This window comes from Meles meles, chromosome 7, assembly GCF_922984935.1.
Source record: "Meles meles chromosome 7, mMelMel3.1 paternal haplotype, whole genome shotgun sequence".
NCBI classification, from domain to species: Eukaryota; Metazoa; Chordata; class Mammalia; order Carnivora; family Mustelidae; genus Meles; species Meles meles.
The window spans coordinates 19,195,441-19,439,233 of NC_060072.1; the positions used below are offsets into that span (position 1 = coordinate 19,195,441).

The 243,793-nt window shown below is 36.1% G+C and overlaps 3 protein-coding genes and 2 pseudogenes across 6 annotated transcripts; 4 read left to right on the plus strand and 1 right to left on the minus strand.

The window, feature by feature from the left end:
• Positions 1 to 44,118: 44,118 nt before the first annotated feature.
• On the plus strand, positions 44,119 to 44,997 carry LOC123946310 (annotated as a pseudogene).
• Positions 44,998 to 115,725: 70,728 nt separating this feature from the next.
• Positions 115,726 to 117,568, plus strand: PMCH (pro-melanin concentrating hormone). Its single transcript, XM_046010765.1, has 2 exons — positions 115,726 to 117,026; positions 117,362 to 117,568. The coding sequence occupies exons 1-2, from the start codon at positions 116,778 to 116,780 to the stop codon at positions 117,566 to 117,568; spliced, it is 456 nt and encodes a 151-aa protein (XP_045866721.1). The 5' UTR covers positions 115,726 to 116,777.
• A 651-nt stretch (positions 117,569 to 118,219) lies between these two features.
• Positions 118,220 to 196,020, minus strand: LOC123945830 (PARP1 binding protein). 3 transcript variants are annotated; one of them, XM_046010762.1, is made up of 11 exons: positions 195,954 to 196,020; positions 189,010 to 189,165; positions 171,400 to 171,633; positions 165,066 to 165,173; positions 156,290 to 156,460; positions 154,553 to 154,707; positions 141,460 to 141,643; positions 137,406 to 137,584; positions 134,616 to 134,697; positions 119,278 to 119,413; positions 118,220 to 118,591 (listed from the first exon to the last, which is right to left on the minus strand). In XM_046010762.1, the coding sequence occupies exons 2-11, from the start codon at positions 189,160 to 189,162 to the stop codon at positions 118,251 to 118,253; spliced, it is 1,743 nt and encodes a 580-aa protein (XP_045866718.1). In that variant the 5' UTR covers positions 189,163 to 189,165; positions 195,954 to 196,020; the 3' UTR covers positions 118,220 to 118,250. The 3 variants fall into 3 exon arrangements, with proteins under 3 accessions (XP_045866718.1, XP_045866719.1, XP_045866720.1); XM_046010763.1 differs by lacking the exon at positions 165,066 to 165,173; XM_046010764.1 differs by lacking the exon at positions 119,278 to 119,413 and having other exon boundaries at positions 118,506 to 118,591.
• Positions 196,021 to 196,120: 100 nt separating this feature from the next.
• Positions 196,121 to 241,564, plus strand: NUP37 (nucleoporin 37). Of its 2 annotated transcripts, XM_046014021.1 has the most exons (11): positions 196,132 to 196,179; positions 196,667 to 196,807; positions 197,412 to 197,632; positions 205,826 to 205,950; positions 209,477 to 209,549; positions 211,344 to 211,438; positions 228,192 to 228,282; positions 238,152 to 238,333; positions 238,829 to 238,879; positions 240,718 to 240,811; positions 241,307 to 241,564. In XM_046014021.1, exons 3-11 carry the CDS (start codon positions 197,477 to 197,479, stop codon positions 241,418 to 241,420), a joined length of 981 nt encoding a protein of 326 aa, XP_045869977.1. In that variant the 5' UTR covers positions 196,132 to 196,179; positions 196,667 to 196,807; positions 197,412 to 197,476; the 3' UTR covers positions 241,421 to 241,564. The 2 variants fall into 2 exon arrangements, with proteins under 2 accessions (XP_045869978.1, XP_045869977.1); XM_046014022.1 differs by lacking the exon at positions 196,667 to 196,807 and having other exon boundaries at positions 196,121 to 196,179.
• Positions 235,409 to 235,589, plus strand: LOC123947694 (annotated as a pseudogene).
• Positions 241,565 to 243,793: the final 2,229 nt, after the last annotated feature.

Here is a 243,793-nt window from a genome sequence, read left to right on the forward strand (position 1 = left end):
TTCTTTCATTGAAATTTTAGGAAGTAGTTTCTTCTAACAGACCAAATACACCCAAAATGTAGTGTGTGCCTCTATTCCATTCACAGGCCTAATAAATATATTTTTTCCTTTTTTCCTCCATTTCTACTCCCCCAGTTTCAGGTCCCTTCTGATTTGGTTAGCATATATTTTCTGGGGTCATTGCTATCCTTTTAGTATTTTGCTTTCTCATTCATCTATTCTTATCGGGATAAAATGAAAAAGCAGAAAAAATTTTTAAAAAAAGGAAAAAAGAGGCAGCACTGACAGCTAAGGGCTTATTCAATATGGACATTAGTAAAACGTCAGAACTAGAGTTCAGAATGACAATTATCAAGTTGTTAGCTGGGTTCAAAAACAGCACCGAAGATGTCATAGAATCCCTTTATGGATAAATAAAATCCCTTTCTGTAGAAATAAAAGAACTAAAATCTAACAAAGTTGAAATTAAAAAAGGTATTAACGAGGTGCAATAAAAAAAATGGAGGCTTGGAGTCAAGACGGCAGAGAAGTAGCAGGCTGAGACTACATCTGGTAGCAGGAGATCAGCTCGATAGCTTATCTAAACATTGCAAACACCTACAAATCCAATGGGAGATCGAAGAGAAGAAGAACAGCAATTCTAGAAACAGAAAATCAACCACTTTCGGAAAGGTAGGACTGGCGGAGAAGTGAATCCAAAACGAAGGGAAGATAGACCGCTGGGGAGGGGCCGGCTCCTGGCAAGCGGTAGAGCAACGGAGCACAAAATTAGGACTTTTAAAAGTCTGTTCCACTGAGGGGCATTGCTCCAGAGGCTAAACCGGGGTGAAGCCCACGCAGGGTCAGCGTGGCCCCAGGTCCCACAGGGTCACGAAGGATCGGGGGTGTCTGAGTGTCACAGAGTTCACAGGTATTAGAACGGAGAAGCTGGCTACAGAGACAGAGCTGCGGACTGAACTCTCAGCTCGGGGTTACCTTGAACTGGTTGCAGGCTCAGTGAGCTTGGAGCGCGGCTGGAGGCTGGGGATATGGGAGTGATTGGGTGCTGTTTTCTGGCGGCACACTGAGGAGTGGGGCCCCGGGCTCTCCGCTCCTCCGGGCCGGAGACTGGGAGCCGCCATTTTCATTCCCATCCTATAGAACTCTACAGAAAGCGTTCAGGGAACAAAAGCTCCCAAAAGCGAACACGAGCAGATTACTTAGTCCAGCCCCCGGTAAGGGCAGTGCAATTCCGCCTCGGGCAAAGACACTTGAGAGTCACTACAACAGGCCCCTCCCCCAGAAGATCAACAAAATATCCAGCCAGGACGAAGTTCATCTATCAAGGAAAGCAGGTTCAATACCTAGGACAGCAGCGGAATTCCAGAGGAGGAAAAAGCAAAGCAGGGAACTCATGGCTTTCTCCCCATGATTCTTTAGTATTGCGGTTAATTCAATTTTGTTTTCTTTCTTTTTTTTTCTTCTACTAAATTTTTTAAAACTTTTACCCTTTTCTTTTTTAACGGTTTTTGACTAGTATATCTAAAATATATATTTTTTTCTTTCTTTTTTATATTTTTCTTTATTTGTTTTACTTTTTTAATTTTTTTTCTTTTTTTTTTTTTCTGAACCTCTTTTTATCCCCTTTCTCCCCCCCACAATTTTGGGTCTCTTCTGATTTGGTTACAGCATTACAGTGCATTTTTCTGGACTCTTCACCACCCTTTTAGTATTTCATTTGATCCTTCATATCCTCTTATCTGGACAAAATGACAAGGCGGAAAAAAATCACCACAAACAAAAGAACAAGAGACAGTACTGAAGGCTGGGGACTTAATCAACATGGACATTGGTAATATGTCAGATCTAGAGTTCAGAATGACGATTCTGAAGGTTCTAGCCAGGCTCGAAAAAGGCATGGAAGATATTAGAGAAACGCTCTCTGGAGATATAAAAGCTCTTTCTGGAGAAATTAGAGAACTAAAATCTAACCAAGTTGAAATCAAAAAAGCTATTAATGAGGTGCAATAAAAAATGGAGGCTCTCACTGCTAGGATAAATGAGGCAAAAGAAAGAATTAGTGATATAGAAGACCAAATGAAAGAGAATAAAGAAGCTGAGCAAGAGGGACAAACAGCTACTGGACCACGAGGGGAGAATTTGAGAGACACCATAAGACAAAACAACATTAGAATAATTGGGATTCCAGAAGAAGAAGAAAGAGAGAGGGGAACAGAAGGTCTATTGGAGAGAATTATTGGAGAGAATTTCCCTAATATGGCAAAGGAAACAAGCATCAAAATCCAGGAGGTACAGAGAACCCCCCTCAAAATCAACAAGAATGAGCCCACACCCCATCACCTAATAGTAAAATTTACAAGTCTTAGTGACAAAGAGAAAATCCTGAAAGCAGCCCGGTAAAAGAAGTCTGTAACATATAATGGTAAAAATATTAGATTGGCAGCAGACTTATCCACAGAGACCTGGCAGGCCAGGAAGAGCTGGCATGATATATTCAGAGCACTAAACAAGAAAAACATGCAGCCAAGAATACTCTATACAGCTAGGCTATCATTGAAAATAGAAGGAGAGATAAAAAGCTTCCAGGACAAACAAAAGCTGAAAGAATTTGCAAACACCAAACCAGCTCTACAGGAAATATTGAAAGGGGTCCTCTAAGCAAAGAGAGAGCCTAAAAGTAGTAGATCAGAAAGGTACAGAGACAATATACAGTAACAGTCACCTTTCAGACTAATAATGGCACTAAATTCATATCTCTCAATAGTTACCCTGAATGTTAATGGGCTAAATGCCCCAATCAAAAGACACAGGATATCAGAATGGATAAAAAAACAAAACCCATCTATATGTTGCCTACAAGAAACTCATTTTAGACGCGAAGACACCTCCAGATTTAAAGTGAGGGGGTGGAAAACAATTTACCAGGCTAATGGGCATCAGAAGAAACCTGGAGTGGCAATCCTTATATAGGATCAATTAGATTTTAAGCCAAGGACTATAATAAGAGATGAGGAAGGACACTATATCATACTCAAAGGGTCTGTCCAACAAGAAGATCTAAGAATTTTAAATATCTATGCCCCTAACATCAGAGCAGCCAACTATATAAACCAATTAATAACAAAATCAAAGACACACATCAACAATAATACAATAATAGTTGGGGACTTTAACACTCCCCTCACTGAAATGGACAGATCATCCAAGCAAAAGATCAACAAGGAAATAAAGGCCTTAAATGACACACTGGACCAGATGGACATCACAGATATATTCAGAACATTTCATCCCAAAGCAACAGAATACACATTCTTCTCTAGTACACATGGAACATTCTCCAGAATAGATCACATCCTGGATCACAAATCAGGTCTCAACCAGTATCAAAAGATTAGGATCATTCCCTGCATATTTTCAGACCACAATGATATGTAGCTAGAACTCAATCACAAGAGGAAAGCTGGAAAGAACCCAAATACATGGAGACTAAGCAGCATCCTTCTAAAGAATGTATGGGTTAACCAGGAAATTAAAGAAGAATTTAAAAAATTCATGGAAACAAATGGTAATGAAAACACAACAGTTCAAAATCTGTGGGACACAGTAAAGGCAGTCCTGAGAGGAAAATATATAGCGGTACAAGCCTTTCTCAAGAAACAAGAAAGGTCTCAAGTACACAACCTAACCCTACACGTAAAGGAGCTGGAGAAAGAACAAGAAAGAAACCCTAAACCCAGCAGGAGAAGAGAAGTCATAAAGATCAGAGCAGAAATCAATGAAATAAAAACAAAACAAAAAAAATAGAAAAAATCAATGAAACTAGGAGCTGGTTCTTTGAAAGAATCAATAAGATTGATAAACCCCTGGCCAGACTTATCAAAAAGAAAAGAGAAAGGACCCAAATAAATAAAATCATGAATGAAAGAGGAGAGATCACAACTAACACCAAAGAAATACAGACAATTATAAGAACGTACTATGAGCAACACTATGCCAACAAATTTCACAATCTGGAAGAAATGGATGCATTCCTAGAGACATATAAACTACCATAACTGAACCAGGAAGAAATAGAAAGCCTGAATAGGCCCATAACCAGTAAGGAGATTGAAACAGTCATCAAAAATCTCCAAACAAACAAAAGCCCAGGGCCAGACGGCTTCCCAGGGGAATTCTACCAAACATTTAAAGAAGAATTAATTCCTGTTCTCCTGAAACTGTTACAAAAAATAGAAATGGAAGGAAAACTTCCAAACTCATTTTATGAGGCCAGCATCACCTTGATCCCAAAACCAGACAAGGATCCCACCAAAAAAGAGAACTACAGACCAATATCCTTGATGAACACAGATGCAAAAATTCTCACCAAAACACTAGCTGATAGGAATCAACAGTACATTAAAAGGATTATTCACCACGACCAAGTGGGATTTATTCCAGGGCTGCAAGGTTGGTTCAACATCCGCAAATCAATCAATGTGATACAACACATTAATAAAAGAAAGAACAAGAACCATATGATACTCTCAATAGATGCTGAAAAAGCATTTGACAAAGTACAGCATCCCTTCCTGATCAAAACTCTTCAAAGTGTAGGGATAGAGGGCACATACCTCAATATTATCAAAGCCATCTATGAAAAACCCACCGCAAATATCATTCTCAATGGAGAAAAACTGAAAGCTTTTCCACTAAGGTCAGGAACACGGCAGGGATGCCCATTATCACCACTGCTATTCAACATAGTACTAGAAGTCCTAGCCTCAGCAATCAGACAACAGAAGGAAATTAAAGCATCCAAATCGGCAAAGAAGAAGTCAAACTATCACTCTTCGCAGATGATATGATACTATATGTGGAAAACCCAAAAGACTCCACTCCAAAACTGCTAGAACTTGTACAGGAATTCAGTAAAGTGTCAGGATATAAAATCAATGCACAGAAATCAGTTGCATTTCTGTACACCAACAACAAGACAGAAGAAAGAGAAATTAAGGAGTCAATCCCATTTACAATTGCACCCAAAACAATAAGATACCTAGGAATAAACCTAACCAAAGAGGCTAAGAATCTATATGCAGAAAACTATAAAGCACTCATGAAAGAAATTGAGGAAGACACAAAGAAATGGAAAAATGTTCCATGCTCATGGATTGGAAAAATAAATATTGTGAAAATGTCTATGCTACCAAAGCAATCTACACATTTAATGCAATCCCTATCAAATTACTCTCCATTTTTTTTAAAGAAATGGAACAAATAATCCTAAAATTTATATGGAACAAGAAAGACCTCGAATAGCCAAAGGAATATTGAAAAAGAAAGCCAAAGTTGGTGGCATCACAATTCCGGACTTCAAGCTCTATTACAAAGCTGTCATCATCAAGACAGCATAGTACTGGCACAAAAACAGACACATAGATTAATGGAACAGAATAGAGAGCCCAGAAATAGACCCTCAACTCTATGGTCAACTAATCTTTGACAAAGCAGGAAAGAATGTCCATGGAAAAAAGACAACCTCGTCAATAAATGGTGCTGGGAAAATTGGACAGCCACATGCAGAAAAATGAAATTGGATCATTTCCTTACACCACACACGAAAATAGACTCAAAATGGATGAAGGGCCTCAATGTGAGAAAGGAATCCATCAAAATCCTTGAGGAGAGCACAGGCAGCAACCTCTTCGACCTCAGCCACAGCAACACCTTCCTAGGAACATCGGCAAAGGCAAGGGAAGCAAGGGCAAAAATGAACTATTGGGACTTCATCAAGATCAAAAGCTTTTGCACAGCAAAGGAAACAGTTAACCAAACCAAAAGACAACTGACAGAATGGGAGAAGATATTTGCAAATGACATATCAGATAAAGGGCTAGTATCCAATATCTATAAGGAACTTAGTAAATTCAACATCCAAAGAACAAACAATCCAATCAAGAAATGGGCAGAGGGTATGAACAGACATTTCTGCAAAGAAGACATCCAGATGGCCTACAGACACATGAAAAAGTGCTCCACATCACTCGGCATCAGGGAAATACAAATCAAAACCACAATGAGATATCATCTCACACCAGTCAGAATGGCTAAAATTAACAAGTCAAGAAATGACAGATGCTGACGAGGATACGGAGAAAGGGGAACCATCCTACACTGTTGGTGGGAATGCAAGCTGGTGCAACCACTCTGGAAAACAGCATGGAGGTTCCTCAAAATGTTGAAAATAGAACTACCCTATGACACAGCAATTGCACTACTGGGTATTTACCCTAAAGATACAAACGTAGTGGTCCGAAGGGGCACGTGCACTGGAATGTTTATAGCAGCAATGTCTACAATAGCCAAACTATGGAAACTATGGAAAGAACCTAGATGTCCATCAACAGATGAATGGATAAAGAAGAGGTGGTATATATACACAATGGAATACTATGCAGCCATCAAAAGAAAGGAAATCTTGCCATTTGCGACAACATGGATGGAAATAGAGGGTACCATGCTTAGTGAAATAAGTCAATCGGAGAAAGACAACTATCATATAATCTCCCTGATATGAGGACGTGGAGATGCAACATGTGGGTTAGGGGGATAGGAGAAGAAAAAATGAAACAAGATGGGAATGGGAGGGAGACAAACCATAAGTGACTCTTAATCACACAAAACAAACTGGGGGCTGCTGGGGAGAGGTGGGGTTGGGAGAGGGGGAGCGGGGTTATGGACATTGGGGAGGGTATGTGCTATGGTGAGTGCTGTGAAGTGTGTAAACCTGGCGATTCACAGTCCTGTACCCCGGGGGATAAAAATACATTATAGGTTTATAAAAAAATTTTTAAAAATGGAGGCTTTTACTGCTAGGACAAATGAAGCAGAAGAGAGAATTAGTGGTATAGAAGAACAAATGATGGAGAGTAAAAAAGCCGAGCAAAAGAGAGACGAACAGCTACTGGCACATGAGGGAATAATTCAAGAGATGAGTGATATCATAAGATGAAACAATATTAGAATAATTGGGATCCCAGAAGAAGAAGAAAGAGAGGGGAGGGCAGAAGGTATACTGGGGCAAATTATAGCAGAGAAGTTCTCTAACTTGGTGAAGGGAACAAGCATCAAAATCCAGGAGGCACAGAGAATCCCCTCAAAATCAATAAAAATAAGTCCACACCCCATCATCTAATAGTAAAACATACAAGTCTCAGTGAAAAAGAGAAAATCCTGAAAGTAGCTCGGGACAAGAGGTCTGTGGCATACAATGGTAGAAATATTAGATTGGCCGTGGACCTATCCACAGAGAACTGGCAGGCCAAAAAGGACTGGCATGATATATGCAAAGCACTAAATGAGAAAAATATGCAGCCAAGAACTATATCCTGCTAGGCTGTCATTGAAAATAGAAGGAGAGATAAAAAGCTTCCAGGACAAACAAAACTAAAAGAATTTGCAAACACCAAACCAGGATATATTGAAAAGGGTCCTCTAAGCAAAGAAAGAGCCTAAAAGGAACAGAGACAATATGCAGTAACAGTCACCTTATAGGCAATACAATGGCATTAAACTCCTATCTTTCAGTAGTTACCCTGAATATAAATGCCCCAATCAAAAGACACAGGGTATCAGAATGGATAAAAAAACAAGACCCATTGATATGCTGTCCACAGGAGTCTCATTTTAGGCCCAAAGACTTCTCCAGATTTAAAGTGAGGGGGTAGAAAACAATTTACCATGTTACTGGACATCAAAAGAAAGCTGGAGTGGCAATCCTTATATCAGGTAAGTTAGATTTTAAGCCAAAGACTATAATGAGAGATGAGGAAGGTCACTATATCGTACTTAAAAGGTCTATCCAACAAGAAGATTGAACAATTTTAAATATCTATGCCCCTAACATGGGAGCAGCCAACTATATAAACCAGTTTATAACAAAATCAAAGAAACACATCAACAATAATACAACAGTAGTAGGGGATTTTAACACCCCCATCACTGAAATGGACAGATCATCTAAGCAAAAGATCAACAAGGAAATAAAGTCTTTAAATGACACACTGGACCAGATGGACATCACAGATATATTCAAAACATTCCATCCCAAAGCACAGAATACACACTCTTCTCTAGTGCACATGAAACAGTCTTCAGAATAGATCACATCCTGGGTCACAAGCCAGGTGTCAACTAGTACCAAAAGATTGGAATCATTCCCTGCATATTTTCAGACCACAATGCTCTGGAACTAGAACTCAATGACAAGAGGAAAGTTGGAAAGAACTCAAATACAAGGAGGCTAAAAAGCATTCTACTAAGGAATGAATGGGTCAACCAGGAAATTAAAGAAGAATTTTTAAAATTCCTGGAAACAAGTGATAGTGAAAACACAACTGTTTAAAATCTTTGGGACACCGCAAGGCGGTCCTGAGAGGAAAGTATATAGCACTACAAGCTTTTCTCAAGAAACAAGGAAGGTCTCAAGGACACAACCTAGCCCTACACCTAAAGGAGCTAGAGAAAGAACAGCAAAGAAAACCTGAACCCAGCAGGAGAAGGGAAAACAATGAACTAGAAACCAAAAGGACACTAGAACAAATCAACAAAACTAGGAGCTGGTTCTTTGAAAGAACTAATAAGATCGATAAACCCCTGGTCAGACTTATCCAAAAGAAAAGAGAAAGGACCCAAATTAATAAAATCATGAATGAAGGAGGAGAGATCACAATCAACACCAATGAAATGCAAACAATTATAAGAAGATATTATGAAGAACTATACACCAGCAAAACTGACAGTCTGGATGAAACGAATGCATTCCTAGAGACATATAAATGCCCCAAACTGAACCTGGAAGAAACAGAAAACTTGAACCATAGCCAGTAAGGAGATTGAAGCAGTCATCAAAAATGTCCCAACAAACAAGAGCCCAGGACCAGACGGCTTCCCAGGGAAATTCTACCAAACATGTAAAGAAGAATTAATACCTATTCTCCTGAAACTGTTCCAAAAAATAGAAATGGAAGGAAAACTTCCAAACTCATTTCATGAGGCCAGCATTACCTTGCTCCCCAAACCAGACCAAGACCCCACCAAAAGGGAGAATTACAGACCAACATCCCCAATGAATATGGATGCAAAAATTCTCACCTAGCCAATAGGATTCAACAGTACATTTAAAGGATTATTCACCACAGCCAAGTGGGACAGATTCCTGGGCTTCAAGTTTGGTTTGACGTCCACACATCAATCCGTGGTACAGATACACAGATACAGATACAAGTACAGATATTAATACATTGATAATAGCAAAAACAAGACACATGTGATACTCTCAATAGATGCTGAAAAAGCATTCGACAAAGTACAGCATCCTTTCTGGATCAAAACTCTTCATAGTGTAGGCATAGAGGGTACATACCTCAATGTCATCAAAGCCATCTATGAAAAACCCACAGAATATATCATTCTCAATGAGGAAAAACTGAGAGCTCTGTCCCTAAGGTCAGGAACACGGCAGGGCTGTCCACTATCACCACTGCTATTCAGCATAATACTAGAAGTCCTAGCCTCAGCAATCAGACCATAAAAAGAAATAAAAGGCATCCAAATCAGCAAAGAAGGCAACTCTCACTCTTTGCAGGTGATCTCATACTCTATGTAGAAAACCCAAAAGACTCCACTCCAAGACAGCAAGAAACTCCTACAGGAATTCAGTAAAGTGTCAGGGTATAAAATCAACACACAGAAATCAGTTGCAGTTTTATACACCAACAACAAGACAGAAGAAAGAAATAAGGAGGTGATCCCATTTACAATTACACCCAAAACCATAAGATACCCAGGAAAAAAACCTAACCAAAGAGGCAAAGAATCTGTACTCAGAAAGCTACAGAATACTCACTGAAGAAATTGAAGAAGACACAAAGAAATGGGGAAACGTTCCATGCTCATGGATTGGAAGAACAGATACTGTGAAAATGTCTATGCTACCTAGAGCAATCTACACATTTAATGCAATCCCTATCAAAATACCATCAACTTTATTCAAAGAAATGGAACAAATCATCCTCAAATTTATCTGAACCGGAAAAGACCCCGAATAGCCAGAGGAATGTTGAAAAAGAAAGCCAAAGTTGGTGGCATCCCAATTCCAGACTTCAAGCTCTATTACAAAGCTGTAACCATCAAGACAGCATGGCACTGGCACAATACCAGACACATAGATCAACAGAACAGAATAGAGAGCCCAGAAATGGACTCCCACCTCTATGGTCAACTAATATTCAACAAAGCAAGAAAGAATGTCCAATGGGATAAAGAGAGTCTCTTCAACAAATGGTGATGGGAAAATTGGACAGCCACACGCAGAAGAATGAAACTGGACCATTTCCTTACACCACACACAAAAATAGACCCCAAATGGATGGAAGACCTCAACGTGAGACAGGAATCCACCAAAATCCTTGAGGAGAACACAGGGAGCAACCTCTTGGACCTCAGCTGCAACAACTTCTTCCTAGGGGCGCCTGGGTGGCTCAGTGGGTTAAAGCCTCTGCCTCCAGTTCAGGTCATGATCACAGGGTCCTGGAATAGAGCCCTGCATCAGGCTCTCTTCTCAGCAGGAAGCCTGCTTACCCCTCTCTCTGCCTGCCTCTCTGCCTACTTGTGATCTCTTTCTCTGTCAAATAAATAAATAACATCTTCAAACAGAAACAAAAGAGAAAAAAAAAACCCTCTTCCTAGAAACATTGTCAAAGGCAAGGGAAGCAAGGGCAAAAATGAACTATTGGGACTTCATCAAGATCAAAAGCTTTTGCACAGCAAAGGAAACTGTCAACAAAACCAAAAGACAACTGACAGAATGGGAGAAGATATTGGCAAATGACAGATCAGGTAAAGGGCTAGTGTCCAAAATCTAGAAAGAGCTTATCAAACTCGACACCCAAAGAACAAATAATCCAATCAAGAAATGGGCAAAGACATGAACAGGCTTTTCGGCAATGAAGACCTCCAAACAGCCAACAGACTCGTGAAAAAGTGCTCCACATCCCTTCAGCATCAGGGAAATGGAAATCAAAACCACAGAGAGATACCACCTCACACCAGTCAGAATGGCTATAATTAACAAGTCAGGAAATGACAGATGTTGGTGAGGTTCCAGAGAAAAGGGACCCCTCCTACACTGCTGTTGGGAATGCAGGCTGTTGTAGCCCCTCTGGAAAACAGTATGGAGGTTCCTCAAAAAGTTGAAAATAGAGCTACCCTATGACCCAGCAATTACAGTACTGGGTATTTATCATAACGATACAAATGTAGTGATCCAAAGGGGCACATGCACTAAAACGTTTATAGCAGCCACACACACACACACACACACACACACACACACACACACACACAACATATACACATATATGATGGAATACTATGTAGCCAGCCATCAAAAGAAATGAAATCTTGCCATTTTCATTGACGTGGATGGAACTAGAGGGTATTATGCTAAGTGAAATAAGTCAATTAGAGAAAGACAATTATCATATGATCTCTCTGATATGAGGAGTTTGAGAGGCTGGGCAGGAGCTTGTGGGGTAGGGAGGGGAAAACATGAAACAAGATGGAATTTGGAGGAAGACAAACCATAAGAGACTCTCAATCTCAGGAAACAAACTGAGGGTCGCTGGGGAGTGGGGAATAGGAATAGGGTGGTTGTGTTATGGACTCTGGGGAGGACATGTGCTGCGGTGAGTGCTGTGAAATGCTTAAGCCTGATGATTCACTGACCTGTAGCCCTGGGGCAAATGATACTTTATATTTTTTTGTTGTTTTATTTTTTATTTCTTTGAAGCGCAACAGTATTCATTGTTTTTGCACCACACCCAGTGCTCCATGCAATACGTGCATTATATTTAAATTTTTTAAAAAAGAAGTATTATGAGACATTCAAGCTGTAAGTTGTTCCCACCGGTTACCTGAATCTATATGAAAAAACAAAAACACTCTGTGAAGGTAACAGTGTAATTTTTAAAGACAGCATATTTCTTCTCCTTTCTTCTTTTAAAAACAACATGTATACAATGTATTGTTGAGACTATAACATATGGAAATGCAATAGATTTTCCAATAACAAAACAAAGGTAATGAGTGGGAGTACAGTTGTATTGGGCTAAGGAAATGATGTCAGATGGTATCTCAGATCCACAGAAATAAATGAAGAGAACAAGAAAAGATAAATAAAGATGCTAATATAACAAAAGGTATATATACCTATACATATATAGATAGATACAGATGGATATATATAAGTAAACTTGCTCTCTCTATATACATACTATAAAAATGTACTCGTTCTTTCTCATATGAGAATACACACACACAAGCATAATTGCTCTCATCTTCTTTTAAAAAAACATAAAAGTATACAGAGTAATAATTACAACAACCATATTGTTGGGGTTGCAACATTTATGGATATAATATGTATAATAATAATGCCACAAAAAAGGGGAAACAAGAAGTAGAGGTATAGAGAAATAACACTTCTATATTTCACTGGAATTAAGTTAGTATAAATATCAAGCTGATTCTGAGAAATTTCAATGTATATAGTAATCCCTAGAATAATCACTAAGGAAATAACTCAGAAAATATAGCAGAAAAAATCATTAAGGAAATTAAAATGCTATATTGAAAAATATTCACTTAAGGCCAAAGAAAGAATTAAAAAAGGAATAGAGGAACAAAAAAGACATGACACATATAGAAAACAAAAAGTAAAATGACAGACATAATTCCAACTATATCAATAACTTTACTTGTGAATAGTTTATTTTTTAAATATTTTTATTTATTTATTTGACAGACAGATCACAAGCACGCAGAGAGGCAGGCAGAGAGAGAAGGAGGGGAAGCAGGCTCCCTGCTGAGCAGAGAGCCAGATGTGGGTTCGATCCCAGGACCCTGGGATCATGACCTGAGCTGACGGCAGAGGCTTTAACCCACTGAGCCACCCAGGTGCCCCACTTGTGAATAGTTTAAACAATCCGATCAGAAGCCCCAAGACTGTCAGACTAGATAACAAATAAGATCTAATATATGCTGTCTGAAAGACTTACGCTTCAAACTCAAAATATAAATAAACTGAAAGTAAACATATGGATAAAGAAATCATACATACAACAATCACAAGAAAGCTAAAGTAGCAATGCAAATATAAGACAAAATAGACCTTAAAACAAAAAAAATGTGACCAGAAATAAAGGAGAACATTTCATAATGATAAAAGGTTAATCAGTAAGGAAGATATATCAGTTATAAACATATATGTACCTAATAATAGAGCACCAAAATACATGAAGAAAAATCTGACCAAAATGAGGGCAAAAGCAGATAATTCAATAGTTGGAAACTTCAATTCTTCACTTTCAATAATGGATAGAACAACTAGACAGAAAAGTCACAAGGATATAGGAGACTTGAACAACACTGTAAGCCAGCTGGACACTAATAGGTATATAGACTGTGACCCACCAGCAGCAAAACATACAATCTTCTCAAATGCACATAGAACATTCTCTAGGGCAGGCCATACATTGAGCTATAAAACAAACCTCAATACACTTAAAATGATAGAAAAAATGCAAAATATTTTCTCTGTTCACAATGGAATAAAATTAGAAATCAATAACAGGAGAAAATTTGGAAACACAAACTTCACAAATAACGTGGAAATTAAACCACACTTTCCCAACTAACCTGTTGATCAAGGATGAAATCAAAGGGAAAACTATAAAATAAGTTGAATAAATGAAGATACAACATACAAACACTTAAAAGAGGTATCTAAAACAGTATTCAGAGGCAAATTTATAATTTTAAAAGTCTAAATTAAAAGAACAAAAAACCAAAAATCAATAACCCTACCTTACACCATAAAACACTAGAAAAAGAAGAGCAACCTAACCTAAAGAAAGAAAGAAGGAAGGAAATAATAAACATTAGTGAAATAGAGAATGGCAAAACAATAAAGAAAATCAATGTTTGAAAAGATTGACAAATTGATAAACTCTAGTTAGGTTGGCCAAGAAAAAAAGAGAGAAGACTCAAACTACCAAAATCAGAATTGAAAAAGATGTTGTTACTGACTTTACCAAAATAAAAAAGATTAGTAAGGAATACTATGAATACACACACACACACACACACACACACACAGCCACACACATACTGGTTCAAGAAAAAATACACATAATCTGCATCTATCCATATCAAAGTAAAGAGAAATAATTATTAATCAAAAAAGCCCACATATTAAAAAAAGGCCCAGGCATCACTGGCATTATTGGTGTATTCTATCAAATACTTAAAGAGTTAATACCAATTCTCACAAACTCTTTAAAAGGGAAACACTTCCCAACTCATTTAGTAAATCCAGTATTACTTTGATGTCAAAAGCAGACAAAGACATAACAAGAAAACTGCAGATCAACGTTCTTAGGAATATGGGTGCAAAATTCCTCCACAAAGTGCACGTAAACAAAGTCTAGCAACATATAAAAAGAATCATACACCAGGATCCAGTGGGATTTATCCCATAAATGTAAGTTTGGCTTAACATCTAAAAACCATTCAATGTAATACACTATATATCCTTTGACTAAAAACCAAGAGCCACATCAATAGACACATTATGCATTTGACAGTAACCAATACCCTTTCATGATTAAAAAACACTTAACAAACTAGGAATACAAGGGAAATTCCTCACCTTGATAAAGGGCATCTACAAAAAAATTGAGCTGACATCACACTTAATGATGAAAGACTGCTTTCCCCTTCAGATGAGGAATAAAACAAGGATGTCAACTCACGCCACTTCTGTTTAACATTGTACTAGGGTTCATAGCCAGGACAATCCTCTAGATGTTGTAGTAGCATTTTAACTGGCCACCCTGTATCCACTTTTAACTCACTCCACTACATGATCTATACTGGAATTATACGGATCTTTAAAAAATTAAACTCAGAACACGACACTCTCCTTTTATGCCTCTTCAATGACTCCTTGTTCTCAGAATAAAGTGGTCTTGTGTACTACATCTGCCCTGAACCACATGGTACATTTAACTAAGCCTCTTTAAGGCTTCAGTTGTGCCATGTTCTCTCTCCCTGTGTAAATTTCTCATAATAGGCCCTCTGGATATCCTGTCCACTTGCAACTGTATTACTCCACCCCATTCACTATCACATGGCAAGCTCCTACCCATCCTTCAGATCTCTGCTTAGACATAAGTTGGTCCAAAAAAACTATCCTAATTTTCTTAGTGCTCACTTGCTCTCTCTCTCTCTCTGAAAACAAACAAACAAACAAACAAAAACCTAACACTTATTAAGAGCTTGCTATGTGTCAGGCACTATTTTAAGTGCTTTACAAACGTTACCTTAATCCACAAACATTTAATGCAACTCCTGGTATATAGATAAGAAAACTGAGGCACAAGAGTTTTGAAAGAATTGCAAAGTAATAGAGCTAAAGGTTGCAGAACAAGATTTGAACTCAGGCGGTCTGGCTACAGAATCCATGTTTTTAACCACTATGCTATATTCTTAAGTATATGCAAGCATGAAAAAATGCTGTCCTAGATATTTTGAGAAACACAAATATGAGAGGGGGAATGGAATAAGAAAGTACACAGATACATAAAATACCCGATGGAGTTCTGTGTAATACAAGGCTTTCTCGCTTTTAAAATACACAAACAGTAACAAAATCTTTCTGTTTGGTGAGATGGGATTTGTTCACAGAGAAATGTTTCAGTATAAAAATTCCTGAATTCAAATGTGTTTGTGACTCAGTTACACAGTGGAAGTTGATATTTATGTTAAAAATGAAAAAAAAAGACCCAACAAGTTATTCTGGGCACTAAACCATGTTTGAAACTGCTGCATTTATGTTTTTGAAATATTTTTCTATAACTATTAACCTTTCCAACAGGACCAGCTCTTTGACATTCCTTAAGAATTTCCATACAAGGCCTATGTTTTTCTGCTCTGAAAGACACTAAAAGATATTATGACTGTTGGGTGCTTGGATCTATAAATAATTAAAGTAAAAGAGACCTTACTCACCATCCCCCAAAATTAAATTACAGTTTAGGGAAAAAAACACCTTGTGTGAGTATTTAATAACAACAGTAGTTATTACTTAAGCATTACTGTCTGCTTCATAGAGAAGTAAATTCCTGGGGTGCCTGGGTGGCTCAGTGGCTTAAAGCCTCTGCCTTCAACTCAGGTCATGATCTCAGGGTCCTGGGATAGAGCCCCGCATCAGGCTCTCGCTCAGCGGGGGGCCTGCTTCCTCCTCTTTCTCTCCTTGCCTGCTTCTCTGCCTACTTGTGATCTCTCTCTGTCAAATAAATAAATTAAATAAATCTTTTTAAAAAAAAGAAGTCCCCGTCCCCGCCCGGTCCGGATTGTAGCTCTTAGTTCTCCCTGCTCACTCAAGCTGGCCAGGGTGGAGGCCTCACCCTACTTGGGGCCTGGCGTCGGGGGAGCTCTGGTGGGAAAATGCCCCGCCTCTTTTCCTAGTTTTATGTTTCTTGGAAAAATATCACTTTGTATTCTCTGTCAAAAAAAAAATAAAATAAAAAAAATAAAAAAATTAAAAAAAGAAGTTACTTCCCCATTACAAGAATATTTAACGATGTCTTAACTAGTTCCATTATAAGACTTCTTAATGTACATAATCAAACATAACAAGAATAAAAACCCACTTTGCATATTCAACTGGAAGAAATGTTGCTCTTGATAAAATCTGTGAGTCACTAACAGCAGTTTAATGACTTGTAATTGAAGCAATACACTTTTTAAGGAACAGCTTCCAAAATGAAGAGTGGCCATTTGCTGGTGATAATCCAGAATGCTCTTGGGTCTTTCAAGTCTATAGAATTTTTCTAACAAGTGTAAAATAATATTGGTATACATTTATGTTAATGGAAATGTTAAAATAATAGCCTGTTTGCTTATTCATGATAAATGAAATGTGAGTGAGCTTGAATTTTTCTCTGAAAATTGGAGAGGTAAATAGATTTAATGATGCTTAAATAATATTCATAGGACAGTACATGTTAGAACAGACTGCAGAGGAAATATACATAATCTCATTCTCTAAAAAGTATTTAAAATTGATCCAACAACTAAAGGTAGGCTTACCTTTGGAATTGAATTGAATGTCCATCTTTGTAGCTAGAACAAATATAGAAAATCATTAAAAACAAATTTACTAGAGTAAACTTCTAATTTGGACCTATTTAGGGAAAGGTCAGTTTGAAACAGTTAAAAGGATGGACTTGAGAATAAATCAGAATAAAGTGCTATTATTTATAAGAAATTTAGTAATTTGAATGAAAACATGTAACAAAATTTTGGTAAGTAGAAATTTTCAGAATCAAGATTTAATAAGGAATTATAACAAAGACCCATAATTACTTTTCCATTTTGGAAAAGAGTTTATTCTCAAATTTAAAATGCCCCATGTATTTTTAATAACTATTTCCTTAAGGAACCCTTTGTTTATATGTAGCCCAAAGTTAAACCTTTTTCTATCTTACAAAGGGTTACAAATTCTTAATAACATTTCTATGTATCATAAAACCATCATGGGACCATTTCAACATCTATGAATGTAATATTTGCAAAATAACAAGTTATTTTGTGACTATGTGACTGCTTCCAGATAGTTCAAGAATATTACTCTCTAAACCACAACTGCAAATTTTCAGTAAAAATTAAAACATTTTCCTAGGGAAAGAAGTAATGGCTGAAAGAGAAAACCAAATGATCAGGAATAAAAACAAAAATTTTAAATGCTCCTGTCTGTGAGTGTTAAAGATAGATAAATTACTCATTAATTTTGTTAGCTGAAGAGAAAGTAATTTTGAGTAGTTACTGTAAAAGGTCAGATGGAAAACAAATTTCCTCTGTGTCAATAGGTTAACAAAATGTTATGCTTGCTGACTCTGTATAAAGAGGGCAACTCAGAGAGCACTTGACCTGATTAGCTCATCAGCAGCCCATTAGGAGGTTTTTCTTGGAAAAGAAATGGGGAACCCATTTGCACCGTTTTTATCACCTTCCCAACTTTTGTATGCTGTTGTGTAGCAGATGCTTAGCTACTATTGTGCACTTGATGTGCAATTATTGGTATATCTGCGTTTGGGTTTAAAATTTCAGGGATCCAATGGCTTCTGGGTTCTAGAGGAAACTAAAAAGGCAAAATATTTCACCCAAATATTATCTTTGTTACCGAATTCATTTTTTATATATATAGATGGCTTATTTTCCCTGTTTATGCCAAGATATATGATATATAGAGATAAATTATATATACAGGCATATAATTATATATATACCATTTGTATAAATAATTTTCCCATATACTGGGTAGGGAGAGGAAGAAAGAAAGATAGGATACTACATTATAAGTACTTATTAAATGTTTATAGCTATCGACCCCCAACTGGACTCTGAATATCTCCAGATTAGAAAATTTGCAACTCAAGTTCTATTTTTTTTTCCCATTTTATTTATTTTTTTCAGCATAACAGTATTCATTGTTTTTGCACAACACCCAGTGCTCCATGCAAAACGTGCCCTCCCTATTACCCACCACCTGTTCCCCCAACCTCCCACCCCTGACCCTTCAAAACCCTCAGGTTGTTTTTCAGAGTCCATAGTCTCTTATGGTTCGCCTCCCCTCCCCAATGTCCATAGCCCCCTCCTCCTCTCCCAATCCCACCTCCCCCCAGCAACCCTCAGTTTGTTTTGTGAGATTAAGAGTCATTTATGGTTTGTCTCCCTCCCAATCCCATCTTGTTTCATTTATTCTTCTCCTATCCCCCTAACCCCCCATGTTGCTTCTCCATGTCCTCATATCAGGGAGATCATATGATAGTTGTCTTTCTCCGACATGGTTTTCTGAATGCATTTTTCTATTGACTGTTTACAAGGACTTTCCGAATAAATTTATTTTTCCTACAGTGGTGGCAACAGATATATCCACATTTTGTTTCAATGCTCATTTATAATCATTTCTCCACTTCTAATAAATAAGAAGGAATTAGAGGAACAAAAAACATCTAAACATCCACATTCTTAAGGTTTGCCTTAGAAATTCCCACTTCTAACTTATTTTTAAGCCCAAATGATTTCTCACACTTGTATACTACTAAAAATGCCTGTGTATAAATAAGACCTTAGTATCTTCTTCCTTATCTTATCTTTAGGTTTAAAAAAAAAAGAATTGTTTGCATATTTAAAAGTTACAGTTCAACTGCTTTACTTTTTATTCTGTGGCAGATGCTTACCCTTCATTTCCTAGGTCAATTCTTTTCAGTGGAATTCACCATTTAAATGTTTGTTACTGTTATATCACTTTTTTTAAAGGATTGTTACAAATTTGAAAGTGGACAAATACAAAGGTTCTGCAGCAAAAAAAGATATAAATATTGTAATTAACAATAAAGATAAAACCATTTTCATGGGAGAATTATATGAGGATATAATACACAGTACAGCTATAAAAAATCATTTCTATATGTATGTAAAGAAATGTGATTTGAAAATAATTAAGTCCTAAGACATAAGTAGAAAAAAATTTAAAAGCTCTACTTAAGTAAATAATGTAATAAATATCTTACACATGACTAGAAGTAGAAATTAAAATAGTAACAACACTGCAGAGGGGCAAAATCACTTATGTGGTAGGCAAGCTAGAGATTCTCCTACAACATAATGTAAAAGGAACCAAAAGATGAAAGTGATAGACAGGAGGCATTCCTAAAGTAATGTTTCCTAAAGCAATGATTGGAAGAAATGGAACACTGGTGATAAAGATGCAATAAAATGAATATTTTATTTAGCCCTGGGGGTGGGAATCCTAAAATTGGTAAAACAAAATGATTTACTTTGTACCAGGAAAAAATAATTTTTAGAAGTTGTCACCTCAAAACATCCTGGTGATATTTTTAAATTTCAAGGAAAAGGAAAGAATTCTGTAAGCAATCAGGTAAATTTAAAAGATTCCCTACAACCTCCAATTTCAGAAATGGAAGGTTAGTTTATTCATACCAACTCTGTTAAAATCATTTTCTTAGAAACATCAAAGAATTCAAAGAATAGTAAGAAGGAGATGCCAAGACAAACTCTAGAAGAAAGTAGATATCTAGAAAAGTCAATAGCCACAAAGCTGCTTTTTCCCTAAGGACATCTGCTGATCCAGATAAGATGGAGTTGCAATTTAGATGACATGAAGAGGCATGAGTCGATAAGTCAAAGTCTAGACCCCACCAGACCTGAGGAACCATATATGAGATAAGCACCTCAAACTAAAATTATGAAGTAAGTGAATCCACCTTCATAACTACAACCCATATGCAGGGAACTTGAGGAAGGCAGGATTTCATGCTGAGCAAAACAGAGGGGAGAAAATAGAATAAGAAAAACCTGTCTCTTAAAAATGGTAACCACAAATGGTCTCTTGCATAGATTTTCAGCCCTAACTCACATCAGTGGGGTGGTCCAGGAAACCTCAAGCAGTAAATTTAATTTAAAGTGGTTCTGTACTGTTTATGCTTCTAGGGATCTGACAGGCACAAATACAAATCTTAACTAGATGCAAAAACTTTACCCTATGCCCCAGGGAATCCTCACAAATAATTTTTCAAAGACAATTGGTAGTACATAATCAAAAATAAGTAAGCCCATGAGGAAACATGATACCATGAGTGAGAACAGAAACACAAACAGCCAGCAAAAAGAGATCCACAAAAATGTCACATATTGAAATAATCAGAGGATTATATAACAAAGAGGCTTGCAAAGTTTAAAGAAATAAGGTCAAGATTGAAAATATCTGAAAGGAAGTGGAAATTACATAATGTGATCTACAGGATATGAAAAAAAGGCAATGAAAATAGAATACTTAATTTTAAAAACTCAGCTGGATGTGTTTAACAACAGACTGAACAAAGCAAAAGAGAGAATTACTAAACTGGAAAACGGACCATAATAATTCACCCAAAATGTAGCATAGAGAGAAGGAGAAATACAGAAAATAATAAAGGAGTGGAGACACAAAAGAAGATAGATATGGGCAATGATTAATTTGAGAAGGAGAGAAGAGTCGTATAATAAAGACAGTATCTGAAGAAATGAAAGACTGATGGTTTTCCAGGGAGGATGAAAGATACCAATCCACATATTCAAATGAAACTGCAGTAATCATAGGTATGGATAAAATAGTTCCCAATCCAAATAATGTGAAAGGTATTAATATCTGGAAAAAATATAAGGAATTCTAACAATCCTTTAAGAATCTAAAAATTTAGATTGAAAAGAAGTCCAAAAGAAAAATGAGCAAAGGAGATGATCAGGCAATTCACAGAGGAAGAAACCTGAATGGACAATATACATATGAAAAGATAAGATAACCAACTCAGCAGTAATCAGTAAAATGCAAATTAAAATAATGAGATACAGTTCATATTCACCAAATTAGCAACAATTTTAAAAGTTTGACAAAATCAAGTGTTGAAAAGATTTTGGAGAAGTCAGTATTCTTTTTTTTTTTAAGATTTTTTTATTTATTTATTTTAGAGAGAGAGCATGAGAGGGGAGAAAGAGTCAGAGGGAGAAGAAGACTCTCCAAGAAGCAGGGAGCCCGAAGTGGGACTCAATCCCAGGACTCTGGGATCATGACCTGAGCTGAAGGCAGTCGCTTAACCGAGCCACCCAGGCACCCGGGAGAAGTCAGTATTCTTATATACTACTGATTCAAGCAGGAATTAGTACAGCCACTTTGGAGGACAATTTGATGGTATATTAACTCAAAACACTCATACCTTATGATCTCAAAATTCCTATTTTAGAATTTTTTTCTTAAAAAAATATAATTGGTGCATAATGAGACATTCACAACCATATTAATTACAATGTTATTCATAATCATGAAAAACTGAAAGAAAATTACATGCTCATCAACAGAGGAAGTGACTATGCAGCATCCCATTTGATGGAAGATTGTGCAACAGTTTAAAGAAACTAATAAGATCTATACTTTTGAATGTGAATAGATCAGAGAGGTATGTTATTGAATAAAGAAGTAACTCAACTAGAAGCATACTTATAACAGTCTGAGGTTGGGGTTTTGGAAGAGAAGAAAACAGGTAAAGGAGTAGAGACAAAGAGGGTTTTAGCTTTATCTGTTGTATTTATAGTTTTCCAAACTGAATGCCTTCATATTTTTCTGTGCAATTAAAAATTAATATTTTTAAAGTTTAATAATAAAATTAGTAAGCCTGAAAACAGAATATTCTCACGACAGAGTTTTCATCAGTTGTTAAATTTAAATTCAAAGTGCAATCTTTTGCAACATCATATAGCTTAACTCCACTTTCTGTATCAAAGTTTATTCAGTGCCTGAGGTCTTTCATTCAGCCTTGATTAAAATAATAGCTGTAATGATACTGATGTGTTTCAACATTATTTAATGAGAAACTTTGAATTGTTAATACTAGTGCTTTTAAAAAAGCAAAGCAATGGGCTAGCTATTACTCCTTGTTCTAGCTAGGTAATGAAGAAGTTTGGATAACATTTATATACCAGTTACTATAAAATTTAAATTAAAACTATACTTATTCTGTATCATGTTATCTTAAAGTTAAATTTCTATCTAAGTTTACAAAATAAGACAGTTTTCCTATAATACTCAAAGGTTTGTTTTAATAATTTCAAGGGCTGTTGACTTTTAAAATGCTGAGAATATAAATTCTTGTTATAGGAAACTACATTTTTTAGAATGTTGGCCTTAGAGAATTGTCTTTGTTCACACGAAACTGTAAACCATGTTTGTCATAGTTTGCATGTTCTCTATGTTTACAATAGTCTGACACTCCCCTTGACCTTCTCCCCACTCCAACCTTAATTACAATTAACTCACACAGAGTAGATGGCTTTTATTTCCTTTTTATTTCTTTTTTTACAGTATGAAAAAATATGTTGAAGACCTTTTTCTTGCAGAACTTATTTTTGCAATTAAATTAAGTAATTCAAACAGATTACTTTGAAGGTACAAAGTAGAATCTTATTCCATTGCACATGATTCATCAGGAACTTAATTTAAAGTAAAAGCTATAAATGGAACATCATAAACATAGCAATTAACATTCTGCTTTTCCCTTTACAACAATAAGTTCCTTCCTGAGAAAGATTTAAATAGAAAAGTGAAAACAGAAAAAAAAAATACTAAAAGAAAGCATGAGGTTTAAAAAAAAACCTCTTGAGTAGAGAAAGTCTGACTAAAACCATAAAAGATTGATGAATTAAAATATATATAAATAGGGGCACCTGGGTGGCTCAGTGGGATAAAGCCTCTGCCTTCGGCTCAGCTCATGATCCCAGGGTTCTGGGATCGAGCCCTGCATCGGGCTCCCTGCTTAGTGGGGAGCCTGTTTCCTCCTCTCTCTGCCTGCCTCTCTGCCTAGTTGTGATTTCTCTCTGTCAAATAAATAAAACATATAATATATATATATATATATATATATATATATATATATATATATATAAAGTCTAAATTTCCTAAAGAAATAAACAAAGTCAAAGCATAAACAATAAACTGGAAGAAAATTCACAATACATATTACAAAGGGCTAAGTTCATAAAATGTATAATTTTGTGAACACATAAAACAAAAACCAGCAAGAAAATTGAGCAAAGGTCATGAGCAGATAAGAAGAATATACAAATTAATTTTTAAAGTAAAATGAAAAACTATAATGAGATATTAATTTTCACTTATCAAATGAGAAAAAAACTTATAAGTTTCATAAAAAGAGAAACAGGCACTCATATATTCGTGGGAATTTCACATGGCATAATCCCTATAAGAGCCACTGACAGTGTATGTTAAAATTTTAAATGCACAAAATTGTCATTCCCCATGTCCTACTTCTAGTATAGTTAGTCAAATAAAATCAAATAATTGTGCAAAGAAGTTGTACAAACAATTCACTGTAGCACTCCTCCTAATAACAAAAATCTGGAAACAACCTAAATTCCCATCAATTGTTACAATAAATCATGGTGCATCTCTAGGATGGAATGCAAAATACAATCATGGAATAATATCCAAGACATCTTGTTACATGGAAAAGGCAAAGTATAGAGCAGTATGCAAAATACGATTGTGGGTCTGTTTTTAGACTGTATTTATGTATGAGAACAGGTATACATGACATCATAGGAAATATAAAAAACTGACAGCAGTGGCAGGACTGAGGGGCAAGGGTAGGAGGGAAACTTACTTCTAGTTGTACACTAGCTGATGCTTTCTGAGGTTTTTTTTTGTTTTGTTTGCCAAGAACACATATTACCTGTTTAAAAAGGAATTATTAAAATTTGCTTGGAGGGGAGAATATCTAAGTACATGTAAGTGCTTGATAAATTGGGCAATCTGGGTATAATATAATTTTCTAGAAGGATTAACCAAAGAATAGCCACAAAAACAAAACGAACGAAACTTCAGAGACTAAGCAGTACAGTAACTAGGGATTATAATATGCAAACCCGGTTAGATAAGAGCACATAAATGTGGTCAGGATAGCAGTTGAATTTTTATAACCCTGGAACTGCAGCTACCTTTCTCTTCTGTGGAGTTGTGTCTAAGTTCTGGGAATCTGACATTGACTGCAGGGGAGGAAATAGAGCAGTTCTAGGACTGGAATCACCTCTCTACACAGATGTCCACAGAGACATCCCTATTCCAAGTCATCTTCAGTCATCAGTCCACATAGCAAAATAAGAAATGGTCCTCTTGGGGCGCCTGGGTGGCTCAGTGGGTTAAGCCGCTGCCTTCAGCTCAGGTCATGATCTCAGGGTCCTGGGATTGAGTCCCGCATCAGGCTCTCCGCTCAGCAGCGAGCCTGCTTCCCTTTCTCTCTCTCTGTCTGCCTCTCTGTCTACTTGTGATCTCTCTCTGTCAAATAAATAAATAAAATCTTAAAAAAAAAAAAAAAAAAAGAAATGGTCCTCTTTCCTATCTAAATAGCTGCTTCAGAATTTGCAGTTCTCTTTGCTTCCTCCATACCATCTGGGAATAGAAGAGGATCCTTTCTCCACCTTTTTTCATGCTATGTTAAGGAATGTGACTCCCTGTAAGGCTGACATGACTTTACCTTCTTGGGTCTGAAAAGCATGATGTCCAAGTCACCTCCCAACCCATCCCGAAGCTTCTCTAAGGTCTGGCACCTCCCCATCTGTCAGCCTGGAAAGTAGAGAGCAGGAACCCTTTCTCTGGGCCCCCCAGACTCCCTGCTTTCATAGGTATCTCTCCATAGAACCTCTCTCCTCTCATCCTTCAGGAATCTTTTTTTGTCTGGTAAAACAAGAAGCAACCCAATCTTTCTCATTGTTTCTCAGAAGCATTTTGTCTATACCCTGAGTCTTCTAACTTCACCTAAGTCCTAGGCTTTAAGAAACATGCTTTTTTTTTTTTTTACCATGTTACCTCACTTACCTGATGAAAAGATCTCAGAACCAACTCTCCTCCTGACAGTAGAGATTCTAAGAAGAGAAAAAAAGCATAGGTTATTAGTTTAAGGTTGAATATTAAGCCACACTCAAAATAATGGGAGACATTTAAAGTGGTAGGACAGGGATTGGAACAAAACACTCTAGCTGCAAGAGTGCCATGATATATAATCATTATTACTATAGTCTTCACGTCTACTCACAAAACACCTCACCTCTTGCTGTCCATTGCACAATATAGTGCATTAGAGCAAATTTTCATCTCCAAATGAACTGCAAGAATACTATTTGAGAGAGAAAGATGACTGAGTATTCAAGAAAAAAGCTAATGTCCTGGGTGGTTTTAGAAAATATATAAAGAAAGAATGCAGAAGACACTCTCATACTTTCACCTTCTGGTCAGTGAAATATCCCTGTTTCCAGGGTAGATGACAACATGGGGAGGGGTAGATACATCCTACCTTTTACCAGCTCAACCCCATATTCCTCCTATGGGCCCTTTCCACAATTTGATTATAGGCCAAATCATTGGCCAGTAAGCCAGGGTTCAGTACTACTATAACCTCATATTTCTTCTAGTGTCTTCATTAATATTTTATTAACATATAATGTATTATTTGTTATAAGGGTACATGTCTGTGATTCCTAAGTATTACACAATTCACAGCACTCACCACAACATATACCCTCCCCAATGTCCATCAGCCAGCAATCCCATCCCTCCCACTCTTCTCCCCTCCAGCAACACTAAGTTTGCTTCCTGAGATTAAGAGTCTCTTATGGCTTGTCTGCTTCTCTGGCTTTATTTTGTTTTATTTTTCCCTCCCTTCACCTATGATCCTCTGTCTTTGTTCTCAAATTCCTCATATCAGTGAGATCGTATGATAATGTTTTTCTCTGATTGACTTATTTCACTTAGCATAATACCCTCTAGTTCCATCCACGTCAATGAAAATGGCAAGATTTCATTTCTTTTGATGGCTGGCTACATAGTATTCCATCATATATGTGTATATGTTGTGTGTATATGTGTGTGTGTGTGTGGCTGCTATAAACGTTTTAGTGCATGTGCCCCTTTGGATCACTACATTTGTATCATTATGATAAATACCCAGTACTGTAATTGCTGGGTCATAGGGTAGCTCTATTTTCAACTTTTTGAGGAACCTCCATACTGTTTTCCAGAGGGGCTACAACAGCCTGCATTCCCAACAGCAGTGTAGGAGGGGTCCCTTTTCTCTGGAACCTCACCAACATCTGTCATTTCCTGACTTGTTAATTATAGCCATTCTGACTGGTGTGAGGTGGTATCTCTCTGTGGTTTTGATTTCCATTTCCCTGATGCTGAAGGGATGTGGAGCACTTTTTCACGAGTCTGTTGGCTGTTTGGAGGTCTTCATTGCCGAAAAGCCTGTTCATGTCTTTGCCCATTTCTTGATTGGATTATTTGTTCTTTGGGTGTCGAGTTTGATAAGCTCTTTCTAGATTTTGGACACTAGCCCTTTACCTGATCTGTCATTTGCCAATATCTTCTCCCATTCTGTCAGTTGTCTTTTGGTTTTGTTGACAGTTTCCTTTGCTGTGCAAAAGCTTTTGATCTTGATGAAGTCCCAATAGTTCATTTTTGCCCTTGCTTCCCTTGCCTTTGACAATGTTTCTAGGAAGAGGGTTTTTTTTTTCCTCTTTTGTTTCTGTTTGAAGATGTTATTTATTTATTTGACAGAGAAAGAGATCACAAGTAGGCACAGAGGCAGGCAGAGAGAGGGGTAAGCAGGCTTCCTGCTGAGCAGAGAGCCTGATGCAGGGCTCTATTCCAGGACCCTGTGATCATGACCTGAACTGGAGGCAGAGGCTTTAACCCACTGAGCCACCCAGGCACCCCTAGGAAGAAGTTGTTGCAGCTGAGGTCCAAGAGGTTGCTCCCTGTGTTCTCCTCAAGGATTTTGGTGGATTCCTGTCTCACATTGAGGTCTTCCATCCATTTGGGGTCTATTTTTGTGTGTGGTGTAAGGAAATGGTCCAGTTTCATTCTTCTGCGTGTGGCTGTCCAATTTTCCCATCACCATTTGTTGAAGAGACTCTCTTTATCCCATTGGACATTCTTTCTTGCTTTGTTGAATATTAGTTGACCATAGAGGTGGGAGTCCATTTCTGGGCTCTCTATTCTGTTCTGTTGATCTATGTGTCTGGTATTGTGCCAGTGCCATGCTGTCTTGATGGTTACAGCTTTGTAATAGAGCTTGAAGTCTGGAATTGGGATGCCACCAACTTTGGCTTTCTTTTTCAACATTCCTCTGGCTATTCGGGGTCTTTTCCGGTTCAGATAAATTTGAGGATGATTTGTTCCATTTCTTTGAATAAAGTTGATGGTATTTTGATAGGGATTGCATTAAATGTGTAGATTGCTCTAGGTAGCATAGACATTTTCACAGTATCTGTTCTTCCAATCCATGAGCATGGAACGTTTCCCCATTTCTTTGTGTCTTCTTCAATTTCTTCAGTGAGTATTCTGTAGCTTTCTGAGTACAGATTCTTTGCCTCTTTGGTTAGGTTTTTTTCCTGGGTATCTTATGGTTTTGGGTGTAATTGTAAATGGGATCACCTCCTTATTTCTTTCTTCTGTCTTGTTGTTGGTGTATAAAACTGCAACTGATTTCTGTGTGTTGATTTTATACCCTGACACTTTACTGAATTCCTGTAGGAGTTTCTTGCTGTCTTGGAGTGGAGTCTTTTGGGTTTTCTACATAGAGTATGAGATCACCTGCAAAGAGTGAGAGTTGCCTTCTTTGCTGATTTGGATGCCTTTTATTTCTTTTTATGGTCTGATTGCTGAGGCTAGGACTTCTAGTATTATGCTGAATAGCAGTGGTGATAGTGGACAGCCCTGCCGTGTTCCTGACCTTAGGGACAGAGCTCTCAGTTTTTCCTCATTGAGAATGATATATTCTGTGGGTTTTTCATAGATGGCTTTGATGACATTGAGGTATGTACCCTCTATGCCTACACTATGAAGAGTTTTGATCCAGAAAGGATGCTGTACTTTGTCGAATGCTTTTTCAGCATCTATTGAGAGTATCACATGTGTCTTGTTTTTGCTATTATCAATGTATTAATATCTGTACTTGTATCTGTATCTGTGTATCTGTACCACGGATTGATGTGTGGACGTCAAACCAAACTTGAAGCCCAGGAATCTGTCCCACTTGGCTGTGGTGAATAATCCTTTAAATGTACTGTTGAATCCTATTGGCTAGGTGAGAATTTTTGCATCCATATTCATTGGGGATGTTGGTCTGTAATTCTCCCTTTTGGTGGGGTCTTGGTCTGGTTTGGGGAGCAAGGTAATGCTGGCCTCATGAAATGAGTTTGGAAGTTTTCCTTCCATTTCTATTTTTTGGAACAGTTTCAGGAGAATAGGTATTAATTCTTCTTTACATGTTTGGTAGAATTTCCCTGGGAAGCCGTCTGGTCCTGGGCTCTTGTTTGTTGGGACATTTTTGATGACTGCTTCAATCTCCTTACTGGCTATGGTTCAAGTTTTCTGTTTCTTCCAGGTTCAGTTTGGGGCATTTATATGTCTCTAGGAATGCATTCGTTTCATCCAGACTGTCAGTTTTGCTGGTGTATAGTTCTTCATAATATCTTCTTATAATTGTTTGCATTTCATTGGTGTTGATTGTGATCTCTCCTCCTTCATTCATGATTTTATTAATTTGGGTCCTTTCTCTTTTCTTTTGGATAAGTCTGACCAGGGGTTTATCGATCTTATTAGTTCTTTCAAAGAACCAGCTCCTAGTTTTGTTGATTTGTTCTAGTGTCCTTTTGGTTTCTAGTTCATTGTTTTCCCTTCTCCTGCTGGGTTCAGGTTTTCTTTGCTGTTCTTTCTCTAGCTCCTTTAGGTGTAGGGCTAGGTTGTGTCCTTGAGACCTTCCTTGTTTCTTGAGAAAAGCTTGTAGTGCTATATACTTTCCTCTCAGGACCGCCTTGCGGTGTCCCAAAGATTTTAAACAGTTGTGTTTTCACTATCACTTGTTTCCAGGAATTTTAAAAATTCTTCTTTAATTTCCTGGTTGACCCATTCATTCCTTAGTAGAATGCTTTTTAGCCTCCTTGTATTTGAGTTCTTTCCAACTTTCCTCTTGTCATTGAGTTCTAGTTCCAGAGCATTGTGGTCTGAAAATATGCAGGGAATGATTCCAATCTTTTGGTACTAGTTGACACCTGGCTTGTGACCCAGGATGTGATCTATTCTGAAGACTGTTTCATGTGCACTAGAGAAGAGTGTGTATTCTGTGCTTTGGGATGGAATGTTTTGAATATATCTGTGATGTCCATCTGGTCCAGTGTGTCATTTAAAGACTTTATTTCCTTGTTGATCTTTTGCTTAGATGATCTGTCCATTTCAGTGATGGGGGTGTTAAAATCCCCTACTACTGTTGTATTATTGTTGATGTGTTTCTTTGATTTTGTTATAAACTGGTTTATATAGTTGGCTGCTCCCATGTTAGGGGCATAGATATTTAAAATTGTTCAATCTTCTTGTTGGATAGACCTTTTAAGTACGATATAGTGACCTTCCTCATCTCTCATTATAGTCTTTGGCTTAAAATCTAACTTACCTGATATAAGGATTGCCACTCCAGCTTTCTTTTGATGTCCAGTAACATGGTAAATTGTTTTCTACCCCCTCACTTTAAATCTGGAGAAGTCTTTGGGCCTAAAATGAGACTCCTGTGGACAGCATATCAATGGGTCTTGTTTTTTTATCCATTCTGATACCCTGTGTCTTTTGATTGGGGCATTTATATTCAGGGTAACTACTGAAAGATAGGAGTTTAATGCCATTGTATTGCCTATAAGGTGACTGTTACTGCATATTGTCTCTGTTCCTTTTAGGCTCTTTCTTTGCTTAGAGGACCCTTTTCAATATATCCTGGTTTGGTGTTTGCAAATTCTTTTAGTTTTGTTTGTCCTGGAAGCTTTTTATCTCTCCTTCTATTTTCAATGACAGCCTAGCAGGATATAGTTCTTGGCTGCATATTTTTCTCATTTAGTGCTTTGCATATATCATGCCAGTCCTTTTTGGCCTGCCAGTTCTCTGTGGATAGGTCCACGGCCAATCTAATATTTCTACCATTGTATGCCACAGACCTCTTGTCCCGAGCTACTTTCAGGATTTTCTCTTTTTCACTGAGACTTGTATGTTTTACTATTAGATGATGGGGTGTGGACTTATTTTTATTGATTTTGAGGGGATTCTCTGTGCCTCCTGGATTTTGATGCTTGTTCCCTTCACCAAGTTAGAGAACTTCTCTGCTATAATTTGCCCCAGTATACCTTCTGCCCTCCCCTCTCTTTCTTCTTCTTCTGGGATCCCAATTATTCTAATATTGTTTCATCTTATGATATCACTCATCTCTCGAATTATTCCTTTGTGTGCCAGTAGCTGTTTGTCTATCTTTTGCTCAGCTTTTTTACTCTCCATCATTTGTTCTTCTATACCACTAATTCTCTCTTCTGCTTCATTTATCCTAACAGTAAAAGCCTCCATTTTTTTTACACCTCATTAATACGTTTTTTTTTTATTTCAACTTGGTTAGATTTTAGTTCTTTTGTTTTCCAGAAAGGGATTCTCTTATCTCAATTCTTTATTCAGCTAATATCTTTATAAACATCATTCTGAACTCTAGTTCTAACATCTTACTAATGTCCATTGATTCAGTACCTAGTAGTCAGTATGGGCTATTTCTCTTTTTTTTTTTTTTTTTTTTGAGGTGAGTTTTTCCACTTTGTTATTTTTCCAGAAAAGAATTGATGAAAGAATAAAATGCTAAAAGAATAACAATGACCCCAGAAAAATACACACTAAACAAAAGAGAAGAGACCTGAAATGGGGGGGGGGAAGAAAGGGGGAAAAATATGATCAGGATGGTGAATAAAACAGAGCACACGCTTGATTTTGGGTATATTTTGGTCTGTTAGAAGAAACTGCCTCCCAAAATTTTAAAGAAAGAAAAATGTGTGTGTGCCTGTGTGTGTGTGTGTGTGTGTATGCAAATATGATGAAGGGATGGAATATGATTGTAAAGATGAAAATTTAAAAAGATTCTAAAAAAGGAATTAGTAAGACAAATTGGTTGAAAAAGGAAAGAAAAAAATTAAAAAGTAAAAAAGGAGAAAATGTGATTAGGCAGGAGACTAGAACAAAGTCATACACTAGTTTTAAGATATATTTTGGTCTGTTAGAAGAAACTATATCCCAAAATTTTAAAGAAAGAAAAGCTCATATATACACCAAAAAATAAGGTTAAATACAATGAAGGGATAGAATATGACTATAAAAATGAAAATTAAAAAATATTTTTAAAAAGGTGTTGGTAAGATGTTGGTTAAAATAGGAAAGAGGAACTATTCAAAAAAATAAAAAATAAAGAAAATCTTAAAAATTTAACTTTGAAAGACTAAAGAATCATGGGGGGGAAGCCATGAATTCTATATGCTGTATTCCCCTAGCACTGGAGTTTTGGAGTTCTCTTTGTATCGTGAACTTGGTCTTGGCTGGATGTTCTTTTTTTTTTTTTTAAGATTTTATTTATTTATTTGACAGACAGAGAGATCACAAGTAGGCAGATCACAGGCAAAGAGAGAGAGAGAGAGGGAAGCAGGCTCCCCGCTGAGCAGAGAGCTCGATGTGGGACTTGATCCCAGGACCCTGAGATCATGACCTGAGCTGAAGGGAGTGGCTTAACCCACTGAGCCACCCAGGCACCCCTTGGCTGGATGTTCTTGCTGATCTTCTGGGGGAGAGACCTGTTACAGTGATGCTCAAGTGTCTTTGCCTGAGGTAGAATTGCACCATCCTTGTCAGGGGCCAGGCTAGGTAATCGGCTTAGATTTGCTCTTGGTACCTTTTTTCCCCTGAAGGCTTAGTGCACAGCTTTGGAAGATGAGAATGAAAGTGGCAGCCTCCTAATCCCTGGCCCTGGAGGAGCTGAGAGCTCAGAAACCCCCTTTTTAGTGAGCCTTCAGAAAAAAGCAATCAATCACTCCTGTCTCCCTGGTCTCCAGCCACCCTCCGAGCTCACCCAACCTGTGATTGATATTTTCTATCTCTGGAACACAGCCCCATTTGGAGTCTCTAAACCTAGCAAATTCCTGCAGGGCGCTCTGTGCCACTCCTTCCAGTGGAGGAGGCAGGGAGTCTCCCCAGATCTGCCACTTGTGGGGTCCCAGCTTAAAGAGTAGTGGTTCAACTGTGCCACAGATCACAGGTTATGGCAATCCCAAGCTGAGATCCCACTCCTTGGCTCCATCTTTGTAGCTGGCTTCCCCACTCTGATACCTGGGAGCTCCTCGCAATCCAAACCCCTGGTCTTTCCGTGACCCTGAGGGTCCTGAGACCACACTGTCCCAGCAAGTGTTCCACACCTCTGCTTCACTTATGGAGCACCATCCCTCACACGACCAGACTTCTAAAAGCTCTGATTTTGTGCTCTGCTGCTCTCTCACTTGCCAGTAGCTGTTCCCTCCCTCTGTGGTCTATCTTCCCATATATTGCCTTGGGTTCACTTTTCCACATGTCCTACCTTCCAGAAAGTGGTCACTTTTCTGTTCATAGAATTGCTGCTATTCTTCTCTTCAATCTCCTGTTGAGTTTGTAAGTGTTCAGAATGGTTTGATAACTATCTAGCTGAATTACTGGGACCAGAAGAAATTCAGGGCTCCTAGTTCTCCAACATCTTGCTCCTCTGCCATTCATTAATATTTTAAAGAGGAATTGGGAGGTGAGTCCTCCCTACCAAGTTAGGAGGATGTATAGGACAATAATAGTTATAACTTTAAATTTTTTATGAAAGAAAGAGAAACTAGTTACCACTCAACATCCCTTCCTATGTAATACACTAACACCTAACCTCATGGAAATTCAGACTCCTTAACATTTGACAACACAGAGCAAATAGATCGAAAAAGGAAATTTAGATCTTAAAAAATGAAAAAACAAAGTAGGCACATAAAGGAGGATAATTTGAATATAAAAATATGAAACAAATCTGTTGGGAAGTAGTGAAGCCCTTGAAAAATGAAACAAGATGGGATTGGGAGGGAGACAAATCATAAGAGACTCTTAATTTCACAAAACAAACTGAGGTTTGCTCGGGGGTGGGAGGTTAGGGATAGGGTGGTTGGGTTATGAACATTGGGGAGGGTATGTACTATGGTGAGTGCTGTGAAATGTGTAAGCCTGATGATTCACAGACCTGTACCCCTGGGGCAAATAATACATTATATGTTAATAAAAATAATTTTTTAAAAAGTAAAGGATTCTGGATGATCACATTAAAAAATTAAAAACATGAAGATAAAAATGTTATATCCTACTATTATACCATTTGTCAGAAAATATCTGCCAAAATTCAACACGTGATTCATTTTTTTTAATTAATGTATAATCAAAAATCTAAATTTTGTAATGTGAAATAAAATAAACTTACTTTAGGGATTGTATTTCTTTTTCAAAGTAATGATCCAATTTAAACTTTTTTTTACTATTTATCTTAAAATTTTTGTCACCATTTAAAATGATTCCTTTTTATATCAGTCTTTTCTCGGGTAACCATTTTGTACTTATTATTAGGACTTATCTATGTAACAAAAGTGGAACCAGAGGACTTCCAGACTCATACCTAAAATCCCTATTCCTTGTTCTCAGTTGAGAATCCCACACAAAGTAAGAATCTTTGTTATTTTTCCAAACCCCAGGAAATAGTGCACATAGAGAATTAGGTACAACATGTTCACTTGTGAACAATGTGCTCAATTTTATAATTTTAAATTTTCTGAATGGCCTCAAAGCCATAAAATTTGAAAGAAAACTAGATCTAACATTGTAACACTATTTTCCATTAAAATGGTTGATACTCTACATAGCTCAAATATACATATCTTAAATTTATACATTTGAAAACTCAACATAGATTACAGGATTAGGGTTCCCTATAGCTTTCTGATTAGACCTAAGTCTACAGCTGAAATAAAGATTCTCCCCCACCACACACACACACACACACACACACACACACACTCACACACACTATCTCCATTAACACTAAAAAAAAAACTAAACAAATCCAGACTAGTGTTTTGATTAAAACCATAAATTGAGACTGTGCTTTGCAGGATAGCTCTGTTGGGGCTAACTATACCTCTGGGGAACAAACATCACACCACGTGTCTCTGATTCAGATCTTTTCTTGTGGTTGACAAAGAAAAAGGTTCAACATGAAAACAAAAATGGGCTCAATCTTTCTCAAGTACTAAAGAAAAGCAGAGCAAGTTTATTCTTAGAGCAAGTCACTTTTTAGATCTGAAAACAACCAGACTCCATACTTTCTGGCCTAGTTCACTCTTCTCAGATTTCATGATCTAAAATCAAACACTTTTGCCAAAAACACCTTCTTTAAGACTCAATACCAATTAAACTAAAGCACAACAGCAAAGAAGGAATTAAGATCGGCTCCAGTGTTATTGTCTAAATATCCATGACTAATATAGTTGAGGGTAATACACGAGACTATAATAAAGAATCTAAGGCAAACATGCCTAACCTTGGATCCAAGGGTAGAATCTGAGGGTTTTATGAGCATGTGTGGGAGAAAAAAATGTATCTTTTCTTCCTCCCTAGACTCTAACTTGACATTTTCCTTGAGTATAAGTAGAGGCAACAAATCACAGCAATACAAGCAGCATCTATAACTTTGTCCCCAAAAGAAATCACAAATATTCATTGGGGACGGTACGTGCTATGGTGATTGCCGTGAAGTGTATAAACCTGGTGATTCACAGACCTGTACCTCTGGGGCTAATAATACATTATATGTTAATAAAAATTAAAAATTAAAAAAGAAATCGCAAATATTTTCATATCATATAGTAACTACAGATATCTAAAAATATCATTTACACATATCACTACTTCAAAATTATGGTGATAACTAACTGATTGCTATCTATCTGCCTAAAATACTCAGCATACAATGTAGATACCAACTATTAAACAATTACTATGCATTTCATAGTCATTTGTCCACCATACTCTCACATTTCTCACTTTAAAATCTCATGTTCTCACAGAGGGAACCCAGACTCATGTTGCTTTCCCTATCTGCAATTATTGGCTGATGAGTCAGAGGCTACCCCACAGTTTAAGGTTTTAATTTAAGTTAAGCAGCAAAGCCTTTATACTGTCTTTAATAAATAAAATTAACTCAGATATATTTTAAATGTATTATTCTATAATTTAATGTGTTAATAAAGAGGTATATATATGACTACGCTATGAATTTAATATTTTGATAAGTATATATAATGTTCTCTTTGTAATTCAATATATCTTATTGTATTCATTTAATCTTCACCAGATGGCCAAAAGGGCCCAAGGCACTAAAAAAGGTCAAAAGATGCTAACAGGTCAAGGCAAAAATTGCAAAGTCAAAGCAAAATGCACTTTTCACAGCAAATTAAATCAATTCATGAATTAGGACAAAAAATATTTTTTCACTGAAATTGGATACATAATTACCCTCTCCTAAACTTCAAATATAAGCACTCTAAAGCAATTTTATAGTCAAACAAAGAACACAGGACAAAACTTTTAAATCTGATAATGGTTAATAAGCTTTTTTTTTTTTTTATTTTCATGGCAAGCACCATGAGCAAAGGTCAGAATCCTAGAGAGACTCCCTTCCCTAACCACCACCCAACATAGTATATAAAACACAGACTAAATCATTTCATCAATACAGAAATACACAAAATCTGCATCCACCCATCTTCAGTTGTGCTCAATACCAGATAGCTTCACTCAATGGTGCCCAAACTACCAGGTCTCAAGTTAAACCATGCACTCCTTCTTAAAACAGGTAGTAAAGAAGCAGGAAGAATTTTGAGGCTCAATTTAAAATGGAATAACTCAAAGAATTTATTGGTATTCTGTTTTAGGACTGCTTTCCCACCTAATGTCATTTACTAGTTTTTCCTCACAACACAATGCACATGTTCTTTTTACTCAGTAAAAGCCTTTCCTCACTGACCTCTGATAAATGCTTCTGAGTCCTCCTTTTAGTGCCTCTTCCTGCCCTCCCTTTTAATAAACCTTATTTTGTGACTTAGAAAGTCCTCAACTTGCTATAACAAATTTTCCATTTTCACAATTTTTTTCATTTATATCTTTTTTACTATAAAAATAGTGTATTTTTTATTAAAACCTTGGATAATATAAGAAAAAAACCATATTTTTACTATCATAAGCAACCAATATATTTTTCTCTGTATATGTTTTTTAATATACTACATATAGAATTTTGTATTTTGCTTCTTAAACTTAAACTTAACACTTTATCACATAATTTTTTGTGTGTGAATTTTTTCTAAATTTTCTTTTTTTAGTAATAAGGATAATCATCAAATAAATGTACTATGATGTTCTTAACCAATCCCTCACTGATGTTTACCATTTCTTATAATGATAATCAAGGCTGTATCTCTGGATCTTGGTTTATATTATAGTTTAGCCTAATAATTCTAGATCTGGGAACCAATTTTCATTCTTATCTGTGCCTCTTCACCTTATCAGAAACCTTTCTAGGTCACACTGTTTCAGTTGCTCATTCCCCTAACATAGACTGACTACATAAAATATGCCTCAAGGAATTTACAGTCAGAGGAGAAATAAACAAAACTCACTTGGCAAAACACTGTGATGAGTGCTATAACAGAAGATTATTCAAAGTGCTATAGAAATACAGAGAATGGAGAAGTTGGCCTGCTGGGGGAGGTAAGATTTTGTTCAGATAGCTGATAATCACAGAGTTAGATCTTAAAGGAAGTGGCTTTTAAAAAAAAGAAAGAAAGAAAGAAAATGCACTATACCAATGGTATAATAAGAAAAACACTTTCTGTGCTGACAAGACATGCCTAAGGTTGGAAGGGCTCTGAATTCATAGACAGAAAGAGAGAGACTGAGGCAGAAAGGGATGGAGGAATTGAGGAAGAGACATAGATAAAGAGAGAAGGTAGTTCTACATAAGAATAAAACTAAAATTAGTCAATTTATAATTAAAGAGAGAAGATAGAAGTTAATGTAATATTGATCCACCTCTTCTGAAACCTCATCAAAATAACTTAAAAGCTTAAGATAGGAAATCACAGGCATAAAGAAATAGCAGAGGAGATGAAAGCCACACAAATTTGAAAACAAGAAAGCAAATGCACAACTAGAACCGAGTAATGGCCCAGAGAAAGCTGAAAGCAAACTGACCATGAAGGAAACCCAGAACCAAACTGATTTGGGCTGCAGAATCCAAGACAGCCTCAATAATTGAAATACTAAGGTATCCCAGAGAGTGTGTAGTTGGAGCCAAATATGGCTGAGCTGAATGAAAAGTCCAAAGAAGCAGCAGTAGGATTTCTGAACCACCATCTCATACTACCAGCTAATGATCACTCTTCCCATATTTTGGCAGAAGATTGAGGCTTTCTTCTCTTACATACTAAATCAGGTGGATCCTAGGGTTAGGAACACATGGTTCATTGAGAATTGGAGTAAGATGCATACTAACAGAAAAAAATGGGGAAATATTAGAAAGAATATACCAAGTGGTGATATTTAGGAGTGCCCATGTGTGTGTGTGTGTGTGTGTGTGTGTGTGTGTGTGTGTGTGTGTGTGTTAGGCCCATACAGTACATCATTAGTTTTTGATGTAGTGTTCCATGATTCAGTGTTTGTGTATAATACCCAGTACTCCATGCAATACATGCCCTCCTTAACATCCATCATCAGGCTCACCCACCTCCCCATCCTCTCCCTTCTAAAACCTTCAATTTGTTTCCCAGAGTCCATAGTCTCTCATGGTTCATCTCCCACTCCAATTTCCCCCCCTTCATTTTTCCCTTCTCCTAATGTCCAGGAGTACCCACTTTTAACTTGTTTCCTAGAATACTGGTAGCCAGGTTTTATAATTCCCAGGCAATAGATTAAGGAACTTACTCTGGAGAAACTGACTCACTGAAAAAATAAATAAATATGTATTTTATAAATGTATACGTGTGTGTGTGTGTGTGTGTCTTTCTCCCAAAGAAATGGCCCATTTCTATCACCCAACCACGTAGCACATCAGTTAAAATCTACACACACGCAGGTACAGAGCTCTTAAATTGCTCTTAAATATGATGTAACCACCAATATCAGCAAACATTTCAGGAATGATTATAACCCTAAAGAGAAAAAAGCAAACCAAAAGGCATTAGGAAAAATGTGGAGGAAAAGAGCTAATACTACAAGCAGAAGAAAACCTCAAAAATGTAATTAGTGTCTTCCATTAGATAATATACTGTATCCATGAACAAACACAAGATGATGAAAAAAACTCTTAGAAATTAAAAATATGGTAGGATAAATGAAAATGGTAGGAGGGTTAGAAGATAGACTTGAAATCTCCTAGGAGGTAGAGAAAAAGATAAGGTTTTTTTGCAATGTTTCCATTTTAGTTTTTTTTTCTGCTCAAGCAGCTTTTTTAATGTAAAATGTCCTATTACATCTTGTTTGTACATCTTGTATATATATTAAGAGTTTGATATCATACTTTTTATATATCATGCAGTTTGTTTCTGACAGAGTGATCAAAATGGACATCATATTTCTGTTCTCAGCAAAGATTGCTTTTATACTGTATTGTAATTATTTTCACACAAATGAAAGGTGTAAACAAAATTTTGTATATTTGTGATTCCTAGATAATTCACAACCTTCATTATGTTTTTTCCATTTTCAGTAGCAGCCTAAGATGACTTATACAAATTGATAAAACTAATTTAAGAATAAGTAAAATGAAAATCTTAACAGACCAATAGTCATAAAATTGGAAAAATGAATATATATCCAGTGATATGCTGAGCTCTTAAGAGCGGACCATAAGTATCTCTTCTATGTTCAGTGACATCACATTGGTAGCTTGAAATCTCCCATAACAGGAGTATATGTTTACATCACAGAAATTGAAAAATGCTAAAAATCAGGGTTTTTTCTTTCCAGAGATCCAGTTATTAAACAATTAACAGAATATGCTTGGAATACCCCTCCATCTAAAGTAGCTCAGGTCCAAGTTAAGTTCTATCAAACACTCAAGGACATTACTGCATATTCTTTACTATATATATTTATATTCCTTTCCACATAATCTTTATACTTCTAATTTTATAAAGTCGCCATACTTTGTCTCCAGTTCTACCCCAACCCTCCATTCTGATTTGAATTCACACCAGTCGCTCTCATCCCCACTACTCCAATAGAACTTCTGATGTGAAGGTTATTATGACTCTAGCATTTGATAAATCCAATGATCTGTTCATATTCTTCCCCCACTTGGCTAATCAGCACTGGTTGACACAGTTGAAGATTACCTTTTCTTTGAAACATATTCTTCACTTGGCTTCTAGTTCACAACACTCTATTATTTTTGCTCTTACCCATTTGATGTTTTTGAATTTGTTGATTCTTCCTAATCTCCCTGATACCTTAAAGTTGTCCAAAGGCTCAGTACTTATATCTCCTCTCAATCTAAACTAACTCTTTAGGAGGACACATCCACTTCAAAACTTTGTATACATTATATAAACTGATGAATACCCAATTTATGTCTCCAGGATAGACCTTATCCATGAATTCCAAATTCATGCATTCAACAGTTTACCACACTTTTTTATCTAGTTACCTAATAAACATCTCAGATTTGACATGTCTAGATATATAGTTTTTGCTATAATGAAATAATTGATATCGTATTCATCCTCCCACAAAAGTAACCTGAAAATTGAACAAAAATAATTACACAATATATATAAATATTAACTAATATAATTTTTTATGTCAATTATACCTCAGTAAAAAATTTTAACAAAAATAAATGAGGAAATTGCTTTAAGCATTGGACAAAAACAATGCAGGTGTTATTCTTGAGAGGAAAAATAATGCATGAGATGAACTTCATATTCTTCCTGGCTTTCTGCCTGGAAACATTTTAGAAATAGCAGCACAGACAGTGGATCACAAATAGAGAGCAGAAACCTTGCTGAGTAGAGAAAGCAAAGTGAAATTTGTGAGGAAATGTACCACAGCTGTATGGAATAATAGCCCCATATATCTATATATATCCCCTTTAGTCTCTGGATAAATACTAAGTTATGCTTGCACAGAGCAAGATTCCAAGAGGCTTATAGAGAACAACTATTCAAGGGCCATGAGATTAATGCAGATTCTGAAGCTCTTACAATATGTTTTGACAAGCCCAATGAAGAGATTTGGCTGAATACCCAAGCATTCAGTTAGGACTCTAAAAAGGACACTTCTAAAGATGTTCTCATTTCATTGTATGAGATTAACATAACCCTAATACCAAAACTAGACAAGAATCTTGCAAAAACAAGATTATGGATCCTTATCATTCATGAATAGTCTCAAAATTCTTTAACAAAATATTAACATATCAAATGTAAATATACATAACAAATTACTGAGAGTTAGCTAAACTACTTCATGGTATTGCTGCCTCAGCATCCATTTTGTTTAGCAAACCAGGGTCTTAAACAGATACTAGTCCCTTCAATGCAAGCACATGCCCCAGATAATAGCCCACAGAGTCAGAAACAAATACAAGTTCCTCATATGAATTCCCCAACAGCCCTTGTGATCAATGGTCTCCTCAGCCTCTCAGGGTCTTCCTTTCATTACCCTTTAGATAAGACCTTCATGGAGTTTATCAAAACCCCATTCTTTTTCATTTGAAATGAGCATTCCAGCTTTAGTCTGGGAACCCCAATGCACTCCCCCAATGGACCCTAATAAATGCATGTGCCCCAGGTCGCTCTGCTTACACCCTACCTTGATCTCCCTATGTGGTCCCTTGAGGCATACTGTATACTTGCTTTGGGGCTTATGAGTCATAAACTATTTCAGTTTCTCTTGTGGTCTCTTATGGAACCATGGCTCACCATCCAGCACCCTGTAATCTACTTACTAAATCTTAAATTAACAAAGTCATAACAAGGAAAATACCTCATGACCAAGTGGAGTTTATTCCAGAATGCAAAGTTGATTAAGGTTTGAAAAATATATCAATACAATTCTCTGCATTAACAGAATAAAATTGCTTTAATTAAAAAATTCCTTCAATAAAAAAGCAGAAAAAGCATTTGACAAAATTAATACTTTTTCTTAATAAAAACCCTCAATAAAATAGTAATAGAAGGAAACTCCTTATATTTTTTCCATATATTTGCAATAGTCTTCCTACTTTAATATTTGTATCCCTAGAGTCTATTCTCAACAGAACAACAAAGTTATCTTGTTAATTAGATTAGTTTCACTCTTTTATCCAAAACACACTATGGCTTCAAATTTTGCTTTTGCAGTTTGCTTGTGTTGGAAAGATATCAATTTACTTATGTATATCATCATCTCTAAAGCAAGCACTAAAGAAATATGAAGAGTTATAGAAAACAAGCCAATAAATTTAAATGAATTACCTAAAAAAGAAAGAGAAGTTAGGAAAAGGAAATAAAGGGACAAAACCAGAGGAGACAAGCAAAATAAATAAATAAATAAATAAATAGAAAGAAAAGTAAAAGATAGACTTAAAAGAAAAGTAAAAGATAGACTTAAATGCAACCATCAATAGTTACATTAAGGGGCGCCTGGGTGGCTCAGTGGGTATAACAAACCTCTGCCTTCCACTCAGGTCATGATCCCAGAGTTCTGGGATTGAGCCCCACATCAGGCTCTCTGCTGAGCAGAGAGCCTGCTTCCCCCTCTCTCTCTGCCTGCTTCTCTGCCTACTTGTGATCTCTTTCTCTGTCAAATAATTAAATAAAATCTTTTAAAAAAATAGTTAAATTAATAGTAAATGATCCATATACCAATTTAAAGACAGTAATCATTAGATGGGAAAATAAAAATATTTTTAACAGATCCAACTACACATGGTCTACAAAAAAGTCCACTTTAACAGTGAAACAATAGATATGTTCCTATTATAATCAAGAACAAGTAAAGTATGCCTCCTAGTTCTATTATTAATTAACATTATTCTGGAAAAGTTTGACAATATAATTGGGTAAGAAAGCAAATTAAGAAGTACAAATATTTAAAAAGAAGGAGAAAAACTAATATTGTTTATAGATGGCTTCGTTCCCTATGCATAAAACTCAAAAAAATACTCTACAAAGCAACTAGGATTTTATAAAAAGGATTAGTAGAGTAGTATCACAAAATTAATAAATAAATCTCAATATTTTTCTACTTTACAATAATGAATTAGAGAATAAATTACATTCTTAATAGCAAAACAATTATATCACCTAAGAGTTAAACTCAAGAGAAATGTGCAGAATCTCTGTGAAGAAAAACCACAATATTGTTATCGAAGGACATAAAGAAAATGTGTTTAAAAAGAGATCTATATCATGTTACCCGTAAAGAAGACTTAATACTATCAAGATGTCAATTCTTCCCAAATAAATAAATAAACTCAGTGTAATCCCAATGGGTTTGATGATATATTTTTGGAAACTCAACAAAAGATTCCAAAGTTCATCTGGAAGAATAATACACAAAACTAGTAAGATTTTTTTTTTTTTTAGATTTTATTTATTTATTTGACAGAGAGAGATCACAAGTAGGCAGAGAGGCAAGCAGAGAGAGAGAGAGAGAGAGGAGGAAGCAGGCTCCCCACCAAGCAGAGAGCCCGATGCGGGACTCGATCCCAGGACCCTGGGATCATGACCTGAGCTGAAGGCAGAGGCTTAAACCACTGAGCCACCCAGGCACCCCAAAAATTAGTAAGATTTTGAAAATTATACTAATGATAGAATTTTTGACCTTCTAGAAAATAGAATATATTAGTATGTAAAATGATAATTAAAATACTGTAGTATTTAATTATGTAATTATGCCATAAAAGCAAGCAAACAGAAAAAAATTTGAGTTTAGAACTATTTCTGTATGAGCAGAATATGTGATTCTGTATGATTAATGTGTAAAGTGCAGTATTTCACATCAGTGGAAAATAATCTGTAAATAGTCAAGGAGTGCATGACTAACCATTGTGAGGAAATAAGGTAGATTAATAATTTTTACAATATTTAAAACAAATTCCAGACTTATTAGATATCTAAGATTAAAAAAAAGCTCTATAGCAGTAAAGGAGTGTATTTATGAATATGTAATCTTAGTGTGGTAAGGAAAATGGCACCTACGGTATATGGGAAAATATCAAACTTTCTACAAAAATACATTTTATTTGGTAAAAAAAAAATTACGTTAAAAATAAAACTAAAACTGGCAAATGACTAAGAAAAATATATGCAACACACCCTTAAGGAAAAGCTCAATAATCCATAGAAAGTTGACAAAGTCATCAGAAGAAAACAAAAATCACTAACAGACAGTAATGGAAAATTCTTAAAAAAAGATTAAAAAGCTCCTTCCCCTCTTGCAAGATGGTAGGCAAAAAATCTTAGAAGCCGGATACTAAGGAGAAGAAACCTGAAGCCCATAAGGCTAATGCCGGTGGCAAGGCTGAGAAGGGTAACCCGAAGGCTAAAACACCATAGAAGGGGAAGCCCCACTGCACCCGAAACCCTGTCCTAGTCAGAGGAATTGGCAGATACTCCCGATGGGTTATGTATTCCAGAAAGGCTGTGTACAAGAGGAAGTATTCAGCGGCTAAATCCGGGGTTGAAGAGAAAAAGAAGGAGAAGGTTCTTGCTACTGTCACAAAACCAGTTGTTGGTGACAAGAACGGTGGTACCCAAGTGGTTAAACTTCGCAAAATGCCTAGGTATTATCCTACTGAAGATGTGCCTCGAAAGCTGTTGAGCCATACCAAAAAACCTTTCAGTCAACACCTGAGAAAACAAGCTAGCGTCACCTCTGGGACCATTTTGATCATCCTCACTGGGTGCCACAGAGGCAAGAGGGTAGTTTTCCTGAAGCAATTGAGTAGTGGCTTGCTACTTGTGACTGGACCTCTGTCCCTCAATCGAGTTCCTCTGTGTAGAACACACCAGAAATTCATCATTGCCCCTTCTACCAAAATTGATACCAGCAGTGTGAAAATACCCAAACATCTCACTGATACTTATTTCATGAAGAAGAAGCTGAGTAAGCCCAGACACCAGGAGGGTGAGATCTTCCACACCAAGAAAGAGAAATAAGAGATTACAGAGCAGCTCAAGGTTGATCAGAAAGCTGTGGACTCGCAAATTCTACCAAAAATCAAGGCTCTTCCTCAGCTTCAGGGCTACCTCTGCTCTGTATTTTCTCTCACAAATGGAATTTACCCTCACAATTGGATTTCTTACAAGGAAACTAATTAAATAACTGATCCATTAAAAAAAAGATAAAAAAGTATTTCACACCTAGTAATATTAAAGTACAATTTAAGAGGTTTATCAGATTATCAAATAGACAAAGCTCTGTCTATATAAGTAAGAATAGGAGAATAGAAACTCTCATATGTTATTGGAGGAGTACAGGTTTGTATAACTATTTTTTAAGATTTTTTTTAAAGATTTTATTTATTTATTTATTTATTTATTTATTTATTTATTTATGTGACAGACAGAGATCACAAGTAGGCAGAGAGGCAGGCAAAGAGGGAGAGAGGAGGAAGCAGGCTCTCCGCCGAGCAGAGAGCTCAATGCGGGCCTCGATCCCAGGACCCTGAGATCATGACCTGAGCCGAAGGCAGAGGCTTTAACCCACTGAGCCACCCAGGCGCCCCTAAGATTTTTTTTTTTAAGTAATGTCTACACCCAACGTGCTCAAACTTACAACCCAGAGATCAAGAGTCACATGCTCTACTGACTGGCACCACTGTGTAACTTTTGAAAAGCTTATTGGAGTTCTTGAAATTTCGTTAATACACCACTTAAATTAATCCTAACAAAATAATAGTGGATTTCACTAAATAGATTATTCACAGTACTTGCTTATAAAATTCCAGACAAAATATGCTACCCAGTTTTCTCAAAGAAATAAAATCACAGTAGCAATGAAAAGAGAGAAAAGCGATCTTTGATAAAGTAAGGCAACACCTGTAACCCTAAACTATAATATTTGAGGAAGGGCTGCGAGATGCAGGGAAATACTCAAAAAGACATCTGTGGCTAAAGATCTCAAACAAATCAGGCAGAGCACAGTACAGTTATCCAAGTATGGGGCAAAACCACAATTCTTTACTGAAACAATGGGAACAGGATGCCTGGGCCTTTAAAGGGAGCTTCACTGAACCCCACAGAATAGGCAGAGGAGGTGGGACTAAACAAGGCAACACACATTCTTTAGAGAAGCAGTGTGTCATTGTGGAAGGTAAAGGAAATGGATCTTGAATTACAAGCAGTTCAGAAACTGCTGATATCTTTGAACTAGGGAGAAATGAAGGTTGAAAGAGTTCACACACACACACACACACACACACATACACACACACACACCCCACTGAGTCATAATGAGCTTTGCTGTGAACCAAAGAAAGTTACTGCTTGCCTGGAACACTACTCTAGTCTCTCCCCTGAAGGAACCTCTCCCAAGTAACTGGAAGAATTCACCTCATTCACAAAAGTAATAAGCAAAAAAGACCCAGCCAAGTATCTATGCAAAGTTACTTTCAGGAAAAAGAAGAAAAATGTGGGAAAAACAAGTGGCAGGTGATGAATACCCACCAGAAAAATATGGCCACTGCTCAGATAAAAATCATGACCAAATATATGGTCATGAATAAAGTCACCTAATGAATCAAAGAGCTCAAAGCAGAGAACTGGAGGAGATGAAACATGAGCTGGCAGACTTAAGAAATAAAGAGAAGAAAAAAAAAATCCATCCAAGAAATCAAGTCCATATTGAGCAGCACAAACAGCCATCACTGAAATTACACCAAGGAATAGAAGAACAGGATTGAGAAAAGCAAGCAAAATGTTAGATACAAGCTATAGACTAAATCAATAACAAAAAACAACACAAAACAAAAAGAGAAAATAATTTAAAGATGTAATTTTGAAAAAACTGGGATTTAAACCTGTAAGTTAAAATAGCAGTTCATACACAAACCACAGGAAAAACAACAAAACTAAATTAATTCAATGAGATCAGAAAACTAAAACATACCCAAGCAATAGCACTAAACTATAAAGATCAACAACAACAAAGAACTTTGGGCATCAGGCAAAATGAGTAAGTTATCTACAGGTCTGAAGTAGACTTCCTGTCTCTTCTAAACTTCCTCTTATTTTTGGCTACCCAGGTAGACAATACACTTCCCAGCTTTCTTTGCCATTACTTAGGGTGGACACATAACTATGTTCTGGACAACTGGATATGTGCTAGAGTGAAGTGTGCAAAGTCATCTGCAATTTAAAGACAGCTGCTTTCCCTGAATTTTGCCTCTTTTTCTCTTCTTCAAGCCAGAATGTAGATGTACCAGGATCCCACCCCCAATCATGGGGGTGAGAACAATGCCTTAGGGGAATGGTGGAGCAATAAGACAGAAACTGCTCCCTGGATGATTTTATGCAGCATTTGTTCTGATAACCTAGACCAGCCAAACTGACACGTGAAAGAAGATATAAAGTTCAATATTATTTAAATCATTGTATCAGTATCACATTCTTTCCTATACCAAATATGAAGGGAAAGAAACTAGACTGGCTTCATATTTCACAACAATATTCAGTGCTGAAAGACAGATAGAGTACTTACTATCTTGGTCAGTTTTAGGCTGCTATAGCAGAATTGCATATACTGGATGGATAACAAACAACAGGAATTTATTTCTCAAGTTGTAGTTCTGGAGGCTGGGAGGTCTAAGATCAAGGTGCCAGCAGAGAGCCTGTTTCCAGGTTCACAGACCACCATATTCTCACTGTGTTTTAATATGGCAGAAGAGGTGAAAGAGTTCCCTGGGATCTCTTTAATTAGGGCAGTAATCCTATCCATGAAATCTCCACCCTCATGATATAACCACTCCCCAGATCCCTACTTTTAAATACAAACACATTGGGGATTAGGTTTCAACATATTAATTTTGGAAGGTTACAAACAAGAGTCAATCAAAAAGCTATTACAAACAATAATTTAATTTAATAAAATACCTAGGTTCAAAATTAATATAAAAATAATTCCACCTACAACTTTGATATACATGCTTCTATCAAACCAAACCACACACACACACACACACACACACACACACACACACACACACATGAAAGTTTGGATAAAACAAAATAATGTGTTTGAAAACATTAGAAACTCTCCAGGCAGCAGAACTTGAGAGGTAAATCTCTCCAAGAGTCAAGAAGTACTGAGACAAGTTCAACATTCTATTCTACTCTTCTTCTGAATGCATTTGCTGATTTGCAAGGGTCTAGCATCTGAGAATTCAGATTGGTTAGAGGATTGGTTTCCTCTAAGGCCCCTCTGTTTGGCTTGTAGATGTCCATCTTCTCCCCATGGTTTTTTTTTAAATATTTTATTTATTTTTTGACAGAGAGAGAGACAGCAAGAGAGGGAACACAAGCAGGGGGAGCGGAGAAGCAGGCTTCCCACTGAGCAGGGAGCCTGATGCGGGGCTTGATCCCAGGACCCCAGGATCATGACCTGAGCTGAAGGCAGTTGCTTAATGACTGAGCCACCCAGGAACCCCTCCCTGTGTCTTCACATGGTCTGCCCTCTATGCATGTCTGTGCCCTAGTCTCCTCTTTTTAAAGTACGCCAGTCACATTGGATTAGGGCCCACCACAATGACCTCGTTTTAATTTAATTACCTCTTTTAAGATCCCATCTACAAACACGGTCACATTCTGAGGTACTGCCAATTAGAACATATGAATTTGGGAAGGACACAATTTAGAATAAGAGATACTAAGAAATAGAACAAAATTTGGGTACCTTACTGATGCTATACCTCAAGGGAGGCCTATCAAGGAGGTGAAACTTTAGTAAACATGACAAGCATTTAGTTAGGGCTCCCAAAAGATTGCTTCCTACAGTCAAACTGGAAGTGGATTAGCCTTCATGTACACTGGAATCCATCTTCAAACCAGCTCCATCCCAGACTACACCGAGGTGAACTCCCTGTCAGAAGCAGCTGCAAATCTTCTCTGAAGAAAAGGACAGCATTTAGACTCTCAATTTATCTTGAAAAATTTCAATATTTGTCATTTGATCAAAAATTACAAAGTACAAGAGGAAATAGAAACAAACAGCTGAAAACCAAGAAGAAAAGATTCAGTTACTGTTCAAATACTGGAGATCCAGAGTTCTATTCTAGATGTACTATGCCAGTTTTCAAAAGGGCCTCAAAGATAACCAATAGATTTGGAAGTAAACTTAACCACTTCTTTTTTTTTTTTTTAAAGATTTTATTTATTTATTTGACAGACAGAGATCACAAGTAGGCAGAGAGGCAGGCGGGATCCCTACTGAGCAGAGAGCCCGATGCAGGGCTTGATCCCAGGACCCTGGGATCATGACCTGAGCCGAAGGCAGAGGCTTAACACACTGAGCCACCCAGGCGCCCCAAACTAACCACTTCTTGAAACAAAACCTAACCATCATTAAATACACTCAGTGGGTCGAGCCTCTGCCTTTGGCTCAGGTCATGGTCTCAGGGTCCTGGGATTGAGCCCCACATTGGGCTTTCTGCTCAGCAGGAGCCTGCTTCCCCCTCTCTCTCTTACTGCCTCTCTGCCTACTTGTAATCTCTGTCTGTCAAATAAATAAATAAAGTATTTTTTTTAAAAAGACATCTTCAAAATGTTGAGAGAATTTATCACTAGGCTGTCTATATTGAGAAGAAAACTAATACCAGATGACAAGTTGGAACTACACAAAAGAACAAAAATTACAAAAATGGTAAAGATGTGGATAAATGTAAAACTTTACCTCATTTTTAAAATTCTTTAAAAGATACCTGTCCATTTAAGTCAAAACTATACTAATGTATTGTGGAATGTATACCCTATATGTAAAACCATATAAAGGTATCTGGGTGGCTCAGTCAGTTAAGCATCTGAGTTTGGCTTAGGTCATGATCTCAGGGTCCTGGAATTGAGCCCCTCATGGTTGTGCCCTGGGAGTCTGCTTGAGATTCTCTCTATCCTTCTTCCCTCTGCCCTGCCCCACTCCTCCCAACCCCGCTCTCTCACGTACATGCTCACTCACTCTCTCTCTCTCTCTCTCTCTCTCTCTCTAAATAAATAAATAAATATATATTTTTTTAGTTCAAAGATAAAGAAGAGGTATTTAAGGAAGTAAGACTCCTGAAAAGGTAGAAAAGGATAGAACATACTGACAAAGGACAGAATCGAACAAGAGGTGGGATACTGAAACAAAAATGAAACTAGAACAAATGGGTGTAAATGAAAAGAATGTTGTAGGTTGTCTGGGTGCCTGAGCCTTTGGCTCAGGTCATGATCTCAGGGTCCTGGGATCGAGTCCCGGATCAGACTCTCTGCTCAGTGGGGAGCCTGCTTTCCCCCTCTCTCTGCCTGCCTCTCTGCCTACTTGTGATCTCTCTCTGTCAAATAAATAAATAAAATAAATAATAAATAAAATTTTTTAAAAAATAAAATCTTTTTAAAAAATAAATAAAATTAATTTTTAAAATTTTTTAAAATAAATAAAATTTAAAAAAGAAAAGAATGTTGTAGAAGTTAAAGGTAAAAGTTATGGAATTACTGGATCCTTTTTTTGCATAGCAGAATTTTTGAAAAACCAAAGTTATACTTTTCAAAGAGTCTTAAGCTATTATGGCCTATCTGTGAATGGAAGAGAGAACTCCTGGAGGATTCCCCAGTAGTGTTGAGAACACAGTTAAATTAGACACCATGAAGCTGAAGGGACTCTCTGTGGTTTCCTCCACAAGTACTTAATGTGCTACAGGTGAGAGGAGGACAGGAATGACTGGCTATAGTTTGGTACTAGCTCGGTGCTGGCCTTCTTTAGGATCAGCACAACAACAACAAAAAAAAGGAAGTAATACTATTGAGGAAAAGAGAGAGAGAGACAAAATGAAGGAGTGGATTGCAGGGTACAGGATAAATACAGAAAAAAAAGTGGGGGAAGCTAAAAGTGAACTAATATATTGGGAGAAATTAGAAAGGGACTAAGAGAACTGATATAGTCAAAAAAGCGTTGAGAGTTGGAGACACAGAGAATACAACCTCCTCTATTATCTGCAGGGAATTGGCAAGCATACAAATGGACCTACTTATAAATTTAAGGGTAATATGAATTGCCCAATGTTACAAGTGTTCTTTGGCCTCCGTGGGCAACCATCATGAATGCTGTGCTAATTTGGGAGTATCTCCAGAATCACAAAATTGGAATGTGAAGAAAAGGTGGCATTGGCTTAGGACCCTCTCTTAGCATGGTGATGAAGTGTGTAAGAGGCTAAAACTCTTTGCTAACATTTGGTAGAACTGTTGCTTGTGATAACTTGGAAGACAGATCATACATTAAATGAACTTATAGCCCTAGTAAAAAAGACTGGAAAATGGAGAGTAGCAAGACTTAGTTGCTCTAGGTATGTTTGCCAAGTGTTGTAGGTTAGATTGTGTACTCCCTCTCCATAACCAAAAAAGATTTTTTGGATTTCTAACCCAAATACCTCAGAATGTGGCTTTATATTGAAGATACTATTAATCAAGTTAAAATGAGGCCATTAGGGTGAACTCTGTCCAATGTAATTGCATCAAAATTAAAAAGGGAAATTTGGCACAGAGGCACACACACAGGGAAACACCCATATTGAAGGTGAAGGTGGAGATTGGGTGATGCATCCACAAGCTAAGGACACCAAAGATTGACAGCTATCCACAAGAAGCTAGGAAAAAGGCTTGGAACATTGTCCCTCACAGCCCTCAGAAGGGACCAATGCTGCTGACACTTTGAACTTGGACTTCCAGCCCTTGGATCTGGGAGACAACATATTTTTGTTTATTTAAGTCACTCAACTTGTAATACTTTGTTATTACAAGGATCAAATCAAGGGTATGGCCATCACATTCATATTAAATTTTCTGAATAGGTTAAGATGTCCCAAAGCAAAGTTTTAATACCAATATATCTTTCTATTTTATGAAATGGCTTACAAAAAATTAATTTAGAGCTTGGATCTCCATTACCTGAGAAATGTAGAGACAGCTCAAAGAATGCTCAGCTATCCTCATACCCATAACTAAAGATTTGAAGGACAGGCATCCAAGTCATCACCAAACAGGTAATTCAGTGAATGATAGCAAAAAAAAAAAAAAAAAAAAAAATGCAGTATTTTTATACACAGTATAAGCTTCAAATGAGGTATTTATCTAAGGAATCAAATGATTACAAAATAATTTCCATGAGACAGTCTCTCTGTTTTGTTCTCAGTTGTATTCTTAGCACCTAACCCAGAGGACCTAGACTAGAAGCTGCTCAACAAATATTTGCTGATAACAAGAATAAATGATGAAAAAGGAGCCAGAAGAAGTTGGGCTTTTCTCTGTTTGTTCATCCTGGTCCCACAATGCTGAAAGAAGTGGAAAATGAGAAACCCACTTAAGCAGTATTCTCAAAGGGAACTGAATTTCACTGAGGGTAAGAAGATAAAGGAAGACTTTGAGTAATTTGTATAAGACTGTGTAGGGGTTCTTTGGCCCAATCACCCATAGGCAGACTTGCCATTGATTTATCACTATCTCCTTAGCTTACTTCTCCCAGAACTAGTACATACCTCTCTTGTAAAACCCACAAACTTCTGTAATCCCAACTTTTATTTTTCAGCAGATGATGTTATTTCCCTTTTTTTACTAAGAGTATTGAAACCATTCAACATAAGCATTCTCATTAAATCCAGCCATTTTAGTCTCTAAGTTATGAAGAATATTGAGACTTTCTAGTATCTATATCACAGATGAAGACATAGCCTCACCTTTAAGGCTGCATATCTGAGCTCCTACTTGTTTGCGAAGAGGACATTTTTGTATATGTATATGTATTATCATGTATAATACATACACATTTATACATGTATATGTATACGTGTATATGTATTATCATGTATAATACATATACATTTAGTATATGTTCTAGCTGAATTGGAAATCAGTGTCTTGACCCTTCACCTTGCTCCTCCATCCCCATCATCTTCTCCTTCAGACCAAGAACTCTTTCTGAAAATCTTGACATAAATACTTCCAAGTGTAGAAAACTCCCAATTTTTTGACTCTGGCTACTAGATTAAAAGCATCAATTCTGGTGATGGGTTTTAAATTAAGGAGGGCACAGATTGCATGGAGCACTGGGTGTTATACACAAACAATGAATCATGAACACTACTCAAAAACTAATGATGTTTCATTTATTCTTCTCCTATCTCCTACCCCCCCATGTTGCTTCTCCATGTCCTCATATCAGGGAGATCATATGATAGTTGTCTTTCTCCGATTGACTTATTTCACTAAGCATGATACGCTCTAGTTCCATCCACGTCGTCGCAAATGGCAAGATTTCATTTCTTTTGATGGCTGCATAGTATTCCATTGTGTATATATACCACATCTTCTTTATCCATTCATCTGTTGATGGACATCTAGGTTCTTTCCATAGTCTGGCTATTGTAGACATTGCTGCTATAAACATTCGGGTACAAGATGGGATTGGGAGGGAGACAAACCATAAATGACTCTTAATCTCACAAAACAAACTGGGGGTTGCTGCGGGGAGGTGGGATTGGGGGAGGGGGAGCGGGCTATGGACATTGGGGAGGGGAAGCGAACCATAAGAGACTATGGACTCTGAAAAACAACCTGAGGGTTTTGAAGGGTCAGGGGTGGGAGGTTGGGGCAACCTGAGGGTTTTGAAGGGTCAGGGGTGGGAGGTTGGGGGAACAGGTGGTGGGTAATGGGGAGGGCACGTTTTGCATGGAGCACTGGGTGTTGTGCAAAAAGAATGAATACTGTTACGCTGAAAAAATAAATAAAATGAGAAAAAAAAAAACTAATGATGTAAAAAACACAAAAACAAAAACAAAAACTAATGATGTACTTACTGTATGGTAACTAACATTACACAATAAAAATAAATAGATAAAGTTTAAAAAAAAAAGCTTCAAGTGTCCATGGGCACTACCATTATGTGATGTATAGGAAAGGGAACAAAGGCATTAGAACTTAGTTAAAATTATTCCACAAACCAGGCCCATTATAGAACTATACCTCTAAGTTCTTACTCTTTCATCTACCTTATTTGCAAACATCCTTGTTCACATTCACTTTCTTGATGTGCAACTTTCTTATGAGGTCTTTAATCACATTCTAGTTCTTCTAAGGCCAGAGAATATTTCAGAAATAGTATTTTCTATAATGTGTTCCTGCTCATACATTCACCCAGATGACCCCTGGTCACATCTATCCCATGATAGTGAGGTGAAATGGGTTTGTGCTTCTACTTCTAGTTCAAAGAAATCCAAAGTTATCTCCAAGATTTCTACAAATTCCCAAGACTTATGTTTTTATGATTTCTTCTGCTCAGTTCTACATGATATTAATCCAGAATTAAATCCAGTTTCATTCAATAGAAAAGCCTCTATTCACATAAAACATAGATTTTCCTGAATACATAGGGAACACAAGGAAGGACCATAGCCTACACCACAGAGCAAATACCTTAGAACTCCATATCAACCATCTCTCTTCTCCAGAGTCTTTTCTGGCCATCTCACCACTGGGGATTCCTCTGTTCCCCCTCAACATATTCAGCACCTAACTTCATGAATTACCATAAACTCCCCAGAAACCCAGACCCTAGAGGTCTACCTCCAATGTGTATTTCCAGACAACTTCTGTTTCTTCCCTAAGAAGAATTCTGAGCAAGTCATTATGTGTAGGATCCATGTTGGTTTCTGGAAATTGTTTATTAATTGTAGTCTGTTTTCCTTTGTTTTTTGAATGAGGAAACTGAGGCTCAGGGATCTTAAGTGCCTTGCTTATGTTAGCTCTTAGAACAGTGTTTACACAGACTACCTGATGCAGAATCACTGGGTGGTTGGGTTTTGGTTTTTTTTTTTTTTTTTTTTTTGAATGCTGAATTTGGGACTCCACCTTTGATCTACTGAACAAGACTCCCAAATAATTTTTAGGCACACAAAATCACTATTACTTAAGGACTGGAGGGACAGGGGATACTTAAAGTCGTTATAAATTTAATTAAAATCTAAGTTTAAGAACGAGAGTTTGGATTCATTTAGCACCCGAAAAGATTTTAGACAACTTTGACACAGGACAAAGTAAATACTAGTGTCATTTTGGTGGAAAGAACACCAGACTAGCAGTCAAGTCGTGTGACCTTGAGCAAGTTACTTAACATCTCTGGATCTCAGGTTCCTGGGGGAAAATACTGCTTTCCCTACTTAACTCCAAGGACTAGGAGAAGGATAAAACGAGATCACGTTCATGAAAACACTTGTGGGAGGAGGAGAAAATAAATAGCTCTCTACAACGGCTAGGTATTATTTCAAAGTCCTACTTGGGCCTGGAAAATATCAATCTTCTGCATGTTACCAGTATGCTAGTAAGGCAGCCTGTGGAGTTTTTCAAGAAGCTAGTAGGATCCAAGTTAGGCAGCTCATTGCTCAGGCTGAGTAGCCAGAGAGGGGAATTCTTGATTCAGAGCAGCATCTGTTAGTGATTACGGTTTCAGAGGCATGTGTCTGAACTGAAGGCAATGCTACAGAATTGGTCATAACAGCAGTCCCAACGGTAAAACAGATTCCATCTTTAAAGTGGATATGAAAGGTAAACATGAAAGCATTATGCTACAACCACATGGAGTAAAACAGTGCTTGTTTAATTAACATCCCCCACAACCTACTCACAAACACACACAAAGGAAAACAACAATAGATGAAGGGTTATGTGAAAGAAAGAGAGCCTGAGGAAACAATTACAACCATCAAACTCAGAAGAGCTCACTTGCACTCTGCTAATTGCTCAATATATTTGTGGAGTGGGCCTCTTTGGCATCCATTCCCTGACATGTTCTTCTTTCAAAACTCAAGTTTGTTCAATTTGGATCCTTGGCAGAAAAAAAATCCCTCATCCAAAAATCACTATGAATTCTGTCAGAGATCTGACTATAGTTAAAGAAAGTAAATTTATTATAACTCAGAAGATATGATGGACTTGGAACAAAGACCAAAGACCTGGGCCCAGAGGGGAAAACAGTGATCCTAGGATTTCCAGGTGGGCCAGGTGAGTGAGAAGTTCTGAACATGACCAGGGTGGAAGAAGGGTGGAGGCAGAATGAGACCCCAGGAATTTTGTTAGTGTTTTTGTGAAAGTGTGCATTTTCTACCTATAAAGGGGAATGTATGTATATGCTCAAGTTGAACATAGCCTAGAGAAGAGTACCTTTCAAATTTTAAAGAAAAAGTCAAGACTAGGAGTATAAGGCAGGTCAGAATTTACTGGTGAAGCTATAAATTTCAGTTGAGTGTACATGATTCGAAAACATGATGTCCTGCACCAGGGGGAGAATCCTGGTTTTAATAAGGAATACCACTGATATTCGGAAAATCAGCAGCTCGAATAGGTTGGTTGGTTTAAGTTCCATCTTTCTAGAAGCACTTGAAGAGAAAGCAGGGAGAGCTATGCCTATGTCCAAAGCAAGTGACCAGTAGGAGAAAAGAGAGGCAAAAGCTGACTCTATGATACATGTATCCAAGGATGATCTTAGCATCTCCTCTAGTAAAGCAGAGCACTGGGCCTGTGGGCCACATTCACTAAGGCCAGAGGAGGAACAGAGGAGATGAACTATAGTCATCTCTATTTGGTTAGAAGTTTGTTTGTTTGCCTGTTTGTTTGTTATCCATATGGAAATGAATGGTCACCTCATAAACTAAGCCTAGCCACAAATCCCTTAAATCCATCTTATAGAAACTACTTTTCAGAGCATGAAACAGACTAAGAAGAAAATAAAATTTTTTCAGTAGAAAGGTCATTAAACTAAGAGTGAAGAGGCTTGGGTTCTAGTCCGGTTTTTTCAATTACTGGCTGAGGTGGCATTTCAAGACCTCTCTATGTGATCTACTGGAAGCCTGCAGTGAGGGGACAGCGCAGGGTGGGGAGATGTGGAAAGATGATCTTCAAGGTCTCTTCCAGTGAAAACAGTCTATGATTCCAGTTAGCATATAATATAATTGAGGAAGTCTGAAAGGTTATATATCAAAACATGACTAGAGGAATACCTCAGGGGAATGGGATTAGCACAGGAGTAGAGAGACAAAAGAAAATAATTGGAGAACACTTTCAGTGAGGAAAAAATGCAAAGGCAGGAGGGATTTGTAAGTGAAATATTAAACAAGAAAAATTTCAGTTAGCATATAAAATAATAGAGAAAGTCTGGAAAGCCATATATCAAAACATTACTAGTAGTCAGAGTCTGAGCATGAAGCAGAAAGAAACTTGGGAGAGCCAACAGTGTGAATATTTTATTTGCCCTCTCTCTCTCCTTCCCTTGTTGGAAAATCCATGGTAGAGCCACTAGATACCACTAAATTCCTTCAAATTGCTCTTTAACCTTTGGACCCAAGCTTCCATGACCAGTGACAGGAGGAAGGACATATAGTTGGTGTTACCTGGGAAAGTGCTCTGCAGCCTCCTGTACAATATAGCATCTGATTTTCTGGCACAGTTGGAAAAAAGCTGAGCTTGTCTTTCATCCTGTACTGATTTTCCCCAAAGGTTTTAACTTCATTACTATGGCTTCTTCTGCAATCCTAGTTCCTCTCTTTGTCCCCATAAGCTTCAGGGTCTACAAGTCTATTACATAAGCTATATAGAAGCCAAAAGAAGGACATGTAATCAACCTATTTTCAGAAGTTTTCCATGGTTATAAGTGACCCTGTCAACAGGGTCCCAAACTCATCACATGTCTGTTACTGGTAGAGGATCTGGTTGTCTTCGTGTAGCTGATGACTTTTATTGGTGCAGTTCATTGGAACTGCCCTGCTGATCTTCACCAAATTATAAATTTGCAGGGTTCCAATGAAATGTATGAACCCCAGATTGATTACTCTGTTGAGTCATCAAGACCAAACCAAGTCAACTGTTGAAGGACCCAAGCAAAACTCTCTGGTATTCCAAAAAGAAAAGCAGAATAAGTCCTTGGAAATAAAAAAAATTAAAGTGTTGCTAAATCACCACTGAGGACTTTAAACATTATCCTTATACTACGAAGGATATATCCAGTGTCTAATTCCGAACTTACAATCTGACATTTTCTTACCTCAGTACCAACCTCCAGAATGTGTTAGAATGAAAAGCAATGGATAGCTTCAAATATAAAAGATAAGAAAAGAATCAAGATAGCCAAAACCTCTAAAGGTGGTGGACCTTTTCCTGTGACTTGAAAAGGCAAAGGATAAAGATAAACAGGAGAATGAAAAAACATATCTCCCCAGTTCTTCTAATACCCAACTATTGGTTTTCAACCAGTTTCCCACCATAGTTTTGCCCTTATTCAAGGAATTATGATTACAAAAAAAAATTATTGGGGGTAGGGTAGAATAATGGCAATATAGTTAACTTTTCTATAATTCTTGTTGTTTTGTTTTGTTTATTTATTTTTTGTTTTTTTATTTGTTTATTTATTAGGAGGAGTGTGTGGTGGGGAGGGCCAGAGGGTGAGAGAGAGAGAGAGTCACAAGCAGTGTCCATGCTGAGCACAGAGCCTGATTCAGGGCTCAATCCCATGACCATGAGATCATGATCTGTGCTGAAACCAAGAGTCCAGTGCCCAACCCACTGAGCCATCCAGGTGCCCCTGTAATCCTTGCTTTTATTTTCCTTTGATCTCATATTCCCATTCCAGGAAATGAGCAGTTTACTTCTATTATCATCTCGCTTGTCAAAGTAACTTTCAATTCTATTAATAACTTATAGGTGATACTGAAATCTATAAATCATAAAATACCATCTGATAAATACGACTGAACACAGAAAGTTGGCTCACTGATGTGATTACTACTCCTTTTGCCATTTCCCCTTAAGAAATGAAAAGCTCCATCATGGGAAGGTGGTTCTGTCTTATTTTCTCTGGATATGAGTTCTGAACTTGAGTATGAGAAAGGTGTTTCTCACCTTCTTCCCTACCTACCTCAAACTTAACAGACAAGGCTGTAATTTTCTTATGAAATTAAATGTTTGTCACTTCTATTAAAATAGTGTTAGTAATTGCCCTTGGGTAAATGGACATGCAAACAGGTCACTGAAATTTACTTGCATAGGTATATATTAGTACGTAATTATAGTAGGATGATTCCTAATTAGGAAAAAGGCCTAAATAAGATAGATAAGAATTTCTGGATGTTGTTTCCCTAATAAAGGAAAAGTACCTGGAAAGTGAGATTCATGTTCTACTACATTTTAAAACAACTTAAAAGTTGGTTTAAATGCTGTCCCTGTGAACTGCAAGGGAATGCAGCTCTACATTTTAGTAGATCTACTACATTGTAGTAGTAGTAGTAGTAGTAGTAGGTCTACTACTAAAATGTAAACTACTACATTTTAAAACTACTTAGAAGTTGGTTTAAATGTTGCCCCTGTGAACTGCAAGGGAAAAATCTGGCCCAATTATTACCTCCTAGTTACCAAAACTCACTTGACAGAGTCAATGCCTCAGTTAGTCCATACTGGAAATGAACGATTTTCCCAATAAACAAGTCTCTGACATTTTTCTGAAATGAAAAAAATACCATGAAAAGATGTAGGAAAAATGGTGGAGTAAGTGATTTAGGTAATAAAATAAGCAAATATCTTATTCATAGCCTCTTAGATATGATGATGCTCTTATGCTTCATTTAAAACTTCATTACCTTGGAAGCCCAAAGTGTGAGAATAAATAAAAAAGACAAGGTGAGCTTTCTAGGCCACACCAAAGCTAATTCTGTGTCTAATGTATCATCTGTGGTTGATTAAAAGGAGAAATAATTTAAAAATATTAATCCTTAAGCTTATCAAGTCCAGAATAATAATTAAATAAACCTTCTGATAACACTAAAAGGAGGAATATAATGAAGCCCATGTAGCTGAGCACTGTCCTTATCTAACTCTGTTTTCCTTTTCACAGGGTCACAGAACCCACAGAGGCAGAAACTAATAGCCTTCTTCTGGAGCCTAATTATTTGTTCTCAGAAACTCAAACCACTTCACTATACCCAAGAAGGCCAGAAAGTTTGCAGGTAGAACTGAGCCAGAGAGTCTGGTTTAGTTACATGAGCCAAAACATGAGTCGACCCATTTGAGCTGACTAGACACAAGCAAAGGAAAATACAAAACTTCATATACGTGTGTGTGTACGTGTTGGTCTGTGCTGTGTTTGAGCAAATGGTCACTGGGTCTGACAGGGAGTAATAACAGAGTATTTTCACTGGCTTGTCTTTTCTTTGGCTCATCTTTACTACTGGAGGCAGGGCAGCAGTGCTAAATCTTGGCTTACTTTAATTTGCCTACTTCATTTCTTGACAAGCAAGAATAGAAAGTGCCGTGGTGTTTGTTATTTCTGCAACTGATAAAACTCTTCAAGAGTTTCCCCACCCCCCACTAAAGCATCCTTCTTCTAAATGCAAATATGCTTCCAAGATTTTGTGTAGTGTTGAGGTAAGAGAGAAAGTTATTCATTTATTCAAAAAGTGTTTGACCTTCCATTTACATGAAACTGTGGTAGGCACTATAAAAAATAAAATACACAAATAAAGCAAGAAGAATACACAAAGTTTTAGAACTAACTGTAGGGTAAGAAAATGTTTGTTATTAACACAGAGCTCCTTTTCAAAAAGCATGATACAAATCTCTTTCAATATAGATTGACCTAGATATAAGGATATCTAAGTATAGGCATAGATATAGATAAACAGATACAAAGACAGCTATAAAGAACTAGCTTTCCCTGCTGTGTAAGGATCTTCTTTCTCCATCCCAATTTAGAACCTTCTACACATGCAGGTCTGGCCCTAGACAAAATAGTGAAGTGGGTGGCCTTCACCTTCAGGGCTTCCTAACAATCTTATAGGTTTTCTGTCCTTTCAGGGTCCATTTTGCTCATGATTACTCTAACTACTCTACTCTAGCACTTGCCCCTCACTCAATGGCCCACTGTGGTCCTTGCAAATTCTTTCTCTCCAGTTCCACTTCCCAAGTCTGGAGCTCTCTGAGAATGACCACTCAGAAGCACCAATTTTGCTAGATTACCAGCAGGCAGCATGGTATGCAAGTTGTACAGACTGGTCCTGAATTGAGTTAAACAATTTTGTGGAATCCTGGATCAAATACTTACCAGTTCTGTGAACTTGAAGAGCTTACTTAACTCATGTCTCGGTTTCCTTTTAGGTAAGATTGGATAAAGGAGGATGGTGGCTAATAGCATATGTCACCTAATCTATGATGCCTTCTCTCTTCTCAGTTTCACCATGATTTTACACGTCACTAGGATAGAAAAGAATGTTCTAAATTATGCATGTAAGATGCTTTTGATTGTAATATACATCCAAATTCCTGGGACCCTGGATGGCTCAGTTGGTAAAGCGACTGCTTCGGCTCAAGTCATGATCCTGGAGTCCCAGGATTGAGTCCTGCATTATACTCCCTGCTCAGCAGGGAGTCTGCTTCTTCCTCTGACCCTGCCCCTTCTCATTCTCTCTCTGTCTCTCATTATCTATCTCTCAAATAAATAAATAAAATCTTTAAAAAAAAGATACAACCATATTCTAGGGTGTTAAAATTTGAAAAAAGGTACATCCTAAAGGTGATTAAATACAATAATATCTACCTCATAAGTTTATTCTCAGTATTAACTAAGGTAACCAATACAGTGTGCTTACCACAAATGCAGGCACAAATTAAGCACCCGAATGTTAGCTAATACTACTGAGTTTCTCCAGCCAGACATACTTTATCTTAACAAGGGCTCTTTAAATATGACACCTTGGAGAGGAGGAGCAAGATGCCAGAGGAGTATAAGACCTAATATCATCAGGTCACAGGAGTTCAGCTAGGTAGTTATCAAACAATTCTGAACACATACATACTCAACAGAGATCAAAGAGAAGAATAGCAGCAAAGAGAAGAAAAGCAACCACTTTCTGGAAGGTAGGATGTGAGCAGAAGTGAATTCGAGGTGACACACAGGAAGATAGACTGTGGGGGGTTGGGGCCAGCTCCCAGCAAGTGGTAGAGCAGTAGAGCACAAAATCAGAACTTCTAGAAGTCTGCTCCATGAGGGACATCACTCCAGAGGCTAAGTGGGGGTGAACAATGTTGTTTCAGGACCAGCAGGGTCACAGAAAGACCAGGGGTGTCTGAGTGTGGCAGAGCTGCCAGGTATCTGAGCGGGGAAGATGGCTGTAAAGATGGAGCCAAGGAAAGGGCTCTGAGCTCAGGGTTACTTTAAACCATGATCCAAGGCACGGTCAGGCCACTGGTCTTCGAGCAGGAACCTCACAAGTGGCAGATCCAAGGAGACCCCCTCTTTCCTCCTCCAGGAAGATCAGCATGGGAGCATGTGGCAGGAGTCTGCTGGGCTTAGAAACTCCTAACAGGGTCATGTGCCATAGATAGAAACACTTGGTCACAGTCTGGGTGAGCATGGAGTGAATCCAGAGACCAGGAGACAGGCATGATTGACTGCTTTTCTCTGAGGGCACTGAGGAGTGACAGACACCCTGAGCTCTTGGCTCCTCTGGTGCCAGGGACTGGAATACTGCCATTTTCATTCCCATCCTCCAAAGCTATACCAAAAGCATTCAGGGAACAAAAGCTACTGAGAGCAATTGGCAAGAGTGGTGGAATTCCACCTTGGGCAAAGACATTTGAGAATCAATGCAACAGTCTCAGCCCCCAGATCAACAAGAACATCCAGCCAAGACCAAGTTCACCAATCAATGAGAACTGCAAAACCTCAGAAATAGGGGAATACAGCATATGGAATTCATGACTTTTCCCCCATGATTCTTTAGTATTTCAAAATTAATTTTTTTATTCTATTTTTTCTTACTCTTTTTATTTTTTCTTTCCTATTTTAATGGTTTTTAACTATTTTATCTTATTAATACCTTTTTAAAAATATTTTTAAATTTTCATTGTTATAGTCATATTCTATCCCTTCAATGTATTTAGCTTTATTTTTTATATACATTTAGGTTTTTCTTTCTTTAAAATTTTGGGATAGAGTTTCTTCTAACAGATCAAAATATACCCTAAATCTAGCACATAGCTTTGTTCTAATCTCCAGCCTGATGACATTCTTTCCTTTTTTTTTTTCTTTTTTCAACCTACTTCTTATCAATCCTTTTTTAGTATCTTCAATTTTCACATTTATAGTCATATTCCATCCCTTCATCATGTTGACCCTTATTATGTTTATATATATAACTTTTTCTTTCATTAAAATTTTGGGAGGCTATTTCTTCTAACAGATCAAAATACTACCAAAATCAAGCATGTGGCTCTGTCTTTTCCCTTTTTTACTCCCTTCTTTTCCTCATTTCAGGTCTCTTCTGATTTGTTTGGCATATATTTTTCTGGAGTCACTGCTACCTTTACAGTATTTTGTTCTCACATTCATCTATTCTTACCTGGATAAAGTAACAAGACTGAAAAACTCACTGAAAAAAAAAAAAAAAAAAAACCAAGAGGGAAAAACCTATGGCTAGGGACCTAATGAATATGGACATTAATAAGATGTCAGATCTAGAGTTCCGAATGACAATTATCAATGTGATGGCTGGGCTCAAAAAAAGCATGGATGATACTAGAGAATCCCTTTCTGGAGAAATAAAATCCCTTTCTGGAGAAATAAAAGAACTAAAATACAACCAGTTGAAATAAAAAAAGCTATTAATGAGGTGTGATAAAAAAAAAGGAGGCTCTTACTGCTGGGATAAATGAGTCAGAAGAGAAAATTAGTGATGTAGAAGAACAAATGATGGAGAGTAAAGAAGCTGAGCAAAAGAGAGATAAACAACTACTGGACCATGAGGGGAGACTTGAGAGATAAGTGATACCATAAGACAAAACAATATTAGAATAATTGGGATCCCAGAAGAAAAAGAAAGAGAGAGAGGGACAGAAGGTATCTTGGAGCAAATTACAGCACAGAATTTCCCTAAGTTGGCAAAGAGAACAAGCATCAAAATCCAGAAGGCACAGAGAACCACCACCCAAAATCAATAAAAACAGGTCCACACCCCATCATCTAATACTAAAACTTACAAGTCTCAGTAACAAAGAGAAAATCCTGAAAGTAGCTTGAGACAGGAGGTCTATGGCATACAATGGTAGAAATATTAGATTGGCCACAGACCTAGCCACAGAGACCTAGCAAGCCAGAAAGAACTGGCATGATATATTCAGAGCACCTAATGAGAAAAATATGTAGCCAAGAATACTATATCCAGCTGGTTGTCATTGAAAATGGAGAGATAAAGAGCAACCAGGACAAACAAAAACTAAAAGAATTTGTAAACACAAAACCAGCCCTATAGGAAATATTGAAAGGGGTCCTCTAAGTAAAGAAAGAGCCTAAAAGTAATAGACCAGAGAGGAACAGAGACAATATGCAGTAACAGTCACCTTACAGGCAATACAATAGTACTAAATTCATAACTTTCAGTAGTTACCCTGAATGTAAATGGGCTAAATGCCCAATCAAAAGACAAAGGATATCAGGATGGATTAAAAAAACAAGACCCCTGGATATGCTGTCAGAAAGAGACTCATTTTAGACTCAAAGACACCTCCAGATTTAAAGAGAGGGGGTGGAAAACAATTTACCATGCTAATGGACATCAAAAGAAAGCTGGGATCCATTCCTGATTAAAACGCTTCAAAGTATAGGGATAGAGGAAACATTCTTGAACTTCATAAAATCTATCTATGAAAGACCCACAGCAAATATCATCCTCAACAGGAAAAAGCTCACAGCCTTCCCGTTGAGATCAGGAACACAACAAGGATGCCCACTGTCACTACTCTTGTTCAACATAGTATTAGAAGTCCTAGCAACGGCAATCAGACAACCAAGAGAAATAAAAGGTATCCAAATTGGCAAAGAAGAAGTCAAACTCTTTCTCTTTGCAGATGACATGATTCTTTATATGGAAAACCCAAAAGACTCCACCCCCAAACGACTAGACAACAATTCAGTACTGTGGCAGGATACAAAGTCAATGTACAGAAATCAGTGGCTTTCTTATACACTAACAATGAAAATGCAGAAAGTGAAATTAGAGAATCGATTCCATTTACTATAGCACCAAGAACCATAAGATACCTGGGAATAAACCTAACCAAAGAGGTAAAGGATCTGTATTTGAGGAACTACAGAACACTCATGAAAGAAATTGAAGAAGACACAAAAAGATGGAAGACCATTCCATGCTCTTGGATCAGAAGAATAAACATTGTTAAAATGTCTATACTGCCCAGAGCAATCTATACTTTTAATGCCATTCCGATCAAAAGTCCACCAGTACTTTTCAAAGAGCTGGAGCAAATAATCCTAAAATTTGTATGGAATCAGAAGAGACCCCGAATTGCTAAGGAAATGTTGAAAAACAAAAACAAAACTGGCGGCATCACGTTACCTGAATTCAAGCTTTACTCAAAGCTGTGATCACCAAGACAGCATGGTACTGGCATAAAAATAGACACATAGACCAGTGGAACAGAGTAGAGAGCCCAGAAATGGATCCTCAACTCTCTGGTCAAATAATCTTCAAAAAAACAGGAAAAAATATACAGTGGAAAAAAGACAGTCTCTTCAATAAGTGGTGCTGGGAAAACTGGACAGCGATATGTAGAAGAATGAAACTCGACCATTCTCTTATACCATACACAAAGATAAACTTGAAATGGATAAAAGACCTCAACGTGAGACAGGAATCCATCAGAATCCTAGAGGAGAACATAGGCAGTAACCTCTTCGATATCAGACACAGCAAGTTCTTTCAAGATATGTCTCCAAAGGCCAAGGAAACAAAAGCAAAAATGAACTTTTGTGACTTCATCAAGATCAAAAGCTTCTGCACAGCAAAGGAAACAGTCAACAAAACAAAAAGGCAACCCACAGAATGGGAGAAGATATTTGCAAATGACAGTACAGACAAAAGGTTGATATCCAGGATCTATAAAGAACTCCTCAAACTCAACACACACAAAACAGATAATCATATCAAAAAATGGGCAGAAGATATGAATAGACACTTCTCCAATGAAAACATACAAATGGCTATCAGACACATGAAAAAATGCTCATCATCACTAGCCATCAGGGAGATTCAAATTAAAACCACATTGAGATACCACCTGACACCAGTTAGAATGGCCAAAATTAGCAAGACAGGAAATAACGTGTGTTGGAGAGGATGTGGAGAAAGGGGAACCCTCTTACACTGTTGGTGGGAATGCAAGTTGGTGTAGCCACTTTGGAGAACAGTGTGGAGATTCCTCAAGAAATTAAAAATAGAGCTTCCCATGACCCTGCAATTGCACTGCTGGGTATTTACCCCAAAGATACAGATGTAGTGAAAAGAAGGGCCATCTGTACTCCAATGTTTATAGCAGCAATGGCCACGGTCGCCAAACTGTGGAAAGAACCAAGATGCCCTTCAACGGACGAATGGATAAGGAAGATGTGGTCCATATACACTATGGAGTATTGTGTCTCCATCAGAAAGGATGAATACCCAACTTTTGTATCAACATGGATGGGACTGGAAGAGATTATGCTGAGTGAAATAAGTCAAGCAGAGAGAGTCAATTATCATATGGTTTCACTTATTTGTGGGGCATAACAAAGAACATGGAGGACAGGGGGAGATGGAGAGGAGAAGGCAGTTGAGGGAAACTGGAAGGGGAGATGAACCATGAGAGACTATGGACTCTGAAAAACAACCTGAGGGTTTTGAAGGGGCAGGGGGTGGGAGGTTGGGGAACCAGGTGGTGGGTGATAGGGAGGGCATGCATTGCATGGAGCACTGGGTGTGGTGCAAAAACAATGAATACTGTTACGCTGAAAAGAAATTTTTTAAAAAAGTGAAAAAAAAGGAAAAAAACAAGAAAAAAAAAAGAAATGTACTGTTGGCAATAAATAAATCAATAGTACCCATAATAGATGCTAAATTTCAAAGCACAGCATAAATTTTTATTTTAATGCACACTTTAATGATTTTCAAATGAATCTGACAAAATGATATTCCTAAAATTAATTATATTAATAGAATTGTTTTTTATATATTCTAAACAACATGACCAGATAGGCATTTAGAAGTGTGACAATAATCAAATATCTCCACAATAGCATTCAGGTCAACATTGATGCTGTATTATTGTCATTGATGATGGGGATAGGAACTGATATGTATCTTACAAATTAAGCACAATAAATCAAGTTTCTGCCTTTATGAATTTAGATACAAGGGACATGATCTGACATGCTGTCTCTAAAGTAACATAGTAATTACAAGTATTACAGTAGGACGGACTGTTTTTGAGACATTAACTCTGCATTTCAAGTACACTAAAATTTGACTTTCTGTACCTTGTTTTACTTCTTTTGTAATTATAGAAAAGAAGACTTTAATCAAAATGTAATGCCTTTCATTTTGTTATAATAAATGTAGTTGCAATAAAAAAAGCACTATATAATAACAATTTTAAAAAAAAAGAAAAAAGAAAGCTGAGGTCATAATCCTTATATCAGATAAATTAGATTTTAAGCCAAAGACTATAATAAGAGATGAGAAAGGTCACTATATCATACTTAAAGAATCTGCCCAATAAGAAGATTCAAAAATTTAATATATTTATGCCCCTAACGTGGGATCAACCAACTATATAAACCAATAAATAACAAAATCAAAGAATCACATTGACAATAATACAATAATAGGGGATTTTAACACCCCTGCCACTGAAATGGACATATCATCTAAGCAAAAAATCAACAAGGAAATAAAGGCTTTAAATGACACACTGGACCAGATAGACATCACAGATGAATTCAAAACATTCCATCCCAAAGCAATAGGATGTACATTCTTCTCTAGTGCACATGAAACATTCTCCAGAAGAGATCTCATCCTGGGTCACAAATTAGGTCTCAACCAGTACCAAAAGATTGGGATCATCCCCTACATACGTTCAGACCACAATGCTTTGAAACTAGAACTCAACCACAAGAGGAAAGTTGGAAAGAACTCAAATACATGGAGGCTAAAGAGCATTCTACTAAAGAATGAATGGGTCAACCAGGAAATTAAAGAAGAATTTTAAAAATTCCTGGAAACAGATGAAAATGAAAGCACAACTCTTCAAAATCTTTGGGACATAACAATGGCAGTCCTGAGAGGAAAGTATATAGCACTACAAGCCTTTCTCAAGAAACAAGAAAGGTCTCAAGGACACAACGTAGCCCTACACCTAAAGGAGCTAGAGAAAGAACAGCAAAGAAAACCTGAACCCTGCAGGAGAAGAGAAAACAATGAACTAGAAACCAAGAGGACACTAGAACAAATCAACAAAACTAGGAGCTGGTTCTTTGGAAGAATTAATAAGATCGATAAACCTCTGGCCAGACTTATCCAAAAGAAAAGAGAAAGGACCCAAATTAATAAAATCATGAATAAAAGAGGAGGGATCACAACCAACACCAAAAACATAAAAATTATAAGAACACATTATGAGAAATTATATGCCAGCAAATTTGACAATCTGGAAGAAATGGATGCATCCCTAGAGACATATAAACTCCCAAAACTGAATCAGGAAGAAACAGAAAACCTGAACCATAGCCAGTAAGGAGATTGAAATAGTCATCAAAAATGTCCCAACACACAAGAGCCCAGGGCCAAATGGCTTCTCAGGGAAATTCTACCAAACATGTAAAGAAGAATTAATACCTATTCTCCTGAAGCTGTTCCAAAAAATAGAAATGGAAGGAAAACTTCCAAACTCATTTTATGAGGCCAGCATTACCTTGATCCCAAAATCAAAACCTCATCAAAAAGGAGAATTACAGACCAATATCCTTGATGAACACAGATGATAAAATTCTCACCAAAATACTAGCCAATAGGATCCAACAGTACATCTAAAGGATTATTCAGCACAACCAAGTGGTATTTATTCCCGGGCTGCAACATTGGTTCAAAATCCAAAAATCAATCTGTGATACAATACATTAATAAAAGAAAGAACAAGAATCATACTATACTCTCAAAAGATGCTGAAATAGCATTTGACAAAGTACAGCAACCTTCCCTGATCAAAACTCTTCTCAGTGTTGGAATACAGGGTACATGCATCAATATAATAAAAGCCATCCATGAAAAATGCACAGTGAGTTTTTTCCCTAAGCTCAGGAACACAGCAAGGCTATCCACTATCACCACTCCTATTCAGCATAGTACTAGAAGTCCTAGCCTCAGCAATCAGACAACAACAACAAAATAATAATATAATAAAATAACATAAAATAGAATAAAATAAAATGCATCTGAATGGGCAAAGAAGTCAAACTCCCACTCTTCACAGATGATATGATACCTTATGTGGAAAACCCAAAAGACCAGACCAGAACTGCTGGAACTTGTACAGAAATTCAGTATAGTGTCAGGATATAAAATCAATGCATAGGAATCAGTTGCATTTATATAGACCAACAACAGGACAGAAGAAAGAGAAATTAAGGAGTTGATCCCAATTACAATTGCACCCATGAGATACCTAGGAATAAATCTAACCAAGTACTCAGAAAACTATAAAGTACTCCTGAAGGAAATTGAGGAAGACACAAAGAAATGGAAAAACATTCCATGCTCCTGGATTGGAAGAACAAATATTGTAAAAATGTCTATGCTACCTAGAGCAATCTACACATTTATTGCAATCCATATCAAAATACCATCAACTTTATTCAAAGAAATGGAAAAAATCATCCTCAAATTTATATGGAACCATAAAAGACACCAAATAGCCAGAGGAATGTTGAAAAAGAAAACCAAAGTTGGTGGCATCACAATTCCAGACTTCAAGCTCTATTACAAAGTTGTAATCATCAAGACAGTATGGTACTAGCACAAAAACAGACACAAAGATCAATGGAACAGAAATGGACCCTCAGAAATGGAGAGAGCTCAGAAATGGACCTTCACCTCTATGGTCAACTAATTCAACAAAGGAAGAAAGAGTGTCCAGTGGGAAAAAGAGATTCTCTTCAACAAATGGTGTGGAAAAATTGGAACAACCACGTGCAGAAGAATGAAACTGGACTATTTCCTTACACCACACACAAAAATAGACTCCAAATGGATAAAAGACCTCAGTGTGAGACAGGAATCCATCAAAATCCTTAAGGAGAACACAGGCAGCAATGTCTTGGACCTCAGCTGCAACAACTTCTTCCTAGAAACATCACCAAAGGCAAGGGAAACATAGGCAAAAATGAACTACTGGGACTTCATCAAGATCAAAAGCTTTTGCACAGCAAAGGAAACAGTCAACAAAACCAAAAGACAACCGACAGAATTGGAGAAGATATTGGCAAATAGCAGATCAGATAAAAGGCTAGTATCCAAAATCGAGAAAGATACTTATCAAACTCAACACCCAAAGAATAAATAATCCAATCAAGAAATGGGCAGAAGACATGAAGAGACATTTCAGCAAAGATGTCCAAACGGCCAACAGACACATGAAAAAGTGCTCAACATTATTCAACGTCAAGGAAATTCAAGTCAAAACCACAGTGACATACCACCTCACACAGTCAGAATGGCTAAATTTAACAAGTCAGGAAACAGCAGATGTTGGCAAGAATGCAGAGAAAGGGGAACCCTCCTACATTGTTGTTGGGAATGCAAGCTGGTGCAGCCTGTCTGGGAAACAGTATGGAGGTCCTCAAAAAGTTGAGAATAGAGCTACCCTATGACTCAGCAATTGCACTACTGGGTATTTACCCTAAAGATACAAATGTAGTGATCCAAAGGGGCATGTGCACCCAAATCTTTATAGCAGCAATGTGTGCAATAGCCAAACTATAGAAAGAGCTGAGATGTCCATTAACAGATGAATGGATAAAGAAAAGGTGAGATATATATATATATATATATATATATATATATATATATATACAATGAAATACTATGCAGCCATCAAAAGAAAGGAAACCTTGCCATTTACAACAACATAGATGGAATTAAAGGATATTATGTTAAGCAAAACAGTCAATCAGAGAAAGAAAATTATCATATGATCTCTCTGATATGAGGAATTTGAGATGTCGGGTGGGGGATTTAGGGAGTAGGGAAGGAAAAAATGAAAGAAGATGGGATCAGGAGAGCGACAAACCATAAGTGACTCTTAATCTCACAAAACAAACTGAGTATTGCTGGGGGTGGAGGGAGGGATAGGGTGGCTGTGTTATGGACATTGGGGAGGGTATGTGCTATGGTGAGTGCTGTGATTTGTGTAAGGCTAATGATCCACAGACCTGTACCCCTGCAGCAAAAATACATTATATGTTAATTTTTAAAAAGAATGTGAAAATTAAATTCAAAGGAAAGAATGAAGGAAGAAGTTGAAGTTTAGAGGATACTTTAAAATAAATTACATCATGAACACCAAACCACATTTTTAACTGAAGAATTACTATTAATAATATAAATTATAATGATAATGATTGCCTAAATCAAATAAAGAGAATTATTATGGCTAGAAAATACATACATACATACATACATACATACATACATACATACATACATATGACCCCTTAATATACAAAGAGTCATGGGGGGCAGGGTATGAGGGCTTAGAGCCAATGGAAACATACCTTTTGTTTGGCTTAGAATTTTCAATGTTCTCATTCAGGTTACATATCTTGAAAGTTATTTGTAGGATTGCTCTTACTCAAAACCTAGTGTCACAAATCTGGGATCAGAATTTCTATCACAGTTTAGGCAGATTTATCTCTACATTACAAAATCAAGCCTTTCAAAGGTTTTAAAATTAGCTGAAGTTTATAACCAACCCCATCCACCCATCCACCCACCTCATCTCACCTCCACCAAAAAATCAGTTTCCTGGCTTACTAGTTTTCTCATGCTCTTCAAACCTGAAAGTTTCAAAGCACCAAAGCACAAAAATCATTTATCTTTGGTATTCTACTTTTTGTCATTTGATGTGTTAAGTTAAAAAAATGTTAGGGGCGCCTGGGTGGCTCAGTGGGTTAAGCCTCTGCCTTCAGCTCAGGCCATGATCTCAGAGTCTTGGATCAAGCCCCACATGGGCTCTCTGCTCAGTGTGGAGTCTGCTTCCCCCTCTCTCTCTGCCTGCGTCTCTGCCTACTTGTGATCTCTCTCTCTCTCTCTCTGTCAAATAAATAAATAAAATCTTTAAAAAATTTTAAATTTAAAAAAAATAAATGCTAAAAGATGAAAGAGGAAAGAACACTTTACACCGCAAGTCATAGTTATCATTCAGATGAGCAACATTATATTTTAGCAAGCAGTTTGAATGATATAAATGTCCTATATATAGAAATCTAATTCTGTCACTTTTATGTTAAATTTAATACACAAAATCTAAGGATGGCATTCATCCAGAAGTCAGACGTGATATACAGAACAAATTGTACAGTAAAGCATTATTATTTTATAGGTCTTCAGTTTAGTCTGTAGCTGGATAACTTGTTTATGTAGCCATGCCTGTCTGTAAAGTAGGATATTAACTCTGTTGATGTGATTTTCTAAAGATTTGACTACTAGTGCAACAGTTGATGATATGTTGCCACAATTACATAACTTCATGAAAGCTTTCACCTTGCCTTTGCCAAAAATTTAGACAGTGTCTATTTATAACCAACCAACCATTTTTAGTGAGTCAGCCCTTTTTCATCTCTTCCATGAGCGATATGCTATGATATAAATTGGTTCATGAAATTAACTAAAACTCTTTATATACATTTGCCAAAGATAGGTAAGATCAATTTCTTTAGACTCAAGACCCAAGTGACACTCACTAACATCTACCTTCTGAGGCAGAACTTAGGAACAGCACACACCAGAAGACAGTAATTCCAATTTGCAACCCCAAGAACAAAACTGTACTCATTCTACACTTGGCACTTCCCTCCGCTGACTACCCTTTTCATGCACTCACATGGAGTATCTGTTTATATTCCAAGCTCTCCTGTTAAGTGATATACTTCCTTTAAGACATTAATTGTAGCTTATTCATCTTCATATATTCCTTTACCTATTTTTAGAAAGACTTGACAATAAATCTATGTTTAAGCTTCTCCTGATAGAGGGAACCCTGGGTGGAGAAGAGAACATACCAAGTAGAACTATAATTAATTCAGCACGAACAACTTTTACTAACTCGGATTTTTTTCTTGATACCCAGCTATTGGAAATTGAGAAAAACCCTCCATGGAGATTGTAATTATAATGCATTTTCCAAGATAAGATGGGTCTAGCAATGCTACTCAAAACACCACCTGGACCATCAATCCTCTAAAGAGAGAGTTAAGTCCTTAAGAAACTGTGGAGCAGTCTGCTCCCTGCTGGTAAGTCTCAAGTCGATCAAGCAAATTAGAGAAATACCTTAGAAATTGGCACTGGGATCAAGGAACTTGAAGAGACTTTAGAGATCATCTAATGATTTTAGTCAACACCCTCATTTTACAAATGAGGAATTTAAGCCTGAAACTAAGCTACATGACTTGACCAAGTTCAGAAAACTTACTGGAGGCAAAATCATAGAGAACCCAGGTATCTGAATTTCTAAAAATATTTTTATTGGGCTGAATTTTTATATTTGACGAGGACACAAACTGATTGTTAAATTATCTCCAGGTCATTTTATATATGGCAAAAATAATACACTCTGTAGAGTTTGATGTCACAGAATAACATCAATACTGAACCAAAAGTGTCTATGCACATAAATCTACTCACAGTAAAATATTCACAGAGATATATCCTCAAATGGATCACTACTTGTGCGAATCCTACTGTAAAATGTGTCTCAACCCCTTTTTCTCTCTGGTGGTACAAACTTTGTTGAGGTCTCTATCACCTTTCCTGGGTCAAAGCAACAAGCTCTGAACTGCTCTCCCTGTCAGCCTCTTGAGCTTTCTCTCTGCCATAAAGTTATCCAACAAAAAACCCAGCTCTTTCCATCATCCCTTGCTCCATATGCAAGAACCTGCGTAAAATCCAAACACAAAAATACTTTCACAATCTGGCTTCAGTGGCTACTCCTCAAACCCTGACATCTGAGAATATCCAGTCTGAATTCGTCACATTTTTCTGAACACCTGATTTCCTACCTTGGCACATGATTCTTCCTCAACTGGAATGATCTTCTGCCACCCTCATTTCCTCATCCACCCTAACACTATTTTAACCTGTGAAACTCTTATGACCTGCTCATATGCCAACTTCTTAGTGACACTTTCCTTAATTACTCCCTATAGTTATTCCATTCTAACAAATTTGCATGGCTTAAAGAAAACAAGAATCCAGTGAAGATGTTAAACAAGAGGGTGATAGTAATCAGATTTGTGGATTTAAAGGATCATTCTGGCTGAGCAAGAATGATCTGGGGATACCTTTTATTTCTCTTTGTTGTCTGATTGCCGTTGCTAGAACTTCTAATACTATGTTGAACAAGAGTGGTGAGAGTGGGCATCCTTGTCGTGTTCCTGATCTCAACAGGAAGGCTGCAAACTTTTTCCCATTGAGGATGATATTTGCTGTGGGTCTTTCATAGATAGATTTTATGAAGTTCAGGAATGTTCCCTCCATCCCTATACTTTGAAGCGTTTTCATCTGGAACGGATGCTGGATTTTGTCAAATGCTTTTTCTGCATCAATTGAGAGGACCATGTGGTTCTTCTCTCTTCTCTTATTGATTTGTTCTATCACATTGATTGATTTGCGAATGTTGAACCAACCTTGCAACCCAGGGATGAATCCCACCTGGTCATGGTGGATAATCTTTTTAATGTGCTGCTGGATCCTGTTTGCTAGGATCTTGTTGAGAATCTTTGCATCCATATTCATCAGTGATATTGGTCTGAAATTCTCCTTTTTGGTAGGGTCTTTGCCTGATTTGGGGATCAGGGTAATGCTGGCTTCATAAAAAGTGTCTGGAAGTTTTCCTTCTGCTTCAATTTTTTATCCAAATTGGCAAGGAAGAAGTCAAACTCTCTCTCTTTGCAGATGACATGATTCTTTATATGGAAAACCCCGAAGACTCTACCCCCAAACTACTAGAACTCATACAGCAATTCAGTAACGTGGCAGGATACAAAGTCAATGTACAGAAATCAGTGGCTTTCTTATACACTAACAATGAAAATACAGAAAGGGAAATTAGAGAATCGATTCCATTTACTATAGCACCAAGAACTATAAGATACCTGGGAATAAACCTAACCAAAGAGGTAAAGGACCTGTACTCGAGGAACTACAGAAAACTTATGAAAGAAATTGAAGAAGACACAAAAAGATGGAAGACTGTTCCATGCTCTTGGATTGGAAGAATAAACATTGTTAAAATGTCTATACTGCCTAGAGCAATCTATACTTTTAATGCCATTCCGATCAAAATTCCACCGGTATTTTTCAAAGAGCTGGAGCAAATAATCCTAAAATTTGTATGGAATCAGAAGAGACCCCGAATTGCTAAGGAAATGTTGAAAAACAAAAACAAAACTGGCGGCATCACGTTACCCGATTTCAAGCTTTACTACAAAGCTGTGATCACCAAGACAGCGTGGTACTGGCATTAAAACAGACACATAGACCAGTGGAACAGAGTGGAGAGCCCAGATATGGACTCTCAACTCTATGGTGAAATAATCTTCAACAAAACAGGAAAAAATATTCAATGGAAAAAAGACAGTCTCTTCAATAAATGGTGCTGGGAAAACTGGACAGCTATGTGTAGAATAGTGAAACTCAACCATTTTCTTACACCGTACACAAAGATAAACTCGAAATGGATAAAAGACCTCAACGTGAGACAGGAATCCATCAGAATCCTAGAGGAGAACATAGGCAGTAATCTCTTCGATATCAGCCACAGCAACTTCTTTCAAGATATGTCTCCAAAGGCCAAGGAAACAAAAGCAAAAATGAACTTTCGGGACTTCATCAAGATCAAAAGCTTCTGCACAGCAAAGGAAACAGTCAACAAAACAAAAAGGCAACCCACAGAATGGGAGAAGATATTTGCAAATGACAGTACAGACAAAAGGTTGATATCCAGGATCTATAAAGAACTTCTCAAACTCAACACACACAAAACAGATAATCATATCAAAAAATGGGCAGAAGATATGAACAGACACTTCTCCAATGAAAACATACAAATGGCTATCAGACACATGAAAAAATGCTCATCATCACTAGCCATCAGGGAGATTCAAATTAAAACCACATTGAGATACCACCTGACACCAGTTAGAATGGCCAAAATTAGCAAGACAGGAAACAACGTGTGTTGGAGAGGATGTGGAGAAAGGGGAACCCTCTTACACTGTTGGTGGGAATGCAAGTTGGTATAGCCACTTTGGAGAACAGTGTGGAGATTCCTCAAGAAATTAAGAATAGAGCTTCCCTATGACCCTGCAATTGCACTGCTGGGTATTTACCCCAAAGATACAGATGTAGTGAAAAGAAGGGCCATCTGTACCCCAATGTTTATTGCAGCAATGCTGCAATACTGTCGCCAAACTGTGGAAAGAACCAAGATGCCCTTCAACGAATGAATGGATAAGGAAGATGTGGTCCATATACACAATGGAGTATTATGCCTCCATCAGAAAGGATGAATACCCAACTTTTGTAGCAACATGGACGGGACTGGAAGAGATTATGCTGAGCGAAATAAGTCAAGCAGAGAGAGTCAAGTATCATATGGTCTCACTTATTTGTGGAGCATAACAAAGATCATGGAGGACATGGGGAGATGGAGAGGAGAGGGAGTTGAGGGAAACTGGAAGGGGAGATGAACCATGAGAGACTATGGACTCTGAAAAACAACCAGAGGGTTTTGAAGGGGCGGGGGATTGGGAGGTTGAGGAACCAGGTGGTGGGTAATAGGGAGGGCACGTACTGCATGGAGCACTGGGTGTGATGCCAAAACAATGAGCACTGTTATGCTGTAAATAAACAAATAAAAAAAAAGAATACAAAACAAAAACAAAAACAAAAGTAATGATCTTGGGAGCAAGAACAAATGCAGAGAGGGGCGCCTGGGTGGCTCGGTGGGTTAAAGCTTCTGCCTTCGGCTCAGGTCATGATCCCTGGATCCTGGGATCGAGCCCCACGGGCTCTCTGCTCTGCAGGGATCCTGCTTCCTCCTCTCTCTCTGCCTGCCTGCCTCTCTGCCTGGTTGTGGTTTCTCTCTGTCAAATAAATATTAAAAAAAAAAAAAGAACAAATGCAGAGAAACCACTTGGACAGGTGATATCAGAAGTGATAGTGGCTTCAGCTAGAATGGACAATGGATAAAAGAGAAGTTTGCCCACAAGATTTGGTGATGGATTAGATAAAAGGAATGAAGAAAGATGGGGTGTCATGGTATCATAAATGACCCCAAAGTTTCTAGCATGACCAACTGAGCAGTAGGTCATGTCATTTACTGAAATAGGATATGATTGTTTACTGTACTTGTATTTTGTTTTTTGTAATTGATGAAGGTGGGGTAGATCATGAGTTTGGTTTTAGATGTTGAAGTGTCTACTTAATATCTAGGCAGAATTAATGATATATGGGAGTTAGAGACCAAGACCTAAATTTGAGATATAATTCTGGAAGCTATTAACATATAAATGACAATTCTACATGAGACAGACAAAATCTGCTTGGGGAGAACACGTGGAATGAGAAGAGAGGGCCTTGGACATGTCTTGCTTTTTTCCTCCCTTCTTCCCAAGTCAAATTATTTAAAGGGACTATATATACCCACTGCCTCTACTTTTTCTAAATTTTTTGTGTATATTTGACATGCCATGTTACATTAGTTTCAGGTGTACAACATAGTGATTTACCATCTCTATATGTTCTTTTATGCTCACCACAAGCATAGCTACCATCTGTCACCATACAACACTATTATAATATCATTGATTATTATTCCCTCTGCTGTGTCTCATTCCTGAGACTTATTCATTCCATAACCAGAAGCCTATATCTCTCCCACTCCCCTGCACCCACTTTGTCCATCTACCCCACCCCTACCTTTACTTTAATACTATAAGTCCTTCTTTATTACTCAAATAATTTGGCTTTGCTCTTCCTTCTCTATGAAAATTATTCTTAATTGGTCCCAAAATCTCCTAGTTATCAAAATCAATCACTTTTGCTATTCCTTGTTCTCTAGAACCTCTCTGAAGCATGAGATACCACCAATCACTACCATTCTTTTTTAATCTTCTAAGTGTGATTGTTTAAACTTCAGTATCATTACAATACAGTGTTAAATTAGTTTCAAATGTATAATATGGTGATTCAGCAATTCTATACATTACTCAGTGCTCATTATGGTAAGTGTACTTTCAAATCGCTATCACCTATTTCACCCATCCCTCCACCCACCTCTCCTCTGATAAACATAAGTTTATTCTCTATATTTAAGAGTCTAGTTTTTGGTTTGTCTCTCTTTTTTATTTTGTTTGTTTTATTTCTTAAATTCCACATATGAATTAAATTGTATGATATTTGCCTTCTCTGACTTATTTCAGTTAGTATTATGTACTATCGGGATCCATCTATGTCATTCCAAATGGCAAGATTTCATTCTTTTTATGGCTGAGTAATATTGCATTGTAGATACATGCCATATCTCTTCTTTATCTATTCATCCATCAATGGGCATACTCAGGCTGCTTCCATAATTTGGCTATTGTAAATAATGCTGCAGTTAACAAAACCGTGCATGTATCTTCAAATTAGTGTTTTTGTATTCTTTGAGTTAATATCGAGTAGTGGAATTACTATAGAATATGGTAATTCTATTTTTAATCTTTTTGAAGAAACTTTATACTGTTTTTCACAGTGGCTGCTCCAATTTCTATTCCTACCAACAGTGACAAGGGTCCCTTTGTCTCTACATCCTTGTCAACACTTGTTATTTCATGTTTTTTATTTTAGCCATTCTGACAGGTGTGAAGTGATATCTTATCATGGTTTTGATTTACATTTCCCTGATGATGAGTGATGTTGAGCATCTTCTTTAAAGAAATGTCTTTTCATGTCTTCTGCCCATTTTTAATTGGATTATTGGGGCTTTTTTGTGTTAGATTATATAAATTCTTTATATATTTTGGATACTAACACTTTATCAGATGTCATTTGCAAATATCTTGTCCCTTTCAGTTGGTTTCTTTCAGCTTTGTTCATTGTTTCCTTTGCTGTGCAGAACTTTGTATTTTGATGTGGTCCCAACTGTTTATCTTTCTTTTGTTTCCCTTGCCTCAGGAGACCTATCTAGAAAAATGTTGCCATGGCTTATGTAGAGAAATTACTGCCTGTGCTCTCTTCTAGGATTTTTGTGGATTTGGGTCTCAAATTTAGGTCTTTAATCCATTTTATTTTTGTGTATGGTGTGAGAAAGTGGTCCAGTTTCATTCTTTTACATGTAGCTGTCCAATTTTCCCAAGATCATTTGTGAGGAGACTATTTCCCATTGCATATTCTGGACTCTTTTGTAAATGTTTAATTGACTATATAATCATGGGTTTATTTCTGGCCTCCCTACTCTGTTGCAAGTCTCTTTCTGTCTACTTTTGTGCCAGTACCATGCTGTTTTGATTACTATAGCTTTTTAGTATGTCTTGATATCTGGGATTTTAATCCTTCCAGTTTTATTTTTCTTTTCCAAGATAGCTTTTGTGATTCCATACAAATTTTAAGATTATTTGTTCTAGTTCTGTGAAAAATGCTGTTGTTATTTTGATAGTGATTGCATTGAATCTATAGATTGCTTTGGCTAGTGTGACATTGATTTTTCAATCTTGAAAAAATTATTCAAAAATTTATTACAGATTATAAAAATAATGCATACATGCAGATGATTTAAACAAAAATGGTGTGTTACACAGAACCTAAAAATATTTATGTTTGGTATACTTTTTTTTAAATTTTTTATTTAAATTCAATTTTTTTCATTTAAAGTCAATTAATTAACATATATTATTAGTTTCGGAGGTAGAGTTTAGTGATTCATCAGTTGCATATAACACCCAGTGGTCATTACACCAAGTGCTCTCCTTAATACCCATCAATGCAGTTACCCCAAACTCCTATCCATCTCCTCTCCAGCAGCCCTGTTTCTTTTGTATGGTTAAGAGTCTTTGATGGTTTGTCTCCTTCTCTGATTTCATCTTCTCTTATTTTTCCATCCCTTCCCCTGTGTTCATCTGTTTTGTTTCTTAAATTTCACATTTGATATTTGTCTTTCACTGACTGACTTATTTCACTTAGCATAATATCCTCTAGTTCCATCCACAGCATTGCAAATGGACATTTTAACAAATTTGTTCTTCCAATCCATGAACATGGAATATACTTCCATATGTCTGTGTCATTTTCACTTTCTTTCATCAGTGTTTTCTAGTTTTTTTTTATTTTTTTTTTAGTGTTTTATAGTTTTTACAAGACAGATCTTTCACCTCCTTTGTTTATTTGTAGGTGGGTTTTTTTGTTTTTTTTTTATTTTTTTTTAATTTCTGGTGCCATTGTAATAGGACTGTTTTCTTCATTTCCCTTTCTCCTACTTATTAGTGTATAGAACTGTAAATGATTTCTGTAAATTGATTTTTGTATCTGTAACCTTATTGAATTCATTTATCAGTTCTAGTAGTTTTTTGGTGCAGTCTTTAGTGCTTTTTGTAGAGTATCATGTCATCTGCAAATAGTGAAAGTTTTACTTCTTCCTTATCAATTTGGATGTCTTTTCTTTTTCTTGTCTGATTGCTGTGGCCAGAACTTCCAGTGCTATGTTGAATAAAACAACGCATATCTCAGATATTTGTTCTTCCATTCCTAAGTCTTTTGGTGATCTTAACTGACTCCCCAAGTTCAACTCTTCAAATATTACATATGGATGATCCCCAAATCATTATTACTAGTGCTGATGTTTTACTTTCTCTCTCTAATAAAATTGAGTCCTGCATTTCCAACTACATGTCATCACATCAAGAGCATTTCACCTAAAACAAAAAATATTTTCTCTCCGTAATTCTAAGCTAATTGATTATACATATTTTTCATTTATGATAATGCTCTGAAACCATTCTCCCTATACACCCAGGTCCCAAATCATACATTAAACAGAAATGTATCTCTTAAATTCTTCCTCACTTCCCACATCTAATAATCTCAAAGTTATACTGAGTCCTCATTTCTTTCCATTACTGTAGCCACTACTGTACACTAGACTGTTTTTCATGTAAGTGAAAAAGTTTTCTAATCAATTTTTCTGTCTTCAGCCACTGCCTTTTCCATCTATCTTACAGGTTACTACCAGTGTTATCACCCTAAACCATTACTTGAGCATTTCATTCCCCATCTCAGAAACTTAGATAGCTACTTGTAACTATAGGATAAAATCTAGACTCCTTAGCTTAGTTTCCCAAAATGGTTTGATTCTATATTTCAAGCTCTAATCCTCACTATTCTCCTAGATTAACTCTCTGTCCCCCATACAATTTGTGCATTTTCCAGTCTGATGTTTTGTTCCTTCACATCTCAAACAACTTGCTTATTCTTCTCCTTCAGTGGTGAACACAAATTTCATATCCTCCTTGAAATCCTCTGACCATCTCCATCTGGAAATGATAATTTCCTTATTTGGAACTGACTGTCCCTGCCACTTAGTAGACATTTAACAGGCAAGTTTATTTAATTTCCTCAACCACTCATTCAATCCTTAAGTATAAGACTCTACACAGAGTATTTATTGGTTACCCATTAATAGTTTTGATAAATATTCCAAGAATCAAATTTTAAATTCAAATTATTAAAGAATGTTATACTCCTATATCTCCACTGTTAACTGTAACCATTATGGCATCATTATTATTTCATAAAATTGTTCTAAGAAATCTCCAAAATTTGGAAAGTTAACTAGATGTATTTACCTTTTAAGAAACAGACTTACTTCCTATAGTTCTAAAGTACAAAGATAAAGAAGAAACGGAGTTTGATATTGATGTCTCTAAAGCACAATATTTGAAACAATATTTTAACAAAAAGCGCAAAAAAGAAAAATTTCAAGTTGCAACAAATGTCATTAACCACAGTTCATTGGCTTGTGATTCATTCCAGATTTCATGTGAATTAGTTTAGATTTCACAGCAACATGATTCCTTGTAATAGCAGAAAAAAGGTCACTTAAAAGGATGGCGATTCTTTAATATAATACAAATTAAGTAACTACATACATTCTTAATAAAACCAGCCAGTTTGATAAAAATATGGACATTTTTGGGGAAAATTTATGCTATTTGCTAACCAGAATCCTGCCAATTAGTCACTTCTGTCATATCTCTACCTAAATAAGGAAATGTGTACTTTATTAATTTATCAGTATCTATGAGTACTCTGGGACCCCAAATCTTTCTAAAATCCTTTGAGATCATGTGTTTCAGAACTTCAGCAAGCTTCTGGGATTCTTTGCCCCTTCAGTTTCTCTACCACATCTGCAGAGCCTGAGGCTTGACCTCATTTTGTTCTGCAGTAATTGATAACTGAACAATTGTAAATGAGATGAGATAATCTATTGGATATGTTTAGAAATCAACTCAAGTTTTTAAATTATTTCAGAATGAATCCTTTTTATATTTGTTTGGTTCTAATATGTTTTCATTGCTGATTATAGACTGGTCCATAAGATCTTTGAGGATAATATTTTTTCTATGTTGTATATCCCTGCCCAAAATATATTCTCATGTGCCAGATATAATGAAGCTCATGAAGTCACTCAAGAAATAGTCATTAAACTGAATTCTTATCCCTGGAACAAATAGATGGTATCCAAGGAGGATAGGGTCAAAATTATTGGGCTCTCTTTGAAGTGGAAAATTTATTTCAGAAGTCAACTAGGTAAAGAACACAGTTGTTCTCCTGGGATGACTTTTGAAATGAAAGCTGACCATGAGGGAGATCACTATGACAGGCCTTAACCCTGTTGGATTTAATCACCTATGAAAGATTTTTCCCTGTTGTGCACATCAGGAGGCGTATAAATTGGACGCAGACAACTCCATCGCTTTCAAAAGTCAGCTCTCTCTGAAGGAATTGGAAAGAATGGTTTTTATAATTCCTATAGTAAGAGGAGTTGCCACAGTAAAATAGCAGCAATTGGGGTTAGGTAGGCCCCCTTTCCCATGCAGATTCCCCAGTAAGTGTTTTTCTTTCTTGGTTTTGTTCAAATAAGATCCAAGTTATGGTTTCATAATTTCCCCATCACTAGCCCTGAAATGAAGTTACTACAGCCCTTAAGCTGGAATGACTCCACTAGCTGCATAGCAAACCTTTGTCCAAGATTCAAACCAAACTGAATGTTTGAGGGTTTGGGTTGTTTTGAGTTTTCTAAACTTCAAGCTTAAGTTTTCATGAACCTTATTGCACTTCCTGATCTTTTCTGGGAGAGAGAGTGGAAAAACTGAACTGTTTTGTGCCAGTGTTAGAAGCAGCCCTCCAAGTGTTGTAACTATCTGCATGGAGAAAAGATAGGCCTAGATAGGAAGATTGTAAGCAGGTAAACTCTGGAGTTTTATTTTTTATTTCTCTCTGAAAATTTCTCTTAAATTCTGTTCTCCTAATACCTATCACTTAATTAAAACATTAAGTAGAAAACTGGAGTGCAATAGTCCTAAAAACCATAGCACAATGATAAAAGCAAGCCAGCAATTTTAGCTTAGAATTGAAATAAAATAGCTACTACCTATTATAACAATAATAACTAAGTATTAAACAAGCATGACAACATCTTCATTGCCATCTTAGGAAAGGAACTGGCTAGAAGAAAGAGGAATGTCCAGATCTAAGTCTCTCTCTCTCTCTCTTTTTTTTTTTTTTTGTAATGTATTTTCTTCCATTATTTATGAATGCTTCTCTAAAACCTCAGATCACATTGTTACAAATGATGATAGCTCACACTTACAGAGCCACACAAAGCCCTAAGTGCTTTACCTGCATTCCGTTTTGTAACATAATTTTTTTTTCCATTTTATTTATTTTTTCAGCGTAACAGTATTCATTCTTTTTGCACAACACCCAGTGGTCCATGCAAAACGTGCCCTCCCCATTACCCACCACCTGTTCCCCCAACCTCCCACCCCTGACCCTTCAAAACCCTCAGGTTGCCCCAACCTCCCACCCCTGACCCTTCAAAACCCTCAGGTTGTTTTTCAGAGTCCATAGTCTCTTATGGTTCGCCTCCCCTCCCCAATGTCCATAGCCCGCTCCCCCTCTCCCAATCCCACCTCCCCCCAGCAACCCCCAGTTTGTTTTGTGAGATTAAGAGTCATTTATGGTTTGTCTCCCTCCCAATCCCATCTTGTTTCATTTATTCTTCTCCTATCCCCCTACCCCCCCCCATGTTGCTTCTCCATGTCCTCATATCAGGGAGATCATACTCTGGAAAACAGCATGGAGGTTCCTCAAAGTGTTGAAAATAGAACTACCCTATGACCCAGCAATTGCACTACTGGGTATTTACCCTAAAGATACAAACATAGTGATCCGAAGGGGCACGTGTACCCGAATGCTTATAGCAGCAATGTCTACAATAGCCAAACTATGGAAAGAACCTAGATGTCCATCAACAGATGAATGGATAAAGAAGATGTGGTATATATACACAATGGAATACTATGCAGCCATCAAAAGAAATGAAATCTTGCCATTTGCGACGACGTGGATGGAACTAGAGCGTATCGTGCTTAGTGAAATAAGTCAATCGGAGAAAGACAACTATCATATGATCTCTCTCTTTTTTAATTTAAAAATCTTTTGCTTATTTGTGACTCTCTGAATATTATTATTTTGTTTATTTAGGATGCAACTTTTTTTTATTAAGTTCAGTTAGCCAACATATAGTACATCCTTAGTTTCTGATGGGCTTGGAAAATTCACTGAATTCTACAGATCCATAGGAACAGAGTAGAATTATAGGAAGAAAAGAAGTTCAAGAAGTAAAGGAAATAAGGGATATAAAAATTCATAGCAGAGCTGCTTGGTGTGGTAAAGACAGTGTAAGCCATGGATTGGATGTAAAAATCAAGAACTATGTCATTTTCAATAAGTGTACGGCAGACTACTACCTTGGATGGTTGCCAGCTCAGAAAACAGCTCATCAGTGAGAGCTTCAGAGTTAAATATTGATAGTCCATGTCAAAAGGGAGTTTCAAGGAACACTGATACACCAACAAGGGTGAAAAGGGCAACTGTAACCACAGCATCATGAGCACTGTCTTATTTTTTCATTACCATGATGGATAATTTGCTCATACAGAAAGCCAGTAGCTATATATGAAGTCAAACGTATCTAAAGTTACTTGGCATGAACTTTTGCTTAATAAACAAACACCATATTGACCCAGCCACCATATTGACCCAGCCAGAGCCTCTCTCTTAAGAAATTTAAAGGAATCATTTGTAAGCAAGCCAAATTCTGAATGGGAATCTCTACAATCCCTGCTGAAGACCCTTATCTTAGAAGTACTGGGACCTAGGCCTCCTCATTTCTCCTGATAGAACCCCATAACCAAGGATGTGGTGGAGGGCTCAATCGGTTAAGCATCTGCCTTCAACTCGGGTCATGATCCCCAGGTCCTGGGATCGATTCCCCATATCAGGCTCCTCACTCAGCAGGAAAACTGCTTCTCCCTCTGCATGCTGCTACTGCTGCTTCTGTGCTCTCCCTGTCTCTCCTCTGACAAATAAATAAAATCTTTTTAAAAATAAAAGGAACCCCATAACCAAACCTAGCTGGACATCTCTTTAAAGATCTTAATGAAGGCAAGGCTGATAGATCCAATTCAGATTCTTAATCTGTCTCTCACTACCAACATCTAGAGATAAAAAAATACTTTTATTCAAATCCTTATAAATATTATCCTGAGCAATCACAACTATCTATAACTACTCTCTGAAGGAAATCATGTTCAAACAAAACTGGCCACAGGGCAGTTATCAGGTGTGGGGAGTTCTAGCTAGGGTCATGACAAAAGGGAAACTGCTTGCTAGTCACAGACAAAAACAGGAATGTTAAAAAAACAAGGAAGTAGATCAAATAATGCATCGGTGCAGGGGGGAGGGCAGTGTCAATCTGGAGCTGTGAAATCAGTTAAGAATCAGTAATAGGGGTGGGCAGAAAAAAAATTAACTATGTGACTTACAAACTGGTTTTGTTGTTTTTTTTTAAGATTTTATTTATTTATTTGTCCGAGAGAGAGAGACAGAGAGAGAAAGATCACAAGTAAGCAGAGAGGTAGGCAGAGGCAGAGGGAGAAGCAGGCTCCCTGCCGAGCAAGGAGCCCGATATGGGACTCAATCCCAGGATGCTGGGATCATGACCTGAGCCGAAGGCAGCCGCTTAACCAACTGAGCCACCCAGGCGTCCCACAAACTGGTTTTTTAAATCCATTCCTCCATCAAAGCATATTGCCCATATGAACCCTGATATAATAAAAGCAGATAAGGTGAGTTGTTTTGTTTTTAGTTCATTTTTTTTTTCTTAGCAAGCTTTAATATAGAAAATTCAGATGTATTTTAGCTACCTACAATCCTCCTACCCGGAAATATTATTATTAATATTTCAGTATATAATCTTTGACACACACACACACACAGTGTTTTTAAAAGATATCTTAAAATGGCTTTGTAAACTTTTTCATTAAATGAATACTAATAACATCTTTGCATGTACACAAATATATACCTACGTCATCATCCTTGGTGACCACAAGGTATAGTTGTACCATAATTTGTTTAGCCAACTCCCTATTTATGGTAATTTCAAGTTTCTAATTTTTTAGAAAACATTCCTGCACCTACCTCTTGGCGTATTTCCTGATTATTCCCTTAGAAAGGATTTCTAGATATGGAATTACTTAATAAAAAGCACGTATTTTGGCACAGATTCCAAATTACTTCCCAGAAATGTTTTATCAGTATAGACCTCCTCTACAGCATATTAATCCTCATTTACCTACTTCTTCACAAATCCTAGATTTTATCATCATTCTAAATCATTGCCAATCTAATAGGAAAAGTATAGGGACTCACTGGAGTTTTACTTGCATTTTTTATTAGTGGAATGATTTGGTTTTCTTTTTCTTTTTCTTTCTTTTTTTTTTTTTTTGCAGTTTTGCAGTTTTGCTGTTTTACCATACAGAAATCAGATTTAAATATTTACAAGGTGTAGATATATTCTAATAATATGCCTTTGGGATTATACATAGACTCTTCCTACCATAAGATTATCTGGCCATTTTCTCGTGTTTTCTTCTGACCTTTCTATGGTTTGGTTTTACACAATTTAAATATTTACTTATACCTGATCTGCATTTTTCATTAAGGACAAATAGAGTTCCAACTTTTCTTTTCTTCAAATGTTTAGCCCATTTTCTCAACACCAGTCTTTGAATTATCAACTTTTCGTCATTGATTTGAAGGCAGTCTTTAGCTTATACGAATTCTAATAAATATTTGAGTATATTTGTTTCCATTAAGTTCATTTACCTATTTCTGGTTCTGTATATACTATACTATATACTACACTATTTTAATTTTTATTTATTTAAAAAATAAATTTTATTATCTGAAGATAATGCCCTAATAAGAATTCTTTTCCTCAAAATGTACAGGCCATTTTCTCAGGTGATCACTTATTTTTAAGTATTGTTTTAATTAGAACTAGGCTAAAATTTTTCAATATCCAAGAAAATTGATATTTTATAAGCCCTCTTTCTCCATAAATTTAAGTCTTCTCTTAAATTTCAAAGTTTAATTTTTGTCTTTTGTCTTCTCAAAATTTATTATTCTTTATTTCTTTTTCATTTTATTTTCTTTTCAGTGTTCCAGCATTCATTGTTTATGCACCACACTTAGTCTTTAATTTTAAGCCTTCTTAAAGAATTCTATAGGTAGACTATATATATTAGATATTCTATTTTATCACTCTGATAAATGGGGTCTTATTTTCCATAGAGATATTCCTAGTATATAGATGTGTCAGGGATCCCCAAGACCACCCTCAAGCTCAATGATTCACTAGGACCCCTACATAGGACTTAGAAGTTGTTACACCCATGGTTATGGTTTATTACAGTGAACGAATAAAAAGGAGTAAAAGGAAAAGCATATAGGAAACCATCCAGAGGAAACCAGTCTCAAGACTTCAGATGTCCCTTCCCAGTGGAATCACATAGAGCACACTTAATTTGTCCAGTAGCAATGTGTGACAACATATGCAAAGTGTTGCTAGCCAGTGAAATTCTCCCAAGCTTGAATGCCCTGGGTTTTTTAATTGGGGTCATTAGTGTAGATATATAGCACTTGGATTATATGCATCAGTTACTAAAGCTTCAAATCCCAGAAACAAATCTTAAATCCCATTGTTAGCATAAACTATTTGGATAAGCTGGTACAGCATGTTCGAGGCCTCGAGCATGCAATGCACGCACGCGCACACACACACACGCACACACACACACGCAGAACTCAGCTCTCAGGGGCCTACAAAAGGCCAGTCCTCATTGGCTCTAGTTATCATACTGAACATATTTGTTTCCAATTTGTTTTTTTTTTAATTTATATTTACTGTCTTTCTAATATTTGATTTATTTATTTGACAGACAGAGATCACAAGTAGGCAGAGAGGCAGGCAGAGAAAGAGAAGGAAGCAGGCTCCCTGCTGAGCAGAGAGCCCGATGAGGGGCTTGATCCCAAGACCCTGAGGGGCTCGATCCCAGGACCCTGGGGACCTCTGCTGAAGGCAGAGGCTTTAACCCACTGAGCCACCCAGGCACCCCTGTAGTCTTTCTGGTTAGACATTCATATCATCTGTGAACAAAGGTAATTTTGTCTTCTCCACTCTGGTAAATACTAGAATATTTTGTTTGTTATTTATGCATTTGCTGGAATTTCCAGAACAATGATGAATAACAGTGATAATAATGAGCATTAAGTCTTATTCTTGACAATAGTGGAAATGTTGTAAGGCTAATTATTTTATCAGTGTTAGTATCTAACATAGGTTCTTTTTCATGTTATTTATAATTTATTAAGTTTTTTTTTTCATGGAACATCTGTGGAATTTAATCAAATGCTTGTGGGCATCAATTAAAATAATTATATCTAAGATACTCAAGAAAATAAAATGTGAGCTAAAAATTTTATATCCAGCAAAACTGCTCTTCACTGATAAAGGAAAGAAATGATTTAACAACATGCAAAACCTCAGGGAATATTGTTCCTATCAGCCCTTACTGAGGAACCAACCAGAGAAGTAACTTCATACAACCAAAATGACTACAGAGACATCAATATAAGTCTAGTAATGAGCATTAAATATATAAATATTATATTTACAAAATAATAAATGAGTGCTTAAAACAGAAGACAATATGCAATGATTATGTGCTCAGATAATGGTTAACACTTGTACAACTTCAAAAAATGGAGTGGACATGTGAAAAAAACAAAAAACACCCCTTTAAAATGCTCTTCAGTACTATGTTGAATAGCAGTGGTGATAATGGACATCCCTGCCGTGTTCCTGACCTTAATGGAAAAGCTTTCAGTTTTTCTCCATTGAGAATGATATTTGCAGTGGGTTTTTCATAGATGGCTTTGATAATATTGAGGTATGTGCCCTCTATCCCTACACTTTGAAGAGTTTTGATCAGGAAGGGATGCTGTACTTTGTCAAATGCTTTTTCAGCATCTATTGAGAGTATCATATGGTTCTTGTTCTTTCTTTTATTAATGTGTTCTATCACATTGATTGATTTGCGGATGTTGAACCAACCCTGCAGCCCTGGAATAAATCCCACTTGATCGTGAAGTCCTAGCCTCAGCAATCAGACAACAAAAAGAAATTAAAGGCATCCAAATTGGTAAAGAAGAAGTCAAACTATCACTCTTCGCAGATGATATGATACTATATGTGGAAAACCCAAAAGACTCCACTCCAAAACTGCTAGAACTTGTCCAGGAATTCAGTAAAGTGTCAGGATATAAAATCAATGCACAGAAATCAGTTGCATTTCTGTACACCAACAACAAGACTGAAGAAAGAGAAATTAAGGAGTCAATCCCATTCACAATTGTACCCAAAACTATAAGATACCTAGGAATAAACCTAACCAAAGAGACTAAGAATCTATACACAGAAAATTATAAAGTACTCATGAAAGAAATTGAGGAAGACACAAAAAAATGGAAAAATGTTCCATGCTCCTGGATTGGAAGAATAAATATTGTGAAAATGTCTATGCTACCTAAAGCAATCTACACATTTAATGCAATCCCTATCAAAATACCATCCATTTTTTTCAAAGAAATGGAACAAATAATCCTAAAATTTATATGGAACCAGAAAAGACCTCGAATAGCCAAAGGAATATTGAAGAACAAAGCCAAAGTTGGTGGCATCACAATTCCGGACTTCAAGCTCTATTACAAAGCTGTCATCATCAAGACAGCATGGTACTGGCACAAAAACAGACACATAGACCAGTGGAACAGAATAGAGAGCCCAGAAATCGACCCTCAACTCTATGGTCAACTAATCTTCGACAAAGCAGGAAAGAATGTCCAATGGAAAAAAGACAGCCTCTTCAATAAATGGTGCTGGGAAAATTGGACAGCCACATGCAGAAAAATGAAATTGGACCACTTCCTTACACCACACACGAAAATAGACTCCAAATGGATGAAGGACCTCAATGTGAGAAAGGAATCCATCAAAATCCTTGAGGAGAACGCAGGCAGCAACCTCTTCGACCTCAGCCGCAGCAACATCTTCCTAGGAACAACGGCAAAGGCAAGGGAAGCAAGGGCGAAAATGAACTATTGGGATTTCATCAAGATCAAAAGCTTTTGCACAGCAAAGGAAACAGTTAACAAAACCAAAAGACAGCTGACAGAATGGGAGAAGATATTTGCAAACGACATATCAGATAAAGGGCTAGTATCCAAAATCTATAAGGAACTTAGCAAACTCAACACCCAAAGAACAAACAATCCAATCAAGAAATGGGCAGAGGACATGAACAGACATTTCTGCAAAGAAGACATCCAGATGGCCAACAGACACATGAAAAAGTGCTCCACGTCACTCGGCATCAGGGAAATACAAATCAAAACCACAATGAGATATCACCTCACACCAGTCAGAATGGCTAAAATTAACAAGTCAGGAAATGACAGATGCTGGAGAGGATGTGGAGAAAGGGGAACCCTCCTCCACTGTTGGTGGGAATGCAAGCTGGTTCAACCACTCTGGAAAACAGCATGGAGGTTCCTCAAAATGTTGAAAATAGAACTACCCTATGACCCAGCAATTGCACTACTGGGTATTTACCCTAAAGATACAAACATAGTGATCCGAAGGGGCACGTGTACCCGAATGTTTATAGCAGCAATGTCTACAATAGCCAGACTATGGAAAGAACCTAGATGTCCATCAACAGATGAATGGATCAAGAAGATGTGGTATATATACACAATGGAATACTATGCAGCCATCAAAAGAAATGAAATCTTGCCATTTGCGACGACGTGGATGGAACTAGAGCGTATCATGCTTAGTGAAATAAGTCAATCGGAGAAAGACAACTATCATATGATCTCCCTGATATGAGGACATGGAGAAGCAACATGGGGGGTTAGGGGGATAGGAGAAGAATAAATGAAACAAGATGGGATTGGGAGGGAGACAAACCATAAATGACTCTTAATCTCACAAAACAAACTGGGGGTTGCTGGGGGGAGGTGGGATTGGGAGAGGGGGAGCGGGCTATGGACATTGGGGAGGGGAGGCGAACCATAAGAGACTATGGACTCTGAAAAACAACCTGAGGGTTTTGAAGGGTCAGGGGTGGGAGGTTGGGGGAACAGGTGGTGGGTGATGGGGAGGGCACGTTTTGCATGGAGCACTGGGTGTTGTGCAAAAAGAATGAATACTGTTACGCTGAAAAAAATAAATAAATAAAAAAGAATCAGATGCTTTCCAAAAAAAAAAAAAATAAAATAAAATGCTCTTCAGTATATTGGTAGTGGAAGTATTAATAAATATTTTGAAATTATGTATTCAATTTAAGAAAATTAATGAGTAATTATGAGCTATTCTAATATCCCCTGTGTTCTTTAGAACTAGGATTTTCAGTGGGAGGGAAAAATTAAATACAGATATAACACAAAAGAGATTTAGTTTAAAATGGCTCCAGGGGAATTTGAACTGAAAGCATTAGTATGAATTCATCAGATATTTGATGTAATATACTGTTTTTATTTGCTGTATCTACTGAAGAGGTTTAGAAAAAGTGACCAGCTCAGTAGCAATGAAATCTCTGCTACCAGAAAATCTCTGCATTAAAATTCCAACTCTTATTTCAAGACTTAGTGAAGAAATGGCAAATTCAGGCCAAAAGATAAAAGAAAACATAAAAGATGAACCTGGAACACTGGGTCATACTAGATAGCAAGAAAGCTAGTCTATGTAAAGAGGCTCTCACTGGCCAAAGATGGGACAAACTGAGCTGTAAGTTGGGTAATAACCTCAAGTGAATGAAACATAGCAAATATGTTTAAATCCATGAGTTCATATTGATACTTAGGGGGAAAAAGGTAAATGATCACCTTTTGAGAATGAGAGAGATGAAATTCATAATTCTGAACACTGTAAATGGGGGGGAAATTAAGCATCTATCCTGCATGTCTCATATACACTATACCACCAAGAAACAAAATATTAGATAAAAGGGGAACATCTCTTATAAACATATAATGTATTTTTATCCCCAGGGGTACAGGTCTGTGAATCGCCATGTTTACACACTTCACAGCACTCATGATAGCACATACCCTACCCAATGTCCATAACCCCCTCCCCCTCTCCCAATCCCACCTCCCCCCCAGCAACCCCCAGTTTGTTTTGTGAGATTAAGAGTCATTTATGGTTTGTCTCCCTCCCAATCCCATCTTGTTTCAGGGGAACATCTCTTATAAAAGTATTTCAAATAATAAATGAAAAGAATGATAAAATTAAAATTTCACCATTTTTAACCCTCAATTGAGCATCAATACCTGATAATAACATTTACGCGCCTCTTGATTTAGCAAAGCAAAAATGTCACTTATACACTTACTGAATGGATCAAACATGAGTTTTATTAAGTCTCTGGATCCTACTACCAATTTTCATGAAATAAGGAGGACAAAGAAATATGTTGAACTCCACCATGAGTACATAATTAGCAAAATCCTAACTGTGAGAAATCCCACAAGTCAAATATCTTGGGCTAATCACCAAACTGTGAAAAAGAGAAAAAGATGGAGGGGAACCTATACATTAAAAAGAGACTTATAAGACCTCAGTTTTGTTTTGTTTTGTGTTGTTAATGAGCAAAACTAAATTATAGCGTCTAGGCATGAACACTTGAGTATTCAAAGTACAGAGAAATTCTAAGAATCCATTACCATAAAAATAATAATAATGGTTATTATTATGGGGAGATTGGGCTTATTGGGAGAGGCTTATTGGGTATAAAGTTTTATATCTTCTCTTGAGTGCTGATTATTTTGTAATAACTAATTAAGCTATACATTTGTGTGTTTTTCTGGGGGGTTTTGTGTGTTATTTTACAATAAAATGGCCAAAGTCCACTAAATATTTCTTAAATTGTCAAATATGAATAGCCTTATTAAAATAAGTCCTTTGTGAATGTTGCTGTCATATTTTATTTATTTTTTAAGTTTTTATTTAAATTCCAGTTAGTTAACACATAGTGTAGTACTGGTTTCAGGAGTAGAATTTAGTGATACATCACTTACATATAACATCCAGTGTTAATCACAAGTACCCTCCTTAATACCCATCACCCAATTAGCCCATCCTCTGCCCACTTCCCTTCCAGCAACCTTCAGTTTGTTCTCTATAGTTAAGAGTTTCTTTTTTTTTTTTTTAAAGATTTTATTTATTTGACAGTGAGAGAGAGATCACAAGTAGGCAGAGAGGCAGGCAGAGAGAAAGAGAGAGGGAAGCAGGCTCCCTGCCAAGTAGAGAGCAGAGAGCCCGATGTGGGACTCGATCCCAGGACCCTGAGATCATGACCTGAGCCGAAGGCAGCGGCTTAACCCACTGAGCCACCCAGGCGCCCCTAGTTAAGAGTTTCTTATGGTTTGCCTCTCTCTTCTTCCCCCTTCCCATACATATGTTCATTTGTTTTGTCTTTTTTAATTCCATATATAAGTGAAATCATATGGTATTTGTCTTTCTGACATATTTCACTTAGCATAATACACTCTAGCTCCGTCTACATTGTTGCAAATGACAAGATTTTATTCTTTTTGATGGTTGAGTAATATTCCTGTGTGTGTGTGTGTGTGTGTGTATTTATCTGTGTGTACCATATCTTCTTTATCCATTCATCAGTTAGTGTACATTTGGGTTCTTTCCAAAGTTTGAATATTGTTGATAATGCTGCTATATCAGGGTGCATGTCCCCCTCCAATCAGTATTTTTGTATCCTTTGGGTAAATGCCCAGTAGTGCAATTGTTGGATCGTAGGGTAGTTCTAGTTTTAACTTTCTGAGGAACCTGCATACTGTTTTCCAGAGTGGCTGCACCAGTTTGCATTCCCATCAACAGTGTTAAGAGGGTTTCCCTTTCTTGACATCCTGGACAACATCTGTTGTTTGCTATGTTGTTAATTTTAGCCATTGGAACAGGTATAATGTGGTATCTCTTCGTGGTTTTGATTTGTATTTCCCTGATGATGACTGATGTTGAGCATCTTTTCATTTGTCTGTTAGCTATCTGCCTCTCTTCTTTGGAAAAATGTTTATTCATTTCTGCCCATTTCTTAACTAGATTATCTGGGGGTTTTCTGAGTGTTGAGTTTGATAAGCTCCCATAGATTTTGGATACTAACCCTTTGTCAGATGTGTCATTTGCAAATATCTTCTCCCATTCCATAGGTTGCCTTTTAGTTATGTTGACTGTTGCCTTCACTGTGCAGAAACTTTTTATATCGAATAAGTCCCAATAGTTCATTTTGCTTTTGTTTCCCTTGCCTCTAGAGATGTGTCTAGTAAAAAGTTGCTATAGCCAAGATTAAAGAGGTTAGAGCCTGTGTTCTCCTCTAGGATTTTGATGGTTTTCTATCTCACACTTAGGTCTTTCATCCATTTTGAATTTATTTTTGTGTGTGATGTAAGAAAGTGGTCCACATTCTTCCGCATGTAGCTGTCCAGTTTTCCCAACAGCATTTGTTCAAGAGACTGTCTTTTTTTCCATTGGATATTCTTTCCTGCTTTGTCAAAGATTAGTTGTAGGTCCATTTCTGGGTTTTCTATTCTGTCCCACTGATCTGTGTATCTGTTTTTGTGCCAGTACCATACTGTATTGTTGACTACAGCTTTGTAATATAGCTTGAAGTCAGGAATTGTGATGCCTCCAACTTTGCTTTTCTATTTCAAGACTCCTCTGGCTATTTGGGATCTTTTCTGTCTCTATATGAATATCAGCATTGCTTGTTCCAGTTCTGTGAAAAATGCTGGGGGTATTTTAATAGGGATAGGATTAAATGTGAAGATTGCTTTGGGTAGTATAGACATTTTAACGATTTTGTTCTTCCAATCCATGAGCATGGAATGTTTTCCTATTTCTTTGTGTCATTTTAAATTTCTTTCATAAGTGTTCTTTAGTTCTGAGTACAGATCTTTTACCTCTTTGGTTAGGTTTACTCCTAGGTATCTTGTTGCTATCATATTTCAAAATGAGAAAACTAAGCTATATAAAGAAATAATTCCAGTTTCCATGACATCCTTCATCAAGTAGCATTAATTATTCACAGTAGTATAACAATATCCTATATTAATAAGGAAAACACATGATGAATTTCTATCAAAGAAAAATAGGTCAATGTGATTAATTTCAGTAAGATCCTTTGGGTTCCTACTACATGCTTGATTTTTGTTTCCTGTATGAATAAATGATGCTTTGGGACATGGGAAATATTTGACTAGCTATGGTTAAACAAAATTTATCAAAAGTACTTCATTACCTTAACTAGTTTTTCCTTTATAAAAGTAAAAAAGTATATTTTCCTTGCTTTCCATAAAGTTATATTTAAGTCAAATTAATAAGGCTCACTTATCAGCAATTTCGCACTCTTAAAATGCAGTTTTCCACCTGCTCACAGTTTACCAACAGTAATAGGTGCTAGGCAGTGAGCAAGACTGTAAGCTATCATATAATATCCACATTCTATTTTTCCTTGCTTAATAGAATTTCACTACTATTATGTGTGCCAACCAGATCTAGCTAAAATTTGCCTCCTGGCTTCCCTTGCAATAAGGAGTGACTTTTTGAGAGGTAGACAGACATATCTTGGGGGCTTCAACTGATATGTGCTAGATTTTGCTTCTCCCCTCCACAGCTTTCAGCCAGGAATACAGATATGATGAATACAGTTGCTGCAACTACCATAGTGGCCTTGGGAATAGAATTCAATACTAAGCATGGCCAAGAACAAAGAGAGAACCTAGTTTCTGGTGACATCATGGAACCATAATGCTCTGATTATGTCTAGACTCCTCTTTGCATGGGGAAACTAAATCTCCCAATTTATTTATGTGCCTCTATTATAAACTGGTTACTCAGCTAATTATTAACCAATGCAATAATCCCTTTCACTAATATGAGTTTCAACAGTGGTTCATAAACAATGAATCTTGGAACATTGAAAAAAAAAATAAAATTACAAAAAAAGAAAAAAAAGCATACAGAGATATGTGACCTTAGAGAAATCTGAAGGAAGTTGCAAAAATCAACAACATCAAAAAATAATTCTCAGAGGCATAAATTTCACTTCCTTTTTTTTTTCCCCTAAAGATTTTATTTACTCAAGAGAGAGCAAGAGAGAGTGTGAAAGTGAGAACCCAGAAGAAAGGGAGAAGCAGACTACCCCTGAGCAGGGAGCCCAAAATGTGACTTGATCCCAGGACCCCAAGATCACCACTTGAGCCAAAGGCAGCTGTCTTAACTGACTGAGCCACCCAGGCACCCCCATACCTCCTTCCTTAAAGAAAGATTGCTAGGACTTAAACAGCATGAGCAAGACTTGCTGATTTGAAGGGAAAAATGAAATTGAAATAATAAACAATGACAAAGTGCCAGTATTCATGCCACTTGTAGAACTTTCTATGGAATGTCATTGGCAACATCAACAGCTGTAGTGGTACTGAAAATATTTATTAGGCATGTGTATAGCTGTAAATTATACAGAGGTAAGTAGTGTTTGGATGAATTTGACAGCATGATCTCTGCTTCCAAAGGAACATTCATATATGTATGTTACAACATACAATGAGCTTCAAAGATACAATGATTGCCATCAACAAGAAAAATATACTTCTTGGCAACTGCCAGGACACATCATTTCTTTCCATCGCTGGCAAGATCTTGGCTAGAATTCTTTTGGATCAGCTACTATTCAATGATGGCAACTGTGCACTCCCAGAATAACTGTGGCTTTAAACCACAGGGCAACTGACAAAATCTTTTCTCTATGTCAGAAATAAGAAAAATACAGAAAGCAGTCTGAATATTACTAAATTTATTGACTGCACAGAAAATTTTGACTCTGTCTGTAGACCTGAACTATGTGTTACGATGTAACTTTTTGTGCCTACGCTTTGTAAGGATCTAAGAAGTTGGTGAGACTGTACACATTTGTTAATTAACCAAAGGTCATTTAAACAGCTACCAAACACCCAGCACCATGCAGATTATAGCTATTTGTATGATTGACTATTTAATGAGTATCTCTAGCATTAGAATATAAGCTTCATATAGAAGGGCCTGAGGCTATCCCATTAGCTACAGAATTCCCAGTGCCTAGCAGTGTCTGGCTCCTATTATTAGATACACAGTAACCATCTGTTGAATGAATAAAGGCACAGTTATAAAACACAATACTTACACTTCCCATGGGGAGACAAAACATAAAATAACTATCTTATTATCTAGATTTATCTTCACAATTCCCACTGTTTAGGGCAGTGCTGTCTAGTAGAAATTTCTGTAATGATGAAAATGATCTATATCTTCACTGTCCAATATGGTAGACACGAGCCAGATGTGGCAACTGAGCACCTGGAATGTTCTAGTCCAACTATACAACATTACTCTTTACTCATCTTAAGTTACATAGCTTCATTTGGTTTTTATTAAAATTTTAATTAGGATTTTGGAGTTTTAAGTAGAGAATGGGGAATCCTAACTTATGTTTTTTTTCATTAATGTGTTCCTTCTCCCCTACAAGTGCCCCCAAAATATACACAACTAAAAGAAATTTAAGAAAGGTTAACAGGTTGTTTTCCTGGGAATTCCACTCCAAAAAGTTGTAAAGAAAGGGTAGAAGAGAGCTTAGCTATTTTTAACTACATGGAGAATTAAGCCAGCATTTCAAGTATCCAGTACTCAAAGTTAAGAGAACAAAGTCAAGCATTTAGAATACAAATAAATCCACAAAAATAATATCTCCATATAGTATTAGATGGGCAGACCGTATCCCACCCTCAACAATGCTGAATGGCTAACTGGACTGTCACATTGCAGAACATTCAATGAATTATTCAATATATATTTATTGAGTGTTTGCTGTGTGCCAAACACTGTTTAAAGCTCTGGGAATATAGCAATGAACAGACTGACAAAATCCCTATTCTCATAGAGTCTACATTTTGGTGGATGGATAGAGACAGCCAGTCAACAAAAAAATAAGTAAAATAGTATATCGGGTGGTACTATGTTCTAAGGGAAAAAAGAAAGTGGGGAAGAAGGACAGAGCATAAAAGGAAAGGGCTGGCTAGGGAAGACCTTACTGAAAATATTAAATCTGAGACACAACTTGGAGGTAAAGACACAAGCCAGCAGATACCTGCAAAAAGAGTTTCAAGCATGGAAACAGCAAGTTCAAGAGACCTCAAAAAGGGCAATGTGCCTGGAGCCAAGAGAGCAAGTATAGGAATGTAGAAGAGATCAAAAAGTCACAGAAGCCACCTGGTCAAGAAGAGGTTTGGACACCACTATGCAACCCTGAAATGTGCTTCTAAGAACAATGAGAAACTTTTGGAGGTTTTTGAATTGAAAAGCGATTTAACTTGTATTTTCAAAGATCAACTCTGGATGCTATATTGAAAAGAAGAGTGTTGGTGGGGGCTGGGAGGGAAATGAAACAAAACAGACAAAATCCCCTGCCCTCAGTTAGCTTACATTCTAATGACTAGAAGCAGATAGCAAGTACTTCTCAATTTCACAAACAACTTTTTTTTTTATTCAGTTATTTATATAACTGAATTTTGGAAGGAGATGAAATAGCACAGAAGGTTAAGTAACATGGTCATGTGTATACAATATCTTATTTGGAAAAAAGGGTCTCTACAGATGGGACTAAATTAAAGATCTCGAGATAAAGAGAGATTCCTGTATTATTCTGGTGGGACCTAAATGCCATCACATGGATCCTTGCAGGTGAGGACAGAGGGATATTACAGACAGATACACAGAGTAAGATACAAAGTAGGAAACCTTATGAGGACAGAGCAGAGAGCGCTGTAGCCAGCCACAATGACAACAACCACCAGAAACTGGATGAGGCAATAAAAGATCTCCTGTAGAGCTTCTGGAGGGAATGTGGCCTTCCCTACAGTTTGATTTCAGACATCTGGCCCCCAGAACTGTGAGAAATAAATTTTTGTAGTTTCAAGCCACCAAGTTTATGGTAATTTGTTACAGCAGCCCAAGGAACATAGCTATCATACTTCGTACTGTTATCTTAACAAATAATTATTCATACATTATCTTTTATTTAGTGAAAGTGTACCATATTCCAGATTCTGGGGTTTTCTAAAAGATGTATTTATTTGAGAGGTAGGGAGAGAAAGAGAGATTGAGCACACGCATGAGTAGGTGGAGGGGCAGAGGGGAAGAATCTTCAAGCAGACTCCCTGCTGAGCACAGAGCCCAGTGTGTGGCTCAGTCTCACAACCCATGAGATTGTGACCTGAACCAAAACCAAGAGTCTGACCCTCAAAGGACTGAGCACCTAGCTACCCCACATTCTGTTCGTAATACCAGGAATAAAAATGTAAATGAAACAAAGTCTCTACACTCCTGGACATATACACAAATAAGGTAATTTTAGAAAATAATAAGCACAGTGAAGAATATAAAAAAATGAGATAGAATAGGGAATGACTGGGAAGAGGACTCCTTTAGGCAGTGGAGTCAAAAAAGCATTTTCAGAAATCATGCAGTTTGAGCTGAGCCTCATGATGATGAGGGACAAATGCCCATACAAATAACAGGAGGAAGATGTTCCTGACAGAGGGAACAGAGTAGGGCAAAGATCTAGAACCAAAAATATTTGGCATATCAGAAGTCCAATATGGCTGGAGTGGATGAAAACAGAGGAAGAGAACTGTAATGTAGGACCTGTAGGCCATTTGTATCAATTATCTACTGCTACAAAAAAGCTGTGTAACAAACACAAAAGTTCATGTCTATAGCTTATGCTTCTAGAATCAGCTGAGAGTCTGCTAGGCAGCTCTACTGACTTCAACCGGACTTGCTTTAATGTCTAATGTTTGAATTGGTATCTACTGATTGAGGAAGGCCTCAGCTGTAGCAAATGGGGTTCTGCTCCATATGGCACTGTCTCCAGCAAGCTAGCAGGGGAATGTTCTCATGATGATGGCAGAGGTTCAACAGAGAATATCCAGTATGTAGTAAGATGGGTTCAAGCCTCTGCCTATGTAATATCTGATAACTTTTCCTTAGTTAAAGCTAGTCACTTGGCTGAGGCCAAAGTCAAGGAGTGGGCAGGTCACCCTGCCCACAGTGGGAACACATAGTTACATGGTAGGGATACAGAAAACAATGAACAACTGAAGCCATCAAGGCAAGCTTCTGCAATATATAGGGCCTTGATAAACTAATGAATGTAAGAAGCAATTGTTTTTTAAATAGTTTAATAATGTATTACAAATGTTGTAGGAGTTCAAAAAAAAAAGGTTTTGACTATAATACTCAGAGAAAGCTACAAAGAGAAGGGTCTTGAAAGATATTTGTTTTAGATGGGTGAAGGGACAAGATGAGGAAATTTTAAGGGCAGAGAATAACATGAACAAAGTTATGATGGGAGAAAAGAGCACTGTATACACAGAATGAAGACGGGCATGTACACCAGTATCAAGATGCTTCCATCTGATTCAGTCTCTATCACAAACAGAAAAAAATGAAGTAGAACAAACAAATCTCATATGCATCCTACATAATAGAAACCACTCCATTTCAAAATATTTTGAGAGTCTAGAGTTCACAATGTGATAATCAGGAATGTCTGAGGACAGAAAACAGCCATGAAAGTACAAACAGAAGATTCCAAACATGTGCAACAATGAAGTCTCAATGTAGTATTTACCATAACGGTGAAGAAACCTGAAATTATGAATCAATGTATACAATACAACAATCCTTTTTGGTAACCCAATGTTGAAAGCTATCATCACATTGTTATTTTAGAAGCATGCTATCAGATGACTCCAAAATTGCTAGGAATCAAAACAATATCCAAGAATTTTCTTTCCAAGGCAACTGAAAAATTTGGCCACAAACATAATCTCAAGCATGTTCATGTAACTCTTGAGGTTACTTATATCTTGATTCATGGCATTAAGGTTTTAAGGCAATTTTCAAGAATTTTTTAAGCTCTAAAAACTGGTAATATATGGATCACTAGAACTGACTTTTCATCTGGCTCTTTAATTATTAATTCTGCTTATATGACACTAATAGCTATCATCCAGTAATGAGACTCAGAGAAACAGCCAGTCCACTAGTGTTCATAGGTAGATACGAATTCATATCTTTAATACAATTAAGTAAAAAAAGGAAACCTCACACAAAGCAGGCCCCTAATTCAAATACATACTGTAACAATATAAATATTTACATCAATTACAACAATATGAATATTTATATCAATTAGCAGCTGGAACAAAAAAAAATGAGCATGGAACAAACAGTGTTTCTACACACCTGGTCTCATATTCACTGGACTAATACCAGTAGAACATCACCAACTCTCTGCATATCTTTGACCATCCCACAAACTCACTACACTGAGCATGGAATAACAGTGTTTCTACACACCTGGTCTCATATTCACTGGACTAATACCAGTAGAACATCACCAACTCTCTGCATATCTTTGACCATCCCACAAACTCACTACACTGAGCCTGGTGACAAGATTCCCTACCCACCGCCATTGTATGAGCAAAACTGAAAAGCTTTATAGCTTCCACAACCCTCAGCTGGGCCCCATATCCATGAAGAATCTCTAAGCCAACACTATTAGCCTGAGCCTGCATGCTGGGAGACTTGAATCTATCCTATGCCCTCAAACTGAAGACAGACTGAAGCTGATTCTTCCCAGGAAGACTGGAGTCAATTCATCAACTAAATCCAAACTCTCAGACGTGTAACATCCTAATTTCACTGCTGAATCTTCAGTGGCCTAAATGCCCATCAGGATCTACCTTTCCCTGAGTACCACCTAAGCACCATACACAGACAGAAACACCACCACTTCTAAGAAGTATAGAGACTAATTCTTTTGCCAGCCAAATCCACCTTGCCATATACCCTGCTGTTCTTGTTCACTATCAAAATGTGAGCCCTCCAGTCATCCATTTCCCCCACACTGTCATCTCCAAATAGCTCTGTGCTTCCTTCTCTCTCCTTCCCCAGTTTGTACTATTCTTTCTGGGTAATAAACACCCTTATAACCTTCTCCACTTCACTGATATTTTAACCACCACACATACATAAGAGTTGGGAAGGGGAATGAATGTCATTTTTATTCCACACTGTCAATAACACATAAAATCTTCTGTTACGAGTCCCATAAATTCAGCAATGCAATTTCTTTCTTTGTTATCATCATGCTATGATATCTTCCATCTTTCTAGAGAATTATTCCCTTGGTGTCACACCCTCTCCTGTCCACAGCCCAATTTTTCTGTATTCCTCAGCATAAATTGTTCACATAGATTTTTTATATTTAACATCTCTACTATTCTCTTCCTGTTCTTTCTTAAATCCTCTCCTATAGGGGTTTAGTCTCCACTAACATCACTGAAACTTCATCAAGGTCACCAGTGACTACCATATGACCAAATCAAAGATGAATTCTCAGTTCTTATCTTACCCAGTATCATTTGTGCTTTTCTGCATTTATTGAGATCATGTTCTTACTTCTTTATTCAATTAATATGGTTAAATCTGATTTTTTTAAAGTTAACTCTACATTTCTGAATTAAACTTCACCTGGACATTAATTATGATCCTTTCCATATAACTGGTTTCTACTTGAAAATACTTTGTTTAGAATTTTTACATCTATGTTTACAAGAAAGATTGGCCTGTTATTTTCACTGCTTATAATATCCTTGTCTGGTTTGGTGCCTAGTTTATGCTAGACTCAAAATAAGTGTTGGGAAATTAGCAGGATTCAGAAAAACAGAACTAAACACACACATACATCTACACACACACACATGATTTGCCACAAGGATTCTATGTCATGCAGTTGTGGAAGCTAATTAGGTAGTCTCCATAAGTTTGTAGCATCTGGTGTTGGAGTCCACAAGGTAGGCAGTTGGGAAGGAAAGATGGACATAAAGTAGGGAAGAACAGGACAAGCTGAAACTCAAAGGGCATGAGCTGAAACCAGTGAAAACAGACTGAAACTCATATCTGATCTTTCTGCTTCGGACATGTCCTATAGGAGGGCTAGTGCCCTTTATCACAGAACTATACACAAACACACACACACGTCCCAGGAGTCAGAAAAACTGAAAGTGGATCTAGGGGAAGGTAGAGCAGTTGCAGGCCTGACTGTTACCCAAGCCAACCAGACGAGCCAGCAGGTAAGCAACATTATGTGTAAGCTAAAAAATGAATGCTGATATTTCTGTCCTCTAAGTCTCATATAAAAATGTCTCTTGTGGCCAACTCCAATTAGAAACATACAGATAAAGGGAAAGAAATTTTGGAAAATGTAATTCAGTCCAGGCAAGGTGATACATTACAAAGCTACCACAGAAACTATTTCTTGTTTTTCTATTTCCTGATAGAGTTTTTGTTAAGATTGGTATTATTGTTTGGAATAATAAACCAGTGAGGGCATTTGGGCCTGGAGTTTTCTTTGCAACAAAGGGTTTTAATTTATGGATTCAATTTATTTAATAAATATAGAAATGTTCAAATTTCCTATTTTTTTGTGCCAGCCTTATGTCTTTTTTTCCTACTGTATTTGCTTATCTCAGGAGACTATTTCCCTCAGGCTGTCTGTATTGTAAATAAAGTTTTATTGGGACACAGCCATGCCCAGTTATTAAATATTATGTATAGCTGTTTTCACACTGCAATGGCAGAGCTGAATAGATGTGACTGTATAGTCCACAAAGCCTAAACTATCTACTATCTGGTGCTTTACAGAAAAAGTTTGCCAATCCCTGATCTGTCTCATCTAAATTTATTGGCAATGAGTTGATCATAATATTTAATTATTATCTTTGTTAATGTCTATAAGATCTATAGCAATGTTCTATTTTTATGTTCCTGGTATTAATAACCTGTGTTTTTTGGCTTTCTTAATTGGTCTTGCTACAAGTCACTAAACTGTCTCTCTCTCAACATAAAGTTTTTCTATTCTATGATTGCATTCTATTTTATTGATTTTTGCTCTTATATTTAGTAACCTCTCTCTTATATTTTCTTTGAGTTTACTTTGCTGTTTTTTTACAAGTTCCTTAAGATATAAGCTTAGATCATTAATTTTTCAATCTCCTTTATTTTTGAAAATATGCATTTTAAAGCTATATATTTTTCCATAAACACTGCATAACTAAACCCCATATTATACCATATTCTCATTATCTTCAGTTCTAAATATCTCTAAATTTCTGTTGTGATTGTCTTCTCCAACCATACATTACTCAAAATTGCATTGTTTAATACCTAAACATTCTTAGCTGTTATTTTCTGTTATTGGTTTCTATTTTAACTCCAGAGTGATAAAAGAATATGCACTAAGATTCCAAATATGAAATTTGTTGAGACACAGAGTATCCAAAGCAGGTTTGAAAATGAACCAAATTGAGCCACTTACATGCTTGAATTCAATATTATTATAAAACTACAATAATCAAGATAATATGGCACTGCAATAAGCGTCAACAATTAGGTCAAGGCAAAATCAGAGGGTCCCAAAATAGGTCTGTACTTTTGGTCACTTCATTTTTGAAAAAGGCATCGAAGCACCACAATGAGAGAAGGAAAATCCTCTCAACAAATGGTACCTAAACAGTTGTATATCCATATAAAAACAGGAACTTACTAAACACTAACTCATACTCACACCATACACAAAAACTAATTTGCGATGGATCATAAGAGACCTAGATGTAAAAACTAAAACCATAAACTTTTGGTATAGGGGAATATCTTTGACTCTTGAAGGTAAACAAAAATTTCTTAGGACACAGAAAGTAATAATGATAAAAGGAAGAATTGATAAATTAGGCTTTACCAAATTAAAAAACTTCTGTTCCTCTACACACCCAAGTAAAAAAATGAATAGTTGGGAGATAGAAAAAATACACACACAAACACACACACACACACAAGACTGGAATTCAGGATATTTGAAAACTTCTTACAACTCAACAATTAAAAAAAATATCCTTCCCCCAAAAAGAGCAAAGATTTTAAAAGACACTTCACAAAAGAAGATATGTGAATAGCTAATAAGTACATGAAACATGCTCAACATCATTAACATGGAAATGCAAATTAAAACTATAATGAGATATTACTCTTCATCTATCAAATGACTAGAAGACTGACAACATCAAATATTGGTGAGGATGTGGAGCAACCAAAGCTCTAATAAATTCTTGATTGAAGTATAATATGGTAGAATCATTTTAAAAAATAATCTGATAATTTCTGGGGCACCTGGATGGCTCAGTCAGTTAAGCGTCTGCCTTTGGCTCAGGTTATGATTCCAGAGTCCTCCCTGCCCAGCAGAGAGTCTGCTTATCCCTCTCCCTCTGCTCTTTTCCCCCACTCATGCTATCTAATAAAATATTTTAAAAAATAATCTGATAATTTTTTTTAATTTTTTAAAAAATTTATTTATTTGACAGAGAGAGATCACAAGTAGGCAGAGAGGCAGGCAGAGAGAGAGAGGGAAGCAGGCTCCCTGCTGAGCAGAGAGCCCGATGTGGGGCTCTATCCCAGGACCCTGAGATCATGACCTGAGCCGAAGGCAGAGGCTTAACCCACTGAGACACCCAGGCACCCCAATCTGATAATTTCTTATAAAATCAAACATACATCTACCCTATGACCTAGCAATTCCATTCTAGGTATGGACCTAAAAGAAATTTTTTAAAAAGGTCCACAAAAAGACTTATACAAAAATGTTCATAGAAACCTTATTTATAACAGAAAAAAAAAAAAGCAGATACAACACAAAAGTCCATCAAAAGACGTGGATGGAACTAGAGCGTATCATGCTTAGTGAAATAAGTCAATCGGAGAAAGACAACTATCATATGATCTCCCTGATATGAGGACATGGAGAAGCAACATGGGGGGGGGGGAGGGGGATAGGAGAAGAATAAATGAAACAAGATGGGATTGGGAGGGAGACAAACCATAAATGACTCTTAATCTCACAAAACAAACTGGGGGTTGCTGGGGGGAGGTGGGATTGGGAGAGGGGGAGCGGGCTATGGACATTGGGGAGGGGAGGCGAACCATAAGAGACTATGGACTCTGAAAAACAACCTGAGGGTTTTGAAGGGTCAGGGGTGGGAGGTTGGGGGAACAGGTGGTGGGTGATGGGGAGGGCACGTTTTGCATGGAGCACTGGGTGTTGTGCAAAAAGAATGAATACTGTTACGCTGAAAAAATTAATAAAAGGGGGAAGTAAATTGTCTAAAAAAAAAAAAAAAAAAAAAAAAAAAAAGGAGAATGGATAAACCAACTGTGACTTATCCAACCAATGGTAATAAAATGGAAAGAGCTACTGCTTCATACAACATCACAGATAAATGTCAGACATGCTGAGTAAAAGCAGCCTTACGCAAAAGACTGCATACTGGAAGACTCCAGAATGGGCAAAACTAATTCACAGTACAAAAAATCAGAAAAAAGATTGCCTCAGAGCAGAGGTCCGGGGTGAGGAGTGGAGGCAGTTAACTATGAAGAGGCAAGAGATAACTTTCTAGAGTAATGACAATGTCTGACCTTGAAAGGAGTTTGGATTAGGCAGCTGTATATATTTGTCAAAACTCACTAAATGCACATTTATGAACCATACATTTTTTGCAAATTTTACCTTAAAAGAAAAATTTTTAAACAAATATTAAATTCTAGTTAACGATCAACATGTTCAAGTATTTAATGGAAAGTATGTTGACATATATATTTTGAAATGCATTAGAAGAATAAGATGATTAAGGGAGGGACAGAAAGATAATAAAACGGGTAGTAAAATATTAAAGGTAGAATCTAGGTTGAGGTGTATGGATTATTCTCTGTATAAATTTGGGAAGGAATTTAAGCATTCTTACATCTTTTGGTAATATAAGTGAGCAATCTAGGCTTTTAGGTTCATAAAATTGGCCACTAAGAAATTCAGGGTTCTCAGTAAAACAATGACCAATCCCTTTGATTTGTATTGCATTTACTGGCATCACAGGGCAAAGATCTGTCAATTGGAGGGAAAAATTTTTTGATAAAGCAGTTTTCAAATATATGGTATTAGTAGTTCTTCATAAAATGAAGAGCACATCTGATATAAACCTTTAGCCTTTCCAAGGTTTTCTGAACCACCCAACCCCATCTGGCAATAGTTTTTCTTCTTCAAAGTTCCTTTCTACCACTTGGGGACACTTAATTTTCAGCATCAATGGAAAAGAAATCTACTATGCTCCATTGCACATCAGAGTAACCATTTTTTTTTAAAGTTATCATTTAAGAAAATTGGAAACTATCTTCATAATTAAATGGTTAGGGGAAAACCTCATACTGTTCAGAAGCTATGACAATTTAAGCAAAATAAAGGGAAACATCAACTAATTTTTCTAAACTGTTAAAATGGTTTGAATTTGGTCCCAATTTTGGATGAGGATCAGCCAAACCAATTCATCTAGTGGAAATTTAAAACAAAATACGTAATTATAAATATTTACTGCATTTCCAAAACAGCAGCTAAGAAAAAAAAAAGTTTACCATTAACAAGGACTTTTATAGATTAAACAGCATCTCCAAAACATGTTCGAACCCTGGGAAACAAAGCAAGGCACAGCTAACAACATTAAGAAGCTCTAAGAGGAAAGTCAGAAGATATTGGAGACTTTTATTATAAATCCACTCTCAGAAAACATATCCCTAATAAGATTTAAATAGTCCCCAGAAGAATCAGTTATTTCCACCTCTAACAAAATTTAGAGAAATCAGAATATTAAATAGTATTGTCCAAGAACTTGAAATAAACACCTATAACACAAGAGTTAAATAAAAAGGAAACTTTAATATGCAGTATTTTTATATATATATATATATAGAGAGAGAGAGAGAGAGAGAGAGGTAGATAGTATAAACAGGTTCTCTTTCAGAGAGAATTTTATACTGAAGAATGAATTGATACATCCAATTCCAGCAATATGGCAGACTACTTGTGTAGAGACCACTTCTCAGTAAAAAATATCTTAAAATGCTCAACAAAAACATCTTTCATAAAGTATGACTGCACTGGTGGTAAAATAAGGGACACCATAGGAAGCCAGAAAAGAAAAAAAATGCAATATTCCACAGGAGTTAAAAAGGGTTAGAGACAGCATTTACTCTGAGATTCTGTGAATTCCTGGTGGCCTAGCACCTGGTTTTAACGACCCACATATGCTGGGACAGAAGACAAACCTTAGGACCCAAGTAAAATGAGAGCTCAGATCAGAAAATCCCACATAAGCTGGGAACCCCCATAAGGAAGTAAACTATAAAAAATCCAGCTAGTAGAAGGAAACAAGCTATGTTGGCAAAGGCTCTGAGAAGGGGGAGCGGGGAAGTGGGAAGAAAAAGCATGTACTGTCCTAAGTATTCCTAATGACAAAGGCATACTAACTTAGTTTGGTATTTCTACTGATTCTGTGGCCTGAAAATGCTCAAGCATAAATTGTAAAGTGGCCCTGGATTTCTGTGCTCCAGGGGAATGGCAGAAGCAAACACAGGAATTTCAAGAACTCCTCTGGACACAGTTCAATGAATATATGCAAAAAAATGAAAATTCACTGAAGACATGAAGAAGATACCATGAGCTAGGGATCAGCAGAAATAAGAAACTATAGACCCAAACAGGGGAAGACTGCAGATACTAGAATAATTAGATAAATATGAATGTTTAAAAAAATATGTTTTAATAGATTTAAAGCAATAAAAAGAGACTTTTTTTTTTTTTTACCCCAACACAATTCCTGGGAGAAAAACTATACTAATCTACCTATATAGGATATATAGAGTTTTTCTGAAAATATGGGCCTTTTAAAAGAATTTCATTATATTGCTACCGACTTATGTGTCTCTTCTACTCCAGAGATTTTTAAAGTTTCTTATTCATCTCCTTAGGCATGGTTCATCCGAGAAATTTTTAATTTAGTTATTTCTCTAGCCTCTTTGAAATAATTATTGATATTTAAACAAACTCTTAAGAAGTAGAATTCATAACTTAAAGAATTTAAGACGTGTGCTTTTTTTTAAAACCTTTTTTTTTAAAGATTTATTTATTTATTTATTTATTTATTTGACAGAGAGAAATCACAAGAGAGGCAGGCAGAGAGAGGAAGGGAAGCAGGCTCTCCGCTGAGCAGAGAGCCCGACACGGGACTCGATCCCAGGATCCTGAGATCATGACCTGAGCTGAAGGCGGCGGCTTTTCCCACTGAGCCACCCAGGTGCCCAAGATGTGTGCTTTTATAACTAGAATAATCATTTTCTTAGTAATATCTTGTAAATTTTAATGTCCAGGTAGGGCTTTTATTCCCTGTCAAAATAAATAGAACAAAACTGAGAAAAAAAAATATATAAATGAATATACTGAAAAAGAGCAACCCACAACTGACCAGGCAGATCTGAAAAGGAACTAAATAGAATTTTTAGAAATAAAATATATAAGAAATTAAAATGAAAGCTCAATACATGGGCTGCCTGGGTGGCTCATTAAACGTCTGCTTTCAGCTCAGGTCATGATCCCAGCGGGCACCTGGGATTGAGCCCTGTGTCAGGCTCCCTGCGTAGTGAAGAGTCTGCTTCTCCCTCTCCCTCTGCCTGCCACCCCCCACCCCTGGCTAGTGCTTTCTCTCTCTCTCTCTCTGTCAAATAAATAAATAAAATCTTAAAAATAAGTAAATGAATAGAAATAAATAAATAAAAATCTTTTTTTTTTTAAAAAAAGCTCAATACATAGTTAAACACCAAATTAGATACAAGTAAAAGTGCACTGGTAAGCTGGAATATAACTGAGTAGTTATTTAAAAGGCACAGAGAAGGAAAGAAAACATAGGGAAGAAAGGTTGTAAGATCTAGAGGACAGAGTAAGCAGGCAGGCCCAATATATATCTACTGGGAATTCCAAAAGGACAAATAGAACGAGGGAGAGGCGATATTCAAAAGAATAATCACTAATAATTTTCCAGAATTCAAAAGAAACACTGAACCCTTAGATTCAAGAATTTAAGCCAGGATAAATTAAAAGAAATCCAAACCCACACACGTCATGTGCAACTGCAGAACATCAAAGCCAAAGAGATTTTAAAAGCAGCCAGATAGAGTACAGAGATTACCTAAACGACATCATGATTAAAACCAACAACTGATATCTTACCAGTAACAATGAAAATCAGAAGAAACTGAAATAGTAATGTACTAAGGTAAAATAACTGTCAACTATATAACTGTATAGTCAATGACACTATTTTTCAAGAAAAATAGCAAAATGCATTTAATTAAAATAAAACAATAAGAGACCTCACCAACTTAGCATCTAACTCAGTATATTTCAGAAACTTGTAATTCAGAAAGAAGAAAATTGTCAAAGGGAGATCTCAGATGTAAAAAGAAATGGTGAGGGGGCACCTGGGTGGCTCAGTGGGTTAAGCCTCTGCCTTTAGCTCAGGTCATGATCTCAGGGTCCTGGGATCAAGCCCCACATCAGACTCTCTGCTCAGTGGGGAGCCTTCTTCCTCCTCTCTCTGCCTGCCTCTCTGCTTACTCGTGATCTCTCTCTGTCAAATAAATAAATAAAATCTTAAAAAAAAAAAAAAAGAAATGGTGAGGAAAAAAAGTAAACTTATAGGCAAATCTAAACAAATTGTTAACTGTGTAGAACAGCATAATAATTTTTAATTCATTTCATTAAAAAAATCAAGAAAGAACTTAAATCTTAGAGAATAATAGCATATAAATTAAGAACAGCAGTACCTGCAGTTAAAGATTCTAAGGTGTTTACATTATTTGGGAGGAGGACAAAAATACTGATTAACTTGAACATAAATAACTGAAAATGATATTAAAATGTTTAAGGTGGGGTGCCTAGGTGGCTCAGTCAACTAAGGATCTCACTTCAACTCCTGTCATGATCTCAGAGTTCCTGGGATCATGCTCAGTGTTGGACTCTGTGCTCAGCAGGGCATCTGCCTCTCCCTCTCTCCTTATCCTTTCCCAACTTGTGCTATCTCTCTCAAATAAATTAAAAAACAATAAATAAACAAAAATAAATAAAATGTCTAGGGTACTCTCTAAAAAAACAAAAAATAAATTAAACTTAGCCAGAAGTCAAGAAAGGGAGGGAGTGCTGGGGAAAACGTATTAGAACAAATAAACGTCACAAAATAAGATAGTGGTACTGAATCTCGATAATTCGGTAAATGGAATAAATGTAAATGGATTAAAGTCTCCAAGAAAAGGCAAAGATTGTCAGACTAAACATTCCAAATTCAGCTACATGGTATTTACAGTAAACACATCTAAAACATAAAGATACAAGAAAAATAATAGTAATAGACACATTATTAAAGCTGGAGAAGGTCATGATACATGATTAGGTTTATGAAGAAGATGAAACAATTTCTAATTTGAGTGTCCTAATAACATCAGCTCAAAATAAGCCAAATATTGCAAGCTACAAAAAGAATTAAGTAAGTTCATTGCAGTGAAAGATTTTTATCTCTTTCAGTAATTGACAGTCCATGTAGACAAAAGACATACAAAGCATACAAGATTTAAAAAAACATATTATTATATTTCATTATATGGACACATAGAATTCTGCTCTCAACAATAATGTAAACATATTCTTTTCAAGAATAAACAGAACTTTAATGTAAAATGAAGATATTATAGTCTAAGGCAAGTTTCTATACGTTGAACTATATGAAATTGGGATTTGTATGTCAAAAACAGCTGAAAATCATAATTATGTATTGTTCAATCTAAGATTTCAAATACTTTATAATTTATAGACCAAAACTTCTGACAACAATTTTATTGGAACTTGGTACGCTCTCCCCCAAAATTAAATTCCCATGTGTTTGGAATATTAAAAATATCTAAATAATTGAGGAGCTAAAGAAGAAATAATAATAAAAACAATAAAAACTTAGAATTAAAATTGAACATTCTATTTATCAAAATTGTGGGAATTAGCAAAAATGATACATAACGGAAAGCATATAGTCTTAAGCGCTTATTTTTAAGTATAATGATTTTTTCTTTCAATTTAAGAAGTTATAAAAATTTAAAAATAAGCCTTCCCCAAATAATAGCAGAAATTGATGAAATGGAAAAATAGAGAAGAGCAATAAAACCAAAAGTTTTTTTTGAAAAGGCTAACCAATCTGATAAACCTCTAACAAGCTTGATCAAAAAAGACAGGTGAGAGAGAGACAGCAGGGACCACAAGACTATAAATGAACATAACTAAAATGAAATGCAACTACAGATGGAGCAAGATTTAAGAAATTTAGAAGAAAATACTATTAATAACTTTTTGTTAGCAAATTTGAAAGCTTAAGTGAAATGGACAAATTCTATAATTAATTAAATTCCTGAAACAAACTAAACAGAAAAAGAGAGAGAGAAGCTGAATGTTTCTATAGTTACTGAAGAAAGTGAATTAATCATTTAAAAACAAAACAAAATCCCACCAAGAAAACATCACACTCAAATAGTTTTACAGGAAAGAAAAGAAAGGAAAAAACTTAAACCCAGTTCATTTTATGAAGCTAATACAACTTTAATGCCAAACCAAACAAAGGCAATATAAGGAAGGGAAAGTACATATCAATCTCAGTCAAGATAATAAACACAAAATGTACTAAATCAAATATTACCACATTGAACCCAACAATATTTTTAAAATGTTTCACAAACACATGGTTGATTTAACATGAGAAAAATCTGTTCACTTATTTACTAAAGACTGAAGGAGAAAAATGATATGGTCATCTCAATAGATGCAGAAAAAGTATTTGATGACATTCAATAACAATTAATGACAAAAAACTATTAGTAAGTTGGAAATAGAAGAGAACATCCTGCACGTTATTAAGAATACCTATGAAAAACCAAGACTAAACATCATGCTCAATGGCAAAACATTAAAAGCACTCTATAAAATCAGTAATACTTGCAAAGATATCTGTTATCTCCATTTCCAACATTTATTGGAGGTTTGGTCAATATCAGTATGTATGCTCACATAGACACACACACACACACACACACTCACACATGAATATAGAAGGACTTGGAAGAAGGAAATAAAATGCCATTATTTTATTATTTATATCAATTGTCTTTATGGAAAACCCAGAAGGATTAATACATGTATAAACTATTTGGAATTAAAAAGAATTTATAAAGTATTTTGTGCATAAGAGCACTACACAAAAGCCAACTGCACATATATGACCAGCAATAACATTAGAAAAAGTAAATTTTTAAAAGATACCACTTATAATAACTAAAATAACTGAATTATAAAGAACTATAATTGTCTAAACAAAATATATGTAACAACCTGAGGGTTTTGAAGGGTCAGGGGTGGGAGGTTGGGGGAACAGGTGGTGGGTAATAGGGAGGGCACGTATTGCATGGAGCACTGGGTGTTGTGCAAAAACAATGAATACTGTTACGCTGAAAAAATAAATAAAATGGGAAAAAATATGTAAGAACTTTATGAAGAAAATAGTAAATATTATTAAAAGATTTTAAAAATCTATATAAATATGGAAAAGTACCAAGTTCATGGGTGAGAAAATGAATTATCTTAAGTGTCAATTGCAAAAAAAAAAAAGGTGTCAACTGCCTTCCAAAATTAATCTATAGAATCAATACTATTCCCTTCAAAATCCCACCAAAGTTTTTACAGAACTTGAAAAGCTGATGTTAAGATTTATTTAAAAAAAAAAAAAAATGGACAAGAATGGTCAAGGAACCACTGTAGAAGAAAAACTGGTGGGTGGAAAAACAGGTGGAAAACCTGACCAACCAGCTATCAAAAATTATTCTAAAATTACAACAATTAAGACCGAAGATTTGCAGTGAAATAGGAGTTCAAAAAGAGACTCACATGTATACAGAAAGTTGATATACTGCAGAGAAGTCAGGGCAGATTAATGAGATCAGGACGAATTATCCAAGAGATGTTGTGAGGACATTTGGAAAAAGTAAAATTGTATCTTTATCCTACATCATACACGAAATTTCAGATGAATTAAGAATTTAAGTGTAAACATCAAAACATTTAAACTTCAGAATGTATAGATGTTGATGATCTCATGGTTGGGAAAAAATTTCTAAATGATAATATGTTGAAAATAAAGAGAAAAAAATTTAAATAATAAAATTTAGAAGTTTGGTTCACCAAAACACACCATAAAGGGATTGAGAAGACAAGTCACAAAGTGAGAAAAAATATTTAAAACACATATAACAAAGAACAATATCCAAGATACATAAAGAACTCCCATAAATCAATATGAAACACAATCCAAAAGAAAAATGGACAAAGATTTTTTTTATTTAATTTTATTTTTTTAAAAAGATTTTATTTACTTATTTATTTGTCAGAGAGAGAGAGAGAGAGAGAGAGCGTGAACAAGCAGGCAGAGGCAGAGAGAGAAGCAGGTTCCCTGCTGAGCAAGAAGCCCATGCTGGACTCAATCCCAGGACCCTGGGATCATGACTGGAGCTGAAGGCAGTGATTCAATCAACTGAGACAGCGAGGAAGCCCACTTTATTTTTTTTTTTTAAAGAAAAAGATGTTTTTTTTTTTTGTTTTTTTTTTTTTTTAAATGGTTTCTTTTTTTTTTTTTTTTTTTAAAGATTTTATTTATTTATTTGACAGAGAGAGAGATCACAAGTAGGCAGAGAGGCAGGCAGAGAGAGAGGAGGAAGCAGGCTCCCTAGAGCAGAGAGCCCGATGCGGGGCTCGATCCCAGGACCCTGAGATCACGACCTGAGCCGAAGGCAGCGGCTTAATCCACTGAGCCACCCAGGCGCCCCAGAAAAAGATGTTTTTTAAAGAGGATTTTATATAAGAGAAATGATAAATGGCTTATGAGCATATGAAAAAACACTAAACTTCTTTGGGAATCAGAGAAATACAAATTAAAAGGACAGTAAGATACCCAAGTATTGGTTAGGACATGGAGCAATGGGGACTGTCAAACCTGGCTCACAGGAGCTTAAATTGGCTACTATTATTCTCTAAATGTTTTAGCATCAGTAAAGCTGAAGATGTATATTTCATGACTCAGAAATTCCATACCTGGGAATATACTCTAGAAAAATTTTTACACATACACACCAGAAGATAAATACAAGAATGTATTATCTTACTTGGTAGGGTCAAAATAAGAAATTATTGTGAAATATTTAATTAAACATCATACAACATATTTATCCAAAATTGATTTTTATGGAACACATAAATATTCTCCTCATGGACTTCATTAATTCATAATATCACCAATGTCCTTTTGTAAATGCAGAGATAAAACACACCTGACAGATCAATTTTTGATATATCATGAATGACTTTTTGTTTGCACTGACAGGCATATATACTTTAATCACCAAAGACTAAACTGAGCATTTATAAAAGAAAGTCCTTTTTGAAGATTATTTCAATTTAATCAGGATTAAAATAAGTAACACTTTTATCCTTATCAACTTTAAATAAAATAAATTTAGTTTTAATATCATACTTAATCAAAAAATACACAAAAGAAAACAATAAGAATATGGAGAGCCTGGTGTCCTATGGTCTTCCTTAATAACAATCCATTTTCAAGAGACTGTAATCTACTCAACAGAAAGCGTTCTGCCAAGGATATTAATCAGATTCTAAGAAAATTCACACTCAAAATAATAAGCCACTAAAACCAAAACAATGTAGGTATTAGAAGCTATACAAGAAGTCAGCCTCTATCTGATGAGTCATTTCGAAAATAATGAACATCTACGTCTTTGCTTTGAAGTGCTTCTATTCAAGCTGGAAAATATATAAAGGTAGAAATCACCTACAAAGTAGGCTGACTGAGAAATTTTTCTTCATTTTCCATAGTCTTATTTGACTCCATGCAAACATCAAACTAAGAATGGCAAAAATGAGTCTCTCTTCCTACCTATTAATACTAACTTTTTCTCTGTTTTCTCAAGGCATTTTACTTTCAGCATCCAAGTCCATAAGAAATTTAGAAGATGACATGGTATTTAATACATTCAGGCTGGGGAAAGCCTTTCAGAAGGAAGATACTCCACAAAAATCAGTTGCTGCTCCTTCTCTGGAACAATATAAAAATGATGAGAGCAATTTCATGAATGATGAGGAAAACAAAAATTCAAAGGTGAGTGGCGATGTGACTTATCCTTTCTTCAATGGAAATTTGAATGATTTTTATGATGAAAGTAAAATGGATACTTTTATAAATAGAAGTATATATATACCGTCACACTAAGCTTTAGGACAACTGATGAAATTTCATACACACCAGGTTGTTGTTCTTCTCTGGACAACACTCTTATCCAAAAGTTTTGCCCCCAAATTTTTATCTAATGTATTTTTAAAGAGTCAATACTGTACAGACCATCTATGAATTGATCAATGAGAATATTATACAAATATATCATAGTCCTATTACCAGTAAGACAGCTAAAATGCAAATCAACCTTTTCTTTACAGAACACAGACTCCAAACATAATTTCTTAAATCATGGTCTGCCATTGAATCTGGCTATAAAACCTTATCTTGCACTAAAAGGATCTGTAGCTTTTCCAGCTGAAAATGGAGTTCAGAATATTGAATCAACACAAGAAAAGAGAGAAATTGGGGATGAAGAAAACTCAGCTAAATTTCCTATAGGAAGGAGAGATTTTGACAGTGAGTAGTCTTTTAAAAAATTCAATTCTTATATTTTAATATCATGAAAATAGAAACTCGGAGTTTAACTGGATTTGGATCTGATCTTAACAAAATCAAGTAAGACCATGGTTCAATTAAGTGACCCCTGCCAAAGATGTGGGATTAAAAGGCATTTAAGAGTTATTATAATTCTGACTTATTCAGAATTAGCTATATTAGATCCATTCTCTTATTTCTAATAAATTTCGTGTGATTATAATAGTGCTTTAAACAATTTAAACTTTTTTTTTCCCTCCAGTGCTCAGATGCATGCTGGGAAGAGTCTATCGACCTTGTTGGCAAGTCTGAAACCTGTTGGACAACATCATCTTTTCCGAAGAAAACAAAATCATTTAAATGTCTGTCGGGGAAAAAGCCCTTAACATTATTATGACTTGTGTTATTTTAAATGTCTGTTTCAAAAGAAAGCAGCTGCTAACATATATCTGTAGCCTAAATGATATGATTTATCTGTGCATTAAAATTTATGAATATTCTGCATAATGACTTACTAGTATTTTTTAAATGCTTAACTTACTAACCTTATACACACTTCAGACCACCATAATAAAGAATCATAACTTACGCCTTGCTCTCTTAAAAATTAAGTAGATGCCTTTGGCAAATAGTTTAATACACACAGAAATCTAAAGCACATAAAAACCAAATTCATAGTCTAAAAAATTGAGTTAACTTTGTCTGGCCAGTAATCAATTTGTCCTTGGCTGTACACTTGTTGTTTTTTGCTACTCTGGCTACTTTGCCACACGATTTATTCTGGAAATTGTTTGTCGTCTCAGGTATCTTAATATTTTTATGTTGAGGTGGTTCATTTCCATTATCACAGAGATTATTTTTATCATCTAAATCCACCTGTTTCCTTTTTGAGCTTTTATTTCCTGTCTGACTACTTGATTTTCTTGCCACTTTTTCAATTTTACTTCTATCCAGATGAACATTTCCAGAACTTGTTCCAATTGCTGGCCTTCCAACAGATGAATTTACACCTTCTGTTATGCAAGATGAAAAAAGGAAAGAAATTACATAATATTTAGAATTACATGTGAAAATTTTACAATAAACATTAAAAATCACTAAAGAATATTCAAAAATTTGATTTGCAATCACATTTAAGTCACATGATTAACAAATACAGCTACATTACTAGCACCTTACTTTCCATTTACCGTATCATTTTTTTGTCCCTCCAAACAACAAATATTTGTTGTCCTTGAATGCATGACACTTAATCTTTAAATGCTACACATTATTTCTTAAATACATTTAGTTAATCTGTGTCCTATTCCTCCTAGATTTGTACCTAGGTTTAACTTTTTAAATAAACCCGTCTTAAAAATATAAACCTTCACATTTCACATTTCATATTTTTCAAAACAAAATCTTGTTTTACTTAAGTTAAAAACCAATATGGGGGGCCTGGGTGGCTCAGTGGATTAAACATCTTCCTTCTGCTCAGGTCATGTTCCCAGGGCCCTGGGATCAAGCCCAACATATTGGCACTCTGCTCAGGAGGGGAGTCAACTTCTCCCTCTGCCCTTCTGCCTGCTCATGCTCTCTCTTGAGCATGTTTTTTCTCGCTCTCTCTCTCAAATAAAAACATAAAATCTTAAAAAAAAAAAACAATTAATACACTAGAATTAAACAGTTATTTAATTACTCAAATAAGTTCAATTACCAGAAAGGTCATTTTCCATGGGAAGTACATACAAAGGCTTGGATGCTGAATTAACATCATTCCATTTATCCTTGTTTATTGTGCAGTCATCTTTATAAGTACAAGCAAACTGGGACCTAATTAAGGTTTGTTTCATCTAGTAACAGGAAGACAGAAGAACATATACAGTTTTTTAATTTGATTTATTTTTTTCATCTAGACAGAAATATATTCTATGATAATCAAGATACAAAATTTCCCTTAAAAACTCCATTATTGGGGGGTAGGAAAAGAATAAATGAAACAAGATGGGATCAGGAGAGAGACAAAGCAAAAGAGACCCTTAATGTCACAAAACAAACTGAGGGGGGCTGGAAGAAGGGTGTAGGGAAAGGGTGGTGGGGTTATGGACTTTGGGGAGGGTATGTGCTATGGTGAGTGCTGTGAACTGTGTAAACCTGGCGATTCACAGACCTGTACCCCTGGGGCTAATAATACATTATATGTTTATAAAAAAATTAAAAAAATTTTTAAAACCCCATTATTCATTGGGAATTTTTAACCCTTGATGTTTCATAATTTACTCATCCATTGCTACACAGGCATTTTTGTTCTTTTCAGTAATACCAGCTTTTTATACTTTTTAACAGTTTAGAAAAATCAACTTTAGACTCCAGAATATGTGACTACTTGAATATTTAGGGAAATAAGAAAGATGATTCAAATTATACCATTCTAGGAAGACCTGACCAAGTGATTTAATGGTCAAATATTCAAAATAAACTCTTTCATTTACCTTCAAAGATCATAAGTAGGAGAAAATCAGAAAGCTAAATTTAATTCTTAACCACAAAAAAAGGATGTCAAAAAAGTAATTTAGGAAATGTATTCTGCAAACATAAAACCAGTGGCCACTTTAGGGACAGAAATTAATTTCAGAACAAAGTATCCTCTATGGATAATGCAAATTTCAGTAAATTACAGCTGATGTGTAATGACATTCAGTTATCTTGGAGAGATAGCTTCAAATTGAGATGTCAAATCCTTCTCAGAAATAGTTGTTTAAATTTCAAATAAATGAATAAGGAAGACCTCAACAATTCAAAAATTTAACACTTCAAAGCCTAACTATATTGTGTTGAATATTACCTACAAAATACTGATTGATAACAATGTTGTTCATAAGGTCTGAAACAGCACAATTTTATACTTCATATTCAGTAGTTAAATTTATATTATACATTCAGAGAGATCATTGCATTAACCAACTTAGATGTTAGCAAAGATAAAGGCAGTGAAATCCACAGACAAAGGTTTAAAAGAAATTAGATTAACCCAGTTGCTTCATCAAAGCAAGTGTTTCCAGCGAGCGGGTAGGTCACTCAGTTGGTTTACTGTCCAACTCTTGATTTCGACTCAAGTCATGATCTCAGGGTCCTGAGACTGATCCCCAGGTCAGGCTCCAAAGTTAGCGGGGAGTCTGCTTCTCTCCTTCTCCCTTTGCTCCTCCCCCATGCTTTTGTTCTCACCTGTTCTCTTTCTCTCTCTCTCAAATAAATAAATAAATGGATCTTTAAAAAAAAAGAAAAGAAAAAGCAAGTGTTTCCAGGATGACTTTATATCCTCCTGACTAATGGTGTCTATGAGAGCTCTAGTTCCCACATCATTAAAAATTATGTTTAATTTGCTTGAAAATTAAAATAATTGGAGTTTGATATCTTCCATTTTAAGCACAAAAATTCACAAAATTGAAAAAAAAATGTGAAGATGTAAAAGATCAAAAACTATTTTAAAAAGAAGAGAGTATGGGGCGCCTGGGTGGCTCAGTGGGTTAAAGCCTCTGCCTTCGGCTCAGGTCATGATCCCAGGGTCCTGGGATCGAGTCCCGCATCAGGCTCTCTGCTCAGCAGGGAGCCTGCTTCCCTCTCTCTCTGCCTGCCTCTCTGCCTGCTTGTGATCTCTGTCAAATGGATAAATTATAAAAAAAAAAGGTAGAAGAGAGTAGTAGTAGGCTCTTGATTATGGATAATGGACTACAACCCAATATCTTCCTGAATCTCTATGAATACAACTACTATTCTACAGTTTCCATCATGAGATGCCCTAAAATATAACCAAAGGTTTTAACTAGCCCTTTCTGGACTTTATTAATTCCATAAGTAAAGAATTAAAACAAATGATTAAAGCTATTAAAATAAATTTTGTTAATAAAATGAACTCTGTAAAGTTTATACCATTATCACATTGTTACTGTAATAACATTATCAAAAACCTTTTATTACTTTCTGCAAAACCTAGTTGTTGATGTTATCTTTATTATTATTATTATCATTACTATTTTATATCATTATTATTATCATTACTATTATCTGTGACATTATACATTTCTTTCATTTCACCAGAGTTACTACTTAGAGACAATAAACTTATTCTGGGCAAATAAAATTATTGCTCATAATGAGTTATAAAGAGTATGATAAGACCATGAAGGTAAATGAATGCTAAGTGGCTGTCTAGGATTGCTTTTGTAGACCCAGATAGTGAATGCAACTGTGGGTGGCTTGGAGGACTTTAGCATCCCACCACAAAATCTTCATCAGCACCCCCATAGAATACTCTAAATAAAAATACAATAATTATGGGCGCCTGGGTGGCTCAGATGGTTAAGTATCTGCCATCAGCTCTGGTCATGATCCCAGGGTTCTGGGATGGAGTTCGACATCAGGCTCCCTGATAACAAGGAGCCTGTTTCTGCGTCTCCCTCTGCTGCTCCCCCTGCTTGTGCTCTTTGGCTCTCTCTGTCAAATAAATAAATAAAATCTTTTTTAAAAATTAAAATAAATAAAAGTTAAAATACAATAATTACATTATTTAGGACAGGAAATTGAAGTTTTCTCAATCTCATGGTTAGCAAAAATAAACATTTCTTTAGAAAACTGTTATTTTTAATAATTTTTGATACACGCCTAAGTAAAAACCTTTCCTTGCTGTGTAAATACAGTCACAAAGTAAGTGTCATAGTCCTTAAACTAGATTTCCTCTCTTTAGGCCTCCTATAGAAAAATTTGTGAGCCTCAGTGACAGTAGGGTAATTTTAGAAAACCAAAATTACAAGGTAATGGATTTTTAAAATACTGAGAATGGATTCAGATGTAAAAGGAAATAGTTAACCACTTTATTCACCATAAAAATATATTATTTATAAAAATATTAAAATACAAGAACTATAACAATTCTACAGTAATATTTGGATACTTATATCTAAAGGAAATAACTGAGTATTTACATTGAAGGTATTTTTTTCTTTTTGGAAAAGATTTTATATGAGTTTTCATTTCCCTGCCCTGTACAAAAATCTCTTTTTATAAATTATGACTTATTAAGTTCCAACTTTAGGCACACAGAATACTAAAGAGATTACTAAAATGGCTCCTATAATTACAAAGACATTTCACTTATAAAATCTGCTTTTGACACACAGCTGGAAGAAATAATAAATTGGATAACAGACTCAAGATTGAAAAGATGTCAGAAAGCTTAGAACCATAAGTAGAAAACAATAAAATGAGAATGAATGAGGATAAACAAAGTCCTGTATTTAAGTTCAAAATATCAATTACGGATGAGGATGAAGAAAACTTGACTTAAAAACAACATATGAAAAAGAGTTAGAGATTCTCATTGATCATGAACCTGACTGGAGCCAACAATGTGATGTCTGGCTAAAAAGATCAGCACAAAAAGACAATGATGTGATGGGAAAGGCACCAGATTTGTAGTTAAAAGACCTCCTTTCTAATACTGGCCCTATCACTTATAATCTAGATGATTTCATGTAAACTTATGAACTTCTCCCATTTATCCACACATAAATGGAAATAATATTTATCTCACAGAACTGTCAGAATTAAATAGTTAAAAAATTTGAAAGATCTATATAAGTTCTAGAGATCCATGTAGATACCATGCAATTAATTAATATACTAACATCTATGAAGACAGTTTTTCCGTAGAGTAGAAATCTGTTTAATTAGATTCCTCAAGACCAAGCCAACTCTAAAATTATTCAAGGAAGGCAACTCAAAAACTGAACTTATAATCAGCATCTTCATTTTAGTTATTAAAACAATACAAGCTGCACTGGCTTGTATTTATAACTTAAAAGAGATTGCTTTTCCTTTGTTCATAAAAGTTGAATTTTTCTGCACAGGATTAGTGGCTAAATAGAATTGAGATTACTTCCTGTGGCAAATCTTCCAAATCTCTCTGTGTATTTGATTTGGAATCACAAACAAGCAAAACAATTCCCTCTTGAAAGTGCTTTTGAAGTACTAAACAACTAAGAATATTCATACATGGCTGTTAAAATCATTTTATTTTCAAGTCACATGAGAGAAAAGGATTGAACATTTTCCTTTGTAGAGTGATTTCCCCCCTTTGGAAAGATTTCTATCCACAGTAAAATTGCAATGAACTTCAAATTTGCCAAGAATTGGAAAAGTCCTTTTGCCACAAGCTCTTTTTAAATTGAATTATTAGTAGGTTCCCAGTTTGAGGAAAATAGTACTTCAAATAGGAAAGCCTGACTCCAGTTAGATTAAAACAAATGAGTCAAAATACTATAAAGTCACAGTCATTCACAGTCTTTCCTGGAGTTAGCCATTAATAAAAGATAATGAAAGTGAGATTAAGAGTCATTTATGGTTTGTCTCCCTCCCAATCCCATCTTGTTTCATTTATTCTTCTCCTGGGGGTTGCTGGGGGGAGGTGGGATTGGGAGAGGGGGAGCGGGCTATGGACATTGGGGAGGGGAGGCGAACCATAAGAGACTATGGACTCTGAAAAACAACCTGAGGGTTTTGAAGGGTCAGGGGTGGGAGGTTGGGGGAACAGGTGGTGGGTAATGGGGAGGGCATGTTTTGCATGGAGCACTGGGTGTTGTGCAAAAAGAATGAATACTGTTACGCTGAAAAAATAAATAAAATGGAAAAAAAAAAAAAGATAATGAAAGTGCTAAGCCCCATTATGCTGATAAATTTATCAACAAGTATGAAAAAGGAAATTATTTTCAACATACTTATTAAATATGGAACTGAAAATAAATATTCTAAATTTACCTTTTCATTCTTATACTATTATCTTTTCAAAAAAACAGAATTCCTACCCTTAATGGTATATGGATTGTAAATACATCAAATAAGCCATTTCTTCATCAGTGAAACTTCATTTATTTTGCTAACTAGCAGAAAGACAATATTTTCGACCTAAGTAGTAGCACTACTTTTTTTTATGACTCTTCACTATAATTACTATAATTACTATATCTTTATTTACTCTTTGGAAATAGCATAAAGTCTTATACCTGAATACAAATTCTTGCTCTTTTACTTACTAACTTTACGAACTAGAAAATGATGCTTCTAGAATTGAACAGTGATTAGTTGTGATGAAGGATATAAAATATCTAGTAAAACACTTGACACTTAGTGGGTACTCAATAAATACCAACTTCATTATTTCAGCCCAGTGAATTCAACTTTAGTTCAATCTAATACAAACATTTCATATTCATTCTAATAAAAAAAAAACCTGTTCACTCTCTTAAAGTTTTTGCTTAATATCACCTTCTCAAAGAGACCTCTACTGATCATCTTATCTAAAACCAAAACACACACACAAGAACATATTCTCCTAACTCCCTTCCCTAGTTTTTATTTTACTCCACAGCACCTTCTAATGTTCTACATAATTCACTTTTTCATTTTGTTCATTATTTGCCTCTCCCAACTAAAATGTAAGCTCCATGAACAAAATCCTTAGTTTGGCAACTGGTGGTACCTGCTCTGGCCTTCCTTTGGCCCTCCCCTCTTTACTGGACTTGGTGCTGGCCTCTTCCTCTAGGCTCAAGCGCTGACTATTTTATGGCAAGGGTAATGAGGAGTAGAGTGTGCCCACCTCTTAGTGGAGTGTCCTAAGAGTGTGGAATAGAGGGGCGCCTGGGTGGCTCAGTGGTTAAGCCGCTGCCTTCGGCTCAGGTCATGATCTCAGGGTCCTGGGATCAAGCCCCGCATCGGGCTCTCTGCTCAGCAGGGAGCCTGCTTCCTTCCCCTCTCTCTGCCTGCCTCTCTGCCTGCTTGTGATCTCTCTCTGTCAAATAAATAAATAAATAAATCTTTAAAAAAAAAAAAAAAAGAGTGTGGAATAGAACAAGGGTTGAAAGAGTGTATCGGGATGGGCCAAGGACTTCTATTTAAATTCTTGTGCCCCAGCCCCACAAATACCTGGGGAAGATTTGCCCATGAGCGCAGGGGTTTTTGTCTGTTTTGTTCACTGATGTATCCACAGTGCCTAGGACATAGTCTGGTACCCAGCAGGCATTTCATAGATATTTGCTAAATGAATCAATTAAGTAAAATTTTAAGATTATAACAGATATATGCAAGAGGAAGGTATGAAGGAACAGAGACATGAGTAAGCAAAGGCTTGCAGGAAGAAAAAAATTTTACAGAATAGATTCTACTCTTTACTAGAGAGAAAGGAAACCGTATGATACAGAAATGAGAGAAGTAGACTGGCAAAGAACAGCTAAATCACCCCGAGGACAAAAGCACTGAGATAGAAAAACATGTACAAAGTAAACTCTACATGGTGAAACCATTTGGCAAAGAACAAGAGAGATGCATACACACAGAGAAAACCTAAATCCCATTTGGGTACTGAGAATCATGCCACTGAGTCCTTAAGTCCCATTACATCCACTGGCCCTTTAAAGATTTTAATAGTCCACATTTCTCAGGTTCTCATGCACATATCCTTACAATATCCCTCCAAAAAGTAACTATTCCCCAAAACCACAAAAGTCATATTTTCCTTAACCTTGCCCCACACTATTTATTCACTCATTTTGTACAACTATCCAATATATACTCTATACGAGTGAGATAATCTAACATTTTCATCAGATTATTGGCTCAGCTTGGCAGTCTCTCTTCCATTCTCTCTGCCTATTTAAACCTTAATCTCATCTCTCACAGTCAGAGCACCACTTTCTGTACTTACTTGTCTCCTGTTTTTCTTTTTGTAGGTATCTCTAAACTACCAGAATTGCAACTGTTTTAATATGCTATTCATCATGTCATTCACCAATTAAAATTAAATAAAATTAAAAATCCACTGCCTCAGTTGCAAAGGCCACATTTCAAGTGCTTAATAGCCATGTGTGTTGACACAGTTATAGAACATTTCCACAGAAAGTTCCACTGGAGAGCACTATTCTAGATTTCATTTATTTATTTATTTTTTCAGCGTAACAGTATTCATTGTTTTTGCACAACACCCAGTGCTCCATGCAATACGTGCCCTCCCTATTACCCACCACCTGGTTCCCCCAACCTCCCACCCCCGCCCCTTCAAAACCCTCAGGTTGTCTTTCAGAGTCCATAGTCTCTTATGGTTCGCCTCCCCTTCCAATTTCCCTCAACTTCCTTCTCCTCTCCATCTCCCAATGTCCTCCATGTCATTTGTTATGCTCCACAAATAAGTGAAACCGTATGATACTTGACTCAGAGAGCACTATTCTAGAACAAAGCTTATCATCTATACCCTGTAGCACATTTTTTTTTTAAGATTTTATTTATTTATTTGAGATAAAGCAAGAGAGAGCACATAAGTGGGGGCTGGCGGGGAGAGAGAGAGAGGGAGAAGCCGACTTGCTACTGAGCAGGGAGCCTGATGTAGGGCTCAATTCCAGGATCCCAGAATCATGACCTGAGCTGAATTCAGATGCTTAACCAACAGCTGCCCCATCCTGTAGTGCTTGTAAGTGCTGCAAATGGGTTCTCAAAGGACTCCAGGACATTGTTTTTTGTTGGGTTTGGATTATTGGAACACATATGCAACTTTATATTAATAAAAAAGAACTTACGTCTGTTCCCCAAGTCGTCCCCAAGTTTTCTAACAACTACCACCTGATGTGAAAGAACCAATTAAGGTTTAGAAAAAAAATTACTATTATTATATCTTCTAGAAATACCATTTCTTCCTATTTTCTCCTCTGGGACTCTAATTAGGCACATGTTAGACTTTTTCTAATTGTTCTAATGACCCATCTTCAAGTCCAGTTTACACCTTTGCTATGTCCAGTTTACTATTAAGCTCATATAATGGGTTGTTAGTTTCAGATAATGTTTTTGTACAGTTTTACACATTTTAATTCTCTGCTGGAATTTCCCAATTTTTCACCCATTTTGCCCATCTTTTCCTATAATTACTTTTATATGTCAAAAAAAATTTTAAAGATTTTATTTATTTATTTGAAAGAGACAGGGAGAGAGAGAGCATGTGAGGGGAGGTTAGAGGGAGAAACAGACTTCCGGTGGAGCTGGGAGCCCAATGCGGAACTCGATTTCAGGACTCAGGGATCGTGACCTGAGCCAAAGACAGTTGCTTAACTAACTGAGCCACCCAGGAGCCCTATGTCGAAAAATTTTTAATCCCTAGTCTGCTAATTCAAATATCTGGATTATTTGTAAGTCTGACACTATTTTTAGTTTTCTCTCTTAATTAAAAGACAAATCTTCTATCGCTTTTCATGTCCCGTATATTTTATTTTATGCTGGATACTGTGTATAAAGAAACTGCAAAGGCTCCAGATGAAAACCTTCTTCTGTCTACAAGGGTTTCTCTTGTCCCTGTTAAGCAGACAGAACAAAGGCCTGATAACCTCAGCGCAGTCAGGGACTGAGCTGACTAGCTAGGTTGCAACTTGTCATAACTTATATTTGACTTCTGGTTCTTATCTCTTCCTTGGGAATGTCCCTCCCAGGCTTCAGTCAAGAACTTCATGGTTTTCCATCGTCTCTGACCTAAAAGTCTGGAGGATTCATTCTGCCTTCCAGAGGTTTTTAACATTATGTTCTTTGGCCTCCCACCTTACTTCATTTCCAAATATGACAAATATGTGAAAGGAGACAGCTATGTGTTGAAGAGGGATTGCACTCCTCAAGCAGGGCCTTGTCTTCTAGCTAACTCAAGAGCATAGGTGATTTAGTTTACCAAATCAAAGCTCCTTATCCTCCCAATGCTCAGTTTCAAAATCCAGCATATGTACAATAGGTAAAAATAACTGTGCATTCAGGGTTCCTAAATTTTCAAAATTATTGCCAGTGCCTCAAGATACCCACAAACTTTGTTGGTTCCTCTTTCTCTCCGTAGAGGTCTTTTATCTGGGCCAACATCAACCCTTGACTCAACCTGAAACTGGCAAATAATTCCAGGGAAGAAAGCAGTTGATAATATGCTGCTCACCTCAGAAAGATTTTACCTTCCTCAGATTTTTAGTTTACTTAAACTGCTTCCCTATGTCTTTAAAATATATTCTACCCTACTTATCCACTTTTTATTGTTACTGTAGCAGAAATGGTATTCTGCCATGACCTACTATATTCTAGTTCAAAACAATAGCCTCCAAGTCTGTGAGTGATTTCTTGATTCTGTTCCCTCCTTATTTGACAGCATTTTATTTTTTATTTTATTTTCTCCTCAGTTACATTTTGAAGGCCACATACTTTCTGTTATTTCTCATTTTTCAGTAGCCTGAGGAGTGGTGGAGGCAGGAGTAGCATTTATCAAAGGAAAGAGTTTGAAAACATTTCTTGGTTTCCACTCTTTCCTAAGAGTTTATTATATGTTATATGTACTATAGGAAGTTTTACTCCCTCTACTTAGCCACTATATCTCATTCAAATGGAAGGGGATCATTTGGGTAATGTCCCTGGTACATTATGTGGCATTAGAGGCTTCATTTGTGTGTGTAAGTTCCAGGGTACATTTTTCACATTGAAGCCACATTACTATCTAATTGCCACTTCTATTATTTTTCTGATAAGGGGGAAAAAAAAGAATACACACACTTAGTTGGCTCCTCAGTTTGGGAAATATGAGTAATAATTCTCAGGATTTGTCAACCCACTAGTATAGTATCCAGGGACTGGGCTGTATTAAATTGCTAAGTCATGCTGTGCCTCTTCCCTCTAAAATCTTCAGTTTCTTCTCTTGGCCACCGTTTTTGAAGTTATTGTATCTAACTGCATTATTTTTTTATTGTTTTCTCTTGGTGAATGTTTTTGTTAGTATTATAGACATTTTAAGGGAAGAGAAATTCTATGAGTTACGCTCAATCTACCATTTTAATTTGGATATACTCAGAGTTTTCTAAGACTAAAGGTTAAACCTGATATCTAATTAAGAATTTTCTGGAAAAAAAAAAAAATTTTCTAACCCCATAAGCACTGGACTGCCTGACTGCTTACAATGGTACCAGAGTTATTGACAGTCTATTTTTCACACTACCTGAGTCCTAATTGTCACTGTCCCAACGACTCTATGTTTTAAAGATCCAGTATTTTCCTGATCAGCTCACCTAAGTTACTAAATCAGTTAATGCTGATTATTCTATGTATTACTTTATGTATATGGGAAAAAAAATTAGACTCAAAATAAGGAAAGACCTGTCATGTGACTTGTCTATTGTGCTTGATGTGCAAAACACGCTAAACCAAGTTGAAAGTAATAAAACTAATTAATTTACAGGGATATAAGGATGTATCTTCTTGAAAATCTTTTAAGAAAGAGGTATGAGGATACTTGCATGAACTGTTTGGATTGGGGGTGGGGCAGGGGATGAGATGTAAACATTTTCTGAAGACTCCTATCCAATCCATGAAGGTTCAGAAAGAACCTTCTGATTTCTATCACAAGGGAATTTATTTGACTGTCATTGACAATTTTTCCAATAAGCAATAGTAGGAAACAAAACTTGAGGACTTAAAATGAATTTGGTTTCACAAGATTTTGTAAAAGAGGGGTGTCTATTTTTAATTATAAATGGGAAACTAGGGGCATCTGGGTGGCTCAGTGGGTTAAAGCCTCTGCCTTCAGCTCAGGTCATGATCCCAGGACTAGGATCGAGCCCCGCATCAGGCTCTCTGCTCAGCAGGGAGTCTGCTTCCCTTCCTCTCTTTCTGCTTGTCTCTCTGCCTACTTGTGATCTCTGTCAAATAAATAAATAAAATCTTTTAAATAAATAAATAGGAAACTAAAATCTAAGAAAAGTTAATTTGCCCCATATAATAATTACATGAATACTTCACAATTACCATCTACAACATCAAAATTCTAAGTTCCTTAATATTTTCTATTTTTGAAGTGCTCTTTCCAAGATACTATTTCAACTACAGATCATATATTCTTTCCCTGACTAAAAAAAAAAAAAAATGCAAAATGAGCAAAAGTAACCAGATAATAAGACAAAAAGCTATTAAACTACTTTTCCATAGTTACTTCACAGTAAATATTAGTAACATTTTTTTTTGTTATTCCAACAAAATACTTTAACTGGCTATGGTTCAGCTGTATACCTGGCTAAACCAATTATTTTCACACTTTGCTTTTATAAAGACCACTATACAGTAAAATACAATCATAAACACCAATTCCTTCCTCTCTCTATTGCCATTTAGTGTCAGAGCCAAGTAGACTAAGCCTATTAAGTAACGGAAGCAATGTAAATTTAATCTCATCAGTATTTAACCATGGCTTTGCACACTGGCATAAAACATTTCATAGTAGTTATGAGATCATAGATAAGGTATTTTCTCAGGCTTTTCAGACTGTATTAGATAATCTCTCTTCTACTTCCCAAAACTTTATAAATTTGTCTGTATATTTTATAGTAACTAGCTGACTCTTAGCAGTTTCTAAAAAAAAAAATAATAAAAACGTTCTCATTCTTCATATAGACATTATCATTTTGATTTTCTTAATTCTAACAAAATATCTCAATGATCTTTACTTAATTTAAATTTAATGAATTAATATATAGTGTATTCTTAGTTTCAGAGGTAAAGTTCAGTAATCCATCAGTTGCATATAACACCCAGTGCTCATACATCATGTGCCCCCCTTAATGCCCATCACCCCATTACCCCATTTTTCCATCCCCCTCTCCCCCAGCAAACTTGTTTTTTCCCTATGGTTGAGTCTCTTATGGTTTGTCTCCCTCTCTGATTATGTCTTGTTTTACTTTCCCACCCCCTCCTCTATGCTCTTCTGTTTTGTTTCTTAAATTCCACACATGAGCGAAATCATATAATTCTTTCTCTGATTGATTTATTTCACTTAGCCTAATACCCTCTAGTTCAAACTATGAAAAGAGCCCAGATGTCCATCAACAGATAAATGGATAAAGAAGATATAGTATATATATGTATGCATATATAAATATGAATATATATACATATATAAAAGTGCTCAGCCACAAGAAAAAGATGATATCCAGGATCTATAAAGAACTTCTCAAACTCAACACACACAAAACAGATAATCATATCAAAAAATGGGCAGAAGATATGAACAGACACTTCTCCAATGAAGACATACAAATGGCTATCAGACACATGAAAAAATGTTCATCATCACTAGCCATCAGGGAGATTCAAATTAAAACAACATTGAGATACCACCTAACACCAGTTAGAATGGCCAAAATTAGCAAGACAGGAAACAACGTGTGTTGGAGAGGATGTGGAGAAAGGGGAACCCTCTTACACTGTTGGTGGGAATGCAAGTTAGTGCAGCCACTTTGGAGAACAGTGTGGAGATTCCTGAAGAAATTAAAAATAGAGCTTCCCTATGACCCTGCAATTGCACTGCTGGGTATTCACCCCAAAGATACAGATGTAGTGAAAAGAAGGGCCATCTGTACCCCAATGTTTATTGCAGCAATGGCTACGGTCGCCAAACTGTGGAAAGAACCAAGATGCCCTTCAACGGATGAATGGATAAGGAAGATGTGGTCCATATACACAATGGAGTATTATGCCTCCATCAGAAAGGACGAATACCCAACTTTTGTAGCAACATGGACGGGACTGGAAGAAATTATGCTGAGCGAAATAAGTCAAGCAGAGAGAGTCAAGTATCATATGGTCTCACTTATTTGTGGAGCATAACAAATAACATGGAGGACATGGGGAGATGGAGAGGAGAGGGAGTTGAGGGAAACTGGAAGGGGAGATGAACCATGAGAGACTATGGACTCTGAAAAACAACCAGAGGGTTATGAAGGGGCGGCAGGGGGGTGGGGGGGTGGTGGGAGGTTGAGGAACCAGGTGGTGGGTAATAGGGAGGGCACGTACTGCATGGAGCACTGGGTGTGATGCCAAAACAATGAACACTGTTATGCTGTAAATAAACAAATAAAAATAAATATTAAAAAAAAAAAAGAAAGAAAGAAAAAGATGAAATCTTCCAATTTGCAATGACATGGATGGAACTAGAGGGTATTATCCCAATGATCTTTAAACGAAAATATTAAAGTTTATCAGTATCCATAGCCTGGGAAAAAATCAAAGAATTTATACATTACATTTCTGGTACTAATGAAGTCCAAAGAAGGATTATTTTTATTAATATAAATGTTTATTATTTGCTTCAGGGGTACAGGTCTGTGAATCATCAGTCTTACGTACTTCACAGCACTCACCATAGCACATATTCTCCCCAATGTCCATAACTCAGCCACCCTATCCCTCCCACACCCCCCAGCAACTCTCAGTTTGTTTCCTGAGATTAAGAGTCTCCTCTTAATCTCCTTCCTCTCCCTCCCTTATAAATTATATAAGAATAAAGAAGAGTTTCATTTCTTGTTTCATTTTTTTCTCTCCCTTCCCCCCATAACCCACCCCCAGCCCTGCCTCTCAAATTCCTCATTTCAGAGAAATCATATGATAATTGACTTTCTCTGATTGACTTATTTTGCTTAGCATAATACCCTCCTGTTCCATCCATGTCATTGCAAATGGCAAGATTTTAGTGGGGTTTTGATGGCTGCATAGTACTCCATTGTATGTATATACCACATCTTCTTTATCCATTCATCTGTTGATGGACATCTAGGTTCTTTCCATGGTTTGGCTATTGTGGACATTGCTGCTGTAAACACTCAGGTGCACGTGCCCTTTTGGATCACTACATTTGTATCTTTAGGGTAAATACCCAGTAGTGTAATTGCTGGGTCACAGAGTAGCTCCATTTTCAACTTCTTGAGGAACCTCCATACTGTTTTGCAGAGTGGCTGCATCATCTTGCATTCCACCAACAGTATAAGAGGGTTCCCCTTTCTCCACATTCTCGCCAGCATCTGTCATTTACTAGCTTGTTAATTTTAGCCATTCTGACTGGTGTGAGGTAGTATCTCATTGAAGTTTTGATTTGTATTTCCCTGATGCCGAGTGATGTTGAGCACTTTTTCATGTGTCTGTTGGCCATTTGGATGTATTAAAGAATGGATTTTTTTTTCAAAAGGTCTTATGTCTTGATTATAAGTACTTACATAATATAACAAAGGATTAACAAATTTTACTTATAGAAAAATTATACAAAACACTGTGATATATTCCACAGGTATTAAGTTCTGACAACTAAAAATTACCAAAATAAAGACAAGACTTACTAACAGAAACTAAATGGGTTTTGGGTATGAAACTGATAATAACTGAAAGTTCTGCTGTTTTGGACTAACTTTCCAAATGGGAATATAAAGAGCATAGAAATTAGAGTTCTCAAAGTTGTATCAAGATGAACAACTCTTTGATAATTAAAGGTAATTATAAATTTACACAAATATTTTGTTGAACAAAAGAATGAATTTCCAACCATAGAAGAGTATATCTAGCACATAGTAGATGCTCAATAAATGTACACTGAATGAGTTAAGACTAAGTTTCTTTTTGAAAAATAAGACCAAGAAAATTTTAAACACTTCAAAACATACTATTGGCTACTTACAGGCACAGGTGTTTGAAATGAGGACAGGAAAACTTAGTTCAAATCAAATAAAGATATAAAAATACAAAGAATAACTCTAGTCAATAAACAATGTGAAATGTTCATCTTATCTTAATCTACAATTTATGATATTCTACATTGTAATGTCTTCAGACAGGAACAAAATGGAATTTATAGTCTCTCGAGATTTAGTTTAAAATGTGAGAAATGTAAATGAGAAAATCATGTCTGATTTTCCCCTTCATTCACTGCATAGATATGTACTGCACACTTACAATAGCAAGTGCTTATTCCTTTCCTTCTTTGGGTCCAGCAGATGGAATAAGCCAAAGACTAATTAGCCAAGCTTGTAGAAAAGGAAAGTTTCTATATGTCAGTGTCATAACTCACTTTCCATTTAATTCCTATTATTCCATATACAATATATATTTAAATATACAGCTCAGCTTTCTATATTTCTTCTATAAATAAAACCATTTTTATCATTTTTACAACAGCACATTAAACTATACCTTAATTTTTTTCTCTTGCATTGACTTCTGGATGCGTTCTCTTAGGGATTTCACTGATGAATTATTCACTTGTGTGGGAGATCTAAGTCCAAAAAAAGCAAAAATGTATAAACAAAAGTAGCTTTTTAACTCGTTTTTGCCCGTCCCTTATCCAAAAGCAGTAATAAAATAAAAAGACAACTAAATCTAGTTGTTTATAATACTGCATAAAAGTGTCAGTATTATTACTGAGAGTTCTAAATATTAATAATTTGCTGTTAATTAATTCCATTCTACATATTTGAGTTTCTAATATATGTAAGGCACTGTGTAAGATATCATGAAGGATAGAAAGTAGATTCACTCACTGCCCTGAATTCAGGCATCCTAAAGCCTAAGGAAATAAGATATCCACACAACTAAAATTTAAAATAAAAAAGGACAAGTGCTGTAGCAGGGGAATTCAAGAGAAAAATACCGTTCAGAAATAGGACGGTCAAAGAAGGCACAATGGAGAAAGAAACACTGGAGCTTTGGAGCCAGACAAACCTGGATTCCTCAATAAATTCCTTTCTGGCTTAACAGAGCCAGAGTCATAACCTCTTTAACTCAAAAGACTGTTATATAAGAATAAAGAAGAGTCTATTCTAAGAAACACTAGTTTATAACCTTACATTGACTTATATTCATAAACCACATTGTCCTTAATTTTATCATTTCAATGCAGACGACGAAAAAATTCACTTTACCATGAATTGGCACTTGTCTGCACAATGACAACTGCAAATGCTAAGGTAACTGTAAACAATTGAAATATGTTTGGCCATATGGTTGAGAAAAATACTTCTTTAAAATGGATGTAGGGATTGACTTTATTTAATAAAGTTCTATAAACACAAAATAACTTTCTCTTAAAAAAATGGTAGAACTGGGGGAGCCTGGGTGACTCAGTGGGTTAAAGCCTCTGCCTTCGGCTCATGTCATGATCTCAGGGTCCTGGGATCGAGCCCCACATCAGGCTCTCCGCTTAGCGGGGAGCCTGCTTCCCTTCCTCTCTCTCTCTCTGTCTGCCTCTCTGCCTACTTGTGATCTCTGTCAAATAAATAAAATATTTTTTAAAAAATGGTAGAATTGGGGCACCTGGGTGGCTCAGTGGGTTAAAGCCTCTGCCTTCAGCTCAGATCATGATCCCAGGGTTCTGAGATCGAGCCCTGCATCGGGCTCTCTGCTCAGCGGGGAGCCTGCTTCTCCCAATCTCTCTCTCTGCCTGCCTCTCTGCCTACTTGCGATCTCTGTCTGTCAAAAAAAAAAAAAAAAAAGGTAGAATTGAATATGAAAGAAAATTTAATCATTTATGTTTTTACCTAAAAAGCAAAACTTGTTGAAGAGAAATAAGGTAAAGGAAGAAAACACAAAGGTTCATTTTCTTTCCACTCTTTCCATAAAACATTGACAAAATACATTTCATTGTTAGGAAAATATTTGAACACTTTTGAGTGTTCAAACATAGGTGAATTATATCATGCCCAAATATAAAAGGATAATCATTAAAACCTGGTAAAGAGGGGCACCCGGGTGGCTCAGTGGGTTAAAGTCTCTGCCTTCGGCTCAGGTCATGATCCCAGGGTCCTGGGATCGAGCCCCACATCAGGCTCTCTGCTCCACAGGGAGCCTGCTTCCTCCTCTCTCTCTGCCTGCCTCTCTGCCCAGTTGTGATTTCTCTCTGTCAAATAAATAAAATATAAAAAAAAAAAACTTAAAAAAAAAAACCTGGTGAAGAGATTTATTTATTAAGATTTTATTTATTTATTTGACAGAGATCACAAGTAGGCAGAGAGGCAGGCAGAGAGAAGGGGAGGCAGGCTCCCTAGTGAGCAGAGTCTGATGCGGGGCTTGATCCCAGGATGCTGGGATCATAGCCTGAACCGAAGGCAGAAGATTTAACCCACTGAACCACCCAGGCGCCCCTGGGGAAGAGATTTAAATAAATTGGAGGACAACACTGAATGACAGACCATTGCAAAGTTTCTCTTTAAACAGAAGAGAAAAATAGAAGAGAGCAAATAAGTAGTATGACTTTGTAAAGTTTCTCCACAATGTACTAAATAAAATTTAAATTATTGTTTTAAAATTTTACGTTTCTATAAATGAATGTTCATTAATGCAAAATACCACGAACCTCTTCAATGTTTGACCTAGCTCTTATTAAAACTCGAGTGTATCAATATCTTGCACAGAATACCAAAACTACTTTGGTAAGTATTTTTCTCCGTAAGAGGAAGAATTAAGAGATGTCAATTTCAGTGTATGTCTGGTGTACACACTCTCTCCTGTTCTCATGCAGAGCAGCATAATACATGGAGGATAGACCTTAATTTTTGGAGCAAGAAACTTTTGCTACTTGCTAACTGTACTCTCTAAGGCAAATTACTTAATCTCTGTCTCTCAGGTGTCCAATTTTTAATTTATGACATGGGACTATTACTGAAAGATGTTGTCATGAGGGCTGAGGTAATATAAGTGAAAGCAGTCACCAAAAATGTTGACATACACAGCAAAGGAAATAAATATTTCCAAGCAAAAACAAATGCAAAAAATGAAAACAAAAATACCTGTCATATTCTCACAAAATACTGTTTTTGTAAAAACTTCCTCATATCCAAATGTTCACTCTCCCTTTAAGCTTTTGTTTTCTTTCTTCACACTCTTCCATAGTCTCCAAGTTTCTTCTTAATCAATGAGATTTTTTTTTTAATTCCCTTTGTAGACTAGAGTTAACATTTACATACATATCACTTCCACATTACTTACCTAAAAAGTGTAAGAATAGAAATTCCATTATGATGAATTGTGTTTTCATCATCATATAAAAGCTCTGCTTTGTTTTTGGTAGGTATACTGGCTGCTTCTTCGTCCAAAAGAACTAGTAAAGTTTTCACAGTATCTCTGCCACAATATGCAGTCCCATGGTTTATGGCATAAGATTTTGGCTAGAACAAAAAAATACTATTAAGTAAATGTAACAATCACCAAAGTTGGGGCAATCAGCTATTCTTTTCTATTTCTTGTGCCACTGTTCTCCTTCTGTTGTTTAAGTTATAGAAAATCAGCCATGGGAAATGGCTTTATGGCATGTAATACTTCTTCCTCAAGTCATACAAAAACCAATCTTATCACCTTCCCAAAGAACAAAAAAAAAAAAAAAAAGAGAGAGAGAGAGAAAATAGTATTGCTACAGGAAGATATTGGTTCTGGTTAAAATAACATATAGCTTTAAGTCAGAAAATTTAGTAACTATCTATTTATGTATCCCGAGCTAGCTTAATGACCTAGCCTCCCTGTGTTATCTTTTTCTTTCTTACACCAAAGTGAGATGGAGTTCTGTTGATGTGAATACCAACCTCACAGATGGTTGTAAAGATCTATTCAAATGTGGGGCACCTGGATGGCTCAGTTGGTTAGGCTTCTGCCTTTGGCTTGGGTCATGATCCCAGGGTCCTGGGATCAAGACCCACATCAGGCTCCCTGCTCTGCAGGAAGCCTGCCTCTCCCTCTCCAGCTGCTTCTCTCCCAGCTCATGCTCTCTCTCTCTCTCTCTAATAAATAAAATCTTTTTTAAAAATCTGTTCAAATGCAAAAATTAAAAACAAGTTGATATTCATTTATTCAGTAATCCATTGATAAGTACATACCAAATCCTAAGCAAAGTGTTTGAAGCTAAGACTACAAATGTAAAAACCACTGCCTCAAGTAAACCATAGTCTCCTTGATAAAATAAGTAAGTAACCAACAACTGCATTGCAAAGTACTAAGTGCTATTTCTAACAGAATGTACACATGGTACAATAGGAGCACACAAAGGTACTCATCAATTTACTCTGGAATCAAGGATGGCTTCATGGAGGAGGTGACACAAAGGGGTGGGAGGGAACATGGCACTTTTAAGGACCAGGTTAACATGATATGGCTGAAGAACAGGGTAACAGAGAGGGAGTTATATGAGATGAATCTGGGAAACCTCTAGAAATCTGGCAAAGAAATTGTAAATCAATCTGTTAACGGAGTGAAAATCTTTTGCTTTATTAATCAAGGACATAAATGATACTATTTAGATTATAAAAAAATGACGGCAATGCATAAAATATATTCCAGGGTAAGAATGTTATTAAGTCTGGAGACAAGACCTCAAATTAAGAGATTGTAGTAGCCCAGGTAGGAAAAGAAGGTAGTCACAGTGAACTAAAATAGTAGCAGTGTAGATAAAGAAAAAGCTGGTTAAAAGAGCAGAGCTATAAAAACTTAGTGACTAGACAGAATATGGGAAAATAGATGATAATATAATATTATATGCAGACAAATAAAAGCACAAACTCTGAAAATATTTCTGGCTGGGTTTGATACCAACTTACCTGTAGTTACATAGTTTGTAATTCTGAGAAAGTTCCTTAACCTCACTGTGCTTCAGTTAAATCACTAGTAAAAAAGGGGTAATGATAGAATGAAAGTGCACCCATACAATATGTTAGACTTTGTGCCTAAATATTAAAGTTGCCCTTTCTGGAGCATCTGTTATAGTTGTACCATTTTCTTCAGCTTTCATCAATATGGTCTTGGCCTTCTTTCTCTACTGGGCTTGACCAAACTGTACTGTAGAGCTACACTGGAATTTTTTTTTTTTAATTTTTTTTTTATTTGTTTATTTACAGCATAACAGTGTTCATTGTTTTGGCATCACACCCAGTGCTCCATGCAGTACGTGCCCTCCTCATTACCCACCACCTGGTCCCTCAACCTCCCAACCCCCCCACCCCCCCGCCGCCCCTTCATAACCCTCTAGTTGTTTTTCAGAGTCCATAGTCTCTCATGGTTCATCTCCCCTTCCAGTTTCCCTCAACTCCCTCTCCTCTCCATCTCCCCATGTCCTCCATGTTATTTGTTATGCTCCACAAATAAGTGAGACCATATGATACTTGACTCTCTCTGCTTGACTTATTTCGCTCAGCATAATTTCTTCCAGTCCCGTCCATGTTGCTACAAAAGTTGGGTATTCGTCCTTTCTGATGGAGGCATAATACTCCATTGTGTATATGGACCACATCTTCCTTATCCATTCATCCGTTGAAGGGCATCTTGGTTCTTTCCACAGTTTGGCGACCGTAGCCATTGCTGCAATAAACATTGAGGTGCAAATGGCCCTTCTTTTCACTACATCTGTATCTTTGGGGTAAATACCCAGCAGTGCAATTGCAGGGTCATAGGGAAGCTCTATTTTTAATTTCTTCAGGAATCTCCACACTGTTCTCCAAAGTGGCTGCACTAACTTGCATTCCCACCAACAGTGTAAGAGGGTTCCTCTTTCTCCACATCCTCTCCAACACACGTTGTTTCCTGTCTTGCTAATTTTGGCCATTCTAACTGGTGTCAGGTGGTATCTCAATGTGGTTTTAATTTGAATCTCCCTGATGGCTAGTGATGATGAACATTTTTTCATGTGTCTGATAGCCATTTGTATGTCTTCGTTGGAGAATTTTAACAAACTTCTTGTCACAATAATGATTGTTATCACATTATATGTGCTTATCACAATAGTAATGACTATGTGTTTAATATATATTTTTTCATCAGTACCAAAGAAACAGTCCATATTGTTTAATATTAACTTACTGAGAATTATTAGATAGTATTTTTCAAAGATTTCTGATTTGGTTGAAAATGTAAAATTAAGAACCAGATTGTTTGTATCTTTATTTGTTGTGACAGAAAATGGCAGAGACTGGTGCTCTTTATTACCTGAGCTATGACAGTTTCTGATTTAGACTTATAGTAATAACCTGGATGTCATTTGAGCCAAGCTAGTCACAGGAAGCATTAACACACATGAAACACATGGGGCAACAACCCAGAATCTCGGAGCGCTTGGGTGTCTCAGTGGGCTAAAGAACCCGTTATCTCCCGTCTTACCTTCCAATTAATCTGAAAACATGCATTGTTACAGAAAAAATAACTAAAAATGGCTCCCCATGACTATGAAAATAGATGAATAGTCATATAATAATAAATAAAATAGATGTATAATAATAATAGATGAACAATAAAACATAAGCAAAAGTCTTTCTTCATACACTGATTATCACAATCACACCTAAGGAAAAGGGGCTTTTGTTCCTTGAATTAAACTGTAACAAATGGATTGTCACACATACCCCCAAATTCCTTTTTAGAGCTGAAAAGATGGTAGCCAATTTCTCCTATAATACTGTAGTTATTATACTGTACAAGTTTGCACCAAAAAACGACAAGATGTAAATATTCTGGGAATATATGGTTAAAAGATTTCTAAGTGTAGCAAAAATTCCTGATGTTTGCTGTAGACTGGTAATAGAGGTAGAAAACACCAGATCATAAGTATGAAAAAATTCTATTAAATAAAAATAAAATGATTAGAAACCATTCCTGTTATTCTACAGAGTACGGAGGACTGGGGCCAGAACCAGAGAAACCTTGCTTTTATTTTACATTTGAATAAATGGCAAAATAATGGTTTTATAAGAATAATTATTGAAAAATATTATAAGACATTTTAATATGCATCAAGAATTATAAACTTCTAGTGTGACAAGGGATACTGAAGATTATCCAACATGCTGCTTTAACAAATAGAGACAATTTGGCCGAAAGATGTTATGATTTATTTCAGGTTGAACATAATCCTACATAATCCTATTGAGAAACTTAAATTTTCAATATCTCATAACACAGGAAAAACATTCTTCCGACTTAAGTAGCAATAGTAAAACATTTTTATAACAAGTAGAAGCGATAATGTTTTGTATAGAAGGATAATGAAAAATAAAAAGCTCATTACCCGTGCAGGACTAATGTCAGTGGTACTAACAACTACATCTCCTTGTTGAGAATTGATAATATTTTTAATCCTCAAATCCAAATCCTGAGTGACTTCCTCTACTGCTTTACAAAAAGGATCCCTGCTGTTTTGGCCTTTAATCAGCTGCATCTTTATCACTGAGAGTATCCGACCCCCTGCAATGCTGAAAATAGAAATAAGATCACCTTTATAATAGTATTAGAAATGACAATATGCTTATAAGCTTGAAAATAAACTTCGCAAAGTTAATCAACACTTCAAAAAGTTATGACTTTGATCTTACAAATCAAACACATTTAAGAAAAGGATAAGAACCATGAGCAACAAAATAAAAAAGTTTTTCTTAAAGCAAGTCATTTCAACAAAGTTACTTCTTCCCTGATTTGAAAGCTGATGGGAAATATTTTAGTTATAGATGATATATAGTAAGTTTCAGGTACAGTTATACACACATAATATACTTAAAATATGTACCTTTAGATGCAAGGAAACAGAAACCCTATCTCTCATTGAAAACCTAGAATCCCACATTACTTTAATCTTAAAATCATTTCAATAAGTATTAACATCCTTAAATCACAGATGAGAAAATTGAGTCTCAAAAAGGTTAAATAGCTTGTCCAAGAACACAGAGTTCTGGGCTGGGAAGGAGGTGGTGAGGTCTGACCTGAAACATGACATTGCCTTCTAATATGAGAACTATTCTTATATGGAAAGGGAAATTAAGGTAGTTAATATTGATCTAAAGCAAATCAAAGACTAGACCAACTATGTCCAACAGACTCAGGTTTTAAAAAACCTGAAATCAATTATTTCTTTATACTAAACCTGAACCTGAATGAATTTAGGTTGCAGTTCCTGCTCTAGAAGGCTGACCTAAAAAATGTGAGAAATATATAGGAAGAAGGAGTTTGATCTATTGCAAGGAAGAAATTAGAGGTGTCCAACAATAGAAGAGGGCTCTTTTTTAAAATCAGATTTCCATCCCTAGAGGTATCCCAGGAAAGGCTGTGCAGTGCTGAATGAGAAGGTGGTATGGCCTAGCCATAAAGTCAGACTGCCTGAGCACAAAATAACAGACCCCCCCCTTCACCCCACCTCTCCCACCTTTTATTTTGAGTATGCCATTTACCTTTTCTGTGACTTATATACTAACATAAAGGAAATTATGAAGTCCAGTTTCTATCTGCACTGCCCTATTGCCAGGTTCTATGTTTTGGGGAAGAAGACAGGTTTTCTAACAAACACTGGAAATATGATTGTTCACATTCAAATAGCTGTTCCAATGTATGACTAGACCAGTGTTTCCCAAATTTGCCTGATTATCAGAATCATATTCAACATTTGGTTAAAATATCAACTCTGATTCCACCCTATTGAATCACAAACTGTAGAGAAGGGTACTGAACAGTTGCACTCTTTTAAAAATACTGCAGGTGATTCTGACAACTACATAAACTGGAAAAACATTTAATTAAAAAGGGGGGAGGGAAGGAAAGGAAAGGAAGAGAAAAAGAAAAGAAATGAAACTTAAGGAGACTCCCATACGTTATCAACTCCAAATACAGCTGCTTTAGCCTTTCCTAACTCCTATTAAATTCTCAGCTGACCAACCTTGAACCATAGGTAGGGACATCTCTAAGCCTCTATTCAGCAGGAAGAAGGTACAGAAGATGACACCTTCAGCCTTCAACAACCTTAAAGATTTAAGGGTCAACGTTGTTCGGGGGGAAAATGAGGAGGTAAACAGAGGCAAGAGAAATGTAGTTTAAATTAAATCTCCTTACAGTTAGCAGCCCTCTGATACCTAAAACATGCAGAGTGTGACCTTCCTCAAGGAACTCACGGCCACCTTCGTACCTTAACAATTATGTTTTATTAAAGACTAAAAGTAACCTTATCTTACCAGTAGTTAGCCCCCTTAAAGTCCTAAAAGGCTTGCTTTCAAATTCCTTAGAGATCTGCACTGTCCCTAACCACCACTAATTAAAAAATGTATTTTTTACTCCTTTCACTCCTCACAATCGCAGGGCAGTTCTTTCTGCCCACGGTTCCTGTCTCCATGCTATAATAAAATCACCTTTTTGCACTAAGACAAATTAAAAAGTTTAAAAAGAAATAAAAGAAAAAGAAAGAAAGAGAAGAAAAAGCTCCTTGAGAAAGGAACAATATATTTACCAATCTTTATACTACCAGTTTATACTTGGCAACAGAAGAAATGATTGCTACATTTGTTAAATAAATGACCACTATCACACCCAACAATCTAAAGTTTTTAACAGTAAGACAAAGATATATATTTTACTATTACTATATTATTATTTGCAATACAAAAAGTACCTAGGGCCCTTCTACTTACACTATGGCAGACTAAATAAATACTCTGGGGGAATATGTCACCAGGTTTGGTAGCAATAGGGGGAAATCTCTAATCTCTCCCCAAAAAAGGAAAAAACAAGAACTAGAGTGGAAAGTTGGGAGCTGTTAAGTGGGAGGCAAGCAGAATGAATGGATTTTCCTGAAGACAAAAATCTCTGGTAGCTCTTTGATCTGGATGGGAGAGGGCAAGTAGAGAATTTCACCTTTGAGTCTGAACTTTCTAAGGGGAAGGAATTCCTATGACTTTTATTAGATTTATTTTATGTATTTTATATTCTTGAAGCTCTTTTTTTTTTAATTTCTATTTAGTGATGGCATAGAAATACAATTGCTTGTTGTTTATTGACCTTGTGTCCAACAACACTGTTAAACACGACTATTAATATTAATAATTTTCCTTTATATTCTGGGAGTTTTCTACATATACAATCATATTATCATCAAACAGAACTTTATTTCTTCCTTTTCAATTGTTATATCTCCTGTTTCTTTTTCTTGCCTTATTACATCTGATATCATGCCGAAAAGAAATCATAAGATCAAAAACTCTTATCTTATTCTCAATCTTAAATGGAATGATAAAACACTTTAACACCAAATATAGAAACCCTTTATCAGGTTAAAGCCCTTATTCTTGGCTCATTTTACATAGAGTGGGCAGCCCTATAGAGTGGGTATATTCAATAGACTTCTCACCTTAGACAGTCCTGGGCTTTGTCTTTGCACTCTCAGACTAAGTGACTCTAAGAACAGACCTTCCAAATCACAAAATATTCTCAAAATAAAACCTCACTTCCCTTCTTGACTTCCCTCTCTGGCTTTCTTCCCTCCCCTAGTTTTTGGCCTATATTTTCAATACATATGCCTACTCATCAATGCATTTAAGAAGTATTTTAAAACTATGTTATCCAGTATTATTAACTATTTTCAGTGTAAGAGTCAACCAGGGGACCTAATCTGCCATATACGGGTAATCAGAAGTCTGAGTAAACCCTTAAGAATTCATATATATGTATACACATACATATATATATACAGACATTTTCTTTTTCTATGCTTTTTTCCCTTAATTTTCAAGGGAAAAAATTTTCAAAGGAATTCTTATATATATATAATTCTTATATATATATTCTTATATATATATATTCTTTCTGATATATATACATATATATATGCATTTTCTTTTTCTGTTTTTTTCCCTTGATTTTCAATCAAAAGCACAGAAAGTAATTGGATGAAATGAAGCCAAAATGAAAACACGATACTATGAACTTTATCTGCAAAGTAATCTAATGGAAGAGATTTGGAAAAGACTCAAAAGGATAATAAAATATGGAAGAGTGTTATAATGCCATTTGCACGAACAAAAAAATGCTTTCAACGTTATTAGGTAAAAGTCACCTTTGCCTCCTTTTCTCATTCCTTCTATAAGTACAAATATACTAAATATTAAAGATGATATGATTCCCTGAATGAATTATATTAGAAAAAATATGTAAGATTTGTGTTTCAGATATTTGCCAAACTCAAAATTTTGACCCTTGGAAAAATACCTCAAACATCAGTACTATGATTAGTGTATTGCTATACATTCACTACTAAAGTCAGATATTAGGTCTTCAAATATCTGCTCAGCAACATGGTGGCATAATCCAGACTCTTCCTTCTAGAACCTGGAATCTCTTAAGTTTTAACTCAAATGACACTAGGACATTTGTGCTAGGCACTGGGATACGATGAATAAAATATTTTTCTTTAAGAGGTTACAACTGATCACGTGAGTGAGATACTGAAGGTATAGAGGAAGTTGAGTGGATGGGTAAGGGAAAAGGGGGTTATTCAGGAAGCATCTCAGAAGATAAATTATGAGTACTCTGGATAAACATTAATGGAAGACTTTAGGTGAAAAAGAGGTAAACAGCAGCTCCGGACTACCAAATGTATCATATTAGAGCCCTGAGGCAGAAAGAGAGAAATAAAGCTAGTGAGGAAAAACATAATTAAATCCCAAGCCTGGGGGCACCTCGGCGGCTCAGTTGGTTAAGCATCTGCCCTTGGCTCAGGTCATGATCCCAGGGTCCTTGGTTCAAGCCCCACATCAGGCTCTCATTCAGTGGGGAGTCTGCTTCTCCCTCTCCCTCTGCAGCTCCCCCTGCCTGTGCTCTCTCTCTCTCTCGTTCCCTCTCTCTGTCAGATAAATAAATAAAATCTTTTTAAAAAATCTCCAAGTTTGTATTAAAGTATGGTTACTGAAAGAGAGCAATAAGCAATAATACAAATGATTGGTAATACTTCTGTGTAATTACTGAATATCTTTATATTCATATATTATATATTTATATATATATGGATTGGCTTTCCCCTACCATCTTCAAGAATTAGATAACTATTTACTAAAACATATCTTGAAAAATTAAGTATGAACAAGAACTATATGATACTCTCAATAGATGCTGAAAAAGCATTTGACAAAGTACAGCATCCCTTCCTGATCAAATTCTTCAAAGTGTAGGGATAGACAGCACATGCCTCAATATTATCAAAGCCATCTACGAAAAACCCACCACAAATATCATTCTCAATGGAGAAAAACTGAAAGCTTTTCCGCTAAGGTCAGGAACACGGCAGGGATTTCCATTATCACCACCGCTATTCAACATAGTACTAGAAGTCCTAGCCTCAGCAAACAGACAACAAAAAGAAATTAAAGTTATCCAAATCGGCAAAGAAGAATTCAAACTATCACTCTTTGCAGATGATATGATACTATATGTGGAAAACCCAAAAGACTCCACTCCAAAATTGCTAGAACTTGTACAGGAATTCAGTAAAGTGTCAGGATATAAAATCAATGCACAGAAATCAGTTGCATTTCTGTACACCAACAACAAGACAGAAGAAAGAGAAATTAAGGAGTCAATCCCATTTACAATTCCACCCAAAACCAGAAGATACTTAGGAACAAACCTAACCAAAGAGGCAAAGAATCTATACTCAGAAAACTATAAAGTACTCATGAAAGAAATTAGGAAAGACACAAAGAAATGGAAAAATGTTCCAGGCTCATGGATTGGAAGACCAAATACCATGAAAATGTCTGTGCTACCTAAAGCAATCTACACATTTAATGCAATCCCTATCAAAATACCACCCATTTTTTTTCAAAGAAATGGAACAAATAATCCTAAAATTTATATGGAACCAGAAAAGACTTCGAATAGCCAAAGGAATATTGAAAAAGAAAGCCAAAGTTGGTGGCATCACAATTCCAGACTTCAAGCTCTATTACAAAGCTGTCATCATCAAGACAGTATGGTACTGGCACAAAAACAGACACATAGATCAATGGAACAGAATAGAGAGCCCAGAAATAGACCTTCAACTCTCTGGTCAGCTAATCTTCAACAAAGAAGGAAAGAATGCCCAATGGAAAAAAGACAGCCTCTTCGACAAATGGTGTTGGGAAAATTGGATAGCCACAGGCAGAAAAATGAAACTGGACCATTTCCTTACACCACACACGAAAATAGACTCAAAATGGATGAAGGACCTCAATGTGAGAAAGGAATCCATCAAAATCCTTGAGGAGAGCACAGGCAGCAACCTCTTCGACCTCAGCCTCAGCAAATTCTTCCTAGGAACATTGCCAAAGGCAAGGGAAGCAAGGGCAAAAATGAACTATTGGGATTTCATCAAGGTCAAAAGCTCTTGCACAGCAAAGGAAACAGTTAACAAAACCAAAAGACAACTGACAGAATGGGAGAAGATATTTGCAAACGACATATCAGATAAGGGTCTAGTATCCAAAATCTATAAAGAGCTTAGTAAACTCAACACCCAAAGAACAAATAATCCAATCAAGAAATGGGCAGAGGATATGAACAGTCATTTCTGCAAAGAAGACATCCAGATGGCCAACAGACACATGATAAAATGCTCCACATTACTCGGCATCAGGGAAATACAAATCAAAACCACAATGAGATACCACCTCACACCAATCAGAATGGCTAAAATTAACGAGTCAGGGAATGACAGATGTTAGTGAGGATGCGGAGAAAGGGGAACCCTCCTACACTGTTGGTGGGAATGCAACTGGTGCAACCACTCTGGAAAACAGCATGGAGGTTCCTCAAAAAGTTGAAAATAGAGCTATACGATGACCCAGCAATTGCACTACTGGGTATTTACCCTAAAGATACAAACGTAGTGATCCGAAGGGGCACGTGCACCTGAATGTTTATAGCAGCAATGTCCATGATAGCCAAACTATGGAAAGAACCTAGATGTCCATCAACAGATGAATGGATAAAGAAGATGTGGTATATACATACAATGGAATACTATGCAGCCATCAAAAGAAATCTTGCCATTTGCAACAACGTGGATGGAACTAGAGGGTATTATGCTTAGCGAAATAAGTCAATCAGAGAAAGACAACTATCATATGATCTCCCTGATATGAGGAAGTGAAGATGCAAAGTGGGGGGTTTGGGGGGTAGGAAAAGAATAAATGAAAGAAGATGGGATCGGGAGGGAGACAAACCGTAAGAGACTCTTAATCTCACAAAACAAACTGAAGGTTGCTGGGGGGGCAGGGTTGGGAGAGGGTGGTGGGGTTATGGACATTGAGGAGGGTATGTGCTATGGTGAGTGCTGTGAACTGTGTAAACCTGGCGATTCACAGACCTGTACCCCTGCAGCTAATAATACATTATATGTTTATAAAAAAATAAAAAAATAAAAAATAAGTATGATTAAAAGTCCTCCATGAGATATATAAAAAATATTTCTAGGATATTTTTTTAAAGATTTATTTATTTATTTGAAAAGGAAAGAGAGAGAGCACACACAGAGGAAGAGGGAGAAACAGACTCCCTGTTAAGCAGGGAGCCCGATGTGGGGTTGGATCCCAGGACACTGGGATCATGACCCAAGCCGAAGGCAGATGCTTAATGTACTGAGCCACCCAGGCTCCCCTAGAATATTTTTAAATGAGAAAAATGTAACAATAAGATTTTGGATTGGATAATTTCAAGTAGATTTAACATTCTATAAATGTATAATATTTAGTCCAATGAATATAATTCAAGTGTACGTTAAAAAGTTGTTGTCATAAACTTGAAATACACAATTCTAAACATTTGAACAACAGAGAACTAACTAATTTATGTAACCAGAAACCCCTAATTTAAGATATTTTTCAGGAAAATATAGTATGCATTTTATGGTGGCACCTACTGGCAGAATGTAGAAATACAACCAAATTACTGCTAAAATGGCTTGATGAAAATTTGGCAGTGGGGAGGGAAGTGTGAGAATCTGTTCTTTCATTTCTTCCCTACCTATTCTTCATCTTCTTTTTGATTTGAAGATTACTGTGATTCCCTACCACCTCCACCCTATTATAATCAGTTATAAGAGTTAAACCATTTTTATCTCTAAGTTTTGAGGTTGAGATAGAGGCCAGAACAAGATACAGGCAGGAATTAGAGCACATAGGATTTCTACATCATACTGTGGCTTCTGGGATCTCAGCCTATACCTAATATGAAGTCATTGAAGGATTTTATTCATGGCAGTAACATTTGTTGTTTTAGAAAGACCTCTGGCAGCAGTAAGGACAACAGGATGGGGCAACTCAAGATTGGAGGCAGAAAGAACAACTCAGAGAGAAGTGAAGAAGTTTAAGCAAGAAACGATAAAAGTCTGAAAACAGACTTTCCATTAAAAAATGGAAACAAGATAGGAGTTATAAGACTAGAGATGAGAAGAAAGAGTATCAAAATGTTAAGAAGAATTCATGGGGGTGCCTGGGTGGCTCAGTTGGTTAAGCAACTGCCTTCAGCTCAGGTCATTATCCTGGAGTACTGGAATCAAGTCCCACATCGGGCTCCCAGCTCCACGGGTAGTAGGCTTCTCCCTCTGGTCTTCTCCTCTCTCATGCTCTGTCTCTCTCTCAAATAAATAAATAAAATCTTTAAAAAAAAAATAGAATTCATGGATCTTGGTGACTGAAAGGACAGTAAAAGGAGAAATGGGAGTTTAGGATATGTTTCAGATTTCCGGTTATGTAGCTGGAGGAGGAGAGGCTTCATCAAGTTGGGCACTTTAGGAGAAGAAACAGGTTTGCAGGAAAAGACGATTTGGTTTGGAACATGTTAAGTTTTTGTTGCCTTTGAGATCACAACATATAGCTGAAGATATATTTTTGAAACTTGGGAAAGAGGTTTGAATCTCAATGAAATATAGATTCAGAATTTGCATATATGCAGTCTCAGACATAGGTGGAAAATAAGAGACTGAAATCTCAGAAGCACAGGGAAAAAGAGTTCTAAGAAAGAAAATGATCAAATTTAAGGACATAAAAGAGACCAAAAATTCTACACCAACTAGATCACAAGTGCTCTTTGGTAGAATAGCTTCAATAGAGTGGAAAAGTGAATTACTGTGAGTCAGTTAAAAACAGACAATAAATGAGTGTCTACTCTGTGCCGGAAACTGTGCTCGGACTAGGGAATATTAGTGCAGAAAACCAATAAAACCCTCATAGACTTTACAGCCTGGGGAGAAATATATATTAAATAATTAGAAATTCAGAAATGGAAAGGATAACTTTTTTTCAAGAATCTCAGCGATAAAAGAAAGAAGGAATTGACAAAAATGGGGAAATTGTTTTATTGCTTTTTTCTTACAGTCTTTATATACTGTGGCAAAAGTACTAGAAGTTGAAACTCTAAGACAAAATGAATAACCAATAAAACAATGTCCCAATAGGTTAGCCATAGTATCCCTACTGCAGGAAATATCCTCCCTTCTCCCCATCTAGATTCCATTTCATACCCATTCTCCATGTCTACCAAACTCCTTCAAGTTCATACTTCAAGATTAAGCTGAACAAATATAGCCACCCAAGTGAGCATTCCTGACACTTTTATCCCTGGCTTCCACAAACTGGGTCAACTGTCCTTTTCTCTGTATATCCTTCTATTGTTATATAAGTAGGATATATGTTTTTAGCTTTTAATAACTTTTTTAAAATTATGAAATGAATATATACTTAATAGATACAAAAATCACAATAAAGATGAAATAAGGAGAAATAAAAGAAGGAAAAATTGCTCAGGTGGACCATTTAGACACCCACATGAACATATCCACTATTTAGACATCTACTTCTTTAGTGTTTTCCCTAGAACATAGAGTAATGTTACTCACTGTGACAAGAGAGGATATCCAAATTAACTCACTGATAAGTTAAAGAATTTAAGTCTATTCTCTCATCTTAGATGTCCCTAAAATGTACTTCTATCCTATAGATAATTTATCCCAACCAGAAATTCCTCAGGAATGTAATTATAACAAACTACATTGTATTGAACATACACATTTTTATCTGCTCCCTCCTAAAATTGCACTAAAAATGACAAAAAGACAAGTGTTTTAAAATCTACAAAGAAAGAAAATGTTGGGGCACCTGGGTGGCTCAATCATTAAGCGTCTGCCTTCGGTTCAGGCTATGATCCCAAGGTTCTGGAATCGAGCCCCACATCGGGCTCTCTGCTTATCGGGAAGCCTGATTCTCCCTCTTCCACTCCCCCTAGTTGTATTCCCTCTCTCGATGCCTCTCCCTCTCTCGATGCCTCTCCCTCTCTCTCTGCTCTCTCTGTCAAATAAATAAAATCTTTTTAAAAAAGAAAGAAAGAAAGAAAGAGAATGTTAGAAGAGACAATAACAGATGACAGCAGAGACATATAATGAAAGCATGGAAAAATGAAAAGCAGATGAACATGTGGTAGCTGACTACTCAGAACAGAGAAAGCTAAAACACAAGTAACTGCTGAAAGAGACACCAATAAGAAGCAACCCCAGAAATTCTCAGAAATTGAATTCAATACTGCTATAATAAAGATGGGGCTGCAAAGAAGCAAGCTGGTTGACAGTTTACATCAGAAGCACTTAGACACCTAAAATCGCCTCTCCTATTCTGAGCAGTCAGGCCAGTGCATTTCTCTCCCCTAAGCATGGAAAGCAAGACTACTCTGAAGAATCTGTCAGATCGGCTCTGGACCTTGAGGCAGCAGGGACTGAAAACAGAGTGATTAAGTAAAAGTCTACATACTGAAGTATGAACCCCTACCCTACCTCAAAATTCCAGCATATTATTAGCTAAACTTACAGCTTTCCAAAAGGGACTGAAGGATGCCACTCTTGGAACTTTGGGGTAAGTCCCAAAGAAAAGACCTATAGTTACCAACATTGCAGAATCCCCAACAAAAGAGCCAAATGGCTACCATGCTATAATGAAATCCACTGTATAATAGAGTTACTAATCAGCTTTCTATGGTTTCATTCTTAAATATGATAAAAGGACTGTTCAGAATCACCATGCATTTTAGAAATACCTCTAACATGAAAGAGAGCAAAACAAACAAAAACATTCAACTTAGATAAAGAACCTCCAGGAAGCAGATAAAAAGAATCTTAGAAATAAACATAACAATCTTAAATAAAGAAAACATGGCAGAAGATCACATACAACCAAATGTGAGAATACGATAAAGTTATTTGTCTCCTATTTTACTCAAAAAGCCGTATGAGTAAAATAAGGGATTTACCAGCTAAAAATAAAGTGACAAAATCCAAAAAATAATGCAGAGGCAAAGAAAATTCACAAGGTAATGAAGCTTCACCATTACCACTGTGAAAGAGGCTGAATAAGCAAAAGTGCCCACTCAGAGAAGAAGATAGAGGGCTCTCTAGAAGGAATGCCTTCAAGGGCAAAAACCAGAATTGACAGCTGACCTAATAAAAAGAATATGTATGTTTTTGTTGGAAAGCTCAAAAAAGAATCAATGATAAATATATAGGAAGGAAAGCAAAAGAGAAAAATAGATAATTATTAAGGCTAGAAAAAAAAAACACAAAAATTTGTACAAGAAAGGAAGTATAATTACAGCATATCACATAGCTTAGGTATAGGCAGTATTTACAGAGTCATAATAATATAAATTCTAAAATATAACTTAAACTGAAATTGTGGTATAACTATATTAGAAGGATGAAAGAAGAGAAGTTCTGTGTGTATAACAGGATGGGGAAGACAGAAAAGGGGTGGTTAGAAGGTTGGTGAGTGGGTAGCAAATCACCATCTTCCGAGGTAGGAATTTAATAATGTCTCAAATGGAAAAAAATCAACAAATAGTTGCATTAAAATTTCATTTAAATGAGGTAAATATAAAAACAACACACATACAAAATTTAAAGACAATCTGTGGAGGACTTTTTTACTATTTAACTTTAACCAAATATACCTATATTTGCTTTGCTAAAAATAAAATGTTTTTAAAAATTATCCACTATCTTAGAAGAAATAGCCAGCCAATACATTATTTGAAAGTTCAGAAGATGCCACTGATATTGGCTATAAAGCATATTCAAAACCCTCTTCCAAATTTACTTGCTTGTAATGGATATCCATAAAGACAGAGGATGCAATTTAGAATAAAATCCTGAGAAACAAATTCTTCTTTGAATCTTAAAATGAAAAGAAGTTTCATGAAATAAGATACAGTGATTAAGAGAATGGGTTCCAATTTCAGAACTGAGTTCAGATCCCAGCTCTGCTACTTAAAAAGCAATGTGACTAAGTTAAATCACTTAAGTCTCAGAACTTCACTTTCTTCCTCTAAAAATTTGGTATTTATATAGTACCTATAATGTAAGGTTGTTGTAATGATCAAATGATAATCCCTATAAAGACCCTGACACATTAAAAAAAGTGTTCAATAAATACCAACCCTTCAGTATGCTTTAGCATACCAACCGAATGGCAGTGATCTACCATGATTGCTAACATATACAGCTCATTTCTGCACCCCCAAAATTAATCACAAAATTACTCATCATCCAATATGTGTATATTGTAAATGGGAGTTTATCAGATAAGAAAGAATCTCTTACTTCTAATGTCATATAAAAACAAATTTCAGATAAACCAGAGATTTACACCCAAGAAAATGGAAAAAAAAGTAGCAAGAAGTAGAATATAGATTTTATCATATATTTGTCAATGTCCTCATTCTTGGTATAGGTTTCCTTTAGTGCTAACTACAAATTTTATTTTATTTATTTATTTTTTTTAAGCAGGCAATTTTTATTTGCCTGTTTTTTTAATATTTTATTTATTTGTCAGAGAGAAAGAGAGAGAGGGAGAGCACACAAGCAGGCAGAGAGGCAGGCAGAGGCAGAGAGAGAATCAGGCTCCCTGCTGTGCAAGGAGCCCGATGCAAGACTCGATCCCAGGACTCTGGGATCATGACCTGAGCCGAAGGCAGCGGCTTAACCCACTGAGCCACCCAGGCATCCCCTAACTACAAATTTTAAAGAAATTATCTATTCAGTCATGTCCAGTCCTCCAAAATCTATTTCTTCCAGATAAACAGCCCTCTTCTCTAGTCAAACTTCATCTGAATATGCCATTTGACTTTGGCAAAAATTTTAGAATCAAAGATAGGCAGAAATAGGGAGAAAAGTCATGAGATTATAATTTATTCATCTAGATATTGTTTCTTTTCCTTACTGTTGATGTTTAGTCATTTCAATAGCTCATACAGTCAAATCTACATCTGATCCTGTAAAATTTTAAAGACAGATTAATAACATACATTTGTAATTTATGAAAAGTCATTACCTTGGATTTGTTACTTCCCCAAGAATCTCATCTAACTTGTCAATGAAGTTAATAAAATTAGACAGTCCTTTTACATGTGCCCTTAAAGGATCAGATGGTGATGGTGCATATCCCTTCCCTCCAAGCTCCAGTGTTCTAATAAATGATGTGGCCACCTATGAATTAAAACAAATGATTCAGTTATGTTTAATGATTTAGTACGTTAAAAATAAAACTTTATGATACTGGGTACATTTATATTATTTCTGGGTATACAAGTAAAGTAAGTACTTTTTATGATTCATGTCACTTTGACTCAGAAGCAAATAATTAAACAAACAGATGCCATGCAAAATTCAGGCAAAAAGGGTGATGGCAATGTGAGTGGAAACTGAGAAGCCAAATAAGGTGACAAACTAAGGGCATAAGAATACATTCACAGGGACACCTGGGTGGCTCAGTGGGTTAAGCTGCTACCTTCAGCTCAGGTCATGATCCCAGGGTCCTGGAATCGAGTCCCACATCGGGCTTCTTCCTCAGCAGGGAGCCTGCTTCTCTCTCTGCCTCTCCCTGCCTCTCTGCCTACTTGTGTGCCCTCTCTCTCTCTCTTTCTCTCTCTGACAAATAAATAAATAAATAAAATCTTTAAAAAGAAAAAATACATTCTTAAGAGTGTATCACTGATTATAAAATATTAGTGTATGTATACTACATTATACTATGTAGTATACTACATATACTAGATTGTATACTACAATCTATATTCTCATATAGATTAAACTGGAATTTTTAATATGAAACAAAGGGTTTTTCAAGGTCAACTGTGTTGATTTATTCAAGGGTAGGCAATTAATTCAACTCTTCCAAGCTTTATCTTCTTTATTTATAAGCTCAACATTTAGACTAAATAAGAACAAAGTCCTATCTAGCTTTCATATTTTAGGATTATTTGATCATGTGTAGTTCAAAAGGCCTTGCCTTACCATGACAAAAATACATATAGGATGGCTACGCTTAAGAGCATCTCCAAAAGATGAAATATTTTAAAGTGTATACTAAATTCTATGAAATTTCAGTAATTTGTTAGAAAGTTCCAAGGTTAAATAACGTAGGAAACAACACATTAAGTAACAAGGTTAATTTAAGGAGATTTCTTTTCTTTTTTTTTTTTTTTAAAGATTTTATTTATTTATTTGACAGAGAAAGAGATCACAAGTAGGCAAAGAGGCAGGCAGAAAGAGAGGAGGAAGCAGGCTGCCTGCTGAGCAGAGAACCCGATGCGGGACTCGATCCCAGAACCCTGAGATCAAGACCTGAGCCGAAGGCAGAGGCTTAACCCACTGAGCGACCCAGGCGCCCCAAGGAGATTTCTTAATGGTAAGACTCCTCAGAGCTTTTGATATACAAATATGCATTACATATCTACAATAAAGGTAATATTTCCAAACTGTTTGCCCTTGGAAACAGCTTATTCAAGGAGCACTTAACAGGGACTTTTGCCTTTGGAAATATTTATCCAAGGAGAATTTAACAGAGATACCACTCTATAGAACACATGTCGGAAAACACTACTTTAGAGAAATTTTCTCTTATCAAAATTGAAGAATATGGTAATAAATAACAATACCAGAGAAGAGAAGAGCATATATTCAGAGTTTAAAAGTTGTTTTATCATAGCTAAAAGAATTCTATATTAAGGTACATATATCTACTGTTCATAATTCTTTAAAACATATTGAAATTGTAACATGTCCATACCAAAAAGATAGACATCTTTTTCTCTTGAGCAGCATGTTTCAAATCAGTGAAGGCTTCTCTTCCAAGTCCTCTATCAGGAATATTGAGAACATGAGCCAGAGCCAGGTCATTCTTTGAATTCACAAGCAGGCTTAAATATGAGTAGATAATTTTTCTTGCTAGTAACTGTACCTGTAAAAAAAAAATATTATTTTCTTTATTGAAGTTGTTCTAAATCAATAATCTTTTCTTCATACACAGTAAAAATACTTATGACTATTCAATAACAACATCTCACTCAACTCTATGGGAAAAGACTACCATACAACAAAAAATTGAGTTGGACAATTAACATATCCCTGCTCATGAAACAAATGTGCCATTAGTAACTAAGTATGAGCAAATAACAACGATCATTAATTGTTGAAAAATACCTCTTAAAAATGACATAAAGGAAAAAGTCCAAAGTCTGAATTTTTTTTTTTTTAAGATTTATTTATTTATTTGACAGACAGAGATCACAAGTAGGCAGAGAGGCAGGCAGAGAGAGGAGGAGGAAGCAGGCTCCCCGCTGAGTGGAGAGCCCCATGCGGGGCTAGATCCCAGGACCCTGAGATCATGACCTGAGCCAAAGGCAGAGGCTTTAACACACTGAGCCACCCAGGCGCCCCCAAAGTCTGAATTTCTAATAAGGCTGAATCTCATGCCCTTGTACACATTTGTCACTAAATAACAAGGAGAAATGAAGTCTTTTAAAGTTTAGGGCATAGGCTGACTGGCACTATTTGGTCCTATATCTACACAGGGCTGGAGATAAGGGCTGAATTTAAATGGTTAAATTTGGGGTAATTATTAGATGCTGACTTTGACAATACCAAATAACCAAGTAAGTATTACAATGAAGAAATTCAAGCAAGTGTTAAGAAAATAACAACAACAACAAAGAAAAAAAAGAAAATAACAAGAAGTTGATGTTGACATGGTTCTTTCATATATTCTGTACTTGTCTTTTATGGTCAAGAGCATGTTACAAACCAAGGCATTCAATTATCTTATTCTTAAAATTACCTACTTATAGCTATTTAAGGTCTTGCAACTTCTAGTATTGAGGAAGTGATACTGTGAACTCCCACAGGTAACAATAAAATATTAGTAAAATTTCAAAAACATAGCTATACTGGAAAGTATACACAAAGCAGACCCAAGCTAGAGGAGAAATTTATTTTAAAAGAACTGCAACAAGAAGGGTTAAGAATAGCAAGTTTGTGGTTATTCAAGGTCCTAACTTCCTGTGAAGTGAGTGATCATATGAACCTCACAGAAAACAAACATAAAATAGTAAATAAAAAAATCTTAAATACTATTTAAAGACAATGGAAAGTATCTAGAAGGTAGATAGGAACTGGAGGAATATTTAATTTTAGCAGAACTGCAATAAGAAGGAAATGAATTAGGGGTGTCTGGGTGGTTCAGTCAACTGACATCCAACTTTTGATCACAGCTTAGGTCATGATCTCAGGGTCATGAGTTCAAACCCCACTCTGGGCTCCATGCTGGGCATGGAGCTTATGTAAAAAAAAAAAAAAAAAAAAAAAAAGCATGAATTAAGTTTGTGGTTTACTGACTCAAATTTCATGACTATAGCTGGGGCAGATAGAAGTGACTATAATGGTGCCCTCAAAATCAGGGCTGGGAAAGCAGCTAGAAATTTAAAGGGGAAAATCTTAGACATAATTGAGAACATAAAGAGCCATAATCCATAGCTGACAGCAAAACTACACAAGCATAGGGGAGACTAAGCAGGTCCATCAAAAACACAGGCAGAAGTAAGAAAGAAATACATTCAAGGAAGACCGAGCTACAAGGAACTAGAGCTATGAGTTGGAAGGTTTGCTAAAATGAGTACATTCCTCAACTGTGTGTAGCTTAAGTCACAGAAAGCTGAAGCTGGACAGGCTTGAAGTGTTAAGAGTACAGAGCCAAAATTTGTCAGAACAACTGAAAAACACAGTAAAATCCCTAGGAAAAAAGAATCCATGGAAAGAATGAGCTCCATACTTTCCCAAATGCTTGGTTTACTGCCACGTTTGGCAGGCAGTAGAAAGACCTACAAAAGCCAACCTAAAAAAAAAAAAAAAAAAAAAAAAACAGCAAAGGAAAACCGCAAGAATAGATATCCAAAAAGCTTCATACCAAGGAGACAAAATATGAAGTTGAAATCCAGGCAAGAAAACTGCCTACTAGAATAAAAACTCAATTGTCTTCAGAAGAACATGACAAAACCCAGAATCACTATAAAATAATATCTGTAATGTCGTTTTTGTCCAAAAATTTTAAGACAGTTAAAAAAAAAGTGTTACCCCCCTCTCAGGATAAAAAGCAGTCAATAAAAATTAACACCAAGTGGACCTAGATATTAGATTTAGCAGACAAAACTCTGAGATTGCTGCTATAAATAAAGAACTCAAACTAAAAAATGTTCAATAAATTAACAGGGGAAATGACAATAGAAAAGTGGACATTATAAAGAAAGTAAATTCTTGAAATGAAAAGTACAAAGACCAGAACAAAATTTGCTAAATGGGCTCAACAACAACTTGGAGAAAGTGGAAGAAAGTATAAGTGAACTTACAAATATATAAATAGAAATCATCAAACCAAAAAAACAAAAGAAGAAAAAAGGAAAGAAAAATAAAACCAAAGAGCTCTGTGGGACATGTATGTAGAATACCTGCAGAAGAGTGAAATAAGCAGAAAAAAAGTATTTCATGAAATTATGGCCAAAAACATCCCAAATTTGGTGGAAAACATTACTTTATAGAGCTAAGAAGCTACTCAAGTAGAAAAATACAAAGAATATCATTCCTGTTCTATAATTAAACTCTGACAGCCAAAGATGAGAAAAAATCTTGAGAGTAACGAGAACAAAACGACACATAACATACTAAAGAATAATGGTAATAACAAATCATCAAAAAGCCAGAAGACACTGGAACAACGTATTAAATAGGCTGCAAATGATCTTAAATATTACTGTATAGTCAAAATAATAGAGCATTTATGAAGGGACACTCATATCAATGAAACAGAACAGAGTCCACAAATAGACCTAATAGATACGGCCATTTGATTTTTGACATAGGTGCAAAAGCAACAATGAAGAAAGGACACTCTTTTCAATAGTTAGTGTGGGAACAACTGGTCAGCCATATGGGAAACAAACGAAACTCACCCAAACCTCACACTTTTTTTTCTTTTTTAAGATTTTACTTATTTATTTGAGAGAGAGAGCATGAGCAGGGGGAGGGACAGAGAGACAAGCAGACTACCCACTAAGTGGGGAGCCCAATGTGGGGATAAATCCCAGAACCCTGACATCATGACTCGAGCTGAAGTCAGACACTTAACTGACTGAGACACCCAGGTGCCCCAACCTCACTTTTAATAAAACTTAACTCAAAGCAGATTATAGGTCTAAATGTACAATATATAAAACTGTAAAACTTTCAGAAGAAAAAGTAAGAAAAAATCCTTATGACTTGGAATTACATGTGACATCAAAAGCACAATCTATAATAGGAAAAAATTGATAAACTGGATTTCATCAAAATTAAATTATTTTAATGGAATTCTCATCACCTTCTCAACTACTTCCACCCCATTTTCTTGATCTAAAATCTTGTTGTATCTAATTCTTAAGTGTTGATCCCATACTATTTATCTGAAATACTCTCCTTGCCTATTTCCTTAGAAAAATGAACACTAGGGGCGCCTGGGTGGCTCGGTGGGTTAAAGCCTCTGCCTTCAGCTCAGGTCATGATCCCAGAGTCCTGTCCCGCATCCGGCTCTCTGCTCAGCGGGGAGCCTGCTTGCTTCCCTTCTTCTCTCTCTGCCTGCCTCTCTGCCTACCTGTGATCTCTGTCTGTCAAATAAATATAAAATCTTTAAAAAAAAAAAAAAAGAAAGAAAAATGAACACTACATCAAAAACGAATGATGTACTATATGCTGGCTACTTGAACATAGTAATAAAAAATAAACAAATTTAGAAATAATTTAATGAAAAAAAAATGGACTCCACAAATTCTAAACTCAATTCACTCTCAAAACATGAAATTCAGTAAGTCCTTCAGTGACTGATAACTTAGCCAAAGACCCTATAATTTATCATCTATAATTCTAAGAAAATATTTTCCTAATTAAAATTAAAATGTTTTCATACTGTTTTATTACATTTTAACTTAGAAAGCATTAAAGAGAGATTTAAAAGGTAGCAATAAAAATTATAAATTATTAGGAAGTCTCTGAGACAATTATTAATAAAGTTTCTAGTTCATAGACGTATTACAAGCACTTTTAAAGGCCTGGGGCGCATGGGTAGTTCGTCCACCTTTGGCTCAGGTCATGATCCCACGGTCCTGGAATCGAGCCCCACATCAGGCTCCCTGCTCTGCAGGGATCCTGTTTTTCCTTCTCCCACTCCCCCTGCTTGTGTTCCTTTGCTGGCTGTCTCTTTCCCTCTGTCAAATAAATAAATAAAATCTTTTAAAAAAAATTAAAAAATAAAGGTACCATGCTTTTGGGTTATTTAAATTTCTTAAGAGAAACAATTCTTGAAACACAGGAAGCAGTCAGTGTCAATTTAAAAAAAAACTTTATTGTACAGGAAAAGGTAAGGCATTATATAATTTTCCGCTTAGATTTCAACTGTCTTTTTATCTTTACTTTCAGTGTAAATCATAATACTTCATGTGAATCTATAATACAGAAGTTTCCATTTTAACTTCACAATACAACAGTTTAAACATATGAATCTCCTCTTTATCTTAACCCTCATGTTTCAAAAGAGTAACACATTTCATGAAAAATCAAAAGGAAGAAAAAAATGACATTCACATTGTAATCAGAAACTTTTTTTACTCTTTCTACATTTAATTTCATTGAATCCCTGTTTCACTGTGCTTCTGCTGTCCAAAAATAATGAGAACTTACCAAAATGTATATATGTGATCCTTACTGGTATCAACGAGGGCTTAAACCCCATCTACAACTTGTTCTTTAAGGCTAGCAAATTCTGCCCTTCTGATCTATGATGCTAGACAAACATCAGGGAAAAACATCTTGGAGTCCTCACAGTTAAGAGTGTTTCTTTTAACTCATGGCTGCAATTGGAAATCTATCCCCATCATTATGGTCATATAACATGGCAGTTATGGTTTCCCTGCTCTTGTATTTGCAAGTGTGTTTTAAAGAGGCTCTCTGGAAAAGCATTCCACATAAATACAGTTATGATATCCAGAAGCAAGGGCCTAATTGAAAAAATCCGCAAGATTGAAGCTTTTACCAAGATACCAAAAATAAAGATAATGTTCTGTTTATTTATTTAATAAACTGATTCAGTCCATACCACAAAGTACTTGCAATGTTTGTTTAGAAGTTGAACAATTTTATTTAAGCTTTCTGGCAATTTCAAGTTTCTTTTCCTATCCATTAATTATTACTGAAATGTAGATATTCAATCTCAATTTGAAGAATGTCAGTTTTTTTAGATTGAGATTAATAATTTATACAGCTATTTTTTTACTTTCTTTGCCAAACACATAAATTCTTAACATAAAATGACCAAACAAGCAAAGAAAAAAAAAAAAAAAAGAGTTGAACTATAACTAATATAGTAGTAGAAATTTTTATTTAACTGATGATTTTCTTTTAGGGCTTTTATTCCATTTTTCCCTTCTTTACTTCAGAATTTCTAAAGCAGTTTAGTACCTTAGGAAAAATAAAATAAGGAAACAAAAATATTGTTTCTCAAACTCATGCCATTCATCTACTTGATGACTCCAGTGTGGCATTAGTAAGGTACATTTTGTGATCAAAATATATCTATGCAAGACTTCAGCCCAAAAAGTCACTTTGGAATTTTAATAGAAATATACTGCCTTCCACAAATACTTTGCAAAAAGAAAAATTAGAAGTCTGCAAGTAACAAAAAAATAGTTGAGAGGATGGCTGCTACTTTAATAGTCCTCATAAAATCTAATCCATCAGCTAACTAGTAGGTAGAATACTCTTAGAAAATAATCCAAAGAGGCAAGAGATAAAAGTAGAGGATTAACACAATGAAACTATCACTGTTTTTTTTAAATGAGAAAACTATATGCTTGCAAAGAAGACCCATTAGTTTCTATGGGTCTTTTTCATGGATATCCATTTATCTTTTTTCTTTTTTCATGGATATCCATTTATGACAACATTTTATAACTGTAAGCCAAAATTATAAACATCGAGGTATTTTACACATACAAATTCATTCATTTCTCGTAAGGACACAATAACAATGCCTCCTCCCTATAGAGCCTGTAATATAAATCAGAGAGAAAAGATTTGTAAGTGATATACTCTCTTGATATATGAATGTATCTCTTAAGTACCAATGAGAAAAGACCAGGCATTTGGTAAACATTTTATCAATATTTGGCATCAGAGGAAAAAAACAATGGAAGTGAAAAATTAACTTCAACTAAGAGAAAATAGTTACAAACGACTGAAAGGAATCACATCCGGGCAGAAAACATTCTAAGATGGACTTGGAATATTTTATTATACCAGAAAAAAGGGAAGTGCTCAGAAGTCTAATAGGGCATGTAAAAACGACACAGAAGCTTGAAAAGAATCCCTCCATTTTAGCATCAAAGGTTAATGACTGCAATTAATTTTAAAACTGAATAAAAATTCATGAGTCCACAGCAATAAATACATGCATAAGGACAAAGATAAATAGAAAAAGATGTAATTTGCATCCTATCTTATAAATAACTATTATCCCAGCTCCTAAACTGGTAATGAAATAGAAAGAATTGGAGCACCTGGGTGGCTCAGTGGCTTAAAGCCTCTGCCTTCTGGGGCGCCTGGGTGGCTCAGTGGGTTAAGCTGCTGCCTTCGGCTCAGGTCATGATCTCAGGGTCTTGGGATCGAGTCCCGCATCGGGCTCTCTGCTCGGCGGCTGGCCTGCTTCCCTCTCTCTCTCTCTCTGCCTGTCTCTCTGTCTACTTGTGGTCTCTCTCTCTCTGTCAAATAAATAAATAAATAAAAATTAAAAAAAAAAAAAAAGTCTCTGCCTTCTGCTCAGGTCATGATCCCAGGGTCCTGGAATGCAGCCCCACATCGGGCTCTCTGCTCACCAGGGAGCCTGCTTTCTCCTCTCTCTCTCTCTCTCTGCCTGCCTCTCCATTTAGTTGAGATCTCTGTCTGTCAAATAAATTTTAAAAATCTTAAATAAAAAAAAAAGAGAGAGAGAAAGTATTAAGTCGTGACTCTGCCATTCCTAGGGAACTATTTCCCTAAATAGCTTCATCTTATCAAGCTCTGCTTTACTGAGAAAAGGCAGCTAATTAATGTAAAGATATGACAGAGTTAGAAACTCACCATTTTGCAAACACTAAAGAAATAACTGATTCAGACAAGGATCATGAACATATGTGTAAAACCACTGGGTGAAAAGTTGCTGCAAAACAGGATATTTACACAGTGTCACCCCACAGATTTCTGTTCACAGCAAAGGGAAAACCACATCTTTATCCTAGAGAGATCTGGCAATTTGGGACAACTTGAGTTTGTGTCTCTTAATACAATACCATCAGTTATGAAGTACTAAACTTGAATCGAAGCAAGCTATTGCATAAAACTTCCAGTTTACTGGAAATAGAAGAACAAGATAAGTAATTCCAGGAGAACTTAAACACATAAATAAGAAGAGAAAAAGACTGAGGGGAATTCTCCTAGATTAAAAATCTAAAGAGATATGAAAACCATTTGGAGGACAAATAGAGAAATCTGAATAGGGAAGACAGTAAGTGATATTAGGGAAAATTAAGTTTTCTTATATATGATAATGGTATTATGGTAATGCTTCTATCTTCGGGAAATGATAAGCTAAAGAACTTTAGGGATTAAACATCATGATGTCAGAAACTTAACTTTCAAATACGGCACAAAAAATATTAAATGCAGATGTTCAAGCACGTTAGTAAGTCTAGGAAGTAGGTGCACAGGTATTTATTTGAGGGCAGTGACAAATATATTTCTTAAAATGTGATCTTTATGGCATGGGACTTTTGGGAGAATCTGCCTTAGCAATGTTTCCTTAAAAAAGAAGGTGATTGGTCAAACTGAATAAAGAAGATAGATTTTGATAGGTTGAATGCAATTTTACCACTTTTTCTAATACTCAAATTTTTATCTTGTCAATAGTGATTTTATTTACCATAGAAAATTCCATAAACATAACCCCCATGGTTATTAAGGGGTTACTATACTTAATTAGGTATCTAGCATAGCATTTAACTGAAGGTAAATTATATTGGACCAAACCTGTGGTTTGTTTTCTGACAAACTCTATTATCACAATTTGTGATGCATCAGTTATCTACTTCAAAGGTGACAGAACAGAATTTTCAATTGTACATAACCTCCCAAGAATCATTCATTTAAAACCATAAGTGAATTTGCCAAATACAAAGATTCAAATAACTCTGGCAACTTAGACCTTCTAACTACTTTTCGAAGACTGATGAGTGATATTTATCTTTGCATAGTGCCTGTTATGTTGTCCCAAAACCAGGAAGACACTGACTGCTAGGTTCTCGCAGTCTCTAATATATTACTCTTTGCAAATATAGTTTTATTTGAACAAATTAAAAGCTTTTAAAAATTAGAAAAAATAATAACTGTAATGTACAAATTCATGGTGATTGAAGAGGATCAGATCCTGCTTTAATTTACTCACAATTTTTCAGTACCTTTTCATTATCCTGGTTGTGTTTACTCATTGATGATGTTGGTACATAAAGATCAGTTTCATCAGTTACTACATATTGTTTCCCAGAAAGAAAATCCCGTAGCTGACTCTGTAGAAAACACAGGAGGTTACTAATAAGGTGCTATGACAACTATTAAAAATATTTCACACCAAGCTGTACATAATAACCCATTTCTCTATCATTATTTAAAAGTGATAGGGGCGCCTGGGTGGCTCAGTGAGTTAAAGCCTCTGCCTTCGGCTCAGATCATGTTCCCAGGGTCCTGGGATCCCCTCATCAGGCTCTCTGCTCAGCAGGGAGCCTGCCTCCTCCTCTCTCTGCCTGCCTCTCTGCCTACTTATGATCTCTGTCAAATAAATAAATAAATAAATCTAAAATAAAAGTGATAATGCCAGCTATTTACCACCCAAAAATCTACAATATTTAGTCATTTTAATTTTAAACTAATATCAGAATTTCCTTTAGTATAAGCCTTCCATTAAGTATAAGCTTCCATAGCACACATGTTCCCAGTCTACTCTTTTTTTTTTTTTTTTTATTTGACAGAGAGAGAGGTCACAAGTAGGCAGAGAGGCAGGCAGAGAGAGAGGGAGAAACAGGCTCCCCACTGAGCAGAGAGCCCGATGCGGGGCTCGATCCAGGACCCTGAGATCATGACCTGAGCCAAAGGCAGAGGCTTTAACCCACTGAGCCACCCAGGCGCCCCTCCCAGTCCACTCTTATCATTTTAACTAGACACACATACTCTCCAAGTTTCATTGCTCACTACCATCTTCTCTTGGATAGGTACCTGCTCTCCAATTCATCTGTTTAATTATTACAGTCTTTGACATCCAGATGGCCAACAGACACACGAAAAAGTGTTCCACATCACTCGGCATCAGGGAAATACAAATCAAAACCACAGTGAAATACCACCATCTCACACCAGTCAGAATGGCTAAAATTAACAAGTCAGGAAATGACAGATGCTGGCAAGGATGTGGAGAAAGGGGAACCCTCCTACACTGTTGGTGGGAATGCAAGCTGGTGCAAACACTCTGGAAAACAGCATGGAGGTTCCTCAAAAAGTTGAAAATAGAGCTAACCTATGACCCAGCAATTGCACTACTGGGTATTTACCCTAAAGATACAAATGTAGTGATACGAAGGGGCACGTGCACCCAAATGTTTATAGCAGCAATGTCTACAATAGCCAAACTATGGAAAGAACCTAGATGTCCATCAACAGACGAATGGATAAAGATGTGGTATATATACACAATGGAATACTATGCAGCCATCAAAAGAAATGAAATCTTGCCATTTGCGATGACGTGGATAGAACTAGAGGGTATTATGCTTAGCGAAATAAGTCAATCAGAGAAAGACAACTATCATATGATCTCCCTGATATGAGGAAGTGAAGATGCAACGTGGGGGGTTTGGGGGGTAGGAAAAGAATAAATGAAACAAGATGGGATTGGGAGGGAGACAAACCATAAGTGACTCTTAATTTCACAAACAAACTAAGGGTTGCTTGGGGGGGGGTGCTGGGAGAGGGTGGTGGGGTTATGGACATTGGGGAGGGTATGTGCTATGGTGAGTGCTGTGAACTGTGTAAACCTGGTGATTCACAGACCTGTACCTCTGGGGATAAAAATACATTGTATGTTTATAAAAAAATTTAAAAATTTAATAAAAATTAAAAAAAAAAAAAAGAATGTGCTACACATCCAGACTGAAAGTCAAGGTATTTGAATCCTTAGCCAAGTTGTTCTGGGATTTAAATATCATATAGTTCAACTTTGCTCTTTTGATTTTAATGGGACAAACTTGCTACTTTCCTCTATAGGACAATAAAAGGATTATTGGAAAAATGAAAAAAAAATTATTACTGTCTTTGAATGGGCAAATTCTTCACCTGAAGTATGATGACATTCTTCAAATTTTTGCAACCCTCACAAATCCTTCCTTTAACTTAGCTGGTAAATGATATCTTGTTGAGGATGAGATTCTTAGGTCACTGTCCTCTTCTTTCAGAACATGCTATTTCATTGTTGTTCTTTTTAAATAACTTGTTCTTTCCACCAGGAAACTTATAATATTTATCTTTAGCCTTAAGAGTTTGGAAACTTTACCAGGATATGCTTAGGTATGTGTCTTTTCTCTTCAATACAGCCTAGAACTTCATAAACACTTAACTAACAGACTCAGGGAAATTTTATTATAACAAATGTGGTTAGAATATTTTATTTAATCATGACCTCTTCTGCATCTCATCCTTTTTCTCCTCTGGAATTCCTATCATTTGTTATGCTAAATCCTCCAGATCCAACCTCCAAGTTTCTTAACTTTTCCTTCATAATTATTTCATCTTCATATTTTTTTCTCTGTGCCTTAAATGTATATTTTTAAAGATTGTTTTTTTAAAAGATTTTATTTGAGAGAGAAAGAGACAGAGTGAGAGAGATCAGGAGCAGCAGGGAGAGGGAGAAGCAAGCTCCCTGCTGAGCAGGGAACCCGACATGGGACTCAATCCCAGAACCCCAGGATCATGACCTGAGCTGAAGGCAAATGCCTAACCAAGACACCCAGCTGCCCCTGTGCTTTAAATATTTATTGTATTTGACTTTCAGAACTCTGATTTGTGCCTTAATTCATCTGTTGCACTGGGAAAACTTTCTTTTTCTTCTTTTTTAAATCTGGAAAGTCTTTTTTTTTTTTTTTAAAGATTTTATTTATCCATTTGACAGAGAGAGATCACAAGTAGGCAGAGAGGCAGGCAGAGAGAGTGAGAGGGAAGCAGGCTCCCTGCCGAGCAGAGAGCCCGATGCGGGACTCGATCCCAGGACCCCAAGACCATGACCCAAGCCGAAGGCAGCGGCCTAAACCACTGAGCCACCCAGGCACCCCTAAATCTGGAAAGTCTTAATGTTTAGGTGTATACTTGAATTTCCTTGAATATCCTTGAATTGAGTACTTAACTACTTTTATGGATTCAAATTGTCATTCACCACTAAGAGCGCTATTCTGTTGGTCACATGTGCTCTGAGTTAACTCATCTTTCTGCAGGTGCTGGGACTTGTTAAGTGGCTGTTGCTTTTCTTCATAGGGTAAGGCCCTGACTGTTGAGGTACCTGAAGTGAGGACAATTTTACAAATAATAGAAGTTGAAAATGTCTCTACTATTTACAAAGCATCAGTGGAAAAATAAACGGAATGCCAGTCACCTGCTTAAGCCAAGGGAGAGTCTTTTTGTGGTCTCTCAAGGAGCATCAACAGTATACCCATCCATTCAGCTACTTCTTGGCTTCCTAAGTCAAAGAATCCTGGGACACTCACAGAGGGTATTTGTTGACCTTCCCCAGAAAGTTCCCAGATTTCTGAGGGCTGCTAAGTTCTTCTTGAAATCTACCATTTCTTCTCCTCAGCCCAGGCCTCCAGTATCCCTCAGATAATTGTTCAATTCATGAGAAAGCAAATTCTGTACCAACTGTCTCAACTTGGACTCCATTTAGAAATCGAGGTCTTATATGCTCCCAGATGTCCACAGGCCCTGCAAGCATGTTCCCCAGGAAAGGAATTATAATGTATGAAATACACTTATATGCATTCATACATCTATAATTGTATGATATACAATTATAGTGTATGAAATAACTTGTTCAAGTTACCATGTTTCCAGAATATCCCTGTCTTACCTTTATCTTGATTCCTTATAATTTTTGCCTTATTTAGGCTACTATAAATAAGAAACAAAGATACATAAACATATGTATCTTTAAAGACACTTTTAGGAGCACCTGAGTGGTTTAATCAGCTAAGCATCCCACTCTTGGTATCAGCTCAGGTTATGGTTTCACAGGTTTTGTTATCAAACCCTCACTGGACTCAGCGCTCAATAGGGGGTCTGCTTGAAGAGTCTCTCCCTCTGCCCCTCCCCACTCTCTCTCTCTGTCAAATAAATCTTTCTTAAAGACACTTTCAGCATAAACTAGGGTTATTTTAATGCATTTTTGAGGAAATCAGCCTAAGTATCTATCTGGTTTTCTGCTCAGTTTTCCTTCATTGGAAATTTCCCTAGAGCAAATAAGTGTCAGAGATCAAATCTTACATTTTAAGTGCAGAAAGATTTCAAGTTCACATGCTATATCATCTCAGCAGCTTCCACTCCACTCCTGAAATTCCGCAGAACATGTTGATGTCTGGAGGCACAGAACTCCCTCCAAGGTAGACCTATGTATCTTATACTACAGTTGATACACTTAAATGAAGAGGCTTACTAGAAGATTTATTAGACAGGGGGTGCCTGGGTGGCTCAGTTGGTAAAGCGACTGCCTTTCAGCTCAGGTCATGATCCTGGAATCCCAGGGTCGAGCCCTGCATTGGGCTCCCTGCTTAGCAGGGAGTCTTCTTCTCCCTCTGACCCTTCTCCCTCTCATGCTCTCTCTCTCACTCCCTCTTATTCTCTCTCAAATAAACATAAAAAATCTTTCAAATAAAAAAAATCTTATAGAAAACTTAGACAGCAACAAAGGATAAGGTGAAAACAATGTGCCCAAAAACCTCAGGCAGATTATACTCTTACCGGCTTATCAAAAAATTCTCTTTGTTGTTCCTATAATCCAGTACTTATATTTGATTAGCCTCTCTAAATTAACTATACGAAAAATAGTCAAAAATCATCTCTACAAACAAATAAAATACAGGTAGGGAAGAATAAAGAAAAACTATCTTCCCTCACAAGTATCTTTACCATAGTGTGGTTATGTATGTGTGTCTCAGAAAGTTACGACGGGGGGCACCTGGGTGGCTTAGTCAGTTAAGCATCTGCCTTTGGTTCAGATCATGATCCCGGGGTCCTGAGACTGAACCCCAAGTCGAGCCCTTGTTGAGCCCTGTGTTGGGCTACATACTCAGCAGGGAGCCTGCTTCTCTCTCTCCTTCCGCTCCTCCGCCCCAACTCGTGCTCTCCCTAACTCTCTCTCTCAAATAAGTAAATAAAATCTTTAAAAAAAAAAAAAAAAGTTACAAGAGGGCAAAGGGTTCCATTATGGTCCAGTAGGCCAAGACCGCAAACTGCCTGCCAATATCCACTCTCCCCTTCTTCATCAGTAACAGAGATTCTGTTTTTATTCTGGCATGTTACCCAGAAAAAAAAAAGACTATATTCTCCATCTTCCCTAACATCTTGGTGTGGCCATGTGACTAAGCTTTGCGCAAGCACATGGAGGCAAAAGAGCTATGCTTCTTTAAAATGAAAGGAGAGTGCTGTTCTTCCTTACTTCCTGATGCAAGGAATGCTGATAATGGAATCTGGAGTTCCAACAGCTAACTTGGACCACAAATGATCTTGAGGGTAGAGGTCAAGAACTAAGATGGATAAGCAGAATGACAGAAAAATCCTAGGTATCTGATAACCACAGAACCATCACATCAGTCCCATATGCTTACCTTAAGACTCCTTTTATAAAACAGTGAAATAAACTTCCATTTTCTTAAACCACTGTTACTATAGAGGTTTCTATTACCAGGAGTCAAAACATGATTCCCAAGTTTCAGATAGAAATATTTATAAAATATTCTAATATCTTAGAAAATATAATAAACATTTTCTTCTAATTATATCTATAATTATTTAGTTATTACCACTATTTAATTACTACTTTATTGGTACTCAGTAATGTTAAGATAAAGAAATATATTTCAACACTTTAAAATAGATACATCCAAATATATTCTAAAACAGTTATTAATTCTAATGTAGATAAAACCAAACTATAACGGATGGCATCCCATTAGTTTTAAAATTTATATTCAATAAAAAAAGCAATGAATATGTGTATGCAAAAAAAACAAGAACAGTATATTACCCCATATTTACTGTATCATACTATCATCACAAAATGATACCCCATCTCAGTAATTAATATTACTAATCCATAGAAAGAGTCATAACTATCATTTATACAATATATGCCAAATGAACATATACACATTAAAACAAGAAAGTAAAATATAAAAGCAATCCTTGGCATGAATTCAAGAAGAAATCACACATTTGGGACTAATCTCTTTGTTAAAATTTTTTGATTTGGTAAGAAGTTGTTCTTATATTTCAACCAAATAACAGAATTTCAGCAAAATTTACCACTGAAATACTTCTTTCCAGTAATAACTAACTTTCAGGTAGCTATTTTTTCCATTTCTAACATGATCTGAAAAGCAAAAGCACTATCAAGTTACTATAAATGTTGATACCATAGTTTAAAATAAAAATAAATCTAGCCAAATTTTCATTTAAGACAGAATTATTTTAAAAAATACTTACAGAGGATATGTTGGCATTATCTTCACAACTAGAAATCAAAACACTACATTTTTTATAAACATCAATCAGATCTACCATATTACTATTCTTTAAGAAATCATCGTAAGTCCTCCTAATGTCCTCATAATGGTCAATCACTTCTATATTTTCAAATGGTAGGTTCAACTTCTCATGTAGAAAGTATTTCCAGGTCAATAAGACATCGCTGAGGGAAACTGTAAATTCTCCACTGTGCTGAAAAGAGACAATGCCAAAAAGATAAATTTGGGTACCAGAATATTCATTAATTTGTAATTGATGAGGGAAATACAAATTGAATTTTGCTATAGAAAAGTGTACATTGAATTCGTGTGGATTTCAAGAGAACATCCAAGCTCACCTATGGAATAATTTTTAAACCAGATAGAAAAGGATTTTGATGGTTTTGTAAAATATAAACAACTATGGCAAGTTTGTGCATGACAAAATTAGCAAATATCTAGTCTTTCTTCACTAAATTTCTTCTCAAATTCAGGGAATGGGTGGGCAGTGATCTGTTCTTAAGCACTATTAATTGGGGAAAAATTTGATTCTGTTAACATTTAGCTCCTTTTAGCTCTTCTAATGTATTAGAAATTAAATTTTAAATGTAATTAAAATTAATGTAATTTTAAGATTAATCTCTTAATCAAAACTTTCAATGCCATAGTGAATTACCACATACCACACTTCCAACTGTTAGTCTTAAGACATAATCAAAAAAACTAATTTTAAAAATCACATTTTATTTCATTACTGTTCCAGGAAAAGCAAAATAGCAGTAATAAAACCTTGGGTCGGAGAAGAATTTTGATTCTTCCCTGCTCATGGACATACCAAACTATAAACAAGTGTTAAAAAGCCACAGTTTCTTTCTATAAGCTATTGGATGTTCCTATTGAGGTAAAATTGTTCTTTTTTCTCTTCTTCAATATCAACATGATGTATTAGTTGGTAGACATGCTGAAGGTTTGGTTTTTTTTTAATTGATTGCATTCTGCTCCCAGATATTAATAATAGTGCCCTCCTAAAAAAATGCCAGCCCTAATTCAGTAAAAAATTCTAACTACTCCTTTCCAATACAGCATGAGTAACAAATATTTTTAAGTATTCATATGTAATTTTGTGGAATGTGTTATGTTGCTTTTTTCCACAATTAAGTTCCCTTAATATGTTAGTAGTTTCTGATAACACCAAGATCTTTCCATCATTTGCACTGAAAGATGGTGGATATTTAAATAGAACTGTAATTCACTGGAACTAAAATTGTAACATCATCTTTAGCCAATGAAGAATAATAAAAAAGAATCAGAGTCAAATAGGGGCGCCTGGGTGACTCAGTCAGTTAAGCGTCTGTCTTTGGCTCAGATCCTGGGGTCTTGGGATGGAACCCCACGTCTGGCTCCCTGTTCAGCAGGGAGCCTGCTTCTCCTTCTCCCTCTGCCACTCCCTTTGCTTGTGCTATCTCACTCTCTCAAATAAATAAATAAAATCTTTTTAAAAAAAAAAAGCTGAAAAATAAACTTTCTACTTAACTGACTCTTTCAAATCTACATTTCTTTTACAAAAATCAGCTACATTTTCTAGTTACTATCTAAATTTAAGGCAATTATGTCCAAACTGCCTTAAAAATTATTAACTTTTTACTCATCCTCATGAAGACAAAGAAAATTATCCTTACTGTCCTTGGAGGGATCTATTATATCAAAATTATAAAAATTAATTATATTTCATGAAATTAATTCAATGAAAAAAAAACAGTAACTCTCAAATCTTGAACCCATAACCCAAATGTAAGACAGATTTGTAATTTCGCAGCATTGCATCAAAAACCGTACACTTTACTTCCCAATCCCACAAAAATTACACAATAAAATTTCCAAATGGTATTTAAGTTAAATCCAGCTATTTAGACTTTCAAAACTAAGTTGTCTTATCTCAAAAAATTCCTAAAACTGCTTTGATATGACATCCTTCATATGAAAAATAAATTAAAATTTTGCCTAATGTAAATGTACAATTCAGTCTTATTCGGTTGACTGTAACTAGTTAAAGTAAAACCAGGCAAGCTCTTGATCTTGTGAGAAAAGGTTTTGACTAGATTAACAGTGTTTATACTGGGATTGTAAAAACATTTTAAATCCAAATAAAAATGTACTCCAGATATCAGTTTTCATGATCAGGTGCCCACCATGACAGCATATTCTATTATTCAAACCAGTAACAACTGATTCAGAGAGCTTGTGGTCAAATCAGAAAATGTTTTGCTAGGAAAACACGCCAGCTGGCTAGTATCTGAAGGAAGTTCAAGATGGTCAATGCTTTAGTTCTCTGATGGACATAAGAAGGATTGTATTTCATAAGAATAAAATGAGAAAAAAAACGAAGTTACATTTTTTCAGAGCACTTGCACTTTGTATATTTTGCTGGTTATTTTTATAATTATTCAAAAACTTAAATAAACTTCCTATTTTTAAATAACTGGAATTTTTATTGTTATCAAAACAGAAAAGATAGGAGGTCTGCTTAAGAGCATTAATTGGCTATGTGACCATGAGTAAAATACTGAAAATCCTGTGAATACTTTTCCTTGGTTATAAAATGAGATTAAACAGATTAAATAACACCTGATGAATGGCAGGTGATCAAAAAATGTCATTCTTTCTCTTTTCTCATTCAAAATAAAGTAACTGTTTGTTAGGCGGGTATTAGATAGATGTAATACAATTGTAAAAACTGTTTCTTCTCATTCATTATGTCAAAGTTAGGTCATTTTCAAATCTGACAGTCGACCACAGGCTGTGGCTTTCCATGAAGTTATAAAATTAATATCTTTGTTTCATCCAATGGAACATTTGTAACGTTCTTAAGGCTATTTAAGTTCATGAAAAATAGCATTTATAATGTAATTGCCAGACGGAGTCAAACTACGAATTCAATTCTAAGGAAAGGAAAAGCTAAAACACTATTTGCAGCTTAATAATAAAAGTCATATATATTCGCCATGTAGTCCTCAAAGAATCTATAAATTAAATCTTAAGCAGTATAAAATTCCTAGAGGTCATTTAATTTCAGCAAAAAGACTTCCCCTCAGAAACCATGTCCAAAACCTAAAACTCAAAGATTATTTTAATTACGTTTTCTTTATCCCCATTAGAACAGCTAAGAAAACAAACAGGCCAGTAGACAGACTAACAACTCTACCAGGTATTCACAAGTTTTATAGTAGTCAAATTCAGTTGGGAGGATCATACTCGTGAGACTCGTGTTCTCAAACTTCAGAGAATTAAAAACCTAAATAGAGCTTAGAGTGAAAATACAGGTGAAGTATATATACAACAAACCCCAACTTTTTTTTTTAAAGATTTTATTTATTTATTTGACAGACAGAAATCACAAGTAGGCAGAGAGGCAGGCAGAGAAAGAGAGGAGGAAGCAGGCTCCCTGCTGAGCAGAGAGCCCGATTGGGGGGGGGGGGGGGCGGCTCAATCCCAGGACCCTGGAATCATGACCTGAGCTGAAGGCAGAGGCTTTAACCCACTGAGCCACCCAGGCGCCCCCAAACCCCAACTTTTTATTACCATTTACTATTTATGAATGTACTTGCAGGCAAATGTGTATGTTATTTCACACTGCTGAGTGACATGAAAGTCTGCACACAGCTGGGGATGCCTGAAGTAACTCCACATGGAGATTTAGAGTCAATCAGAACTGCAGCCCAGCATCCCTACTGCTCATGTGCACACACATACACAAACTGTAATAAGCTCAGTTGCAATTCACCTCTCTTCTTTTTTCCCACCCAGAGTCTGAACTTTCACAGTGAATTAAGTGAATTAGCAAGTAGAAAATTAACAAGTAGAAAGAGATCCTAAGTGTGTGCTACACAGACAAACCCAAAAGAAAAAATATCTTCAACTCAGTATTTCAACATATCAAAACTTTTACATGAAAACTAAATTTTCTTCAGGGTATATTTCACTTACTTTTGATATATTTATGCTTCAAAAATTATTCATAAACAAACAGTAGGTGATATGAACACGGTCTGCTTAATTCCAAAACAATAGCTCTCAATTACAATACAATAATGATTCTTTTTTTTTTTTTAAGATTTTATTTATTTATTTGACAGAGAGAGATCACAAGTAGGCAGAGAGGCAGGCAGAGCTGAGCAGAGAGCCCGATGCGGGGCTCGATCCCAGGGCCCTGGGATCATGACCTGAGCTGAAGGCAGAGGCTTTAATCCACTGAGCCACCCAGGCGCCCCATACAATAATGATTCTTAATAATTGCCTCAATTTCTATCTCTTCTCATTTTCAAGTGAATGATCACCAAAGCTTAACCTTTAGTTAGTCTATTCCATTGACATAATATCCTCACAATCTATTAATTATCTTGGGGTACCATTTCTTCAGGTTACTAAAGGAGAGTTTTTTTGGGGGGGTTTGGTTGGTTTTTTTTTAATGCTCAGGCAGTAAAATTGGAAAGACTTGAATATGGATTGCAATGGAGAGCAAAAGAAAGAAACTGTACAAGGATCTTTGGGTGTCTAGCTTCACTGACTAAGTGAACAATGGTATATAAGACTGAGACTAAGATTGGCATATAAATTCTGGTAAAACAATGTAAAGGAAGTATATCCAGAGAAGCTAAGTAAAATGTAACACATCAGAAGTTATCAACAAAGAGTGTTACAAAGTACATGTAGAATTCTTTTAAAGAGCAAAAAAGAGATAAAAATAACTCAACAGTAAAATAAGCAAAGGATATGAATGAGCAAACAATAAAAAGGATACCTAAATAGTCAAATCAGCATTTTAAAAGATGTTTAAATGCTCTAATAATAGAAAAATTAAAATGAAGTACCCTCTTCTCTCTTTTCTTGTTCTTAGATAACATCTAATATGGAGAAATATAAGAAAATGGTATACTACAGGTGTATACTCTCCTATACTGTTGATATAATGTAAATTCTAATAACCAAGTTGAAGACAAATTTGGTAACATCAAGTCAAATGAAAGATGTATCTGTCATATGATCCCTTGTGTATAGGGCCTAGAGAAACTCTTTGTTCATGCACAGACATCTCATTTCAATGAAGAATTGTTTATAATACCAAAAAAATTCAAACGACCCAAAGGTCTATCAATGAGTAAAATATACCAGTCAAACAAAGGATGATTTTTAAAATGAATAAATTAGATCAACTTTTCTGTCTATCAGTACCTAAAGAGGTCTTGAAAACAATGTTGGATAATAAAAACAAGATACAGAAAGAATGTATACCATCTGTTATAATTTTAAAACAGACATATTAACAAGGCTATCTGCCTGGCTGGATATGCAGAGAAACCCCTCCTGACATGAAATACCTAAAACCAAAAGAGAAAATAGAAACCTTTTTTAAACATGACTGAATTGTTCATAAGAAAAGGGAAATTACAAAAGGTCAAAAACAATGAGCAAGTGCCAATAAGCAAATGGTGAGACCTGTATTTTCCGGGTAACTACTATTCCCTGGCACAAAAGAAGCTGGTTTTTATGAACCCTGAGCACAAAGGTTAGGAAACAAAGCTAAGCATAAAGAAAGGTGGAAAGTGGGATCAAAACCCCCACCCCACCTACCCTGCCAAAATCAAAGCCTCTAAAGGTCAACAGTCTTGATATGTCCACTAGAAAAAAATTTGTCCAGTAAAAAGGTGATGATGAAGATACTTGCCAGTGAAGAGATTTCTGAAGTAGCCCCAGTACTATGATTACCTCTCTGTATGATCTTCATTTAGGTTTTATTTTTATTCTTTTTTTTTAAATTAATTTTTTTTCCATTTTATTTATTTTTTCAGCGTAACAGTATTCATTCTTTTTGCACAACACCCAGTGCTCCATGCAAAACGTGCCCTCCCCATTACCCACCACCTGTTCCCCCAACCTCCCACCCCTGACCCTTCAAAACCCTCAGGTTGTTTTTCAGAGTCCATAGTCTCTTATGGTTCGCCTCCCCTTCCAAATTTTTTTTTTTAATAAACATATAATGTATTTTTATCCCCAGGGGTACAGGTCTGTGAATCGCCAGGTTTACACACTTCACAGCACTCACGATAGCACTTACCCTCCCCAATGTCCATAGCCCCCTCCCCCTCTCCCAATCCCACCTCCCCCTAGCAACCCCCAGTTTGTTTTGTGAGATTAAGAGTCATTTATGGTTTTTTTTTTAATTTAAATTCAACTACCATATAGTGATTATTAGTTTCAGAGGTAGAGGTCAGTGATTCATCAGTCTTATGTTAATACTCAGTGCTCATTACATCATGTGCTGTCCTTACTGTCCATCACCAGTTATCTCATCCCTTTATCACCCTCCCCTCCAGCAACCCTCAGGTTTGTTTCCTATGATTAAAAGTTTCTTACGGTCTGTCTTCCTCTCTGATTTTGTCCTGTTTTACTTTTCCCTCCCTTCCCCTATAATCCTTTGTTTCATTTCTTAAATCTCACATGAGTGAGATCATATCAATTGTCTTTCTCTGATTGACTTATTTCCCTTAGCATAATACCCTCTACTTCCATCCACGTCATTGAAAATGGCAAGATTTCATTTTTTGATGGCTGCATAATATTCCATTGTACCTAGATATACCACAGCTTCTTTATCCATTCATTGCAGATGGACATCTGGGCTTTTTCCATAGTTTGGCTATTGTGGACATTGCTACTATAAATATTCAGGAGCACGTGCTCCTTTGGATCACTACACTTAAATCCTGCAGGAAATACCCAGTAGTGCAATTGCTGGGTCTCAGGTTTGCTCTATTTTTTTTTTTTTTAAAGATTTTATTTATTTGACAAAGAGAGAGAGAGGTCAAAGTTAGGCAGAAAAGCAGGCAGAGTGGGAGGGAGAAACAGGCCTCCTGCTAAGCAGACAGCCTGATGCGGGGCTCGATCCCAGGACCACTTTCATTCTTCTACATTTGGCTGTCCAATTTTCCCATTACCCTTTGTTGAAGAGACTTATTTTTCCATTGGACATTCTTTCCTGCTTTGTTTAAGATTAGTTGACCACAGAGTTGAGGATCCATTTTTGGGTTCTCCCTTCTGTTCCATTGATCTGTGTGTCTGTTTTTGTGCCACTGTCTTGATGACTATAGCTTTGTTATAGAGCTTGAAGTCCAGAATTGTGATGCCACCAGCTTTGTTTTTCTTTTTCAACATTCCTCTGGTTATTTGGGGTCTTTCCTGGTTCCATACAAATTTTAGGGTTAATTGTTTCAGCTCTGTGAAAAATGTCGATGGTATTTTGTTAGGGATTGTACTGGATGTATAGATTGCTCTACGTAGCATAGACATTTTCACAATATTTGTCCTTCCAATTCATGAGCATAGAACATTTTTCCATTTTTTTTTGTGTCTTCCTCAATTTCTTATGGGAGTATTCTATAGTTTTCTGAGTACAGATACTTTGCCTCTTTGGTTAGGTTTATTCCTAGGTATCTTATGGCTTTTGGTGTAATTGTAAATGGGATCAACTCCTTAATTTCTCTTTCTTCTGTTCATTGTTAGTGTATATTCATTTAGACTGTTGCCTAATAATTAATTTCTGTTGAGAAAGGGGAAAACAGTCAACCACTTTGGAAGAAAACTGGGATTTATTCCCTGGAGAGGGTAAAACAGAGTCTCTGGACCAAAGAGTGCAGGTGAAAACAAGAGTACCCAAATGAAAACAACAGGAGTCATATGACCATTGATATTCTAAGTACTGATACTTCTTTCAAGCACCCAACACACTGGCAGCTCAAATTTACACCATTTGTGTAAAGACTCTTTTCTGAAGAAACTGTTCTAAAAGGGATACCTTAAAGATGTGCATCAGATATTTCCCAGCCAAATAGCCCAGTCAGATCAGACTAACAACCCCTAACCCTCCAAACAGAGTTTCCAGTAAGCATTTTAGTGATCCATTTAAATATAAGTGCATGGTCAAGGATCATCATGAAAAAAGTCTCTGTTTGAAGAATAATAAGACTAATAAAGCAAGAAACTTGGGTAAAGATTATGCAAGAAGAAAACCTCAAAAAATATCATTAATAGTCTCAACAGAGAAATACACAGTTGAGGCAAGAAGACTATGGTATTTCAAAAAGAGAGAACAAGAAGAGCTCTTAGAAATGAAGAGGATAGATGATAACAGGGATGCATGACTGGCCCAGTCAACAGAGCATGTGATTCTTAATCTCTGGGTTGTAAGTACACATTGGGTGTAGAAATTACCTAAAAATAAAATCTTAAAAAAAAGATGATAACAGAAAATCCAATAATTATTAAACTAAAAAACATTAAATATTGAATATGTTATTGAATATTGTTTGGAAGAAAAGTAAAAGGCAAATGGATAAACTGATACATCCATAGAGAGGAATACTACTCACTGCTGAAAAGACAGACAAGGAGGAACCAAAAATGCATCTGGAAGAAAGTGAAAGAAGCCAACCTGAAAAGCCTGTATACTTTACAATTCCAGTTACATGACATTCTGAAAAAAGGCAAAACAATGCTGACAAATAAAAAATTAGTGGTTGGCAGGGGTTGGTGAAGAGGGAGGGAAAAATAAATAGGTGGAGCAGAGAGGATATTAAGGGCAGTGAAACAATTCTGTAAATACTATAAAGGTGCATACGTATCTTATATATTTGTCAAAACCCACAGAATGTACAATACCAAGAGTGTCTAAGGATAAAGACTCAGGATGTCCACTACTTAAAATCAAATTGTTCATACAGAGTAATATGAATAATATGTATGCATGTGTACGATACATACCTGGGTATATTTATGGATTTATATTATGTAGACATATAAAAATATTAAAAAAATAATGCAAAGGTGGAAAAAAATTAATTGGTGAATTAAGTGAAGGGCATGAAGGAATTCAGTGTACTATTCTTGTGACCTTTCTGGAAGTTTAACTTTTTTTTAAACACAAAGTCCAAAAAGTGTGATTTACATTTTTTTTCCTTTAGCATACCTATATAAAATTGATTTTTAATAATGACTATGATTAAAAACAAGAAACAGACAAGTGGGATTAAAAAGACTTCCCTTGGGGGGAGGAGTCAAGATGGCGGAGAGTAGCAGGCTCAGACTACATCAGGTAGCAGGAGATCAGCTAGATAGCTTATCTAAACATTGCACACACCTACAAATCCAACGGGAGATCAAAGAGAAGAAGAACACCAATTCTAGAAACAAAATCAACCACTTTCTGAAAGGTAGGACTGGCGGAGATGTGAATCCAAAAGGATGGGAAGAAAGACCGCGGGGGGAGGGACCGGCTCCGGCAAGCTGCAGAGCAATGGAGCACAAAATCAGGACTTTTAAAAGTCTGTTCCACTGAGTGACATTGCTCCAGAGGCTAAACCGGGGTGAATCCCACGTGGGGTCAGCGTGGCCCCAGGTCCCGGAAGGTCACAGAAGGATCAGGGGTGTCAGAGTGTCACAGAGCTCGCAGGTATTAGAACGGGGAAGCCAGCTACACAGACAGAGCCGAAGACTGAGGTCTCAGCTCGGGGTTACCTTGAACCGGTCGCAGGCTGGGTGAGCTTGGAGCTCGGCCAGAGGCCAGGGATTCGGGAGTGACTGGGCACTGTTCTCTGGGGGCACACTGAGGAGTGGGGCTCTCGGCCCCTCCGGGCCGGAAACTGGGAGGCCGCCATTTTCATTCCCGTCCTCCGGAACTCTACGAAAGCGCTCAGGGAACAAAAGCTCCCGAAAGCAACCCCAGTGGATTACTTAGTCCAGCCCCCAGTAAGGGCGGTGCAATTCTGCCTTGGGCAAAGACACTTGAGAGTCACTACAACAGGCCCCTACCCCAGAAGACCAACAAGAAATCCAGCCAGGACGAAGTTCACCTACCAAGAAAACCGGTTCAATACCAAGGACAGCAGCGGAATTCCAGAGGAGGAGAAAGCAAAGCACGGAACTCATGGCTTTCTCCCCATGATTCTTTAGTCTTGTGGTTAATTTAATTTTTTTTTTAATTTTTTTTTCTTCTTCTAAATTTTATTAAACTTTTACCCTTTTCTTTTCTAACGTTTTTTAACTAGTTTATCTAATATATATATTTTTTCTCTCTTTTTTATATTTTTGTTTATTTCTTTTCTTTTTTTAATTTTTTCTTTATTTTTTGAAACTCTTTTTATCCCCTTTCTCCCCCACGCCCCAAGATTTGGGGTCTCTTCTGATTTGGTTAAAGCACATTTTTCTGAGGTCTTTGCCACCCTTTTAGTATTTTACTTGCTCCTTCATATACTCTTATCTGGACAAAATGACAAAGCAGAAAAATTCACCACAAAAAAAAGAAAAAGAGGCAGTGCCAAAGGCTAGGGACCTAATCAATACAAACATTGGTAATATGTCAGATCTAGAGTTCAGAATGACGATTCTGAAGGTTCTAGGTGGGCTCGAAAAAGGCATGGAAGATATTAGAGAATATCTAACATTATATCAGGAGATATAAAAGCCCTTTCTGGAGAAATAAAAGAACTAAAATCTAACCAAGTTGAAATCAAAAAAGCTATTAATGAAGTGCTATAAAAAATGGAGGCTCTTACTGCTAGGATAAATGAGGCAGAAGAAAGAATTAGTGATATAGAAGACCAAATAACAGAGAATAAAAGAGCTAAGCAAAAAAGGGACAACAGCTACTGGACCACGAGGGGAGAATTCGAGAGATAAGTGACACCATAAGACGAAACAGCGTTAGAATAATTGGGATTCCAGAAGAAGAAGAAACAGAAAGGGGAGCAGAAGGTCTATTGGAGAGAATTATTGGAGAGAATTTCCCTCATATGGCAAAGGGAACAAGCATCAAAATCCAGTAGGTGCAGAGAACCCCCCTCAAAATCAACAAGAATAGGTCCACACCCTGTCACCTAATAGTAAAATTTACAAGTCTTAGTGACAAAGAGAAAATCCTGAAAGCAGCCCGGGAAAAGAAGTCTGTAACATACAATGGTAAAAATATTACATTGGTAGCAGACTTATCCACAGAGACCTGGTAAGCCAGAAAGAGCTGGCATGATATATTCAGTGCACTAAACGAGAAAAACATGCAGCAAATATCCAGCTAGGCTATCATTGAAAATAGAAGCAGAGATAAAAAGCTTCAGGACAAACAAAAACTGAAACAATTTGTAAACACCAAACCAGGTCTACAGGAAATATTGAAAGGGGTCCTTTAAGCAAAGAGAGAGCCTAAAAGTAGTAGATCAGAAAGGAACAGAGACAATATACAGTAACAGTCACCTTACAGGCAATACAATAGCACTAAATTCATATCTCTCAATAGTTACCCTGAATGTTAATGGGTTAAATGCCCCAATCAAAAGACACAGGGTATCAGAATGGATAAAAAAAACAAAACCCATCTATATGTTGCCTACAAAAAACTGATTTTAGATGCGAAGACACCTCCAGATTTAAAGTGAGGGGGGTGGAAAACAATTTACCACGCTAATGGGTATCAGAAGAAAGCTGGGGTGGCAATCCTTATATCAGATCAATTAGATTTTAAGCCAAAGAGTATAATAAGAGATGAAGAAGGACACAATATCATACTCAAAGGGTCTGTCCAACAAGAAGATCTAACAATTTTAAATATCTATGCCCCTAACGTTGGAGCAGCCAACTATATAAACCAATTAATAACAAAATCAAAGAAACACATCAATAACAACACAGTAATAGTAGGGGACTTTAACACTCCCCTCACTGAAATGCACAGATCATCCAAGCAAAAGATAAACAAGGAAATAAAGGCCTTAAATGACACAATGGACCAGATGGACATCACAGATATATTCAGAACATTTCATCCCAAAGCAACAGAATACACATTCTTCTCTAATGCACATGGAACATTATCCGGAATAGATCACATCCTGAGTCCTAAATCAGGTCTCGACCAGTATCAAAAGATTGGGATCATTCCCTGCATATTTTCAGACCACAATGATCTGTAGCTCGAACTCAATCACAAGAGAAAATTTGGAAAGAACCCAAATACATGGAGACTAAGCAGCATCATTCTAAAGAATGAATGGGTCAACCAGAAAATTAAAGAAGAATTGAAAAATTCATGGAAACAAATGATGATGAAAACACAAGGGTTCAAAATCTGTGGGACACAGCAAAGGCAGTCCTGAGAGGAAAATATATAGCAGTACAAGCCTTTCTCAAGAAACAAGAAAGGTCTCAAGTACACAACCTAACCCTACATCTAAAGGAGCTAGAGAAAGAACAAGAAAGAAACCCTAAACCCAGCAGGATAAGAGAAATCATAAAGATCAGAGCAGAAATCAATGAAATAGAAACCAAAAAAACAATAGAATAAATCAACGAAACTAGGAGCGGGTTCTTTGAAAGAATTAATAAGATTGATAAACCCCTGGCCAGACTTATCAAAAAGAAAAGGGAAAGGACCCAAATAAATAAAATCATGAATGAAAGAGGAGAGATCACAACTAACACCAAAGAAATACAATTATAAGAACATACTATGAGCAAGTCTATGCCAACAAATTTGAAAATCTGGAAGAAATGGATGCATTCCTAGAGACATAAAAACTACCACAACTGAACCAGGAAGAAGTAGAAAACCTGAACAGGCCCATAACCTGTAAGGAGATTGAAACAGTCATTAAAAATCTCCAAACAAACAAAAGCCCAGGGCCAGACGGCTTCCCAGGGGAATTCTACCAAACATTTAAAGAAGAATTAATTCCTATTCTCCTGAAACTGTTCCAAAAAATAGAAATGGAAGGAAAACTTCCAAACTCATTTTATGAGGCCAGCATCACCTTGATCCCCAAACCAGACAAGGATCCCACCAAAAAAGAGAACTACAGACCAATATCCTTGATGAACACAGATGCAAAAATTCTCACCAAAATACTAGCCAATAGGATTCAACAGTACATTAAAAGGATTATTCACCACGACCAAGTGGAATTTATTCCAGGGCTCCAAGGTTGGTTCAACATCTGCAAATCAATTAATGTGATACAACACATTAATAAAAGAAAGAACAAGAACCATATGATACTCTCAATAGATCCTGAAAAAGCATTTGAAAAAGTACAGCATCCCTTCCTGATCAAAACTCTTCAAAGTGTAGGGATAGGGGGCACATACCTCAATATTATCAAAGCCATCTATGAAAAACCCACCACAAATATCATTCTCAATGGAAAAAAAACTGAAAGCTTTTCCACGAAGGTCAGGAACACGGCAGGGATGTCCATTATCACCACTGCTATTCAACATAGTACTAGAAGTCCTAGCCTCAGCAATTAGACAACAAAAGGAAATTAAAGGCATCCAAATCGGCAAAGAAAAAGTCAAACTCTCACTCTTTGCAGATGATATGGTACTATACGTGGAAAACCCAAAAGACTCTACTCCAAAACTGCAAGAACTTGTACAGGAATTCAGTAAAGTGTCAGGATATAAAATCAATGCACAGAAATCAGTTGCATTTCTGTACACCAACAACAAGACAGAAGAAAGAGAAATTAAGGAGTCAATCCCATTTACAATTCCACCCAAAACCAGAAGATACTTAGGAACAAACCTAACCAAAGAGGCAAAGAATCTATACACAGAAAACTATAAAGTACTCATGAAAGAAATTAGGAAAGACACAAAGAAATGGAAAAATGTTCCAGGCTCATGGATTGGAAGACCAAATACCGTGAAAATGTCTGTGCTACCTAAAGCAATCTACACATTTAATGCAATCCCTATCAAAATACCACCCATTTTTTTCAAAGAAATGGAATAAATAATCCTAAAATTTATATGGAACCAGAAAAGACTTCGAATAGCCAAAGGAATATTGAAAAAGAAAGCCAAAGTTGGTGGCATCACAATTCCCAACTTCAAGCTCTATTACAAAGCTGTCATCATCAAGGCAGCATGGTACTGGCACAAAAACAGACACATAGATCAATGGCACAAAAACAGACACATAGATCAATGGAACAGAATAGAGACCCCAGAAATAGACCCTCAGCTCTATGGTCAGCTAATCTTCGACAAAGCAGGAAAGAATGTCCAGTGGAAAAAAGACAGCCTCTTCAATAAATGGTGCTGGGAAAACTGGACAGCCACAGGCAGAAAAATGAAACTGGACCATTTCCTTACACCACACACGAAAATAGACTCAAAATGGATGAAGGACCTCAATGTGAGAAAGGAATCCATCAAAATTCTTGAGGAGAACACAGGCAGCAACCTCTTCGACCTCAGCCACAGGAACATCTTCTTAGGAACATTGCCAAAGGCAAGGGAAGCAAGGGCAAAAATGAACTATTGGGATTTCATCAAGGTCAAATGCTCTTGCACAGCAAAGGAAACAGTTAACAAAACCAAAAGACAACTGACAGAATGGGAGAAGATATTTGCAAACGACATATCAGATAAGGTGCTAATGTCCAAAATCTATAAAGAACTTAGCAAACTCAACACCCAAAGAACAAATAATCCAATCAAGAAATGGGCAGAGGACATGAACAGACATTTCTGCAAAGAAGACATCCAGATGACCAACAGACACATGAAAAAGTGTTTCACGTCACTCAGCATCAGGGAAATACAAATCAAAACCACAATGAGATACCACCTCACACCAGTCAGAATGGCTAAAATTAACAAGTCAGGAAATGACAGATGCTGGCAAGGATGTGGAGAAAGGGGAACCCTCCTACACTGTTGGTGGGAATGCAAGCTGGTGCAACCACTCTGGAAAACAGCATGGAGGTTCCTCAAAATGTTGAAAATAGAACTACCCTATGACCCAGCAATTGCACTACTGGGTATTTACCCTAAAGATACAAACATAGTGATCCGAAGGGGCACGTGCACCCGAATGTTTATAGCAGCAATGTCTACAATAGCCAAACTATGGAAAGAACCTAGATGTCCATCAACAGATGAATGGATAAAGAAGAGGTGGTATATATACACAATGGAATACTATGCAGCCATCAAAAGGAATGAAATCTTGCCATTTACGATGATGTGGATGGAACTAGAGGGTATCACGCTTAGTGAAATAAGTCAATCGGAGAAAGACAACTATCATCTGATCTCCCTGATATGAGGACATGGAGATGCAACATGGGGGGTTAGGGGGATAGGAGAAGAATAAATGAAAACAAGATGGGATTGAGAGGGAGACAAACCATAATTGACTCTTAATCTCACAAAACAAACTGAGGGTTGCTGGCGGGGGGGGGTTTGGGAGAGGGGGAGTGGGTTATGGATACTGGGGAGGATATGTGCTATGGTGAGTACTGTGAAGTGTGTAAGCCTGGCGATTCACAGACCTGCACCCCTGGGGATAAAAATACATTATATGTTTATAAAAAAAAATAAGAAATAAATAAAAAATTAAAAAAAGAAAAAAAGCAAAGAAACACACAAGTAGGACATGTAACCACCACTACCACCCTTCAGCTACACTGGTTCTTTGGCATTTTCTCAAATTTCTTGGCAGTTTCCTGCCCAGGGCCACTGCATGTGCTGTTCTTTCACCCTCATCATCTTGCCTCCAACCCTTTGCCTACTTAACTCCTCTCATCCCTTTACAGTTAAGCTTGATTTCTCCAACCAAGTCAATTCCTTGGTCTCATGGCATTATATACCTCTTCTCACAGCTATACTTTTGCATTTATTTGTATTTTTCTCTACTAAATATCTACCTCCCTCACCAAGCGATAAGCCAGGCAGGAACCATTTCTGGTTTTGCTTTCCATTTTAACCCCAATACTTATCACAACGCCTGGAACAAAGGAGAGAAATGCCTGGAACAAAAGAAAAGAAAAGAAAGGAGAAAAGAAGAGAAAAAATATCTCCGGAAGGGAGAGAAAAAAGGAAGAAATTAACATTTAACATATATATAAACAGCTATATGGGCTTCTTTGCTGTTCTTTGAACATGCCAGGCATATTCCCACCTCAGGGCCCTTGCATCAGCTGTTCCCTTTGCTCGTAATCCCTTCCCACAAAAACTCCCATGACTAGTTCTTTCTTTGCCTCTTTCAAATCTTTGCTCAAATGGCATCTTGTAGATGAGGCCTCCTTTGACCATCCTATTTCAAGTTAAAAGTACTCTTCCACCCCAAGCTCTATACAATCCCTCACTATATCTCTTAATTTTTCTCTGTAGTATTTATGACCTAAAATACTAAATATCTTATTTATTAGAGTATTATCTGTCTCTCCCACCAGATTAGTGCCATAAAAGCAGAGATTTCCCTCAGAATGTTTAGAATAATGTCTAGCACATAGTAAAAATTCAAATATTTGTTAAAAGAATGACTATATAAGATAAAATTTTATCAAGATCTATGTTCAAAATTTATTTTAATATATACTGTTTTAAACATGCAAAATTGCTAACTGCCATATGTAGTAAAGACTATCTCTTATTTTAAGATTATACAATTCCTAATTTTTAGGCATTAAAATTCTCTTCCTTTTTCAAAATTATGGTTCTAGTAACTATTTTTTTCTCAATGGCCTCATTTGCCAATGTGAGAAATGTTTAAATCCGTCAATGTCTAATATTTTTTTGAAAATCTTATTAGTATATGAAATCTAAAAATCTGGAACTACTGACATATAGGATTAAAATAATTCATCAGAATGTCATTTCACTATCAAGCCCAATAGACCTACATAGACCTACTGAAACTATCTGACACTTTAAATATCCTCTCTGGTCAAGAGAATCTCATTATCTTCAAACCGTCAAGACTTTGATCCCCCTGGATGCTTCTTAACTGATTTTTCCCTTCCTTCACCCCTTCCTTAAAACGTTCCCATCCAAAGACTTCTCCTCCTTTAAGTATACTATCTGAAATCCAATATGTTTAAGTCATTTTCTTACCACTCCAGCCTAATTCATCCTTCTCTCATCTGAACACCTTAAGCCCTTTATGTACAGCTCATTCCAAAAACAAGTTTTGTACAAGCCAAATAAGTAAGAATCAGATTAAGAAAAGATTTTAAAGAGACAATTTCCAGAGCCTTAGTGCAGATTAGGAGAATCAGAATTTCCAAGACTGAAGCACAGAAGCTAGTATTGCTTAAAAAACCCTCCTGAGTGACTCTGATTCTTAGTCTGGCTTAGGAATAATCAATCTATACCATAAAGTCTGAAATTAGTCATAAAATACTTGGACTATGTTAAAATAAACACTATGTGTGCCTTCTAGAACATTTTAAAGAAAAGAAATCATAAATAAAAATATTTTTAACCATAATAACAGTTGCATGTTAATCTTAAGACTTCAAATTAAACATGGAATGTAACTTCCTACATTATATTATCCATATGAATAGCCTTAATTTTGAGGCAAGTTATTTCAAATCCAACTGTAATATTTTGACACAGATATGCAGATGCATTTTGAAAATAGTGTATTGATATTATCATAGGAGGACATATACTGCAAAGAAATTAATTTAATTAAAATAAGCAGCTACCAACATCACTTAAAAAAAAAAACTAAACCTAAATATAGTCTACTAACCTGTTTGTTGTTCTCTGCTATGCAAAGCTGCAATGCCAGGAGCATGGAGTCTGCACCACATACAGTAGTTCTCTCAGAGGTACAAAGAGTGTGCCAATTCCTCCTGAACTCTTTAATCATATCCAAGATCAACTTCTGATTAAGCTCAGCCATCCTCTGAAAGCAGGATAGAATGCAATGTTAAAAAGCTTTATTTTAATTGGAAACTAAGATTTAACATGTGTAAGAAAGCAGAGTTAGAGAAAAATAAGTAGTGAACTAGAGGTCCTTTCATATTTACTAAGGTTGCCTTTAATTAAATTTAGAAAAACAGAACAATACAATTTCTGCCCAATCATATTTTCCTCTCCTTTAGTTTTCTTAAGCCAAATCTTTTGAAATAACAAAATCCAACCTCCAATCTGAAAATTCATACAAAACAGATATGTAAATTCTATAAACTTATAATTATAGATACAGACATAGCTAATTAAAGCTGTATTTTCAAAACATTTGTTTTTAGATGGTAATATTGTGGTAGATTGCCAAAAAAAAAAAAAAAATCAGTTTCCTCCCATCTCTATATTGTCCTAAAAAAAATAGTTTATTTTTCCACCCTTTAAATATGGATCAGTCTAGTAACTTGATTTGACCAACTGAATATGGAAGAATGACATCATGGGGGGTCCAAGCCCAGAGCTCAAAAGGCCCATGCAGAAGAGTTAATGCAGTAGGCCTAATGTTTATTTTTGAAAGGACTGCTTACAAGGCTGGCTCTTGGCTGTACCTAGGAACTTAGAATTCAGGAGGGTTTCCAGTATGAGTGGCTCACTGGGCCTAAATTATATAAATAATACAGTTTATGCTGAATATATGCTTTTCTTCTGAGTCTGAATTTTAGAACATAGACTGAAGATATCTACATCAGTACCCTGGACATTGAGTCTCTAAAGATCTTCCCTGACAGACAACATATTATATGGGCTGTCACAATTTGTTGTTGGAGGATTTAAGCATGTCTTGTGTGACTTCACTAAAAGAGGACTTCAGGAAGCTTATGCCTGATCACCCCAGGACTTTACCCCATGCAACTTCTCCCCACATAGCTGCTTCTTTCCTGATTTTGTTTAGCATCTTTTTGCTGTAATAAATTATAGGTGTTAGCACAACTATATGCTGAGTCCTCTAAGTCTTCTTAACATCCAACCTGGAGGTGGTTTTGGTGGGCGGCCTTCTGATATACGGCTTTGCAGCTTTAGTTCTTAGTCTTAGTTCTTTTTAGTTCTTCTTAGTTCTTAGTCTCTTGTTACTCTAGACTACCATATGAAAAAGTCCAACTTCACTTACTGGAAAGGCCATATAAAAGAGAATCAAGTCACTCCAGCTGACAACAAATGCCACTTAAAGAGGCACCTGGGGTGCTCAGTCATTGGGTATCTGCCTAAGGCTTGGGTCGTGGTCCCAGGGTCCTGGGATTGAGCTCCATGTCAGGATCCTTGCTCAGTGGGAAGACTGCTTCTTCTTCTCCCACCCCCTGCTTGTGTTCCCTCTCTCAATGTGTCTCTCTCTGTCAGATAAATAAATAAAATCTTTAAAAAAAATTACACTAAATGCCATAAGATACCTAGGAATAAGCCTAACCAAAGAGGCAAAGGATCTGTACTCAGAAAGCTATAGAACACTCCCGTAAGAAATTGAGGAAGACATAAAAAAATGGAAAAATATTCCACGCTCATGGATTAGAAGAACAAATATTGTGAAAATGTCTATGCTACCTAGAGATATCTATACATCCAATACAATCCCTAACAAAATACCATTGACATTTTTCACAGAGCTGAAACAATTAATCCTAAAATTTGTATGGAACCAGGAAAGACCTCAAATAGCCAGAGGAATGCTGAAAAAGAAAAGCAAAGCTGGTGACATCACAATTCTGGACTTCAAGCTCTATTACAAAGCTATAGTCATCAAGACAGTGGCACAAAAACAGACACACAGATCAATGGAACAGAAGGGAGAACCCAGAAATGGATCCTCAACTCTGTGGTCAACTAACCTTAAACAAAGTAGGAAAGAATGTCCAATGGAAAAAGGAGTCTCTTCAACAAATGGTAATGGGAAAATTGGACAGCCAAATGTAGAAGAATGAAAGTGGACCATTTTCCTATATCACACACAAAAATAGACTCAAATGGATGAAAGACCTCAATGTGAGACAGGAATCCATCAAAATCATTGAGGAGAACACAGGCAGCAACGTCTGTGACCTCAGTCACAGTAACTTCTTCATAGACATATCACCAAAGGCAAGGGAAGCAAGGGCACATATGAACTATTGGGACTTCATCAAGGTGAAAAGCTTCTGCACAGCAAAGGAAATAGTCGACAAAACCAAAACACAACCAACAGAATGGGAGAAGATATTGGCAAATGTCTTATCAGATAAAGGACTAGTATCCAAAATCTATAAAGAACTTACCAAACTCAATACCCAAAGAACAAATAATCCAACCAAGAAATAGGCAGAATATGCTGAGTGAAATAAGTCAAGCAGAGAGAGTCAATTATCATGTAGTTTCACTTACTTGTGGAGCATAAGGAATAACATGGAGGACATTGGGTGAAGGAGAGAAGTGAGTTCAGGGAAATCAGAGGGGGAGATGAACCATGAGAGACTGTGGACTCTGAGAAACAAACTGAGGGTTTTGGAGGGGAGGGAGGGTGGGGGGTGGGGAAAGCCTGGTGCTGGGTATTAAGGAGGGCACGCATTGCATGGAGCACTGGGTATGGTGCATAAACAATGAATCTTGGAACACTGAAAAAATAAAATAAAAAGAATTTTAACTCACTCTTGAATAACGCCTGCACACATTTTTGGTCTTTTATTTTTTATTTTTTCAGTGTTCCAAAATTCATTGTTTATGCACCACATTCTCTTTTTGTTGTTGGTGTTGGTTTATTATCATTATGCTTTTAATGCTATCCTCACATTAAAATACTGGAAGGAAATATAAAAAGAAAAAAAAAGAAATGGGCAGAAGACATGAACAGACATTTTGGCAAAGAAGACAACCAAATGGCCAACAGACACATGAAAAAGTGCTCCACACCACTTGGCATCAGGGAAATACAAATCAAAATCTCAGTGAGATGCCACCTCACACCGTCAGAATGGCGAAAATGAACAAGCTATTAAATGACAGATGTTGGCGAGGATGCAGAGAAAGGGGAAACCTCCTACACTGTTGGTGGGAATGCAAGCTGGTGCAGCCACTCTAGAAAACAGTATGAAGGTTCCTCAAGAATCTAGAGGTAGAGCTATCCTGAGACCCAGCAATTCACTACTGGGTATTTCCCTAAAAGAGTCAAACGTTGTGATCCGAAGGGGCACGTGCACCTGAATGTTTATAGCAGCAATGTCCACAATTGCCAAACTATGGAAAAAGCCCAGATGTCCATCTGCAATAAATGGATAAAGAAGATGTGGTATATCTAGATGCAATGGAATATTACGCAGCCATCAAAAATTGAAATCTTGCCATTTTCAATGACGTGGATGGAAGTAGAGGGTATTATGCTAAGGAAAATAAGTCAATCAGTGTTATGGTGAGCACTGAATTGTGTAAGACTTCTGAATCACAGAGCTGTATCCTTTTACAAACAATATATTGTATGTTAATTTAAAATTTAAAATTATTTTAATTATTTTAATTAAATTAAAGCCAAAATTAAATTAAGCTGAAATTAAATTAAGCTGAAATTAAATTAAGCTGAAAACAGAGCTACCCTATGACTCATCAATTACACTATTGGGTATTTACCCTAAGAATACAAATGCAGTGATCTGAAAGGGCATGAGCACCCAAATGTTTATAGCCACCATGTCCACAATAGCCAACTATGGAAAGCCCTAACTGTCCATCAACAGATGAATGGATAAAGAATATTTGGTATATCTAGATACAATGGAATATTATGCAGCCATCAAAAAATGAAATCTTGCCATTTGTAGTGATGTGGATCGAACTAGAGGGTATTATGCTAAGTAAAATAAGTCAATCAAAAAAAGACAGTTATATGATCAAACTGATACGAGGAATTTGAGAAACATGACAGAGGATCATAGGGGAAAGGAAGGGAAAAAATGAAACAAGATGAAACTAGAGAGGGAGACAAAGCATAAGAGACTCATCATTGCAGGAATCAAATTCAGAGTTGCTGGAAGGGAGGGGGTGAGAGGGATGGGGTGACTGAGTGATGGACTTTGGGGAGGGTATGTGCTATGGTGAGTGCTGTGAATTGTGTAAGACTGATGAATCACAGACCTATACCCCTGAAACTAGTAATAATTTATTTGGTAATTTTATAAATAAATAAATAAACAAATAAATAAATAAATGCTTAATATTTAATACCTCATTCAATCTCTGAACAGAGTCTTATGAGGAAGGTCCATTATTATCCTCATTTTACATCTGAAGAATGTGACACCCCATGTCATTCAGCTAGCAAATGGCAAAACAGACGTAAACCCAAGATGCTTAACTCCATGAGCTGTGCTCTTAAATCACCATATTACATAATTTCTCCTGACAGATGAAAGCCAAATAATTAGATGTAGATCTAATGTTTTACGTACTCAAGTCTATATAAGGAAGCAAGTCTTTTCTCTGAGTTTTCAGATAGTTGCTAAAAGGTTTTTTTTTTTTCCCCTACTTTCTTTTAAGCATGCTAGTCTCCAAGATATTCATATACCATTATCTTATTTGGAGTATATTTTACTGAACACATTCCATTTATTAACTCTTTCTGTTATCTTTTTTCTTTTTCATGTAGTATAAATAGAATCCCAAATATTTATTCTGTATTTCAGGTTTATACCATCAGGAATATCGGCATATAACATTTAACAAAGCAGTAATTCATAGTTGCAACAGCAAGTAAAAAACTGTAAATATCTACATATATACAAATACTAGTAAATAGCTAAAGCTTATATTTCTCATCAAATTTCACCATCCTTTCTTAAAAGCAAAAAAAAGTGAAGAAGTAATGCTTCAGTGATATGATCAGTTTGCCTGAAATAAATCTTTAATACTAAATTATTCCGGGTAATATTTATAAGTATTAAGAGTTCTGGAGCACATGAGGGGCTTGGTCAGTTAAACAACCACTCTTGATTTCAGCTCAGGTCATGATCTCAGGGTCCTGAGATCCAGCCCCATCCAGCACTCCAAAGCACATAATCTGGCTTGATATTCTCTCTCTCCTTTCTCCTCTGCCCCTCTTCCATGCTTGCATGTGCACCCACTCTCTCTTTTTCCTCTCTAAATAAATAAAAACTTTTTTAAAAAAATTAAAATATGAGTTCAGATTGCTAAAAATGAAAACTAGTCAAGAATTACACTGTTCTGAATCCTGGCTGTACCACTTACTAGCTGTGAGATCTATACCAAGTTATGTTACTTCCCCTGCCTCAGCTTCCTTGTACTGAAAATGAAAATAACAATTGTTCTTATCTGACAGGATTTTGTGAAAAATAAATGACATAAATACAAGCTTTTAGCACAGTGTCTGACACATATAAAAGACAAAAGTCTCAGCATGCCTGGGTGGCTAAGGTCATAATCTCAGGGTTCTGGGATCAAGTCCTGCATCACTGGACTTCCTGTCTGCTTCTCTGCCTCTCTCTCCCTCTGCCCCTCCCCACTTCTCATACTCTCTCTCTCTCTCACATACAAATAAATGAAAGCTTAAAGGAAAAAAAAAAAAGCCAACAGTCTCTTCCAAGGGTTAGGACACTTGTTGGAAAGGGCCAAATAGTAAATATTTAAGGAATGCAAAGCATACAGTCTCTGTCACAACTATCCAACTTGACCTTGCTGTGTGAAAACAGCCACAAACAATTCATAAACATATGAGCATAGCTGTGCTTCAACAAAACTTTAGAAACTGAAATTAACTTTTGCTTAACTTTCACGTCACAAAATATTATTCTTTTGTTTTTGTTTCAACTATTTAAAATGTAAAATCTATTCTTAGCTCAGGAACTAGCAGCACAAAAGCAAGTAGTGCCCTAGTTTGCCAACTCTGGTCTAGTCTCAGCTCTTTCAGCAGCTAGCTGGCTATATAAGCCTAGGCAATAAACATTATAACTGGCTGCCTAGGTGAAGGTATAATCACACAGAAAACAGGAATAATACCTTCCAGCCAGTTATGAGAAATCAAAGAGATAAGGAATATGCAAGCACTCTGAATGTCAGGCTACACTATACAAAAACAGTAGAAGGTGGCAGGGATAATAAATACTTGTTTAAAAAACAAACAAACTGGATTCCAAATTGTAATGGAGCAAAAACTGTGAAGCAGGAAATTATCACTGGGGAGACAGTGTGAGATGGTAAAAGAATTTCTGAGTCAGACATTCAGGGCCCACACCCTGGTTCCCCAATTTATAAGATGTATCTCCTTTAAAGTATCTGATGAACATAAATTTCCTCAAATATAAAAACAGTTAAGATATCTTACCTCATAAAACTATGAGACACAAGTAAAAATCCACCTAGTGCCATTCACTTAATTAAAAAGGGGGGGGGCAGTCTTTGGTGCTATCGCCGTCGGTGCAGATCCTAAATTTTCTTTGGGAGAATATAACAGGGAGAGGGCGAAGTAGTGGAACTGGAGTCTGCGCACGTCTTGGAACTAGAACCCCGGTCTCCTGCCAACCTAATCAACCTAAGTAGGCCTCTTCGAGCCCCCGGGCATCCTGTCTGCAGATGATCCCACAAGACCTTCCAGATCTATTCATCACTAGATACTATGAATTCTTCAACATCCCCAAACCCAACCCTGGTTCCAGAGCAAAGCCACTATTAACAGTCATTTAGGGGTCACTGAAAAATCTCTCGGCCTGAATCACAAATTAAAATGTGACAGGTGGGCAAGGAAGACATGAGACTCACCTGACTCGGGATAGACCTGGTAGGTTCAGACTGGACTGAAAAATTGTCCTGCCAGGCTGTAGTCTCAAAGCTGTTAAGAGTCCGTCGCGAGTTCTATTTTAAATCTCGCGGGAATGTTCGGGAACCAATCGCCACTTCCGCCCTCTGACCCGGAAGCAGAGTCGGCGCGCGCCGTGGCAGGCTGGGGAGGAGACCAGCTTCTCTCTGGCCAGTTTCCGACAGCCTGGTGGGTATCGCTCCTGAACCTGAGGGTTCGCGCGGGTTTGCAACCGGCCGCCCAGCGCTCCCATCCTATTCTTGCGAGTTCCTTCTCTCCCGGGTCGTGTCCCACCTCTCTTCCCTCTGACCTCGGTCTTCGGGAGGTGGTAGCGGGGCTCACGGAACTTGCCTGCCTGGGAGAGATATTGGAGATTTTTGCGGGTACTTCAGTTGTTCCCTCCCTGTTCCGCTCTTCAGTTTTAGAGGGCAAGTCCAGCTCGCCGTACAGTGAAACCCTGAAAATGTAGTGAGAGTGGGCACAGTTTAACAAGCGATAAGGGGACCGAGTTTCCTGACCTCGAATCTTTTCCACTTCCCACATCGCTGTGCCTCTAGGGTCATCCACCTGCTGGTCACCCTTAACAAATGTCCAGTCCTGGATTCCCACTCGTATGGTTACTAGTTATAGGCTCCCTGAGGTGGGATTCCTCTGATTCTCCGTAAATACTTACCAGGTCTTGATGAATTCGTTACTGAGCCCAACTATTCTCAGGACAACTGCATCCAATTAAGGGAGGAGGGGGAAAAAGACCTCTTTAGATCCCTAAGTCTCATCTGGGAATGCTACTTCCAGAGTGCACACCAGGCCATAACAGGTTGGTGGAAGTTTTGTGCCTGACTTTACGAATATTATTTTTATATCACACATTTTGGCACTCTTTCTCCAGGTCTTATTGTGCTTTTCACACAGAATCGTAACTGTTACCGGATATTGTGATCTTCACGGCAGAGGCCTGTTTTTCTTCTCTAGCACTGGTGTCCAACACCTAGTAAAGTATTTCAAATGCTGTCTCCTCTATGAGCTTGGCAGCTAACTAACCTATTATTCTGTAAAATGGGAGCCATTTGCCTCCTCTTAGGTTTGCAAGTGTTAGGTGTCATAATGTCAGTAAAATCCTTAACATGGCACTTGCAAGCAGTGCTCTGTAAATGTTAAGTATCATTAATTTTTTATGAATATATTCACTACTAAACTGATTACATCTTCAAGTACTCACTATCTTTTTGTTAATCTAAACAGGATATGATGATTTATTCTGCAGGTATTATTCATAAAGTATTTAAAGAAGTACCTAGTTTGGTTTGGTTTTTTTATAGCTATCTGTGGCATCTGAAATACCATGTCCTTATTTTGATTCATTTGCTGAAAGTGACTGACACTTTGATGGTTTCTAACTATGTCTGTGCTGTAATCCACAGTTTCGTGACCTCATCCACTAGAAGGCTATTTTATTTTTACAACTGCTCAAGTATTGACATACAAGATGAAGCAAGATGCCACAAGAAATGCTGCCTACACTGTGGATTGTGAAGATTATGTACATGTGGTAGAATTTAATCCCTTTGACAGTGGGGATCCAGGAAACCTAATTGCATATGGTGGCGGTAATTATGTGGTGGTTGGCATGTGTACATTTCAGGTTAGTGTACAAAATTCAGTGAATGACAGTGAAACTATTTTACTGGTTAAAAAAACAAACTTGGAAAGCATATTGAGCTTGAATGTAAGAGAAAAAATGACATGAAGAACTACAGAGGAAGATATTTCCAGTAATATATGCCTGAGATTTGTGCATACATTAAATAGGTAGTGAAAAAAAAAAGACTATGAGGCTTTTCTTTTTGCCTCGTGTTTGGAAATGGAATATTCTGGTAATTGAAGGTTGTGAATAACTGAACATTTGGTATGTACAGAAAAAATTAGTTCTCAAATGAGACCTAAGTAATTAGTTAACCCAGTTTTTCTACATTCCATTTTGAAATAGGAAACAAGCCTAAAGAATGATCCTCCAGGAGATTTTACAGCTGTCATGATATTCACCTTCTGTATTAGTAGGCTCTCTTGCTTTTTATACATCTAAAGCATACATCCAGTGTATAAACAGTATGAGACCCTGTTAATTGAACAGGCAATTTAGCATAGTCATGAAGACAATGAACTCTCGAGCCAAAATGCTTAGGTTTTTACTTCTGCCTGGCTTTACCTCTTAATAACTGTATGACCCTGAGTAGGTACTTAACCTCTCTTCTATAAAAATGAGGAAAATAATACTTACAGGGTTTTGTGAGAGTGTAGTTAGTATGTCATGTGACGTTCCTGGAAGGCATCTGGCACAATTAACATATATACACACACACACACACACACACACACACACACACATATATATAAACACAATTAACACAGTTAATTAGTTAATTAACTAATTGTGTTCATTTGCACTATATATATATATATATATAATTTTACTGTCATTAATCTGGTCTGGTCAGTGTGGCCCCCCGGCACCAGCCCATATTTAATCACCAAAGCAAGATTGCATTGTGGTGAGCACACACGATGTTTTCTTACAGGAAAGCCAGTTCCACATGTGAAAAAGTCTAAACAATGTGAGTTCAACCCTCAGAAATTTTGGCTAATAATTTGTTTACCAGAATATTATTCCTAAAACAATTATTTCTCAAACTAAGATTAATCGGTGAGGTAATTTGGCATTGGTCAGTTTTCAAAGATTTAAAGTAACTTTACCACTAAAGTAGTACTATTATAAACATTATTATTTACTCTTTTACTAAGGAGGCAGTATTTTATTTCAGTATACTGTTCTGGCATCATAAATGCAGTTTAGCATTTTACAGTGCATTATATAAAGTTATACAAAATTAGACTGCATGCATACTTATGCTAAGGAAAAAGTATGAATTAAAGGCTTCATTTTTTTGGTGTCTGAGTAGAATATAAGAGCTCTTACATTTTCCCATATTGTCTCTTAGGATTGGGGTAGGAATTGTTAACTTTCAAGCTATGTGACCCATGGCCTGACTTTAGCTGGACTACTTAGTCAGGATCATAAAAAGTCCACATGATTAGGAGAAATAATATAATGCACTCTTTTGAAAAAGACTGATGGTAAAACCATTTTTCTGGTGCAGGCTACTAACCCACAAAAGAATAAAGGAGCTCCCTACAGGTGAAACTGTTTTCATTACTTTTAAAATTAAGAACTGAACACAGAATTGTATTTAAAAAAAAATACTGAAAAGATATGTTTTATCTCTAATTTATGTTCAGCTAAGAAATGAGAAAGTCAAGAAGGGAGGGAAAAAACCAGGGAAAAAAAAGGTGATCAGTGGCAGAGAGAGAAAAAGACGATGGAGAAGAAAGAACTAGCAAAAAACATTTGTCTTGCTCTGTCATGTCTTGCACATTGTCCTTGTTGATCCGCAGACCTGTCAGATTGGCAATATAAGTCTTACAGCCAAACTACCTAAAGAAAGAGTTGAATTTTACTAACTTGGCAAGTTTCTGTGCCAAGTACTGGCAATAAAGTACTGTCCCTGTCCAGAGTTTCCATTGTACGTCAAAGAAGTTCAGAGATTTGTATGACTAGTAAATGAAAAAACAAGCTGTAGACCCCATTTTATAAACCCCTTCTTTTCCTTTGATGCTGCTATTCAAATAGATTGAAGCCATAATTATAACAGTTCTGGAGGAGATTTGAGTCCCAATAATTTGCCCTTGAGGATTCATAATATATTATCGTTGCCCTGTAAAGTTATTTTGTTATCTAATTAAACACTATTAAGCATTGTTTCTATTCTCTCATGTTAGAAACTTCAAGTTCCATAGCATCCGATTTCATTCCTCTTGTCTGAGAAAACTAAGTAAAGGTAAATTGAATTGAAAGTTTTCCACATGCCTGTTGGAAAGGCAATCCTTATTCTAAGACTCTTAGGAAAACACTGTCAATACAGTAGATTTAAATTTCAACAAAGCATTTTTCAGAATCTTATGGTGTTCTTTTGAATATGTTGGAAATTTGAGCTGAATGTTGTACTATTAATTGGTGTCATGTATTTGTTAAGTATTAAGTGCAAAACAGAACTGGTAATACCTATGTTAAAAAAGCAAGGACCCTGACCTCAAGTGTAAAACCATGCAGTAAGAAAACTGTTATAAGAAGTCCTATGTGCAAAGGGTAGAGGGAACATGAAAGTTTCAAAATCTATTCAAAGGATCACCAGTAATGAATTGGGGACTTGAATTTCGAGAACATTTGATTTAAGCAAGCACATTGAATTTATGTAGAACATGAAGCTGAGAAGAATACCTAATGGTTTGAATGATAAACCCCACTTAACAAGTATTTATTGAGTACCTGTTGTATGCCAGACACTGCTTAGAATTCAAGTATTTAATAGATTGGATTAATGTGCCAAGTTGAACAAGCTAAAATTTAATAAAGTCTTAAAATGATAGACTGCTGAACCTAAAAGGGACAATTGTGACTTAACAGTTTTTAGTCACCTGGATGTTCACTGTGAAACAGTGCAATGATTAAACTGCCAAAAGGAATTAATTCAGTGCTGTCCAATAGAAATACAGTGTGAGCCACAAATATAAATTTAAGTGTTATAGTAACCACATTATAAGAAGTAAAAACCAGATGAAGTTAATTTTAATGTATTATTTTTCCAGCATATCCAAAATATTTCATGTGTAACCAACATAAAAAATTAATGAGATATTTTATATACTTTTTAAACTAAGTCTTAAATCTGGTGTGAATTTTGTACTCTATAAAGTATACACGGTTTGAACTAGCTGTATTTCAAGTGCTTAATAACCCCATGTGGCTAGTGGCTACCATTTTGGACAGCATAGCTCTATATCCTTTCATCTTTACTTCATTTCTCAGCAGTGTATGTTATGATGCAAATGAGATAACATATTTGAAGACATTTCAGAATGGTATTAAAATGTTTAAAACTGCCATGTGAAAGAGGGATTAGACTCAGAATGGTAAATATATTTTATGTTATTCGTCAGCTCTGTCTTTGGTGAAGTTGTGGCCTATAGTGCTTTAAGACTGACACTGAATCTTCTTTGAATGTGTTCACCTAAGATCAACTCTGGCCAAATACTTGTCTTCACTGAAGTAGATTTCATCTATATGGTTCCAGGGAGCAGAATTTGGAGCAATTAGTAGAATTTACATGAAAACAGATTTGGTTTTAATGTTAAAGAGAGCTCTTTGAATTAGAACTTGAATTCTAATTCAAGTTCTAACTTGAGTTGAATAAGCTCCCCCAAGAAGTAGCTAGTTCCCTGTCACAGAATGTTCAGAGAAAGGTTGTGCAAACTCTCTCCAGATGTTATATAAATTCAAGTGTGAGGTGAAAGAAGTGGACTAGGTAAACTTTACAGTCTCATCTGACTAAAATTCTGTATTTGGCCTTAACTGGGTATGGTGGGAGGGCCTGCCAATTTCAAACCCTTAAAAGAGCCCTTTCATCAACCTGGCTTTGCCCCAACCTCAAACACACCAGAGTCTTCTATAATGATTTGTATTGCAGCAAGTTTTCCAAAGGATCTTAATTTCCTGCCTATACAATACTGCCTACACCCCAGACTAAACCCAAAATAGCATTTGTCTCTGCCTGTACCACACACACACCCTGGCCTTTTTGTTGGCTCGGTGGCAGACATTGCTGCCAGGAAAAAAGGTTTCACTGGTAATACATAAAGCTCAAGCTATACAATCCCTGGGATTTCTTTATCTCCGTGGTCACCCAATAACTCTATATATTCTTTGGGTAACAAATTATAGGACCTAATTGTCAACACTGTTTTTACAGTAGCAAAGTAATCTGTGTTTTGATGGTAAAAACTTCATTTTTAGAAGATTGATATGTCCAGTGTGGAAAAATAGATGTAACCCAAACTACGAAGTCAGCTATGATTAGGCTCTTAACCTGATTTTAAAATTGCTTACTGGTTGCTGCCTTGGCATATCTGGCTGTTAGCTATACAGTTATTATACACACAGATTATGAAGTAATATAATTTGACAATGTTTTTCTTTCTTTGATAAGTATATTTCTATTTCCTATTTTCATTTATGGAAAAACTTATGCTGTTAACTCAAGTTTGTCTGAAATTTAAAGTTATTTTTCAAGGGGCATTAGAATTATGTAGAGAAAACCATGTGGAATGTATTTATGAAATGGCTTTGCTAGGATCCCAAAGACATTTTATCCTGGAAAAGTCAACACATTCAATAGGATTCACTTAAACCTTGCATTTAGATTCAGGATGAATGGAATTCTTAGAACAGGCCTTCAGATAATATCCTATCTATGTAGACATATGTATCCCTTAAGTAAGTTTCACCTGCTCTGGACTTTTCCCCTGGTGTAATTTTATAATTCTATAAACTTATAAAAGATAATTGTATCACTTAATATAGAAGAGTCCTTGGAAAAATTTGTCATGAAAAATTTTGCTGCAGTCTCTAGACCCAGTTGGGGTATTGATTTAAATTAGAAAACAGTTTTTAAACTTAATATTTTCAAGCCTATAAAAAGTATTTTAAAATATATGTTATCTGTATAAGGTATAAAGAACAATAAAATAGATTCCTGGATGCCCACTACCCAGCTAACGAAATAGAACATTAGTAATTCTTCTGAAGCCCTCTGGGTGTTCTTCCCTTACTACTTTTCCTTCTCACCTTCAAGTGGTAACCATGCCTGAAATTTTGTGTTGTTGATGCTTTGTTTTACTTTATAGGGTTACCATATATGTAGGTCTTGCAAATGAGTATATTGGCTTTCATGTTTCAAATTTTATCAATGAAATTATTCTGCATTATTTTCTTCTACCATGTGTTGCTATTAACATTGTATTTGTTAGGATACTCCATGTCAAAATTCATTTGTTTCCATTGTTGTATGGTATATTATGCACATATAGCATAATTAACCTATCTATTCTTCTATTGGCTATTTGGTTTATTTTTAATTTTTTACTCTTTCGTCTTCTGTTTTGTGTTTTGTTACCTCCTCTTTTCATTGTTTTCCTCCCTGATAATTTGGAGGTTTTGCATGCTGTTTCTCATTTAATGGTTACCAAAGACACTTTACCATGCATACTTAATTAGACAAAGTCAAAATTAATATATTTGGGCACCTGGGTGGCTCAGTCCTTAAGCATCTAATTTCTGCTCAGGTTATGATCCCAGTGTCCCGGGATCAAGCCCTGCATCCAGCTCCCTGCTCAATAAGCCTGCTTTCCCCCATCTCCCTCTGCCTGTTGCTCCCCCTACTGTGCGCTCTCTCTCTCTCGCTCTCTCTCTCTCTCTGAAAAATAAAATCTTTTTTAAAAAAAATCTTTAACTTCTTCATGAACAAAATAAGGATCTTTGACTCTTGAACTATCACCCTCTCTAGACTTATATTACTGTCATATTTTAGTCCTCAGTTGTTTTTCTTTTCATTTTGAGCCATGAATTATGTGTTATAGGGCTAATATTTGTTTAGATTAACCCATGTGTTTACTTTGATTTTTTACTCACTGTTCCTTAAATCTCTGGCCTTCCTTCTGGGGTCATTTTGTAGTAAAGGGTGTAATAAAGTACACCCTTTACTACAAGAAAAAGTTTAATACTAAGTTCTTTATGTAAAGGGCCAGATAGTGAATATTTTAGGTTTTTCCAGTCACTTATAGTACCTGTTGCAAATTGTTCTTTGTTTTCTCCAACTCCTTAAAAATACAAAAATGAGGGGGTACCTGGGTGGCTCGGTCTGTTAAGTGCCTGCCTTCAGCTCAGGTTATGAACCCAGAGTCCTGGGATCAAGCCCTGCACTGGGCTCCCTGCTTCTCCCTCTCCCCCCGCTTGTGTGTGTGCACGCTCTCTCTCTCTCTCTCAAATAAATAAATAAACCATATATATATATATATATATATTTCTCAGTTCATGGGCCGTACAAAGCCAACGCATAGACCAAATTTGGCCCAGCCATAGTTTGCCATCCTCTGCTCTAGGAGATCTTTTAGTGAGGGTTTACTGATTCTTAAGTCTTGGTTTTTGTTTTTCCGAAAATATATTTAAATGCAACTTCATTCTTGAAAAACAGCATGGTTGTGTGTGTAGTCCTAAAGTTTTTTTTTGTCATTCTTTTGAAGATCTTGTTCCACTATCTTCATGCATTTGTTGTTTCAGGAAGCTATGTGCCAAGAAGTCTATGGTTCTAATTCTTTTATAGGAAATCTCTTATGTAGGAAACCTGTCTTTTCTTTCTGGTTACTAAAAGCCCCATCCTCGTCCTGCTTTCTTTTCCCTCCCTCCCCCCTTCCCTCCCTTCCTCAGTCTGTATGTACACATACACACAAATTTATATCATGAGAGTTTGTGTGTGTATGTTCTGAAGTTGCACTATGTTCTATCTGCCTGCGGATTTTATTTAAGCTGTCTGGGACATACTATTCTATCTAAATATATGTATTGGTACCTGTCATCAAGTATGGAGGATCCTTTGCTATTATCTCTTCATCTTCAAATATTGCCTCTTCCCTCGTTCCCTCTATTTACTCCTCTACAACCCGAATGAGATATATAGTGGAACTTCTCACTGAATCCCTTTTAACTTTTTTTTTTTGTCTCCTCTTTTCTGCATTCTGAATAATTTTTTCAAGTCTGCATTCCAGTTGCTCTAAGCATTTTTTCCTTACGATATTTTAATCTAAATGTTTTATTTGGTTCTTTTTAAAAGCTGCCTAATCATTTTTGGTAATCTCTTGTTGCTTACTCATACTTGTGTTTGTGGTTCTTTGTTTTCACAGGTTTGAGTACATTTGTGTAAGATCATATTTGAATGAACTATATCTGTGGTAACTTTTTGAGACCTGGGTAGAGGTAGTTCATCCAAAGAGAATTTGCCTTTGTCTATCAGGTGCTCTGGGCCACTACCAACATATGACCACTTTGAAATCAATTGTCATTTTCTGGAGCACATAATTAATGTGAATTCAAGCCGCAGACTTCGTATTACAGCCAGCTAATGGTAGAGATTTCTCATAAGTGGCTTTTCTCTCTTAGCCTTCACCCATGGTAGATACTTTGCATGGCACTTTTGGTTTGGGGGTTTTTTCCCTACTTCCCCTTTAAAGGACCTGGATCTATGCAGAAGTCTCCAATCATCCTTCCTTGTGCAGGCACTAAACTTTGTCTTTTTTTCCTGCAAACTGAACCTGTTAGTTTATGGATGTGGACAGAAGTACTTAAGATAGCTGCGTTACATTATTTTTACAGTGGGAAAGCTTTTCAGGTGATTATCCCTATTTCCAGACCTAAATACTTCAAAATTCATTTTTTCCTCATCTTCCCATGAATATAAACTGAAATTACTTTAGTAGTACCAAAGCAGGTAAATAAGCTGACTTTAAATATCTAAACCAGAATCTTGTATACAAAAGACTAAATTAACTAGATTGTATTAACATATTCACTATTTGTAGTCCATAACAATATTAGATGAACAATTTGTAACATCTTACATATGTATAGTGCTATATATAATGCTGTGTAAAAAAAATAATATATTTACTGTTTGTTTTTAGTTGTCCTATAGAGTTTTCCACAAGACTTAGTTTTAGCTGTTTTTGTTGTCAGTGTTGCTCAGCTAACCAGTTAAATCTCTATATCTAATCTGTTTTCGAACTTCTCAAAAGAGTGTATATGGCCTCCTGATAAATTCTTCATTATGCTAAAATCAGAATGTTATAGTGTTTGTTTTAATAACTTCTTAAAACATTTACTGTGTATGATTAGGAGGAAGAAGCAGACATTGAAGGAATTCATTATAAAACACTACGAACATTTCAGCATGGAGTCAGAGTTGATGGCATAGCTTGGAGCCCAGAAACTAGACTTGATTCATTGCCTCCAGTAATCAAGTAAGTTTAAAACTATTAAGTGCAGTATTTATTAATGTCCTTTGTTTTAAGTGATCTGAAGCCTTTGATAATAAGAACTTTTTTTCCTCCATTTCCATTTATCCCAATTTCAGATATTAGATATTTTAACATTGGCCATTATTTCTTAATTTAGTCTTACTATCTGAATTCGTGATTTAAATATGCAACATGGTAGTGATGCCTTGAATATGTGTTGGGGCCTGACTACAAAGCTCTTTACTTGAGTTTCATCTGAATCATTTGAAGTCTTCACAGATTCTTCACTGAGTTTACCACTTAGTGAAAGTATAACTGTTGAAATAAGTAGATTTGATTGAATCATTAATGAACCTTACTGCTGCACATAGGCCAGTGTCACATTTTCTTGTTTAACAGTACATAAAACTACAATTCTAATCCTTGGGCTTCAGTTTATGTTTTTTTTGGGGGGGGCTTCAGTTTTTATGAAAGCATTGAAAAGAACAATTCCTTTTTAAGAAAAATCTTGACAGTACCTGCTGAGGCCTTCTTCACACGGGCAATATGTGTCAGGTTGTTTAATGTTTGTTACAAAACACTAACCTGGCTTCCACAGATATCAAATCTAAAAGATATGCCTTCTTTTAGTAAACAATATAGCAACCATTAGTTAGCTCTTACTGAACTAACCTAATTTTTTTTTTTAAATTGAGGGATAATTCACATACAGTGAAATTCTCAACTTCTTAGGGTACCATTTGATAAGTGTTGACATGCATACACTTGTGTAACTCACACTGATAATACATAGCATTTCCATCACTTCAAAAGTTTCTTAGTACTCCTTCCCAGTCAATCCTTTTACCCTATCTTCTGCCAAAGCAACCATTAGTCTAATTTTCAGAAGTTAATTTTGCCTATTCAAGAACTTCATATAAGTGGAATCATACAGAATATATTTTTGTGCCTCGTTTGTTGTTTTTGAGATTTATTCATGTTATAACTACCAGTGTTTCTTTTATTTTTGAAAAGTATTCCATTACATGGTATAAATACCACTGTTTGTTTATCCATTCTCCTCTAAGTAGACACCAGACAGTTTCCAGTTTTTATGACTAAAGTTGCTATGAGCACCCCTGCATATATAGCTCTTAGTAGATACATGGTTTCCTTATTCTTAGGAGTAGAACTGCTAAATCAGAGGATGGTTGAGTGTTTTTTTAGCATTTTAAGAAAGTACCAGTTTCCATAGTGGTTCTACTGTTTTATATCCCCACCAGTTAATCTAGAGATGTTCAACTTGCTCTGCCAGCTCTTCAGCATTTATTGTTGTCAGTCTTTATTTTAGCCATTATTTTTGGAACCACAGTTACATTTCCCTGATGACTCATGATTTTGAGCACTTTTTCATATGCATTCTATTTCCTATCTAAAGAATAATTGCCTACAACAAGATTGTGAAGATGTTCTGTTTTCTTCTAGAAGCTGTACAGATTTTAGCTAACCGAATTTTAAATAATCCATACAACAGCACTTGTTAATATACATATATCATTGTTAATAGCCAGTTTGCTATTCATTTCCTTTTATATTAAAAGAAAGTGTTCACAAAATCTGGAGTTAAACAAAAGTCAGTTAGTTTCTGCATTTTTCAGCAGATTTTGAAAGCTAGACAAACTATCTTCTTCCATGGTTCTGCTTGATGCCTGTTTTCGTGTCCTACTTTAGCATTATAAAATGACATATGCTGTTATTGTTTCATCTTTTTTGTTGATGTTGCTTTCTGATAAGCAGCTTCAGATTTTTTCTGCAAATATATATGATAAATTCAGAATATTAACCAGCCATCAATTTTAAAGACAATATTTTTAGAGCAAGCCGACTGCACAGTTTTGTTTTTAAATAAATCAAATATTTTATTATAAAACATTACACATTTACTGTATCAAATTTGGAATATACAAAATATTTTTAAAGCCCATTTCTACACCCAGTATCCTATTTTTTCATAAATAACTTCACACAATTGTGATTAAACTATATTTGTATTTCTTATTTTCCTTTCCTTTACTTATTACTACTTTACTTATTTACTTTACTTATATATAAAGTATTATATATGTAAAGTAAAATAAGAAATATATATGTGTATGTGTATATGCATACACACACACACACACATACACATAAAGTATAATATGTATTAGAATGACTCATGGGGCACCTGGGTGGCTTAGTTGGTTAAGCAACTACCTTCAGCTCAGGTCATGATCCTGGAGTCCCAGGATCGAGTCTGCTTCTCCCTCTGACCCTCCACTTCTCATGCTCCCTCTCATTCTCTCTCTCTCAAATAAATAAAATCTTAAAAAAAAAAAAAAAAAGATGACTGAGGTATAACTTGGTGTCTGTCTTATCATTAGCTTAACTTAGTGCTAGAAGGAACCCATTCCTAGTGTTTTATCTTTAGCATTTAGTTGCCTTCAGTTCTGCTCTCTCTCTCTGTTCATCCCCACTTGCTTTTCTTCACACTTGCTGGAAAGTAATGCTTCATCTTACTTCTATTCTCTGAGGCTTTATGGTTTAATTAAAGGATTGTGTAAATATACTTTTCATACCATTTATAAACTCAAGCAGCAAAGTTTGGAGAAAAGTGGAACAACATAAAGTTGTGTGTGTGTGTCTGTGTGTTTTTTTCTTTTAATAAGATTCTTTCATTAGTTTTTTTTTAAGTAAATAATCTTTGACCCCTGTAAGTCCTTTCTTCTCTGGTGTTTTTACTGAACTTGGCCTTACTCTTCTACTAATACTTTACAAACCTTTTGTTTGGGATAGTTCTTTTAGAAACCTTCTAAAGTAATCTTTTTCTATTTTAGAAATGATATTTTGAAGAGAGATTTTTAAATGATTTCTTATGACATAAGTATGAGGAGATCTACATTAGGAGATCTCACATTAGTAATGTTGTAGCAATGTTCTAGAGTTTCCTTGGGATATGAAAATATGAATATCCAAAATAATAATAGGAAAAATTCAAAGGAGAAGAATTAGGTAGATAAGCTTTGCTTTTCAGTTTTTCTTACCTTTTATTTGTGTTATGAAATACAGCATACTTTCCAAAAAGTGCAAAAAAAGTACATACACAGTTTATTGTATAACTTTTGTTTTACTATTGTATTGTAAAACAGACTGTTGTAAAACACACACCTGTAATGATCACCCAGGTCAAGAAATAGAACATTCCTAGCACCCAAGGTCCCCACTGTGCCCCTCCCAAATCATCCTTCTCCCTTACCCTTAAAGATAATTAAGCTCATGATTATTGTGACAGTTATTTTTTTCTTTTTAAATAGTTTTATCAGCTATGTATGCATCCCTAAAACAATATAGTTTATTTTTTCCTACTTATGAACATTCATACAAATGGAAAATAATATCCTTTTTTTGTCCTGCTTTGTTCACTTAGCATTATGTATGTGAGATTCATCGTGGTTTCTGCTTGTAGCTCTAGTCATTGATTTGTTGTTGGTTTTTGTTTTTTTACTTCCAGATTTTGTACTTCAGCTGCTGATATGAAAATAAGATTGTTTACTTCAGATCTTCAAGATAAAAATGAATATAAGGTATGTTGACAAGTATAATTCATAACTCTTTATTTTAAAACATTTTTTTCAATATTTATTTATTTGACAGACAGAGATCACAAGTAGGCAGAGAGGCAGTCAGAGAGAGGGTGAAGCAGGCTCTCTGCTGAGTAGAGAGCCTGATGCAGGGCTTGATCCTAGGATCCTGAGATCATGACCTGAGCCAAATGCAGAGGCTTAACCCACTGAGCCACCCAGGCTCCCCTTAAAACATTATTTTTGCCTTTTTACTTGGATTTATCTCAGTTTGAAATGATGTTTAAGGGGTGCCTGGGTGGCATAATCGTTAAGGGCCTACCTCCAGCTCAGGTCATGATCCCAGGGTCCTGGGATCAAGCCCCACATTGGGCTGTCTGCTCAGCGGGAAGCCTGCTTCTCCCTCTCCCCCTCCCCTTGCTTGTGTTCCCTTTCTCACTGTCTCTCTCTCTGTCAAATAAATAAATAAATAAAATCTTTAAAAATAATAAAATAAAATGTTTAATTTTCATCTTTAAAGTATATAATTCAGGATCTCATGTACTCTATTTTCGGCTATAGTTAGGACTACAGATTATAAATCTGATATCATTTATTAAAATATTAGGTAGGCACAGCAAATGAGGGGGATTTAGAAATTCACATTTGGGTATAGTAAGAGTATAATGACATGAACACACACACAGTTGAGAGTCAAACTTCGGGAGAACCAATGATCAGTGCAGCATGTAGGGTAAGGTGGGATTATAAAGCGCTTAAGAGCACAGACACAAGATCCAGACTGCCTAATTCTATCATGTTAATAACAGTATGACTGGTCAAGTTCCCCATTTCTTTGTGCTCAGTTCCTTATCTATAAAATGAGCATAATAATAGTATCTGTCTCATAAGGTTATGAGCATTGATTGACTGAGCTAATTCATACAAAACAGAACAATGTTTTGTACATAGTAAGTTCTATATATGTGTTTTCTATTAGCATAATAAATAACCCTGTAAAATAAGAGAAAGCCAAATACTGTATGATCTCACTTATAGGTGGATTTTTAAAAAGCCAAACTCACAGAAACAGAGAGTAAAATGGTTATTGCTGGGGGAGATGGGGAGATGTTGGTCAAAGAGTACCAAACTTCCAATTATAAGGTAAATAAGTTCTGCAGACCGAATGTGCAGTATAATATGTATAGTTAATAGTATGGGTTATATACTTGAAGTTGCTAAGAGAGTAGGTCTTTAATGTTCCTACCACAAAACAAAAATGAATTTCTGGGTTGTTGTGATTATGGGCTTCTAATACTAACTTGTCTCCAGTGCTGGCAGTTACATAGAGGAAGTAAATAAAGACCCCATAAGGTGAAATCCATACTATGTTTATTAAGCAGTTAGTATGAAGAGCAGTAGGTATGACTTGGGGTTCTATCTCAGTGCAGTGCCCCTAGAAATTTCTTCTAGCTTTAATTTTTATTTAAGCTTTATGTAACAAGTAAGAGAGGAGGTAAGATGAGGACAGGTACAGTAAAAAAGTGTGTGTGTGTTTTTATAAGAAATGCATACTAGAAAAGAAAGATCAAGCTAATAGCATGTGTTGAATGATCAGCTTCTTTCCAAGATAAACCTTCCAGAAAAAGTGGGTGTATAAATCATGCCTTAAAAATAGCAGATTGCTTAAGAAATATTTATAGAAAAGGGAAGCATGCAGTGAAAGCTTTTAAGACAGTGAAGTAAAAATATTAGGTAGAAATTTTTTTTAGGTAGATTTTTTTCCTGTATTCTTACTACCTTTTCCCCTGATGTCAGGTTTTAGAGGGCCATTCAGATTTCATTAATGGTTTGGTGTTTGATCCCAAAGAAGGCCAAGAAATTGCAAGTGTGAGTGATGATCATACCTGCAGGTATGTTACTTATGTTAAAACCACATTTTTCCATTTTCATCCTATTTTAATGAGAATTACATTATAAAAAATTACAGAAAATTTAGCTTCTGTATATACTCTGTAAGATGTTGTAAAAGATGCATACTTCATTTAAATTGCAAGCATGGCACAAACATGAGTTTCAAAACTGGTGAATTCCAGTGAATGGAAACTTCCCTCTCTGCCTCTTATTGTAGATTTGTACATTTATGAAATTTAAATAGGTATTGTGTCAAATTCTCCAATATTGGGTAAGAGCAGTAAGATAATAAAAGGCAATTGCCATATTATGAAGTTATTTCACAGATCCTGTCTGATAAGTTAATGTTTATAAATGAATTGCAAATCTCATTTGCTAAAGTAAGACTCACAGGAAATTTCCTGTTTTGACTAATTTGGAAGTCTCTATATAAGGCTTTCCGCAGATATAACGCATTTCAATATCCTATTCTTCAACTCCACCCCTAGTTTGGAATGGATGAGATAGCTATGACATTTTTTAATATTGCTTAAAGCTGGAGAATATCACAAGTAAACAACAAGATGACAGCAAGAGTAGGAGGTGGAAATAAGCTTGGAGTTAGGAGTGAAATGGAATTCTGTAAGCATGCCAACTGCTTCACTTGCTTTAACAGTACTATGAGGGGGGAAAAGCACAGCTCTGCTATTTTATATAATTTTAATGTTTGGTAAGACTATGGCAAAATCATTAGTATTCATAAATATTTGTGTGTATATATATATAAAACCATTAAATATGTGTCCTTTCACACTGGAAGTAAAGCCACTGGCTACTTTTTAAATTTTCATCATAATAGATCATCTTTTTAAAGTTATAGAGTCATAGGCCATTATTCTTTATGTACTGCCTGTTAAAATTTTCATGTCAAGGACATGAAAGATTTACATGCCATTAAGATTTTAGGGCCTCAAAAAAAAAAAAAAAAAAAGATTTTAGGGCCTCAAGTGTTACAAAACCAAGTTTATATAGAGACCTGAAGAGTAAATGGGACCATTTTTAAAGTAAAAAGTTAGATTAGATCACTAGATATAAATAATGACAGTTCGTTCCTGGACTTTCCTAATCATAAGCATTTGGAATAATGAAACCTGAGAAGGGGGAAAATGAGTGCCTTTGAAAGCCAAGGAATAGCCTCTGAATAGTGAACAATAGCCAGAGACCTGGGATTACATTCAGTGGTCTGTGATTACTTTTTTTCTTGTAGTAGAGTTTTGGGTTTTTGTAGCCTAGTAAAATGGTCCTAAAATTTTGGGACTGACAGAAGGTTGCCAATTTTTTATTTTGTCAAGTAATAAGAATTTTAAAAGGTCTACTGCCTGCTATTATTACCATCATTTTATGAAAGTAAGAACAATATTACTCTAAAAAGGAGAAAGGCTTAACTTCAAAGTAAAAAAAAAAAAAGTACTGTGTTGCCCCTAATTGCCTTATTTTGCTAGACTGTGGTTGATGATGTTATTGTTCAGCAAATACTTACTCTCCCTCCCCCTTTCACAAGGATGGAGGAGATTTTCCCACACCATTGAGCTTAGCTGTGTGACTTGTTTAGGCTGACACAATGTTAGCAGCTGTGATGCAAGCAGATATTTAAATGATTTACCTGGTTTGTCTTGACTAACTGTCCTCTATCTACTATAAGATGAGCATGTCTAGATAGCTACTGGTTTCTCATTGTAGAACAATGAGAAATACATGGAACAAATATGGACCCATCTGGCATTTTGAAATAGAGCTTCCCACAGACTCATGAGCAAGAAATTTCTACTTATTTTTGTAAGCCACTGAGATATAGGGGTTGATAACATCATTTTAGCAGTAGCTGGGGAGGTGAATTTAGAATTCATCAGCTTAGTTCACCAATTAGAAGTAAAGGACGGTTCTGATTGGCCATTAAAGTCAAACCTTTTGGGCCAAAAGCAGTATAAATAAGACTTTTTAAAGAAATAGCATAAATCAAGAATTTAAGGAAGAGTAGTAGGTCTCATATACTCTCATAGTAACAAAGGAAAGAAGGAATTCTGATAGGATTACAAGAGAAAAACATTTCAGTACAACTGTCTTCATTAATTCAAAGTATAGAATTGCCAAGTTACTAATAAAGACACCATCCAAATGGCAACTACAGTTTGAGCAATGGAAATAGCTATTTATATCCTAGGAATCATTCCTATCACTATACTAAAGAAATCCTACCGATTAGTTTGGATCTGTATGTTTCACTTGTTCACTTGGCCAAATAAAATCCTTGTCCAATTATAAGCAGAGCCTGTTTCATCTTGGGAGTAGCTTTATATGCAGGTAATACCATGCTTAAAAATATACATGCTCAGTAGAGTAACTAGACTGAAGGTCAATAAGGAACTAGAGGATTTGAATAACATTATAAATAACTACACCTAACAAATGTATACAAAACACTTTCAGCATCAGCAGAATGTACATTCTTCTCAAGTGCACATGAAACATTCTCCAGAATAAACTGTATGTTAAGTCTAAAAATAAATCTAAATAAATTTTAACAGATTAAAATCATGCAGAGTGCCGCCTTTGACCACAGTGGAATAAACTAGAAGTCAGTAACAGAAAAATTGAAAAATTTACAAATATGTGGGAATTAAATATCAACCTATAAATAGTCAAAGAAGAAGAAATCATAAGGGAAATTAGAAAGTACTCTGAGGGGGCGCCTGGGTGGCTCAGTGGGATAAGCCTGTGCCTTTGACTCATGTCATGATCTTAGGGTCCTGGGATCAAGCCCCCTATCAGGCTCTCTGCTCAGCAGGAAACCTGCCCCACCCCCGCCTCTCTGCCTACTTGTGATTTTTCTCTTTCTATTAAATAAATAAATAAATTCTTTGAAAACAAACCAACAATAAAAGATACTTTAAAAAATAGTACTCTGAGATGACTAAAAGTGAATAAACAACAAAATTGAAATGATGTAGCAAAACAGTGCTCAGAGGGAAATTGTGTCTGTAAATACCTACATTGAAAAAGAAGGAAAAAGAGAAGAAAGAACTTGAATCAGTAACTTCAGTTTACACCTCAAAGGAGCTAGAAAAAGAAAAAAGGAAACCCAAAGGTAGCAGAAAAAGGGAAATAACAATTATAGCAGAGATAAACAAAATAGAAAATAATGGAGAACAGATGACACCAAAAGTTGGTTCTTGGAAAAGATATAACAGAATTAGCAAACCTTTGGCTAGACAGAATACTGCAATTAGTATAATCAGAAAAAGTGGTACATTACTACCAACCTTACAGAAATAAAAAAGATTTTAAGAGAGTATTATGAATAGTTACATACCAGCAAGTTCACCTAGATGAAATGGCAAATTCCCAGAAACACAAAATTCAAGAAAAAGTGAGAATATCTGAATAGATCTATAACAAAGAGATTAAGTCAATAATCAAAAACTTCCCAAAAAGCAAGCCCAGGACAAGATGCCTTATTTGTGAATTCTACCAAACATTTAAAGAAGAATCAACACCAGCCTCTCAAATACTTCTAGGTAATAAAAGAGGGGACATTTTCTAAGTCATTCTATGATGCCAGCATTATCTTGATACCAAAGGCATCACAAGAGAACTGCAAACCAACATCCCTTACAAATATCGATGAAAAAATCTTCAACAATATCTATTTATAATTAGAAAGCTCTTAGAAGATAGCATGGGACAAATCTTTATGACCTTGAATCTGGCAGTGATTTCTTAGAAATGACACCAAAGGTGACTATAACAACAACAAACTAGGTATAAATTGGACTTCATCAAAATTTAAAACTTTGGGCATCAGAGGACACTGTCAAAGAGCAAAAAGACAATTCACAGAATGGGAGAAGATATTTGCAAATCATAATTGATAAGGGTCTCATACAAAATATATGAAGAACTCTTACAATTGAACATTAAAAAGACAAACAAAAGACAACCCAGATAGAATTGTTCGGTCATTATATTGTACACCTAAAATTAAAACAACACTATATGCTAATTATGCTTCAATAAAATAAAGACAAAACAGACAAATGTCTTGAATAGACAATTCTCCAAAAAAGATAGAAGCTAACCAACAAGCACATGAAAAGATGCTGAGTGTCGTTAGACATTAAGGAGATGCAAATCAAAAGCACAGTGAAATAGGGGTGCCCGGGTGACTCAGTTGGTTAAGCAACTTGCCTTCGGCTCAGGTCATGATCCCAGAGTCATGGGATTGAGTCCCACATCGGGCTCCGAGCTCCACGGAGAGTCTACTTCTCCCTCAACCTTTTCCCCTCTCATGCGCACGCGCACTCTCTCTTTCTCTCTCAAATAAATAAAATCTTTTTAAAAAAATACAATGAAATATTGCTTCACACTCACAAGGATAGAAAAGAACAAACAAAAATAGAAAGTAACAAGTGTTGGGAAAAGTGTGAAGAAATTAGAACCCTCATTCTCTGCTGGTGGGAATGTAAAATGGTATAGACACTGGAAACATTTCAGTCATTTCCTCAAACAGTTAAACATGACCCAGCAATTCAATTCCACGGTAAATATTCAAAAGAATTAAAACAGGTCTTCAAACAAACGTACAAAGGAATATTCCTAGCAGCACTCTTCACAATAGCCAAAAGGTAGAAACAATCCAAACGTCCAAGAACAAATGGCTAGATAAACAAAATGTGGTATATCCATATTTTGAAATACTATTCAGCTATAAAAGGGAATAAAGTTCAGATACATGCTAAAACATTGATGAAACTTTAAACATTATGCTAGGTGAGAGAAAGTGGACATAAAATATTCTCTGATTCCATTTATATAAAATCCCCAGAATAAAATCCATAGAGACAAAAAACAGATTAGTGGTTTCCAGGAACAGTGGGGGTAGAATGGAATAGAAACTGCTCAATGGGTACAGTGTTCCCTTTTGGGATAATCAAAATGTTCTGGAACTGGAGAGTGGTGATGGTTCCATAACATTGGGAATATACTAAGTGGCCCTGAATTGTGCCCTGAAAATGGTTAAAATGGGGAGTAAAATAAAATAAGTGAATAAAATGTCAAAAGTTTTTAAATACTAAGCTTTATTATATAAAATGCTATAGTCTGTACAAAGGAATATTACATTATCACATATATAACAAAAGAGACTATATAATACAAGGAGGACTACAATATGGATTCTTAACATTTTGTACTATAAAGAGCAGAAGAAATATTTCTCTGACTCAGTGCTAACTTAAAATAATTTTTAAAAAATAAATATATTTTAAAATATGCACATTTAAAATATATGTATTTTCTACTGTTTGACTTTGTTGTTTCAGAGAAACAGAGTATTATAATTAGCTAGATTTGTGGTCATAGGGACATCATTTCAAAACAATCTATCTCCTGAACAGGTTCATAAGAATATGTAGTTTATTGAAATTGCCAAATTCTAAATCAGACAGTAAAGGTAGTTCTTACTTATACTAGTATATCAGTCTAGGGATTAAAAAGTTGTCACTTGTTTATCTCTTGTTATAAAGAACAAATAAATGTATTGAGAATAAATTAATCTATAGACTAGTTCATTCAGTCTGCAAATAAACATCTACTGTGTGCCAGGCACTGTGCTAGGTACTCGGTCTTCACTGACTTTTTTTTTTTTTTTTCTTTCTCTATAGGACAGTAGGGGAAAGAGTAGAGGAAGGGGAGGGGGAATCACTGACTTATTTTTAAACCTGTAAATAATCATTTCAGAACCATTTCAGGCTTCTCCAAGACTGACAAAGCTATTTTATTTTGTATAAATGAATTACAATATTAATAGCCAAAGTATTACTAAATATTTTATTGTGTTTTACTGTATGTTAACCACCACTCTAATTACCTTACCTGTGTAAATTCAATTAATTTTTACAACAACTCTGAGATAGGTACTATTTTATGTTCATTTTATATAATGGGGATACTAAGAGGCTAAGTAATTTGTGGCAAGGGACATATCTGCTGTTAAGTTGAGGAACAGGCATATCAGGCAGTCTGGCCCTAGTACCTGCATCCACCTACCTGAGTGATGATTTTCAGGTGTATCCTAAGAAGATGGTATTCACATCTAAAAATACTTTAGATCTTTCTTCTCTGTATTCTTTGATATAACTTCATTAATTCAAACTGTGAACTGAGGTGCTACTCATACTCTGAAATATTATAGAAGATGATAAATTTTATCTAAGCTTTCATGTAGTTTTAGTATTCTGTGATTATGCAAGTTTGTAAGAAAATCAAGTTCTCATTTAAGTTAGCAGTTTGTTATCAGCCCCAATATCCCCCTTTTAAAATAAATATTTTTACAGTGCCAGCTATACAGTCTTAAACTCATGAAAATATAAGCTATCAAAGTATAAAATCATCAAAAATATTTAGTGCCTTAATTGTATTATACATTTCTATAAAAAGAAAACAAATTGTTATAGAGTACTGTTGCAGTGTGTATATACTCAGGACTATGTAATAAGTGAGATAGTCTTTGTCCCTCTTTGCAATGAATAAAGTTGAATATGAGAAAAATAAGGTGATAGGAAAACGTAAGGTAGAGGCAAGGCTGCCAATGCACAGTTCCAGGGATATGGTTTGCATAAAGTACAATGTAAATAGTGCCATCTGGAGTGTTGCAGTGTCATAGCCCTGAGTAAAGCTTCAGTTATTAGAATAAAACTCACATCATTAGTAATAAAAAGTGAAAGAGGGAAATAATATTTCAAAGTAGAAATAACACAAGACAAATTATAGAATGTCAAGTTGAAAAACTAAGGAAGGATAATTGTCTTGCAAATCACTCAGCTTTTATATGGATAGTATCAGAATAATTAACTATTGTGCCATGGGATGGAATACTAACAAAATTTGCAAAAACTGTGTCTTCTATCTTGAAATACCCCCACATTTTGAGGTATTTCTAAATTTCATTCACATTTAATGAATCAGTCCATTTAATCCTCAGAAACCTTATGTGGTAGGTTTTTTTGTTATTCCTTTTATATAGAGGGGAATTCCAGGCAATCTAGCTTAACTACATTATACTGTTTCTACTTTAATACTCTTGAAGTTTTAGTCTTTTTATATTATGGAAAAGAAAAATGTTCAGATTACATCTGTGTTCTGATTATGTAGGGATTTAATAAAATGGATAGAATTGTAGTTAGAGTCATGCCTGCAGAAGTGTTATCTTCTGCTTGTGAAGAATTTGTAATTTTTGAAAGATACCTTTGCTAAAACATTCTAGTACCGGTTCTTGAAATGAAGATGTCATGTTCCTTCTTTATACTTCATTAGCCCAGTTTATAGACGAAAAAGAGTAAAGAGAAACAGACTTTTGTAGAGGATAAGGAAAATTATTCTAGAGGAGAATTCTCTGTCCTTTGCACTAATAAGGTATTTTTCAGGGTCAGTCTTGTTTTACTGCCTTAGAGTCATCACAGCATCTAGAAGGATGCCCTTGTGGCAGGTACTCAGTGAATGGGTGAAGGAATCAATGCCACTCTGTACCTATCACAGCATCTTATCACCACCAAACAAAGCATCTGACAGATGTGCTTAAGAAAATTACCCCGGTAAATCATGGCATTGCTAGACATTCAGCCTCATGTTTGATACCATTTCTTTTGTGGTCCTTCATCCTGTCCACCATATTCAAATACATGTGTATGTATATATAATGTGTGTGTATATGCCATGCACAGGGAAATGACAATACTGGTGTTCATAATTATGACCCAGCATTATCAAAAGGTTAAAATTAACATAATATTTGAGAAGGAAATAATGCATATTCATTGAGAAAATTAATTATTCCATACTTCCAGAAGAAGATAAAAATGATAGTTAAGTACTTCATGGGTTAAGCTTATTATTTTAAAAACTCACTAATACAGAACATTTTATTCCCAGTCAGTGCCAAATAACAGATGTTCTTGTATATTAAAAACAGTACCGTTCTGTAAGAACAAGTCAGATCAACAAGTATTTATTAAACACGTTTAGTATAGCCAACATTTAGTACTTTGGGGGATACAAAAGAAATAGAAGACTGAGTACTCACTGTAACTACAAAGGATGTCAGAAGTAAATCCCTTTCCTCTTCCACCCCCCCAAAAGTCTTTTTAAATATTAGATAAAATTTATGGTGAAGGAAAATTGGCTTCTTGAAACCAAGGAATTCTTAGTTTAAGACTAAAATAATAGAAACATGTAATGTGCTATTCATTTTGTCTATAAAACATGGGATATTAGTAGCTGTCATGTTCTAGCTGTCATCATTTTTAAAAAGAATGGGAGATGGGTAGCATATAAAAAATAAGATTTTTTTTTTTTTTTTTTAGGAATACAACCAAATCACTGGATAAGGGAATACCAAATTACCTAAGATATTCACAAAGCCAGTTGTGCTGTTTTTTTGAAAAATTGTACAAGAGGAAAAAGAATGCTTATCAAATATCTTCTGTGTACCCTAGATTACCATTGTTCATTTACATTTGAGAGTCTTCAAAATCCATAAATAAGTTGGTTTCCTACCCTATCCCCACCCTAAATGGGATCACAAAATACGTGATCTATTTAAAAATAGTCCTTGGTCTATTTAAAAATGGTCCTTGCGGGGCACCTGGGTGGCTCAGTCATTAAGTGTCTGCCTTCAGCTCAGGTTATCCCAGGGTCCTGGGATCGAGCTCCACATGGGGCTCTCTGCTCAGCAGGACGCCTGCTTCTCCCTCTCCCACTCCCCCAACTTGTGTTCCCTCCCTCTCTCTGTCAATAAATTAAATAAATAAATAAATAAATAGAAATAGTCCTTGCAGGAAACAGAAAGAAGGGAACTGAGAACCTTCGATGAAGCATTCCTTGGGAGGTTAATCCCTATTCAGGAGCAAATAAACTGTGCCTAAATAATTCCAGGTACAAAGTGAAATCAGGAGAATTTATATTCTTTATTATAATGTTATGGTTAAGTAATTGCAGAAATAAAGTTCTCTGCTTGTTTTCTAAAATTCCCTATAATTTTTGTAACATTTTGAATCAAGATCAATTATTGCACAGTTTTCACAAGAGCTTTAAGAATGGAATAAATAAAGTTTGTGTTGGGTTTGGTAATAGTTTACCTCTAATGAATGGAACATAAAGATTCTCTGTCTTTATAAGAACTATCTGAAAGTTATACTAAAATCTGTTGGTCACATTTGCAGACCTTTTTTAATTCAATGCAGTGAAATAGTGTGTTAATGCAAGATTACAATAAAGTTATAAAGTGATGCAAAACTTTTCTAAACTTTTATATGATGTGTACTGGTCACACCACTCTAATATTCAACTCTTTGTTCTCTTTCATTTCCCATTGTAGATGAAATACAAAACCAGTATTTCATAAAATGTATTACTGTATCAATGATTGCAGTAATTTAAGCTTGTTTTATGTGGCCCTCCTGTGGTTGCAGTAAGTGAATTATATAAATGAGAATGAGATCCATAAACGTTTTTCAGGTTTGTTTTGAAAGTCCATTTATGTCACTAATGAGGACTACTTTCCCTCATTTACAACAGAATAGTCAAATTTTAGGTTCTAAAATATATCGAAATTTTTCTTGGAAATAATGAAATGCTAATATTTCCTGGATAGTATTAGTGGTGTTTATGTTAGTTAAAGGAAAGGTCCTTTTACTCTGAATTCCTTGAAGATGAAATCATTGTATATGATCTGTTTGAAAACTACCATATGGTATTTCTTTGCAGTTGAGAGTTTAAATTTGAGGTTTATTTTTAAATGTGACAAAATTTCTCACAATTCCTGTCCTTCAAAAATCTATCTGTCTATGTAAGTTAAGATCTTAATTCGCTGGGGCAGCCTCAGCTATTGTAGTCTCTTCTGAATTTATTTATAATTTCAAGAAAACAAAATGAAGCAACAACATGTGAGCTTATAAGATTTTTTTAACACCTCTAAGGTTTTGTAAAGATTTACAATAGTAGATTATTTTATGTATGGTATAGTTGGTTTGTTAGTGTTATGTTTGAAACAGGCCACCTTTGTCTCCCCTCTAAAATACATACAACCTTGATTATTAACTCTATTTTTGACTCATTTTTTGTTTTTGAAGGATCAAATAATAAGCAAATGCAATTAGCTGTCATTTTCATCCTTAATAATTCTTCTTACATTCAAGTCAATAAAGCTTCTGGTAATCCATTTCCTTTCTCATTAATAGTAGTATATTAATACTACTTGCTTAGTAGTCTCTAGCATTTAAAAAGAAAAACCAAAATTAGTCTAATCTTATTTCTCAATATTTGAAATACTGACACATACTGAAAGTACCCTATATAAAATTCTTATTTTATATTATCATGACATTTTGTCAAAGGCTTTTGCCCAGCTAACAAGGTTTACTTATTCACCACACTAATCTATCATACCCACTGTCAAGATTTGCCCATCTAATCCCTAGATTTGTGCCTTCAATAATGTGGTTTCCCACCTCTGAATTCCTTTTGCACCTAAAACCAGAGATTTTAACACTAAATTGCTTTGTAATTTGGTTTTACTTCTTCCTAATTCTACATTCACTTATTAAAGAAATATACTGTTTTCCCTTTTTTCGAATTATCCTTATGATGATAAATAACGTAGTGATCGATTACTTGGAAATGGAAAGGAAAAATCTTCATTTTGTTATCACAAAATTCAATGAAAAAGGGGTTTGTTGTCTAAGAATATTGGAAGTCCCTTTCTTGCACCCAGAAACACTGCAAAGTAGCTCCTCCTTTTTTTTCTTGCTCTCATATTTAATTAATCAGTAACAACTCATGTGATCCAGTCATGTCTTTTAGAAAGATTACAGTTAGTATTTTTTGGCTTTACTAGTTAGAGAAGTCCAAATGGATACAGATGTGTCATTTAATGTCATCCATTCCTTTTGTCTGTACTGTCAGAAACATTTGGTAGCAGAAATTTCCTTCTACAGTAAACTTCTTAACAATGAGATGCCAATAAAAAATGGAGAACAAATAAAAAGAACAGAGTATTACCCAAGAAATTTCCTTTCAAATTCTCGGAGGAAATATCTCCCTCTATTAATTGTCAATTTAAAAGACCCTTGAGAATATCTAGGATATCTCCGATATGCCAACACCCGATTTATGGGACCTTTTTTATTGATTAAATTGGACAATTACATTTAAATACCATATGGTAGGGATACTTAATGTTCTGCTGAAAAGCACTGAGCCTGAAATGAGGCAATAATTTTAACAATAAACTACCGAAAGTAATGTGTGATTCACAATGTTAGATCTGGATAGCTCTCCATCTGTAAATTTTACAGCTAAAATCTAGTAAGAGTTCATCTTAGGACCATAGAGTTGGGAGGGCTGGAGGTGTTTGTTATATTATAGTCAAATTGGGTCAGAGTTGTCATTTATTTTACTTGAAGAGGGATGCTATCTGTATTACAGTGCTCTTTGATTTAATCTATAGTATTGACTTCTTAATATGTCAATAAACTAATTTTACCTTAAAAGCTTTTTCTTTAAAATTTCCCTCGTAAACATTTAAATAGGTATACAGTGTATTTCAAATTGCTCCTGATTTTTGGTCAAGATAGTTTAATTTAATAATGTTGTATTTTTAAACTTTTATAGTCTATTACCTTTCCATGTGCTTGATTACATCTATTAAGTAGGTTATGAAGCCTAACAGCTTTTCTTTTTTTGTGACGTACTTCTCTGTTGAAAAGTATGCTGCTATGGTTGTAACTAACTTTAAGTAGCTTTACTCATTATAAACAAATTTATTAGCAATAAATTTGAAAATATTAATATGAATTTTCAAATTTATTAATTTGTTTTCTGTTACATTAGAAACTCTCTCATCTGATATGGTCTAGACCTACAGTTTGTTAAATAATTAAAAAGTCAGTAAACTCAACCACAAAACTAAAAGACAACCTACTGAATGGGAGAAGATATTTGCAAATGACACATCTGATAAAGGGTTAGTATCCAAAATATATAAAGAACTTATACAACTCAACACCAAAAAAAAAAAAAAAAAAAAAATTTAAAAATGGGCAGAAGACATGAAGAAACATTTCTTGAGAGAAGACATACAGGTGGCCCACAGACAAAGATAAGATGCTCAATATCACTCAACAAGGAAATGTAAATCCAAACCATAGTGAGATAACACCTCACACGTTGCAGAATGGCTAAAATCAAAAACTCAAGAAACAAGAAGTGTTGGCAAGGATGTGGGGGAAAAGGAACCCTCATGCACTGTGAGTAGGACTGCAAACTGCTGCAGCCACTGTGGAAGACAGTATGGAGGTTCCTCAAAAAATTAGAAATAGGGGCACCTGGGTGGCTCTGTGGGTTAAGCCTCTGCCTTCGGCTCAGGTCATGATCTCAGGATCCTGGGATCGAGTCCCGCATCGGGCTCTCTGCTCAGCAGGGAGCCTGCTTCCTCTCTCTCTCTCTCTCTCTCTCTGCCTGCCTCTCTGCCTACTTGTGATCTCTCTCTGTCAAATAAAATCTTTAAAAAAAAAAAAAAATTAGAAATAGAACTGTCCTACAACCCAGGAATCCCACTACTAGGTATTTACCCAAAGAATGCAAAAGCACTAATGTGAAAAGAAACATGCACCCCTGTGTTTACTGAAACATTATTTACAATAGCCAAACTATAGAAGCAGGCCAAGTGTCCATCAATAGATGAAAGGATAAAGAAGATGTGGTGTGTGTTTGTATATGTGTATATGTATAATATATATATAGTACTTGGAGCTAGAGAATATAGTGCTAAGCGAAGTAAGTCAGAAAGATGAATACCATATGATGTCACTCATATGGAATTTAAGAAACAAACCAAGGGGGTAAAAAATGAGAGAGAAAACTCTCTGCCTACTTGTGATCTCTCTCTCGCTGTCAAATAAATAAATAAAATCTTAAAAAAAAAATGAGAGAGAAAAATCAAGAATCAGAGGGAAACAAATCAAGAGAACAAACTGATAGTTACTAGAGGTGAGATGTATCAGGGGATGTTTGAAATAGGTAAAAGGGATTGAGAGTACACTTATCTTGCTGAGCACTGAGTAATGTATGGGACTGTTAAATCACTATATTATACACCTGAAACTAATATATCACTGTATATTAACTACATCGGAATTAAAATTAATTAAGCTAATCTAGAAATCATTTCAAGAGATTGTCTACCTACCTTATTTTAATACACAACATATGGATGAAAATTTATCAATTGCTAATTGCCAATTTTTAAATTTTAAGCTAAGACATCTATTTTTCCATAATTTATGGGTCTGATGATTAACACTGGACTTTTTTTTTTTTGCATGAATCACACCCATGGTAGTGTCTATAGTGAAAACATATCTAGACTTTTTACTTTGATTGCTTAATCTTTTGTAACTGACACACCTTCCTAATTTAAGAGCATTTTTAAGTTAGAAATTTACCTTTAGTTAGTTGCCATCAACTTAGTTTCATTGAAATAGCTTTCACATTCATATTCTATCAGCTTACATAATACTAGTTGTGTAATTATACTAATAAATAGGCATGGGTTTACACCCCATACAATGCTTTACTAAGCAAAAAAAAAAAAAAACCATATTCCCTCTTTGTAAGTCTACAACAAATGTACATGTGAGCCTATTAGAAAATAGCCTTATTCCTGTCAGTTCTACAGAGGGAAAAAGGAAGAGTCTGTCAGAAGGAAGTCAGTTAAGAGCTTTGACTACATATTGTATTCACTACATCTTAAAATTTGTGCAAATTAATCCACTACATGGATACATTAAAATAACATAATATGCAAGAAAAAGGGGAAGATTTGAAAAATCTGCCTTACAAGTAAGACCAACTGAAAAGTTGCACATTTTGCCCAATGATTGTTTTAAGATTTTTTTTTGTCGTAAATTTGTCAGAGAAAGTGTAGGTTTTTTCCGTTGGTAATTAAAAGAAGTATGAGAGGGAAAAATAAGGTATGGCCAGTCTGGAAAGCTATTTGACAATACCTGCTGGAGTTCAACATATTTGTAAGCTATAATCCACCTATTCCATGCGTGGGTATATATACTCAGCAGGGGTGTGTGTGTTTGTGTGTGTGTGTAGGGGGGAGGGGTATGTGAGTATATTCACTAAAAACCATACAAGAAGATTTACAGCAGCATTATTAACAATGACCAAAACCGGAAACAGCCTAAGTGTCAACAGTGCAGTAGGTAAATACATTACAGTATATTTAATTAATGGGATACTATCTATAGCAGGGAGTGAACAGAGTATAACAACATGCAACAATGTTAGTAAATCTCACAAAATCTAATGATAAGTGATAGGTGCCAGGCCAAGAAAATACATACTACATGATTCCATTTTATGATGTTCAAACCAGGCAAAAGTACACAATTGTGTGAGAAGTCAGGATAGTAGGTGCTTTTTGTGAGAGAGCAAAGAAGCATGATCAGAAGGAAGCTCAGGATGACTTTTGGAGTTCTGGAAATGCTGTTTCTTAATTTGGGTGCTATATTCTCTGAGCTGTGTGCTTAAGATTTGTGTGTTTTTATTATATATGGTGAACTGCAAAAAAATGTATCAAAAAATAAAAGAATGTGATTTTATCTGATGGAACTAATATTAACTAGATGAGCCATGAAGTAATGACAGAAAAATGAGTTGAGTTCTACAAAGGGATTTGAGAAGAACTTAATTATGGAATCAATCAAAAAGGGAAATAAGACTTAACAACTTAAAGTATACCATCTGTAGCTTATTTAGTTATAACTCATTTCAGCCCAATTTGTTGTATTTTGCATACTTAGTACTTGGATTATGCAACCACTGAGAATTATTTAATAAGCACATAAATATAAACCATAAATCACTTTATCCTAGTCCTATAAAGTAATCTGGATCACCCTCCTCATTTTTAAGTCAGGTTTTTTTTTGTTTTTAAGCATCAGGTTCTGTCAGGATAAAATACTATTTAAAAATTAGACTAAAATTTGGTTCATTGGACCAAATTAAAATACACTTAATTAATTGGCCTATTTTTGTAGAACATCCTTATTCATAATTTCTACCTCTTTGGTTTTCTTCATTTGAAAGGAAAAAAATGATGAAAAGCTTCAAAAGAATGGAGCCTTTAAACCATCCCCCTGTGAGAGTCACTGAATTTGCAAGACATTCCTACTATTTCAATAGTGGTAAAATATATGCTAGCCCAGCACTTTATTATGCAAGAGGCAATAGAGAAGAAAGAAATATTCAGTTGCCATAATTAATAATCTTATTCATTGTGGGAAGTGAAACACAATTGCACAAACCATTGGTAAATGTGATTCCCTCTTCAATTAAATTATAATTGTTTCCCTTGTATAGTAAATATAGATGAAAAGTGTTGACTTGGCAAGAGAAAAAGAGTATGCTTCTAAATTATTTAATCAAATAGATAATCATTTTGAAAAACATTTGTGTTTGTTTATATGTGACTATAATATTTCATGATTGAAGATCCTATAATTTCTATAAGAGAGAAAAAATATTTCAAATAATATGCTTTGACACAGAATAACAGAATTGTTCAATACATATGTCTATTGTTTTTGAAGTAAATCTTTCCCTAAACTTCAAATGTATATTCCTTAAGTTTGTTGAAATTATTTTGTGGTCTCTAATGGGATGAACTATAAACCCTAGAAGAAAAGGTCTAAGGCATTCTGATGAGCTATTTTAATTCTTAATTTAAATTCTTAAAGACCAGAATTCTGTGGGTACTTTGCCAACCACTCAACACTTCTGTCTCCTGCCATGCTAACTCTGCCACACTCTGTACCTATATCTGTGAGATATAACAGGCTGAGTGAAGGATGAGCTGGACAACTAGCAGTCTGGATGGGAAGTAGCACTTCTCACAGTAAAGTGCCATTATTGCGATTTCTAAGTCTTGATCTCTGCTATGAGGTTGGGAAAGAAATTGAGATAGAAAGCCATGTCAGCGAGTAGCTTGGTCCTTGTTACTATGGATTTGTAAGTGTTGAGGAGGAGAAGAGTAGGAAGAACCAGGTATCTATTCCTTCAACCAACCTTTAATCTGGTAGCTTTCAATCAAGGCACCTTTGATAAGCAGAATTGGGGAAGTGGGCCAGATCAGAGAAGGTATAAGATAAGAAGTAGCCCCTGGCATGGAAAGCCAAAAGCAGAAGGAATTAAACAAGTACGGAAATTATCACCCTAAATTCACGTCACATCACCTCATACTAGTTTCTTTATACATTATTTTGGAAACTGGGAGTATTGGGGGGAGGGGATGTTGAGCACCCCTGGCAGAAATTGTTATTGAAATGACTACTGAAGTAGGAAGGCAACCTATTTAGTGAACTAGAAACTTCAAGATTCTGCCCACAAAATAAAGATTATATGAATAGTTTAATTTGGTTACTGTGTTACAATGTTAAGTTAGAAAATGTATGTGATTGTTTTTCCATGACTGAGTATGTTAAAACTCCTTCATACTGCTTTCAGGTTTTTTTTAAACATATACTTTAGGTATAAATATCTATATAGTGTAATCTCTAGTTAATAGCTTTGAATTCATTCATGGGAGTGTCATTTTTATCTTAGTAGTGATATAGCAAAAATATTTAGCATTGTATTCTATTCTTTTATTAGGATTTGGAACTTGGAAGGAATGCAGACAGCTCATTTTGTTCTTCATTCCCCTGGAATGAGTGTGTGCTGGCATCCTGAGGAAACTTTTAAGGTTGGTATTTATAACTTAGTTTTTTTTATTAAGCTAAGAAGACATATACAGGTGTAATGCATGCATATATAGAGGAGAAAAATCAATTACTTTTTCCACCTCAGAGACTAATTATCATAAATGCATTGGACTAGTGTAGAATTCTGTAACTTAAAATCTCTGTATAATTTTTTATTTTACAACCATCATCCATAAATGACATTTTTTGGAGTACATTTTTCCTGCCCTTTTGAAGATTGCAATCTAAAAACAGATGCCCAGTCTATCTACTAGCAGTATTCATTTAAAAAAAAAACCAAAAAAAAGTTAAAATCCATGCTTGAAGCCATAATATATAAATAGAAAGCGTCACTGACAAATTTGAGCTGGCTGCAGTGGTATTCAACTCCTATTCAGAGTAGAGCTTTCTAAAATTCTAAAAGTACACTAGAAGTTATTATCAATTGACCTTGATTCTTATTTCATTGAGAGGATAGGACTCATTCAACAAGAGTTTTCTCATTTGCCAGTATCTGCTCTTTGGCATCACTCTATTTTATCTTTCCCTAGAAGCTAAGAAGTTACCGTGTTCCATGGTGGGGTATTGTGGAGGGCACGTATTGCATGGAGCAGTAGGTGTGGTGCATAAACAATGAATTCTGGAACACTGAAAAGAAATTTTAAAAATAAATTAAATTTAAAAAAAATTTTTTAAAAAGTTACCGTGTTCATCTTGTTAAAGTTAATTCTTTAGCTGTGTAGATCTCATGCCAGTTCCCTAGGCATCTTGCTTTTATAGCTTTCTAATGTCTTTGTGCTTCTCCATTGACTCTTTTCCGTCCTCCTTGTAGTTGTACAAAATGATAAGCTTGATTTAATTATAGCAAACGCTTATATAATACTAAATATAATTGGCCCGTTGTCAACTTTTTTTTTCTCCTTCCATATCTTTTTTTTTTTTTAATTTGTTTATTTACAGCATAACAGTGTTCATTGTTTTGGCATCACACCCAGTGCTCCATGCAGTACCTGCCCTCCCTATTACCCACCACCTGGTTCCTCAACCTCCCAATCCCCCGCCCCTTCAAAACCCTCTGGTTGTTTTTCAGAGTCCATAGTCTCTCATGGTTCATCTCCCCTTCCAGTTTCCCTCCTCTCCATCTCCCCATGTCCTCCATGTTATTTGTTATGCTCCACAAATAAGTGAGACCATATGATACTTAACTCTCTCTGCTTGACTTATTTCGCTCAGCATAATTTCTTCCAGTCCCGTCCATGTTGCTACAAAAGTTGGGTATTCATCCTTTCTGATGGAGGCATAATACTCCATTGTGTATATGGACCACATCTTCCTTATCCATTCATCCGTTGAAGGGCATCTTGGTTCTTTCCACAGTTTGGCGACCGTAGCCATTGCTGCAATAAACATTGAGGTACAGATGGCCCTTCTTTTCACTACATCTGTATCTTTGGGGTAAATACCCAGCAGTGCAATTGCAGGGTCATAGGGAAGCTCTATTTTTAATTTCTTCAGGAATCTCCACACTGTTCTCCAAAGTGGCTGCACTAACTTGCATTCCCACCAACAGTGTAAGAGGGTTCCCCTTTCTCCACATCCTCTCCAACATACGTTGTTTCCTGTCTTGCTAATTTTGGCCATTCTAACTGTTGTCAGGTGGTACCTCAATGTGGTTTTAATTTGAATCTCCCTGATGGCTAGTGATGATGAACATTTTTTCATGTGTCTGATAGCCATTTGTATGTCTTCGTTGGAGAAATGTCTGTTCATGTCTTCTGCCCATTTTTTGATATGATTATCTGTTTTGTGTGTGTTGAGTTTGAGAAGTTCTTTATAGATCCTGGATATCAACCTTTTGTCTGTACTGTCATTTGCAAATATCTTCTCCCATTCCGTGGGTTGCCTTTTTGTTTTGTTGACTGTTTCCTTTGCTGTGCAGAAGCTTTTGATCTTGATGAAGTCCCAAAAGTTCATTTTTGCTTTTGTTTCCTTGGCCTTTGGAGACATATCTTGAAAGAAGTTGCTGTGGCTGATATCGAAGAGGTTACTGCCTAGGTTCTCCTCTAGGATTCTGATAGATTCCTGTCTCACGTTGAGGTCTTTTATCCATTTCGAGTTTATCTTTGTGTACGGTGTAAGAGAATGGTCGAGTTTCATTCTTTTACATATCGCTGTCCAGTTTTCCCAGCACCATTTATTGAAGAGACTGTCTTTTTTCCATTGTATATTTTTTCCTGTTTTGTCGAAGATTATTTCACCATAGAGTTGAGGGTCCATATCTGGGCTCTCCACTCTGTTCCACTGGTCTATGTGTCTGTTTTTATGCCAGTACCATGCTGTCTTGGTGATCACAGCTTTGTAGTAAAGCTTGAAATCGGGTAACGTGATGCCGCCAGTTTTGTTTTTGTTTTTCAACATTTCCTTAGCAATTCGGGGTCTCTTCTGATTCCATACAAATTTTAGGATTATTTGCTCCAGCTCTTTGAAAAATACCGGTGGAATTTTGATCGGAATGGCATTAAAAGTATAGATTGCTCTGGGCAGTATAGACATTTTAACAATGTTTATTCTTCCAATCCAAGAGCATGGAACAGTCTTCCATCTTTTTGTGTCTTCTTCAATTTCTTTCATGAGTGTTCTGTAGTTCCTCGAGGACAGGTCCTTTTCCTCTTTGGTTAGGTTTATTCCCAGGTATCTTATGGTTCTTGGTGCTATAGTAAATGGAATCAATTCTCTAATTTGCCTTTCTGTATTTTCATTGTTAGTGTATAAGAAAGCCACTGATTTCTGTACATTGACTTTGTATCCTGCCACGTTACTGAATTGCTGTATGAGTTCTAGTAGTTTGATTGTCAACTTTTTAATATTAGCTCACTTAATCCTCATGGCAACCTTATGAGATAGCAGCTATGGTGACCTCATTTTACAGAAAAACCATTTCTGTCACTTCTATCTTGAAACCCTGCTCACTTGATCTTTTTTTTTTTTTTTTAAAGATTTTATTTATTTATTTGACAGATAGAGATCACAAGTAGGGAGAGAGGCAGGCATAGAGAGAGAGAGAGAGGAGGAAGCAGGCTCCCCGCCAAGCAGAGAGCCCGATGTGGGGCTCGATCCCAGGACGCTGGGATCATGACCTGAGCGAAAGGCAGAGGCTTAACCCACTGAGCCATCCAGGCGCCCCTGCTCACTTGATCTTTAAAGATTCATTATTCTAGTCCTCTTGAGCATCCCTGCGTGTATCTTCCCTTTTTCTTTCTCCTTTGCCAACACTTCTTTTACCTAGTATTTGTGAATTGTTGGAAGATGTAGTTCTTAGCAACACTATGCTCTTTAGGTGTAAAAGAGGGTAAAAGAATGAATAAAGCCCCTGCCCTTAGTTACACAATGATGGACTTATAAGAAAGAAAAACCTGTAAATACAGCAACACAGATTTTAAGTGTTGGAATAAAAAAATCTAGTAAGTAGATCAATTACATAAGAAAGAATTAATCAGATTGCTGATAGCCTTCCCAGAGGAGGTAATCCTGAACTGAGATGTTCCAGACTATGTAAGTATGTTTTCTGAACCTTAGGATACCATGAAAATTTGTTTCAGGCATGTTGGATCTTTCTTCAGTAGAACTGGACACTCTATATATGTATATGAGTAAAATTTTCCAATTTATTCATATTACATATGTAGGGATTGTTCCATGTATAAGTAATGTTTTTGAAGCCAGGTCCTATATTTTATTAGGCAAGATTTCCTCCCTGTAGCAGTGAATCTACATGAAGTATAACAGGGATTCTAACCAAATGTTAATATCACCATGTATAAATACAATAGACTACCTTTTTTTTTTTTTTTTTTTTCTAGAGAGAGCAGGTAGGGCAGTGGGAGAGGGAGAGAGAGAATCTTTTTTTTTTTTTTTTTTTTTAAGATTTTATTTAAGAGAGAACACAAGCAGGGGTGAGGGGCAGACAGAAAAGTAGACTCCATCCTGAGCAGGGAGACCAATCTGGGGCTTGATCCTGGGACTCCAGATCATGACCTGAGCCAAAGGCAGACACTTAAATGATGAGCAACCCAGGTGCCCTAAAGAGAGAAAATCCATGCTGGGCATGGAGCCTGACATGGGGCTGTCTCCCAACCCTGAAATCATGACCTGAGCTAAAACCTAGAGTTGGATGCTTAACTGACTGAGCTACCCAGATACCCCAGATAAGCTACTTTTTTTTTTGTTTCTTTCTCTAATAACTTTATTGATATATAGGTAATATGCTATAAATCCACCCTTTTAAAGTCTACAGTTCAGTATTTTATAGTATATTCACAGGGTGCAAACAGTACTAGTATTTAATCTTAGAATATTTTCATGAACTCCGAAAGAAAACCTATACCGAGCTCTGCCTACCACCACCAGCAACCATTAACCTGCTTTCTGTCTTTATGTATTTGCCATCCAAATGGGCTGCTTTTTAAAATCTGTGACCTAGATGAGAAATGAGAACTTTTCTTACAACTTCTATACCAAAACTTGAATCTTAATGCTTGTGATTCAGATCCCTTTCCTCCATATGCTTTCTAAGTTAATTTCTGTTTTTCTCCTATCATTAAAACTCCATCCCACCCCACCTCCTTTTTTTATTGTTTCCATGACTTCAGAATGTTTAGGAGTCCTCACTGTAGGTCACATACACTCAAAATCCTGAAATCGCTTTTGATGTCTTCACTCCATGTATGCAAACTTTTCTAGGTTTTTAACGTTTCCTTCCTTAGGAACATATTACTAGAACACATTTCTTTGTCATTAAGGTGCATTCTTCACCCTTCTGTTCCCACAAGTAACTCCTGCCAAGGCTTAGCTATTTCAAAAGTTTTGGCTCTCCACTCTTGGATTTTTCTTGCCTACTTTAGTTAAACTAACGTTAAAATACCGGTTTCATCATGTCTCCCCTAAACTCAAAAACCTAAAATACAGAAAGGCAACACAGAAGTGATTAAGAGTATGGCCTCTTTGGGTGCCTCAGTGGCTCAGTCGTTAAGCGTCTGCCTTTGGCTCAGGTCATGATCTGGGGTCCTGGGATCGAGCCCCACATGGGCCTCCCTGCTCGGTGGGAAGCCTGCTTCTCCCTCTCCCACTCCCCCTTCTTGTGTTCTCTCTCTCACTGTGTCTCTCTCAAGTAAATAAATAAACATATTAAAAAAAAAAAAAGTATGGCCTCTTGAGATAACTGCCTGGAGTCATATCCCAGATCCCAGTTCCACCACTTACAAGCTATGTGTTTTCAGGCAAGTTGCAAAAGCTCTCTCAGTCACTGCCTTTACCTCTTCTTCTTGTAAAATGGAAACTCATGAAGACTAAGTAAGTGAACTCTTAAAAGTCCTTAAAGAGAACCTAGCACATAATAAGCGCTTGATCAATTTTAGTTTCTTGTCATTATTAACACTTATTACTACTAACCGATCTGGTAGCTCTCTGTAATCAGATGTATCCAGTCAAGCCCAGAATTTTTGTTCTATTTTGCTTAGCCTGGATAAAAATGAGGTAGCTAGAGGAGAGAGAGATGGGTCCATGACTGTCTGTCTCATAGAATTCTAATGAAAATCATATGAGGTGTGAACTACACACACAATCTGGAAAGCACAAAGCAAATGCTAGCATTTGATAGTTAATAAAAGATACAAAGTCAAAAGATCTCGAGAATTTACTTCTTTTTTTAAAGATTTTATTTACTTATTTGTCAGAGAGAGAAAGATAGAGCGAGTGAGCAGGGAGAACAGCAGGCAGAGGAAGAAGCAGGCTTCCACCTGAGTTGGGAGCCTGATGTGGGACTCAATCCCAGGACCCTGGGATCATGACCTCAGCCAATGGCAGCCGCATAACCAACTGAGCCATGCTGGCATCCCAAGAAATTAAGATCTTAAATCCAATTGACCACAGTTGGAACTAGGATTTTACCAGGTAGTAATAATAGAACCAAGAGTTGAGGATGTCATGGAATCAGATCTGAGTCTCTGACTCTAAGGGAGGATTGCTGCTAAATCAAATGGGGTATAATAACCAACACTTGTTGAATGCTGTCTGAGTGCCAGGAACTATGCTGAGTATTTTACATGTGTTCTCATGTAATTCTCTCAAAACACTCTGTGGTTGGTAACATTTTTCTGTCCATTTTATAGGTAAGAAAACTGAATCACCGAAAAGTTAGTAAGTCATTTGCCCAAGGCCACACAGTCACAGATTTGAGCTTACTCTGATTCAAGTACTAGTGGTCTGTGCTACAAAAGATATATTCCCTCTGAAAATTCAGTGCATACTGTTTATAGTTCTGAGAAGTCCTAAAGGAAAAGTTCCCCTGTAAACTTTTTAGCTCTAGCAGTTCTCAAACTTATTTAACTTTTTTTACTCTACCTGCTTTCAACCAAAAAAATAAAAAATAAAAAAATCTATCATTACAGTTGAGCACAGTTTAAAAAAGATAAATAAGAACTGAGTTTTTAATCTGACTTCAACCTATAATAATAACAAATGTTATTTTGAACCTGTTCTGTGCTAAGACTGTTCTAAGTGCTTTACATATATTAACTCATATCATACTATGAAATAGGTACTGTTATTAGCTCCACTTTTATTGATGAGTGCAGTTGCAGGCTCTGCCACAGGCTAGCAGTGAGACTTCAAGTTACCTTTGTCACTCTGTGCCTCTTTCTCCTCTTCTGAAAAATGGGATTAATGACAGTAATTTTTTCATACAGTTGTTATGAGGATTCAGTAAGGCAGGGCATATAAAGCTCAGTGTTGCATTTGTTTTTTCGTTTTTGTTTGTTTGTTTTAAGATTTTATTTATTTGACAGACAGAGATCACAAGTAGGCCAAGAGGCAGGCAGAGAGAGGGGGAAGCAGGCTCCCTGCGGAGCGGAGAAGCTGATGTGGGGCTCGATCCCAGGACCCTGGGATCATGACCTGAGCTGAAGGCAGAGGCTTTAACCCACTGAGCCACCCAGGCACCCCTGCATTTGTTTTTGTTGTATATGTCACTGACCTGATGTTGTTGTTAGTAGAATTAGTATTATTTTAACATTCTGCCTATTAGAGAATAGTTTTAAATTCTACCTTTTCTATTAAGAATCCCATAATTGGATCGCTTCTCGGCCTTTTGGCTAAGATCAAGTGAAGAATCCCACAATTGGAAAGACTACCCATATTCTATTTATATCCTGTGGTCAGTTTTTTTCCCTAATTCTCTTCTCTAGATGGGAAATTTCTTGTTATCAAAGATCATCTTTTACCTTTGACTTCTGTTGAAATTAGCATAGTGTTTTGCATAAATACTATGTATTGTATATAATTCATCTTCATTATTCACAGATTCTGTATCTGCAAGTTCATCTACTCACTGAAATTTATTTATAACCCCAAAATCAGTACTCATGGCATTTCACAGTTGCAGACATGCTCAGAGCAGTAAGAAATTTGAGTCGACTAATGTGCACATTTCCAGCTAAGGCTGAATGAGGCCAGCGCTCTGCCTTCTTGTTTTAGCTCTCATACTCTAAAGAAGTGTCCTATTTGTGGTCTATTTTTGTGCACGTTTTTGTGCTTGTTGTTAGTGATTTCACCATGTAAAATGGTCCCCCAAGCATAAAGCGTAAGTGGTAAAGTGCAGTCCAGGGTTCCTAAGTGCCAGAAGGCAGTGATGTGCTTTATGGAGAAAATAATATGGTGTTAGATAAGCTTTATTCAGGCATGAGCCATAGTGCTGTTGGCTGTGAGGTTTGGGTTTGGGGTTTTGTTTTTTTTTGTTGTTTTTTGTTTCTTTTTAAGATTTGTTTATTTTATTTTAGAGAGGGCAGGGAAGGTCATAGGGAGAAAAAGAGGAACTCAAGCACAGTCCACACTGAGTGCAGAGCCTGATGCGGTGCTTGATCTCAAGAACCTGAGATCAGACCTGAGCCAAAACCAAGAGCCGGGCGCTTAACTGACTGTACCACCTGGGCACCATGGCTCTAAGTTCTCGCTATGTTAATGAATCAGTATATATGAAATATGGTATCTTTAAACATACATAAGACCAAATTATGCATTGGTCAATTGACAAAAAATGTTATGCGCAGAGACTCACAAGAACCAAACACTTTATTTCCCCTAGGATCAATGTTCAGTATTCACCAATTCCTCATTCACAGCAACTTAATAGGCTCTACCTACCACGAACAATAAGACTTAACTCTGTGTGTGGGCAGTGGGAAAAGGTGGAGGTAGATGCTCAGTGAAGGTCTCTTAGATGATGAATAATAGAATGACTGCCTGTAGTCCCAAGCCAGACATGATCTGTCTTACTAGAAGTAGTAACAATACTTTAATGGTGTTTTATGGGTTTAGGAAAATACTGTTAATGTACAAAATCACATTATAGCTGTATGGTAACATCTTGAGTCTGGTATAATTATCCCACGTTTCACGGATAGGAAAAAAGCAAACTCCAGGTCACTCAAAAGATTAGTAGAAACCAGGATTACTGACACTAAGTCTCTCATTCTTTCCAGGCCACCACTGGTACTTCACACCTTCAGGAATGTTTGCACTGTAATATAATCAGAATTACAAGAACTTTCTGTAAAAGTAAGAACTTTACAGAAAATGTAGGGAGTTTTTAAGCCATTTTATTTGGGCAACAGCTACATATCTATTCATAGTGATCTCTTTACCTTAACTCCCACAAATAGGTATCCTAATGCCTTGCTTCTTTGAGTCTAAGAACTCAGTTACAGTAACAGTTTTCACATGTTAATATTTTATAAAATGGAAATTTATCTTATAATTATTTTTACATTGGTAAAATATTCCTTAGAGGGGCGCCTGGGTGTCTCAGTGGGTTAAGCCTCTGCCTTCAGCACAGGTCATGATCCCAGGGTCCTGGGATTGAGCCCCGCATGAGGCTCTCAGCTCAGCAGGGCCTCCTTCCTCCTCTCTCTCTCTGCCTGCCTTTCTGCCTACTTGTGATCTGTCAAATAAATAAATAAAATCTTTAAAAAAATATATTTCTTAGTAAGGGAAGGAAGAAGAGAGGGATCAGGGAAGGAAGGAAGCAGACAAGTTCATTATTCAACATCTTAAATCATTAGTATTTTAGAATAAAGGAAATATTGAAGAGTACTGTTTATTGAGTGGGTAGCTACTTTGTGACAAGCATAGTACTGGGTGCTTTACATGTATTACTTTTTTAAGATTTTTTTTTTTTTAAGTGATGATCTCTACATCCAGCTTATGGGGCTTGAACTCACAACCCCGAGATCAAGAGTCACATGCTCATCCAGGCATCCTCCTATAATACTCCACAACACCACAACAATGCTGTAGCTATTCTTATCCTCACATACACATTTTAGAAAGGAGAAAGCTGCCAATCGAAGACTTTTATTTGACCATTTAGCTTTTAATGAAGGAAGCAGCCTTGCTCCCCTGGTCAGTCTGTGCTTCTAACGCCATGCTTCCTTCCATTCTGGAAACAATCTCACATCACATAAGGATGTGTAACACATAATATAGCTCTGTTGAGAAATACACACTTAGCTATCCTTTCTAGACAACATAACTTAAAGCTATAACTTTCCCCAGAATGATTCTTCGGACTTATTTTTTCCTGGTAACCGTACATCATCATTTAAAATTGTACTCAACTTTCCTGGGTCTTTCTTTCACCAGTTTTCTCCAAGTTTTTTAATATTTGACAGAGATTTTTACATAGGCCTCTTCTATTTCATTTGCACTTGATGTCCCATTTGTAATATATGCAGATGTTTACATATTTTATGTAATATTGAATTTCTGCCTCAGATTTTGGCTAGTGAATTAGGTGAATTTTTTCTGTCCTGTCTTACAGCTGATGGTTGCAGAGAAGAATGGAACAATCCGGTTTTATGATCTTTTGACTCAACAGGCTATTTTATCTCTTGAATCAGAACAGATGCCATTAATGTCAGCCCATTGGTGCTTAAAAAATACCTTCAAAGTTGGAGCTGTTGCAGGAAATGATTGGTTAATTTGGGATATTACTCGATCCAGGTACTTCCTTAACAGCTGTCTGTTGCATACCCAAAAAGTCAGTCACTATTGCTGACTGATCCATGGAGCCATTCTTGTATACCTGAGCCTCACTATAGAGCAGAAACAAGTCTATCTTGCAAAAGGACCAGAGCTATGGGTTTTTACATAAGAGAGCTAGATGCCCATGCTTTGCAGATTTACTTTGAGTGTAACCCAGGAAGAACAACACAAAGAAAAAAATCGCTGAGCAATGTTTATTTACATTAAAAAAAAGAAGAAGAAGAAAAACATTGACTCGAATTGATGGTGTTCTATAACAGTTCTAAATCATGTCCGTCTCTATGTCTCTGCATTTCATCTTTGTTAACCCAATGCTTATTTAGAATTTTGTGACAGTTTAAGTACATTGGGCCTTGTGTCCTTTAAAGAGAAAATGCCATTAAAATCTTAATTTAATTTCCTCTATTTGAGACCAGAATATAAATTCATAAAATACATTATGTTACCTTTCAGTTATCCTCAAGATAAGAGACCTGTCCACATGGATCAAGCCTGCTTATTCAGGTAATGTAACATTTTTGTTCAAATTATATTTAATCTTTTTAATTTGGTTACTTTGTCACATGCTCTGTCACCATACTTTGCCAATCCTCTCCTTTACACTGAGGTGTTGGGGATATTTTGGCGTTTGTTTTCTGATTGTTTTATAAATGGTTGTTTTGCTTTCCTAACTAAGTCTTTTGCTTTTGTCTTTTGGTCTGGGTAAGGGAGTGATTCGCTTTCCAATATTTTCTTTGAAGAATTTTATAAAATACAAAACACATTACCATTCAACAAATACCACTCCAACAATCTGGAGTATATGCTTCCTTATATTTTGTTTTGATAAAAATGTAAAATGTAGGTGGGCCCACGTTTATCCTTATAAATGTCATTGTTGTGCTTTAAATGAGAACACACTATATTATGTATCGGTGCCTTTTTTCTACTAAAATTAATATACATGTCTACCTTGTTCTTTCTTATTGACCTTTAGTATTTCATTGTATAATGTAGTCATTAGGGTGCTTTTAACTTTAACATAAAAACTTACTAACCAAGACTAAAACAAGTAGTGTATTTCTTATATGCTATATTTCATCAAATCTAAAATACCCCCAATAAAATTATAGGACTTGGGGACATCATTTTTTGTACACATTAAAAATATATATATTCATCAAAATGTAAGATGCCATAGATTGTAAGATGCACTCTGATTTAAAAAACGTGAGCACATCACGGAGACGTGATGACTTCTGAAGGAGGCAGTCTCAGGATTGGCTCAGTAGCTCATCAGTGACAACAGGAGTTCAGCCCTTTCCCTCTGTGTCCCCAGTGGCAGCTTCCAGCTTGTTGCTTCATAGTCACAAGATGATGACCAGAGTTCCAGGCATCATAGCCGCATATAAGCTTGTCCAAAGAGGAAAAGAAGGAGTACTCCTCTTTTATTAGGGATTGCTATCAGTACATATCATCCCCTTCTGGTCAGTCACACTGTTGGTATGTAGTTGGGGTTCAGTTAGCATGGAAGAAGGGCAGAAAGGCTGTTGGACAGCAACTAATAATGTCTGCCCAAATAAAAATATTAATTAGACTTTAGCCTTTTTTTTTTTTGGTCAACAAATCCTTTCTTTTTTCATGTATCTTCCCCACTCCACTTACACTGCTAGGCATGTTGCTGGAGCTATATTAACACTTTTTGATTCATTAACTTACTATATTTCAATGTCTAGGATATCTTGAAACTTAAGCAATCAGATATATAAATATTCTAGGTGTTTAAATACATGAATTTATAACTAATTTTTCTAGCAAATGTCAATAAGGATATTAATTTTTTTAATGTATTGCACTGTGAAATACTTTATATTTGTCTGATGCCTTGTTTATATCCCCACCACACTGTCTCCTTTGGTTTTAAGAAAGGAACTGCTAACTTTGTGTAACTTTGGAACTTAACCAAGTGGCACATGGTAAGCATTTAATATTCACAAAATGAGAAAATATTTATAGCCAACTTCGCAGAAATTTCCAGTCGAATTATAAAATTGTATTAACAATTTAAACTTACAAAATTATTGGTTTTGGGCAAAAAGAAATGGTTTTAGAGGGGTGCCTGGGTGTCTCAGTGGGTTAAAGTCTCTGCCTTTGGCTCAGGTCATGGTCGCTGGGTCCTGGGATCGAGCACCACATCGGGCTCTCTGCTCAGCAGGGAGTCTGCTTCCCTTCTCTCTCTATGCCTGCCTCTCTGCCTACTTGTGATCTCTGTCTGTCAAATAAATAAAATCTTTTTAAAAAATCGTTTTAGAAAAGTTCATAGTTATCTCTAGGGTACTATGGGTGTTTTTGTCTTTTCTTAGGTGGTCCACAATTAATGAGAACTTGTTTGCAACCACTGGTTATCCTGGCAAAATTGCAAGCCAGTTTCAAATTCATCATTTAGGACACCCTCAGGTAATTTGGAGTTGTTTTGTGGCATATGTGTTTTTATTTATGTTTTCTACTTTTTTTACTCATAGCCCCCAAATTTGTAATGCATAACTGAAGACATTTGTGAATGTCTTATCTGCTTAAATTGGAAAGAGAAAGCATTTTTGGTGTTTATATCACCAGTGGTAACAGACCTTCTTCCCAGTATTCATGTGAGAAGCATTTTATTTCTTTTGTATTTCTTTCTTCATGTAAATACAATAATTTATTCACTTGATTGGTTTAGGCTACAAAAATGTTTAAGTCTAAGCTAAATCAGTTATTCATATTTGTATCCTTCATTCTAGCCAGCTACAAACAAATAATGTGTATTTCACCGATAAGGGAGCATATTTTTAATTCTATTTCCTTTGTAACCAAAGACAGTTTATCAATGCATTTCTTATTTTTCAAGGGTAGTTTTTACTTTATTAATTTTGGTGATTTATAAGTTTCTTAAATTCTTCACATATTTTGTAGCCTGTCCTCATTGGTTCTGTAGCTGTCGGATCTGGCCTTTCCTGGCATAGAACTCTCCCATTGTGTGCAATTGGAGGAGATCACAAGCTGTTGTTTTGGGTGACTGAAATGTAAAACAAATTTTCTGTGTACCTTAGATCCGTAAACTTTGTATTTTTAATACATATTTTGAAGAATTTCTTATTTTTGTATCAAATACACTGTAAACTCTAGAAATGTCCCAATTGTTGTTTCTGTTAAATAAAATATTAATGGTTTGAAAAGTCATTTGCCTACTCTGTTCTTTATGTGTGTATATATACATACATAACACATACACATTTTTTTAAATCATCTTTTAAGACTATAATTAACAGAAGCTCTAGAAAAGAGATAACTAGGGAAACATATATATTTGTGATTTTATCACAGGATTATCCAAAGTATATCCTGTCCTCTATACTTCAAATATATGCTGTTTTCCTAATTCTCGGAGACACAAACATTTACAAAAGTAAAAAAGGTCTTTCCTTTCAGTGTTACTCTGGAAGTGGTTCAGTGTATGTGTGGGTGCATCCATTTTTGTCAGCATTCTGTATGTGTAAGTGTCATACAACTTCCTCAGTAATTATAAGTGATTATTATTCAATTTAATATAAAGAATGATTTTTAGGGATGCCCGGGTGGCTCAGTCGGTTAATGATCTGCCTTCTGCTCAGGTCATGATTCTAAGATCCTGAGATTGAGTCCCGCACAGGACTCCATGCTCAGCAGGGAGCCTGCTTCTCCTTCTGCTCATGCTCTCTCTGACAAATAAATAACTAAAATCTTTAAAGAAAAAAATTGACATTCAGTTTCTTAGAAATGTGACTGATTTACTCAACCCTGTTTACTTTATGCCAGTTTCTTTTGTTCTTGCTTTATTTTTAAATCTTTTTATTTTATTTATTTATTTGACAGGGAGAGCACAAGTAGGCAGAGCAGCAGAAGGAGGGGAAGAAGCAGACTCCCTGCTGAGCAGAGAGCCTGACATAGAGTTCGATCCCAGAACCCTAGGATCATGACCAAGCCAAAGGCAGATGCTTAACCAACTGAGCCACCCAGGTGCCCCTGCCAATTTCTTTTGACTCGACATCTCAATATTTTTAGAAGTTCTTTATGGTGTATGGGATAAAGCTTACCTTGAAAATGAATTATAATTTAATCTCGACAGCCTCTGCCTTTTATGAATCTTCACCATTTTTACCAAGAAACAAATATTTTTGAGATGGCACCTAGTGGCAATAGAACTGTATTCACCCTCTCAAGACCATTGAAGTTATCATTATGCAGGGCAGCCATATAGTGTTTTTGTGACACTCATGATGAGAAAAGTATAAGATTATGGTTCTGTTTGTCAGTCAAGTATAGAGGAAAATTAGTTCCTACAAATTCTATGTCCTTGCGGATTAATGCCCTCTGCAACTGCATTTCCTCGTATAAAATGAAAATAGGAATCGCTGTCTCATGGAGTTATTTTGAGGCTTAAATTAATGTGAATAAAACCACCTAAAATATCTGCCTCACAGTTCAGGGATTTATAGGTATTATTAATTTATTTCAGAGGTGTACAGTTCCTATTTTTGAGGAATTTAAGTGTTATTTTTAATTAAGAATGCCAATGAATATTTTTTAATCAAGTGTTTTATTCATAAGATGTCTAATAATATGTGTCTTATAGAATCAAGAAAATGAACTTTAAGAGAAATGTTGCAGGTAATTTTTTTTAATGCAATGAAATTTTGTAATCATGTAGATATTTGGTATAAACTGTTACATGATTAAAGTAGAGATGAAAAGATTGAATAGCATAGGCAATTTCCAAGTCAGTTTATTTGATACAATAAAATATTATTACCAAATACAAGAAATAGTTTCCTTTACCCCTTCATAAGCAGATTGGAACTCAAAAAGGCAAAAGGCAGAGAATTTGGACATACTTCCTTTTAACAATCTCTGTGATTGTGATGGGACAGAAAACTGCAAAAGCATCAGGATAGATAAAAGAATTTGTAAAGATTTATCATTTCAGGATGTGTCCCAAAAATAAGGAATACATATTGAAATGACAGAATGAGCCAGTGTATTTGAAAATTGTCTTATACTTAGGAAAGTTGACTTAGGAATTGGATGGGTTATGATTAAGGTTGGAGAGTGAAAAGGTATGGGTGTTTAGGAAATGGGTTCTTTGGAATGAGGACTTATCCAAATATAAGTTATCTGAAGAAATTAACCCAGTAAGATCACTGCCCTGGGAAAAATAACCCATGGTGCTTGTATAAGTACCAAATTTATGGATTCATGCCAACGAGAGGCAGGAAGTGTTATCCTTAAGAAGACAAAATGGTTGTTTCACTTGTAAATTAATATGGTGACTATGATGACACTAAAGTCTCAAGAAATGAGAGGAATGTTTTTACCTCTTAGCTTCAAGAGCAGTATTCACGTTATCCTGAGTAAGCATTTGTT

What these genes read in the sequence shown, in the direction of transcription:
- LOC123945830 (XM_046010762.1), bottom strand. Translation starts at nt 189,162, where the DNA reads ATGGCTGAGCTTAATCAGAAGTTGATCTTGGATATGATTAAAGAGTTC. An exon ending in TAGCAGAGAACAACAAACAG is followed by an intron (nt 171,634 to 189,009) that starts GTTAGTAGACTA and finishes GTCTCTTTTCAG; the next exon opens with CACAGTGGAGAATTTACAGT. An exon ending in TCTATTCTTACACTTTTTAG is followed by an intron (nt 134,698 to 137,405) that starts GTAAGTAATGTG and finishes TTTTGGACTTAG; the next exon opens with ATCTCCCACACAAGTGAATA.
- PMCH (XM_046010765.1), top strand. Translation starts at nt 116,778, where the DNA reads ATGGCAAAAATGAGTCTCTCTTCCTACCTATTAATACTAACTTTTTCT. An exon ending in AGGAAAACAAAAATTCAAAG is followed by an intron (nt 117,027 to 117,361) that starts GTGAGTGGCGAT and finishes TTTTCTTTACAG; the next exon opens with AACACAGACTCCAAACATAA.
- NUP37 (XM_046014022.1), top strand. Translation starts at nt 197,477, where the DNA reads ATGAAGCAAGATGCCACAAGAAATGCTGCCTACACTGTGGATTGTGAA. An exon ending in AAGATAAAAATGAATATAAG is followed by an intron (nt 209,550 to 211,343) that starts GTATGTTGACAA and finishes CCCTGATGTCAG; the next exon opens with GTTTTAGAGGGCCATTCAGA. An exon ending in AGTGATGATCATACCTGCAG is followed by an intron (nt 211,439 to 228,191) that starts GTATGTTACTTA and finishes TTCTTTTATTAG; the next exon opens with GATTTGGAACTTGGAAGGAA.